The sequence below is a fragment of the Pituophis catenifer genome, unplaced genomic scaffold (genome assembly GCF_029215685.1).
Source record: "Pituophis catenifer annectens isolate HBS135680 unplaced genomic scaffold, rPitCat1.0.hap2 SCAF_1, whole genome shotgun sequence".
NCBI classification, from domain to species: domain Eukaryota; kingdom Metazoa; phylum Chordata; class Lepidosauria; order Squamata; family Colubridae; genus Pituophis; species Pituophis catenifer.
The window spans coordinates 81,892,050-82,180,407 of NW_027256881.1; the positions used below are offsets into that span (position 1 = coordinate 81,892,050).

The 288,358-nt window shown below is 36.9% G+C and overlaps 2 protein-coding genes across 5 annotated transcripts; both read right to left on the minus strand.

Moving 5' to 3' along the window:
- Positions 1-61,902: 61,902 nt before the first annotated feature.
- MTHFD1L (methylenetetrahydrofolate dehydrogenase (NADP+ dependent) 1 like) lies at positions 61,903-184,452 on the minus strand. Its single transcript, XM_070932648.1, has 28 exons — positions 184,244-184,452; positions 182,495-182,579; positions 181,353-181,400; positions 181,210-181,263; positions 177,943-178,067; positions 176,197-176,297; positions 173,219-173,358; positions 160,446-160,557; positions 155,590-155,681; positions 154,656-154,753; positions 151,436-151,609; positions 143,799-143,935; positions 142,074-142,120; positions 140,165-140,272; positions 137,919-137,993; positions 135,318-135,420; positions 132,200-132,276; positions 131,132-131,272; positions 126,472-126,540; positions 122,644-122,755; positions 108,173-108,312; positions 105,571-105,612; positions 103,115-103,215; positions 98,122-98,299; positions 86,107-86,214; positions 84,595-84,747; positions 65,925-66,032; positions 61,903-63,746 (listed from the first exon to the last, which is right to left on the minus strand). The coding sequence occupies exons 1-27, from the start codon at positions 184,450-184,452 to the stop codon at positions 65,943-65,945; spliced, it is 2,919 nt and encodes a 972-aa protein (XP_070788749.1). The 3' UTR covers positions 61,903-63,746; positions 65,925-65,942.
- Positions 184,453-189,249: 4,797 nt separating this feature from the next.
- Positions 189,250-233,823, minus strand: PLEKHG1 (pleckstrin homology and RhoGEF domain containing G1). 4 transcript variants are annotated; one of them, XM_070951868.1, is made up of 17 exons: positions 233,389-233,823; positions 222,066-222,166; positions 217,407-217,476; positions 213,991-214,037; positions 212,287-212,437; positions 209,964-210,095; positions 209,074-209,256; positions 208,132-208,227; positions 207,327-207,413; positions 201,701-201,734; positions 199,925-200,017; positions 197,936-197,974; positions 197,117-197,139; positions 195,758-195,943; positions 194,872-194,985; positions 192,274-193,936; positions 189,250-190,301 (listed from the first exon to the last, which is right to left on the minus strand). In XM_070951868.1, exons 1-17 carry the CDS (start codon positions 233,806-233,808, stop codon positions 189,250-189,252), a joined length of 4,491 nt encoding a protein of 1,496 aa, XP_070807969.1. In that variant the 5' UTR covers positions 233,809-233,823. The 4 variants fall into 4 exon arrangements, with proteins under 4 accessions (XP_070807969.1, XP_070807994.1, XP_070807977.1 ...); XM_070951893.1 differs by lacking the exon at positions 194,872-194,985; XM_070951876.1 differs by lacking the exons at positions 194,872-194,985; positions 197,117-197,139 and having other exon boundaries at positions 195,758-195,768; positions 233,389-233,808.
- Between the last annotated feature and the right edge of the window lie 54,535 nt (positions 233,824-288,358).

The following is a 288,358-nucleotide window of genomic DNA, read 5'->3' on the forward strand; positions in this document are numbered from 1 at the left end:
TAGAAGGTCAGTTGATGTCATCATTGACAGAGTGGGATTTTGAACATAGCAAAGCCTATCTTTAAAAGTCAAAATACTGTTAGTTCCTATATTTTTTTTTTAATTTTTTTAATTTTTAATTTGATTTATATGCCGCCCTTCTCCGAAGACTCAGGGCGGCTTACAATGTGCTCAGCAATAGCCTTCATCCTTTTTGTATATTTATACAAAGTCAGCTTATTGCCCCCACAATTGGGTCCTCATTTCACCTACCTTAGAAAGGATGGAAGGCTGAGTCAACCTTGAGCCTTGGCGAGATTCGAACCCTGCAGTAATTGCAGGCAGCTGGTCTTAAGCAGCTTAATAACAGGGTGCTTTAAACCCTTGTACTACCAAGGCTCTATATCCACACACCCCATGCAACCAATAAGTATTTTGGATTCCCACTCCTTAGGAACTCATATTTATGGGAGAACACTCTTTGCTTATTGTTTTAATGCAGATATTTCCTTTTGGAAGATGCAGCTGGATAGTACAATGATAATAGTACAATATAACTGAATCACCATGGTTGTTAAGCAAACCCAGTTTCTATAATGGGCATTTTTTTTTTTTTTTTTGCCAGAAACGGAAAGTAAATGCTGGTTTCTGGTGAAAAAATGTCGCAAATTGTGATGATATGACATAGGACGCTGCAAACAGACATAAATGTCGGCTGCTTGCCAACCCAATACAGGTAGTTCTCAACTGGCAACTTTAATTTAGCCCCAAATTCCTGATGCTAAGTGAGACCATTGTTAAGTGAATTATACAACTTTTCCTGTCACAGTTGTTAAATGAATCGCTGCAGTTGTTAAGTAACATGATTGTTAAATGAATCTAACTCCCCCATTGACTTTGCTTGTCAGAAGGTTACAAAAGATGATCTCATGACCCTGGGACACTGCAACTATCATAAATATGAGGCAGTTGGCAAGCATCTGAATTTTGATTACATGACCATGGGGATGCTGCAACAGTTGTAAGTGTGAAAAACGGTCATAAGTCACTTTTTCAATGCTGTTGTAACTTCAAACAGTCACCAAACGTGTAAGTCAACGACTGCCTATATGCGCTTATGTGACCGTGAGAGGCTGCTGTTGGAAATTTGAATCTAGATCCTAAGTACCTTTTTTGGGGTTGGTTGTGATTTTGGTTCCTAAGTGACTGGTTGTAAATTGAGGAATAACTTTAGTCAGAATGAAGCAGCCATCTTGAGTGACAGAGATTAAGGAGCACAAAATGGGAGCAGAGGGTTGAAAGTCAGAAATCCATCTGACTTTATTCTATGAGGATAAACTGAAGGGAGTGACTTAAATTTAATGATCTAATTGTAGTTAGTTGGAATTTCATCCGTTTGATGTATTAATTGAAAGCTCTAATGTAGTTTTCTGCCTATAAAGTGGGTTTGAAAATGGGGCTTTTTTTCCTTTTCATATATAATGCTTGTAAAATATTATTGAAAGTGAACTTTAAAGTATATGTCTTAAGAGGAAGTTTAAAAAAAGATGTTCTAGAACGTGTTGATTTTAGAATCATTTTTAAAGAAAAGTTTAGAGTTTTAAAATGGATGTTGTGTCCCTGCAGTCACATGATTGTGATTCAGGTGTTTGGCAATTGTCTTGCTGTTACAGCATCACAGTGTCCAACAGTTATGTGTGATGTCAAATGTGACCTTCTTTGGTGAGTTTCTACAAAGAAAGGCAAAGAGGAAGGTGGCAGGAGATTTCAAATGGCGACAATGTGACATTGCACTAATGTGGGATTTGCAGAAGGATGAAAGCACCAACATTTGTGTCGGTAACTGGTGCAGTGACATGACATTGAGCTTTAACATGCCAATGAAGATTTTGAGCTCAATTGTAGTCATAAATCAAGGACTCTCTGTACATAGATACACACCAACCCATGCTAATACACACGTAATGGAAAGACAATACATCATAGAAAATAGAGAAAAAAATAGGAAGATAAAGGGAGAAATTGGAGAAGAATCAAAATACAGAGGAGACTGGCTCTGGCCATGTTTAAAGGAACCCTGTTCCCTCAATATATTTAATTAGATAAAAGGGGGGGGGGTTTAATTAATTAGCATACTCATCTCCAATCTGGAGTAAGCCTAGTTAGATTTGGATTGCAAAAATGGTTTCAATTCTATACATTTCTTTGTTTTGTGCACTGGCCATTTGCTTTTTTGTTTGTTTGTTTGCAGCCAGATCAGGTAAACCTAAGCAGGAATGCACAGTCATGGATAGCCATTGGAAGACTGAAACCCAATCAATTGAGCTATTTTTTAAAAAACAGGTTTTGGTCTCACCACCCCCCTCGCCTTCCCAAAAAGAACTGGAAACAAAGGGATTGAAAGATAAATTATTTTATGGTAGAGCTCAGTATCAAGTCCCAACATACTTCCCAGAAATTAATTTGCTGCAACAGCCAAGCCACACTTACTGCAGCCTGGGGATATCATGAAGCTCTGCCATTAATTTCCTGAGAAATAGGTTACATAATTCCTGGCAAAAATAGTGGGAGATTCTGCATTGTTAAAATGAGCATATGTGATCCAGTTAGTGTGAAGGTGTGCAGAAATTATGGGAATAGTAGGGCTGTTGTGACAACAAATCTATCTAATCGGCAAAACCCAAAATCAAAGTTTCATTTTTTTTTCACCCCGAGCATAATGTCCAGAAGCAGTTTCCAAGTAGAGATAAAATTGGTTGTATTGTAATTAAAGCAGTTGATTTAGCCGTTTTAGCTTTGTTGTTAATAAAAATTACTAGTATATATTATTATGCAAAAGTAAAAAGTTGAAACTGTGTGTTATTACCTTATTCTACTGGGCTAAAAAGAGTTGGAAGTCAATGCTTTTTTTTCCTTTTTTCTTTTTACCCTACATTCATTCTTCTTTTTCATTCCTTACTTTCTGATTATTTTCATTTTTCTTTGGATTTTTATAATTAGATAAACTAATAAAAATAGTAGGGCTACTATATCTGAGCTCCAAAATTTGAGAAGACCACTAGACGGCAGAAAACAATTTTTGTGTACCTTCTTGGTTCCATCTGGGGGACATTTGGAGGTTTGCAGCCCAGATTATTAAGATACAAGGCCAGTTAGTGGATAATACTTAAAGTCAGCCTGACGCCAGGTGCCAAGTGTGGCCCTCATGTTGGAACAAAATTTACATCTCTTCCTGAAACTATTTGTTAATTAGAGAATATATTCATAACCTTAATCTACATTGCCTCAAAGCAATAATTACAGGCAGTCTTCAACTCACAGCTGTTAATTTACCAATGTTTCAAGTTATGATGGCCTTGGAAAAAGTGACTTATGACCTATCCTCAAAGTTATGACCATCACACCAACCCCACAGTGATGGGGTTGGGCATTTGACAACCAGTTTATATTTAAAATGGTTGCAGAATTTTGCAGTCACATGATAGTGATTTGCCACTCTCTTGTTATGGCTGCCACATACAGACTACCTGTGTTTATTTATATTTTCATGGTGGCTTCTCCCCTCCATCACTACTACAGATAGAACATGTATATCAGGACTTAAGGAATTAGATATCACATTTATTATAAAGTTTTGAGAAATTACATGGTCCAGTGATCTGCAAGATTATTCAGAATAGAATCAATAAGAGTAGATAAAAGAACACAATATGTTGTAGGAGATGAGGAGAGAAGGATAGCTATAAAGATCTGGTATAGTAGACATCATTTATGTTAGCTAATATTGCTTGCATAATAATGTACTCTGCAATTCAATAGACTCTCATGAACAACTGACCCAACTTCCCAATTAGTCTATTAAAATGAAGTTTTACTATAGGCTTTTCTCCAGCTGAAGTTGGAATCAAGTTTCTGACTACCTTCATTTGGAAAGTTTCAAGCAGAGACAGGAATAGTGCAATGGACTCGCCATCCAGGACACTCTACATTCTGTCCAGCTCTCATTTTGTCAGGGGACTCTGTCCATTGAAAATGGCAAGATACTTGAACACCCATCATTGGACTATTTCTACAGAAGAGATTGATCTGTTACAGAAAAAAACCTAATGCAAGTGAGCAAATTGACTTCAGGATACAGCATATAAGGATAAAACATTAGCCGCAGCATAATATATGTTGACGGATCGTACTGGAATTTATCAGTGCAGCTTACTTATCTCTGAATTCAATTGCCAGTCTCATCTGGACTGTAATTATTATTTGACTCACTGCCTTGAATCAAATTGGGCATTCCTCAGTTTTCAATAGGGTGGTTCATCTTTGCAATCAAAAGTTTTTAGGGACATTTGTGCCTAGGTAGCAGCATTAAACAGCAAAATTGAAAATAGATAATAGCAGTATGATTTTAATCCTTTAAATAAGCAGATGATACCCTACCTTCTTTCATTAAACATTTAAAGAGCAAAAACATTTTTGATTAGTCTAGACAGGATATACATCTTTTGTTGAACTGATAGCTGCATTTTTCTTTATATAGCAAAGACAGAAGTGGACTGCTGCCGGTTTGCCCTAACTGGTTGTTCCGATTCTGCACGGTTTGGAGAACCAGCAAATCGGACCACCGGCTGGCCCCCCCAAAATTGGCCTGAAAAACACCCTGAAAATGGCCCGAAAAGTGGCCTGAAAATGGCCCAAAAAACACCCCAAAATCAGGCCATTTTTGGACTGTTTTCAGGCCGTTTTTCAGGCTGTTTTCAGCTATTTTTCAGGCAAAAAATGCCCTGAAAAAACAGTTTGAAAATGGCCCCAAAAATGCCCAAAAAACAGGCCATTTTTCAGGCTGTTTTCAAGATGTTTTTCTGGCCAAAATTGGCTCAAAAAACAGCCCAAAAAAAGGCCTAAAAACAGGATGTTTTGGGGGCTGTTTTCAGGCCATTTTTTGGTCAAAAAATGGCCCCAAAAAGCTGGCTGTTAGACGAAGAGAAGCTGGGTGAGCTGGACCCAGACATGTCCCAGATCCCCTCGTTTCAGTAGCAGCAACCTTACACTCTTCCCCTCTCTGCTAGCCCCATTCTTCACACGGGATTGCTCAGCAATGGAGAGGGAGAAGGGGGTGGCATTTCTGTGTGGCACCCTCCCCTCAATGCTAACGGCTGCCGCTACCCCCTTCTCCCTCTCTGTCTCAGTTGCTGAGCAATCTGACACACACACACACACAAACAGGTTGGATCTTTCTTTCCTCCTGCCCCTCCCCCCCAAGACCCCTGGATTCCCTCCCCAACCCTGCCTGTCCCATACAGGTACCACCTACACAAGTGATGCAGTGGTGGTATTCACTTATCTTCACTACTAGTTTGCAAATGTGAACACGTGCATGCGCAGGGCCTTCTGCACATGTGCAGAGCGTCAAAAATGGGACGTGATTACGTTCATTCGGGTGGGTAGGTGGAGCCTCCTGCAGCTGCCACAACCGATTCACCCAATCCGGATAGAACCGACTGAATACCACCACTGAAGTGACATAGAGTTGGCCACGCCCACTAAGTCACATGACCCCCACCCAGCCAGTGTTAGGGCAGAGAAGCAGTTGTTAACAAATTTGGAGCCCACCACTGAGCAAAGGCCACGTTGCAAAGATTGGGGGAGGAACAAAAGATTTTTAAAGGGGGGTGAGAGCAAACATTGAAATACAAAGTAGTTGAAAAGAGAAATGGAATTAAAAAATAAATTAAAAATGACAAAAATACAGCAAAGAAATGTATAACAAAAATATCCTCCCGCTTTCTTTTGATGATGATGTTACCCATTCAGTCATGCCGAACTCTTGGTGATTCTATGGACCAGTTTTCTCTTGCACTCCTTTTACAACTGAAAAAGATATCAAACTAGGCTTATTTCCTTGATGTTTATGTCAGAGATTTATTTCTAAAGCCATCTGAATGAAACAAAAACCTTTGTCCTAAAGTTGTATAAAACCAGATAATGTTCTTTTTATAATCATTTTATTTTCATGTTTTGATATGTGCTGCAGCTTTGACCAAAATAATATAAATTGCAAGCATAAGATAGAAGACCATGTGATATTCTCATGATTTCTATCATCATTTTTGTTTTCTGCCTAATTTTATATAACTTGTTCACATGGAAAGCAGACCTAAGACTAGTGTTGCAAACAAAGATGTGTCATCTCGGGGTCCAAACCCAATAGGTACACATGGCAAATAACTTTGCTATAGCACATATTTTATTAGGTACTCAACAGGTACAAATAGCCAATAGAATGAAGAACAATAATGCATCATGCCAGCTTTAATATGAAGTTCCCTATGTAAATATTTCTGATATAACACAAATACAGAAAAGTTAGCTGATTTGCCAAAGTCCAGAAAGGAAAAATACTCCAGGACTTAAAATATGCTAACAGACAGTCAAAACAAAGTTAGTCTTAAAATATCAGCAGCTTCAGCAAGAAGAAAGTTGGGGCCATAGAATGGTAGCCATTATAAAAGAACAGGAGGTCTTTGGAGAAATTATAATATAAATAAAATGTCTTGATATGAATTTAATTATTCCAGGTGAATTCTTTGTGTCCTGTCTTCTATTTCTATGTATTGTTTTAAATAATACTGTAACTTTACTTGAATTTAGGAAAGACAGATATAAATATTATAAATGAAAGAATTAATAAGGAAAACTTGATGGACTTGAAAACAGAATTCTTTTTTAAAAAATATGAACAAACTGGATTATTTGTCCAATTCCTATAATGGTAATAGGATCATGACAAAATGTGCACTAATAGTCACCTCTTTAAGGTGCATATTAATAAGATTTATCATATGTAAAATGCAAAATTCCCAATTTTGGAGAGGGCAGTAAAAATGGGAGCAACAATTTTTCTACATCCCTTCGCTACCATCTAACAATCTTCCTCATTTTTGCAACCATGTCTGGTAGTCCTAATGAGTCAAACTTTTTTTATGCTCTCTGACCAGCAGTAGCAGCCCTAATTAATAAAAATTGCAGTTAGACCTGAAAGGCTAGTAACTAGGATGTGGAAAGTAATTTTGAGAAGTTAATTATGGACCAGAGAGCTAGTTTGATGTAATGGTTAAAGGCATCAAGATAGAAACCAAGAAACTGTGAGTTTTAGTTCTTCCTTAGACTCAAAGCCAGCTGGGATGACTGTGGGCTAGTCATTCTCTCCCAGCCTTAGGAACCAGGCAAGGGCAAACCACTTTTGAAGAAAACTACAGGGACTCTTTTAGGCAGTCACCAAGAGTCAACAATGACTTGAAGGCAAAACACACAAAAAAGAAAACCATGCAATGGATCACAGTTCTTTTCCATATCCTAGATCAGCATGGCTTGGTGAGTCTTTTATTCATTGTTATCTCAAAGGAGAGAAGAAACCTTTAATAGGATACAGCTGACATCTGCATCCTTATCAGGTTGCAGAGATACAGAGAACAGCCAGCTCTAGCAGACAATAACTTCAAGCAAGAAATAGCACTGTGAAAAGAATAGCAAAGGACAGGGATGAGATAAGAAATGAAAACCGGCAATAGAGAGAAAACATATTGAACAAGGGCGGAAAATAAAAGAGATGCAATTAGGAGGCACATGTAATGTTGTTAATCTGCTGTAATTTGGTTCAATTAATCTATCAGCAAACTCAAGACCTCCTGTAGTATTTAACCTGTTTGATATTTGCTGAAATTTCTATTGCCAAATCAAGCTATATCAAGCACCAGATTAAAGACTTCGGGGTATTCCAAGTGGGAATATGTGTATTACAAAGAATTAATGTAAATATATTCACTAGAAAGTTGAAGGAATTGCATGGACAAGGTACTAACATTCCTAATGCAAGCAAATATATGGTTTCAAGTCTATAGACTAGGGTGGGAAAGAAAAAAAGACACTAAAAAGAAAAAGGAAATGCAAACCACTTGCTGCCATAAATCAGTAGAAGTCAAGACTGATTTAAAGAAAACATTGCCCTTTTTACAGCAACTAAATGCTTTAATTAAATCTTATTTGTTACATGACTCCCAGGATGGTGTTAAAGCACCAGACTGGAAACTAAGCATTTTAGTCCCTACTTTAGCACAAATCCAGCTGGATGTCGTTGGGCCAGTCACTCTCTCTCAGCCCTCGGAAGGAGGCAATGGCAAACCACTTCTGAAATCTTACCAAGCATGCTGCAGGAATTAATCCAGACTATTGCCAGGACTGGACAATGACTCAAAGGCACAATATATCTGTCCAACTTTTCTCTACCAACTTATTTGATTGAATGACTAGCACCCTCAATTCTCTGCCCTGCTGGCTGAAAGCACTTGAAAAATTTTTATTTTAAATGTTTATTAGAAGTGAGAGCCACAAGAAAGCTTTATGTCTTATCTGTAACCAATTACTTTGCAATTTGGAAACATCTTTTTTCAGTTAAAATATATAAATTTTGGTATGGTAAGTCATTATCTATGACCTATTCCACTACAGCTGAATAACTTATTTTAATTTGCCTGAAATAATTTAAATGGGAAAACATCTTTAAAGTCCTGTTGTGGATGTGAGCCTTCTACCTAATGTGGAAAGCCTTTTTTACTTGGCTCAGTTTTTTCTGCTTATTTCTTGGTGTAGGCAACATGGGTATCACTGCCTAATATAGCTGAACAAGGAACAGAATTATCTAAAGATGACTATAAACAGTGCCAATCTAGCACTTAATATAAACTATCAGTTCAATTTAAAGAAAAATACATCAGAACCCTTCAATTTGAGAGTTTCTGTGTCTTCAGGATGACCAAACATAGCTCAATGTCAGGTACTTTTTTAATTCCTTAACTCAAACTTATAGTAAGAAAGAAATTCAACAAAGCTTTTCCATGAGAAGATATCAAATTGCATCTTAATTAAACAATGACATCCCGTGTTGAAGGCATTACATCATCTGAACAAACAGGCCTGCTAATCAGACTGCAGAGCAGTAATACATTGCCCATTAGCTTTTCTTTCCTTTCTTTCAAGGACAACAGCACAGCAGCAACCCACAAATCTCTTTGAATGGGAGTCTCTGGTAATTGTTGAAATTTATAATTCCTTTTTCAAGTTCTCCCAAATTGCAATTTTCCTGAAACATCTATTTTCTCAGAGCAGTGACTGCAAACAGAAAAAGATTTTGATTTATCCTGTTGCACAACCCCAAAGTATATTAAGAAATAAATAGAAATAACAATACAGTACTTTGGATTTGATTGGGAAGAAGTGTTGTGAAGCACATAACTGATTAATTAAAGAAGACACTAGAATACTAGAAAAAGACATGTGTACTTTAATTAGGTATACTGGAGCACTGTAGACGATATAGATAGCCCTTAACTTACAGTTGGTCGTTTAGTCACCATTCAAAGCACACACACCCCAAGCTATTTACAACCTGGTTTCAAAGTTGAAAGTTTTATTTTTGCAAGACTGTAGAGGGTTCTGTTTTTAAGGAGGTTTAGTTTGTGGAGCTTTCTTAAAAAATGGACCTTATCCACCAGAGGCTCGCAAGAATAGTAACCTGCTTGCAGAACAGCACAAATCTAAGGACAGGGACCTCTAGGACATAATACGATTAACCCACCACCATTAGAATAACAAAAGGCAAAAGGTTCATTACATTGCACAACTCCCTGGAGCATCTCAATCAGAACCCTATAAAAATCCATCTATTCACCCAGCCAAGGGGTCAGCCACTCCAGAAACATTGCTGTTGTCACCGAAGTTTCTGGACACCAAATAAACTTTTTCTTGCAGCCAGTCAGCCTCCATTTATGTCCAGCGCCTTTCTCGTGGCTTGGAACCAGACTATATCCTATATCTTATGGCTCCATTATGGTAGTAGATCAAGGACTATCTGAATAGACTGTGCAGACAGACATTCATGTATGCTCTTTGGCAATTAAAATTTGGCAATTTTTTCCCAAATGATTTAAGGCCGTGATGGCGAACCTATGGCACGTGTGCCACAGGTGGCATGTGGAGCCATATCTGTGGGCACATGAGATGTTGCCCTAACTCAGTTCCAGCTTGCATTTTCACACTGACCAGCTGATTTTCAGCTGGCCCCACCGACGACGACCCTCCCCTCCCAGGAGTCTCCACACAGCCTGTTTTGGATGCCAGGTAAGTACAAGACTTGCGCGGAGGCTCTGGGAGGGTGTTTTCAGTTTCCAGAGGGCCTCCAGAGGGGTGAGGGAGGCTGTTTTCACCCTCTCCAGGCTCCAAGATAGCCTCTGGAGCCTGGGGAGGACAAAAAACAGGCCTACCAGGCCCACCAGAAGTCAGGAAATGGGCCATTTCCGGCCTCTGGAGGCTTCAGGGAGGCCTGCTAGGCCCATAATGGGGTGCAGGGGGTTCATGCGCACATGCGTGGGGGAGTGCATGGGGGTCACATGCATGCGCGGTGGGTGGGGTATGGGGGGCATTGAATTATGGGTGTGGGCACGCACACGCGTGACCCCCCTGCACTCTCCCCACTTTTGGCACGTGACGGCAAAAAGATTAGCCATCACTGATCTAAGGCATTCTCAGCAATATGATATCAGAAACACATCTGTCTTTCTAATGTGTACATTTGAAATATTAATTTCAGGTTTTTTTGCGATTCTTGGAAAATATAAACATTACATTTTCTCTGAATTTCATATCCCTGAAGTAGAATTCTCTATAACAGCTGTATTTAAAATAGTACATCTGTATTTTGAAAAGAAAGCATACCAAAATAAAAAATGGTGATGTACCTCAGTTAAGTATTTTTAATATGTTATCAAGTATTATAGAGCATACATTCCTAAATTTTTGTTTTTTCCATCAAATTTTGTATTGCATTCTTTATTTTTATTTGGAACCAGCTGAAGCATTATGATCCTGGGGAAAGTGTCAGCTATTATTACGAATGTGGACTGTAGGACTTTGAATTTGATGAATTTATTATGTAATGCAGATCAAGTCATTACATAGAAAATGTAGACACGTTGAAGGGTTTTTAAAGAAATTTAATATCTTATTTACTACACATTTTTGACATATATATCCTTTTCCTTTTCAGCACAATTAACAAAGTCCAAAATCCATTTTATGACTTGGCTCAAATCAGTTACTAGTAATTCAGTAGCCTTCATTTGATGTAGAAACTATCAGAAATATAATGTACAATATAATATTGAATTTAAAATACTTAAATAATCATTTGCTTTATATATTGCCTTGTGTTCAGAGCCTTCATTTGATGTAGAAACTGTCAGAAATATAGTGTACAATATAGTCTAACTATTACATTGAATTTCTCATGCTGCATCTCAGTGAACCTCCAACTCACTGTGTAAGTATACAAAGATACTTCCTTCTGATCTGTTGTTTTGTAGGCTCTGGAATAGAGCTAGATCTGTCTGGTCCGTTTTTCTCTCTCTTTTTCTCAGTATTGTGCTCCAGTGAGATTTACCTCAAAATAAAGTTGATGTTATGAACCATAACTTTGTAATATGTTCCAGAGATTTAAGATTAATGCAATTTTCTTTTCTGGCTCTGATGTCTGACTTTTTTTTGTTGGGGGGGAGAGATTACTTGAAGTAAGAGACCCAAGGTAAAAATTGGTCTTTGCTCTAGTCATGTAGTAATAGGTTGTACATGTGTTTGGGATAAATGTTAGTAAAATGTGTCTGCCTTATCACATTTAGTTTAGCTTCAGACAGCAATATATGAAATGTGACAAAATATATCCCAATGGAAAAAGGAAAATAATTCAGTTCTTTGCTTATTTTCTTCTGCCCCTGCCCTCTTAACTTCTCTACGAAGGTTTTGTTCAAAAATCTTAACTCATCTAGGAATGGGCAATAAGCCTTCTAAGTTTATTGAACTCCAATTGTTGTCACTGCAAGTCTGGCCAATGATGAGAGATGATGGGCTTATAGAGTCTAACAATATGAGAAGGAATAGTTTATCTACACCAGGGGTGGGTTCTACTTACCTTTACTACCGGTTCACAATGGGGCCGCACACATTTGCTTACTTCGCTCGTGCATGTGCACACTCTTCTGCGCATGCGCAGAAGCGTTCTGATGATGTTGGGGTCAGTGGGCGGAGCCTTCCGCCAGTTTTACTACCGGTTCTATAGAACCGGTGCAAATCTGGGGCAACCCACCTCTGATCTACACCAATGTAAGCTATGCTGAGAATGAAGCCATATTGCAATCCATATTGTAAAAAGACTAGCCAAAGCCATTCTCTGATTATTCATCTTTAAGTGATTTCCATTTTCATTAAAAAGAGCTTTACTTCTTTAAAAAAGATTTCCTAATAAATCTGCAGAAATATGATATTTGCAGCAATGCTTTCTCTGACATATTTTAGGTAGCCAAACTTTGCACAGTCTGGAGGGTAGAGTCCATTTTTTAAAAAATCAGAAAAGCTTTTGCAGAGTGAGCTCCTTCAACATTGGTTAACTCAATATTATTGCTATATGTGATAATGTGGTGGCTATGTTGAGTGCACAAAAGCAAATTTGCACTAGACTTATTTTGACATTGCTTGATATACTGAAAGGCTATTCAAATATATTTCAAAGATAAGAGATCACAATTGCTGAGAGAGGGCTAAGTGCCATTTTAGCAATTCTTTTAAATTTGAGTGGAAATCATATATGCTAGCAGGCTAGAATGAAGAAATGAATATTTAAGATCCATAAATACAAATCAAATAAACAGTTCAAACTTAACTCCAATTCCTTTTATTCTATCGGGCTTTTCAAAATATTATTTTGAAAGGATAAGGACATTGCTAAAAATTATATTTTAGGGGAAAGGCCGAATAACTTACAGATCAGAGGCAAACTTTGCCCAATTTTAATCCCAAGCATCTCCATAAGGATTAGTGATCTCAACCACTTCTACTAAGGATAAAAAATCATGTTAGACCATATTAAAAACTGAAAGCCCAGAATGATAGTTAGCGAAAGCTTCCTGGAGTAGTAAAAGAAAATAAATATTCTGCTTTCTGACAGTTTGCAACTTCTGTTTTCCAAACATCCTGCTGATGCACATTTTACTGTTTGTGCTGAAGTTGAGTTGATTATTTCTGTGCTCCATTTAATGACCAAGAACTATCCCTTTATATGGAGCCTTACTCTAAACTGACTACATATCAGACTTTAGTATATTCCTTTTAGACCTCCAAATTCACCTTGGCAAAACTATTGGAGAACCCTAAGTTGTTAATGCAATATTTTTACATGTCTAGATTGCTTATTTCTTTCTTCAGCAATCTGAAGTATTTCCATTACCTTAAAAAGTCTATGTGGGGGGGAAGCCCTAGCATATTATTGGTCAGTAATCCTGTTGAGTCTATGTATACCGGGCATCTTTACAGCAAATTAGTAAACTGAATGTTGCAGATAGTATTTTGGCAGAGCAACAACACAGACTCTGAAAAGATAATACTTGATCAATATTTGATACTCCAGTGTTTAGCAGAGAAGTAAATCTCCTGCTCTCAGAATGAGTTTTATGTTGCCTTTATTGACTTAAAGGCATCTTTTGATTTGATCCATAAAGACCATGCACTTCCCTGAAGCACTGTGATAAAAAGATGGGGGCCTCTAAGGATGATCATGGTATCAGATTCTCTCTCTCTCGCTCTCTCTCTCTCTCTCTCTCTCTCTCTCTCTCTCCTCCCTCCCTCCCTCTCTCTCTCTCTCTCTCTCTCTCTCATAGAGCCTCACAAAAAGTGAATCTGTGAAGCTACAAGCAAATTCCTTTAAGTCTAATTAGCAGTATTTAAAGAGAAGGTCAAATTCAACTCAAATTATTGCCTCTACATTTAACTTTGCATATGTTCCAAGACTGATTTTATTTAATTTTTGGAATTTTTCTTCGTTTGTGACTTTTTTCTTCACCTCTGTCCAATAGCTCTTTTCCTGTTTTGTCCTTTAAAAAAAAAAACCTGTTTTGTTCAGCCTGGATATTACTGGTTTAAAAAGGGAGTTTCTCCTAAACTTATTTCATATGCAAGAGCTAACAGCTACACAATTATCATTTTGCTTTTTATGTTTTTTTTCCTAGATGATGTTAAATTATGCTATTATAGCTCTGGGCAAATAAAATCAAAGTGTCTTCCTTTTAATGTTTCAGACAGCAGCTGAGTTAAAGGAAAGGTTCCTTCAGAGAATTATTTGAAATAGACTAATAGGGGTTGTATCAGGAAATTCTGGTAGTAACCAACCATAATATTCAGAAAATCCTTGGATTGAGTATTTCTGCTGGCAAAGTCCTCTCCAACCTAGAATTTTTATATGGTTTTTATAGAGTATTTTTATTTTAATTGTTGTAAGTCGGTCAGAGTCATAATATTTGAGAAGAGTGGCTATATAAATTGAAATAATAAATAATATCTCATCAGAACACACTATTTTAAAATCTGCAACTGGAGGCAGATTTTGAAAGTGCTTCATATGGAGACTGCTTTGACTTCTACATCCACTTTCCAAAGGAGCATAAGATTGCTGACTCAAAAGATGAATAGTGAGGCTGATATACATGAGTGCTGGTATAAAGAAGAACGATTACTTTTGCTGGATCTCTTTGTTTCCAATAATAATATTAGTGCCATAAGATCCTGTTCAAAGTCATATTTTGAGAACAGTTTACAGGAGTTTTCAATCAAGATACTGTGATTATCTGAGAGGTTCATACCGAAGATTTGTGTGTGTGAAACATCCTGCAGAGCTGTAGTTGTCAGTCAGTACGAATGTAGATGAACAATGTCAATCTGTCCATAAATGATGGAACATTCCTAAAATATTGTTGAAGAATAAATACATGGTTTCTTGATGATTGGCCTCTACTTCTTTTGAAGCTGTGTCCCTCCTACATTATATATATATATATATATATATATATATATATATATATATATATATATCATTGTCATATTTAATAACTAGCTTTATCTTTTATTTCCAATTAAAACTAAAGAGGCTGTGGTATGGGGTCCAACAGGAAGAATGTTGCTAGTTTTTCTTGTTATTTCAGTATATATGTTGGAAGAAGTGAAAAAAAATCTCTTCATCAGTTATCAAATTATTATTTGTTTAAATGTATTTTATAAATAACTGCATTACAAAAGGTCTTGAAAGACCTTTTAAATGGAAGAAATGCTGCAAGTTAATTAGAATGAGGAGTCAAAAATGGATTTTAGTTGCCATGCAGAGCTAGCATCTATGAATTCTAGTTTAGTAGGTACAATTGGAAAATAATTTAAATGCACGGTTTCAGAGAAAATAATTACACTTACATTTCATTCCTACCAAGCCTCGGTGGCGCAGTGGTTAGAGTACAGTACTGCAGGTTACCTGTGCTGACTGCCAGCTGGTGCAATTTGGCTGTTCAAATCCCACCAGGCTCAAAGTTGACTCAGCCTTCCCTCCTTCAGAAGTGGGTAAAATAAGGACCCAAATTTTGGGGGGCAATAGGCTAACTCTATAAACCGCTTAGAGAGGGCTGTAAAGTGGTATATAAGTCTAAGTGCTATTGCTAATGTATAAATCTATGGATATGTAGTATAGTTATAGCTGCGAAGAAACCTTGACTTTTTTTTAACCACAGTTCTTGAAAAGCAGATATCTTTCAAACCGAGTCATAGGAAAAACTGCCAAGATTCCTGAAAGTTTCTCAGTTAGGTATCTGAAAAAAAAAATGCAAATAGTGAGACATGTCATTTCTAGTTCCATAAGGGCCATTTAAAGAGAAATTAGTAAGATGCAACCTGTGCCTGGAATTCTTCAACCTGCTTTCCTTTTGACATTCACCAATTTGCATTGGTAGCTGATATTCAATCAGTTAGAAGCTAATGTATCTGGCTACCTTGCCTAGGGATCCTAGAAACTAAACTTTAAATTAAAGTTCATCTTTAATTTGAAATACAAGAAACATGAAGACAGAAGCTGTCTGGTTTGTATTGGTTTAGTTGTTGATCAACAAACTTATGTAATTACTGAGTTCTGTCAAGTCACATGTTTCAAAAAACTTCTTTTGTGTTCCAAAATAATAATGAGCTTTAATTGTAAGAGAAAGAGAACAACGCATACTGTTGTACATTAATAGTTTAAAAAAATAAATTTCTTGACACTCTGAGCTATATGCATTTGTATAACTATTCCAAACAAATTCTTTAAACTGGATGACTATGTTAAGACTGTCGTCAGGAACCAAGCTCACTCAAAATATAACTTAATTGAGCTTCTACCTAATAATCTTTTTTTCCTAGTTACATTAATCTCCCCAAATAGAATATAATAAAGGTGATTTTTTTTCCATCTTTATTTATATATTTACTTCCAGGTGCCTTCCCAGAACCATATTTACTGTAAACCTATTTTTTACTCTTGCTTTTGTTACAGTTTTAGCAGCATCAACTATTTATAGTATTTTACAACTGAATCCAAATACAACGGAAACTTACATTAATTACTTATTGTCTAATATCAGTTGTAAATGGCGATCTACAGATTTATGCAACTTCCAAAACATAACTTTACTACTTAACATGCTTATCTATTATGCTTACTGTTTTCTAAAATATTTCTGCCCCAAGGGCAAAGCGTAGGCAGATTTTATCTTTGATTTCTCTCTAGAAATCTGAGGTCAGCCAGAACCACAGGCTAAAAAACTGATGGAGCTAGATGCAAAATTATTCTTTAGAAAGTGAAGCCAATTATCTATTTACCTATGAGCCATATATTGTAGTCTGCATTTACAAGTTAAAACAGATTGCAGCAGCCTAATTTTGGGGTGGAGAAAAACTTGTCTGTTATGGCTGTTAGTAGCAGGGGTGAAATTCAGCAGGTTCTGAGAGGTTCTGGAGAACCAGTAGCGGAAATTTTGAGCAGTTCAGAGAACCGGCAGCGGATATTTTGAGTAGTTCGGAGAACCGGCAAATACCACATATGGCTGGCCCCAGAGTGGAGCAGGAATGTAGATTTTGTAATATCCTTCCCCTGGAGTGGGGTGGGAATGGAGATTTTGCAGTATCCTTCCCCTGTAACAGCCACCAAGCCACACCATGCCCACCAAGCCACGCCCACAGAACTGGTATTAAAAAAATTTGGATTTCACCACTGGTTAGTAGTAATAATGTATAGGAACTTTAATGGTGGCTTATTTATTTGTTTGATATCATCAAAGTAAACCAACCCCCATATGATGCAGATGTCACCGTATCATGGCCTTAATATTAATTTTATATATATATATATATATATATATATATATATATATATATAATTACGGCCGTGCTATATTTATTTAATATATTTATTTAATATATTTATTTATTATTATTATTTATTATTATTATTAATAATATTTATTTAATATATATATTTAATGATATATATATCATTACGGCCGTGCTATATTTGGGAAGAAAACTTTATTTTGTGTATTGTGATATAAATAATAGCCTAATGGTGCTTTTAAATTTTGTGGAGAATTAAAATCAGCACACTGAATAGAGGAAAAGGGGTCCCTAAAATGCAGCCACAGCCTGCATTTGCTGCCTTCTTTAAAATATTTTATTTCTGTGCTATTTTAAATCACTCCCTCAAACAGGAAAAAAGAACTGATAAATCACAGCAGCTCCAAAGTGATTAAGTTAACCTCAACCTCAATCCTATATGGGTTCAAATAAGGCCTAAGTGAAATGAAATTCCCAGACTGCTTTTGTAAAAATTAAACATTGTTTGCCTATTTTTACCTGAAAATACACATGCACCCTGCATGTTTGCAAATTTAACTGATAAACACACACATACATATAAACATTTTGAAGCATTATCTGAAATTTTATTTCACCTCTCTCCAGCAAAGCCCCTAAAATTTTATTTTAGGGACTCCTTTTCCTTTTCACAAGAGACAAAATAGAGTTTGCTCCAGCCTCACTGGGGGAAGGGGCTATGCACGTCATATCCTGGTAGGGTCGTGACCCAGGGACATCTGCATCATGTGGGGTTTGTTTACTTTAATGACATCACTGATTAAATAAACAGATAAGCCACCATCAAAGTTAGTATATGTTACTGCTAGTGGGAGCCAGAAACTCTTGCTGTTCTTTTGCATATTTTAGAGCAATCTACTCATAGATCCAAATATGTCTTTAGCCCACCCATGATTTGTAGATAGCCCAGGGAAAGGGGAATATGACAAGAGTAATGGCAGGACCAACAGAAAAATAGAAAGGAGGGAGCAAATACCAATATTTATTTCAAATTGAAAAGCTCTTTAAGAATTTAAGCTAAAGACTTTAAGGAAATGGAAAGAGAGAGAGAGAAGATAGATGGTTAATCCATTACAATTTGGCAAGCATACAGGAGTACTTGATCACATAGAGAAACTTAATTTCAATATAAATTAGTCATTTATTCAGGGGCAGATGCTTCCTTTCCTGTAATCTGCAGTCAAGGAAATGGTCAATCGCTGTTAAAATAGAATAGAATAACAGAGTTGGAAGGGACCTTGGAGGTCTTCTAGTCCAATGCCCTGCTTAGGCAGGAAACCCTACACCACTTCAGACAAATGGTTATCCAACATCTTCTTAAAAACTTCCAGTGTTGGAGCATTTACAATTTCTGGCAAGTTGATCCACTGATTAATTGTTCTGTTCTAACTGATAGGAAATTTCTCCTTAGTTCTAAGTTGCTTCTCTCCTTGATTAGTTTCCACCCATTGCTTCTTGTCCTACCCTCAGGTGCTTTGTAGAATAGCTTGACTCCCTCTTCTTTGTGGCAGCCTCTGAGATATTGGAACACTGCTATCATGTCTCCCCTAGCCCTTCTTTTCATTAAACTAGACATACCCACTTCCTGCAAGCGTTCTTCATATATATATTTAGCCTCCAGTCCCCTAATCATCTTTGTTGCTCTTCTCTGCACTCTTCCTAGAGTCTCAACATCTTTTTTACATTGTGGCGACCAAAACAGGATGCAATATTCCAAGTGTGGCCTTACCAAGGCATTATAAAGTGGTATTAACACTTCATGTGATCTTAATTCTATCCCTCTGTTTATGCAGCCTAGAACTGTGTTGGCTTTTTTGGCAGCTGCTGCACACTGCTGGCTCATATTTAAATGATTGTCCACCAGGACTCCAAGATCCCTCTCACAGTTACTACTATTGAGCAAGGTACCATGTATACTGTACCTGTGCCTTTTGTTTTTCTTGCCTAAATGTAGAACTTTACTTTTTTCACCTTTGAATTTCACTTTGTTAGATAGCGCCCAATGTTCAAGTCTGTCAAGATCCTTCTGTATCTTAAGCCTATCTTCTGGAGTGTTGGCTATTCCTACCGGCAGGGTGTCATCTGCAAATTTGATGATTTCCTCATCTATCCCCTTGTCCAAATCATTGATAAAGATGTTGAAGAGTACTGGGCCTAAAATAGAGCCTTGGGGTGCCCCCCTGCATATTTCTCTCCATGTAGATGTAGTTCCATTGAGGACTACATGTTGAGTGCGGTTGTTCAGACAGTTATGAATCCATCTGGTGGTGATGCTATCTAACCCACATTTTTCTACTCTATCTAGTAGTAGGTTATGGTCTATGTCAGACCTGGAAGCCATCTTTTACAATCGGGCTTGCAGTTTGTCAAATGCCTTACTGAAGTCCAAGTAAATTATATCAACAGCATTCCTCTGGTCCACTAATTTTGTCACTTTGTCAAAGAATGCAATAAGATTAGTCTGGCATGATCTGTTTTTGACAAACCCATGTTGGCTTTTGGTTATTACTTGGTTTGCTTCTAAGTGTTTGCTGATTCATTGCTTGATTATGTTTTCCAGAATCTTCCCTGGTATTGAGGTCAGGCTGATAGGTCTGTAGCTCTATTTTTTTTTCCTTTTTTGAAGATGGGAATTATATCAGCTCTTTTCCAGTCCTCTGGCAGTTCCCCTGTGCTCCAGGATCTTTGAAAGATATAGTTCAGTGGTTCTGAGATCTCATCTGCCAGTTCCTTCAGAACCTTGGGGTGTAATCCATCCAGTCCTGGTGATTTGAACTCGTTTAGAGTAGACAGGTGCTCACTTACCATTTTCTTCCCTATTTTAACTTGTGTTCCTAATCTGTTTTTTTGTGGTGCTGTTTTTGATAGGTTGGACTTTTTTCCCCTTTGTGTAAAGACAGATGCAAAAAACGAGTTAAGTAGTTCTGCTTTCTCCCTGTTGTTTGTCACCTTCTTGCCACTTTCTCCCAGCAATGGACTAATTGTTTCCTTGACTTTTTTCTTGTTTTTAACATGTTGGAAGAAGCTTTTTTTGTTACTTTTTTACTTTTGTCGCAAGCCTTTGTTCATTGTGAGCCTTAGCTTTCCTCACTTCATCTTTGCACGCTTGGGCTATTGATATTCTGCCTTAGTTATGTGCCACTCTTTCCACTTTTTATACTTGTTCCAGAGTCCCCTAAAATATAGCTAAAGGTTGTCTTTTATAATGTTCAGTTCCTGTAAAGCAATTACTCCTGTGAACTAGATCTAAAAATAATTGCTGCAGCTTCTATCTTTTACTTTTTTACTTTATCCTTTTATTGCTTTTTAAAATAGTGACAAAAAAGAAACAGAAACCCCCACGCATAAAAATGAAAATACATACATTGTCAAAGCAAAACACACACTTAGAAAGTGCTTTTAAAAGAAAATGACACAGAAGAACAAGAATGAAACAGAAGGAAGGAACAACATGAAGCAGAAACAAAGGAAACAGAAAAAAAATAGATCATTTTAACAATAAATAATTACAATTCTATATATAGTTGTCTAATGGAATTATTATTCATTATATATTTCCAATACTTTTATATAACTATCATTTCTAACCTCCTGTATTTTGTATAAACGAGTCTCATGTTTCATTATATTTGTCCAAACAAAGTCCATGTTTATAGGCAATCTGCTCATAAATGGAAGATCAATCAGGTCCTCAATCCATTGAATAAATTGAGCCATACATTTATATCTTTCCAATGCTGCTTTATCAGCCTTTTGGCCATAATAAAGGCATGGAAAATCTATTTGTATTTTCTGTTTGTCAAATTCCAAGTACCAGGTATGTCATTCAAAAGAATATTATTGTCTGATAATTTTAGCTTTTGTCACACAATTATGATTTGGGGGTTTTGAGGTCTATTGACATGTTTGCTATAGAAGTTAAAACACTCTACCATTGTCTAGTAATATGGGAATCCCAAATTCTTTATTACACTCATGTCTTAGGATCTGCATATCAAATTGATTTTCTTGATGAGAAATATCGTAGCTTTTCTTTAGTTTTAAAGAATTGAAAAAGTTGTTTCAGATGTCTCAGAAGCTGAAAATGCTGCTGATCCAAGCAACATTGTTAACTGTAAATATTGCCCCGGATTACATCTGGTAGCTGATATTTGTCTGTTAATGGAGAATACGTTAAAAAATCATCATCATCATCATCTATCAGTCCAAAGTCAATATCCTTGCTTCCATCCAATTTTTCCACAATACAGGTAATCCTCGATTTACAACAGTTCATTTAGTGGCCATTCAAAGTTACAGCAGCATTGAAAAAAGTGACTTATTACCATTTTTCACACTTATGACAGTTGCAACATCCCCATGGTCACATGATCGAAATTCAGATACTTGACAACTGGTTCATATTTATGACCGTTGCAGTGTCCCAGGATCATGCAATTAGCTTTTGCAATCTTCTGAGAAGCAAAGTCAATGGGGAAGCCAGATTCAATTAACAACCGTGTTATTAATTTAACTGTAGTGATTCATTCAATTCAATTCAGAATACATCTGGGAGGAATCTTGAAGGTCTTCTAATCTAATCCCCTGTTCAAGCAGGAGACCCCATACCATTTCAGACAAGTAGCTGTCCACTCTCTTCTTAAAAACCTCCAGTGATGAAGCACAACTTTTGAAGGTAAGATACTCTACTGATTAATTCTTCTCACTGTTAGGAAGTTTCTCCTTAATTCCAGGTTGCTTCTCTCCTTGATTAGTTTCCGTCCATTGTTTCTTGTCCTGCCCTCTGTTGCTTTGGAAAATAAGTTATTATTATTATTATTATTATTTATTAAATTTATATGCCGTCCCTCTCCGGAGACTCAGTTGACCCCCTCTTCTTTGTGGCAGCCCCTCAAATATTGGAATACTACTATTTAACAACTATGGCAAGAAAGATAATAAACTAGGACAAAACTCACTTAACAAATGTCTCACTTAAGAACATAAATTTTGGGCTCAATTGTGGTCATAAATTGAGGACTACCAGTATCATCTCTTTCCCAATTTTAAAAGTTGGGTTTCCCCATAAAAAAGTTGGTCTTCCCCAGCTGGGAAAGTCACAAATTGCGATCACATGTCCCCGGCACGTTGGAACTGTCATAAATATATGATACCAAAATATAGCAATTCTATTATAATGGAAGAGGAAGCAAAATTATAATACCCATAGCATGATGTTGTCTGTATTTCCATTGTAACCTAAAATATACCTAGAAATGTCAGGGAGGGAGGGGGGAAAGGAAGGGAAGGGAAGGGAAGGGAAGGGAAGGGAAGGGAAGGGAAGGAAGGAAGGAAGGAAGGACTACCAAAAGGCAGGCTATCTGACAGCAGTCTACCTTGGAAATACTTGAGGGCAACTGGAAAAGTCACAAAGAAAGTGAAAATATGATCCCAGCTGTTGCCTTCTTTATTCTTACAACACTTAGGCTACGGAGAGGAATTAGAACTTGTAGAAGAGTGAAATTTGCTCTACTGACAGCTTGGAGCAAACTTTTTTTTTTTTTACTTGTCTACCCACAGTTCTATCCTCCACGCTTAATTAACTTCTCTCTTCACCTGCGCATGGTATGTATCAATTGTGAGAGATCAGAATAAAATTGTCAATGGATCTGTGCAAAGAACTACCATACTTCCATTTAAGCACCTTATAAAATAACGAGTGGCTTCTTAATTTGAGAAATACAGAGCAGAAACATTATTTTACCACCTAGACTTCAAGAGATGGAGTCTTTATAGTTTGCTGTATTAGAGTTCAGTGTTTTAAAATGGTACAGTGTGAAATACAGGTAGCCCTTGACTTAACAACAATTCATTTAGTGGCAATTTTAATTTTTTTATTTTTATTTATTTAACACAAATTTATATGCCGCCCTTCTTCCAAAGGACTCAGGGCGGCGAACACAAGCTAGAAACATACAATGATAAAAGAAGAGTTTAATTAAAACCAATTAAAATCAAAATAATAAATAATAAAACCCCAGAATCAGAACTCAGCCCATTTGTTGACATAGCCAAGTCTTTAGGCCCCGACGGAAGGAGCGGAGATCAGGCGCCATCCGGAGCTCGGTGGGTAACTCATTTCAGAGGGTAGAAGCACCCACAGAGAACGCCCTATTCCTGGACGTCGCCAGCTGACATTATCTTTACAATTTGAAGTTACAATGGCATTGAAAATAGTGACTTACAACCAGCCCTCTCACTTACAACCATCACAGTATCCCTACAGTCATATAATAAAATTAGGGTTCTTGGCAAGTGACATGTATTTATGACAATTCAGCTTCCTGGAGTCATGTGACCATTTGTGACCTTCCCAGCTGGCTTCTGACAAGCAAAGCCAATGGGGAGAGCTGGATTTGCTTAAAATCCACGTGATTTGCTCAACAACTGCAATGATTCACATAGCAACCATGGCAAAAAAAAGGTCATAAACTTGGACATGACTCATTTAACAATCACCTTACTTAGCGACATAAATTCTCATCCCAAATGTGGTCATAAGTTGAGGACTACCTGTACATTTATTTAACTTTTTAAAAACAAGGTGACAATCCCAGATCAAACCTGTCAACTAGATCTGACCACGTAAAGAAGGTTCCAGCTAATGGGTCTCTTAGAAAATTGGGAGCCAGGCGTATCCAACTGTGAGGATTCCAGTTGGGACTCCATTTGATAGGACTGTACTTTTCTTTGCTCAGCTAAATAGTTTCTCCAAAAGAAACTGAGCAAAGAAGAGCCCTAGATATTTTCATTCCAATGGAACAAAAATGAGAATTGACACTGTATTGCTGTATTACTCTTGCTAAGGCAATGAAGAGGTTAGCTTGAACATTGATGTCTGCTTCCTACTCTTTAAACTGGGGTCAGATACAGTAACTTGGATGGCTATTCAGGTACTCTCTTTTCCTGCCATCTTCTATCTCCCTCATCTATCTTTATCTACTGCATTATCCTTCCATCTATATATTATTTTCTCTCACACACATCACCATGAAGAAAAGAACCATATACATCCAATAGATAGATAGATGATAGATAGATAGATAGATAGATAGATAGATAGATAGATAGATAGATGGATGGATGGATGGATGGATGGATGGATGGATGGATGGATGGATAGATATTAGAGATTTATAGAGAGAGATTAGATAGGGAGAGAGAGAGAGAATTGCAAGAGCTAATAACATTAGAAATATTTGTCCTATAGGAGAATCCTAAATCCAGTATATTATTTTATCATAGATTAGATGTTTTATCTGTGATCACTCATTGTATAGGGAAGAGGGGATTGCCATGAAAGACAACATAAAAGAGCCTTGGTAGTACAGTGGTTTAATGCACCCTGTTATTAATACAGCTGCCTGCAATTTCTGCAGGTTCGAATCTTACCAGGTTCAAGGTCGACTCAGCCTTCCATCCTTTCTAAGGTAGGTTAAATGAGGACCCAGTTTGTGGGGGCAATAAGCTGACTTTTTATAAATATACAAAAGTATGAAGGCTATTGCTTAAGCATTGTAAGCCGCCCTGAGTCTCCGGAGAAGGGCGGCATATAAATCAAATTAAAAAAACAAAACAAAAAAAAACTCCCAAGAACTGCTACCAAGGCAACATTCTGATAAAAGGAGTCTGACCCCATGCCAGGAAAGGAATGTGAGCAAATCTCTCAGACAAGCCCTCCCTAGTTGGCATTAAGATAAAGAGAGGGAGGAAGAAGCATCTTCAGACTTGAAATATTCTGTTACTATAGCTTCATAATAAAACTAATACTGGCCTGTATTGTATTGATTCCCTGGTTTTTACATTGAAAGGCCGACAGTCATTTACTCATGAAATTTCCTATTCAATTCAGCAATTGCAAAACAAATAATTTAGAAATAACTTTTGTGGAATGCTCCCATAGATTTTGTGGAAATCTGTAGATTTTGTGAGGCATTTCCACATCAAACAGGTTTCTACCTCACTTCACCATTCCATTGGATCAGTTGGCTTTAATGAGGAAAAGTTCCACATGAACAGGAAAAAATATATTGGAAGTTAGACAGACACACACACACAAACTCAACACTATTAATGGGAATGAGTGTCCTGAAACATGTTCAGCTGACATATGGCCAGTTCATATGGCCAGTTTTCAAAACCTCACAGACTTAAGATCTGACCACGTAAAGAAGATTCCATCTAATGGGCAAAAAATAATAATGCCAAACAAATATGTATGTATCTATTAACAATGTTATTGCTTCTGGACAAATTAACAGTTGTAAAGTATTAATTTGTTAAGACTGTAATATGGTTTTCAGTTTTATACATTGTTCCCAACTAGTAGCTAATGCTGAGACTTTCAAGTTAAATTAAACACAGCTCTCAATAATAAATATTCAGTGGTTCTTCAATGTATAATGAGGAAAATTCTCAAGCTTTCAAAATACCTATAAACATGACATATATTTTGTATTATATTTTTAAAGAGTTTTTCAAACAAGAGTGTATTTATTACAAACACTCTGCCAAAGAAACTATTCTGAAAAATCCCAGATTCTTGGCTGCAACGGAAGAACGTGGTAAATTGGTGTTTACAACAGAGGTAGCATCTGTAGGATTTAATTCATTCTAATATGTCAGAATTAAGAATCATCTGACAAGAAAACGACTGACTCATATTCTTTAAGACATACTCATAACTTGTGGGCCACTTTTTCTATTATGGAAACTGTAGATGAGGGATAAGAGAGGGAGCAGTGTAGATACTTTCCTATGCTCTATATTCTATATTTTTCCTTTGTTCAAACTGAACATTCTGTATCTTCCAATGTTTATGGCACCTCAATTTACTAGATGAATTAAATGTGTGGATGGATTAAATGTGTGTGACTATATTTCTTCCCCCTCTTTCACTTTGCTTGATACAAATTTTGCAGAATTTAAAACTTGCATCTAATTTACATTCTTATGTTAGATTAATAAAGCAGGATCCTAATATAGATTTCAAATTTCTCTTTATATTTCCTTTCTATATTTTTCCTTTATTTGCTATCCAATGCATTTGGAGTGTCGATTCTTGGAAACTTTTCCTCAACATCACATGTTGAAGCTGATGATAAGTGCTCAGTGAATAGAAGGAAAAGCACATGAAAGACACATAATCATATTAAAGCAGTGTAATGCTTCAACAAGGTGCTTCTTTGCTTATAGAGAGTGAAGCAAAGCTTCGTTTCAGCTACATTGCTTTATTCCCTACTGTTTTGGCTGCTTCTTTGGCTGGATTACTATAATACATCCTACTCAGAGTACTTAAAATTCAGGAAGTCCTCAAATTATGACCACTTATTCATTCAAAATGATGACATCACTAAACAAAAGGACTTACGACCTGTGCCCAAAGTTCCAACTGTTGCAGAACTCCGGTCACATGACCTCTAAGGATCTTTGATTGAATAAAACATTAAGATTTCTAAAACTGCAACTTGGATACTATAGAGGAACTGGGAGATGACCTCACTTATGAACCCACATTACGAGCTATAGTGGGTTCCTTTTGAGTGGAAAAGTCTCAGGATGGCTGAGCAATTACATTATGCAACACTTGCCAGGAATGAAAAAGTTTCTCTATAGATAACAGATAACAGATTAATAGAGTTGGAAGGGACCTTATAGATCATCTAGTCCAACCCCCCGCTCAAGCAGGAGACTCTACAACATTTCTGACAAATGGCAGTCCAATCTTTTCTTGAAAGTCTCAAGTGATGAAGCTCCCACAACTTCCGAAGGCAAGCTGTTCCATTGGTTGATTGTTCTCACTTTCAGAAAGTTCCTCCTCATTTCTAGGTTGAATCTCTCCTTGGACAGTTTCCATCCATTATTCCTTGTCTGGCCTTCAGGTGCTTTGGAAAACAGCTTGATCCCCTCCTCTCTGTGGCAGCCCCTCAAATATTGGAAGACTGCTATCATGACTCCCCTGGTCCTTTTCTTCACTAGACTAGCCATGCCCAGTTCATGTAACCGTTTTTCATATGTTTTAGTCTCCAGTCCCCTAATCATCCTGATTTCTCTCCTCTGCACTTTTTCTAGAGTTATAGACAGCTAGGCCAGGAGTAGCACTCCAAGGTACAGATCGTCATCATTGCACTCTGGTTTGGCAGTCTTAGACTATTTTTTTTTTATTTTTTTTATTTTTGATTTATATGCCGCCCTTCTCTGTAGACTCAGGGCGGCTTACAAGGCGTTAAGCAATAGCCTTCATACTTTTGTATATTTTATACAAAGTCAGTTTGCTGCCCCCACAAACCGGGTCCTCATTTTACCTACCTTAGAAAGGATGGAAGGCTGAGTCAACCTTGAGCCTGCTGAGAATTGAACTCACAGTAATTGCAGGCAGCTGGAAGCTAAATACTACCTTTAACAGTAGCATTAGTCTGCTGCGCCACTCAGGCTCCTTATTGTGGAATCCTAATGTGGGTTGAGTTATAAATTTGTTTTATCAAAAAATGAATATAGTTAATGATAAGTCAACCACAGTTACATCACAACCATCAAGTTCAACATTCAAACAACAATTTGCACGAATGCTAAACTGAACATTGTTCCATTATCCTCTGAAGGATTCTCCAGTCATCTAATTGTCATCTGATTCTGTTCTGTGATTACTTGATGATGCAACTGGTAAAATCTGTGCCTTATTCATTGAATAAATTATATGAACATAATTTTTCACAAGTACAGGACAATAAATTGCTTCAACATCATGTTAGCTAGCTTGAGACTTAAAGCCATACGGGAGACATGAAATATATTTTCTTCACCTGATCTGGCTTCCATCATATCAGAAAGTTACATCTGTTCTTCAAACAGAACTCATATAAAATGATGTTTCTATCTAACGTGACTGGGCTATTTAGTTTGTTTCTTCTTTTATGAGATAACAGTAAAGGTAACCTATAAACAATCCTATTGTTCCATCTTCCCACTTTATTGCTTTGCAAGAAGAAAGAAAGCAACAGTCATTTAGTGATTCTGAAAATCACTGCTAATTCTTTCTAATGAAAATATGGATGTAAGAAGTAAAACACATCGTTTACTTATGATGGGTGTTTATTTATTAATATATAGAAAGTATTTAAAAAAGCATTTAACAATAAAATGATAAAGTGTGGTCCAGCTATTGTAACTACAAGTGGAAACATAATGATCCAGCTCATGGACTGTTTTGGTTGAATGACAACTGAGAATTTGGAATTTGCCCGAAAGACAAATCTGCCTTAAATTTTATACTGAATTTAAGCTTGGTGCATATTTCATTCCTTCTAATGGAGCTTGCACAAAAGAATTTTCTGGCAATGTGTTGCTTGCATGAGTTTAGCCACAAATCAAATGAAAAACCCCAGCATGATAAATTATTGCAAGGAAAATATTTCAAGGATAAAAGGTGACATTTTGTTTGCCTCTATCTGAACACATGGATCCTTTGTTTTTGCTGTGGCCTTGTCATCTGTTAGGGGGGAAAAAAAGGAATGATAAAAGAAAAGAAAATATCCGTTTTCAGGGAGTTCTGTGTGAATACGGTCAGGGTTTAGAAGGAAGGAAACAACTTTTCTAATTCCACAAACATTTCTTTCTTTTGGTTTGCAGAATAGAGTTGTAGAAGATAGTATGTAGAAGTTGGATTGTTACCAGCCGGTTTATCGATGTAGATGATTTTAAGAGGATACGCATGTCTCTGAGGCTTATGCTAAGAAAGCAAACAATAAGTAATATATTAAAAACGAAGAGCTCTCCCTGCAAATTAAGTTCGTATGACAGAGAAAAATATGGAGAGAAAAGAGGAAAAGGTCATAATACATACAGTATTACAGATGCAAAGTGGACATGGGCACAGCCTTTTGTTTTAGTTTAGTTTAGTTTAGTTTATTGTCATTGAACATGGTACAACGAAATTAAATGCCATCTTCAGTGTACATTATAACTATAAAAATAAAAACACAAACATACATCCTTTACATTCTGTATAATTGAAATTGAAAACCCGATATTGCACTATGTCGTAGAATTCAATATGGTTATTGCCCTGGAATAGAAGCTGGTTTTCAGCCTATTCGTTCTTGTTTTTATTATCCTATACCATCTGCCAGATGGTAATAGTTCCAAAAAAGGGTGCCCAGGATGAGATGGATTTTTAAGAATGTTTTGAACTTTCTTAAAGCAGCGGGAGCTATAAAGTTCTTCCAAAGAGGGGAGAGGGCAACCAATGATCCTCTGGGCAATGATATTGACCCTCTGGAGTGCTGTCCAATCTGCCACTGTGCAATTGGCAAACTATACACAGGTGCAATAAGTTAAAATACTCTCTTATGGTGCAGCAGTAGAAGGACACCAGCAGTTTTTCATTCAGTTGTTGTTTCCTGAGACGTCTCAGGTGGTATAATCTCTGCTGGGCCCTTTTGACTAGTGCTGCAATGTGAGTGCCCCAGGTCAGGTACTCTTTTATGATAACACCCAGAAACTTAAAACTGGCTACTTGCTCCACTTGGTCTCCATAGATAAGCAAGGGCTGGATGTCTGATCTATTCCTTCTATAGTCCACTATAAGCTCCTTCGTCTTATTGGTGTTAAGGACCAAGTTATTCTCTCCACACCACGAAAGCAACCGTTCCACCTCATCTTGATAGGCAGACTCATTCCCGCCCCCGCCCCCCACCAGGAGATCAGTCCCACCACTGTTGTATCATCTGCAAATTTAGTAATAGTATTACTAGCGTAAGTGGAAATGCAGTCATGTACATGAAGAGTATAGAGTAAGGGACTCAACACGCAACCCTGTGGTGTACCAGTGTTAAGAATAAGGGCTGAACAGATATGATTACCTAATTTGGCCCTCTGAGAACAGCCAGACAGGAAATCCATAATTCAAAGGCAGATTGAATAAGAAAGCCCAAGATCCATAAGTTTAGACATTAGTCTATGTGGAATTATTGTGTTAAATGCAGAGCTAAAATCTACAAACAGCATCCTCACATAGCCTCCCCCCCCCATTGTTCCAAATGAATCAGAGCAGTGTGAAGAATGATGGCTATAGCATCCTCTGTAGATCTATTTCTTCTGTATGCAAACTGGTGTTTATTTTCTAGTCAATACCAGTGATAGCATTCCCACCTGTGTGTGAAAACTTTGATTAGCATTGCATTTGTTTACAATTGGGTGGTATTTCTCCTCCTAGGAAGTAAGAGCATTTAATACTGTATATGGACTAGCATTGCTCCGTCTTAACTTCCACATATACATTTGGGTTAATTTCTGGTATATAATCAGTTTGGGCTGAGCAAGAATTTAATCCCAACCTTTAATGGAGTGGAATGTGGCATAAATTGAAGTGAATTAGTAGGTCAGATAACTGTGTTTTCTAAGTGTTGTCTGAAAGGAACAAAAATCTTAAAAAGCAGATACTATGTATTGCTTTACAAATGAAACTTAAATGTTAACATTGGGTAGAATGTTAACAGAATAAAAGCATTTTTTGCTTTACTGCATAAAAACCATCAACATCATCCCAAAAGACAATTATACCATGATAAAGGTCCCTTGGAGTGTTTCTACGTTTTGCCATTAGAAGTCCTACATGGAGATCTATATAGAAATGTGAACTGATCAATTTTTATTTTTTCTTCTTAATGAATACACTTTAATTGTAACTCCTCATTTTGTAATTATATAACATTCTATTTATATATGAAAGTTAATTTTGTTTAATACAGAGTAGAGATTTTTATATTTTTATTTCTTTTGATCTTTTCCTTTTTGTTCACTGTCATTGCATATGATTTAAAGGAAGGCGTGGGTGGGTGGGAGAATATGTCCAGATCAGGTTCCCATCTGAAATCAGTGAGATTTTACCTACCTGTGAGTAACCATGCATATTGATCTTAATGAGTTCCAGACTGGCTACCCACCTTAGGAAGTTAAGGAGAGTCAGCCTGTTCAGTGCTTGAATGGGAAACATTTAAGGAATGCCAGGACTGTCAGCTAGGCTGGGAAATCAGACATTTCCCAGCAGATGGGAATGGTAAACTACTTCCATATTATTGCCATGTATCCATGAAGTCATTAGAATACTCGTAAGGTGATGCTATCTTAAAGCACCTTTCCACCTTGGAGACCTGGTATGTGTGTGTATGTGTGTGAGTGGCAGGCACATGCACGCATGCACAGCTCCTTTGGCGTGAGTGAATAGTGTTCAAGCTCGTGGCAATCCTTGTGCACAAAGCTCCACTCGTGCAAGTGGAGTGTGCTTGAGCAGAGGGCACTGGTACTTGCGCATTAAACTCCACTTGCCCAACACTCGCATGGCCCAATTTGAAATAGGCTGCGGCCCAGTAGTGGGCTGCAGCCCGAGAGTTGGGGACCCCTGAATTTACCAATCATTCACCATAGTGAACCACTGAAGAGAATGAGTTGGCATTCTTGTGGTAACAAATACATATAACTTCCTCTGTTCATGCCCTGATGATAATCTTATACTCTATGACAGTGATGACTAACCTTTTGCCATCATGTGCCAAAAGTGGAGAGACTGTGGGGGGTCGCACATGTGTGTGCCCACACACATAATTCAATGCCTCCTATTCTCTGCCCCCACACATGTCCGTGTGACCCCCCCCTGGGCTCCCCTGCGCATGACCCCCCCACCCCATTTTGGGCCTAGCAGGCCTCCCTGAAGTCTCCAGAGGCCAGAAATGGCCTGTTTCCCAACTCCCAGTGGTCCCGGTAGGCCCGTTTTTTCGCCCTCCCTAGGCTCCAGAGGTTTTCCTGGAGCCTGAGGAAAGCGAAAACAGCCTCCCCCACCCCTCTGGAGGCTGAAAACACGCTCCTGGCATCCAAAACGGGCTGTGTAGAGACTCCTGAGAGGGGAGGGGTGGCTGGTGCACATATGTGCGCTGAAGCTGAGCTAGGGCAATGGCTTGCGTGCCTTAGATATGGCTCCGCGTGCCACCAGTTTGCCATCACAGCTCTATGCAAAGATCTATGATTCAGATGACCAGCCTCAAGAGTTACTTTAAACTGTAGACAAATTTGACAAACTTTGAATTCAGCAAGGCTCTAAGATTTAGTTTGGATATGTCTAATACATTATTTTATGAATATTTGTTGCTGCTCCTATTTATGCCTCATAAATTACCCTGCAGAATGTTTATATATGGTTTAAACATAAGAAATAAGCTTCTTATGTGCTTTTCCTAAACAGAATCCTCTTGTGATCACTTACTACATTGTGCCTGTAATCATTTTCTAACTTGTTTAAATCTACTGTCTAACTATAGGATGGACACATTCATCATGCATCTCCTAATTTCAAAAAAATCTATCTGCAAAGGGAGAGTCGAGCATAAATCTTTTCCTGGCTGAAATACTGAACATTAAAAGGGCAGTTACAGATATAACTGTACCTGTAGCTGGCACAAAATAGCAGACAATGAAAAGTAAGTTGCCCTTAATTCTCATATAATAATTGAGAAAATTAGGACATCCTGAAAAAAAGCTTGCCAAACACTGAACTAAATAATAAAAAAGTGTTTCCCCACCCTTGAAGAAGAGAAGCTTTTATAGGGCCTGGTGGCTCAGCAGACTGATAGCATTGTGATTAACACCAGCTGTCTGCAATTACTGTAAGTTCGAATCTCACCAGGCTCAAGGTTGACTCAGCCTTCCATCCTTTCTAAGGTAGGTAAATTGAGGACCCAGTTTGTGGGGGCAATAAGCTGATTTTGTATAAATATACAAAAGTATGAAGGCTATTGCTTAACGCATTGTAAGCCACCCTGAGTCTCCGGAGAAGGGCGGCATATAAATCAAATTAAAAAAAAAAAAACCATTTCAGAAATCTGGAGATGTGAAAAAGTGCTTGAAATTCATCTGGAAGACCCATGTAACCAGTTTCAGTCAGCTGGGCTTCTAGCAAATCCCCCCCCATTCACCCATTGTGTTTTTACTCACAATTATTATAGTAGCAAATAATACTGGAAAAAATTAAGAGTCATGCATACTTACTGTTCAACAAAGACACTAAGGACAGTGCAGTGTTTATAAAAGTGGGCAAATTGCACATACAGACACAATAAATTATTTTAAGGCAATTTATTCCTAAAGGCATGGGAGAGAATAATATCAAATCTGTTCAGTGGTAACTTTTGCAAATTCACAGATTTGGCACAATCTATCCAATGTCCAGCATTCTCAGTTTTGATTTGTAATAAATTGCTTTATTTTAGCTGAATTCTTACTCATGGTTTCATGTTTAAATCTTGAAAAATACAGAACTTCAGCTCTGGTCCAAGAAAATTAGCAATAGGAACCTGAATATATAACAGTCAACTTCAACTCTTCCAAATTTATGATATGGATCAAACCTATTTGGGGGCTTATAAACATTATCCTCTTTGAAATGTACCTACTGCTCTGAGGCAATGTGCTTCAAAGAAGCTCATACGATAGAATTAACATTTTCAGGGCTCTCATCCATAGGTGGGTTTCACATAACTTTACCACTGGTTCCAGAGGTGGGTTTCAGTAGGTTCTGACCAGTTCTGGAGAACCGGTAGCGAAAATTTTGAGTAGTTCAGAGAACCAGTAGTAAAAATTCTGACTGGCCCTGCCCTCATCTATTCTCTGTCTCCCAAGTCCCAGCTGATCAGGAAGAAATAAGGATTTTGCAGTAACCTTCCCCTAGAGTGGGGAGGGAATGGTGATTTTATAGTATCTTTCCCCTGCCACACCCACCAAACCACACCCACCAAGCCACACCCACAGAACCGGTAGTAAAAAAAATTGAAACCCACCACTGACTGGTTTGCCATGCACCGAAAATGTGAGCGTCTTAGAAAACATGGCTAAATAGGACAGTATAGCACTAGGGCGGGAGGGCAGAGCGGGGCCACCCACAAGTCACCACTACCGGTTCATTCGAACTGGTCCAAACCACTGCTCTCATCCATTTGGCCTTTGAAGTCCTTCTAAAGTCCTCATATTGCCAGATCTGATGTGATGCTTGATTCCAATGGGATGTCTATGCTAACACAGAGGAAAGGCATTCTTCCTGATTTCACTTGATAATCTCGCTTAGCTTGCTCTATGGTTGAGGTACAAAAGTTGGCTCACACATTCTTTTTGAGCCTTAAGAAACTATTGATCTCCAGTCATTTTGAAGATAATATTAATATGGATCTCCTGCAAGGCAAACTGCAGCTCAAAATACTAGGTAATACAAAGAAACAGAACTCTCCCATGCACAGAAGATGGCCACCATCACAAATCCTGTTTCTTTGTGTCTCAGTGGTTGAGCAGATTGTTTTGTGAAAATATCTTTAAAAGACATAGGAGGTTCATCCAAGACTGGATGATGAATATTTTCGGAATTAATGTTAGCACAGGCTTTTCATCTAAAAGGTTATTACTTTACTGGAATTTCAGCAGGCCCCCTTTGTGATCTGGTGGGGGGGGAATCAAACTTTGAAGAAAAAGAACAATGAAAAGAGATAAAAGCATGATTACTCTGTAAGGGGCTGTCTCAGTATCTACACACATTTCAACAAGGGAATATCATCAAATTCCTGATTAACCACAACTGATATTCTTCATAAGCTCTTTAATTTCTTCCAGGCACAGCAGGCCTAAGTTCATTCCTGGTTCAATTTAAATATCATGCAGCTTAGAAAAGAGGCTGACTCAGCAGTGCCCATGAATAAGATAAACAAATATGTTTGAGGAGGGCCCTCTGAAGACCCTTTCAGCCTCTCAAGCAACAGTTCAGATCTGTTTCAGTTGATGAAATTATCCCAGCCTATGCCTGCAATTACTGCTTTCAGTTATACTGTATCACCTCACATCAGAAAAGTAGAGGTCAAGCTGAGTGGAAAATATAACATGCCAGGCACTCCTACAGAGCAAATCATTTATTCTTTCACAAAGCAGTCAAGGCAAATTCTGATGGGAACTTTCTGCTGAGTTAAGAGCTCCTTCAGGTTCCTGGATGCATAATCCTAGGAATGCAAGCCAGGATAAAATTAGCAACAGTGTAAAATATATATGGTCTGAAGGGATGTGTTGGGATGCAAATTATTTTCCTTCTGGCAGGGTGAAAGACAGGGTTATCCTCCATTTCCTTGGCAACCTTCTTATCTCATTACTCTTCTCTCAGTGCTACAAAACGTAATTATCATTGCAGGGGAGACTGAAAAGAAAGGACACTAATTGTGGAAAAACATTCCAGTGCCATCCAGTTGCATACCTTAATGAAGAATTAGGAATGTTAGTTTCTAGTTGAAATTAGATACTAAATTTTAGGCTTAAAATATCTTTTCCATTTGTGTTGAGACTACAAGTCCCTACATTGCAAATTGGAATGATCTCCCTAGCTAGTAATTCTGTGGTTTGAAGTCCCAGCATGTCAAAATGGTGCCTGACTAGGGAACATTTAATATAGAATCATCATAATCAATTTAGTAGATGTCTTCTCGATCAGACTTTCTAGACAGTTTCTTAAAGTTAAGGCACATAGCTTTAGAATTATCTTTTAACCACTAACTTAGTTTAAGTGACCAAAGAATTATTCATAATATACAATTACCATATACCTAGATTCCAAACCAACTTCAGTCCAATCTAATTTTGTCAAGAAAGCTGTTCTTCATTTCCTGTTGTGTGTCCACTGATCTTGGCTTTATCTTAATGAAAGCCCATATGAACATTTGCCATCTGAAATTTATTTATTTATTTATTTTATTAAACTTGTATGCCGCTCTCTCTCCCAAAGGACTCAGGGCGGCTCACAACAATAGAAAAAACACATAAAATTCAGTATTCAAATATAAAAACCAATAAAATCCCCTTTAAATACTGGACAAAACCCATTTTCTGAGATGGATCCTTGGTTCATATCATCCTTATTGATAGTTTTGCTTCATTGGGGGGGGGGTGGGGGGAGGATTTGTCTAGTTCCAATCCTTTTTAATTGATGAATAGTCTTTAATTGAGCGATACTCTTTTAATTAATGAACTAATTAATAATTTAATAAATTACGCCAGTCCTTCATAATCCTTAGCCCTAAAAAAGGCCTTTCAGAGATCAGATAAAGTGTCTTTGATTTGGATCAGCAGAGAAACAGACCTAAGGTCTTAAACCATTACAGTAGTGGCATATTCTGAGTCTCTTTATCTGAGCCTTTTCTGCACCTAAATACTTCTGCAATATTCTCTGTTCCTCACAAATAAAGCTTTAATGAGGTTTAATATCTTACTCCCAGGATGTTAGAAGGAAAGTACAGTAATATTTCTTTTGTACAACTTATATATCTGTCCTTGAATGAAGCTACAGAAACAGTTGATCATAAGCTGCTGTCCGCCATTCTGAGTGGCTAAGCATTAACACCCTCACACACACACACACACACACACACACACACACACACACAAGATTGGGCCAGTTTGTACAGAGGGTTGTCGGTTTTCTACTAATGCTTCCATTGCTATCTCCATGACATTATATTACATTCTGATCACATTCTGCATTCTGTGTGCATCTGAAAATATTACACTTTGTTTCCAAATCTGATTAATACTGTATATGTAATTATTTCAAGCAGCTTCAAATTTATTTTAAAATGATGCCACTTTTTGTTATGCTGCAAGACAGAATGCATACAGATGACAGTCTCCCTGCAACCAAACTGACAGAAGAAATAGTCCAATCTGAGTTAGAAAATAATCTGTTTCAGAAGGTTGGGTGACCTGAATAACTTATTTGAATGTTACGACATATTTTAGTAAAGTTAGTAGATACATTTATTCTTTATGATTTGATACTGTCTTGCTGCATTGGACTTGCAGTTCAAAAGGATCCCTTCTCTGTGATAAACCTACTTTATCAACAACTGTGTCCTTGGATCTCTGCCTACAAGCCTTCTAGTTCCAGTATTAATCTCAATGAAGCTAAAACAACACCAGTGAATGGGAGTTCACTATCTCCACAGGTAATTTATTCAAATGTCAAAGACTTCTCAGGATTAGGATGTTTCTCCTAGCACTGATATGAAATCTGATTTTTCCCTTAGCATGAATCCTACATTGGGGAAAAAATATCGAATAATTCTTGATTTTCTTTGTGTGGGATCCTTTCAGAAATTTGCTTTAATTTCTCACCTAGTCTTGTCTTTTCCAAATTAAACATGTTCCTTCAATCTGTTTTCAGAGTGGCAGATAAAGGAGGGAAGACGGCTCGTTCTTATGGACAATTGGAATGGTTCAAATGAGAGCTGGCAGTTTAGAATTGTGGTCTAAGACATAAAAGCTTATTACACATACACATTTTGTTAATTTTTGGAGAAACTATCCTTTAAATGAACCTGCCTCGCATCGTTCACTAAGACATGACCCAGTTTTCTTTGGCTTAGTATATTATATGAACTTTGTCACTTTGGTTTATTCAATAAACCATGGTGCAGCAAACTCGTGCTTTACAGTAGGGTACAAGTCGGGTAACAGTATTTCTATTAGGAACAGCAAGAAAATGGTATTTTATGTTTTTCCTTATTTCATGTATTCAGTCTTGTCAGGCTGCAGTTCTTTGTCTTTTATTCAATATATAAGCTCCATTTCAAGTTCAGAGTATTTTGTAGCCTGATGTCTAATTGGCTGACCTCATTCCCTCTATCCGTCCCTCCTTGTTCTTGTTCCTTTAGTTAAATGGACAAGAGAAAGAACACAACCAGCCTGCTCAAAAGACAAAGATAAGATTAAAAGGCAGCAAAAGCTTCTGAGATGATCAGAGGTGTAATGAATTACTTATTAACCCTGAAGTGTCTCCTTTGTATTTCTGTTCATTTCTTCCTTAGCCTTTTCAGCCTAGACACTCCTTCCTTTTTGTATTCTCTTATGACATTCTCTTACAAAAACACAAAAGACTTTTGTTTAAAACCAAAAAGATATTTTGTGTGTGTCATGTCCTACATTAGTGTTTTTCAAAACTTGGCAAGTTTAAGGTGTGTGAATTTCAACTCCCAGAATTCCTCAGCCAGCATTCTGGCTTGGGAATTCTGGGAGTTAAAAGTTCACACATCTTAAATTTGTCAAGCTTTGAAAAACTCTGCCCTACATGATGAGCATGAAATCATTAAACCTGATGACTGAAAAAATCAGGGGTATCTGCTGTGATGTAAAAATGGGATCAGCATCTCGTCTGATTTTATTGTAATGCATGTAAGAGTGGGCTGATCCATCAGATGGGCAGCCCAGACTAAAATGATCTAATAAACAAGATCAACAAAACAAATCAGTAGCTTTAGACAAACAATAAACATCAACCCCGGGCCTGGGACCAAAACCATGTTTTCAAAGCTTTTTGGAACCCTAGAAGATGTATTTAACCCCATTTATTTATTTGTATTCCACCATTATTATTTTACAAATAACTCAAGGTGGAGAGCATATCTGACACACCTTCCTCCTCTGATTTTCTCCACAGAAAATGAGAGAGTGACTCCACAGGGCTGAGAGAATGACTCACCCAAAGTCACCCTACTGGCTTTCATGACCAAGGTGGGACGAACTCATGGTATCCCACTTTCTAGCCTGGTGCCTTAACTATTAGACCAAACTGGCTTTCTAGATGAAGCTGTCTCTCCCATTTTATAGAGGATAAATATTTGTTTTTAGAAGTGACAGATACATTTTTTAAAAGTAGTTTGTCTTCTTAGGGCTGAGAGATAGTGATTAGCCCAAAGTTACCAGTTGGCTTTGAACCTGAATTAGGAGAAGACTTCCTGGTCTCCTGGTTTCTGGTTGACTGCCCTTAATTGCTACACTAAATTCTTTCTGTTTCTCCCTTTCCCCCATTCCTTGCCTCACACATACATATATACATACCTCCATACATTTAGCTTATGTTGCTAACTGTTTCAAAGTTGCTCATTGTCACACTCCTCAACGTTGGTATCCCTCTATGAGGGAGATGGGTGGTCCAGAAATGTGAAAAATAAAATATGGAATAAATAAAAAAAGGCTGGCACAAATTTAGCATGTTTCTCAGAAACCTGAATAATATAGCCTGGGATTAAACCTTTATTGTAAGAAGTATAAGAGTCATTACAAACAGCTGATATAGTCATTGAGTGGTATGAATTATGACTTAATATCTCAGTTTAAATCCAGTGCACTTTTGCCTGCATTTTTGTTTGTGTAACAGTCTTCCTGCCTCATGTTTCTCACACTCGGTTGTTAATAACAGTTGCGCATTTACATTCTTTGCATTTCTGTTGGGAGAAACTTTTGCCAATGACAATCTCCTGAAGTCTCTGTTGATGTTCTACAAGAAATACATAGTGATATTTTTATAAAGATAAAATGTGATACTCATTCCTTGCATGTTTAGTGTGAAAAAAATAAGTTATGATACAATAATACCATTCCATCTTGAACTCTGCTGGGCACGATCCAGTGATCTCAGATAAACGTTTCCTATTTCCACTAAGGTATCCATAACATTGAGTTGAATATCATATGAAGGAGGAAGGAATATAATTATTATTTAAGCAATTAGAATAATTGCTTATCTCCCTTGGGTCATCAAGAGAAAAAGAGAGAGAGAGGGAAAGAGAGAGAGACTGCAGCCATACAAAGCAGATTGTTGCAATCTATAAAGTATTGCCACAGAAACATCTGATTCTGGTTTCTATATATGAGCATATGGATTGCATTCATTAATAATCCAACTTTCCATGGGAAAAGTTATGACCTTCTCTTAGTTACTAGCAAAGTGAAAAAAAAAAAAAGAATAGTTAATATTATTGCTGAAAACGTTAATCAGTTAGTGATTAATTGAGCAGTGGATTACATATCAAGCATATAAATTAAATGAATCGGCTCAGGGAAGCTGGACTCTGCTGCTCTTCTTGTTGGATGAGACTTGAAGACTGATCAGAGACAGAATGTGAGAATTCTCCAACAGAGTATTAGCACTTAGAGCTCTCAGTAAACAGGAAATCAGATTAGGCTAGTCATTACATATCATTCTAAACACCATGCTTAAGAAATTAACCAATTTTCCAGTAGCAAACGGGTGGGGTATCATGTTTTCACTTATTACATTTAATATCTTGTGCTCTATTTTAAGGCACTTTTCAAAGATATCATTAACCCCAAGCAAGGAAGCAAACAAGAGCAACATTTTATTTCCTTCTTCTTATCAGAACTCCACACACTCCCTTGACCCCTTCATGAAGTGTTTCGAGGATGCTAAAAAACATTTTAAAAATGGCTGCTCACCTCCAGGATTTGGTGTTCCTGAACCAATTAAGAATCACACAGACATAAAAGCACAGTAAGGTTTATTAATGTTAGTTGTACAGTTATAACATATTAGGTTATTGTTTTTCTCCACTTTGGTGAAAAAAAATGCCAGTATTAATAAAAATATTAGAAGGGTTTTCATCAGGAGTGGGTTCTACTTATCTTTACTACCGGTTCGCAACAGGAGCACATGCGCTTCTGCACATGCGCAGAAGCTTCTGTGCATGCACAGATCATCAGTGATGATGTCTGGGCAGGTGGGTGGAGCCTCTGCCGCCCTTACTACCGGGAGCAACCCACCACTGGTTTTCACTCTTTGTATACGTCTGACTTTTCTGACTTTGTGCCATTCCATATTCAGAGAGTCATTAATTTGCTATAGTATTGTTTCTGATTTAAATTATTGGGTAGAGTGGTTTCTAAAGTTCTCAAACAATTAATTGGCAACAATCATATCTAGTAAATAGGGTTCTTTGGGAAAAAAATAGGAAGAGCAGACTCTTCAGGGTTTGGTGAATTTGATGCAGTAAAGATGACAGCTTTACCCAGTTTTAATTTCCCCCTCACATGATTCCAATTTTCTCCAATATGAATAAATTACAATTTGGCAGATTATTATAAATACATTTATAAAGAAGGAAAATGCCTTAAATTTATTGGTTTTGAATGGTATTGCTTTTGGATTAATAAAGGAGGGCTTACAATTCTGAATTTGGAACTGTATGCTATAGTGTTCCTAGCAGGTTTATTCACATATTTAGAAACAGTACTAACATTCCCAGATTTATATATAAACTTTAGGTACTGCTGTTCTAAATTAAAGAGTTCCATTTATGAAAATTAAAAATAGTTATTATGGTAACATTGCTGGGCCTTCTAATGATGCTGCATTATAATTTTGGTTTTAGAAAATGGATGATCTGCTTCAACTGTTTCCAATACTAAAAAAAACCCACCAATATCTAATTTTTTAACAGAAACAAATACTATTTAACGTTGGAAGGATAGAAGATATTCAGAATAAATGATTTATTGAACTGAAGGAAACCAAATCTCAAGATCTGATGAGGGTTTTTTTTAAACCAGAAACAATAAATATTAAATACGGAGCTGTCCTCTGGTGAATTCTAGAAAGAAATATTAGATTATTAATCCAAAATGATTAGCAATCTGTTAAATATTATAAAGCTGCTATTTTATAAACAATGTACTTATAACATAAAAATGGAATCAGATTGTTCCTTGCAGTGGAAAGAGTGGAAAAATTCCATTGGAAAGTTTCCCTGGGGTTTTCTACAAATATCAATATATACTATAAAAACTGTTGCAATATTTTCAGGATCAGACTCAATAAATTTAGCAAGAGTTAAAGGTTTAAATATATCTTCTTTTATTTACATTAGGCATTCTATATTCACTGAATATTCACAGATAGAAGCAAGGAAGTGGGTGCATACAGCTCCTTATATATACAATGGGTGGAGCTAGATATGGGAGTGGTGAATTATGAATACATTAAGAAGTGAAGAATAAGTTAACCCCTGATACCCCGTTCATATACTATTTACACATTAGAGAATAAGGCATTTACATCTGACAAATCCCCCTCTAAATGCCGATTCGTTATGCAACACCAATTACATTCAGATTCAGGACAGTACAAAACATACAACTTAGAAGTTAAGTATTTATGCTGCTTAGAAGGTAAAGGTTTTGTCAATATGTCAGCTAATTGTTCTGAAGTTTCACAATGCACTGCTTTAATAAATCCATCCTGAGATAATTGTCTCACATGTTTAAATTTTATATCTATGTGTCTGGACCTTTGTCCAATGGCGTCAGATTTAGAAATTTCAATAGCTGCCTTATTGTCTTCATGCATAACAAAAGGCAAAGCAGGTTTTTTCCAAACATCTGAAATCAAATCATTAAACCATACAAGGTTATTTGCAGCTTTAGATAAACAAACATATTCTGCTTCTGTCGTTGAAGTGGCCACTAATTCTTGTTTACCAGTGTACCAGTAAACTGGACAGTCATTTAAGAGGAATATATAACCAGATGTGCTTTTTCTACATGAGGTGTCTCCAGCCCAGTCCGCATCTGCGTAACATGTAAGCTTTGGTTCTTTATTATCGTTAGGTTCCAACATTAAACAAAAGTCTAGTGTATTTTTCAGATATCTTAATATTCTTTTAACAGCTTCCCAGTGGTACATTGTTGGCTTGCTGACATGTCTGGATAATAAATTGAGGGGTAAAGCGATATCTGGTCTTGTCCAATTAGATATATAAAGAAGTGAACCTATGACTGATCTATAAAATGTGTTATCTTTAAATTCAGGGGATGATTCATCAGCATTTCTTAGAAAATCAGTCTGCATAGGAGTATCACAAGGTTTGGCATCACTTAGATTGCATTTGTTTAAGAGCTGTATGATCTTATCTCTCTGAGTAAGTTTGAATCCTCTTTTAGTCTTATTAATTTGAACACCAAGATATTTGTTTACTTTGCCTAAAGATTTCAATGAGAAATGTTCATTTAGCTTAGTCACAAAAGTTTCTCTTCTCTCTTTATGTTTTCCTATGTATAAAATGTCATCCACATAGATCAATACAAATTCTATGTAATCATCACCCTTTTTGACAAAGAAACAGTTATCAGCAGTGGTGGCATTAAAGTCCATGGTTTTAAGTACTTTTACTAAACAATCATACCATCGTTTACCAGATTGTTTTAACCCGTATAAACTCTTGTTTAACAACCATGTCTCATTCTTGTTTGTGTATTGACTGTGAGGTGCTCTTACATATATTTCCTTATCTAGTTTTGCGTGTAGATACACAGTCTGTATGTCATATTGGAATACATCGAGATTGAGTGCTGATGCTACCACTAGAGCTGTTTTGACACTCTCAGTTCTTACTGTGGGGGAATACGTGTCAGTATAGTCCTCCGGATATTTCTGTGCATAACCTTGTGCAACTAGTCTAGCTTTGTATAGGGTATTGCCTCCCTCTAAGTTCTTAATTTTATATATCCATCTGGTACCAATAATTGTTTTATCTTTTGGTGCAATTGCAGGTGTAAATACATTTAATCCTTGTAAGCTTTCCATCTCTTTTTTCATTGCTAATTCCCATTTTTCCTTTTCTTTACGAGGGAGCTTTAACACTTCCTCATATGTATTAGGTGTCGTTGACTCACCATCCATATGCATTATATAATCCTTGTATTTATTAGGCATCTGATTTCTGGTGTTTCTAATTGTTTTTTCAGGTTTACTATTGTTATCATGCAAATATCTTGCTTCCTTTTTTGTTAGTGTGTCTGTCTTTATTTTGTGTTGGCTATTTATCCATGTTTTGTTTTTGTTTTTATATTTGTTGATATTTTGCTTTTCTATAGTCCCTTTCTCTTGAGATTTTGTATCTTTGTTGTTACTTGGAAATATTTCATTAAGATGTATTTTAGACCAGTTGGCCTGTTCATGGAACACAGCTGTTCTGGAGACTATAAATTTGTTATTATTATCAATGAATCTGTACCCTTTAGTGCCTGTCTCATATCCCATAAATCTGAGTCTTCTGGACACGTTCTCTCCCTTTCTTCTTAATTGCTTAGGTATGTGTACGTCTGCAGTGACTCCGAATATGTGCATGTGTGCCAATTTTGGTTTCCTATTATACATCACTTCATATGGTGTCTTATTTACAATGCTGGACCAGGTTCTATTCTGTGTGTAGTTGGAATAATGTAGGGCTTCTGACCAGAATTGTTTGCTTAAGCCAGCATCTTCCAATGTGCATCTAATCATGGTTTGTAATGTTGAGTTCTTTCTCTCTGCAATCCCGTTCTGGAATGCAGAAAATGGACTAGATGTGTAATGTAACATTCCTCTGTCCTTTAACCATTGGGAGAATTCTTTAGACATGAATTCACATCCCCTATCTGTCATGATTTGTTTTATTTTGATATTGTGTTGTGTTTCTATGCGTTTATAAAATTCTTTAAATTTTTGAAAGGTTTCATCTTTGTGTTTTAATGTATAAACAAATCCATAGCGGCTATAATCGTCTACTATGGTCAAGAAGTAACGTTTTCGATAAGTGATTGATGGAGTTAGTGGACCAACTAAGTCCATGTGTACTAAATCAAAAATTTTGTTGGTTGATCTAGTAGATTTTCTTGGCCTGGGGCTAGTTTTTAGTTTTGTGGATTTACATACTGAGCATTCCAAATAGTTTTCACAATTTTTTATTTTAACACCTTCTGCGTGTTCAGTCATTTTTTGTACTACAGGAAAACTGGCATGTCCTAACTTCCTATGTAAGATGTGAGCACACTCATCATGAATTGGCTTACCTATTTTTGGTTTTTTTTCATTGTGTGCATCTTTGTGATCATGAGATATTTTACATTCATCATTGTCACTGTTGCTAATGTTTCCATCATCTACTTCAATACAATCTTCCATATTTGAATCAATGTTATGCAACCATTTTTCCTTTGTTATCAGATAAGGTAGGCCTCCTTTAATCATCACAGTGCCTATATCTATTTTATTTTTCTCCAAAGTCGCCTTTCCTTTAGAAAAAACAATGTTAATATCAGAATCTCTACTTAGTTTTATGGCACTTAGTATGTTATGAGGTATTTCAGGTATTAGCAATACCCCCTCTATTTTTCCTAGACCAGGCAAGGTTACATTTCCTCTACCTAATACTTGAACCTTTTCTTGGTTAGCTACCTTTATTACAAATTTATCTTCTACAAATGAAGACAATATATTTTTGTTATTAGTGGTGTGATTAGTTGCTCCAGAATCAATAAGCCAATTATTGTTCTCATTCTGCTGTATGTTAGTGTTGTCTTGTTTATTTAATCCATTCAGTGAACCAGATTTTCTATCCTTTGAATTATCTCTGCCCCCTCTATTCTCTTTGTAATTTGGTGGGCTTCTATATCTATGTCTATCCATGGAAGACTGTCTATAATTGTATTTGTTTCTATATTGAGACGTATGTCTTTCTTTTGAAGTTTTGGGGCAATCTCTTCTATTGTGTTCCCTGGATCCACAGTTATGACATTTAAATGTTTCATTATATTTTTCTTGGAAAGCTACTTTCCTATATGGTTTGTGTTCTATGTGTTTGTTAGAACGATCCCTTCTTGAATTGTCTTCTGCTATTAATTTATTGGATAGACTTTCTATGGATAAGTATCCTAGATTGATTGTGTCTAAATGTGACATATAATTGTCCCATGATGGATCAAGTGAGTTGATAATAACACTTTTCATTGTTTGGTCTGAAATCACCTCCCCCCTTAAATGCAGTTCAGCTCTTATTTTGTTTAAAGATATTAAGTGCTCACTTATGGAAACCCCTGGTTTTATCCTAGATGAAAAGAAATCTTTAGACATCCTTGTGGTGGTAGCTACACTGTCACTGTGAAACAAATTGAACATGCATTGAATAATTTCTGAAACAGTCAGATTTTGCTTAATGCTGTGATACATTGCAGGAGATACACTAGATATTAATAAGAAAAATGCTCTATGGTGTAAACAGTCTATTTTTAGAGTCCAAGGTCTTTTTGGGGGACTAGTGATAAAAAACAGTAAGTTTTCCTTCATAAAGACAACCTGGAGCTGCTGATACCATTCTTGTAAATTAATGCCATCTATCCTTAGCTTTGGGAAGTCACTGGGTAAATTTCCGACATTATTAGTTCCATTACTTACAACCTGAGGTAGTCCGTGGTCTCGTAAATGCAGAAAGTTACAAAACGGCGTGGGGATGCTCGCAACGAGCCTGCATGGTCTTCTCGTCAATTCATGTCTTCCCGGATCGTCTGCGTAGTCTTGCGCATGCGCGTTGTTCATTTCTTCCCTGGAGTCGTCGTGAGAGGTTCTCCTCGTTGCGGCTCGCTCGTTCTGCTCCTCCTCAGACGAATCGGTCTCTGGCTCGATCTTGGGAGTCCTGACGATGGCGGCTGCTCTTCCTCTTCTTTTGAGTGCGTTGGTGTTTGCTTCGGTCTGTGGCGTGGGGCGGTATCGGCAAGGCTCTCTGGGTTCGGGCGTTGGCGCTCTCGTAGTCAGGATGGGAGCGGGCAGGTCTTGAGGCATTGGCTTGCTCGTTCGCTTCTTCGTTAGCTTTTTAGTAATTCTTAGTTTTGGCCCAAATGCAGCAAAAAGCGTTTTCATTGCTGATTTTATTTGATTGTTTGTTGAATCACCTTCACTTTCTGATTCTGATTCTTCTGAGGTGTTTGAATCTTCTTTTTCGTTTTCGTTGTCTGATAATGTTTTTCGCGCCAGAAATTTTGAATTGAGTTTTCTGATTGGCTCTGCTTCGCTCACCCTGGAGGTCTGTTGAAACCAAGATGGCTGCCATTCAAAATTTCGCGCGGGATCACCGTTTTTCTTCTTCACAACAATTTTTTCTGCAGTCATATCACTCACTATTTTTGGGTCTTTTGATTTTTCATTAGTGATGTACTTCTCTCTCGCTGCTCCGCTGTTCTTCAGCATATCTTGGAGGTTCGCGATGAGGCTTTCATCATTCTTCTGGCTCTTCAATAGTTTTAATATCTCTGACCTGAGTTCGTTATTCTCTATTTCGATTTCCTCCTGATCATCATTTTCATCTATTATTTCTTCGTCTTCAGTGGTGTATTCTTCGGATTCTCTCGAAATCGCGTTTGTGGATTCGTTGATTATTTCTTGTTCTGTTTCCATTTCTTTGCTGTATGCCCTGGTGTTGGGCCTATCTTTCTTAGACATTTTTAAGTATTTATTGAGTCAATTAACCATCCTCTGCTACCAGCTTGTTGCAATATTTTCAGGATCAGACTCAATAAATTTAGCAAGAGTTAAAGGTTTAAATATATCTTCTTTTATTTACATTAGGCATTCTATATTCACTGAATATTCACAGATAGAAGCAAGGAAGTGGGTGCATACAGCTCCTTATATATACAATGGGTGGAGCTAGATATGGGAGTGGTGAATTATGAATACATTAAGAAGTGAAGAATAAGTTAACCCCTGATACCCCGTTCATATACTATTTACACATTAGAGAATAAGGCATTTACATCTGACAAAAACTTATATATAAACTTATACTATATAAACTTTGCTCCTAGAAGCACGAAGCCGAAAACACCAGCTTGAAGATGACTAATGAGACTTCGTCGAAACGTCGCCAAGACACTTCCAATTTTATGCGGGAGAAAACCCGAATAACCAAAGACCTACATACAAACTCCCGCGAAAACTTCAGAAAACATATATAAACTTATTATCAAGAGTATGGACAATAGTTCTTTCAGTGTATTCAAAGGCTGAAGAAGGACAATTTTATACTTATTGTTTAACCTTTAATATTTTTTTACATAGATAGATAGATAGATAGATAGATAGATATAGATATAGATATAGATATAGATATAGATATAGATATAGATATAGATATAGATATAGATATAGATGATATAGATATAGATATATATCACCAGATTTGAGTTTAAATACCGATATTAGACCAAGAGTTTTTGTAGTCCAGTGCAGTAATCTGATACCATATATGAAGTCTGAGTTCCTGGTTTGTGATTTGTAACATTACAAGGATTAATAGCATTATTTAAATTTAAGAAAGGTTTAACAAAGGCTCCATTAGAAAGAACCATCATACATTTTCTCCCTTGTTTTGTGAATTCATCATGTAATTGCAATTTCCCAGCCCCCATCTTCTCTTTCTGCCTAATCAATTCTTGCAATTAACGTTGGCCTAAAATTTGAGCTGCTGCTAAATCCTGCTGAAATAACACAAATCATATATAACTGAAATACTTTGTGTAAAGCCAGCTTGGCATAACAGTTCTGTCATTAGGCTAGAAATAAGGAAATTGACCTAGTCCCATTATAGGCACTAGGCCAGCTGAGTGATCTTGGGTCATTCACTCTTTCTCAGCCTTAGAAAGCAGGCAAGGGTAAACTACTCCTGAAAAATTGCCAAGAAAAGGTCATGGTCACATGATCAAAATTCAGATGCTTGGCAACTGACTCATATTTATGACAGTTGTAGTGTCCTGGGGTGATATGATTCCCTTTTGTGGCCTTCTGACAAGCAAAGTCAATGGGGAAACCAAATTAACAGTGTTACTAATTTAACAACTGCAGCGATTCACTTAACTGGCAAGAAAAGGTTGTAAAATGGAGCAAATGCCATGTCAATAAAATTTAATTAACATTAAAATGACAGCTTTATTAATAAATAGAACAACACGAGTCGTTGGTTGCTTTCCTACTATCTAACCTTAAAAATGTATGTGTTGTGCATTTAAAAAATATTTACTTACATAAATTTTGGTAGTACAGAGCCTTGGTAGTACAGTGGTTTAATGCATCCTGTAATTAACACAGCTGCCTGCAATTTCTGCAGGTTTGAATCTTACCAGGCTCAAGGTTGACTCAGCCTTCCATCCTTTCTAAGGTAGGTTAAATGAGGACCCAGTTTGTGGGGGCAATAAGCTGACTTTGTATAAATATACAAAAGTATGAAGGCTATTGCTTAACGCATTGTAAGCCGCCCTGAGTCTCCGGAGAAGGGCAGCATATAAATCAAATTTAAAAAAAAAATTAAAATACCCAACTCCAAATAATTCTGGGTTTTGTACATAAAGATATCTAATATGTACACACTATTCTGCTAAATTTTTTTCTTCTATTTTGACCTAGATTTGTACGATTTGATAGCTTTCTAGTAACCTTGACTATCACTAAGTGTTGTATCTTATTATTCTTGATGAATGTATTTTATTCTCCTTATGTACACTGAGAGCATATACACCTAAGACAAATTCCTTGTGTATCCAATTACACTTGGCCAATAAAGAATTCTATTCTATTCTATTCTATTCTATTCTATTCTATTCTATTCTATTCTATTCTATTCTATTCTATTCTATTCTATTCTATTCTATTCTATTCTATTCTACTATAACATAAATCTTCTGTTTGTGAACCAAATGTCTCTCCATTAAAACCTAACTGAAGTTGTTGCTTTAATAATAAAGTATAATGGCTGCTTTGTTTTGTATGCTTTTAAAAGAAAACAATTGTTGCAATATTTTCAGGATCAGACTCAATAAAGATAATAGAAGTTAGAGATTTAAATATATTTCTCTTTAATCATAATAGGCATTCTATATTCGCTGAATATTCAAGATAGAAGCAAGGAAAATGGGGAGGATGGCTCCTTATATATACAAGGGGTGGAGCCAGGAATGGGAGTGGTAAATTATGAATACATTAAAGTCCAAAGAATAAGTTAACCCCTGATGTTCCATATATACATTATTTACACATTAGAGAATAAGGCATTTACATTTGACAAATCCCCCTCTAAATGCCGGTTCGTTATACAACACCAGTTACATTCAGATTCAGGACAATATAATACATATAATTTAGAAGTTAAATATTTGTGTTGTTTAGAAGGTAAGGGTTTTGTTAATATATCAGCTAATTGTTCAGAAGTATCACAATGTATTGCTTTGATGAATCCGTCTTGAGATAGTTGTCTCACGTGCTTAAATTTTATATCAATATGCCTGGACCTTTGTCCAATTGCATCGGATCTAGATATTTCAATGGCCGCTTTATTGTCTTCATGCATAATAAATGGTAAAGTAGGTTTCTTCCAAACATCTGTGATCAAATCATTGAACCATACAAGGTTATTTGCAGCTTTAGACAAGCAAACATATTCCGCTTCTGTGGTAGAAGTGGCTACCAGTTCTTGTTTACCAGTATACCAGTAAACTGGACAATCGTTCAATAGAAAAACATAACCAGAGGTACTCTTTCTGCATGATGTATCACCAGCCCAATCTGCATCAGCATAACAAGTAATTTTTGGTTCTTTGTCATTATTTGGTTCCAATATTAAACAAAAATCTAATGTACTTTTCAGATACCTTAAAATTCTTTTGACAGCTTCCCAATGATACAAGGTTGGTTTGCTAACATATCTTGACAATAAATTGAGAGGTAATGCAATATCTGGCCTAGTCCAATTAGATATATAAAGGAGTGAACCTATAACTGATCTGTAAAATGTGTTGTCTTTAAACTCAGGGGAAGATTCATCAGTGTTTCTAAGAAAATCAGTTTGCATAGGTGTGTCACATGTTTTGGCATTATTTAAGTTACATTTGTTTAGGAGTTCAATAATTTTATCTTTCTGAGTAAGTTTGAATCCCCTTTTAGTTTTGTTAATTTGTACACCAAGGTATTTATTCACTCTACCTAGTGATTTCAATGAGAAATGTTCGTTTAACTTATTTACAAAGATTTCCCTGCTCTCTTTATGCTTTCCAATATATAAAATATCATCCACATAAATTAATACAAATTCAATATGATCATTACTCTTTTTCACAAAGAAACAGTTATCAGCAGTGGTGGCGTTGAAATCCATGGTCTTAAGTACTTTTACCAAACAATCGTACCATCTTTTGCCAGATTGCTTCAATCCGTACAGACTCTTATTTAATAACCAAATTTCGTTCTTATTAGTGTATTGACTGTGTGGTGCTCTTACATATATTTCCTTATCTAATTTTGCGTGTAAGTATGCAGTCTGTATGTCATATTGAAACACGTCCAGATTGAGTGCAGATGCTACTACAAGAGCTGTTTTGACACTCTCTGTTCTCACTGTTGGTGAATAAGTGTCAGTATAGTCTTCTGGATATTTTTGTGCATAACCTTGTGCAACTAGTCTGGCCTTGTATAAGGTATTACCTCCTTCCAAATTCTTAATTTTATAAATCCACCTGGTACCTATAATTGTTTTATCCTTAGGTGCGATCGCAGGTGTGAATACATTTAATCCTTGTAAACTTTCCATCTCTTTTTCCATAGCTAGTTCCCATTTTTCTCTTTCTTCACGGGGAAGTTTCAATACTTCCTCATATGTATTAGGTGTTATTTGTTCTCCATCCATATGCATTATGTAATCTTTGTATTTATTTGGTATTTGGTTTCTATTGTTTCTAATATTTCTTTCAGGTTTGCTATGGTTGTCATGCAAATATCTGGCTTCCTTTTTTGTTAATGTGTCTGTCTTTATTTTATGCTGACTATTTGTCCAAGTTTTGGTTTTGTTCTTACTTTTGTTAATATTTTGATTTTCTGTTGTTCCTTCCTCGCAAGATATATTATCTTTGCTTTTATTAGGAAATATTTCATTAAGGTGCAATTTAGACCAATTGGCCTGCTCATGGAACACAGCTGTTCTGGATACTATAAATTTGTTATTATTATCAATGAATCTGTACCCTTTGGTTCCAGTTTTGTATCCCATGAATCTTAATCTCCTGGATACGTTTTCTCCCTTTCTTCTCAATTGTTTAGGTATGTGTACGTCTGCAGTAACTCCAAATATGTGCATGTGTGCTAATTTGGGTTTTCTATTGTACATCACCTCATATGGTGTCTTATTCACAATACTGGACCATGTTCTATTTTGAGTGTAATTTGAATAATGTAAGGCTTCTGACCAAAATTGTTTGCCTAAACCAGCATCCTCTAATGTGCATCTAATCATGGTTTGTAGTGTGGAATTCTTTCTCTCTGCAATCCCATTTTGAAATGCAGAAAATGGATTGGACGTGAAATGTAGCATCCCTCTATCCTTTAACCATTGGGAGAATTCTTTAGACATGAATTCACATCCCCTATCTGTCATAATTTGTTTTATTCTGATATTATGCTGTGTTTCTATGCGTTTGTAGAATTCCTTAAATTTCTGAAAGGTTTCATCCTTGTGCTTTAATGTGTAAACAAAACCATAGCGACTGTAATCATCCACTATTGTTAGGAAGTAACGTTTTCTATAGGTAATTGATGGAGTTAATGGACCAACTAAGTCCATATGTACCAAATCAAAAATATTGTTAGTTGATCTGTTAGATTTTTTTGGTCTGGGACTGGTTTTTAGTTTGGTGGATTTACATACTGAGCATTCCAAATAATTTTCACAATTTTTTATTTTGACACCTTCTGCGTGTTCAGTCATTTTTTGTACTACGGGAAAGCTTGCATGTCCTAACTTCCTATGTAAGATGTGAGCACACTCATCATGAATTGGTTTACCTATTTTTGGTTTCTTCTCATTGTGTGTATTTTTGTTATCATGAGTTATTTTACATTCATCATTGTCACTGTTACTGACATTTTCATCATCTGCTTCAATACAATCTTCCATATTTGAATCAATGTTATGTAACCATCTTTCTTTGGTTATCAGATAGGGTAGACCCCCTTTTATCATCACAGTACCTACATTTGTTTTGTTCTTTTCTATAGTTGCTTTCCCCTTTGAGAAAACTATATTGATGTCAGATTCTCTGCTTAGTTTTATAGCACTCAGTATGTTGTGAGGTATTTCTGGGATTAATAATACCCCCTCTATTTTCCCTAAACCAGGCAAGGTCACATTTCCTCTGCCTAATACTTGAACCTTTTCTTGATTAGCTACCTTTATCACAAACTTATCTTCTGTAAATGAAGTTAATATACTTTTGCTGTTAGTGGTGTGATTTGTTGCACCAGAATCAATAAGCCAATTATTGTTCTCATCTTGTTGTGTTCTGGTGCTGTCTTGTTTATTTAGCCCATTTAGTGACCCAGATTTTCTCTCTTTTGAATTTTCTCTACCCCCTCTACTTTCTCTGTAATTTGGTGGACTTCTATATTTGTGTCTATCTGTGGAAGATTGTCTGTAATTGTATTTGCTCCTATATTCTGGCCTATGTCTCTCCCTTGGGACTTTGGGACAGTCTCTTCTACTGTGTTCCCTGAATCCACAATTGTGGCATCTAAAGGCCTCATTATATTTATCTTGAAAGACTACTTTCCTAAAAGATTTGTGTTCTGTTTGGTTACTGGAACGATTTTTTCTTGAATTGTCTTCTGCTATTAATTTGTTAGATAGACTTTCTATTGATAAATATCCCAAATTAATGGTATCTAAGTGTGACATAAAGCTATCCCATGATGGATCAAGTGAATTGATAATAACACTTTTCATTGTTTGATCTGAAATCACTTCCCCCCTCAATTGCAGCTCAGCTCTTATTTTGTTTAGATTTATCAAATGCTCACTTATAGAAACCCCTGGTTTCACTCTAGAAGAAAAGAAATCCTTAGACATTCTTGTGGTTGTGGCTACGCTATCGCTGTGAAATAGATTAAACATGCATTGAATTATTTCTGATACAGTTAGGTTTGGTTTGATGCTATGATACATTGCAGGAGACACGCTAGAAATTATTATGAAAAATGCTCTATGATGTAAACAATCTATTTTTAAAGTCCAAGGTCTTCTTGGAGGACTAGTTATAAAGAATAGTAAATTTTCTTTCATGAAAATAACCTGAAGCTGTTGGTACCACTCTTGTAAATTAATGCCATCAACTCTAAGTTTTGGGAAGTCACTGGGTAAGTTCCCCACATTATTTTGTCCATTACTTACAACCTGAGGCAGTCCGTGGTCTCTCAAGTGCAGGAAATTACAGAACGGCATTGGGATGCTTGTAACGAGTCTGCGCGGTTCTCTGGCCAGTTCAAGTCTTTCGGGGCCGTCTACGTAGTTTTGCACATGCGCATTGCTCATTTCTTCTTTGGCGCCGTTGTGGAAGGTTCTCTCCATTTCAGCTCTCTCGATCCGCTCCTCTTCAGATGAGTCGGTCTCTGGCTCGGTTTTTGGGGCTTTGGTGATGGCGACGGTTCTTCTCTTTCTCTTGTGTGCGCTGGCACTCGATTCTGTCTGCGGTGTAGGACGGAATCGGCATGGCTCTCTGGGCTCGGGTGTCGTCGTTTTCGAAGTCAGGATGGGAGCGTGCAGGTCTTGAGTTGTCGGTTTGATTTCTTGCTTCTTCGTTGATGTCTTGGAGATTTTCAATCTTGGCCCAAAAGCAGCAAAAAGCGTTTTCATTGCTGACTTTACTTGAGACTTTGTTAAATCATCTTCACTTTCTGATTTTGGTTCATCTGAAGAGTTTGAGACTTCTTTTTCACTTTCTTCGTCTGATAGCGTTTTTCGCGCCAGAAATTTTGAACTGAGCGTTTTGATTGGCTCTGCTTCACTCTCTTTTGAAGTTCGTTGAAACCAAGATGGCTGCCATTCAAAATTTCGCGCGAGGTCACATCTTTTCTTTTTTACAACTATTTTCTCAGTAGTCATTTCACTCACAGTTTTTTGATCTTTGGGTTTTTCTTTAATGACGTTTTTCTCTCTCGCTGCTCCGCTGTTCCTCAGCATCTCCTGGAGGTCCGCGATGAGGCTTTCATCATTCTTTTGGCTTTTTAGTATCTTTAATATCTCTGACCTGAGTTCGTTATTTTCTATCTCAATTTCTTCCTGGTCGTTGTTTTCACTCATCAGTTCTTCTTCTTCAGTGGTGTATTCTTCGGATTCTCTCGAAATCGCATTAGTGGATTCGTTGATCATCTCTTGATCAGTTTCTATTTCTTTGCTGTAGGCCCTGGTGTTGGGCCTATCTTTCTTGGACATTTTTAATTACTTATTGAGTCAATTAACCATCCTCTGCTACCAGCTTGTTGCAATATTTTCAGGATCAGACTCAATAAAGATAATAGAAGTTAGAGATTTAAATATATTTCTCTTTAATCATAATAGGCATTCTATATTCGCTGAATATTCAAGATAGAAGCAAGGAAAATGGGGAGGATGGCTCCTTATATATACAAGGGGTGGAGCCAGGAATGGGAGTGGTAAATTATGAATACATTAAAGTCCAAAGAATAAGTTAACCCCTGATGTTCCATATATACATTATTTACACATTAGAGAATAAGGCATTTACATTTGACAACAATCTTGTCAAGGCTGCAACATAATACAGTTTATCCTGAGTCTTAGTTAATAGTATTACCTATGTAGAGGCTTGATAACAAAATATTTTCTCATTCCTGAACACAAGGATGGCAAAAGTAAAAGTGATTATAGGCTTTGAAGGATGCGATTCCTGCTCCTATGGTTGATAGCATCTTAAAAAGGTTCACTTGTAATTAATTCTATTCTTCATTCAATATGTAAACTGGGTTCACAAAATTATTGCTAAGCAAATAATGGGCTACCAAGTTGTATGAATGTAACCACAGTGAGGCTGCTAATTCTTTTAGTTGTCCACGTATTAAGTCACAGTATCAATCTCTAGAGATTACATATATATCATAAAAAATTAGGGTGAGAGCCTTTAGTTCTGGAATTATTTGGATGGTCGTCATTATTATGGAGTTGACCTCCTTACATTTTATAAAATGATAGAAATTCACCAATATTGATCAAAACCATTGTGAGTATCATTTTGCTTCCCTTTTGCAACAAACAGTGAAAGAGGATAAGAATATTCAGTTGCAGGCCCTATGTCATAAACATCTTCAGAAGAATGAAGGTGGTTTATCTAATAGTCCAGCATTTCAAAGCCTAGTTTCTCACAGAGAGTATAACAACATCCAGTCTGTACTGTGCAGACCATAAGTAGGAACAGACTTTTAATTTCAATTTTAAATAATTGAATCTTGTACATAAATTGCTAGCATGTTGGGAAAGGCAGCTTAGCCTGGATTTCTTGTTAGCAAAATGTTCAAATTATTATTGAGGGTGGGGTAAGTTTGTGAATTTTAGATCTACCTCTCCACACATGGGCCTCTCACAAAGATGAGTTCACAACTTTGAGGAGTTTTCCATGCGTATCAATGTATGCCAGTTGACTCTCTTCCCAGGGCCACTCAGGGATCTACCTCATGTGGAGGAGCCAAGGTCCTTTCCTCATAACAGCAAGTGAGATGCCAATAATGAACTAAGCCTGTTCTCAAATGTCTTTTAAAATGTTAATATTTATGTTTGTCTATGTACTAGAATATTTTTATGTGTTTATCCTGGAAAGATGCCTTACCTACAGTTTGAAGGGATACAGTCCATCTGTAGGTTTAATAGTTCAGAAAGAGTAGTTTGTTCAGATTAAAAAAAACAACTACATCAAATAAAATATTTTACTTCAACTTCAATATCTTGAAAGAGCTGATTTTTGATAAAGGCAGGGTGGATAGCCTTTTATCCTATAGTTTATGGGCTGCAGCATCAATCCCCTGACGTCCATATCTATACACTCTTCAATGAATGTCCAAAACTTAATGTCTAGGTGTGTGTGATTTGCTGTCAAGTAATAGATTATTTTATTTTTTTCAAACTTTAAAGATCTCATACAAATGCCTACTTTTACTTTTCTTTTACTTCTTTATTTAAATTTTTTATAACCATTTCCAACCATCTCCAAAGTGGTGCACAATATTAAAAATAGATTTGAGTATGAGGAATGAAACTCGCAAGAGAATGTAAGCACACAGTATCGTTAGGATAAAATGTTTTCACCATGAATTGTAATAAACAAGATTTAAGCCAACATTTAGGACAGGAACCACAATACTTTAGCAAAGCAACTATTTTTGTGATGACCCCTATAGAATTATAACTATACACTTAGAATCTGACTTTTCCATATTAATCCACTACTAAGCATGATATATGCTCAGTAGTAGCTATCTGTGAACAAGCCATTTATCATGGGTGTTTATTTTGCACTAGTTATAGCTGCAGGATTTTGGCATAGCTTCAAGGTTTCTGTACAACTATATAGAATGACCTAAGTGTAAATCTGACAAATGCCAATGTCTGATTTGAGGAGATATATATCAACAGCCACCATTTGTATACTCAGGCCAATACACATTTATGTTTAAACAAAGTAGGAAGCAATTGCGCAGTTGGTTTCTGCAGTTTGTCTTGTAGTTATCCAAGCTTTAGAAATATTAAATCTGACAGGTATTTTCATGCTACCACACATATAGGCATGCATGCCAAGTAATCTGCCATTAAGGTGAAAGGATATTTATATTTGCTATAAATATGCATACAAAGCATACAAAATATTGTTTATGAGTGTATTGTTTACAAGCTTTCCACTTAGCTCCCTTTTCTTCTTTAATAGGACTGTTTTACAGTAGCAATAAATGTTGTAGCACCTTAAGCAGTACCCAGTGTAACGCAGCATACATTATTAGCTGCTTTTACTCCATTTCCTTAAATGAAATGCTGCCCTTTTTAATAATTTACAAAATGGCAGTTACATTCAACCGATGAAACATAAGGATTTGGAAGCCTGGAAACACATCCTCCTGACTACAAGCTGAGGAAGCAGGTCCTGTAATTGGCAGGACAAGAAAGGGGAAGCTTATTTCTGCAGGATCTTGAGTGTTACAGTGGGAGACTACTTGCCTGGGTCATGGAATGGCATTCTGTATACAGTATAGTTGAGATTGTTGCTCCTTGATTGAGCCCATCTGGGGTCTAAGGTGGGAAGCAGTGATGCCAGCATTCTTTCGCATTTGGCTGAGCAGGGACTTATAGTCAGTTCAGAAACATAGAACCTGATAGCATTCTCTCAGAGGCAGTTACTATCTGTCCTAGCACTATATTTAACTTTGTTAATATGCTTTCTTCCAGTCCTTGATAGGTAGAAAATCACATCAATATAAATTGCACTGACCTGGTGGTCAAGGCGTCTCTTACCTCAGGGATGAGGTAAGGAACTGGTGCTGTTTTGACATAGGGAATTAAAGGGCAAGAATTGGTAGATTGCACGACCTGCATTTCTTCTCTCATCAAGTATCATTCCATAGTCTTCGACTTATGACCGTTTGCTTTGCTACCATTCAAAGTTACAACAGACTCCCTTCCAAAAGGTACTTACTATCATTAGTACATTATCATTAATATACTCATTACTAGAAGTAGCTATTGGTAATTTTATGTTCTGTTTTTCCCATTTCTCTTCTATAGCTATTTATATAAGTGATCTGAATCTCCTACCACTTAGTTTCATTGGATTACTTTAGATTCCAGATTTTTTAGTGAGAAAAACTTCAATCAAATGTATCTTAGGGATATGATTCCTAAAGGCTAAAAGACAAGCAAGAAGATGTCTATGGAAATTCTCAGTCATCCAGGCCATGGTTGTCCCAAAGGTACTTTTTTCAAGAGGCAATTGGACTTTCTGGTTTTTCTTTGAAGAAGTTTTGCTTCTTCTTAAGAGAGCTGAAGAAGCTTCTTGGATGAGAAGTGAAACGTCTTCAAAGAAAAACCAGAAAGTCCAGTTGCCTCTTGAAAAAAGCAACTTTAGGGACAAGCAAGAAGATATTCCCAAGAGTAGGTGATTTTCCAAAATCTTGTTTTGATTCAAAAAGGTTGAGCTTTGTTTGTTGTTTGGAGGCTTAAGTTTTTAACAGTCTGTGAAACAACAGAAGCTGTAAGGAATGTTGGAAATCCAGAGAAAAGCTATATTCCTACTCTGCTTATGAATTAAATAATGTGACATATGTATAGAAAATAATGGTTGGAGATTTTTTTGCTAAGACCAATGTAAGGGATGAACATTTTGTTCATCCAGAAAGTGATCCTTTCTCTTTCCTTCTTTTCAAACTCACAGGCTGCTAAGTCAATTTCTTTTGCCAAGCTCTTTATTGTATGACAGCTTATTCAAGTTAATTTCTTCCAAATGTCCTTAAAACCTTTTGAATGAAAAAAAGGTTTACTTTTTGAATAAATATTTGACCTTTTACGCACAAAACTCGCCTCCTTTTTAAAATGTCCATGAACTCACTCATATTTGAATGTGTATATAAAAATGCTACAGTTTGGATTAGAGAACCGGGAGTTGCTATTATGGCCGTGGTCTCAGAAATATTTCTGTTTAGCTGATTTGTTAGATAAACAGAATGACTGGAAACTCACATTGTGCAATTAGGCAACTGTCCCATAGCCTTTGTCTTGACATATGCTTCTAAACCAGTAGCCTTATTTACCAGCTTTATTCCTGTAAAGTTCAATCTTTACTTTTTTAACTGAATGTAATGAAATTTATGTTACTATTTTATTTTTATTTATTACGTTTTATTTCATTGTTTACAGTAGACGTATATATCATAAAACAAATTAGCTTAACTAATTTAACACTGACTATTGGGGGTGAATCTTTGCCCCCCACGGAGAGGGCTCGCAATCTGGGTGTCCTCCTGGACGTGCGGCTGTCTTTAGAAGAGCATATGACGGCCGTGGCCAGGGGGGCCTTTTATCAGGTTCGCCTGATTCGCCAGTTGCAGCCCTTTCTGGATCAGGACGCCCTGCGCACGGTCACTCATGCCCTTGTTACTTCCCGGTTGGACTATTGTAATGCTCTCTACATGGGGCTCCCCTTGAAGAGCACTCGGAGGCTCCAACTGGTCCAGAATGCGGCCGCACGGGTGGTTATGGGCGCAACCCATTGTGCCCATGTGACACCCTTCCTGCGTGAGCTGCACTGGCTCCCAGTGGTCTTCCGGGTGCGATTCAAGGTGTTGGTTACCACCTTTAAAGCGCTCCATGGCATAGGACCCGGGTACCTCCGAGACCGTCTTCTGCCACCAATAGCCTCCCACCGACCAGTTCGCTCCCACAGAGGGTCTCCTCCGGGTGCCATTGGCCAAGTTATGTCGGCTGGCGACACCCAGGGGGAGGGCCTTCTCTGTGGGAGCCCCAGCCCTGTGGAACGAACTGCCCCTGGAAATTCGTAAGACCTCCAACCTCCGGGTGTTTCGCTGCGCACTGAAGACCCTGTTGTTCCGCCAGGCCGGACTATCAACATAATAGTTTTAAATTGGGGTATTTAAATTTTTTGGGGTTTTAAATCTGAGCCAATTTCTTTAATTATTTTAAATTTTATATTGCTGTTTTGTCTGTGTTTTTAAATAGGCTGTACACCGCCCTGAGTCCTTCAGGAGAAGGGCGGTATAGAAATAAAATTATTATTATTATTATTATTATTAATAATAATAATAATAATAATAATAATAATAATAATAATAATAATAATAATAATAAAAGTCTGGAATCTGAGAGTAGCTTTTAAACGAGTCAGTAATTGTGGCTCTACTTTATGAAAAATAATGATTTAATTTTCATATATTCTCCTACTAAAAATTAAATGTTTTAAGTATGCAGGATGGTTTAATTGTAGTCATTTAGTAAGCAATAACAGCTGAAGTTAAAGATGCAGTTCAATCTTAAACATGTGTACAGGTTCTTAATAGTGAGTAGTAGTAGCCCTCACCGGCACAATTTACTGAAGGTATATGCTCAGAAATACCCATTGTGTTTAGTGGTGCTCATTCTCTTGCGAGTATATTTAAGATGGCAGCTTTACCCATAGCTCCTGTCACTCGTTCCAGCTCCTGTGGATCCAGCAGTTCGAAAGCGGGCAACTGCGAGTAGATAAATGTGTACCACTCTACTAGGGATTCGAACTGCTGACCTTTCTGATTGACACGCTCAGTGTCTTAGCCACTGAGCCACCTAGTCAGGAAGTTGAAGTCATATGTGGACTTCAACTTCCAGAATTCTCCAGGCAGCACAAGGATTGGGAAATTCTAAGAGTTGAACTCCACATTTCTTTAAAGTTTCCACGGTTGAGAAACACTGTAATAGATTATCACTAGACAAAGTCATATTTTATAAGGCTTTTCTTATACAATGGGCCCCACTAATAAAATTAGTGCTGCTTAAAATGAAGAAAATAAGGCATGTGATCTATTCTATAAAAGTTATGCTTTTGAAATCAGATGAAGTTATTAATGACAAAATGGATGTATTTCAGCAATCAGCAGTCACACAGTTTTGAGGATTAAAAGAAATTTATTTTCAGGCACTTAATGAGTTAAAAGTCCTACTCCAGATTGTAGAGCATCTGATTGAACCAAAGAGGAAAGTATCTTCCTGGAGGAAATGCAGTTTGTTTTCTATATACAGTAAAACTAGTGCAATTTGGTGTATTCTCACATAATAATCAGCAGCCATGAGGAATAATAGTCTCTGTTAAAATATATTGTAGTCTGAAGTATTTTCTGCAACGTAATGCTAAATCATTTATTTTAAACTATATGCATGAACAGAAAGTATCCCATATGAAATATTAGACTTCTTCCTCTCTATTCTTTAAAGAGGAAGAATAAACCAGAATTTAATTTATTTTGCAGTAAATTCCTGGTTTGTTTAAATAAACTCGAATCAACATGGCAAACATGAATGTTCAGTTGTTTCTGCCTTGTTTACAAAGGACATTGAATGCCTAATCCTTATATAATGATGCAGCAGGAATCTGCTGAAGCAAATTGAATTTTGGTTTATTTCTCTTCCTAGGCATATGGGGAAAAGAAGGCAGACTTTCCTCAATATAGAAGAGTGGAGCAAATACTTTTTTCCATTTTTGGAAAGGAGGCAGTGAATAAATTTTGGGTGGGTTTCGGGCATAAGGCAGACCTTCTGTAAGCCAAAAGTGGATGTTTTATTGGCTACATCTTTCTCATTGGCCAGAGGTTTCTCACCTCTGATTTAAAATGTCTTCTATTTGCATGTAACTGATATGTGAACATAGAAGCAATATCATTTGCTTTAAGCATAAGACAGCAGCTTCTGCTTTTCTTTGATACTAATCCCTAGCAAAAGCAGTTGACAACAAGAGAAAGAATACAGATAGTCCTCAATTTACCTCTACTGCGCCTAACATTTTGGTTGTTAAGTGAGACATTTGTTAAGTATATTTTGCTCCATTTATGACCTTTTTTGCCCCAGTTAAGTGAATCACTGCAGTTGTTAAGCTAGTAATGCAGTTGTTAAGTGAATCTGGCTTCCCCATTGGCTTGTCAGAAGGTACCAAAAGGTGATCACATGACTGCAGGAGCCTGCAACCGTCATATATATGAATCAGTGGCCACATGTCTGAATTTTGATCACGTGACCATGGGGATGTTACAACGGTCGTGTGAAAAATGGTCATATGTCACTTTTTTTCAGTAACTAAATGAACTGCTGTAAATTGAGGACTACCTGTATTGTCAATTCCAGACACAATGAAGGGGAACTGATTACTTTTTTTTGCCCAGAGACCCTCAGTCATTCCAGGCTTCATAGTGCATCTACTTCTATAGCACTGGGTGCAGCTTAAAGAATTTTGTCAGTCCCCCAAATGGCATGGAAAAAAATATTTCTCCAATAAAGTAATTCATCTAGAGCAGTGCAGTTCATTTAATTTTGGTGTTCCTTAAATTTACTTAACAGTGTGTGGTTCTGTGTCTTTATTCTCAGATCTCAAATGCTCAGTTGATAGTTCTGTCCAAAAAAGGGCAAAAACTTCTACCAGGAGACAGACTGAACCTATGGCACATTTCTTTAAAGTTTGGAAGCTGCACAATAAATTGTTGTTTACTTCCATTGACTGTAAAATGAAAGAATTCTTGTTATCCTTTGGAATATCTAGAGGAGTCAAACAAAATAGCTCAAGGCACGAAGTCCAAACTGATTTGACAGAAAGCAGTGCTGATGAGAGACATGAGATTATGAGCACTGTACTCATTTGAAACCCTAACTTGACCGCCTCTCACTTCTCCTTACGTAGCAATGCCCAAAGCTACACATTTCCATCATAATTTTTATGACAATTTCCATGGCTGAATGAAAAAAAGCAGCATTGTGGCTATGAAATGGAAGAAATGTATCAAAAGGCATCATTTCGTAATTTTGCTTTCCTAATTGACATTAACTTCAACATTTTGCCTATTGGTTCAAATATATCTTAAGAGTGGTTACTTCCCCTTCCATCACTATGCATACATCCCTCTTTCATTCCCCACATCTACTACAGTAAACAATTAGTGCATAAGCAACAGCATGTTCTGCGAAACATTTCATTGCATAGGTTGTATGAAACAGTTCAGGTTTTTTTTTTTGTTCTGACTTTGGTTTTTCAGTATAGAATTATTTTAGAGATGAGCTTATTCATTCTGCTTTAATATAGCACAATATTCTTCCAAGATAAGTTTTAAGTGTCTTTCAGATTCGTTCTTGGTTCTTGGTTCAAGAAGTATAGAAACTGCATTTTCCCCGCTCAAGACTCTGAAAAATAGAAGGAAAAACAAAGCATTAAAGATTTTCTTTTTCATTGTATAAATAATTGAATCTTTTGGTTTTCTAAAAAAGATGCCAGAAATTAACTTTCCTGCAATGAAATTGTGTCATGAGTTAATATGATTGCGTTACGATTAATCAAAACAAACTTTTGACTGTTCCAGCTATTAATTTTTACATATTTATTTGGCATATTGATATACCACTTATTTTTAAAATTTCAGGGTGGCTTATAATAAAAATAATGATACATATATATTACATTTTGTTTGATTAAGAAAAATATATTATTTTTTTCTTATTTCATACAATTCTGCAATAATGTCGCAAACATTGAACAAATATCAAATGCAAAGGATAACTGTAAATGTATGGATAGAACCATTTTATTACGAATGTTGCAGGAAATATGGATAATACTGATTTAATTATTCATTCCTTATTCCATTCATCAAATTTGTATGGCTGCCCACTGCCAAAAAAGCACTCTGGTGCTGTACAGCATTTAAGTAAAAAACAAATATATAAAAACAGTCATCATTAAAAGTAGAAAAATCACATGAACAAAGAAAGGATTATATTAATTGCAGTAAGCAAACCTTTGTAACATCTTCTTGGTCCCCTGGGATCTCAGGCCTAATGGCACAGCCTTCTTTAGAGACTTGTGAAATGTTAAGAGAGATGGATGTGTGTGTGTGTTTTATACATGTATGTATGTAACAAAGTTTCACATAATCTATCACAGTTATTTTTCACCATATATTTCTGTACAATTTGTAACGTAAGTCTATGGCTATAGCTCTGTGAAGAGAAGGAATGAAGAATGATTGCAATAATTTCATAATACTCTTCAAATACCTGGGAGAATATCACACAAAAGAAAGTCAACATTTGTTTTCTATCATTCCAAAGAATGAGTTGGAAACATGGGTTGAAATTGCAGGCAGGCAATTTCTGATTAAATGTTAGAAACATATTCAGCAGAAAGACCTGTTTGAATGTAAAACCTGTCATCTGGAGAGCTAGTGGACTCTCCTTCATTGAATGTAATTATGCAGATGTTGGACGGTCACTTGTCAGGAAAAGTTCAGTTTAGATTCAAGGATGGACACTCTCCAGTCTGTGATCTTACATAGTCCTTTCCAATGATATGATTCTATGTTCAACCCATTGTTGTGACAGAAAAGTTCTGTTCTGTTTGTTTGTTTGTTGGTTTACAATGTGTATGTGTTTGTTGGCTGCTCTGCACCTTCCCTGAAAGAGGAAGTCATGTTAGGATTGATATTGCTAACTACCCCACATAACAAGAGCACCTGACAGTTTAATTCTGCTTCACCTACTTAGTGTTTTTGTTCATCATGAAGCACTGAGAATGCAGCTAAGAATGTCCAAAGCTGCATTTGCAGGTATCAGTTGGAATATCTTGAGCCTTGTTATGCCTTAGTTATCACACACTCTTCTTGAAGGGCAGATACATAACGTGGTGAAGACAATGATGCCTGCCACATGCATTCTAATAAACAGTAGCCACAGCAGAGAGGGCTGACACTTAAGCAAGTCTGGAACTTGCTTAATATTGAACAGGTGGAGAGCCATTGCTCCCTCTCACCACCTCCTAATATATCGGAGGTGGACTTCCCTCCCCATAGTTCTGCATCTGATATTATCTGGCCCATCAGGAAGACGTGGGACCTGCCAGGTTTAGTTGTACATCCTGCTCCGGAGCATAAATATGGAATATATCTTTCAGTAAATCACACAGACTCATAAATAAATAAGCTAGTTTTGGTTTATAACCTTATATATATAATCACTTTTGCGTTTGTTTGTTATCAGACAAACACAGACAAGCCACTAAGTAGAAATAATTAGCAAGTATTAACTCCTTTGCAAATGAACACTTCACGTGCAATGCAAAGTTGTTAAAATTAACAGCTGTATTTCCACTGGCTTTAAGTGGTCCTGAGAATCTTTTAAAAATAAACTATATTAAACTTAAGAGAAAAGTGTATATTTGTTGCTAAAAGAGTCACTGTAATTATCTGGAAAATACAGCCTATATTTTTATTTTGCCCTTTTTTTATTTTATCAAGGAGCTTTGAAGCAAAGTCTAAATATAGAACATTCTCGAAAAAGGGACTTGTAGCATTTCTGTAAGCCACTCACCTGATTTCGCTTGAATCTTCAAAACAATCCTTTTACTTGTTCTGTATCAGGGTCCAGGTCAATATCATAGAAGCAAGGCCTTGTGGGCAATCCAGGCATAGTGGTCATCTAAGGGATCAAAGAACCAGGAGTTACACTTCAACAATTGTAACCTGGAAACCTCTCTACACGTAGATAGGATGTAGTAGAAGACCACTATGTTCTTCATGGCCCATAGAAAATAACTAACCCAGTTCTACTCCAGTTCCTTTTGCTAAGCCAAATCCCTTAAAATGATTGCAAAGAATTTCTGGGAAAGGAAATAAAAGGCTATAATATCCCAAACCTTATGGGACTAAGCTTATAAAAAAGTTCTGTGTTCTAAGAGACAGAAAGCAAAGGAACGCCTATGGAATGTAAATAGTTAACTACAGTGGATTGAAAGCAGAAACTTTATAAATACCATACTTTATGTATATGTAGTTTGCATCCGACAGAAGTCTGTTATGACCAGCTTATTTCTTTTTATTTTTAGGACCCATTTAGAAGAATAAGCATTTCCAAAATTATGGTTGTTATCGATTACAGAAATAATTTGACATGAATCATACTGCTGCAATATACTGAATAATTAATTGAAAATAATTTTAGCCTGGATATTACAAAGGTTGGGCGGATATTTTTGTAGCCGATGAAGATGGAATGTAAGTGAAGTATCTGATTTCATACTTTTTTTTGTGGAGGGGGTATAAATTCTAAATATGTTTCTAAATAGGCAATCCTCTATTAACAACAACATTCGGTGACCATTTGAAGTGACAACAAGACTGAACGAATGGTATTTATTATTGCTCCCCAAAATCATGGCCTTTGCAGTGCCCCATGGTCATGGGATCAAAATTTGGGTGCTTGAGAACCAGCCCAGACTGAAGGATGTGCTTCAACTCTCCCCATCTGCCTATCTCCCCACCCCATCTCTGCCTTTGGCCACCCTACACTCTGCCACCCCAAACTTCCCTTAGCTGACAATGGTTAAGTGTGGCAAGGCAGTGGAGTCTTGTCTGCTGAAGGGAGCTTGCCAGGCCTGACTAGGGAAGCAGCAGCAGGATGGAGCTGGCAGATTGAGCAGGGCAGGAGACACATGAGGTCCTCACCAATGACACTGTCCTCGCCTAGTGTATATTGGAATTACTGTTGCTTAGTAGTGCAGTCACATGATGTTTTGCCTAACAACATCTTCACTTAGCAATGGAAATAGGGTTGTTAGGCAAGATTGCTGTATATAATATTCTACAAACTGAGGAGAGTGCTTGAACTATTTCCACCAATCTACAGGACAAATGTCCCTCTTCCCAAAGAGAGAAAGAAAGATAAGTGTTTATTATAAACCCTAAGAAAAAAGATCACCATAATAAAATATTGCATAAAACCCAAGGATTTGTGAAACAAAAAATAAGATTCCTGGTACAAAAATACACTCAGCAATACACTCAGGATCTGTATATTCTTTTCCCTTTCCATGATTCTTTTTTCTCTCTTGTTTTCTTCCCCAGTATTCTTGTATTTCCATGAACTCGGTAAACTGCTATTGATTAACAATTAAGGGAAGCCTCATCAACTTCCAGTTTTCTCTCCTCAGAATCTTTCTCTTGATTCTTAATGAAGAAAGAAAACTTTATTTGCATGCTATTCTGAATATATTGCTTTACATAAAGCTAAATACATACACCAATTATACAGAGACTATGCAGCTTGCATCTTAATAGATCTTAAAAGAATTAGCTATAAGCAGCTAATTAAAAGACAGAAATGCCCAGCATCCGTCTTGATGTAATTAAAACAAGCTGATTATATCCTATGACAAAACAAATGCCATGACAAAAGTTTGCAAATATTCTTGGATCCTGGCAGGCTGATCTGACAACAAATATGAAAACAAACATCCAAACAATAGGTAGGAACAACTAGGGTGCTTGAATCGATAGTATTGATACAAAGCAGAACCAATTATAAGGTACTTTCTGCTTGGACACAAGCAGACCAAAGAGGAAAATTGCAATAATTAAATGAGCCAAGATACATTTTGCCAAGAGAATAACAATGCAGAAGGTTATGATCTCATTCTAATTAAACACGATGGCAAGAAATTCATAATTAGATCTCCTCTGATTCTTAAAAAAAAATGTTATTTGTCATCATGAACTGCAATGCTAAGAAAAGGACGCACAAATCCTTTCCCCTGTATGACATTCTCTGAATCTGAATTCCTCATCCAAGTGTTACAAAGCCTCTAGAGAAAATATCAGTTTGGGATATCCAATTGTGGTAAAGCATTTTGTGGAAATTCACATAAACATAACAGAGAAGTGATAGTTGAAGCAATCTATGGAGGGAAAGATTGTAGGAAGGGCTAATATTTAGAAATATTTATGTCTTCCTGACAGGAAGACAAAAATCACAACAAAACATATTTAATGACTCCCATTATCTGAGAAAATTATGAAAACAGAGGAAGGTTTGTGGCATTATTCATTACAATTCCCCAAACTGGAAACAGCTGATCCAATTGACATTCTCTCTGTACACACACACACACACACACACACAACACCAGTTGACTTCATAAATTGCCTTATTCAGCAACTTGTAGATAGAATTCTTTATTGGCCAAGTGTGATTGGAATCACATGGAATTTGTCTCTGGTGCATAAGCTCTCAATGTGCATACAAACAGCAAAGTGATAGATCATGGATCATAAATCATAAGATACAACAATAAATCGTAAGACAACAAAAAATGATACATCATAATTCACCAATAGGAGAAGGTAGTAGGAAAGATGAGAGGTGAGAAAGATGAGAAGATGGGTAAATTTCTTTATGCAGAAGACAGTGCTGTAGGAGTTAAGTATTCAGCAGAGTGATGGCATGGGGGAAGAAACTATCTTTGTGTCTAGTTGTTTGGGCATGCAAAGCCCTATAGCAGTGTCTTGAGGGGAGAAGTTGAAGCAGTTTATGTCCAGGATGTGAAGGGTCTGTAAATATTTTTTCAGTCCTTGTTCTGGTTCATGCAGTTTGCAGGTCCTCAATGGAACGCAGGCTGGTTGCAATTGTTTTTTTCTGCAGTCCTAACTATCTGATGAATTCTGTACCTGTCATGTTTTGGTTACTGTTCCAAACCAGACAGCTATAGAGGTACAAATGACAGACTCAATAATTCCTCTGTAAATCTGTATCAGCAGATCCTTGGGCAATCTGAACTTGATGCATCAACTGAGTTGATGCAGGTAGAACACTCTTTGTTGTGCTTTTTAATGATGGTTCTAGTGTTAGATATTCGTTTCAAGTCCTGGGAGAACCCAGAAACTTGAAGGTCTCTACTGTTGATACTGTGTTGTGTAATATTGTAAGAGGTGGTAGTAACTATTCAACTTTTAGGATGCAAACGACCAGCTGCCTGCAAGGAATATAAATCCTTCCATTCCCCCCTATCCTGACAGAGCAAAAGAAGCTTCTTGGATGAGAAGCGAAACGTCTTCAAAGAAAAAACAAGAAAGTCCAGTTGCCTCCTTTTTTCAGGAGGCATGGTTGTACCTTTGGGACAACCATGACCTGGATGACTGAGAATCTCTACAGACAGAAAAGCAGAATTACCCGGATATCAATGCTTGTGAAAGGTGCCCAGGTCATCCTATTGAACAATATCTCCATTGAGGAAATGGTTTTTGGAGGACTGGGAAAGATTGCACAAGGATGTAATACTTCTTTTATTAGATATTTTGTTCGCATTTGACCTTAGGGCTGCAATAGATTTGATGTGATTTGATGCCTCGAGCGACCAAGATGGAGTTAGTTTGGAGATCAACTAACATTCTAAACTTTGTAATAAGAACTAATTTGGGTGGAAATAGTCTTTTCAAAAATAAATGAAATAATTACATTTTGTTTCAAGGGCATAATTCCTGTATATCCATAAGTTCAGTATCCCCAAAATTGCTTAAGAACACACTAAATCAAATTTAGAGATGAATGGGTTTATGAAAATATATTGATTTATTTTATATTTACATAAATATGAGAATTAAAATGTAATAACTACTACAAATTTAAATGTTTATGTTAATATGGCATTTTAAAAAAGATATTAATCTGTTGATTTTTTAAAAAATTAAAAGCAATGCTAATATTAAACACACATATGCATTATTTTCCTATTTTATCCACAACTAGAAAAATATATTCATTTTACTTCCTCTTTATGTGCTGCTACTTGCTTATGTGAATGATAAGGCCGCAAATACAAAATTAAGACTAGCTCCCAATCAAATTAGGCAATCTTTCTTGAATACAAATAAAGACATTTTATTCTCTCTGAGAAGAAAATGTATCTGTTCTTCAAACAATATAATCAACAATTGAAATTGGGACAGTGTTTATGAAGCTTAAATATTCCAAACAACATTATAAAATATTATCTTCGACATGGGAAGAACTTTCAAACTTCAAAAACAAAGTTCACCAACAAGGCACAAAATAATCAAGCCATTTCATAGACAGAAATTATTCATTCCCAGTGTTAAGTATAGGAACTTGAAACCAAGAACAAAATTCTGCATACTTTCATTATGTCACAATACCTTCAAGTCTATCTATCAATCATATATTCGCCCAAGAAAAACCGGAGACTTCATGAACAGATTTGTATGTATATAGATTTAAAATACTGGGCGGATATAATTGTTACACTGAATTTTTCTATTCTGCTACTCTAGGTCTTACAGTTGTTTACATCCAAAAGCTCGACAGGAAGTCTTCGGCTTATAATGGCAATTGGGACCAGAATTTCTACTGCTAAATGATGTAGTAGGAAAGTATGACATCACTTGATTGTGTTGCTTAGTGACGGCAATACCATCAGTCCTGGTTGCCCTCATTAAGCAAGGACTATGTGGATTGTTAAGCACATAGTAACCTGACCCTGATTGATCAGTTCTTGGTGGTTTACTTTGCTTGTGGGAAGTCAGCAGGGAATGTCAGAAATCACAATCACATGATTGCAGGGATGCTGTGATACCAGAACTTTGAGGACCAGTAGTAAACGCCATTCATTCAGCAGCATTAAAAAATCTTAAGGGAGATAGACACTCAGAGCCCCAGCTCCCTCCCCCCAGCAGATATTATGTCCCCCTTTAAAGACTGGGCCAGCCAAACTACAAGACAAAAGACATCCAGCTCCAGGGTAATGAGATTAAGACATGACCCTCTGGGACATAATAGGATTAACATCATCTAGCAACAGAGCTCACCACATGGCACAACAAGCTCCTTCATTACATCAGCCCAAACGTCAAGTAATTTTAGCTCAGAGAAACATGACCTCTACAGGGCCCTATGGGAGTCTGACAACAGCCAATAGAATACATGTTCTTGCACGGGAACAGGAAGCTCAAGTTCAAAGCCCAAGAGAAGGTATAAAAGCCACCCACTCAACTCCATCTGGTCAGCTGCCCAGAACCACCCATGTGCTTCTGCTTCACCATTAAACTATCTTTCCAATCAGCCTCCATGTTTCCAGTGTCTTTTTCCCAGCTTGGAACTGAACCAGATGGATATTTCTTCCAACAAGAAGAATGGTAGCACTCACTAGGAGAAATGGCACCACAGACTATTATCAATCTAGGATCACTATAGATTGGTTGCAAAAAATACTAATAACTAGTAGATGGTAGAAAATTATAGATTTTATATATTTTTCTTACCATCTTCTGGTTTTTGAATTTTTGCAATTCTACCACATTTCCATGCTAATTGCACCACTGAGATTTGATGTCCTCTCCTGTATTTGCATTAATGGCGCCCATCTGAATATTCCATCTCTTATGCACTTTCACTGCAGACAGCATTTCCATTAATGGACTGTCTTAAATTGTCCACTAATTTTGGCCATAAAAAAAAATCCTGACATAAGTATAAAAGCAAACCAACCTCTGATTTTGATAGTTCCTACATGCTCTTGCAGTAAAACATTCTCTTAATTTGTCTTTGTTTCCATTAAATCCTTTCACAATGTTTTATGACTAATAAAAGAGTAAAGTATACGACGGCACAATTTTTAACAACTTTACATATGTTTAAGGCATGCATAATTCAAATAGCATATTTTAAAGCATATATCTAAATGCAAAAATATACATATGCTCTATATAAAAGCAGCTCAGGACAATGAAATGTTAAATCCTTTTAATTCTCCCTTCTTTTAATAAGGAAAATGCAGAGAAATGTGTTCTTATTTTCCTTTTGTGAATGACAGCATTTGGTTCTAACCTGAAACGTATAGCTATGCATAGTTTTTCATGGGAGGTGGTCATATATTTCCTTAGGTCAACATACAGTATATTTACCTCACCCTACTCAATAGGTACTTTAGTTATAAGCTCCTGCACAATGGAGAGGAAGATTGAAAGTAAAGCATTTACTTGGACAGCTATATAATGCATTCCTATACTGTGTTTGCAATCAGAGCTTTCCCCTAAAATTTGGTTAAATGAAAGCTAATAAAAATGAACTAACTTCAACTTTATGAAGAGCATCCAGTGGAATGGAATATTCAGTAGAACACAGTAAAGCCGAAGTGATAAAATTGCTCTTAAATTCTTGGTATAATTTTACTGATAGCCCTTTTATATGCATTGTGTATTAATTTAAGTTTATTGCACATTCACTGTGTGCTTTGCATTTTTGTAGTTTAATATGTGGAATTTAATATTTATAATTGTTAATATTGTAAATTTTCTGTCTCTGTTCTCTGTGTGGTAGCGTACACACCCACAAGATACTGCAGAGCCTAAACATGCCTCTGTTTCAGTAATTTTCTTGCAAGGCATTTGTACTTAAACCCCACCTCATCCTTACCATTCTCTTAAAAAGCTATTTTAGTTTCTCTCTCCCTAGCCCACTTTTTAAAAGCATCATATCCAAAATTCGGCAAAATTCACTATTGCTATTTCAGGAGAATTAATATCAACTGACTAATTTAAATGTGATATTTAGTATATTTATGCATATGTTGTCAACATTCAATGAACTATTTGTTTCAAGCTTAAGGCTTTCACCACAAGCTAAATATCTTAACCTTAGATCTGTTGTGCTCTTTCTCTGTCAGTAGATACATTCCTTATTTTAGATAATATATTCCCTGAAATTATTCATTTCTAATATAATCATGATTCTTTGTTCTGTTTTGGTTCTCTAAGCAGATGAGCATGATGGCTCACGTGGTTAAGGCACTGGGCTGACAACTGGCAGGCTCCCATTTGGGACCTGGTTGCTGCCATGTGGTGGTGGGGAGCTCCCGTCACTCACTCCAGCATCTGCTGACCCAGCAGTTGGAAAGCAGGTGAATGCGAATAAATAGACGGGTTATCACTTTGGTGGGTACCTTAATGGGGACATGAAGGAGCCCCCAACTAGGTATTCCCTGGGCAATGGTGATGTCACTGGTTGATCCTTTTAACACGAAAGTGCTTCGGTGCTTCCGACATGGAAGTATAGTATAGTATTCCTAAACAGATTTTGCCGAAATCTAATTATTTTCTGAATAATTAGTTTACTTAGTTAATTAGTTAATAATTAGTTTCTGAATAAGCTTAATTGCAGTTTCTGAATTCTAATTATGTAGCTGTCTTCATTTTCATAATAAAGTTAGTAAGTATGTCAAAAAACTAAGGGAAATACTCTACATTTCAATATACCTTTGATAAACAAACATGAACAGACAAATAGACAATAATCAATAACTAACTAACATTGTTGAATGTATGCTGGAGTTTAAGAACAATTGGAGATCACAAAGTGTTCCTCTATTTTCTGTGATATTATTCACAAACATATCTACTATATATATCTCCAAATCTTAAAAAAAAAAAAGGAACAGATTTGTGAAGATGATGATGTTCCTATGTTCTGAACCTTTAACTAGACATGGATCTTTATCACTAGAATGACCTAGGAAGATGCAAGTAAAATTTGTTTAGGTATATTGGCTTTGAAGAGCAGAGGAAGAAATTAATGGAGCATGATACCATTAAGATATATTAGATCTATAAAGCTGTCTTCTATGAGCCATTAATTACTGATACAAAGAATGAATTAACATTCTAACCCACTATTTAAAATCAATCATTTATCGAGGTTGCAAAGAAATGTCCCAAATGTGTTTTTACTTTTCTAATAGATCAGCCAATATAATATGGTAAGATATTGTTTGTTGATGAGTACGAACAAATCAAAGATCCAAACTGCTAGAAAGTCAGTGCTTGCATTAATTTATCACCAGAGCAATCCAGATGCTGTCCATTTTTAAAAATCTGCTTTACATCAGGGGTTCCCAAAGCCTTCAGCTCATCAACCCTTTCATGAGTTTCAAATTGTTCATTTAGTATATGAAAATGATTTATTAAATACTACGTTAACTAATAGTATTACTACTACTATTACTAGCATCAACCCCAGTATGGATGTTAATACTGATCACTTTGAGGAAGCCTGCTTTATATCAAACCAATTCAAATGATGGATTTCAAAGTAGTCACTCTATGAACAATATGTGAATCTTTTTAGTATTTCATGTAATTTTAAAGCTTTTAGATAGTGCTTCCTACATTTTGAAAACTATTTTTCTTTTCTTTACAAGTTAAACAGCAAAGAAAGGTTTTTAACTCCCATTAACCTTTGGAAGGACTTTCAAAAGCCATAGGTAATTGATTTCAGGCAGTGGTAATTCTGATAGGTAATTGTAGATCCTGGACTAATGGCTTATTGGTGGTTATGTTTCAGAATGACCCTACATTATAATTCAAGTTGTGGAAGAATCAAAGTGCCTTTATCTCCTATTCTTTGTTTTACAATTGCTTCTACATTCTGCATGTGTTTGGAGGGAAGGAATCTCTTTGCCAGTTGTAATTAAACAAAGAAATTCTCTAAATATGTACAGTTTTGCATTAAAGCTCACTAAAACGCTAGCACTATGGTTCCCATAGGGATAACTCGAAGTTTACTTATACTGTGTTAATGCTAATGACTTGTGTTTCTCATGAAGACAATTACAGTTTAAAGTGAAAATAATAAAATGAGCATCTATAACCCTACACATGCTTAGACAACCATATCATGTATAATATGATATATACAGATATTCCTTGGTTAACAACAGTAACTGAGACTGCAGTTTCCATTGCTAAGGAATGTGGTAGTAAAGCATGACATCACACAACTGCATTGTTTAGTGATGGCAATCTTGGCACTCCTTGTTGCCATTGTTAAACAAGGATTGTGGTTGGACAGGTGGCATGAGTACAGTGGGGCTGCTGCCAGATGGGGTAGAGGGAGAGCAATTTATTGGACTAATTTGTGACCTGCCCTGCCATCTTCCCCATGGATTTTGCTTGTGGGAAGCCAACAGGGAAGGTTGCAAATGGTGACTACATGATCACAGGATACTACAATTGTCGTAAGTGCAAGCTGGTTGCCAGGGATCCAGATCACAATCACATGAACGCAGGGATGCTGAGATGGCCTGAATTTTATGGACCGGTCGTAAGTACCACTTGTTTAGCGCTTTTGCAACTTCAAATGGCAGCTGAATGAGTGGTTGTTAATCCTGTACGATTTAAATAAGAAACAACCAAACCAAACCAAAATACTTTTATATGACTTTCCTCTACCAACCACAGTAATATTTAAGAAAAATAAGAATTAAGCAGCAGTTAAAATTGCACACAAGACTCCATATATTGAGAATCACAATAAAAATGCAATTTATGCAGATTTTGAAACCCATCTACCATGTACCATTACTAACAAGAATGATAGCAAAATAGCCCTAGTGCCATTCTGACTCCCATCAGTACATTTGCTTTGTAAATCTCTAAATCCTTTTAAAGTGATGTGTGGAACTAGAGTAGCAAGAATCAGAATTCCATAATTGGGGATCCAGTTCCTGAAATGCTGGTTGGAGTAACTCGTGAAAAGAAAATGGGGGGGGGAACCCTGTTCTACTGATTATATTGGATACAAAAGCTCAGATCAAGTTAGGAACTGGGACTGGTGGTGAGAAATAACTATGACAATTCGCCATGGCCAACTTGCCATAGGACAACTCCCTGTCGGCAAGGAGTTCCACTAATATCAAATAGTGGATTAGAATCATTAAAGAAAGGATGCAAAAGGAGAGACAGTGTGAAATGTGAATGGCAAAAATTAAAATATTTTTTTAAAATAATTAAATAGAATTGTTAAATTGTCCTACAGCAAGTTGTCCGTGGCGAATTGTCCTGCAGCAAATTGGCTGTGATGAGTTGGCTGCTGCAAGTTGTCCCATTCCGACTTACACATCAGAATGAGAAGCTTCCTCAATAGAAAACCAATAAAAAGCCCTGCAATGAGAAGAAAGGGGGGAGAAAAGAGGGAGGCCCTGTGCAACGCATTTTGCAAAGTTCTGAATTCAGAAATCCTTAATCCATTTTCACAGGGCAGTAAAGAAGGTCCATTTATTGCTACTGCTTTTTCTTCCAGATCCGATAAGGGGACAAGTTCAGGGATTAGAACAACCAATTACACATTAAAAATTCTACCATCCTCAGAGCAACCCCACCCCCATTGGATTATGTAGCTTCAAAGGTGTCAGCGATGCGAACCGGTAGTAAAGGTAAGTAGAACCTATCCCTGGTTTAGATGCCCTTTTACTTTGATCTCACATGTTTCTGTGATGAATGGCACATGCTTGAGACCAAAATTAATGTAATCCATTGCACTCAAGTTTCAAAGCAATTGAATAAACTGCCTAATCTCAATTTAAATCAAAACTATGATGTTGGCTAAATACCTTTGAAAACATCATATTGTGCATTAGCTGGTTTCCTAATGGTCAGTGCATCAACTGTACAAAATAGAAATATCTATTTTAAAAAAGAAAAATGTGGAAATTCAATCTATGTTGCAGAACATGAATTTGGCATTCTACAATAACATAATAAATAAATTTGAAAGAGATGCTCTAAAGAGAAGCTATTTGGCTTGCGTTCTTACAAACAATATCAAAACCTTCTCTAAAAAACAAATACTTTTGGAATTTTGACAAACACACCTGAGAGTCGCAAAAGACATCAAGGACATCTTTATCTCATAAAGATCCCAACAGATAATTCTGGGAAGATTCAGAACCACCCATCTGGTAAGCAAATATGAGATCCATGTTGGAGTGCCACCATGTGGAAACAAAAGTTTGCAAGATGTGCTTGGAATATTTCAATTAGCTGTGAGGATAGTTTTTGCCGAGTGAAGAAAGGAGCACCACATGTATCAGTACTGATCTGAAGATAACAAATATTCCTGCTGGAAATTTACACATATACACTAAAAGCAGAATGATAATGAAAGTTGCAACAGCATTTGGTAGACTCTGCATACGTACAGTAGTAATTGGGTGCAGATTCACTTTCATGTACTTCTACATACTGAATCCACAAAATATAGGCAGATCATATAACTACATCCTATACTATTGCTATTATCTTCCTGAATTACACCTCATGAATCCAATTCAGAGAGAAATCTGTCCTCCAGTCATGAGGAAGAAGTTCTTTATGAAATTGGACACCCATTAGAATCTCTTTGGGGGGGGGAAGCATTTCTTTGTAGCATTTGCTAATGCAAGTAAATGACAAAGAAAAAAAGTACTAAATGTTTTAATACCAAACAATTACATCCCCAAGGGCATCAAACCAAGTTGCAATTTTGAGGCTGAGGGAGGGAAACACCATTCTCTCTCCTCCATTACACAGACAATGGAGTAAATACTTCCAGACAGGGGAAAGAAAGCAATCTTTTGGATAACGAAGGCTTCCGTTCCTTATGCCTTTGTGAATACCAATCTGCAGAAGATGATGGAAATTTCCATTGCTCAGACAATACAAAACCCTCTATTACTAAATGGAATATTTAAAGAACAAAGAAAAAATAAAGAGAAGAAAATGATTAAAAATCAGCCAACAAGAAAATGTGTATTGGTCGTGTCTCTGGGCTCAAAGTATTTCATTACAGTGGAATTAGAACCTCTATCATATAATGAAGAGGGATGCTGTGGCTCAGTGGCTAAGACGCTGAGCTTGTCTATCGAAAGATCAGTGGTTCGAATCCCTAGTGCCGCGTAACAGGGTGAGCTCCCGTTACTTGTCCCAGCTTCTGCCAACCTAGCAGTTCGAAAGCACATAAAAATGCAAGTAGAAAAATAGGGAGCACCTTTGGTGGGAGGGTAACAGCGTTCTGTGCGCCTTTGGCATTTAGTCATGCCAGCCACATGACCACAGAGACGTCTTTGGACAGCGCTGGCTCTTTGGCTTTGAAACGGAGATGAGCACCGCCCCCTAGCGTCGGGAATGACAAGCACATATGTGCGAGGGGAACTTTTACCTTTACCTTTATCATATAATGATGTGGAATACGATATGCTGGTTTGAACATCTGATTTTCCTCTTTTAAGCATTTATTTTTTAGTTAATTCACTACTGTATACTTCTATAAGTTGCCCCTTTAAACTCCTTTCTTCTATTTCTTCCTTGAGTAACTCAATAAAAACAAATATGGCTGACTAATTACAGGAGAGACTCTCAAAGGGAAGGAAGCTTTCTTTCCCATCTGCTGAAGGCGTGCCAAACATTCCTAGCAATGGATTAGATAAAGAGAGCAAGCTGACCGTTTTCCTGGCAGGCCGAGAAAGGAGAACAAAGAGCAAGATATGATCAGAAGAAGAAAGCAGAAAGACCCCAGAGTTTTATGAAAGCTTGTAATGATTCAGCCATTCTATCTATCAGAGACCACTTAAAATGAAAAAAAAACTTTAATATGAAAGCAAAATAATATGCCTATCCAATTTGCCCCTTGCCTTTGTGGCCTCATTAATCTTAATTGGTTAATGTAGCTGGCTGGGATTTAAAGAGAACTTGATCCATCCTTAAAATGTATTGATTACATCATGTTCTGTCTCCAATATACTTGTCCTGCAATTTACTCGTCCTTAATGATCTCATTGAAATCAATGTCATTTGACTGAAATGAATTCGTAATTTCTCATTCTGTATTATATGAGAAGTATTGGAAGGGAAATGTTATGATCTCAGAGAATAAAGACAAACAAAAGAAGATTGTGGCAGACAGGTGTCCTACTTGTCCTGATCCACCCCTCCCCCCAAAAATGTAAAAGTATTTTACATAGAAATACTCTCAAAATGAAAGCCATCCTTTTTTCTTTTGTTAATATTTATATTTGTCAGGTTTTCTGTTTTCTATTGTAAACTGTGAATGAACCTTTGCAACAAAAACTACATCTCAGATTCAACTTTTAAAAAGCATCTCCCAATTTCCTTCTCAGGTTCCTATCGTTCTTTCAAGAAATACATACAAGGAATATAAAAGATGCTTAAAAAGATGCTGAGCTATGAAGGCCTAAGTGATTTATATCTCTACTGATATAAATCATCCAGATTTTGATTTAGCAAGCATGAACTGTATTCTGAATACCTTTTCTATTACTTTTTCTGATACAACTAAGTTCTAGGCAATTCAAGAAGCCAACATTTGATGAATTTGAAAGAACAAGCAAATAATTTTATAAAATTTTGCCAGTGCACTTTTAAAAACCCGATTCTAGAAATAAAAAAATCAACCCCTTCAGAGATTCCTGCCATTCTCCAGATACAGTGAAATACATTTCCTACTGTATTTTCTTGCAATGCAGTTTAATGGAACAGCACATAATTGCCATTGATTGGAGTAAAAGCAACCAACAACTTCTCAGTTGTTTCATAGTTTCATTGCTCCATTTTTCTTTAAACTTTTATCCTATATATTTCTGGCCTCTAAAAATGACACATTCCATTCTTTATGTCAAACTTATCAAAATTAAACTATTTCCAGCTGCCAAAATAGCTATAAGGGAAAAATGTTATTATAATATATTATATAGTGCTGTTAGCAAACTGAGGATTTTTCCCTCATCCATTACAATTTAATATATACCCCCACCCCCCAAAAATTCCCTGGATAGTACAGTAGATGTGGCGATTATAATAGCAAACATATATGCTTTCCTAACACACTGTATAATTAAAACCAATTGTCAGAATCAACTGAAAGAAGGCAAGTATGCAAAGCAGGAAATAGTCTTGACCTATTAGACTAAAAACAAATTATCTTCATAATCCAATTATACTGATGTACTGTATAGCCTATTCTCCCTTGTGTTGATTCTGCTCTTGTATTTGTGATTTATCTTGAACTACATTTTCACACATAAAAATGCAACTTGTGTTGTAATTTTTCCCGTTATCTTTTTTAAATTTGTTCGAAGTACACAAATTAAAAATGAGCAGGCAAAATCCCAAGGGGGAAAAAAGACTATATGTACACTGAGTTTTGTTCAGCCCAAAGGTTGGTAACCTGTGCCCTGAGCAGCCCATTTGCACCCCCAGGACCCCAACATCACACAGCTGCAATTCATCAATGAAATAGAAGTTTCTTAGCATTAAGATCTTTTCCCATTCCAAATAAGATATAAATTGGAGTAAGTAGCTTCTCAAAGGAAGCCATTTCTATTTTCATCCTTACTATCTACCATATCATGAACTGGCCACATCACGTGTGTGTGTGTGTGTGTGTGTGTGTGTGTGTGTGTGTGTGTGTCCCTCTATCTATCTATCTATCTATCTATCTATCTATCTATCTATCTATCTATCTATCTATCTACAGTATCTCAAAGGTTTCAATTTTGCTTCTGGAGTGTCTCATAAATTATCTCAGAATAAATGTGAAAAAGGGTGACATGAAGATGGAGGTTGAAATCATAAGCCATGTGCGCTATTGCTTATTTTACTGTATTGTGACAGTGAGAAAGGGCACCTCTCTTGCTTGCCAATCTTTTCTACTCAAAATGACATGATGCAACTGAAAACGTTGATTCTAAAATACCAGAACTTCTACTTAACCGTTGGTGACCATACCTAACATCACATGCAATCTGTGCCTTCACTGAAAGACCCTGGTTCAACAAATAAACCATTAGAAAGCAACAAGTAGTGAAGAATTCATTCTTCAAAAACAGAACAACCTACATCTATAGCTTCACAAAAGGGAGAAGGAAAAAAAATCCTTGCTTAATTTATATCCAGCCTTGAAAATTTTTCTTGGGTTACCTATAGATTCTATAACACTGCTGGAATGGATGGTGCCTAAAGAGATCCAGAAAGCTGAGACCAGCATATGAATAAAAAGAATCAAACTCTGCAAACAGGGAACTTATCAGCAATCCTAAACCATTCATTTAGTGGGGGGGGGCTCTTAATATTTATAGACTTTTTTTCTGGAATGCCTAAGGCCTTGTTGTGACTTAAATATTCAGTCATCAATTTTCAGCTAAGGGTCAGAAAATATTTTAGGGAGTGTGAGTCAACAAGACCAATAACCTTCAGCATTCCAAAACGTATGTGACTGTTAAAATAATGTACATTATTAATGGAAACATTTTCTATTCAAAACAATATTAATTAGAAATTAACATTTATAAACACAGGGCTGGTTTATCATTTTGTAAAGAAACAAACCAATTAAAAAACCTTGAAGCGTCAAATACTGGCTGACTAAGATTATGTTTATCTCAACTTTGTATAGAGGCAAAGAATGCAGCTCTGTATTGTCTCTAAATCATTGTTGTCCTTGGAGTAAGTCAAAGTGGAATTCCTCTGCATTGTGTCGCACAGAGGACTCTTACTAAAGCAGATTAACTAATATGTGGGAAAGTACAAAGCAGCAATAACTTTTGGGTGGGTCTGAATCTCTCACAAGCACAAGAGAATCCAATCATTCCCCACCCATGCATAACTCACTAGTGACCTCACCAACTTCCTAAACAAATTTAACAAGCCTTCCTGCCTGCTTGCCATATAATCAGGTCATCATGTCACAAGCCCACCTGTGAACGTACAATAGTCAGAGTTATTGCAAAATGACCTAAAAACTATGGCAACATTTGGAAAAAGCTGTGTGCAGTTTTCACCCCTTAAATAGACTTACGTGTCGCATAGGAATTTTCAGTGCAAAACAATATTTTATAAAACTGAGATTCAAAATATTAGAAAGGATTTTGTTTGTTTCTGACAGAAATGTTCAAAATCAATATATGAAAATGCTTCCCCTTCTCCCAACAATCTCACCTAGAAAAGGAAATCTGAACACTAGACTTGTGTATGAATTTGAAAGGAGATCAGAGTTGGCCAATTACTGACCAGAGTTTAGACTGACCCCAATCCTGGAGGTCAAAAGGTAGGACTGAACCTGTACACTATTGATGTTAACTTTTGATTGGTCTGTTTTCACCCTGCCTGCTGTTTCTATATGTGCTGCTTTTTGTTTTTGTGCTTTCCTTTTTAAATTTTCTTTTAAAGTATTTAGATCTCAGATTATTAATTTGAGATGGGCAGCCATATATAATGAAATAACAAACAGGCAAACGCATACATATATACGTAGTCCTTTACTTACATGAGTTTGCTTAGTGACCAAAGTTAAAATGTCATTGGAAAAAATGATTTATGACTGCTTTTTCAGACTTACGACCACTGCAACATCCCCATGGTTATGTGATCAAAATTCAGAGGCTCATATTTATGATGGTTGCAGTGCCCTGGAGTCATGTGATCACTTTTTGCGACCTTCTGATAAGCACAGCCAATGGGGAAACCCAGATTCACTTAACAACCGTGTTACTAACTTAACATCTGCGGTGATTCACTTAACAACTGTGGCAAGAAAGGTCATAAAATAGGCAAGAACACACCTGCCTCGCTTAGCAACAAAGATTTTGGGCTCAGTTGTGGTCGTAAGTCTAGGACAATCTGTATAATATTATCTTTAGAATTTCAGTGAGTCAAATACAATTTATATTTAGCCTTATTCATAATATACCACAAGACATTAGTGCTCTCGTGCTTTCGTGCTCTCAGGAGAGCACGAAAGGTTGAAGTCACATTCTGGACATTCTGACATTTTATCGTGCTTGTGGTGGTGACAGGAATGTTTCCTGGCTATATACATAGAAAGCAAACTGCAAGGCCAGAGAATCCTCATGACAGAATTTCCTGACTTCTCAAAGCACATCCAGTTGGGATTCACTTCCTTCCTTGTGCCCTTTCACTGGTAATGCAGAACAATAAGTCAGAAGCTCTCTACTATTTCCAAATGTCTTGCTCATGTAAGAAAATCAGACTGTGCTCTGGACTGGTCAGGTAACACTACAAGAACACATTCTTCTTATGATTGCTTAGTGTTTAGGTTCTGTAGAAACGACAGTTGTTATTATTATCAGTAATTTAATATCTAATCTGGATGAAACCATGGTTTCTTATGATGTCACTTCACTCTTCACCTCCATTCCCACAACTGAAGCTATAGTGAGGTAGTGAGGAAACAACTGCTTATAAGAAAGCACATTAAGTGACAGATCTAACCTCAGCTTAGACCACATATGTACCATGTTGGACCTCTGTCTGACCACTTTCTATTTTAAATACAATGAAGGTTTCCACAAACAAAAACATGGCTATGCTATAGGTTCAATTGTGTCCCCCATTGTGGCCAACCTCTACAAGGAAGAAGTAGAAACCAAAGCCCTAAACTCCTTCACAGGTATTTCATCCACTCATTGGTAAGGGTATCTGGACGATACTTAGGTCAAGATTAAAACAGCAAGTGGAAGCCTTCACCAAATTCATCAATACAGTGGACAGGGCAAAATTCATTTAACAACTGTCTTGCTTAGCCACAGAAATTTTGGGCTCAAAATTTCTGCCTTATAATCTTTGAACTCTCATAGTTTGAGAAGCATCTCTGGGATACTGCTGTATGAAGAAACATTAAATCTATTCCTCTCCTATTTGGGTTTGTACCAGTGGTGAAATCCAAATTTTTTTACTACCAGTCCTGTGGATGTGGCTTGGTGGGCGTGGTGTGGCTAGGTGGGCATGGCAGGAGAAGGATACTGCAAAATCTCCATTCCCATCCCTCTCCAGGGGAAGGATACTGCAAAATTTCCATTCCTACCCCACTCCAGGGGAAGGATAGTGCAAAATCCTCATTCCCTCCCCACTCCTGGGGAAATGTTATTGGAAAATCTCCATTCCCACCCGACTCTGGGGCCAGCCAAAGGTGTGTGTTTTTTTTTTTAATTTGATTTATATGCCGCCCTTCTCCGGAGACTCAGGGTGGCTTACAATGCGTTAAGCAATAGCCTTCATACTTTTGTATATTTATACAAAGTCAGCTTATTGCCCCCACAAACTGGGTCCTCAGAGAACTCAGTTACCAGTTCTCCGAACTACTCAAATTTTCTGCTACCGGTTCTCCGAACTGCTCAAAATTTCCGCTACCGGTTCTCCAGAACCTGTCAGAACCTGCTGGATTTCACCCGTGGTTTGTACAATGAATCCTTTACATTTGAATCAATATGCTTGGTTCAAAACTTATTTGATGTAAATCCTTATAAATAGATAAAGTATCTCAGAGATGTCTGATTATTTATTTTTATTCTGTTTGTACCACAGGGTTCCAAACATAATTTTTCAAATGCGATAGATAGACTACTCACCGTTCCCACCAGTGGATAAATAAATCCAGCTCCAATACTGGCTCTTATGTCGCTGATAGGTAGAACAAACTCAGTGGGAACACCTTTCTTCTCAGGCATGTGGGAAAGAGACAGGTGGGTTTTTGCCATACAAATGGGCAAATTCCCAAATCCCTACCAAAACAGAAACAAGAAAGACAGAGAATGTATCTATACCACACTGAAATAACAACAGTTTCCTCTCCAAGGTTTTGCATGCTGTACAATAAACAAAGCTAAATTTTATTACCAGTACATTGCTGACTTCTAGGAATAAGTCTTTGGCTCAAGCTTCAATAGATTGTGGCATACATCTTAATTAATAATAAGTTCTTCAATGCCTTTCTCAAGGCCCAGTACAGTTCACAAAGAGAGCAATTGCGATATCTTATCTAGTAACTCAACAACTCAACTGCGGTAGTTGGGACAGAGCGTCCGCCAAGAAATTCTTCCCTCCTGGTATCTACTTGAGGGTGAACTGAAAATGCTGAAAATATTGCGCCCACCTCACCTTGTTTCGGTGACAATTTCCTTGGGGTCTGTAAAGCCGCCAGATTTTTGTGGTCAATCCATACCTCGAATGGCATTTTATCATATCACAGGGTATCATTTTAAGCATATGCAGTTGTGTTTGGCTTGTCTCAATAGTTAATATATTGTTTATTGGTTTGGCTATTGAGCTGTGAATTGTTGAGTTACATACTGAACATATATACATCCATAACTAAAAGGGATTAATCTAGGAATTGCTGAGATTAATTAGAGTAAAGTAAGATAACAAATCCTTCCACTCACCCGGCAACTAAATAAAAAGTTATATAAATCATTTTTAAAGTTTTCTAATTTTCACAGGGATGAAGAGCAGGAGGGAGTTAAAATCAGAATCTCAAGGCCTGGAGACTTCAACTCTGGAATGAGTAACAGGAAGAGAGGATTCTCAAGGTAGTGTAAGGAACAAACAGAATTGTAGGAAGTACTCAGGACGTCAGGAAGACCATGGGTTTAGAGACCAGAGTGCCCTAAACATAAGCATCAGCCATAGACTCTGATTCAAATAGGGAGCCAGGACATGTGGAATGCTGAGATATGAAAGTGGCAATGAAGGTCCGATGCACTTTTTTAATCATTTAACCAGGAGCCTTTCTTTGTTAGGTGACACAAAGCTGTGATTGTGGGGGCCAGGCAGCATTCTGATTCAGAAACATCTTGGTGATATTAATAAACAAGTCACTGAAAGGGCCAGCAATAGTAGGCCCTATAGGATGGGAAAAGGCAAGAAAGGCAGGTATCATCCAGGTCATGGTTATCCCAAAGGTTTAACTGCATTTTGAAAAACATCTTTGGATTTAAAGGCACATACAGAAAGATTGGGTCCTGGCCCGCAACAGCATTATACTGCATTCTGGGCAGTTTTTATCCATTGTTTAAACAGATACATTTTAAAATAGGAATGGCACTCACAATATATCTGTTGGCATATATTCTTGTTTTTACCTGTTGAGTGTAACAATTTATTTGAGACTGTGCTGCAGGAGACAGCTCTATATCCTGAGCTCCATAGATCTTCTGAGCTATGATTCTTATTTTTTCAATTATGGGAAGCTGTGAAAACAAAACAGGATGACAGAATGTTAATTTGAAGAGTCCCAAGATACTTTCCTTCATATCAGGATTGCCTAGTTGTCACTGGCAATGAATTTTGTACAACACTGTAGTGAACGTTCAGTTATGCATTGTTTCCTAAAAAAAATATCATGGATGTAAAAGATAGCCTCTGTTGCCTTCCATTCAGAAATCATCATTAACCTTATCTTTTCTACAATGCAGACAGAGAAAAATCAAGTTTATGTATATCAGCTTCCTGTAGTTATGCATTCTGAAGTGTACATATAGCCCTCAACAGTTCATTTAGTGACCGTTTGAAGTTACAAACGGAACTGAAAAAAGTGACTTATGACCATTTTTCACATTTACGTTGTACCGTTGTATCACATTGGACACGTGATTTACATTCAGATAGTTGACAACTGGTTCATATTTAGGTTGCAGGGTCACATGACCAAGAGACACGGTTGCAGTGTCCCTGGGTCATGTGACCCCCCCCCTTTCTGCGACCTTCTGACAAGCAAAGTCAATGGGGAAGCCAGATTCATCTAACAACTATGTTTCTAATTTAACAACTGCAGTGATTCACTTTAACAAATGTGGCAAGAAAAGTTGTAAAGTGGGATTAAAAGCTGTTCTCACTTAGCAACATAAATTCTAGTCTCAATTGTGGTCGTAAATCGAGGACTACCTGCATTTCAGTTTTGTTTTGCTTATTTAGCAAGAAAGGCAAAAATATGTTGCAGTCACTCACCCAAAACTCAGTTCTGGTTAAATCAAGCTGTACATATTCTGTATGCTCATGATAATTGGAAAAAGCCACTTTTTTCTATATGCTCAGTGAATTGTTCTCTCATAAACAATTCACAAAGACAAGTCCAAGTCCCATATCTGGCAGGTACAACTGAGGGATCAACACAAGATGTACAAATGGCTTGTGTTGTCTGATTCTTCTTAAGCTCCAAGTGGGATATATCTATATAACACCTGAAGATGTGCAGTTTTAAAGCACGTAGATGCCCTTGGAAAAGTCTTGCTGAAGTAAACCAGGCCTGGAAAATTTATCACAAGCTGAATATAAGCTTCTATTATTGAAACTACTCTAGAAAACCTCTAATGGATTACCTCAAAAACAGCTCTCAGCTTTTTTCCCCCTTTGCTATTGCAGTCAAAAATACATTCTTTATTAAATGATCAATATACTGTTCAATTGCCAGGGTATGTAAAGAAGTATAAGGCTAGGCTGATCCTTTATTTTAAAAGTGTCTACTCTGCACATCCCATTCCCTCTGTAGAAAGTCCTGCCCCAATCTAAGTCCTAGATTTTTCTGCCTAGATTGGCTTGCAACAACTGAAATTCAGTAAGTATGAGGTAATGTTAGCTTATCTTTTTTACAATGGAATCATGTATAAAGTTACACTGCTAAGTTTTGAACTAATCACGCTGAAGCCTGGAAAGATGTGGGAGAGCAATGAAAATAATTTTTTAAAAAGGACAGAATGATCAAAAGATTCTTGCCTGCCCCATCTGTTCAGAAGAATTAACACATTCAGCGTACACACACACACACACACACACACACACACACACATTAACCACAGCTACTGCCACAATATTTCCTTCTATGATTAAGAAGCAACCAACACAAATGCTTGGAGCAGAGGGCATCTTGCCACAGGAATCAGTAGCACATTGATTGAGTAGGGCTGGGCTTTTGGTGCCCTAGCTTTGTGCCATCTCTACAGCAAAAAATTGTCACAGCAATGTAGTGATTCATTGCTTTGGTACCAAATGCCAAGGCTCAACCTCATCCTTCAGTTCTGGAAAGATTCTTATTAGCACATTCCTTTATTTAAAAAAAAAAAAAAAGGGAGGAGGAAGGTAACCTTAGACCTCACATTAAATCCAAGACAAATTTATCACTCTGTGACAATACAAAATGTTTTGGCCCTTCTCTGTTTTTTGTTTTTTTTATCCAGTAACACTATGTTCACGATTGTATTTTCATTGGGCAGCCTTGTCCCCCTGGCCTACAACTCTTAGTATTGCGGTTGGTGTTTTGGTATCTGTGCTATGATATTTTAAGCCTCAAACTCTGTTTGCACAGAAATGCCAATCAAACTTCTAGAAAGTTTTGATGGATGGAGACTACAGTCTTCCAAATCTTCTATCGACTAGACTAGAGATAGAAATTATAGCAGTTGAAATTGTACAAGGTTCTTTTGCTCTACTGAATGTCTCCTTTAAAAAAAAACATGTTTTTTAAAATTCCAATATATGGTAGTCATGTTTAATGTAGGATTTTTCTCTCAATTATTTATTTATTTAGAACATTTATATGGCCACCTACCTTAAGCAAATAACTTGGGGTGACCAACAGCACAAAAGTAATGTAAATGATTAGTTTCTCTTCTATTTTGAAAATACCCCCAAAAGCTCTTTTCTGTGATGATACTGCTTTTTACTTTGCTCAATGCGTTTCCATAGAATTAGAAGTGTTGTAATGGTGTGGCTCAGTGAAAGTACACTTCCAGGACAACTCTGCTTTTTCTTTGGTTGTTCCCAGATAACATATAAAAATATATGGCAAAAACCTATCAAGCAAGTAGATCTTTTCAAATAATAATCATAATGAAAATCATAATGATAATAATAATCCTCCAGTAAGGCACTAGCGACATGGTTGTGGGCTTGTGATAATTCAAGGAATTCCCAAAAGCTATCCAGATTTCTATAAGCCAGTTCAAAGATAAAGATACCAATAAAAAAGAATAGACAAAAAAAATAAATGGAATATAGAACTCAGTCTGATTTACAGACAAGCACCACAAAAGTTGAACATTGAAGAGTGTTACACAAGAAAATATTTTCAGATTGTATTGCATTTGGGGCTGTATCTCCTTCCCTGATAGTGGGATAATTTATGCTGAATACATCCAAATTTAAAGACCATCCATACAAACAGGTACTACTGCATTAGATTCAAAAGGCCAATGCTACAACAGAACTGACATTTTGAATTTCAAGCAGTCTCAAAAGGTCATACCAACATTTTAAGCAGAAAGCTGCTCACTGGTGGCTTGTTACATCAAATTCCAGTTCAGATGGGACTTTTAAAATTAATTGTGTAAGTCTTCCAGGAGAATATTTTTGAGATAGAATTACAAGCATTGCTTAAGTTTGCATAGAAGCATTATATTAGGCATATTATCTGGTGTCCTAAATTTTTTTTCTTTGACAATAAGCAAGTTTCTAGTTCTTATACATGTAAAAACAGGCTTGGAAACAGTAACAGCAAGATCTAGTAAAGCTACAGAATTCAGAAGCTTTTATAGTATAAATGGAAACTTTCAGGGCATTCCCATTGTCACATGATCAAAATTCGAGCACTTGGCAGCTGGCATGTAGTGTATTGATGACGGTTGCAGTGTCCCAGGGTCATGGAATCATCTATTTGGACCTTCTGACAACCAAAGTGAATAGGGAATCCAGATTCAGATTCATTGAACAACCACATTACTAGCTTAACTGCAGTGATTCACTTAATAACTATGGCAGTTATTAAAAGGCTGTAAAATGGGACAAAATTCAAAAATTTGGGGCTCAGTTGTGGTCGTAAATTGAGGATTACCTGTATATAGAAAAACAATACTGACATAACCAAAGAACCAAAACTCTCTTATATTTCTGTTCCTCAGATGGGAATAAATGCAAAATATTTTGTGCCCATTCTAACAATTGCAATGAGACAAAAGTAACTTGTTTTAATTTAATTTCTAAAACAGCTAAATAAAAATCACAAGCTACAGTATATCAGAAACATGGACTAATTCATTCAAAACCAAACACTACTGAAACATATGACCTGATAATTGGAGTCAGACTGCTCTGGTTAAAACCAATCTTCTAATTTTCATCCACGTGAACATATGGACAGCTTCCAATCCTCCTTCATGTTTGTTTACAGAGACAACATGGACAACAGCTATTATTTTTTATATAAAGTTCTAGACGGTTAAAATTGATTCTAGTTAGCATAATAGATATTTCTTAAGGGATTTATTTTGAGACTGCTCAATTATATTTAACATTTTCTGGTCTGGAACGAAACTGTGTGGGTTGTTGTTTGAGCTCTGTTCAAATATTTAAGCATCCTAATATTTATTCCAATTATGCCTGCAGTGGGTTTTTCCAAGCACAAGGGAGCCCCAGCAACAAAGCTTCACTAATGTTTCAAAAATTGCAGGGAAGCAGACTAATCAGTTAAGCCTCTGTGAGAAGGAAATAATGTGCATTTACTCCCTTTCTAAACAAAATATTAACTAAATTACAGAATCTCCCAGGACAGGGTGAAGAGGATTTCATTAGAGTTTTCACAGTATATTAAACACATAGTGAACAGGCCATTTATAGATGAATGTGATGTGACACCAACTAACATGATAATAGATTTCAGTGACCCAAGTTTATTGGCAGTTGTATAAACACAATAGTTTACAAGCTACGGATTAAGAAATTGATGTTTTTGCTGTAATCTGAATGTGCCTGATGATTTTTTTTTTTACAACTTTATAACATCCTAAGAATATTTTAAGTCCACGGTAATTATGAAAATGAAGGCAAACACAAACAAAAGCAAAACTTGATTTGTCACAGTTATTTAGACATGCTCTGGAATTCAACATGTTGATAGGTATGCATGCCAAATAATTTCAGTAGAACCTTTGGCTTATACTATGGATTTTGCCTCCTTTTCAGGTGCTGCTATTAAGTCATTACATAAATTAATCTGACTTTGAGACGAATTTTAATATTTTCCAAAGTCCATAGTTTTTAAAAACAGTGTACTATAACATGAAAAATTATGACTTTCTCATTAGTCCTTTAACACTGGACAGACAAATTTATGGCCCTTATTACTCAGTGGATTGTAAATGTAAAATTACTTGTGACATATGAATGAGTTGAGTACAGCAGGGTGTTACCTATGGATAATTATCGTGACATGCTTTCTCCCTATTTTTTCTTTGTTCTGCTTCATTAAATAACTGAAAGCAATTATCTATATATATAAAAGCAAAACCACTCATGCCGTAATCATGAAATCTCTAGAACCGTAAAGCCTACAAACTTGAAATTTGCCACATATGTTCCTCTTGGCTTCTAGGTGCTCATTAAGAAAGGATTTTCGAAATGACCTTCAGAGCATTAGTATTTCCTATAACATGCTCTGATGATAATTAGTTAGACGTTCTACTTCCCCTCCCAACTTGAAAATAACTCTGGAGAGAATGGGATAGCATAGGATAGTCTTCTGTGGGGTAAGGCTGAGGGAGAGAAGAGGATAGGATGGGGAGGATTCTGTGGGGCAAGGCTGAGGGAGAGAAGGGGATAGGATAGGGAGGATTCTGAGGGGCAAGGCTGAGGGAGGGAAGGGGATAAGGAAACCTTCTGTGGGGCAAGGCTGAGGGAGATAAGGGGATAGGATAGGAGACGTTTCTGTGGGGCAAGGCTGAGGAAGAAGAAGGGAGAGGATAGGGGAGAATTCTGTGGGGCAAGGCTGAGGGAGAGAAGGGGAGAGGATAGGGGAGGATTCTGTGGGGCAAGGCTGAGGGAGAAGAAGGGATAGGATAGGAGACGTTTCTGTGGGGCAAGGCTGAGGAAGAAGAAGGGAGAGGATAGGGGAGAATTCTGTGGGGCAAGGCTGAGGGAGAGAAGGGGAGAGGATAGGGGAGGATTCTGTGGGGCAAGGCTGAGGGAGAAGAAGGGATAGGATAGGGGAGGATTCTGTGGGGCAAGGCTGAGGGAGAAGAAGGGATAGGATAGGGGAGGATTCTGTGGGGCAAGGCTGAGGGAGAAGAAGGGATAGGATAGGGGAGGATTCTGTGGGGCAAGGCTGAAGGAGAGAAGTGGAGAGGAGAGGCCAATCATAACTACTCATTAACTTTCAAGCTGTAAGTGTCGATTTATCAAGCTCAATCACATAGTTTCGTAGCGAAGCACGGGGATCCAGCTAGTTGCATAATATGTGGAAAAATTAAATAAATAGCATGCAGTTTTCAAAAGCGCCATTTTTGAGAGCTAACCCTCTAAAAATTATATCTTTGTGTTCTTTGATGTAAGTTTACATAGGTGTACAGTAGCCATTTTCCTTTCCTTAATTTAGGAAACATGATGTGGCTTTAAGGATTGTACTGTTGATTTATGTGTACTGTAGTGCTAAATCTAGCCTGTTTTATCAATGAAAGTGTTTCAGATAAATTTGAACATGCAACAATGTATGTTCCAATTACAGATGACATATGTTATTCCATATTATGGAATTAACATTACATGGAAACTTCCCCAGGCCTGTACAGTTCTGATGCTCAGCCCTGGTGCTATTCTGCAGAACAGAGTAAACCCTTCCGAGTTTATCTGAAGCACAAGACCTGAGACAAATAGGTTAAAAGCAATCTAACTTCCATGCATTTTCCCATATGTATGCATTGTGTTGAAACAGATTCATTCAAACTGTCAGCCATTGAAGGCATACGTAGAATTTATTGTTCCACAGCACTATAAGCAATAACAGCATCAGCTCTTTTCAGAAATACCAATAGCAAAGAACCATCGCCTTCATTATTTGATGCAAAAAACACATATGAAGAAACAGGAACACTTCACAATTTTAAAACCAGGACCTGCCTGTTTCTTATTCCAACCTTAGCTCTGAGACACTTATAGGTGACCCCTGATAACACTACCAGGGTTTAATCAAATTTACCTTTTAAAAAAATGCCCCCAGTTTTGCTTTCTTTCAATGGAAAGAAAAGATTTCAAAGTGTAAGAGAAAGAGTGTTGTTCAATCCAATCGCTTTCTTTTGGATTTGTGATGTAACATTTGTCACAGGAGCTTAATTAATTAATTAAATTTGTATTTGTTTTCTTAATTGCACCGTGGATGGGATTATATATATTCTTTGCGTTTTGACATTACATTTCTCTGTCGGCTCTCCAGAAAGGAGCAGATGTAAAACATATGCAGGCTTAAGGCTGAGGGTTATCTATCTCTGCTGTTATAATCTCATGGTTATTTAGATATTACATCTCTACATGCCTTAAATCTGGATGCTTCCTTTCCTCCTTCCTTCCCCACATGGGCCAAAGATAGAACCCCAGTATTCTAAGTGCTGAAAAAAATCATTATTTTCTGCACAAGGGAAATACAAGGAACCATGAAGAATAGTAACTGAATCACTGTATAATGTGAGCACCTTCCTGGATGCTTTCAGATTAAAACTCTTTGATTAGAGTGAAGTTGACTGTTTTTGACTATTATGTTTCTTTTATTAATCTGTGGTATCACGGCAACAAGAATGGAGTATACACAGACACACACATGCATGCACATTTGTAAAATAGCCTTGAGCTTGGAAATTAGCATTTCCATTTCTATGTAGGCTGGGAGAAATAATAAATAGCCCCCTGTCAGAGGCTCAGTGAAGCCATCTTATATCTTCCTTATATCTACTGTCAGGCACTGAGCCAAAACAGAACAAAGTTCAAGGTGCTCTGGATTGAGATGGCCTGGTGCTAAAACAGCAGCTGATTCAGCAGTTTGCAGCTTTCATTTCTTTTTGTTGTCACTTTTCTATTACCCTTTCATAAATCTGTTTGTAATTTCATCTTTTTCTTTTTTACTTTACAAGCCATGTGGATCACAGAGAGATTCTTACACTCAAAGCACCCTTCTTGGGCAGATCTGGTTTCATAATACAGGGAATAAAGAGCTCATGAAAGTTTAACTGTAACATGAATCTACACCTCCACCTGAGGTTAAAAAAAAAAAAAGATTTATTTCCATCTAGCAATATCCAGCCCCTTCCCACCTGGTGCTTGAGAACATGAAAGAAATAGTTCAGAAAGACAAATAATAGTTATCATGTAAAGTCTCTTTTGTTCCAGATCCAGTCTTAAATGAAGTTGTTCTGAATCACAGCAGGAAAAGGCCATGGGTAGCAACTGAGAAGAGGAAGGGAAGGGGTTGGGAAGACTGTTGACAACACAACTACTCTTTGGAAACAGAAAACAGAATAACAGAGTTGGAAGGGATCCTGGAGGTCTTCTAGTCCAACCCCCTGCCTAGGCAGGAAACCCTACACCACTTCAGACAAATGGCTATCCAAAACCTTCTTAAAAACTTCCAGTGTTGGAGCATTCACAACTTCTGGAGGCAAGTTGTTCCACTGATTAATTGTTCTAACTGTCAGGAAATTTCTCCTTAGTTCTAAGTTGCTTCTCTCCTTGATTAGTTTCCACCCATTGCTTCTTGTCCTGCCCTCAGGTGCTTTGGAGAATAGCTTGACTCCCTCTTCTTTGTGGCAGCCCCTGAGATATTGGAACACTGCTATCATGTCTCCTGTAGTCCTTCTTTTCATTAAACTACACATACCCAGTTCCTGCAGCTGTTCTTTATATGTTTTAGCATCCAGTCCCCTAATCATCTTTGTTGCTCTATTCTTACAAATCTTCATTTCAAAACTATATTCTGATGGTAAACTGATGGAAACTCAGAGCTTTAGAAATGGTTTTGTAATTTTTTTTACAAATGACTTTTTATGGTGGTCTCCAGAATTGTTTTAGCAGGGCATGATGGGTTTCAGGAACTGGAAGGTCTGGTGTGATTAATAGATTTATATAGGATATGGCTGGCTCAAATCCTCCCTGATTGTCTAATAAGGTATTCACATAACTGTACCAGTAATAAAAAATAAGCAACAAACTTAGGTATTATTTGTTCAAATTCTCAATAAGAACTACCTGAAGTTCTAATAACATTCAATGGAAAAGATATGCAAAAATTTAGAAAATACCAAAGGAGCAATTTTTTTTTAGATTATGTTAACACTAAAGCATTATTAATTCAGTGCTATATGCCAACTTAATTAATTCGTACAAAGACTACTGAACTTGGAAACTTAGAAAATCAAATATAATCCTGATTCTTAATTATTGAGAGAAATTAACAAGTGTCTTAATTATAAACTTGCAAGTAAGGCAAATATACATGTCCCAGGATAATGTTGCATTATCCAATCTGGGTTGGTCACCAGGACCAAAGGTTTAGTCTTCTGAGCTTTCGGATTCATGCTGCAGCCCATCTTCAGAGAATTTCACTCTCACTAGAATGTGTGAGAATTTTGTTCTGTCTTTGCTCAGTGCCTGACAGTAGATTTAAGGAATATATAAAATGGCTTCACTAAGCCTACTTGTAAGTCTTCTTGGAAAGTCAATATGGATTTACAGATGTCTTCTAGTAATCTCCTATTTTGATTAAGTGCCATCAAGTTTATGTCGACTGTTAGAAATCACACATATATATTTTCTCCAGAACAATCTATATCTGTCCTTTATGTCTTTCAACATAGCATCCATCTCCACTGTAACTGAATCCATTAACTTTTCATGTTTGTTTTCCTTTCACCTTTCCAAAACATTAGGGACTTCTTAAGACAGTTAGAACTTTGTATAATGTATCTGAAATAGGATAGTTTGGGTTTGAATATTTGTGTCTTGAGTGATAACCCTGGGCTGATTTGTTGATCTACTTTTTTTTCTTGACTATCCATACTATTCTTGGGAGTCTGCTCCAAGGTTCAAAAGCATCAATACTTTTTCTGAACTGATTCTTCAAAGTTCAATTTTTGCTTTCTTCATAGAGGAAAAACTATTGCATGCACAAATTGTGATATTTGTAGGTATAGACCCATCCTCATATCTGAATATCCTTTTCAGTTTTCAATACTTCTTCTTCTTGTGCCATATCCGTCATCGGACGTTAGCGATCATGTTGGCAATCCTATTTTTTGTCAACAGCAGCATGAAAAAATGCTGCTGAGTTTTGTCCAAACCAGTCCCTTGGGTTTTGAAGCCATGATGTTCTTCAATCTTTCCCTGGAGGATTAAGTGAAGGATGCCGTATTTTTCTGGGTGTCACATCACATGTCCAAAGTATTCTAACTTTCGCTTTTTAATGGCTTTGATGATTTCTCTTGGCTTTCCCAGGTGGCTTATCGCCTCCTCATTTGTGATTTTGTTAACCCATCTTATATGTAACAGCTGTCTGTAATTCAAATGCTTCTAGTTCCTTCAAGTGGTTTTCTGTCAGAGACCAACTCTACTCCATAGAGCAGGATAGAAAAGATATTTTTTCAATACTACCTTTCCAAATACTATCAGTCACATATTTTTGACTATTGCTTTCCTTGCTATTTATTCCTTCAGTATCTTCATTGTCAATTCTAAGGCTGTACTTATTGTAATTACTTTGGTCTTCTATGGTTTTAAATTTAAACCTATGTTTTTCACTATGCTGCTTGATTTTCCTTACTAAAATTTCTGAATCATCTGCATGTTCAGCTATTGGAGCACAATCAGCATAGTACAGATTATTGATGTGTCTTCTTCCAATTTTGAAACCAGACTCCTTTTCCTCCAATCCATCTTCCATCATCTTCAGAATATAAATTGAATAAACAAAGTGAGAATATATAGCCTTGTCTCAATATCCCCTACCTCCTTATTTCCTATCTAGATACTCATAGACATATGCAGCTTCTTTCAAGAATGCTGTTTTGCAGAACTCCTAAACTAAGTCAAGGTTCACACTAAATCATTTCTTTGTGGTCAATCTCATGGGACTTTGCTAAGTACAGCAAAAAGATAAAAATGCTAAAGTTCTCCAGAAAGGATGGTCAAACTTAGATTCGCCCATGTCAGAAGGTGTGAAGGCAACCCAATGATAGAAAGGATAACGATATGAACTGGGAGCCAATAGTGTGACATGAGCTTTTGTTACGTAGTAATTTATCACATGGAAAATGAATAGTAAGTAACACAAGGGAGTTCTATACTCTTTTAAATACATCTTAGAATAATGATGCACAAGATGATTATGTTACAAAATTCCATGGAGTTGACAAGAGTGTCAACTATAGATCACACCAGCAACAAAATTTAAAAACATGTGGAGGAGGCTAAAGTGCTTATATACATAGACCTCTACGAGAGAAAGAATTGTTGGCTGGGATTAAGAAGGATGATATCTAGCCCTATGTGAAAAGAGAGGTTGTTTCTTTTTTTGCCAATCCTCCATTTAAATACATCTTTAGCCCAGAACTTTTATGCTTTTGAGAAGGCATGTGAGAGGCTGAATTAGAAAGAGCAGGTGGAAATGTCTCCACTTCTCTGGTAGGAACTTGCAGGGTTTTTTGAAGCACAACCTCAATCAGGGTGTCTCCCATTTTGTTCCTTGTAAGAGCAACTCCCCCACTTCCAACTTCTGAGCAACGATTATATAATATTTTACATTACGTCTCATATTAAAAATGACATTGCTGCTATCAAAGAAGGATTTGAAAATAAATGAAAGTTTCTATTTGACTTTTGGCAATTGGATGAAGGGGAAGGTAAAGATCTTATGCTTATCCAAAATATTATCCTAAACAGAAACACACTTGAGTTACATACTGTAAGAGCGGAAAGGGACAGATATTTACTGAAAAAGGGAGTGCAAAATGTTTTAATTCAAACCGTTACCAGTCTGAAATGCCACATTTTGAGATCAAAACAGTTGTTTTACAGTTGAAGTGGTCTCTTTCAACTATTATAGTAGTGTTTTAATTTCCAAATAGTGATCCGAACTCAAAATAGAATAGTCCATTTCTGAAAAAGCTTGCCAAAAAAAATTGCAGGGATTTGTCAAGGCAATCACCAGGAATAAACCTGACTCAAAGGCATGTGCACATACACACACACACACACACACACACACACACACACACACTAGGTACTGCTAGATATAATGACTGAGTGACTACAGGCATCATCCATCATGTTTTGCCTCTTGCAACCTTGCTTACCTCCAGGTCATAGAGATATCTGAAGTTGCTCTGTTGGTTAGCAGCTCTCCTTACAGCTTCAGCCAATTCGATAGCTCCTCTGCCCCCCTCTGACCAGTGCCGGCAAGGGACTGCATCAAAAGCTCCAGACTGTTTGGCTATCTCACAGACTAAATTAATCTCAGCAGGCGAGTCCGTTCTGCCAACAAAAGAGTTTTGGATTATTTCATTTGCGATGGTATTCATTAATCATAGGCAGGGTTGGTTTAAGGAATTTGGGGGTTCAATGCAACATCAATTTTGGAGCCTCCCACCCAGACTTAGAGTAATATCACAGATGGACTCCTGCAGAACGGTGGTGGAGGAGGAAGGACAGTGTGCTTTAGAGGAAATAGACCTTTCTGCTGTCAGCACCATTCACCATGCAGGAAAACTCTACTTAGCCTCTGGGTGGGCCTGTCTACCTCAAAACCCAGCTACATAGACAAGCAGTTGTACCTTCTTCATTTTTATGCATGTAACTTAGATACCTATAGCTTGCTTTTACCTGCTATTCTGCTTGAAAAGAAATTTTCTAGCTCCATATGCTATGGCCCCTTTAAACAGGCTCTGATCACATACAAGTACTCCTTGACTTACGACCACAACTGAGCCCAGAATTTATGCTGCTAAGTAAGAAAATTGTTAAGTGAGTTTTGCCCCATTTTACAACTTTCTTGCCATCGTTTGTTAAGTGAATCACTGGAGCTGTTAAATTAGTCACATGGTTGTTAAATGAATCTGGCTTCCCCATTGACTTTGCTTATCAGAAGGTCGCAAAACATGATCCAATGACCCCAGGACACTGCGACCATCTTAAATATGAACCAGTTGTTAAGCATCTGAAAGTAAATCATATGACCATGGGGATGCTGCAATGGTCATAAGTGTGAAAAATGGTCTTAAGTCACTTTCATCAGTGCTGTTGTAACTTCGAACAGTCAGTAAATGAACTGTTGTAAATGGAGGATTATCAGTATATTTAAAGGTCCTCCAGGCTGGATTATGGATGACAATAGTAGATTTGGGAAGATTAATTCTATTAATAAATGTCATTGGATACTTATGCATACAAACCTTGCACTGTGTCATTTTTAATGCCATGACAGGTATGCAATCCCAGCAAGAGCAAAGTAATTTATACACACATGATGAGCTCAAATATCTACCAATACCTACAAATTAATCATAGCAAAAGAAACTGGTTTGCTGAAAAGGTCAGGAGCTGATCTTTTTTTTCCTCCTTTCCTTCACCCTCCACCTTCCTCTTTGTGTAATCTGAGCATCCAATTCCTAGTAATTTTCCTATTCCTCCTAATTGACTAAGAACTAGTAGTATATAGCTCAATAGTAGTAACTGTGAGAGGGATCTTGGAGTCCTAGTGGACAACCATTTAAATATGAGCCAGCAGTGTGCAGCAGCTCCCAAAAAAGCCAACAAAGTTCTAGGCTGCATAAACAGAGGAATAGACTCAAGATCACGTGAAGTGTTAATACCACTTTATAATGCCTTGGTAAGGCCACACTTGGAATACTGCATTCAGTTTTGGTCACCACGATGTAAAAAAGATGTTGAGACTCTAGAAAGAGTGCAGAGAAGAGCAACAAAGATGATTAGGGGACTGGAGGCTAAATATATATATGAAGAACGCTTGCAGGAACTGGGTATGTCTAGTTTAATGAAAAGAAGGACTACAGGAGACATGATAGCAGTATTCCAATATCTCAGGGGCTGCCACAAAGAAGAGCAAGTCCAGCTATTCTCCAAAGCACCTGAGGGCAGGACAAGAAGCAATGGGTAGAAACTAATCAAGGAGAGAAGCAACTTAGAACCAAGGAGAAATTTCCTGACAGTTAGAACAATTAATCAGTGGAACAACTTGCCTCCAGAAGTTGTAAATGTTCTAACACTGGGAGTTTTTAAGAAGGCATTGGATAACCATTTGTCTGAAATGGTGTAGGGTTTCCTGCCTAAGCAGGGCGTTGGACTAGAAGACCTCCAGGATCCCTTCCAACTCTGCTATTCTATTCTGTTCTGTTCTGTTCTGTTCTGTTCTGTTCTGTTCTGTTCTGTTCTGTTCTGTTCTGTTCTGTTCTATTCTATTCCATTCCATTCCATTCCATTCCATTCCATTCCATTCCATTCCATTCCATTCCATTGCTTTAATAATGGGAGATGTGGAAGGAAAAACCAAATCAGAATGACCAGCAGCAAGATGAGTGGACTCAGTTACAGTGAAGATGGTGGACCATTGGAAGATCTGAAGATTAGGGACAAGAGAAAAAAAATCTATCTTTATGGTCACTAAGACCATAAAGGTCAACACTGACTTAATGGTACATAACTGTAGAGAGAATAAATAGTCTTGAAGGACTGGTGAAAGAGCTGCTATCAAGGCAATGATCAGGTAAGAGGAGCTTGAGCCTGGGCCAAAAAAATTATGTGAAAAAATATGGGCCATCTCACAGAATAAATTAATTTAAGCAGGAAAGTACATTCTGCCCACAAAATATTTATTGGATTATTTCATTTTTGATAGTATTCATCAATCATAGGCAGAAGGAGGAAGGGGGAAGCACAGTCAGAATAAAACTAAGTATGAACTATATGGTATTGGTTTTTTAATCTGGTGTAACTTGTTGGACTGACATCAATCAATCAATCTCCCTAATTAAGCTGTGACATACATTCAGTGCTTTAAAATTGGAAGTTATAATGCTATTCAAATTTATTAGGAAAAAATACAGGTGTTCTCTGTTCTCATGTCCTCTATATGACTGATAGCTGTAGTTACTTCTTTATGAGACAGACATACTCATTTCTGGTCAATTTCAGTTTTTTTCCCCATAGACCTATCCCCAGGACTGGATATAACTCATGTCTGGCACAAATTAAGATCTGAATTGTTACTTACAGGGTGGGACTTCTTGCCTCAAGTATCATATAGCTTTAAATAGAATTACTGGAATTTCCACTTTTATTGCCCTTATTGTTGTTGAATAAATTCAGCATGATTTTCATCAGCTTTTAAAAAGGAAAATTCTGTATACATTTTGGTGTTACTAATATTAGTATATTATTATCCTAATTATTATTATGATATTATTAATTATTATTATGATATTATTAATAATAATAATTATTATGATATTATTATCTTAATAATAAGAACTATGTCTCAATGCAAGATTTGGCATCTTAAGCATTTGGACAACTATTCTGTACTTTAGAAGATTATCAACACCTGTATAATCAAAAAGAACCTGTAAAACTGGTATTTGATTGGATGCATTCAACAGGTGGCTGGATGAAAGAGCTACCATCTACTCAAGTCTGAATCCAAAAATTTGTATAGTCAATCCAAGAAGAAGCTCAGCATGTCTATTTTTTTTGCAGAAAACTCAGAACAAGGTAATTGCATAGTCTACGAGGTTGGAGGCAGTATTTTCACAGACTTGCAAACACAAAACAAAATTCTGCATGCATACCTTGAAATAAATGTTCCGACTCTTTCTACAAATTGAATAGTTAATAAACATTCACTAATAGCAAAGAATAGCTTCAGGAAAAGAATGCGAAGAAGAATGCAGCCCCAATCGCTTCATTCTCTTCAAGGCTGCTTTCGGGTTTTTTAAAACATGGGGAAATTCCAAATAAATACAGATAGATAGGTTGTCTCTTTTTCAGAAATGGCTTTTAATATAAACTATAGGGCAGTGATGGCTAACTTTTTTGCCATCGTGTGCCAAAAGCAGGGGGAGCACGGGGAGGTTGCCCATGTGCGTGCCCACACCCATAATGCAATGCACCCCCCTCTCACAACTCCCCTGTGCCCCCCTGCTTTTAGCATGTGATGGCCCGTTTTTCACCCTCCAGAGGCTTTCTAGGAGACTGGGGAGGGCAAAACCAGCCTTCCCCACCCCCCGGAGGCCCTCCGGAGACCGGAAACAGCCCATTTCCCAACTTCCAGTAGGACTGAAAGGCCCAAAAATCAGCTGGCCGGAGCACGCATTGCACTGGAGCTGAGCTATGGCAGCGCTTGCGTGCCCACTGATATGGCTCCGTGTGCCATCTGTGGCACCTGTGCTATAGGTTTGCCATCACGGCTATAGGGTATCATTAAACAAATTACAAATTTAAGAAAATAAAAAATGTAAAAAAGAAAGGACTGATGATCAACATATGACATTTTTAATACACTTCTCATATTTTGGTTGAAAGTAATATAAGAATTTCAGGATGGATGTCTGCAAGGGAGATGGGAAAAGAAAGGGCAAGAGCAAGAGACTAAAAGTCACAACATGTGCATGATGACATCACCATATCATGCCCTATCTATTTGCATCAGGCATTGGGATGCAAGAATGTACTGATGGTACTTGCTCAATGATATCACTGAACTTGAGTTTTGGTATAACTGGATTATGCTGAGGATGTCATTGGACTCAAGAAAGCAGAGGAAGTTGAAAACAGGTTTATTTCAAAAATTCTATTCTACAGTGTCTACTTTGTAATGGTCAAAAGATGGCTAAAACTTTTAATTTTACATATACTTGCAAATTTTTTTCTCATGGGTAAAACCTTGAACCAACATAGAATGTCTGTGATACGGTGAGGACTGAATATCTCCCAAATAGTCAGGAAGTTGCTAATTTGCCTTAGTTCTTCTCAATCTCTCTATTTCTACATCCTTTGGGCTGCCTCTTCTTCATCACTTCTATTGCCATATTTGTTGCTTAGGCCCATCTGCTGGCTTTTATATCATCATCCCTTCAATTCTTCAATGCTGAAATTGTATTTTAATGTGGTAACACCGGCAGCCTACCTCCAATCCACATACAACTTCTCACAATAGTTAATTAATAAAAATTTGATTTCAGAAGAAAAAATAAGAGATGGAATATTCACATCTAGTTCACATAAAAAATAATCTCATTTTTTTTCCTTAGGTGTGGAAAAGACAAATTATTTTACCTGAAAACATTAAGAGCCATAACAACAGGAACCCCAAACTGCTGGGTAATTTGAATTTGCTTCAACAAGTTGCTGCAACCATCCGACACCAGCTTGAGATTCTGTATGGGAAATGAAAGAAAACCAACAACAAATATACATTTGTTGTGTTTGTTTATTCCTAATAGAAAACAGAAAACATAGAAAAATGTTTTATTGCTGTGCTTTTAATATACAATATGGATCAGCGCAATGAATTCTGTCCACCTACATTAGTTCTTATGTTCAAGTACCTTAAACCAGTTTTATGGCTTCTACAGAAATGCCTGTCAAACTCCCTATAAAGAAATGAAAATGTGCTAAGAGAAAAAAAGGTATGGGAAATTGAATTGAATCTTATATATTAACTATTTTCTTTCCTGTTACGTTGAGGGTAATAATTATTTGTTAGATTTATATCTTTCTACCCTCTAGAAATGTCAAGTGGCTTACATAGGGATCTCCATTCATTTTCTTCCTGTAGCAGCAACCTTTTGAAGTAGATTGGACTGAGAGGCAATGATTGGCCTGAAGTCACTGAGTTAATTTCCATCGCTTGAAATATGGACTAGAATGTGAAACCTCTTTTACTGAAAACCTTACAAGTCCACTATGGCTGATACATAAATGAAATTATATTTACTGATCATATCTACATAACAATATTTTTAGTGCTTACTGGCTGATCAAGATGTTTGAGTGAATTCATATCACTGCTCCAGTGGTGGGTTTCAAAATTTTTTACTACCGGTTCCGTGGGTGTGGCTTGGTGGGCATGACATGGCTTGGTGGGCATGGCAGGAGAAGGATACTATAAAACCTCCATTCCCACCCCACTCCAGGGGGAGGATACTGTAAAATCTCCATTCCCTCCCCAATCCAAGGGAAGGGTCCTGCAAAATACCCATTTCCTCCTGATCAGCTGGGACTTGGAAGCAGAGAATAGATGGGGGCAGGGCCAGTCAGAATTTTGACTACCGGTTCTCCGAACTACTCAAAATTTCTGCTACCGGTTCTCTAGAACTGGTCAGAACCTGCTGAAACCCACCTCTGCACTGGTCACATGGACTTGCTCAGTGGTGAAATCCAAATTTTTTTACTACCGGTTCTGTAGGCATGGCTTGGTGGGCGCGGCTTGGTGGGCATGGCAGGGGAAGGATACTACAAAATCTTCATTCCCACTCCACTCTGGGGCCAGCCAGAGGTGGTATTTACTGGTTCTCTAAACTGCTCAAAATTTCCACTACCGGTTCTCCAGAACCTGTCAGAACCTGCTGGATTTCACCCCTGGACTTGCTGTATGAGGTTTTCAGAGCATTTTGAGGCCATCACTACGTTCAACGTTTTTGAGAGCCCCACTTAAAAAGTGCATGTGCACATTGCTCGTAATACATTTTTTTAAAAATTAGTTAGGTCAAGGACCCAAGGAAGTTAAAAAAAAGAATCAACGTTAGAATCTAAATGGAAAGAAAAAAAAATAGTGTGTGAAAACAAAGAAGAGAAATACTAGTGATAGATTATGTGAATACGAGTGTGTGTTTCTGAAAGACAAGAAGTATGATCCTTTCACCGCTAATTACTTAAGCAATCCACAACAATATTCAGAACCTTGGACTTTGTTATTTTTTGTCATTAAAAATATTCCAGAGAACTTTGTTTAAATACCAAATTTAATTTCTATCTTCCTCCTCCTACTGAAACCCAGAACAATTTGCAAGAAAACAATAAGAACAGTTTTAAATAAATCATCATACTAATATCATCAACCCTTAAAAATAGTACACACAAAAGTTGCAAAAGGCATATTAATATTCTGTTGATGCAGCCTTACAATAAAAATACCACTAGTGCTCCCGAGTTTCTGGACTATCTCAAAAGACTAACATCAACCTTGCATGGTTCTGTCTATTTAATCAACCTCTTTTTAAAGAAAAAAAACCCCTCAAAATATATTTTTATCTGTTACCTTTCATCTCATGGCAGCCCTACTTGCTACCTATTTTTATTGCTGATATGTGTTTTATGCATGTATGCATTTCATGCATAATTGCATATTTAATTTTATTTTACAACTTTTCTACTTATTATTTTGATTTTTTGCTGTTTGCTTATGGTTTTGATACTTTAAGTAAGTTTTATTAGGTTTGATTTTTTTTTTTTCTTGTTAACTGCTTTGGGTCAGCCTATGGTTGGAAACTTGTAGTATGTAACTGAATAAAATAATTGAACAAATCAACAAATATTCCCATTCTTAGCATTGTGAACTGTACTTTCTGGAACTGTGAGGAGGGCCTCCATAGGTAACCTTATTGTATGAGTTCGATGGCATTGGGAGAAAAAGATTTTTCAATACATTGGATTAAGCCATTTAGTAACAGCCATTTAATCACAGCATATTTCTAAAAATCGATTTTAATAGGGACAGGAAATGTTCTCACCTCTTCCGTATATTCTTTCTTAAGAGGTGCACCAGCTATAACCTGAAATTACAAACAAACAATTAAAGAATAGACAAATATTTAGGAAAACCTAAAATATGTGATCTTCATGATTTCTATAATGGAGAAACCCTGCAAAACTTTTTTTTGAATATTTATATGAAAAGCATTAATGTTACTTTGTACATATATTTTTAATTACCAGTATTTTAATACGGGGATTTTGGAATAGTGTTGATTCCATTTAAATTGATACTATTGTATATCTGACTAAACAAATCTCTAGCACTTTGATAATACTAGACTCAAGTTCTGAATCTAGTTTTTAAACCTGAAAATAAAGCTATTCCAATGCATTAATTTTTAATCAAAATGTTTTGAAGTTAGAATGCTTAATAATTGACCGTATTTTTTTGTGCTAGAAAGTAAGTATTTCTAATCCAATGTTTGCATGGGAACTTGAAAAAGAGAAACAATTGAAGGAGGAAGTCTCAGCTCCTTCTTTTTGCCTTGAGAAGTATTCCCCCGTTTCCTATCTGTACTCCAATTCATGTCAGTCATCCTTCCTTCAGATTTCCTATGTGATTAAATCAATTTAAGAAAAATATAGCGGAGCTAGAGAAACGATATGAAGGCAACATTAAGGAACCTCAGCTCTTGGATTATATTCTGTGAACTGGTTTGAAGTTTCAGTGGGCACAAAAACAAATGAGACAAACTACATTCCTTCATTTGCTCATTTACAAAGCCAGAGTCTGTAACGGAAAAGACAACAATAAATCATAGCTTCAAACTGTGGTTTACAGCCTAATCCTAAGTATGACTTAGTCCTAACTCTGTTTGCCCATCACATAAGCCCTTTAAAATCAACCTAACGGATTACTACAATATATCAATCCAGTTAATAAATTCCAGTTCCCTACTAAGAAATCATGTTCTTGCCAAATCCTAAATAATCCTATTACTCAAAAATAATTACTAAGAAGTATAAATCTAGTAAACTACACCTGGTAATAATTCAGTGGAAATACAAAAAAAAGAAAAGGAAAAAGAAAAGGAAAGTTAAAAAAAAGAAAACTAATCCTTGGAAGGTGAACTGAAAATGTTCAGGGGAAAAAATTAGGTTATGACTTATTTGTTGGTCAGTTATTTTTCTTGCTTCAACTGAATGTCTTATATAGTGGGAAAATGGTGAAACTACACTTTAAAAAAAAATTCAGTTGTGCAGTCTCCTTGAGGTATCAAAGAAATACATTCCCCATACAAACAACAGGGTTGTCAGGCATAGAATTATTAATATTTTTTAACTGAGTCTGCAAACCTCTGTACCCCAAAAAAGTGAAGAGAGAACAAATATTAAGGCTGCATCCCAGAATAACGTAATATATTACAGCTGCATGCCACCAAATTGAATGAATTTTATACTTCCCAAAGTGGTTGCAACGGGGCACATTTGCAAAATACTGGTATTTTCAACAGGGAGGAGAGAGAAGAATCAAGAAAAAGTAATTTTAATAAAGATTTTAAAAATAAGCATGCAAAAACCAAGACTTGTGGTACTTTTAGCACGAAGTTAAAGTATTAAAGTAAAAGATTGCAGATTGCAGTAGCAGAGTTAGAGTTTTCTGTAATTCTTTGATATCTTCCAACTTTTTGCAGCTCAGATAATATAGTAACTTTAGGAATGAAGAATAAAGGGGTGAATAAAAAATAAAAAAGGAGAAGCAAAAATAGAGACAAGGTGTAGATGTAAAGACAATGATGGATTATAACCAAAGTAGTTAGCATATAATCTTGGAACAATTAGTACTTGTAGTTAAACATCAGCATCCAGTGGCATAAAAATTTGAAAAACCTTGGAAAACAGGGGAGGCAGGGAAGGATCACGCTCAAACAAGAAATTAAAATTAAATGAAAGAAAAAAGTGAGGAATCAAAAGATAAAAGCCAGACTGCATGCCTGGATGACAGGCTGAGAGAACAGAAAGTAACACAAGAATTTTGGCAAACAAGACAGAAAATATAGGCTCTAATATATGTGCCGCAAAGTATTGCTGCAAACAGAATTTTTTTTAAAAAAGATAAACAGGGTGCAATTTAGTCAAGTTGAGTACTTTTAAATTCCATACAGTTAATAATTCCCTCCCAATGAATTTAACAGATCAAAGTTCTTAACTTTGATTGGAATGTACCCATAGTTGGCTTAAATAAGGAAATAATTAAGGGGATGTAGGAAACAGACTTAGGAACTAGCAGTGGGTGATAGTTCAAATTGTGGGATCATGAGCCAGTTATCGCAATGTGAAGGATGAATTTCAAGGGTAGGTAAAAAAAAAAAAAAGTAAAAAAATAGCAAGCAGATTTCGTTCCATTTCCTAAACTTCTTAAATCGTGTAGACAGCCTTCCTTTAAATAGCTCTAAAACTATTGTCTCTTGACAATTCAGAGAGAGAGACTGTTAATTGGCTTGCAGTGCACCAGGAGTCATTTCAACCAGTTCCAAAACTGAAATGTTTATACTTATTTCAAACGATAAGGGGTTTAAAAAGTAGGGAGTTCTGAAGATTTATTCTCTGTTTTCTTTGAGAGGTAAAGACACTTACATTTGGCCCCCCTCCATGCATCTTCAAAGCCCTCACTGTAGCCACAAGCACAACCACACTGGGAATCAAGCCAGAAGCTCTACATTTGATGTTGAAGAATTTCTCCATTCCAATATCAGCACCAAAACCGGCTTCAGTTACTATTAGGAATAAAGGGTTAATTTAAGTTAGAGTAGATCAGTGAACCCAGGAAATGCTGCTCTTTGAGGGCTATAACAGTTTAGTATATACACAAGTAGCTTCATCTATGCAGACACCTCATCACGAATGACCATGTTTTCACAGGAATAGGCAGTGCTTTTATTTTTAAAGAAAAGTGGGAGAGTCTCCCAAGCTAGAAATTTCAATCAATGCCTTAAAAAAACATTTGTATTGTACACATTTACACAATGCCCATATATCATGTACCCATTCCTAAGGGAAAAACATCATCCAATTGTTGAAATGAACATGTTACTAGAGTAGTTTTGGTATTATACATCCAAATAATTAGTTAGGGCAAATAGTTATTTATTGTTTACTTAGATTTATACCCCACTTTTCCTTCAGAAAAAAATATATGGATTTTTATCCTCTCTTCCCCTCCCCCCAAACAACAAGCCTGCATAGAGTGATTTTTAAAAAAATCACTCTGTGTACTTCTTCAGCTACAACCTGAAGAAGTACATTCATCATTAAGGCCAGACTAGAAAACTCTTTTTACATACTGAGAAACCTCTTTTGCACAAAGGTTGCCACTTCAGTCCACTTTCACATGTCAGAGGCTTTACCAAATCTTCACACAGTTTGGAAAATCTTCACATGATCACGAAGATCACATGATAAACTGCCTTAAAAGTATGTCTCACATATCAGCTGGAATCTAGTTAAGTTTTAAACAGAATTATTGAAACCACAGGGACTTATTAATACACCAAGAGCCTTGGTGGCGCAGCAGACTAAAGCGCTGTTAAGTAACACCAGCTGCCTGCAATTACTGCAAGTTCAAATCTCACCAGGCTCAAGGTTGATTCAGCCTTCCATCCTTTCGAGGTAGGTAAAATGAGGACCCGGATTGTGGGGGCAATAAGCTGACTTTGTATAAAAAAGAACACCTCTTAGGGGGGGCCGAAAGCCCTACTAAGCAGGTAGATACAAAAGTATGAAGGCTATTGCTTAACGCATTGCAAGCCGCCCTGAGTCTCCGGAGAAAGGGCGGCATATAAATCGAACAAATAAATAAATAAATAAATAAATAAATAAATAAATAAATAAAGCTAATTTTAATGCATCTGTTCAAAGGATGGATCTAACCCATTAGTCTTTGCTGAAGACTTCACGACATTAGCTCTGAAAAGGTCTTATATTGATGGCTGAGGGCTTGTGGCCAAGAGAGAATCTTACCTAAAGCCACATCATGGAATTCTTGCTGTGTGTGGGACTTTTGGGGAGCTTCAAAATTGGCAAAATGGCAGATGAGGCCTCACAGTGCAAACCCCACCTCTTTTGTACATGTGTCAACATTGCATCTTCAGAATAGGCTGTGATTGCTCTGTCTGCCATCCTGCCGATTTTGACTCACCTACCGATCAACCCATACCCATACGCAAAGAATTCTAATCCTCATCAGGATTATACACTGCATAATATATAGAAAGCAGTAGGAAGAAACTGTCGTAAAAACAATGTCAGCCTTTTAAGGCAGATCAGTTCAGGAAACAGATTACGGGAAAGTTGTTTATTATTGTAGGATATCACAACAGAATCTTGAAAGCCTGTCAGATTTTCTTTCCACTCCATTTTATACCAAACAGATTCAAAGCAGTGTTATTTTGAGTTTTTTTCTCATACTTTCCCAGGACTGGGTTTCTGTTTTTTCCTTCCTTATTCCTCCATCAAGATTATATTCTTTTAAAAACAGGCTAATTGAATTGAATTGAATTTATTAAATTTCTATACCGCCCTTCTCCCAAGGGACTCAGGGCAGTGTACAGCCATATTAAAACACATATAAACTCACAAAATTTAAAAACAATTTAAAACGAATATATAAAATTTGGCCCACAAGTTTAAAAGCTAACAAACACCCGATTTAAAATTCATATTAAGCCAGCCCGGCTTGTTGGAACAAAAGAGTCTTAAGGGCGCGGTGGAAGGTACGCAGGTCAGGGATCATACGCACCTCTAGGGGCAGCTCATTCCAGAGGGCAGGTGCCCCCACAGAGAAGGCTCTCCCCCTGGGTGTCGCCAGTCGACATTGTTTGGCCGACAGTACCCTGAGGAGTCCCTCTCTGTGGGAGCATATTGGCCGGTGGGAGGTTACCGGTGGCAGAAGGCGATCTCGTATATACCCAGGTCCTAAGCCATGGATACGTTTAAAAAAGTATGATTAAAAATAGCATGATTAAAATAGCTGTTAACAGCTGAAACCTAATTAAGTAATATGGATCAGATATCGAACCATAGGACTAGTATTCTATGTAAGTAAGTAACTGCCATTATATGATCAAGGAAAATTTGCTTATGGTTCATCAGTGAACTGATATTTACTTATTTCCCATATATAATTTAAAGAAAACATTATTACTGCACATTTTAAAATTCAGTTATTTCTAGAAAACAAATGAATATAAGATTTGGGGTAAAAAAAAATCCAGACAGCCAATCCACATTTATATCTTTTTATATTATTACCCACTTTTTTGTTTCCTCATTTACTTTCGCTTGAATTGGGAAAAACTGAGGTACAAAGCATCAGAAATATTTCATGCAATGAATCTGGGGACTGAAAACATCATAAGTCTGACAAACACAAAATCAGGACTACAGACACTCTGACTAGTGGGAGAGGAAGGAAACAGGATGCAGTGTAAAGGCCACTAGGATGAAGGTAACCAACTGCAAAGGAAATAAAACAGAGAGTAAATGTAAAGATAAAACCATGTGCCAAAGCCATGTACTTTGACCCTTGTTTGTGCTCAAATATTCAACACAATCACTTTTGTATTATTTCCTGCTGGCAAATCAGAGTGCCAATGAAAATATAACCAGATAGAGGCCAGTAGGACAAAAATGATTCCAACTAGTCTTTGTTTAATAATCATGTAACTCTGGAGGCTAGTTATGTAGATATAACTAAATAAATGTTCTATTTCAAGGCTCTGTGTTTGTATAAAGCTCTCCAGGCATTCATACTATGCGTAATTCTACATATAAGGAGAAGAAACCAAAGCAAGCCTATTAGGTCAGCTTGGCTCTCACACCATCCTCTTTGCTTTCCAGGAGTAGAGTGTGAAATAGAAGGAGTATCCTTTGTGTAAATAAAAATCATAGTTCCAAAAGAAGGCTCTTGAGGCCCACAAGAGCTCTCTTGTGGAGTAACAACAAGAATGAAAACTACATTTGACTCCTGCCATTGGGTTATCTCAGTTATTAGAATCCTTTAAGGAAGCTCTCTCTCTCTCTCCCTCCCCTCACCCGTGTGTCTGTGTGTGTGTGTGTGTGTGTGTGTGTGTGTGTGTGTGTGTGAGAGAGAGAGAGAGAGAGAGAGAGAGAGAGAGAGAGAGAGAGAGAGAGAGAGAGAGATAACGAGACTGATATATAAGATGAGGGAGGAAAGACAAATTAAAGGAAATGCCTTTATTTTTCTTTTCACTAAAGTAGATAACATATGTGAATGCATATAATCCCACTTACATTATCTGGGGAATTAAAAAAAAAACACTCAAGACATTCTGACAATTCAGCATTTATGATATACATCCCCATGCTCTTGGTGCAATTATTAACATGGAACATGCTTTTAGAAAATATTTTTACAGACTACTAAATTATAAACTAAAACTCAGAATATACAGGCAGAAGAAAGCTGCCATCAGGCTATAGCTCAACACAGTTCCATATGGGGTCTGAATCTAATAGTCAACATTAACATAGCAAGAGACCTTAAAAAAAAATCAGATGTTTTTGTCTGGAAGAACACAAAATGAAACGGGTAGGAAAATTATCTACTATTAAAATCTCATAAACAGGTAGATTTCAACAAAACAAATCTTTGCATCGTAAGCATTTAGGGTCAACACATAAAAACCAAAAAAGCACACTGGAAGAGAGCACTAGAAAATATGCACACTAGGCTAAGTTTTAGGACATGGAATAGTGGACGCCAAATTCCAGAACAATGCAAGAGGAAATGGAAATTCTGAATTGCTGGTGGCCATATAATTCTACGATGTAAACATAGTTCTCCTCCTGCAGCTGTCAGCAAGGAAACTATGGAGTTCAAAGTTACAGAAGCACATGAACTTTAACCCCAGGGATCCAAGGCATTTTGGTTGGGGAGCAAGGCTCAGTGTTTCTTGTAAAAGAGCACATCGCTAAACACAACAGCTGCCAAAATAAACCAGGATAGATCAAGATCCATCTGAAAGGATGCCACTTTTTTTTTTGGTTAGAACAGCAAGGGTAAATGAACTAGATGTTTTTACAACATGACCCCACATCTCTTCCTAAATGAGCAATTGTGGAATGTGGTACTCTCAGATCTTTCCACGTGTTCCAAATGATTCCATAAACTTGCTCTATTCAGTAAATTTCTAATATATTTCAGATGCTCGTGGTCCTATAAGGCATGTTTTAAATCATATAAGCCTGGGCTGGAAGGAAAAAAGACATATATAATTTACAGGTATTACTTTATCTTTATAGAATTCTGTTTGAGGATTCAAATCATTCAACATTCTGAAATAAATGAGCAAATCTTTCCAGGAATAGCAGCTGGATTATAGAGAGACGGTGTCTGTATGGAATTAGAGGATGATTACAGAGGATGGACCAAAACACCCTCTCCTCATTAGAATATACTGTCATCTGAAGCTCTTTTTGGTTTAAAATAACTACCAGTATTTTGGAGAAAAAAAAGGGAGAGACAGAATTGAGAAAGCAGTTCAAGTAACTGGCACATCAATATTTGTTTTCAAGTTATGTATACCGGTAGTCCTCAGCTTACATCAGTTTGTTTAGTGACTGTACAAAATTACAATGGCATGGAAAAAAGTGACTTATGACTATTTTTCACAGTTATGACCTGTAGTGGGTTTCAAATCCCGTCGCTACTGATCTGGGGCGAACCGGTAGCAGCCCACCATTGGTTAAGACCTTTCCAGAATCTCCATGATCATGAGATCAAAATTCAGATGCTTGGCAATTAATTCATATTTATGATGGTTGCAGCGTTCCAAGAAAATGTGATCCCCTTTTGAGATCTTCTGACAAGCAAAGCCAATGGGGGAAGCCAGATTCACTTAACAACCGGGTTACTAACTAATCAACTGCAGTGATTCACTTAACGACTGTGGCAAGAAAGGTCATAAAATGGGGCAAAATTCACTTAACAAATGTCACTTAACAATGGAAATTTTGGGCTCAATTATGGTCGTAAATTGAGGACTACCTGTAGTGGATTTACCATCAGTGTTTGCTTATCCTAGTCCAATTTTGCTCCTTCTTCTCTGATCTTGATTGGTGAAATTTTTGTTGTTGTTGCAATTTTTGAGTTAAGAAACTTTGAAAATGATTCTATAAGTCCTAAAATATATTTTTCTTGAGAAACAAACCCCAATGCATCATTTTGGCTGTCACTATTTTATACCATCACCTGATCTATCTTTTCATGTATACATAAAATAACTTCAAATTATTGTCCAAAGTTAATTCATAGTTGGATTAATATGTGACCTAAAACGATAGATTTTATCCACATTCCAGTAAATTACAGGCAGTTTTTCCATAGCTCATTGTCAAAAAGGTGTTGTGGTTGATTAATAATTATATGTGATTTGGATTTAATCAAAGTGATACAACGTTTTGATGGCTCAATTGCCATTGGGTGGGGAGGAAATCAAACACCAAGAGATTCTTCATATATTTATTGTAAATTATGTTTTCCCCTTACTTTATGGACAAAGTATTTATTCTATGCCATGTAATCATTATATCTTACTGTTTCAACTGCAAAATGAAGCCTTGCGTTAATATATCAACATAGGAAACAATGAGAGGCATCATAACATTCCCAGATTGAATATTACATAGTTTTCAATGATGTCATAAGAATTACCCAAGCAAAAATATTTTTTTTTGTGTGAAATGGAAGCAGGTACTACAGAGCTCCAAGAGATTACCCATAAAGATGAACTAATCCTCTAATGAAATGTAGTTGGATGAGAAAGCTGATTCCCAACTCCAAACTGCTATCTTGACAATCCCAATAGTGCTTTTTCAGGAGGCAACTGGACTTCCTTGCTTTTTCTTTGAAGACATTTTGCTTCTCATCCAAGAAGCTTCTTCAGCTCTGACAGGAGCTGAAGAAGCTACTTGGATGAGAAGCAAAACATCTTGAGAAAAAAGAAAGTCCAGTTGCCTCCTGAAAAAGCACCTTTGGATGACTGAGAATGACCTGGATGACTGAGAATCTCTACAGACTGCTGTCTTGACAGTTCATATGGAATTTCAGATGCATGCCTGAGTCTAGCCTTGTTCACGAATATCTACCTGCTTCCCAATTAATGGTTGATTTGCCCTTGAATATTCTCCTTCACTTTTGCTTATTATATGAAGATAAATTGCACACATCAGGCAAGGGAGGAGGAGGGCCAACTGGTACCATTTCCTGCCTCCTGCATATTTAACTTGAACTGGAGAATCCCTTTATTTTGTGAACTGACAGGAATGAGTTATTAGAAGTAGCTCTTTTGACAGTATGCTAAATCTGATTGAGGAAGGAAGGAAGGAAGGAAGGAAGGAAGGAAGGAAGGAAGGAAGGAAGGAAGGAAGGATCTAGAATATTTTGCCCATGGCTGGTGGGCAAAATTAGTATATTTTGCCCATCAGTATTAGTAATACAGAGCTAATACAGAATTAGTTCTGTATTAGCTCTATTTTCTATTTAGTTCTTTAAGCTTCAGCTGATGCAGAATGCAGTGGTGCAGAAAGTTATGATATGTATCTCTCCAGAACAGCATATGTTGCACTTCTGTTCCACGAGATGCCCTGGCTGCCAGATTGTTTCTGGATCCAATTCAAGTTGCTGATTTTTATTTTTAAAACCCTTCATGCTATGGGAGGGCATGCCTCTCCCTACTATGTCAGCCTGTTTCCTTAGATTCGGCAGAGAGGGCATGCTGCAGGTACCATCTTCAAGGGATCTACATTTGATGGGTCCCAGTTACAATGATTGTTTTTATAATATTTATTTCATATTTTTATTTTATTGTTGTAGACTGCCCAGAGGCACTTCTAGTGAGGCTATATAAAACAGATAGACAGACAGACAGACGCTTTGTACATTAAGTCTATAAATTATAATGAGATATGGTGATGATCAATATTTGGAACCAGACATGTACAGAGTAGAATATTCACACTCTGACACATCAATTTTTTGTAAAGGTCACAAGTGAAAACAAATATTGAAAAGGAAAAGGTAATTAATTTTTTTATATGACAAACTTCAAGAGGTTTTAAAAACACTTGGCATACACTAGAATGTTGCTAATTTTTAGGGAAACCCTTCTGTCTTGTGACTTTGCTTTTGTTATGCAGCGTGCATCTTTGCAAGCTGGCGGGGAATGTAACAGCTGCTGTTGTTATACACTTTGAAAAATGTTCTCACAGGAGACTAAACTGTGAAATAAACTCAATTTGTCTATTATTGTGCAGCCTGAACTACAGTAAGAAAACTTATTTTTCCCCTGGCACAATTCCAAGGATGGACCTATCCTAGAAAGCCTTCTATAGCATGAAATCTGTAAGATTGTTTTTATATTCTTGGGTGTGTTGATTCAGGATCAGATCTTGTTATTATGATTACAATCATAATGCTCAAGTCTGTGGGTTTTTCTGGAGACCTTCATTAACAATGCATGGTCAGCTGCAACAATACAAGTCTTACTAGCACCTCTTGGATGATCTCCCATTGCTTTAAGCTGAATATTGAAAAGAATAAGATTGTTTTGTTTGGGCCTGTCAGCTTCGACTACGTCTTCCCCATTTGTCTTCAGAACTCCTAGATGGCCCCAATTTCTTCCTTGCAGAGCCTCAGGCTTTGACTAAACTGAGACTTTAGTTTTATTGAGGATGCCTTGACTGTCAGACAGATAAGATTATTGTGATAATCACCTGATAGGTGACTAGGCTTAGGGGGGGACCGAAAGCTCTACTAAGCAGGTATATACAAAAGTATGAAGACTATTGCTTAACGCATTGTAAGCCGCCCTGAGTGTCCGGAAAAGGGCGGCATATACATTGAACTAACCAACCAACCAACCAACCAACCAACCAACCAACCAACCAACCAATAAATAAATAAATAAATAAATAGGTGTTTTCCATACCTTTCTATCTTCCCAAGCTTAGTCCAGAAAAGGATTTGACAGTTCCTGACCTTCCAAGTTATTTTCATGTCTCAATACAACACAGGATTCTTCACAGGTTCCTAGTGTTACCCATTTAAACCAGTGGTGCTTAGGTTTACAGCTGTTCAGCCAGAAAAAAACTTTCTACTCTGGGGTATGTCTACTCTGATTCCTCCCTAGAATATTTTTTTCTTTTTTGAAGAGGGTCATCTTCTGATTTTTTGTATACTAACTTTTGTGTTTTTAACATAAACTAACTTTTATGTTTTCCTGTATTTATTTAAGTTATATGTAAAGTCTGATTTTGCATAACTGATTTTGCATATTGGTCTGCCTACAAAGGAGGGGATGAAAAGCTGAAATGTCTAGTCCCATATCATTAAGGCCAGGAGGTCGCATTATTAAAACAATGCTAACCTTTGTATCTGTGACCTAGCAATCAATAGGAGGGCAGCACAAACTCTGAGAGCTCTTCCTCTCTCACACACTGGGATTAGGGGGGAGATGCTAGATGGGTGTTCTAGACAACTAGCGGCAGCAGGTACTACAAAGCCGTTAACCCACGCAGGAAGCAGGAACTGGGTGTGAAGACCTAATGTGCTTTGTGTAAGAGAGATTTGAAACCATGGGTGGGCTTCAAAGAATTTAGCAAGGGGTTCTCTGCCTGGTTCCTGGGTGGGCGTGGCCATGGTGGGCGTGGCCTAGTCAGCCTCCTGCACCTTGTCAGGCTCCAGAGGCTTTTGTTGAGCCTCCGGGAGGGCAAAAAGGGCCTCCCCAGGCTCTGAAGGCCCGTTCCCGAACTTCCAGTAGGCCCATTTTTCGCCCTTCCTGAGCCTCCATGCACACCCTGCACTTACCTGCATCCAAAACAGGCTGCATGGGGACTCCTGGGAGGGGAGGGGTGGGCGGGGCCAGCCAGGAGTGGGATTTGGGGGTTCTCCAAACTGCACAGAATCTTAGCTAGAAGTTCTCCCGAAGCCCTGCAAACCCCCAGCAGCCCACCCCTGTTTGAGAATCAGCCTTTCCCTTTACGGGCTCATCTTTTCCACTACATTCATTTATAAACAGCAGCATACACATAGAAAAGTAAATAAATCATAAATGTGATATGTAAACAAACATACACTTGCTGAGTGTACAATAGCACACATACATATAGTATTAAACTTGTTTTCCTCCTTATATTCTTTGTTTAAATCTATGAGTTTGCATTTTATTTCTTAGAGATGAGATTTCATTGAAATAGACTTTTGGAAATTAGCCCAAAGATTCACTTCCTCTACATCACTGTGCTAATGGTTACATTGGCATCGGTCCTACTGTTATCGATAGTGCCACTCCGGAGTATAAGATCTGGGCTAAGGCAACATCAAGGAGATGAAAACTTTATGTTATTTTATTGCTTTGTATATTACTTCCACAATCAAGCAACTTTTCAGAGTCTTAAAAATGGAGGTGATCGATTATGTGTTTTAAGTAAACAAGTCTACATGTAACCACTGATTGCCAGGGATATTCTCCTGGAAATTAATCCATACAATAGTAACATTAGCGTGTAATAGCACTCTTTCACAGGAAACATCAAGCTATGGCCTTCTTTTTTTGTCTCTCAAGAAACCCAGTTATTAACATTTTTTTCAAGGAATAATCCAGCTTTTTATGGTGTTTGGCCTGATAAGGCCGTTTGGGAAATCTTTGTTTAAAGTATGATGTAATTCCAAATTATAGTCCTGTATCCTAGAAAGATTATTTCCTAAAAGAAATAATTATTTGCAGACATTTGCTCATGACTTATTAGGGAAGTGGATGACAAAGAAACAGAAGAAAATAAACCACTGCCTTTATGAATAATTGCTAGTCTTCAGATAAAATTCTATGTTTTCTTTCTTCGTTTGCAATCTTTTCTATTGTTTTCTGATATATTGTTTCTAAACTGGTCCCTCCAACACTACATTGTTTCTTAAGGACCAACAATTCGAATAAGGATAGAAAATAGAATACAGAGAAAAATAAATTCTACATTCCTTCAATTTCCCTTTTTTTCACAATTCTTAGTATTTATACATACATACATACATAAATACATACATACTTCATGTTTCTTAATTGCCCATCTTCCTCAGATATATGTGGCTGGCATCAATTTTAATAGCTGTACACAACTGATAGCTACAGTAAGTAGGCTAAACATTTAACCAACCTCTTCTAAAAGGTTTAGCGTACTGTCTTACCGAGAGACATGATTTCCTGCCTCTGCTTACATGACCAGTTGCTACAGAGCATAGAAATACATCTTTTCCCCAAGAGAAAGCTAAATCCTGAAATAGGATTTTTAAAACAGCCTGAATAGTGACCACCTCTGAGGACATGTCCAGGGAGCAAGGAAATATATGGGAAATACATCTTCCTGAATCTGAATTTATTTTTACTTCCCAAATCCTCTCCCCTCAGAACCAAATCCTCTCAGTAGACACAAGAGTCTGATCAATGGAGTTTAAGGAAGGGTAGGATTTTTGCCTGAATTTTGTGGGCCACGTGGAAATGACTTTCAAGTTTAAGGTTCATTAACATATTACAGAGACAAAAGAAAGTCTTCCAATCTTGAGGGTTTTTTACCTATTACATTTATGTGTATTTTTAATAATAATTAAAATCACTTATTGGACGGGAGATAGTACTCTTCATCAACATTGCAGTGCTATCTTTCTGTAAATTATAGGGGTTTTTTTTCATACCACCTATTATCTGGAAGTGAGATTAAATTGCAGCTAAATACTAAGAGCAATGATTCTCCTTACACAAAATTCTTAATTAATATTTGATCCAAAACCCAGGAAAATAAAACTTAACTTAAGATAAAATAATGGTAAGAAAGCATTAGATATTTTCTTAATTAGAAAAAGAAATAGTAGAGAGGCACTGCTACAGTACAATGTATTATAGCTAGGAGTCTGAGTGCAACTCTCTCTGGAACACTTATCGCATAGTGAATTTTCTGTGAAGTCAGGCAAACACAAACAGCTATAAACAACTTGGGACAATGCAAATATTAAGACTTGTGCTTAGGTTGCCAAAAGGGGTTTACAGCTAAAGAACTGAGATTTTGTTTCCTTTTTTGGAGAAAGGGCCATCACAAAAGAAATACAGCAAATCCCTTTACATTTATAAGAATGTTTTGGATAGCATCCATTTCACTTAAACATTGAGGCTGCAGTTTTTTTTTTTACAAGGGAATTTATAAACCTGCTGTGGACTTTGGAGTGTGGATAGGCATAATAAACTGTATGCATGCTACATAGATAGCTCAGCAACTACCATGAGGTATTTTATTTCAATGACCAATTTAACTGTATCATAAAGCAAATAAATTATTTGGACAGCCGATAAAGGCTCCGTCCTACTTATGTTTACAATGCTTAAAAAGTTTGCCAAAAGTTATCCAGTTATCTGCTATCATAATAACAGAAAAAGTCTGTGTGCCAAAGGAATCAGGGGAAGAGGAGAAGTTATGGATCTTTGTATGTTTTATATATACTAAACAATACAACACCCTTCATATATTAAAGTCTACATTAAAATAATTAAATCTGTCATATGCTCCCCTTGACAAAGGTTGTGATAAAAAGCAAACCGGTCAAGATAAAATACAATACAGTTACCTATATTCTCTATTCAGTGACTCATTCTCTGTTTTTATTTGGTTTCATTGATATGTCTATTCCTGTTCTTGATTCATGGCATCACTATTCTTTAGTTACAGACTATTCCAACAGACTTTACAAGAGTGAAATAATTGCAAGTGTTTCAGTAACACGGATACTAAGAGCCAATATATTTTACTTTCAGTTCCAAAAGAAGAATTAATTTATCGTATTTGTTTCAAGTGTGAATCCACTCATCTGAATTTTTTTTAATAAAGAAATATCTCACTATGTTAGGGAAAAGCCCCAGAGAACAACTTAGTAAATCAGGAATTCACTGGGAATTCAAAATAGTTGCAGAATGATTTACCTTGTTATTATTTTCTCTTCTTAGCTTAAACCAATAAATATTTTATGCCAGCAAAATAAGTAAACCCACAGTTCATAGCAGGCATCTACAAATTATCAGTACAGATTGTTGCAGATACATATAGAATGAGCTTTCAGAGTGGCATGCAGTAAAACATAGCTAAAATCAATAGAAACACGTAATAAAACAGTGTCAATTAAAAAAGCTGCTAAAAGCAGCAGAGGCTAAAAACACCAGACATAAAACTAGTTGAAAGCCTAAAGCATCAAGGAACATTAGAAAACCTGGGAGAATTAGAACAGGAGGCATCAGGCATCCTAGGAAAGCTATCTCAGGTGTGTGTGTGTGTGTGTGTGTGTGTGTGTGTGTGTGTGTGTGTGTGTCTGTGTATGGGAGACTTACTAATGGAAAGATCTATTCCAGAGAAGTTATCTGCCATGTTTAAATTAAAAACATTGTAAATTGATTATGCAGAATCAGGTCATTGATCCATTGTAGAATAGACTTCTGGACAGGACCAGAAAGAATTCATAGGGAAACAAATTTAGGCAAGTGTAAGGTAAAGGTAAAGGTTTCCCCTGACCATTTGTGCCCGATTTTAGGGGGCAGTGATCATCTTCACTTCTTAACTTATTAACGCTGAGAGAGTCAGCGTTATCTGAAGACATTTCCATAATCATGTGGCCAGCATGACTATACACCAAGGCGCACAGAACATTGTTACCTTGCCACTGAAGTGGTACCTATTTTTCTACTTGCATTTGCTTGCTTTCGAACTGCTAGGTTGGCAGGAGATGGGGCAAGAATGGGAGCTCACCCCGCTGTGCAGAGCTCAGGTCTCCAACTGCTGACCTTCTGGTCGACAAGGCCTAGAGCAGTGATGGCTAACCTTTTTGCCATCGCGTGCCAAAAGTAGGGAGAGCTGGGTGGATGGGTCGCGTGTGTGTGTGCCCACATCCATAATTCAATGCGCCCTGCCCTCCCGCGCATGTGCTCGTGACACCACCACCCCCATACTTCCCCCTGCTTTTGGCACGCGATGGCCCGGTGGGCCTGGTAGGCCCATTTTCCCCCCCTCCCCAGGCTCCAGAGGCTTTCTAGGAGCCTGGGGAGGGCAAAAACAGCCTTCCCTATCCCCCCAGAGGTCTTCCGGAGGCCAGAAACAGCCAGTTTCCTGACTTCCAGTGGGACCAGAAGGCCTGAAAATCAATTGGTTGGTGCACACATGCACGCTGGAGCTGAGCTAGGACAACACTCGCGTGCCCACCAATATGGCTCCACGTGCCACCTGTGGCACCTGTGCCATAGGTTCGCCATCACGGGCCTAGAGTCTTAACTGTTAAGTCACCACGCCCCTTAGACTAGGTGTAAGGAGACATTTCTGAATGGTAGGAGCTGTCATCAGTGAACCAGATTGTCTCAGACATAGGTAGGTTCCCTTTTATCGGAGATCTTCAAATAGAGGCTGGAGAGTCACCTGTCTGAAATGTGTTAGCAGATCTTGCATTCGGAAAGAAGTTGCACAAAATGACTTCTGAAGTCTCTCCTAATATTGTGATCCTAGGATTCAGAGCTGTTTTTACTAACCAATTCATTGTGATATCAGAATGGATTCCCCCCCCCCCTATATTTACCTGAACAGAGCAGAGAATGCCTTGGTTTCCAGAAAACAAGGCCTATGAGCTATCATTAATTGAAAACACCTATCTAAGCAGAGATACTATCTTCCCTTTCACTAAGACTACATGAAACAGTGGAATTCACAGTCCTCCTTTCATCTGGTTTGCTCTGGAGCACTACGGAAGTGTTTAAAAAGTATTTCTTTAATGTGTATTCCATGCCACTATGAAAACTGTTTTAATGACATTAATTTTACTGTCTCTAATGTCAGCAGCATTTTAATGTTTTTAATATAGAATCCAAAATAAATAAATAAATCAAACTAAAAATTTCACAAACAAATGCTGTTAGATAATACATAGTTGGGCATTCATTCCTAAGAATACATTTCAGACTAAACTGTTCCAGACCTACAGCAGTATGCTAAAATAATATTAGTTTTCTCACCTACAAATCCTTCTTTGCCGACCAATTTCAGGGCAAGCTTGTCTGCCAAAACTGAAGAATTGCCATGTGCAATATTTGCAAAAGGTCCAGCATGCACAAAAACTGGAGTACCCTAGAAGAAAATCATAAGGACAGATAGACATATTGAATTCTCTACTAAAGTTTAAATCGATGTGACATTAAGAACAAGAGAGCAATCGTTTTATGTTAAATTTTAAAACATGAAGTTGTAAAACAACTGACATGAATAAGGAGGTAGTATATTGGTATAATATAATCAATCTTTTTACTGATATAATACAAGCAATCTTCTAGAGCAGGGGTCTGCAACCTTAAACACTCAAAGAGCCATTTGGATCCGTTTCTCACAGAAAACAAAACACCGAGAGCCACAAAACCCTTCCCATGCCTGACTATTTCTTGAGCAGCCACAAAATGTAGTTGAATTAAACGTTCTGTTTTCTTCTGAAAGTTCTGAAACTTTTCTTTTCTTGGATTTATCCATGGTTGGCCTACCGAAGGCTGAAAAGCTCAATAAACTGTGTGCCTGCGGATGTCGCACATTGGTGGTTGTGATGCACATTTTCATTTTATTTTTTTTCATTTTATTAAATTTGTATACCGCCCTACTCCCGAAGGACTCAGGGCGGTGAACAGCCATAAAATAAAACATATAGATACAAAATTTAAAATAGAGATAAAACTAATTAAATAAATTTGGCTGAGACATTTTAAAACCCCAATAAATTAAAACCAAATTTAAAATTCCATTTAAAAAGAGGAAAAGTTTAGGTCAGGCCAGCTTGATGGAATAAAAACGTCTTAAGCGCGCGACGGAAGGTACGCAGATCCGGAATCCTCCGTATCTCCGGGGGGAGCTCGTTCCAGATCGTAGATTTTGAGTGACAGGTAGCCGCAGCAGAGGGGTGAAAGAGCCACATGTGGCTGCCGAGCCTCAGGTTGCTGACCCCTATTCTAGAGCAATCCCATGTTATGATTGTGTCGTATTTCAGTATGTGGCGTGTTATTAAACACAGTCCCTAAACACATAATTAAACTTTCTTGTAGTAAATCCAGGTTCACTTACTGAGTTACATCATAACAATTTCATTATTAATGTGTAGAATTCATTATCTTACTCTATAATCCATAACTGCAGCCTCGCCATCATCTGGTTCTCTTTGTACAGAGCTGCTGTGAACTGCAACTAAGCCATCTCCTTTAATCAACTCATTGTCATAACTCAGCTTTTTAAAATTAGACCATGAACACCAGGCTATAATGTATACTTTCTTAAATGGGAGTAAACATCACAGAATAAAATGAATCTTCTTGCTTTGGGTATATACATTGAATTTCACAGATAGAAAGTAAAAATGTAATTACCTGCTAACTCTTTTTGACTCTTAGATCTGTGGGGTTCTCAACTGATTCAATTGATGTAAAATTCCTCTGAGAGAAACTGCACCTGCAGACAGCTCTAGAAGTAGCACATTAATTAGATCCTTAAATAATTTGCTGTCTCTAGAGCTCTCTTCAGGTTTCAGATGGGGTACAACATGGAAAGCAAATTGGTTGTGCTTGGGGATGGGAACCAGGATCCTTCTTCTGGGGGAGGAGCCATTTTAAATCCTCCAAGATAGAATCGTATGATCCCAGAGAAATTCCATCTGAATGGGGTTATACTCTCGCACTCAGGGGTTATCTACACACTGGAGGTTCACCTAGATTCAAAGCTTCTACTTGAAGAACAAACGACAATTGTGGCTGGAGGGCATTTGCACAGCTACAAACTGTGTTCCATTTGCAACTATTCCTGGACCAAGAGGACCTGTTCAGGGTCAATCATGCCCTACTTATCTTCTATTTCAAGTACCATAACATATTCTACAAAGATGCTCTTTTGGAAGCTATATCTGGTCCAAAATATGGTAGCCTGGGCAAACATTGCTTGGATGCTTCACTTTTCATTGCTTCAGGAGATGCATTGGTGCCCGGTGTGATTAAAGGTGCTGGTTGTCATTTTTAATGTCCTATTTGACTCTGGACCTGGACCATCTTTTCCTGTATTTATCTGCCCATCCAACCAGATTAAATAAATTCAATTCCTTTCTGATCCCATCTGTATGAGACTGTCAGTTGTCAGGCCTCTAAAGCAGTCATTTTCAATATAACTGCTTTTTGGATCAGCATCCCAATAAAATTTGCTCAGTTTCAACCCTCTTGCTGAAGAAAAATCTTGAACTTGTTCTTCCAGACACAGCAGGAGTGCTATAACTGAAGATGGGTTTTGCAGGCAAATGGTATTTGTATTTCCTAGTTTTTTATGTTTTATTTTGTTTATGCAACTAAGGGTTCAGATTATTATTTCAACACTATTAGCTATGCTCAGCTTTTTAAGAATAAATAGCATACAAGCAAAGTAAAAACACACGAATAAAATTACACATAAGTACCCATAATAATTCCTTTTGTGAAAACACAGAAGCAAAACAATGATTTTCACTTTAGTGTGCTGTAAATTAAATATTAAAAGTGGTAATGTCAAAGTGGCACTTTCTGGGAGGTAATTTCTTCCAGTTGTTTTTTGATTGTTTTCCAGACAATCAGAAACATATCTACTAGGAATACTGACAAAAGACTACAAAAAAGAAATAAAATACTTGATAATACACATTTTGACAGCAGTTAGAATCACTTTCGCACAAACATGGAAACTGGAAGACATGCCATCAGAGGAGTGGATAATACAAAAAATAATGGAATGCGCGGAGATGGACAGACTGACAAAGGAAATACAGGAAAAGGAAGACACAGACTACTATTTAATTTGGCACAAATGGTATGATTGGCTAGAGAATAAGAAGATAAAATAAGGGAATACCACCCAAGAACACAAAAATGAGAAAATGGAATTGAATATCGTCAAATAAATATCGTTATATAATGAAAGATATACATATTTAGATATACAAATATTTAATTACTGTGATAACTCTATTATCAAAGTTCAGGTATTATACTTGATTTTAATGTTTAGTTTGTTTATGTATAGTATGTTTGTTTGTATGTATGTATATTTATGTTTTGTGTTATGTCAATAAAAATTTAAAATAAAAAATAAAAAATAAAAGTGGTAATGTCATGCAGTGTAATCATTTGCACATTCAGGAATAATCTAATGTCATGTGATCAAACGTCAGATTTTCTTGACACACTGAAGAATGTTGGTGGAGATTCTCAGTCATCCAGGTCATGGTTGTCTCAAAGGAGCTTTTTCAAAAGGTAATTGGACTTTCTTTGTTTTTCCTTGAAGACATTTCACTTCTTCAAGAAGCTCCTTCAATTCTGAACCGAAGAAGCTTATTCAGAATTTTTCTCCAAGAATTCTTTAAGAATTCTTCTGAACAATTTTTCAGAAGAAGCTGAATAAAAATTCAGAAGAAGCTGAATTTTTCTGAAGAATTCTTCAGTTTTTCAGAAGAAGCTTCTTGGATGAGAAGTGAAATGTCTTTGAGGAAAAACAAAGAAAGTCCAATTGCCTTTTGAAAAAGCAGCTTTGGGTAACTCTTCCTTTTCATTTTAAAGACTTCCTTTTCATTTCCCAGCCATCTTTGGCCTCATCACTCTTATGATCCCAGAAGCCATTGGTACAGACTTGGGCAATATGTGGGATGGGGAATTTGTTCTGTGAGTGAACCCCATTTTTCTAGGGGATGAATAGCAATGAGCGTACCCTTAACATGTTAAATACTTTAAAACATATGCTGGCAATTTAGATTTATGAAGAAAGAAATGAAGTTTTGGATTACAGAGGACTAGACTCACCTCCAAAGTCTGCATCAATGTTGGTTTAATTGCATCCTTCATCAAAACTGCCAAAGCACCAGTTACTCCCTAAAACAAAGAGATTTTTCTTTTATTTTTAAGGTTAATGTTATTTGAAACTAAGAAGAAGTTCAAGCAAACTAACCTAAGGCATCAAGTAATTTAGGTAAAAACAAACAAACCTAGAATGGATAAAGCTAGAATGGATTATTCTAGCTTTATAATATGATGGTATCATAACTTAAAAGAAAACAAGAAAAAAGAATGGCCTCAATTTCTATAAACTGCAAATAAGTTTCTGATTTCCAATATTGAAACATTTTAATTTGGAAGAAGTAACTTGTACCAAATGTTAAAATATGTCAAGACACAGGTCAACAAAGTGTTATGTGGTTTAATAACTTGACATTATTCAAGATTACTACCTTTGCCAGAGTTTCTACAAGTGTTAGAAGGGGAAGATTTCCCTTAGATTTCTCCTGAGAAATCAAACGTCATTTTTGTAAACCCGGGGGGGGGGGGGGGGCTCCTTTTGAAGAATAGTCTAGCTCAGTGATGGCTAACCTTTTCCGGACCAAGTGCCCAAAGCGCACGCGTGCACGTGTGAATGTGCGTGCACTTAACCCCCCAAATGCAATACGCGTGCAGCCCCATGCATGCCTCCTGCCTCCCCGTGCATGTGTGAGCAGGGCCCCCACACACACACCCCATCCCCACACGCATGCGGGGCAGAGACCCGAAGACCAGCTGGCCGGTGGGAGGCGCACACCCATGTGTGGCAGAGCTGAACTGTGGCGATGGCTCGCGTGCCCACAAAGAGGGCGCTGCATGCCACCTCTGGGATGCGTGCCATAGGTTCACCATCACGGGTCTAGCTCATTCATGCTACCATCTATAACCGCATTGCTGATGGGTTAGCCTGAGGAATTTGAATGTACTGTGGATCTTTCCCAAAATATCTAGCAAGTTTCTTGTGCCACCTATAAAGCATCAGCCTATATACATTGTAAGACTGCCTCGGGAACATAAATGGTCCCCGTAAGTTTTCAGAGGAAATAAACAATTTGGGGAGTTGCATTCTAGTGATGGGTTTGAGCAGCTCACCTCCTACCATTAAAAAGGACAAAAGTAAATAAAGACCATAAGGATCTTCCTGCTAGGTAAGTACTGATGTGTGTGAAGGAGGTAGCAGCTAAGATTCTGATAAATTAGTAGTATATAACTCTTTGCCTCCCATGCAAGCAATTTATCAACAGGCAAGCACTCCTAGCAGACATTATGAGGGCACTTATAAAATGCCAGCAAAAGAAAATCTAGGAGAACCAGAGATTCCAGTCTCTCTTAACCATTTTTATTTATGCGGAGTGGGGACTACTGAAATTATTAGCATATTATTACAATTGTTAAAACCTTACTGCTTTTCCTATTAAAATGTGAAGCAAGATTTGGAACCTGGATTATGCCCCATTTTGAAATCGACACTGTAGAGATGGGAAAGAGAAATGAGAAGGATTGGGAAGTTATATAACCTTCTTTATGAGTAACGGTTATCAACAATGTTGGGGCTTTTAATCATTTTTCTTAAAAGGCAGTTGGATCAGTAAAATCATATCTAGTTTGGAAAAATGTATTTCTCGGTCTCCTGTAATAACGGAACCTACTGTCATCCAAGAAATATAGGATATACAAATGGATGGTCTTTTTCACTCAGCACAGAATTAAATGGAATTCATTGCCATAGTTTACAGTAAAGACAATTAATTAATTCTCTCAATGGCTGCTATTGATTTATGCAAATTCAAGCAGAGAAGTAGTATACTTTCAACATTAGCTGAGAAGCTGTAAGACAAATAGGGCATTGTGTTAATCTGCACGTTCTTTAAAAATAACTGGCTGAGATCCACGATCAGACTGTCTTTCTTTCTTTCTTTCTTTCTTTCTTTCTTTCTTTCTTTCTTTCTTTCTTTCTTTCTTTCTTTCTTTCTTTCTTTTTCTTTTTCTTTCTCCTTCCTTCCTTCCTTCCTTCCTTCCTTCCTTCCTTCCTTCCTTCCTTCCTTCCTTCCAGTGGCTATAAATTGTTCAAGTGGTAGTAATCTGAAAGCCAAATTTGCCATGTTTTGGAATTTAGCAATCTGTACCCATGAAGAAAATCTACTTATGTGATCACTAAGAGATGACAATGACTTGATAGCACATAAGCAATCAATCAATTTCAGTTTTAAATTTCAGGCTGCCCATGGAAGCAGGTGCAGGTACTTATTTGCAGGTGCTTTCATATACAGATAATTTGTCTGATGATTTATTAATTGTCCCACACTGTGCCTTTCAGATTAAATCTGCGTTTCAATTTTCAATGAAATTTTCAAAGATTATCTTAACTCAGATTCATTGTAAAGAATTAGCGAGAGCCCTCAATTTATAGCCATTCATTTAACAGCCAATTATAGTGGGGTTGAAAAAAAGTGGCTTACGACTGATCCTCGCACTTTTTGGTTGCAGAAATATTCTTACCTGTACATTCTTTGTAAAATGAATGAATTACTAAATAGGTGCATTTCTATATTTTTCTAAGATATGTAACTTGATCAATGCCATTACTATATAAATAGCTACATATTTATTTAATATTCTTTAAGGCTGCTGAAATACTAATCTTGAGGGTGCCATTTTAATTTACCATGAAGATATGGCATCAATCCATCAAACATATTGCTATGATATAGCAGCCAAATTGCAATCTAGTCTTTAAGACTGTGCTCAATGAACACCATATTTTGGCAACAAACCCTGTAGTTCCATTATTGAGGCAGGCTTTCTAAAAAACCATTACACTTTTGAAAAGAGCTTCTGAGTTTATTAAATATTCAATTTATCTTTCCCTTCTCTGCCTCCTCCCATCTCCATTCCTTGCAGCATCTGGTTTTCATCGGTCAATGTGTATTTTAGATTTCATTACACTGTGCTCAAGATGTGATATAGCACTCTTGAAATTCAGACCAAAGAGAGTTGCTGGGTATATTAAATATTATTCATATCCGAATGAAATAAAAGAAAGAAGGAATTAGTGGTTTTGGCTGAATATTAAATTAGGAATTGTAAAAAACCTATGAAAACATTTTATAGAGACAGAAATCAAAGTAATTTAAAAAATGAATTCATATTTGAATATATGCTAATATTAATCAAAATGAGGGGATGCGATGGCTCAGTGGTTAAAGATACAGAGCTTGTCAGCTGCAAAGCTGACAGTCCAGGTTTGAGACCTGAGTGCTGCATAATGGGATGTGCTCCTGTTTCTTATCCCAGCTCCTACCCACCTAGCAGTTCAAAAGCATGCAAATGCACGTAGATTAATAGGTAGCACTTCGGTGGGAACACAAATGTTCTGTGCGACTTTCGAGTATAGCCATGCTGGCCGCATTACCATAAAAAATGTATTCAGACAACGCTGGCTCCATTGGCCAAGAAACAGAGTTAAACCCCACCTCCTAGAGTCGGACACGACTGGACACAGAAACCTTTACCTTTCTATTAATCAAAATATACACTCAAATGAAAGTAAGATATTTTGAGAACAAATGTTTATAATACTGTTATTAATGTTCTACAAATAGTTACTTGAAATTGGTCTCCCATGTTCTCCACTCCAAAAGGGATGAAAGCAACAGGAAAGCAAAGTGATTAAAGACCTTTTCAAAAAAAGCAAGGAGAATGTATGCATGTAGACTAATGTTTGGTTTGTCTGAGCAACTGCTTCATGAATAGGTAGGTAGCATGTTATCCTTTACCTGCACTGTTTTTCTAAACACCCCCCCCCAAACAAAAACATTTTCAAAAAGTATTGCATGCTTAAAGCTCATACAAAAAAATGCAAAATGTAATGCTCTGCACATTAACAGGAAAATTGTCATAAAACACCAATACTGTGGGAACTGGTGTCCTGTGTTCTTTACTAATTGCAGTAGTCTTGGCATCTTCCACCATATATCCTATATCAGTTGCCGATATATTTTCAGGTGCATTTCAAGAGGTTGGGATTCCCTTTGAAATCCTACATGCCTTAGAGGCTGATTGAGATCACTTACTCTAAACAAAACCTAAAGAGATAGAGTGCTTATAGAGCACTGATAGCTAACCTTTTCTGGACCAAGTGCCCAAAGCGCACGTGCCCGAACCCCCAAAATGCAATGCACGTGTGCCCCCGCACATAAGCCACGCCTCCACGCATGCGCCCCATGCCCCATGCCTGTGTGCACCCCACTCCCTGTGCATGCACGCACGGCCCCCCGCACACGTGCCATAGGTTCGCCATCACAGTTATAGAGAGCGCTTGCTTGCCATGCCTTGTTAAGATATAGTATTTCAAGATGATATTTTCCACAGGAGAATAGCTCCTGCACTTCTGCCAGCTATAAGATTTGTACTCTCACTTTTCCAACATGCATTTGAGGACAGAGACATGTATAGGCAGAGTTACTGGGAAACTGATGAGGTTTTGTCTGGCTCTATATATGGTATTGTTTTATGATTCTATCATGTTTGCTTGTATTATTATTTGATAAAATTGACTATTTTTATGATTACTGTATTATTTTATATTATGTTGCTGCTTGTCAACCACTGAAACATTATGAAAACATTATAAATATATAATACACACCAAATCTTCTGCTGTCACAGGTTGCCCTTTTGTGTTGTTAGCAACTACAATTTTTCCCAGTCTCTCTTTCATATCAGACAGACTACTGGTTAACGCTAATATTGCCATAATTTCACTTGCAACAGCTATATCAAACTGAGTCTGTGAACAGAAAAGGAAAGTTATAGAAAGTAGACATTCAAAGTTCATAACTATCGGTAGATGCCCTACATGCCTAGCAGTCTCACAGCTGTCAGCTAGACTGGGAAGTTTAAAAAAAAAAAACACCCAGAAGACAGTCGTGGAAACCACTTGTATATTCTTGCTAAGAAAACAACAAAGCAATCTGCAGTTTATTTAGACACCATGTCAAGCTCACTGGTAGGAGATTTTATATTGTTCTCTACTGGTCTACAAAGCTGGCAAGATCAGCATGGTGCTAGATAACATCCCAAGAACTCAGTACTTAGATGAGTGCTAGGAATGGTTTGATCCCTATAGCCCTAGAGAAAGTTTATAACATATTCTCTCATTTAACGTAGTAAAGACAACATTGCCTTTATGGTTATTTGGAAGACCAATTTCTTATCAAGTTATTTCTCTAGCTATATTTATATAAAGAATTAGGCCCACCTGCCCATCACAGTAAGCTTGAAAGAGGTTGTATTTTCCATCTGATATTGTATATTTATTTTGTTTAGCAATAGGCTCTTAAGTGCTCTCAAGAGTATACTGGAATCTCAGGTGGCCATTTCATCCATATTGCTTTTGAGTTAATTTATCAATAGAGGTAACCCATTGAGTTCTAGCTCTACATATTTTTTTCAAACTCTATCTAATTCTATGCTGAAATGAAATTATTCTTCAATGCTATAGATAGTAAAGTAGATTGAACTTCTAGAATAAACATAGATTATGTTTAACAGAAACAGAAATAATGATCCTAAACTGTATGTCAAGCTATTGTGCAGATTTATTCATTTCTACACCTTGGTATATCAATTTACTGAAATAATAGCAGAAACGGAGCATCATAAAGTCTACATGAAATTTAATCCCAAACATACAATGTATTGGAACTTTACTTACCTGGCGAGAAAATCCCTTCTCTGTATTTGCTTGGCCAATTGTTATTTTTCTAAGGAATCTATCATTTGTATCCACCACTGAAAGGAAAACAAATAGCTGAAACATTTACTAAAGTATCAAAGCTTCTGTTCTTCTGCCAAAATTGGGTGGGAAATGTTTGCATATCTTACCCTGTTAATATACACTGCTCAAAAAAATAAAGGGAACACAAGCAGAAGACATCCGAGATCTGAATGAATGAAATAGCCTTATTAAATACTTTGTTCGTTACATACAGTAGTTTTGTTTTCCCTTTAGTTGTTTGAGCAGTGTATAAACTACTGTATGTAAAGAACAAAGTATTTAATAAGGCTATTCCATTCATTCAGATCTCGGATGTCTTCTGTTTGAGTTCCCTTTATTTTTTTGAGCAGTATATTATAGATATAATTTAAGCATCCACATATTTCATTATCTTTAATGTATGTTATTCTTTTGAAAAGCTATGGAAGCGTGGAACTGTAGCAGATAGAGCAACAGAATTTTTTTGCATGGTTGAATTTTGTTGCAAACGTTTACATGGGACTAGAATAATGACATTTTTTGCAATATGATTATAGAAATGTTTAAAATATTAATTTTTGAGTGTAAATTATTAATATTTTAACAGACACAAAGTCAAAAGGCAATTCAAAATATTGCTTAGTAAAATCATATGAAAAAAAACTTCTGTAAAATTATCTAAGTTTTGTCTATAGGAAAACTTAACCTTTCAGCTACAAAGATAGAATGACCTTTTCTTAGAAGTCTCCCCAGATTGACCATATTTCTGAACATTCATCATTGGAACCTCATTTTTCAATTAAAACAATCCAAATCACCCTTGGAGCCAATAATCGTTGGAAATAAGACAAGGATGAAATCCAGCAGGTTCTGACAGGTTCTGGAGAACCGGTAGTGGAAATTTTGAGTAGTTCAGAGAACCAGCAAATACCACCTCTGGCCAGCCCCCGAGTGGGGTGGGAATGGGGATTTTGCATCCTTCACCTGCCACACCCACCAAGCCATGCCCACAGAACCGGTAGGGAAACATTTTGAATTTCACCCCTGAAATAAGGATAATTTGAGAAATTTAAGACTCTGTTAATATTTGGATGTCAGATCTCCAGGGAACACCAAAACTGTAGGTTAGACTGTTAAGTCAAAAAAATATATTTAAAAATGTCCCAAAAGAAGGAAGATCAAGTCACTTCTATATTGCTGTCCATGAAGTTACCAGGAGTTAAACCTGACTTGAAAGAGGTTCACATTTAGGTGAACAATGAGCATGTTCTAAATGGTCTTTTTAAGTAGTATGTTTTTATTCTATTTGCCACCCAAAATCCCTTTTGGTAGAGGGTTAGGGTTAAATGAAAATTTGGAAGGACATGCTGTTCTACTGCAATGAATAATGCAGAAATTTAAGGAAGCCTTTTTGGCTTCCTTAATATCATCTAAGACATTAGATGATATTTAAATTCAATATATATATGGAAAAAAACACCACTAATGTACAAAAATCAAACAAGCTTTATAAAATAACATTTTGTAGGCCACAAATACAGACTGTTTTAAAAACTCTTTGAGTTACAGATATTTTCTTGACACTTTTGATTTGTGCTACTCATTCTGGAAGGAAAGCTATTTTCACCTTGCAACATCATGGAAGAAGAAACCAATGACTAACTTATAGGGGTGTTCCATGCTACATCTAAAATGGGGACAAATTTATAATCTTTTGATAGGAGATATATATGGACAAGTAACTTGCTTGTAAGTAAAGGCTTACAATGCGTTAAGAAAAGTAAATTGCTTAACACACTGTAAGCCGCCCTGAGTTTCCAGAGAAGGGCGGCATATAAATCAAATTAAAAAAAAAAAAGTAACTCAAGTTGTGCAACCTAGATTTACCAAAATGCATTATGTATTTGTTCTATGATTACTTAGCATGCTAAATTCCAATCTGCTGAACATATACTTCTACTCTATGACCAAAATCAGCCTATGACAGACTGAGATTTTATGACAGCAGACAACACAGGGCCACACACAGGGAGAGGCACACAGGCCTCTTCCAGGCAAACAGAAGTCATGGCCAATCAGGGTCCTGATTACATGGAAGAAACATAAATATCTCCTACTAGCTGCAGCGATGAATAAAATGATGAAATGTTATGTCTTAAGGCAAACCCTCTCCTTTTGTATTTCTTGATATCAGAAAAAATCATAGGTTTGCGTGTTCCTTCAACAGATGCCTATTGGAGAAACATTCAACACTATTAATTTATGATCTCTTCATCCAATTCTAAATGCAGGTTTTTCAGGAAATGGGACCTGTGAACGTTAGAAATACATATGGCAAAAATACACCATCCTCACAGGATATGTGCATTTTTGAGGAAGACATACAATTTATACTCTTTATACTCTTATCTATATTACCAAGCCATTGTTTATAATTGTTACCAACATTCTCCCATTTTCAGCTTCTATGGTATTATAAAAAAACTAAGGAAATCAAAGATATTTACACTACAGCTTTCCACTACAAATTGCCCATGCTTTTATTCTGGGTAAGAGTGGGATTCTTACAGCAGGATCTTTCACATTCTCACATTCACCATATTTGCTGAGAATTGCAAAAAGCTAAGAAATGGGAAGAACGTTTACATAGCTTTTATGTTAGGTCTTTGTGGGTCTTTAGCCCAGAGCAATAAAATCATTGAGTTAAAAGAAGAAAAGGGGAACATTTGTCTTATTTCCAGTTCTCAAAATTCAAAGTACAAAGTATACAGGAAAAATCAAGTCCATGCTTATTAACATGTTTCCAAAATACTAATCAGGATAGTGTCAGATTTTGCTCTGCTTCCAGAGCCCATTATCAAATCACAAAAGCAAATGCACAGGTTTCTTTTCCTTTTCACTGAATAACTTAATCAGTTCTGAGAAGAAGCTTTTGCCAAGAACTGCATATAAAACTCTGCTTTTTTCAAAAGTATTTGTTTATGTTAGGGTTGAAACTTTCCAGGAGGTATCTAGTTGATGACTTTATGCAACAGCAAAGTAGACTAGATGGAGACTTCTTTTTTTTAATACCTACCCCTTTGCCATGTTATTGTAGATGTGTCTATATCAAGTCGCACAAATCTGTTAATCTCATCTGCAGTTAATGTTTTAGGATCTATTTTGGTTATTCCGAGCCTCTAAAAACAAATAAAGAGAAAGAAACACATATAGAATTTACACATCTGACCATAGTATTCATATTCAGGGCATATAACTACTTCTCATATATGCTAAATTGTGTTTACATGGCACCCAAAGCCTGATCTGATTCACTGCAGTTTATCCTAATGTAGAAATCAAGCAGGCAGTGGTTTATGGGACAGCCATTCCAATAGACATTCCAGTTTTAATTATTTTTTCCAGTGGAACAAGAAAGAGGAGGAAAAGTAGCAGCAAATATCAGTAATATGTCTTGTGAATGAAGTGTGAAACAATCCATACCAAAAACAAATCATAAGCCCTATCAAACTACTGTAATTGCTGCATACAATGGAAGACAAATATGTCTATGGGATACTGGGTGTGGTGAAGGTCCTGTTTGCCTCAAGGAGCACAAAATTGAAGTTTAGCCATCTTTACAATAAACCAGATATGAAATTATAAGAAGAAAGACCTTTCTCGGGGCAGAGACTCTTCAATGTAACGAAATATTCTGGATCCAGCTGCCTACAGAGTTCATCTCCCTGCTGTAGACACCCAGTATATCTAGTAGCAGAACTGCTAGTAAGAGGCTCAATAGGAGGCAGTTATTGAATCTCCAATGTATGTTGTTAATCAACTATCTTGAATGACCTGCTTAAATTTAATCTCTAGCAGATAAGGCTATTGTGAATGGAGAATGGGATAAGAGACTAATTTCTTTCCTAATTCTGTATCTCCAAGTATTATTCTGTAGCAGATATAAATGTAGAACTTATCTTATCCTGTTTTATTTTCCAGAAGAACAACAACTGGACAGTGCAAAATACAAGTGAAAATAAAAAAATAAAGAACATTTGGCTCTTGGAGTAATGTCTTTGCAGCCATCCAATGTCATCTCATGGTTATCAAAAGTGCTAGCCTGCCCCATAAATTAAGCTGTCATGTTATCTAAATCAACACATTGCATTTGTTATTAATCAAAATGTGATCTCAAATGTATTATAATTTGTATAATTATAATTTCCATTCTAAATTAAGTTCTTTCTCTTTCCTTCACTTTTTCGAAAATATGTTGGACAGCATTTTAAGCAACTACGTAATCTTAGCATTTGATTAGAGAAATTTTATATACAAAATGTATGGCTGGATTGTTTTCCTCTGAGAAGACTGAGAATCATAATCAAATTTAGTAATTCCCAGAGAAGACATTTGACTGTTAAGATAAATACCTGCCTGCCATTGTTTTACAATTCCAGTCTGCTATTTGTATCCATCAGTGAGAAAAATCAAGGAATTTCAGCAAGATATGTACATAATCTTTTCAGCATCCCTCACCCAAGTAATAAGTGGCATTAATTTAAAGATTTCTCCAGCTTCTTAAATAACTCTTGAGCATATAATTATTCTGAATCTACCTTGCTTTTTGCATAGACGTGGGCAGTCTATAGATAATCATTTTTCCTATCCTCGTGGTGATTCAGAACTTGGTGGTTTGCTTGAAGTTGAACAACCAAAGAGTATAAATATACTGTATTTAAAAGTAAATATTTTTATTCACTTCAGGGTCCTTTTGATTGTAATTTAAAGCTACGAACCACTTTTTAACAGCTGTAAAAATGTGAGTTGCTGAAAGCACATGAAAATGCCTTCCCGTTGTTCTCTTTTAGAGGAATTCCCTAACCCCATAAAGAATTCCATATGATAGAAGCAAATAGTTACATTTAAAGGTAAAAGTAAAGGTTTCCCCTGTCCAGTCATGTCTGAGTCTAGGGGACAGTGCTTATCTCCGTTTCTTAGCTGAGGGAGCCAGCGTTGTCCCAAGATATTTCCATGGTCATGTGGCCAGCATAATTATATGCTGAGCTGCAGAGAATGCTGTTACCTTCCCAACGAAGTGGTACCTATTTATCTACTCACATCTCCATGTTTTTGAACTGCTAGGTGGACAGGCACTGAGGCAGGTAACAGGCGGGTTCACCTCATTGCGGAGAGCTTAGATCTTGAACCTGGGCTGTCAGCTTTCCAGTTGACAAGCTCAGCATCTTTAATCGTGCCCCAGTTACATTTATTTCATCCTATTCTTGTGTGTAGCCAGGCCAGTCTTTATTAGGATCTCCTCCTCCTCCTCTTTTCATTAAAGTCTGTATCAACTTTATTTCTTTTATTTTCAAAATAAAAGCCCAAACCAATGTCTATAGAGATTCTCAGTCATCCAGGTCATAGTTGTCCCAAAGGTGCTTTTTCAAGAGGCAACTGTACTTTCTGGTTTTTCCTTGAAGACGTTTTGCTTCTCATCCAAGAAGCTACTTCAGCTCTGACTGGATGGTGGGGACTCACCATCCAGTCAGAGCTGAAGAAGCTTCTTGGATGAGAAGCGAAACGTCTTTAAAGAAAAACCAGAAAGTCCAGTTGCCTCTTGAAAAAGCACCTTTGGGACACCCAAACCAATGTCTTCCAAAAGTTTCTCTAAGATATTCCTTAAAGAACTACTTACTTTCATGCGTGCAAGTTGTATAGCTGAAAATTTCCTTTCTCCATGGACTAATGGAACCAATCTATTATATAAGGCCTGTAAAGAATACAACAGTAAATACCAGTAAGGTAAGTGCTATTCCAATTAGGCATTATAGACAGATAATTCTGTTCAAGCTTTGTATCCAAGTTACAAAGCTCTTCTAAGCATGCCTCTATTTACTGTAGTTTCTGAGACAATTTTCCCTCTTTTAAGAAAGAAACAAAACAAGCTGCTATAAAATGAGTTGGTGTCATAATTAATAAAATGCACATGAATGGGAAAGGAAGGCTTCGGCAGAGAGATTGTGTAGTACTCCCCTGAAAAGCTGAACTGAAAACAGAAAAACTGAGAACACCAGCGTGTGTCAGGTTTAGGGGGCAGAATTACATTTAGTATAACTCTTTCCTTAAGTACAGCATTTATTTAATCAACCCTCCCTCAGTCCCCTTGGAGGTTTTATGATAGGGAATCTAATTTTTTCCCTTGCCTAATACCTTAAATAATCTGGCCCTGGAAACTAGGTCTGTTCTTATTTATGCAGCAGATTGGAACTAATTTTTGAGTCACTCAAATGCAGTTTCTACCAACTTGGTTCCCTCCCAAGTGTTGCACTGCAACTCCCACAACTGAGAGATGGCCATCACTTTGTCCTGGAGTTCCCATTCCTTTTTTTGAGCCAGATGTAAAAGGAGAAAGGGAAAATCAAACTAAAGCTTACGTAATGTTGAATCTAAGCCAAGAACTTAGCCAAGTCTAATCCTATGATTTTGCAATCTTTTGAAATTCTATGCATTTCAAGAGAAATATTCGATCCAACAGTTATTTCAACTTCAAAGTGCCTTTTATGAGAAAACGCAGTGTGTATAACCATCAAACTTATAGATATGAAATGTGGCATGTCACAATTAAAAGACTGTCCTGGAGGTCATGGGCATATCTTTTCCAGCTCAAAGAATTATGTATATATTTATGTATATGTGTGGGGTCACTATCAATGATGCTACATACCTATCTTTCTCAAAATAAGAATGCCTGGATGGGCAACTTGATCTCTGCATCACTCCAGAGTTTTGGGCTATTTCTAATAATATACCATACGTCCAGGATAGCAATTTTAATAGGACAGATTTCATATTACATCATCTGATCCAAACTTTCTATAAATGCCCAACTCTATCGGCATGAGCATGATAAACAATTTTTAAATTAAACAAGCAGAAAAGATGAGCCTCTGAACCACAAAATACCTTTGTTCATTGACTAATCTCAAAACCAAGGCACTAGGGCAGCACAGTGTTCCTCCCAATTACAAAACTTTTTATTTTCTCCACACAAATCTCAGACCTAGCAAATTCCTAGCAGTCCATGATGAAATATTTGAATTCAGGAGAAACTTCTTAACAGTGAGGACAATTAACCAGTGGAACAGCTTGCCTTCAGAAGTTGTAGGTGCTTCATCACTGGAGGTTTTTAAGAAGAGACTGGACAGTCACTTGTCTGAAATGGTATAGGGTCTCCTGCTTGAGCAGGGGACTGGACTAGAAGACTTCCAAGGTCCCTTCCAGCTCTATTCTGATTGATTGAAATATTTAGGGGCATCATTTTCTTTTTGGTAATCTAAATACACGGATTTCTGCCCACTACAGCACAAGTTGAGTCCTAGTCAGACTTCTGGAGCAGAGAAATCCATTTGCAAGATTTCTCAACTCTGGTAACATTAAGACATATGAACTTCAACTTCCAGAATTCCTCAGTCAGCATATGCTGGTTAGGGAATACTGGGAGTTGAAGACCACATGTCTTAAAGTTGCCAAGGTTGAGAAACCCTTTATTAATTAATGTCTACAAGCATGAGTCAGAGAAGGCACTACCTTCTTTTTTTGAAAATAGTAATAGCCCCAGGGCCAGAACTGTTCTGCTGTACATGTATTGTTTTTAAAAATCATGGTAGGATCAAAAAGGGGTTGAAACTTTGAATCATTATGTCATTAAAAAAATTCTCCTTCATAATGAGAAGGATGGATGGAAGGATGGAAGGAAGGATGGATGGATGGATTTAAAGGGAACAAAGCAAGGGGAAAATCCAACTTTTCTTTTCTCCACACAAGTCTCAGACCTTCAAACTCCTAGCGGTCAATGATGAAATATTTGAAATGGTTTTAATTATTATATTCTCAAAATTGCATTTCACAGAAAATTACTGTGGAGTGAAGGATTATTCTTACCTTATCAGACTGAGTGTTCTCATGTAGAATCCTAGCATCTATGGCAGCAGCCAGCAAATTATTTGCTGCAGTAATGGCATGAATATCACCAGTTAAGTGAAGGTTGAACTATATAGGAATGAAATATGAAAAAGACATTCTTTTTGCACACTCCATTAAACTAGTGTCAGTTGTTTCAACTCATCCAAACACTTTCACTTCTGGGATTAGTAGTTCAGATGAGCAGTTTGAAATATTATAGAATCATAACTGTCGTGGCTGAAGTGATTTACTACGCCAAGATGGTCCCAGTTCTCTGTTCAATAACTTAGTTCTCATGACCTAAGCAGAAATTCATACAGGAAAGTTGAAAATATTACTTTTTTAATGTGGCAGGCTGTGGGTGATTTGCACAGATCCATTTAGAAATCATTTTGATTTATGATTTGGATAAAGAGGAACAAAAATGACATGTGTTTTAAAATAACTGCATGAATCCACCTCAGACTCTATAAGAAATAAAAATCTGGGTGGCAATAAAGCTTTTCATATGTTTCATTAATTGAAAAGTTTAATTAATATCCCTGAGAAAATTAATCCAATGAATGAATTAATTAATGTCCGTGTGTCTGTCTGTATATCATCTACCTACATAATTTATATAGCCACACATCTCACAGAACAAGTGATTCTTACAAGTTAAAACAATCAATAAACACCCACAAATGTTATTGCAATTATTAACCATTGAAACATCTACAACTACAAAAAACAAAGCTAAAATAAAAATTAGAAGAAGGGACGTTGTCAATGACGCAGCCACCTCACTAGCTCACCCATTACCTTGGGTCCTCAGGCCAAGTCTTGAGTGACCTTCAGAAGCTCAAAGAGATGAGGCCAACCTCACCTGAGTGGGGAGAATAGTCCACAATGTGGGCACCAATTCAGAGAAGGCTCGCTGTCTATGGTCCACTAAAAGTAGCTTCCTAGATGATGAAAACCGTAACTTGCCCTCTCTACTAGATATAGCGAGACAGGCAGATGAAATCGGGGGGAGGTGATTCTCAAATAACCTGGCCCCATGCCATAACGGCTTTAAAGATCAACACCAGCACCTTGAATTGGGTCTGGAAACAAATTGGTAATCAAAGCAGCTCATGAAATGTAATCACTCGTGCCACTACATTTTGACCAGCTGAATTTTCCAGATGCTCTTCAAAGGCAGCCCCATGTAGAGTGCATTGCGGTAACTGAGACATGACTAGGGCATGAGTGACCGTGAGTAGAGCCACTTGATCTTGGATCACATGCAAACTGGTACACAAAAGGGCCTTGGTAGTACAGTGGTCTAAAGCACCCTGTTATTAACACAGCTGCCTGCAATTACTGCAAGTTCGAATCTTACCAGGCTCAAGGTTGACTCGGCCTTCCATCCTTTCTAAGATAGGTTAAATGAGGACCCAGTTTGTGGGGGCAATAAGCTGACTTTGTATAAATATACAAAAGTATGAAGACTATTGCTTAACGCGTTGTAAGCCGCCCTGAGTCTCCGGAGAAGGGCAGCATATAAATCAAATTAAAAAATAAAAATAAAAATGAAATTTTCAGGATGGACCCTGGTATAAGCAGAGGAAGGTTAATTTTTTTGGGTGGAAGACACAAATTAGGGTGTCAATTCTTTCTAGGATTGCTTGGCTTAACCCTTGTCTTGTTGTGCCTGGATCTAGGATGTCCTTCAAAGCTACCAAAGATAAAATGTGCACTCCACCTCAGGCAGCAAATTATCTTGGCCCAAGCTGAAGTCATTATTTAAAAATTAAAGTTGGGGTGCTATTTAAATTAATTTCACAGAAAAACTACTCCTCCTTAATGCAGAGGACAATTAGGGCCTCTGCATTATTTAATTTTCCAAGGCAAAATATGTGTTTACCTCTTCCATGGGTATGACTTGAGCATATCCACCTCCTGCTGCTCCTCCTACACAACGAAGAGAATATGTTAGCAAACTCTGGAGGATAGCGGTCACAATTTCCCTTCATTTCAAGTTGACATTCCCTCCTTACTCAGCTCAGGATTATGATCAGGAAGCTAATCCAATTTCCTTATACCTCTGGTAGAACCTCTGGTCACAACCATAATTTGTTCCATAGCTTTGGTCGCAACCCGATTTGGTCCTAACTTGAACCTAACCAAAATTAATGCAAAATTAATGCAGCAGCCACACGAGGTTGCTGTTGTTTGGTGCTTACAAGAAAAATGGCGTGGAAGGGGAAATAATCCGTGGCCGTGTTTGATCCTAACCCTAACGCATATTTGATCACCACCCAAGTATGTGTTCGTGACCAGATTCAAAAATTTTGTGATTTTTTTGGTTGTGGTCAGAAGCATTTGTAACCAGAGGTTCTACTGTATCAGATTTGGATTGCTTATTGTCTCCAGCATCTTTTGGGTCTGTGAGAACACCTCAAAAACCCCTGGAACAGGATAAATGTTTGGCGAATTTGGAAGGGTTTGAAGGATTTCAGGCATTTGAGGGTCAAAACTCAGGAGACTACCAACACCTTTCCAGACTAACACATTGTATTAAAAAGCATCAGCTTTCCTCAACTATAGCTGTAGGGATTTAATGAATGAAACAAATTTGTTCCTCTCAAATTGGGTTCCATTTCGTATGGGGAAGGGAGTTTAAGAAACAAATAGGGTGTCTAAAGCTTTGCAAAACTTAAGGTGATGTAATGAGCTGTGAAAATAGCCTTGAGAGAAAGGAATAAGAGTCATAACCTAGAACAGTGATGGCTAACCTTTTCTGGACCGAGTGCCCAAAGCGCGCATACGCATGAAACCCCCAAATGCAATGTGCATGAGCCCCCGTGCATGCACCCTTCCCCTTGTGCATGTGAACACCCCTATGTGCATGCATGCGCACCCACACATGCACCCTGCCCCCCATACATGTGTGTTCCCATGCACCCTGCGCCACACCCATGCATGTGTGCCCCCTGCACGCCCCCTCCCCCGTGCATGCACAGCAGAGACCCGATGACCAGCTGGCTGGCTCACATGTGTGGCGCAGCTGAACTGGGGCAACAACTTGAGTGCCCACAGAGAGGGCACTGCGTGCCACCTGTGGCACACATGCCATAGGTTCGCCATCACAGGCCTAGAGAAGAGTCTGATAAACAAAATTTGAATCCAGAGGATTAATGGGGTGCAATAAGTGTCTTAGAAGAGATGTTTCCTAATTCTCTGGAAAGTAAAGGTAGGGAAGGGGGGAAAGTGCATTCACTTTCAAACTTGTAAGATGTTACTGCAACCTTAGAATAAAGGTAGTATTAGTAGTCATGGTTTTGGTTTCTTGCCTGGACTACCTTACAAACTGCTAAACCGGGGGTCTCCCCTGGTTGGCAACTTTAAGACTTGTGGATTTCAATTCCCAGAATTCCCCAGCCAGCATGGAGGGCCAAGGAATTCTGGGAGTTGAAAAACACAAGTCTTAAAGTTGCCATGTTTGGTGACTCCTGTGTTAAGCCATTTCAAAACGTCAATGACTTTTGGCTCTATCTCTTCTGCTAATAACATGATGTCACCAGCCAATCCTCCTGTGATTTTCAAAGGGAAATTACTGCCTGCTCTTAGATGAGGAGGTAATGCTTACCTTTGACACCAAAAGTAGGTCCTTGAGAAGGCTGTCTCAGGCAGGCAAAGGAATTTATTTTAAGGCAGGCTGTCAGTGCTTGGACTAAGCCAATTGTCACAGTGCTCTTCCCTTCCCCAAGAGGTGTCGGGGTAATCCTAACAATATAAGACAATAAGTCACATTCCATCAATAAGGTTTGCTGGTTCTAGCGTAAATAAGAATATTTCAATCAAATAATTATATTTTACCATTCTTATGTAAAAATCATCCAGGCAGAAACATATGCCAATCATAGATTAAAACAGAAAGAATATAATCTAGGATGATATATAAATTAGACAACAATTAGTTCTGCTAGCTGTCCAGAAAGCCTGGTGATGCTCCTGTTCAGGCTCTGGTTTTGTCAGTGCGTGAAAGAAATGATTCCCTTTAGATGTACTCTAGATTTTCCTTACCATTATGCCTGAAGAAGCTCTCTTCTCCAGGCAGAGCAATAAAAATGTGAGCTTTTGCTGTGCTGTTATTTGTTCAACAAATTAACTAGCTGTCAAGAACTCAATCAAACAGAGCTTAATAGCTCAATAGTACACCCAGTATTCCTTACTACAGCCCCTCAAATTTCTGATGAAATTATGATCTTAAAATATTTTAATTCAATATATTTTACTGGTGTCAAAGGAAGTCACATGAACCATATGCTAACAATACTGCAATTGTCTTTTTTAACAATTAACAATTTTCAGTGTATACCATTAATTTCACAAGTTCCCTATAAATTCATCCCCCAAAGAGAAATATAGGATTTTTCCAGTTTCCAATGCTCCTTGGCAATCTTTTGGGACTTAGAAAAACTGCAATCTGGAGAGCTTGCTTAGAAAATGATGGATATTCCATTCTTACAGCCTGCCCAAGCACCATATTCTTCATCCACCTCCATCCTACCGATACTGTTCCTTGCAGACAATTGTGAAATATAAACAAATAAGTTTCTGCCTTCTCTGCAAAATCATTTCACTGTCTTTCTGATTTCTTAACCAATCCAATATTTATGCTCTGTGCCATTTTCATGATGACTGTCCACAAAAAAAAAGATAAGATGTGCTTCTTTAATACTACTCAATTTGAAAAGGATATCCTTTTGCAACATCCTCTGGGAAAAAAAACTATATCAAACTAGACAGAGATGAAAAGATAAACTAAAAGGTAAACTAAATTTCATCCAGTTCTTCCAATCAATTAATAATGTGGGCAACAATGAGAAGGCACCAAGGGGGGAAATGGCAATATATGCATTGTGATGTGACTGCACACATTATGTTGTTTCAAACATGGCATCATTGCTAAATATGATATTTTGGAAATTATACCACAGTTGTGTTGTTGTCAAGTTGTCATAATCGTGACCTATTATGAAACCAATGATTAGTATTTTCCTTTTGAAATAAAAGTGCAGGCTCAATGTGGCTCAGATTAGTGTACATCAGTTTAAAATACAGCATAGCATAACTGACTATAAATATTCAGTTCACCTCCCCAAATTTCTTGTGTTAAACACAATTTACATCTTTTGTGAGTTCAGTGCATTCAAAGAGATATTCAAATATTCAGATTCAAGCTAAGAGTGTAATGAATGAATCTCTGGAGCAAGGTAGATTCTTTTCAAAATCCAACCTAAGTTTGAACTGGATTTTTTGTCTATTCCAAAAATACAACTAATTAATTTCCAAATGAGAATTAAAATGGAACTGCATCATGTAAGACATTTTATCAATTTTGTCACACACTAAAATGTGGTCAGAATTTAATCCATCTTGGCTAAAAAGGATCTTTTATATTTAAAAAAAATATATTGAAAATATTCTAGATATTTTATTTTTATTAGCTAATATCAATCTAAAATCTAAGGGACTGGTTTGGACAAAACTCAGCAGCACTTTTTCGTGTGGCTGTTGATAAAAATAGGATCACCAACATGATCACCAATGTCCAATGATGAATATGACACAAGAAGAAGAAAAATATCAATCTAAATGTTAAAAAATTGTTTATTCTTCTGTTGCATGCTGAGACACATTAAAATCATTATTCACAGTCAATGTTTCAAAATGTGCATTTATATTATTTAAAATAATTAAATTTCACTCAAACCCCTGCCCATTTTTATACCTGTCAAGCTATCAATCAATTAGATGACATGATTTTATACTGCTTCCATCATTTACTCCCAGCAGTTTTGAAGTTATGATTCTTTATAAATATTATTTTATTGATTGTTTTAGAAAAGGATATAAATCACAATACATGAAAGACATATAAAGAGAATTAAGAGTAGAAAGAAATAAGTAAACACATGGTCTATAATGTCATAAAGGTTATAGTTTTTCAATATATCCTTAATTACTACGAAGTAATAAAAATGAGTACAGTACAGGCATATCTCAGAGACACTGGGGGTTCAGTTCCAGACTAGCACAATAAAGCAAATATCACAGTAAAATGAGTCACACAAATGTTTTGGTTTCCCAGTGCATATAAAAGTTATGTTTACAGTGTACTGTAGCTTACTAACTGTGCCCCAATGTACATACCTTAATTAAAAAAAATATTTTATTGCTAAAAATTGCTAATCATCACCTGACCTCCAGTGAATCATAATCTTTTTGCTGGTGAAAGCGAAGCACAATAAAACAAAGTCCAACAAAAGAAGGTATGCCTGTAGGTTTCCCTTTTTTTAAAGGCAATGTATAAATAGCCACCTGTCTTCAATTTTGTAAACATATAACAGGAAATTTAAGGCTGAGTTTGAACCTTTTAAAAAAAAATAGGAAATATAAGACTTTAAAAAGTACTAATATGATGTAGAGTAAAGTGATAAAAATGAATGCATGACTAAGAGTCTTTTGGTGAATCAAAATTGAGGGGGATGTGTGTAGAAAGAAAAAGTTGTTTTCCTATCTGATACAACACTTATGGAAATTAGTAGTGCTTGTTTAACAGAATTAGACCTGCCTTCTCTAGGATGCCATTGTTCAGATATGTTAAACATCCGGTCCCATAATTCCCATGTAAAGAGGAATTGTTTCTATTTAGCTGTAAAAACACTGACCACTATAAATTTGCATTGCAATCAGTGCATTTCTGCAGAGAGATTTCAAAACTACCCAAGCTATTCATCCAGGGCATCTTTTATCAGCCAGAGAAAATTCAAGTTAAAAACCAAACAAAACTAAATTACATTTTCATTCACATCATTCCCACTCCATTTCTAATAGAAAACGCTTGCCAAGATATGCTACATTTAACTGTTTAAATCTGTGGTACTTTAGCAAATGCAGTGAAATAAGTAGTTTATTTAAGGTATGTGACACTGCGGATTACATTTTCATTCCCAGGGATATACAAGCATTCAGGAAGAAGTGAGCCAAAAGCGGTAACTCCTATTTCATGACCTCCTAAAGACTCAAGCTAGAAATCCACCTCTAATTAGAAACATATTTCCCTGAACTGCAGAAATTTTGCAAAAGGTCCAGCTGTCCGTGGTAGGCTACATTTGCTTTGGGTGAAAGATACAATCAGAAATATTTTTTTAATTTTATCTTTTAAAAGAACAGGATATTTCGTCTATCGTTGTTTAACAAAAAAACATGCTATGTAACAATTTTGTGAGCTCAGAAAAATCAATGTTTTCTGATAGTCTAAATTTCCCAATAGGGCCAAGGGAACCAAGTCACAGGAGCCTAGTAGGAGATTGTTTTCAGTTCCTATCTCTCAGCACAGCTTTTCTATCTGATGATCTCTTGATGTTGGAAAGGGAACATTCTGTAAATGTAACATTTTATATTTGCATTCTGAACTAAAGAGGACAGTTTAAAGAGAACATGAAAGAAAAAAGAAGCATACATGTAGTCCTCACTTAATGTTCTGCCCCAGCTACGGACCCCAAAGAACGCAGCACATACAAAGTCTGTACAAACCTTAGTTTACTAAATTAAATCAGTCTTTTTCAAACAAAGGCTGTTAATTAATTTTCTTAACAGCCTACAAGAATCCAAAGAATAAATAATCGTAATCTTACTATGATTGGCAGAAAGCCCAGAAGCAATTTGCAGGAAACTGATAAAAGAACTAAGTTCAAGACGCGAAGGAGAGTGAACGAAGTTGTTCCCTGCAAATTGCCTCAGTCGTCATCCTTCCTTAAATAGGCTAAGGGAGTGGCCAATTAGCCCCAAGTCCTACTCTCGAGGAGACCTCCTCCTGAGAAGCCACTCCTGCCTTTTGGCAGCTCTGCGCGCCCGTGCATCGAGAAGAGGCTCCTCCTCTTCTTCCTCTTCACTTATGGGAGCTTCTGGAGGTTCTGAAGGCCCTGGCTGAATCCCCGCCTCTGGCACCACATCTTCTCCAGACTCATTGTCTGACTCAAGTGCCAGCTGCACAGGCTGCTGGTGCAGCACCACACCAGCCTCCATGCTGTCGGAATCAGCTACTAGCTGCACAGTCAGCTGATGGGCCACAACACTTAACGAGACCGATCGCTTAGTAACTGTTTGAAGTTATGATGGGCCCCTAAAATGGTACTTATGACCTAATTTTGAAATTCTAGTAGCTGCTCCCTACAATCATATGATTGCACTCTGGATTCTTGGCAACCAGCTCACTTTTACAGCTGTTTGCAGTGTACTGCAGTCATTAATTTCAATTTTTGATGTTTTTTCTAGCATTTACTTAGTTTCTGGCAAAAAGAATGCCACTGCATACAATGGATTCACTTAATGATCGCTGTGTTTACGACCACTGCATTCACCTAACAAAAAAGATTACAGAATCAGGAATGGTCATATGATCACCAACTTAATGGCTGCAACGACTTATGACTGTAATTATGATTGATTGGTGATAAAGAACTAGATATGAATTTTGGAACATTCTGCAATATTCTAAAACGAAAACGTGCACACTTTGGTGCCATTTACTGTTTATCTGGGTTTATGGAGCCCTGGTCAGGTAGCCCATCACATCCAAAAAAACCTAAGTGTGACACAGCAAAAATTGTTGACAGCTTCCTTATTTGCTAAAGGCAGCATTCATGGAATAAGTAGCACCTACTAGAAAATTAAAGATAGAATGTATTGAAAAATTAAGCATATTTATATGCTTATTGGATTTATGTGCTACCTACCGTTTCTCATCTAGAGATAAACAAACACACACACACACACGGGTACAGTAGCTCATTGCAAGATAGGCAGCAAATAAATATAATGAATAAATAATAATAAATATAAAGCCATGTAACAATGGGCCTTCATAATCACAGCAATGAGACAGGACAGGAGGGCGTATAGTTGAAAACAAAGGAGAACAACAAAAGATGCAACTCTGGCATGGAGTCCTAATTCTCAACCAGCTATTTAGCATGTGTTGCTAATTACCTCCAGGGTTGACTGGAACCAAAGTGAGCTCTAAGTTAATAAATAGTGCAAAAAAACCACCTATTGATAACTGGGGACATTTAAAGTGAACACAAGCATCCACTAATGCAGGCTCTTTATTTCTTACATAATATTTTATGGCTTGATTTGTAAGAGACAAACTACCGTATTTTTCAGAGTATAAGATGCACCTCCCCCCCCAAAAGAGGCTGAAAATTTGGGTGCGTCTTATACTCTGAATGTAGCTTTTTCGAAGCTTTTTTCCAGCCCTAGCGAGGCACTAATGAGGCACTAGTGAGCGATCTTACCAGTTTTGCCTGCTCCCTCGACTCTTCCCTGTGTTTTAACGTGAAGCGATCTCCATGCTTTGCTCCGACTCTCAGCTGTTCTTTAGAAGCTTTTTTTCAGCCCTAACTAGGCGCTAGCACAGTGAAGCGATCCCTCCCCCCCACCGCTTTGCCTGCTTTTCTCATTGCTGCTTCCTCTCAGCTGTGCCTTAGAAGCTGTTTTTTATCCCCAAGCAGGGGATAAAAACCCAGCAAAATAATGTGCTGAAGTTGACCAGACTAAGGACGCTAGCCAGATGAATACCTGGTAGGCAGATTTTTTTTTCTATTTTCCTCCCCCAAAACCAAGCTGTGTCTTATACTCTGGTGCTTCTTATACTCTGAAAAATACGGTAGGTCCTCATGCCGTGACCCAAGCTTCTGCTTTGGGAGAGCTAATCAGAGCAATCACAGTAATCCGTAATTATTGTTCTCTCAGGAAAAGGTAACTTTGGCTTTCCCTTCCGGAATTGCTCCTCAGAAAACTTGCACTTAACTTGTAAGTAGCAAATTTAACATGTGCTTTGAAGACCAACCATTGCATGGTGGTTAAAGTGTTGTGACTAGTGCCAGGGAGACTCAGGTTCTAGTCTATCCTCATTTACCTAAATTCAGTGGTTGATTTTAGGCCAGTATCTCACAAGGATATTATTGTGAGGAAAAATGGAAAGTGGAGCTCCACAATATGTTTGCCTTCTTATGCTACTAAACAAAAGGCAGACACACAAACCAGTGATAAATATGAATGGTGGCAAACATTCCTCTCAATGAATGAAAGAAATGCAAGGCTGCTCAGGATAATTCACATGCATTAATAATGCAAGAGAAAGAGGGAAGAAAAAAGTTTTAAATGTTGCAGACGGGACCATCTCATTCAATAAATGAAAACTGCTAAAAGCAATTGCATCCTTTTTGCCAATGACGTAAAAATATTCAATACTACAGATAATTCTGTTGTTTTGCAAAATGATCTCGACTATGTGTCTGAATGGTCATCTATTTGGCAACTTCAAATTTTGATTAATAAATGCTCTGACTTACATATTGGTAAACGTAATCAGAATGTCAAGTATAAGCTAGGAGGCATTGATCTAGCAGATGACCCTCACTTTGTCAAGGTCCTCGATGTACTTATCTCTGACAACCTATGCTCCAAAGTTTACTGTAACAATGTTGCTAAAAAAGCATTAAGAGTTGTAAATTTAATTTTGCGAAGCTTTCTTTCTGGAAACATTGTATTGCTAATTATAGCTTATAAAACTTATGCTAGACCAATCTTAGAGTATTGTTCAACTGTTTGGAATCCCCATCATATATCTGACATCAGTACAATCGAGCAGGTTCAGAAGTATTTCACTAGAAAAGTCTTGCACTCTTCTGTACACAATAGAATTCCCTATGCTACTAGGCTCGAAATTCTCAGTTTGGATAAATTAGAACTGCGTCACTTGCGGTCAGACCTAGGTATTGCATACAAATTTTACGTAGTAATACTTTTACCTGTAAATGACTTTTTCTGTTTTAACCACAATAATATGCCCGTGAACAACCGCTTTAAACTCAATGTAAATCGTTCTAAACTTGACTGTAAAAAATAGGATTTCTGTAATAGAGTTGTCGAAGTGTGAAATGCTCTACCTGATTCAGTTGTCTCAGCTACAAATTTTCAGTTTCAGTCACAAATTGACTTCCGTGGACCTTATTTCATACTTAAATGGTCAGTAGAGGGGGGCGTGCATAAGTGCACTAATGTGCCAATCGTCCCTGTCATTGTATTTTTTTTCTTTTATTCTTGTACTCGTTTTTGTTTGACAAAATTCTAATAAATAAATAAAAATACAAGCTGCATTTTGTTATCTAAGCAAAAGTAAGGGGAATATATTTATTAAACTATTCTTACCCAGCAACCAGTACATATTTTCCATCTGGCTGATCTTTCAACCTTTCCAGCAGAGAAAGACGTACTTTGGCTTTGGTTTGGCCATAGATTTCAATTTCTTCTGTGAGCAATCCTATCTCTTTGGCAAGCATATGGATAGGTTTTGGAGCCTGTCCCCTGGAAATTTCAATATCACTGCAAAAGCAAACAAATTAAAAATAAGTATGTATAGGTGAGTGGATATACAATTGGCCACAAAGAACTTACATTTTAGGACATCTAGATCAGCGGTGTCAAACTCATGTTCGACTCATGTTCGACTGGCGGCCCCCAGGGGGAGAGCCTTCTCTGTGGGGGCACCTACGATCTGGAACGAGCTCCCGCCAGAGATACGGAAGATCCCGGACCTGCGCACGTTTCGCCGTGCTCTCAAAACTTTTCTATTTCAGCAAGCTGGCCTGGCCTAACTCCCATCTTTTAAATTTCTTAAATTTTTTAATTTGTGATTTTATAAATTGGGTGTTTTAATCTGTGTTTCGGCCGAAATATTTAATAATTTTAAGGGATTTTTTAAATATTTGTATTATCTGTATTTTATCTTGGCTGTTCACCGCCCTGAGTCCTTCGGGAGTAGGGCGGTATAGAAATTTGATTAATAAATAAATAAATAAATAAATGTGTTTATGGTGGCATCATGTGATGTATCGAGACTTTTCCCCCCTTTGCTAAACCAGGTGTGGGCGTGGCCAGCGTGTGGCGCATCCGGCCCACGGGCCGGGAGTTTGACAGCCCTAACTTAGATCTTTCAAATCATTTTCTACCTTCAGTTTATCTTTGTGGGGGAAGATGTTTGTGCTCCAGGAATGTTGAAGAAACAATATATTGAGTTGCTAAATAAGTCCTTTTCCTGTGGCTGAACTGAATTCTGAAGCTGCCTACATAGGTGTGTCATTTGCCTCTTCTCTCTCAACTTATCATTGCTGGATAATCAAGATGGAAATTTTTCAGTGGACTTCCTATACATGTAAGTTTGTTTTCTCTGAGACATTTAGAAAAATACATAATGCAAGCTCCTGCCCAGTGCAGAGACCTACTACACAGCCACGCCGACAGAAGACCACCCAGCCACATATTGAAAGCCAAGCCAAAGTCAACCACCCACCAAGGCAGTTTCTTGGATTACTGGGCAGATTTTATCATTAAGAAAATCTTCTTGAGACTTCCCTGAAGTTTAACCTTAATTGTTCCTTATCTTTTCTTTTGGAATCATGGATCAAATTTGCTCTTTTACTGATAGCCTTCAAATACTTGAAGGAAGCTATTTTGTCTCCCAACCAGCCTTCCTAGTGCAAATATTGATTTTGAGACTGCAAATAAATTTTAGCAAGTAGGCAAATTTGCAAATAAGGAGAATCAACTTTGTGCTTTGAATCGTATATCTGGTCACCGGTGCTATGCACACAGAAACACATTTCTGATTTGTGTTTTAAAATTGGTATGCTTTCCATTTTTGATAATACATTTATTAAATCAGAAGCAATTGCAAGACTTCTATAATCATCTGGAAATGAATGTACTTATAGGGAGTTTTTATGCTAGAGAAAATAGTTTTCTTTTTTTTAAAAAAAGAGAGAATGTAGTTATTTCCAAGAGTATTAGGTTTCTGTATTAAGAAAACAAAACCAAGCCAACTATCTGAAGAAATTCTCAAACATTCCCATATGAAATTTCCCACTAAGGAAAATTATACTAGATTCCCTCCAGCCTGGTTCATACGCAATTCTTCTAGAGAATAATAAAGACTTTAATGTTCTGTCATATCATGTGTAATACATATATAGATGTAATTGCTTAAAAAAGAAAGTTTCCTCTGTGTTTAAGCAAATCACATATTGACTCTACCCTTCTGTCTCCTCTTATTATACTTGCTAAAGTGCTATGTGTGAAATGGGCTCCTCTATTCATATTGCCACTGGCATTAGTCTAAGCCCGTGATGGTGAACCTGTGGCACGCATGCCACAGGTGGCACGCTTAGATATATCTGTGGGCACGCGAGCTTTGCCCTAGCTCAGCTCCAGCGTGCATCGGCCAGCTGATTTTCGGGCCTTCTGGGCCCATTGGAAGTCAGGAAACGGACTGTTTCCGGCCTCTGGAGGGCCTCCAGGTATGTGTGTGGGAAAGGCCATTTTTGCCCTCCCCAGGCTCCAAGAAAGCCTCTGGAGCCTGGGGAGGCCTACTGGGCCCACCATGCCATCACGTGCCAAAAGTGGGGATCGGGGGGGGGGGGTTGTTTGCACGTGCGCATGTGTGAGGCACATTGAATTATGGGTGGGGGCACGTGCACACACAACCCCCCGCACTCCCCCCGCTTTTGGCACGCAACGACAAAAAGGTTAGCTGGTTTAAGCTAAAATGCATAATTTTAATATGCAACTTTCTCACTATACTATCTTGTTCTGAGGAAGAGAGTGAAGATCCATGCAAAATGAGCCCCCAATCACATGAAGATAGGGAGCTGCCTTCACCTAATCAGACTGCTAGTCCATGTCATGTGACTGACACTGGCAGCATGCTTCTAAGATTTTGGGCAGGAATTCTGAAGACTGAACTTGGGAACTATCGCATGTAGACAATGTACCCTTTCCCTGAGCTTCCTCCATCCAACCGTAAAGGTACTGCACCACAGCCTGAATCTTGAGACAAGAAGAACCATCTATGTATGTATGTATGTACTATATGTATGTATGTAAATTATCACAAATATGCAGTTCTTATTCATAAAAGCAAAATCTCCCTCAAGTTGAGCTTGACTCCTGATGACTTTATGAATTGTTCCTATAGTTTTCTTTGCAACAATATGGAAGCGGGTTGCTATTGAGCTCTTCTTCTAATTTCCCAATCTAATCTGTAGTCCTGGGATTTCCTAGTGATTCCAATTAAAATAATAACCAAGCTCAATCCTGCAGCTTTTTAAAGATCACTCAGGGTTGATAGGTGCTGGCCAGTCCACATTTACAAAAAATACAATTTTGCCAGATTAAAAACTGAAGGCAACTACTAATGACTTGATAAATGCCATCTTGTCTGCCTTAGAGTTTTGTTTCAGCAGAATGAACCTGTAGTCCTTAGAGAAATTAGAATAAATTGAACAAGACAAGCAAGTTATACTCATGTTTTAGCAAATGTTGTGCTTTAATACATAGAACCCTGCTTGAAAATAATTTGCTATGCGGTTCCTACCTGGGAACAGGTGAAATGGGCTGTAGATTCAAACAACTGAGATTCCATTCCTTAGACTGCTGGGCTGCTATCTGTAGCTCACTGAGTTTTACCAAGTTCTTTCAAGAAGAAAAGAGATAAAAATACTTTGCTTTAGTACAATTGCAATATATATACTGCTCAAAAAAATAAAGGGAACACAAGCAGAAGACATCCGAGATCTGAATGAATGAAATAGCCTTATTAGATACTTTCTTCTTTACATACAGTAGTTTATACACTGCTCAAACAACTAAAGGGAACACAAAACTACTGTATGTAACAAACAAAGTATTTAACAAGGCTATTTTATTCATTCAGATCTCGGATGTCTTCTGCTTGTGTTCCCTTTATTTTTTTGAGCAGTGTAGTTTCAATCTCACTTTTTGGGATACAGTATGTACTTCCAGGGACTATTTTTTTCTTTGCAACTGGAGGATATGAAAGATATTTTATAGGGAAGGAAGCCTGAAGCAAGGACTCACTTGTGCCCTCCAAGCCTGTTCCACTTGCCTGCTGACTTTTATAATCCCTTTGAAATTTGAGGCACTTTGCCATGTTTTCAATTTACATATCTTTTTTTTTCCTTCCTGTTTCATGTTATTACTATTCCTCAGTGCATAGTGTTAAGACTCAGCACAAAAGGCATCTTAATACCATTGTAAGGCTGGTATTGAATCTGGGGGAAAAGATGCAAAAAGAATCTTGTAAAAAAATTGTCCATGTGCAGAAGTTATCGCTGGTACCCAGACAGATTCTGACCATGAGTATTTTATTAGTATTTGTAATCCTAACCTGAATTTGGATATCTTTCTTTCCTTATCCTTTTCCTTCCATGCTGGTTGAATGCTTGAACAGAGAACCTGCCTTTTATTTTGTTCCTGTTACATAAAGAGTCACCAAGGGACTTACTAACCTGCATGCATATTGCCAATGCCAGATGTTCTACAGCCTCACCTAGATTGCAATCATTGCCTCTTGTTGGATGTCCACGAAAAGCATTCTGTCCTGAAAATGAAAAACAATTGCACCCATGAATCCAGCAGCCTCTTCTTGTGGGAAGATCTTTGGAAAAAAGCTGCAAGAAGATAATTGACACCATTAGCTAAATTGCTGCTGAGCAAAGGTGCCATGTGCATTACAGAAAGCATAGAAACACATCAACATGCAAATAAATAGATACAAGACAAACAGACAAAAGCGGGGTGAAATACTGTATATACTGAATATATAATTATTCCAAAAATAAAGGATTTTTTTTCAGTGTAGGAGTGCCAATTGATAGCATGTATCACAAAGCAATGATGACTTCTCTTACATTAACTTGGCTGAGAAGTTTTTTCCAACCACATAACAGTAACAATAAACTGTTAGGTGCTGACACATAAATATTTGCATGATTTAACCCTGCAGAGATGATTGGGAAGAAACAGGAGAAGCTTGTAGACTTCAGAATCACTTTCCCAGTATAGGTAGCCCTCACTTAACAACTGGTTGCTTAGCAACCATTCAAAGTTATGATGGTACACCGCCCCCCCCCCCCAAAAAAAAAAAAAAGAAAGGCTACTTATGGCCCAGTTCCGGAGTTTTGATAGCTGCACACATCTCCAGTCACATGACTGCATTCTGGGTGCTTGGCAACTGGCTCAACTTTACAGCTGGTTGTAGGGCCCCCTGATCATGTGACTGCAATTTATAATGTTTTTTTGCCGGTTTCTGACCTTTTCTGTCAGTTTCTAGTAATAATGTCCATAGGAATACACCTGCATCTATTGATAATTATGGTGTTTGCTTCACAACCACCCCATAAAAATCATAAAATCGAATCTGGTCATGTGGGTGCCTCAGTTTATAGCCATCATGATTTACAACAGAAATTCCAGGCTTCATAAGTCAAGGACTATCTGTACCTGCTTCTCCTGCTACTGAAAGCAGTAATAAAATCAGAAATGGCACAACTGTTGCTAACATGCTCTGAAGGACTGCATTAACATATTTTGTGACACACTTTTTCTGAATGCTTTGCACAGCTGCATTAAATGCCATTCCTGTAATATGAGTACTTTCTGTGTTTTTACAATTTCTCCCTCCTGCCACCTTAACAGTTACAATTAAACTGGAAGTTTTTAGAGGGTCTCTGAAGGAAAATAAATCCTCTCATACATGGGCCTCATCCAAATTCTCATCACTACCAGGAAGACTTTTACTTGGAAGAGTAACCAAATAATCTCCCCAGCCTTCTCCAAATCAATTGGATTAAAACTCAATTGGATTACAACAACATGACCTCCTGTTTGTTATTGGGTTGGACTGTCCCCAGCAAGTTTCAAAAAGAAGCTATGGTGTTCCTTGGAAGCCTTCTGTTATAATTAATTAATTAGCAATTATATGATGTTTGTGTGTCTATATTTTTCTTGACTGTACACCGCCTTGAGTCCTACGGGAGAAAGGCGGTATAGAAATATAATAAATAAATAAAATAAATAAATAAATAAATAAAAAGGCTAAATAGTGCAACTTTCATCAGGGTGACAAATAGTTTTGGATAAAGGAATTATTTCCAGTGTTGACATGAAACAATTTAAAATATGCCATAGCACAGATATATTTTCTTTTCTTTTTGCCATGCATTAATTCAATAATTGAGCACTATCTAGTTTATCTGCAAAATACATAGATGATACATAGATCTATTTGCTTTCCACTCATATGGAATATATAAGTATATATATGTATACATATATATGTATTGGAACTACTTTGTAACTGTAATGAAGTCAGCTAGTCATCTTCCAGGTACACCTGTATTGTGACCGAGAAAAATAGAAAATATCAAGCATCATTCAATTCACCTTTGCCTAATATAAAATCTACTATCTCCAAAGATGATTTCAATTGCATGCAACAGGAATTAAATGTGTATAACAAGGCCAAGCTTCATTTATCCAGGCATAAATGACTAAATTGCTGGGGGATAAACTCGCATCTCTCAGCTTGCAAACTCCTTCATGGGGTTGATGTAAATGAAATATGTTTTGTAAATATAAAAATACTGTCAAAACACAAATACTGGCCAGATAAATAATTGTGCTCATTTTTATTCTTATTTATTTTGCTTGTAGTACAAGAAGTAATGAAATGTGTAAGATACAAGTACTCCTCGACTTACAACCACAACTGAGCCCAAAATTTCTGTTGCTAAGTGAGACAGTTGTTAAGGGAGTTTTGCCCCATTTTACGACCTTTCTCGCCACACTTTTTAAGTGAATCGCTGTAATTGTTAAGATAGTAACATGGTTGTTAAGTGACTCTGGTTTACCCATTGATTTTGCTTGTCAGGTCACAAAAAGAATATGAAAGGATACAAAAACTAACAACAACTGTCTCACTTACAACAGAAATTTTGGGCTCAATTGTGGTTATAAGTCGAAGACTACCTGTACCTTAAGACCCTGGGACACTGCAACCGTCATAAATATGAGTCAGTTGCCAAGCATCTGAATTTTGATCACATGATTATGGGGATGGGGCAATGGTTGTAAGTGTGAAAAATGATCATAAGTCACTTTTTTCAGTGCCATTGTAATTTCAAATGGTCACTAAGAAAATTGTTGTAAGTAGACCACCAGCTGTATGTAGAATGGATCAGAGACAGCTTTCCTGCCTGCTTCGTCCTACTGATAACTCCTTTTAATTAAGCCATAAATAAATACAATGGATCATATAAACTGGTATCTCCAATGAGGTGGCTGGAAGTCCTCTTTGTTCTGTCTCAGGATCTTCAAATTGTATATACAATTATGGAAATAAAATATCCATATACATTTTTTAAAATGGTGGAAAGACATAAATGCAAGTATATAGCTTTTTCCTGTCTCCCTCCATAAGCCAGGAATCTGCAAGAAGAAACATACTTATCTGTTTCACTTCACTTCTGACCATATCCCACTGCTCCATATTCCCAGGCCTCTTCAAGTTTGGAAATATGAAGTTATGACTCAGTGAAATTTGTTGCCATGAAATTTAATTGAAAACTGGCAAACTTAATATTGAAAAAAGACACAACTTCATATTTACAAGAAAGCAGAGAGATGCCTTAACAAGCTTACTTGAGTACCCTTGCATGCTCCAAGCATGTTTTTAAACCTTTGAATTCAAAACCCTGCACAACAATGGAAGCCCTTAGCTTCATCTGCTTTTTTAAATTCTGTATAACTTGCAATGCAACTTAAATATCACTAGATCACAATTCATTTAAGTTTTGATAATGAAGCCATAAAGGAGCCATGAAAAAGATTATAGCTTGAACACTAAACACTCAAGAAGGGGGGTGGGTGGGGAAATCAACCAGCTTTCATTGTGTTCACACTTCGTTCTTCAAGATCAGTCTTCTGGAAAACGTCAATTTAGATTAGAAGTGGAGAATGTTTTCCTGGAAGTTAAAACACTGTCTACCCTAGCCATAAATCGATGACTGTCACAATGAAACCATGCTAGGATCTCAGCCAGAACAATAAGAAACAAGAGAGGCCAAATTCGATTCTCTTCTCTCCTTTGCTTAAACTTCTGTGCTTCTTCAGATTATTTGATTTGGCTTCATATAACTGTTTTTATCAGTTGAAGAGATAACATACAGTTGAGTTTCAGAATTCGCCCTGATTGGAAACTGGAGCAGCTGATTTGATGCCAGAGTGGAGCATTCTTGTAGCTGACTGTATGAATGGAGTCCATTGAAAAATATTGTGTCTGGAGGCATGAGGAGACTCTATCTGTAGCATCTCATTCCTTTACACTAGCAAGCTATGCTGTTTTATGGAAAAGTGCTCTGGATTAAGTTTCTCCATCATTCAGTTTCTCAACAATGACAGCACAGGCCATTATTATTATACCTACTATTCTAATGTTACCCTGCCTTTTTAATATATATAAAGTAGCAAACATATCTAATACGCCTCCCTCATATTTTCCACACAACCACCACCTTGTGAAGTGGGTTGGGCTGAGAGAGAGTGACTGGCCCAAAGTCACCCTGCTGGCTTTCATGTCTTAGGGAGGCCTAGAATTCACAATCCTCTAGGTCAGCACCTTAGCTGCTATACCAAGCTGGCTATATATTATGACACTGAAAAATGGAAAATCTATCAACTATTAACCTGGAGGCTCAGAGTTCAACACATCAATTAATGCCCAGAGAGAGAGAGAACGAGAGAGAGAGAGAAGAAACATAGGCACTAATGGCTCTATGCAACAGCCGGCAAGAATAATTAGTCAGGGATGCCAGTAACAAAGTAAAAGCAAGAACCATTTTTCTGAAGTAATGTTAAATTAGGAATGTTGGTAGGATTTTTCTGTATCAGTCAAAGGAAGATTAATTATTCTGCCTTTTATTTTAAATTTAAAGATATAAGAGCATACTTTTTTGTCATTAAGAAATTAATTAATTAAGAGCCTGAGTGGCGCAGCAGACTAATGCTACTGTTAAAGGTAGCATTTAGCTTCCAGCTGCCTGCAATTACTGCGAGTACAATTCTCACCAGGCTCAAGGTTGACTTCCATCCTTTCTAAGGTAGGTAAAATGAGGACCCGGTTTGTGGGGGCAATAAGCTGACTTTGTATAAAATATACAAAGTATGAAGGCTATTGCTTAACGCCTTGTAAGCTACCCTGAGTCTCTGGAGAAGGGCGGCATATAAATAATAAATAAATAAATAAAAAATTCCTGCAAGTGTTAAGCTTTAGCACCCATTACTTTACATCACCAACAAAACTCACCCCATAAAGTACTTTGTGAACAATCCACCGTAGTGATCTCAGGATTTTTCCAAGCCACTGAGATCTCTTTAGGTTTGGTACTGCCCACGACCATCATATCAGCATCACGAAGCTAAGGCGGATAAAAGAACATACACTTGATTGCATTATGGGATATACAGTATCTGGAAAGACAAAGTGCTCAACTATGTTTAATCAGCTATAATCAGAAAATACATAATTGAGAAATTAATATGCATATATGTGTTGTATATGTATATACTAAACAATCTCATAAACCATGGTTGAAAATTGGTTTGTTTTAATGAGTCATAACAGCAACACTTTAGTTAATTATCCTATGTACTTCCTGAAATTATGTAAAAGTCTTGGGGGAAAAGAGAAATAAGAGCAAATAGCTATGTCAGCTGTCTTTCCAAATCTGAAACTTGCTGAATGTTGGTTTTCTTTTACAAATGAATTAAAATTCTGTTAAACACAGTGGACAAATGGGGGTGCCTTGTTAAATTATATTTTAGTGTTATATGAACCTAGATCTAATACAAACTTAGATTCCAACCATGGTTTTGCTTATTTATGTGGGAAATGAGGGCATAGCAAACGTCTCAGAAGCGAGATAACCTGCCCCAATCTCAATGGATTCTGACCTGAATACAATGGCAAGAAAGAAAAGGAGCAGCCTAATAGTACATTCCCAAGCAGAAGCAAAAATGTACTCGGTCTTTTAATTGGGGACAAGGTCTTGTTGTGTTTGAAATGTGTCAGTTCTACAAAATAGACCAGACTAAAACACCAATGCCATGTAGGCCAGGCATTACTTTTATTGTAAACTTTATAGTAACATAATAATGCAAGTTAACTGTGCTTCCTCCTTCCTTTCCTTTATCTTTCTCTGAGCTAGGGAAGGCTTGTCTGATACTATAAGTTTTCTCAATTTATTTTCTTGGCCCTGGCTCAAGCCCCACTTATCTGACTGTCCCTTGGTAGCAGTTTTTCCTCCTGTCCTTCAAGGCTACTCTCTCCACATGTCAACAAGGTGGAGTTTACAACATTTTCTGATGAGAGTGAGTGCCATAAGGTGGAGATTATCATAGGCAAGTGTCAGCCTTGCGAGGCACATTAGAAAAGACCAACATTAATTCTATTTGTATTGTAGGCTTATATTAACAGAATCTTTCAAGTCTGAAAGTACATCTCTCTCCTCTTATCTTTACAGTCCAACAACCTAGGAAGGGTCCCTTCTGAGATGTTTGCTATGCCCCCATTCCTTTCATGAGCTCAGCTACTTCTTATATTAGCATCGCCTAGACTGTGGCTCTTCCTCCTGTCTGCCAAGGTCATTCCCACATACCATTACAAGACATGTCACTGCAACCTCAGGAGGAGCAGAGGTGGTCAGTATGACTTTTGTAGATGACTAGAGGAGTAGACTAAAATCTGATGAAGTGAAAAAGGAGGCTTGGGAAGGTAAGTAGAACAGCGAGGGGGGGAAAAACAGCTGTGCTGCGCGATTTAGATTGACTAGAAAGCAGGATTTCCTGCTTTCTAGCGATTTTATATTGCGCAGCACAGCTGATTGTCAGAAATACCGGTTGGAACCGGTAGCTTTTTTTTTTATTATTACTACCAGTTCGCCCGAACTGGTGCAAACCGGTAGCATTTCACCACTGTTTCCTATGATATTCAGAATGATATTAGGATCATTCTGAATTTTATTACTGTATTTTATTATGTTAGTCCAAAATATACTGCTCAAAAAAATAGAGGGAACACAAGCAGAAGACATCCAAGATCTGAATGAATGAAATAGCCTTATTAAATACTTTGTGCTATTTTTGTGCAACCTGCCTGTCAGGTACTTAATCTTGAGACAGTACACTACAGCAACCTGACACAGAAAAGAATACGGCTCGGTTGTTTGCTTGCAGGCATTTCATTACCAACTAGGTAACATCTTCAGTGGATAATGAACATTTGCGAGCAAACAACAGAGTTCAGAGAACATAAAGAATACCACAATACACTATCCCAACTACACAAAGAAGTGGAGTAGAGCTACCTCTCTCAATGTCTGATCCAACTTGTAAACAGTGTACATTTATTTAATTATTTGTCAACAAGTACAAGGAAACAAGTATCAGTATAGACATAGACATGGACACATGAAAAATTGGCACAAAATAAATGGATATAAATAAGCAAAACATAGCCATAAACACATAAAATGAGTACATATAAATGGGGACAGTAGGACAGGGACAGTAGGCATGCTGGTGCGCTTATGCAAACCCTCTTAGGGACCTCTTAAGAAATGTGTAAGGTCCACGTAAGACAGTTTAAGATAAAAGGTATGGGGGCTAGAGAAACTAACAACAGGATCACGTAGAGTGTTCCAGACGTTTACTACTGTATTGATAAAGTCCTATTTTCTCCTATCAAGATTAGAGTGAATTACATTTAGTTTGTATCTATGGATAGCCCTTGTGTTATTGCGGTTGAAGTTAAAGTAGTCATTAACAGTAGGACATTATAGTAGATAATCTTGTGTACTAAACTTAGGTCGGAAGGTAGACAGCGTAGTTCAAGGTTATCCAGGCCTAAAATTTCAAGCCTGGTGGTATAAGGAATTTTATTGCAAGCAGAGGAGTTGAGTACTCTTCTTGTAAAATACCTCTGGACCCTCTCTAATGTATTAGTATCAGAAATACAGTGTGGGTTCCAGGCAGGGAGCAGTATTCAAGGATAGGTCTGGCAAAGAAACATTACAAAGAATCTTCCATAGACTAAGCAAGGATGAAAAAAAAAAATAATCAAGCCCATTTCGTTGCAAATGCACCATATGGTTTCCAATTAGTCTGCAAAGCCAACACAAAACACATGCTATTTGTAATTGAAACCAAATGTGATAAAAGACTGACAGAAGTGTGAACATTCATCCAAAGGACAACTTGTTACACATTGTAAAATGTTTTACAATCCATTAATGAGATCACACTGCAAAGAGAGAATAAAAAAAATCATGCAAAACAGTCGCTTAATCAATTCTTATGAGTGGGGAAAGATTCCCTATGCTCATTCTCATGGGAATTAATAGCATTTTCTTCCAGCAAACTGGACAAGATTAAATCCAATAAAAACTCTGAATCTTTAGTTCATAGCATTACACAACTTCAGTGAGAATTATGCTAGAAGATTATATTATCTTTGAAGACCCTCCCATTCCCAGAAAGAGCATAAAATGTTAAATCAACACACATTCATGCACTATAAACCAGTACGTCCTCATCAAGACACCGTATTACTGAGAACAGCATAAAGATTGCATTCTTCTACAGTTGACATCAATTTCTTAAAGTGACATCATAAACTTCAGGATCAAATAATTACAATTTTTAAAAAGATGATGTTTTTCACTAAGACAAATGGTAGGTTTCTGTTAACGAAATAAAGCAATCAGGTAGTGAAAACAATAGGAATTAACGGGAATTTTTTAGATACGCTCTCAGCTGCTAGTTATTGAAGTAAAATGCCACAAATGTCACAGTTCAAAAATTAGCAAATCAGGGTCAACACAGTCGCATAACATGGTTACTACCCTGATAATGAATAGGTTTCCAATACAGTTCAATATTCAAGTCTAAACCTGTAAAATCCTGTAAAGCTTGACAGTTAGGCATTTAACATTTCAGTGCAGATATCTGTCAATGTCTTTTGATATCAATATCTTTTAAATGGCAAAGGGGGAAAGAGATCCCAAACAGTGTTTCTATTATCTATTATGGAATGGCTTCCCTCCTAAAATTAGGCCAGAACCTCATAGTGGCCTCCTAGAAGCTACTGAAGACCGAACATTTCCAGAGGGCATCTGGGGAGTAAGATGACAGCACCACACCTCTTTGTATTATATCAGCATTTGATTAATTTATTGTGATTTTATGTTTTGCTGTTTTTATGTTTTAGGAAGTGATCCACCTGGAGTTTTTATAGTGTCTGAAGATATAAAAGTGCAATCAATCAATATATCTACATGTTTCAACTCAAGGAATAATAACTTTTTCCCATGTTTGCATATCATACACAGGTGCTTCCTGTTCCTAACAGGACAAGAATGCTTGTTTCAAAACTGGGAACATTATTATAGTGGGATATCCAAAAATGGCTTTGTGTTAATGAGAATCACTTCCACTCAAGCAAAGCAGGACACCCAGTTATTGCTGGCCTGCTAATTCCACAAGTCATCAAGAAATGCTTACTCTTGTTCTTATCATATTGACAGGTACAATGTGTCTGTCTCTGCTGTCCAAGTCCTTATTCAGTTCCACATCAGTTGGCTGACGTAGGATGATATGAAGCTGATTTGAGAATTATGATTCATGAGTCTCTCCCACCAGATATCATCCAGATGTGAAGGCACTGTTGACTGGGGATTCTGGGACTTAGTGCAATCCCCATATATCTGAAGATGACTAGATTGGAAGGATTGACTATATTTGAAGACAAGTGTTGATCTTTATATTGAAGAGATACGTTCACAAAAACTAAAAGAAATGTAAGTTTAAGGTATGAATCTCAAAACCAAAAATTCACATTATGCAGGGATTTGCAATAGTATTTTACAACAGTTTTATTTTTCCTTTAATGTGGCCACAGATAAAATAAAGAAGTCCCTGTGGATTTTACTTTGCTAGATGTTGTTGACTGTAGGGCGGTGCTCAACTCCATTTCAAGGCCATTGAGCCAGTACTGTCCAAAGACATTCCCATGGTCATGTGGCCAGCATGACATCACAGAGCACTGTTTCCTTCCCACTGAAGTGGTATCTATTTATCTACTCTCATTTCCATGCTTTTGAACTGCTAGGTGAGCAGGAGTAGGGAAAGAACGGGAACTCACTCCATTGTGTGGCATTTGGGTTTTGAACCTGGGCTACCAGCTTTCCAGCTGACAAGCCCAGTATCTCAACTGCTGAGACACTGCACCACCCTTAATGTGGGCCAAGGCATCTCCAAATTTCCCCATAACAATGGAATACAGAAAGAGAAGATTACTTTTTTCCTATAGTATTTTTCATATTAGTAAATCCTATCCCTGAAAAGTGAGTTTCCAACATAAATAAATTCCAAGATGGAATTACTAAACAACCTTATTTAAATTTATGTGTTTTTTTAAAATGTTTTATTTTATGGAAACAACAGAAATTGCCTTTTTTGATTATTCATCTCTATAGTTTCTCACCATGCCAACACAAATGTAGAGCCTGACATGTTTAACATTAATAGTGTTTTGCTCACAATCAAGAGATCAAATGGAGATTAAGATCAAAGGCTCTTTATCGCGATACATAAACTGCAACCTGAATTGTGAAAAGATTGGTAGCACTCTCACTGAGAACTTGGATGTTTCCTATTTTCATGGTGGTCTCCCATCTAATATGCGCTTCCTTATACCTACGAGTGTTGAACTCAAGCACATTGAAGGACAATATGAACATTTTTCATGATGTGGAGCCAATTTATAGCCTCTCACCGACCAGTACGCTCCCACAGAGAGGGACTCCTCAGGGTGCCGTCAGCCAGGCAATGTCAGCTGGCGACCCCCAGGGGGAGGGCCTTCTCTGTGGCAGCTCCTGCCCTCTGGAAAGATTTGCCCCCGGAGATACGAAGGATATCGGATCTCCAGGTCTTTCGCCGTGCCCTGAAAACTTTTCTTTTCCATCAAGCAGGGCTGACGTGAACCTCCCCCCCCTTCTTTAGTCTTTTTTAGTTTTTTAGCTTTTTAAATTGTCAATGGGTTTTAATTTGAATTGTTTTAAATTTGGGCCAAAGTTATGTAATTCTTTTAATAATTTTAAATTTTGTACTGGTATGTATTTTAGTTCTGGCTGTGCACCACCCTGAGTCCATTAGGAGAAGGGTGGTATACAAATTGAATAAAATATAAATATAAATAAATATTTAGATACTAACAGTATTCTTTTAGAAATTCTGTCACTATAATTGCAGTATAATAATTCAAAGTGCAATTATTCACATTTTTTTCCCAATTTATGTAAAACATTCTTATGGTTCACTTGGACCTTTAGTAATTCAAATGCTGAGAGATTCATGCAGTTTTTTCTAGAAATTATGGGCTACATTAAGAGAATGGCACTATTCCAGCATGCCAAAAAGCTGCATTGAATAATTTGGATTAATAATAATAATTTGTATTTAAGGTCAAAGAATATATGATTTGATTTGCACTCAACTTCAGCACATGAATTCAATTTTGATTAATTTTAAGTTTCTCTAACTACTGTCTAGACATCAAAGAATTTTAGTGGGTAAGTATCCTTCAAAAGATTTTTCAGGCAACAATTATGGTAGTTTTTATTATTATGACCATATTTTCTTGGTAAAAATAAAAGACAAATCTGAAAAGAAAAACCAATCTGAGAGAGTTTTATAAAGATAAAAAATTGTTTATGTTTATAACTTTGCTTTATAGAGAAAAATTCAAGAGCAAAACCAAGAAAATAATTAAATTAGATAAAGCTAAAGGACAGCTTTCTGAAGCAAAGGACTGTTCTTTATAAGGCTGTATGGTCTTATACAGCCTTATAAAGGACAGTCCTTTTAAGGGACAAAGCTTAATTTGTAATTTTAAGGGACAAAGCTTCCAATTTAATTGGTAGGCCACAGGCCTACAACTATTATTCCAGGGTTATCCTAAAAACGGACAATATTTATATGAGTACATATGGAGATGGAAATATCTTTAATTATTGAGAATTATTTCAACCACTGAGGGTTCCAGTTGATACAGTAGGGCAAAAAAATATTTAGTCAGCCACCAATTGTGCAAGTTCTCCCATTTAAAAAGATGAGAGAGGCCTGTAATTGTCATCATAGGTAGACCTCAACTATGAGAGACAAAATGAGAAAACATATCCAGACAATCACATTGTCTGATTTGGAAAGAATTTATTTGCAAATTATGGTGGAAAATAAGTATTTGGTCACCTACAAACAAGCAAGATTTCTGGCTCTCACAGACCTGTAACTTCTTCTTTAAGAGGCTCCTCTGTCCTTCACTCATTACCTGTATTAATGGCACCTGTTTGAACTTGTTATCAGTATAAAAGACACCTGTCCACAACCTCAAACAGTCACACTCCAAACTCCACTATGGTGAAGACCAAAGAGCTGTCGAAGGACACCAGAAACAAAATTGTAGACCTGCACCAGGCTGGGAAGACTGAATCTGCAATAGGCAAGCAGCTTGGTGTGAAGAAATCAACTGTGAGAGCAATAATTAGAAAATGGAAGACATACAAGACCACTGATAATCTTCCTCGATCTGGGGCTCCACGCAAGATCTCACCCTGTGGGGTCAAAATGATCACAAGAACGGTGAGCAAAAATCCCAGAACCACACGGGGGGACCTAGTGAATAACCTGCAGAGAGCTGGGACCAACGTAACAAAGGCTACCATCAGTAACACACTACGCCGCCAGGGACTCAGATCCTGCAGTGCCAGATGTGTCCCCTTGCTTAAGCCAATACATGTCCGGGCCCGTCTGAAGTTTGCTAGAGAGCATTTGGATGATCCAGAAGAGGATTGGGAGAATGTCATATGGTCAGATGAAACCAAAGTAGAACTGTTTGGTAGAAACACAACTCGTCGTGTTTGGAGGAGAGAGAATGCTGAGTTGCATCCAAAGAACATCATACCTACTGTGAAGCATGGGGGTGGCAACATCATGCTTTGGGGCTGTTTCTCTGCAAAGGGACCAGGACGACTGATCCGTGTACAGGAAAGAATGAATGGGGCCATGTATCGTGAGATTTTGAGTGCAAACCTCCTTCCATCAGCAAGAGCACTGAAGATGAAACGTGGCTGGGTCTTTCAGCATGACAATGATCCCAAACACACCGCCCGGGCAACGAAGGAGTGGCTTCGTAAGAAACATTTCAAGGTCCTGGAGTGGCCTAGCCAGTCTTCAGATCTCAACCCCATAGAAAACCTTTGGAGGGAGTTGAAAGTCCGTATTGCCTGGCAACAGCTCCAAAACATCACTGCTCTAGAGGAGATCTGCATGGAGGAATGGGCCAACATACCAGCAACAGTGTGTGCCAACCTTGTGAAGACTTACAGAAAACGTTTGACCTCTGTCATTGCCAACAAAGGATATATAACAAAGTATTATTTTGTCTCTCATAGTTATTGAGGTCTACCTATGATGTCAATTACAGGCCTCTCTCATCTTTTTAAGTGGGAGAACTTGCACAATTGGTGGCTGACTAAATATTTTTTTGCCCCACTGTATAATATAAAAGACCATTACAGGAAGGTATGCCAGTGCGTAACTACAGGTCACTCTTACTTAGTGCCCAGTGCAAGCAGGAGTAGTTAAACCCAGTAACAATTACCTGCAGTTTCTTTAGCATCATGTTTTTATCAAAATCCCTGGATTTTTTTTCCTCCCTTCTCCCAGGGTCAGAAGCCTACTGTGGGAAGCAAAAAACCCCACTCTGCTACATTCAAACACATGCCTCATAAAAATGCTATTCACATTTTATCAGATATAATTTAGACTTGTTTTGCATTACTCTCATTTTGGGCTGATATTAAAAGTACTATTGGTATGGTTTTGCAAAGCAAAAAGCTTATCAATATATCTTTTATAAAGAATTTGAATTTCTCAAGTTTGGACCAGAGCCAAGAAGATAGTTTTGCTTTACTAGATTTAAAATCCTGGATTGCAGATATTTTTTACTTTCAGCTTTTAAACTGACTCTTTATCAACACAGTGGAAATACCGGTCATGAGCAAAATTTAATTTGTATTAATTATTAATTTAATTAATTAATAAAAAAAATTAATAAATTGAATCACCATTAGATACTTATTAAGATGTCTATGTATATACAGGTATTCCTCAACTTACAATCATTTGCTTAGTGACTGCTTGAAATTACAACAGTACTGCAAAAAGTGACACAATCATTTTTTACACTTACAACTGTTGCAAGATCCCCATGGTCATGTGTTCAAAATTCAGACATTTGACAACTGACTCCTATTTATGATGGTTGCAGTGTCCCAGGCACCTTTTGCGACCTTCAGACAAGCAAAATCAAGGGAAAGGCCAAATTTAAGAACCATGTTACTAATTTAACAACTTCAGTGATTCACTTAACAACTGTGGCAAGAGAGGTAGTAAAATGGGATGAAACTGATTTAACAGCTACTTATTTAGCAATGGAAATTTTAGGCTTAATTGTGGTTGTAAGTTGAGGACCATCTTACATGTAGGAACATATATTTGTTTTCGTTTTGTTTTCCATTTTAGTTTCTTCACTTTGGGAAGTTTCTTACACAAACTGTTTTGTATTTCAGGAATTTTTTCTTTTCCCCCCCCCAATTGTATATTACTGTAATAAAATTAAAATTATCATTTTATTATAATTGCACAATTATCAAAATAAATAACTAAGTACAATGTGATGCCATGAAGACTAAACAAGTTAGGACAGTTGCTAGAATTTTAAAATTTAAGGAGGCTGTTTAGACATTGGGGACAATTATGCTTTTCCGAATTTTCATGAACAAAATGATACGGTAACATCAACAGCTGTAAAAACAGAATCTTTCCAATGGAGACATATCTTAGCATCACAGCTGTTTGGTTTAGGGAAAACATATTTTATAGTTTCAATTATGAACTCCAAACAGAAAAAGATCAGCCACCTTACTTGACTTGGCTGCCACCTTCTGGAAATCTGTGGAATACTGGAAGCTGGATTCTGACTGAGCCAGAGAAATTGCAATGCTTATTTTGCATTACAGTATGCCAGAATTTGCAGTCAGTATCCTCAAATCAATTGCTGGAGCCGAAACATAAAAAAAAGCCAATGATGACAAAGCTTTCCTTGACTTCATCAGCAATGACACTTTCTTTGCTCCTGTTGCCAATGAATTAAAAATCAATATCATCATCAACAACAAGGGGATTCATTTGGTGTCTCAGGGAAGGTGTTCCAACATATTTGATTGATAGAGTATGACAGTGACAATGAACAAAAATTGGCAAGTACAATGCAGCTTATACCAAGTAAGTAGGGAACAGATCAGATTTTGGTCCTCAATAGCGGTAAGTCTGCATCACTAAGTCTGCATTACTATTAGTCTTGTCATCAATCCTATCATCCATCTCCTCCCACTTATGACTCTATGACTGTAACTTGTTGCTGTATCCTTACGATTTATATTGTTTCCTAGTATGATTTGATTGCTTATTTGTACCCTATGACTATCATTAAGTGTTGTACTTTATGATTCTTAACAAATGTATCTTATCTTTTTATGTACACTGAGAGCATATGCACCAAAGACAGATTCCTTGTGTGTCCAATCACACTTGGCCAATAAAAAATTGTATATTGTAATAGTAATCAGACCCTGATCTCAAAAATGAAACTTGAGTCGGAATGAGGAGTTGAAAAAGCATCTCAGAAAGTACTGTCCCTTGTTTTGGGAGAGTAAAAACGAGGGATGGGAGAGATACTTTCAACTTCAAGATTCTTACAATTCTAACTTTATAATAAAGACAGAATCAGTATTCATTGTCATGCGTCTTGTTTGGACTCCCTCAAAAGGTTAAGAGTAAGAGAAATGTATGAATAAGAGAAATAAACTTTTTTTTGTTGATTTAGAAAAAGCATGTGAAGAAGACGTGTGTAAATACGGAGTTGAAGGTTGTTTGCTGAGTGTCAGATGAGCAGTTTATGAAAGAAGAAAGGCATGTAGGGGAATAAAAGAAATGCTTTGTGAACGGCTCAACATGGAATAGAGAGGAAGGATGCTCACAATGAGGAATACATCAGGCTGTTTGCGTAGTGTGTTCATGGCTGCTAGACCCAAAGTATTGCTCGTGATGCATATTCTCCATTGTGGGCCTACTTACTCTCTTGTAATCCTTTCCTCTCCAATGAATGTAAATAGAAAGATGATTTCCCTTCTTGTTCATTATCCAGGCAGGCGTGAAATTGATTAATCTTGTCAGTTTAAGCTGGTTACCACAGTGCCCAAGGGATGAGCTGGGAATGAGGAAAAGGAAATCCGAGTTTTGGTCACGTGATTTCCCATTTAGCAACTGCTTTGCTTGGTGATGAAGTTGCCAGTCCCAGTTGTGGTTGCTAAAGGAGAACTGCCTGTATATAGCAAGATATACATAAAAGATTGGAAAATAGACTACATACATGAATCAATATACTTTGGTAGAGTATCCACTAATGATGTGGGAAAGAGTAGAGATGGTTTAATGCAGTATGTGTGGATGTCTATTGAAAGCTAGTGGTATGTGCACCAGAGATGGGTTTCAGCAGGTTCTGACCAGTTCTGGAGAACCGATAGTGGAAATTTCGAGTAGTTTTGAGAACCGGTAAATACCACCCCTGATTGTCCCTGTCCCCGTCCCCGTCCCCATCCCCATCTATTCTCCCGAGTCCCAGCTGATGAGGAGGAAATGGGGATTTTGCAGTAACCTTCCTCTGGAGTGGGGAGGGAATGGAGATTTTACAGTATCCTTCCCCTGCCACGGCCAAGCCACACCCACCAAGCCACACCACACCCACCAAGCCACACCCACAGAACCGGTAGTAAAAAAAAATTGAAATCCACCACTGATGTGCACTGATTGAATGCTAGTGGTATTTGAACTAAATGTCTTGTGTGCAAGAGTGAGTTTCTTCCCCTTTTGGTATATGAAATGAAAGTGGGTTATTTAAAGAGGCAGGTGTGCTTAGAAAAAGAGAGAAAATCACGAATGAATGTGGATTGAATACAAAAGTCACCGACCAGCATAAACAAAGCACACTGAAGGGTTTTTGATCTTATAAAGACAATGAATCAGGACCTAATTACAAAACAAATACACAATTGAAATATATACAATGAGATAGTTCCACTGAAATGCTACTTTTTCCTTTTCTGTGTTTTGCATAACATTGCTTTGTCCAATAGCATCATGGATGTGGATGTAAACTGTAATATAAAGCATTTTATGGAGCAGTTAAATTAAATTTTATAGATTATAGAGTTTGGGACATCTCTAAAAAGTGTGAGAAGCTGGGAATGTCTAGCATCAATGATTTTAGATTGGTTCCATTACTGACAGGATTAAAAAAAAACACCATGTACTTTAATATAAGAGGCTTTTTTTTGATAATTTATATGCACCCCACTTGCCTTCCTAGCGAGAATGAGAGCAAAGACAGCAGCCTGGCCTCGCTCTCACTTTGAAAATGCCACATCCAAGAAAGAAGATACTACATTTATTTGTACACAATAATTTAATAGCTGGATATTAAAGCCCTTTTTTATATAGCAGTTTCACTCTCTAGTGCCAAGAGAATGTATGCAATCAAACATGCGTTTGATTCTTCACATGTTGTCTTGAACACTAAGTAAAGAAAGACCACGAATGGAAGAAAGACAAAATTGTACAGTGCAGTGAATTTTGCAATCCATAATTTATGCCTTTACTGCAATATGTGCACTCAACCAAATGGAACTGATTAAAAATGGTTAAAAACTAGGACGTAGTGAAATGTGGACCCAGCTAGTAAATCTAGAAATGAAGTAATGTATACTTTATTTTTTAATGCCATGTTTTTTGAAGTAACAAATGCTTTTGTGACATATTCAAAATTCTGAATGATCCATAATAATGACAATATAGGTAGCAAACAAACTAGAAAGAAAAATATTATACCCTTGATATATTTACCATTGTCTGGAGTTGCTTCATGTTCCATGACAAGCTCATAGTCATGACCCCTTTTCTTTGAAGAAGACACTGCAAGGAAACTTCCAAAGGTCCTTGGACGTCCAAAAGTAGTAATTTTTTCCCAACTAGGGTAGTACATGCTGAAAGCAAAAGATAAGAATTGTTCTCATTATCTACAGTAACAGCAAATTACTAGAGAAACAAAATGAAACAAAGCATATTAAAATGGGAGCTTAGTGTTCCTAAACTGATCTCTTGTGTGAAAAAACAATCCTATTAATATATAAAATAGGATAGACCTGCACTATAGTTTAGGAATTTTTTTTTCTATGATCAAAATCAGTGTGACACAGAGCACACTGATTAAGTTTGACAGACTGAGAGACTAAAAGTAGTTTTTTATGCATGTATATGAAAAAATGTGGTTTTGGTGAAATATTAGCAGAAATATTAATGACAACATTAATCCAGTTTGGTGTAGTAGTTTAAAGTGCTGGCCAAGAAACCAGGGGACTGTGAGTTCTAGGCCTCCCTTAGGCATAAAAGCTGGCAGGGTGACTTTGGACCAGTCACTCTCTCTCAATCCAGCCCCACCTCACAGGGTTATTATAATGGGAAAAATAGAAGGAAGAAGCGTTACACAAGTTCACCTCCTTGTGAAACAAAAGGTGAAATAAAAATATAAGGTGAAATAAAATTATAATAATATGCTCAATTAAAAATAATACATATTTTAATGCTTGTTTAGTCACCTTAATTGCATCCAGTGCCAAACAGGTACACGTGGTATTCTATTTTTTAAAATTTACAATTGCAATTTCTTACTTCTATACTCTCTGTTAAAGTTTCAGAAGTCCTACTAATTTAAATAGAGGTCATTCTATATCACACCCTTTCATACCCTATAATGTCCTCTCTTTCATTCATTTACCTATTCCAGGGGTCCCCAACCCCCGGCCCACTACTGAGCTGTGGCCGATTCAGAACCGGGCCCCATGAGTGGTAGGTTGGCATGCACGTACACAGTTCAATTTGCATGAGCAACAGGCTGACGTGCATGCACATGTGTTTGCAGTTCTACTTGCGTGTGTGGCCAAGTTCCTCTCTCCACTCCCCCCACCAGGCCGGCAAGCCGTAAAGGTTGAGGACCTCTGTTCTACTCTACACACAAACACATACAACTCATTTTGAGGTGCAGAGCATTCAGAAGTTTGGTTCTTCCTTCCTCACTCTAGCATCATCCAAGCATGAATCTGCATCTTTTAACGTTAGAGATCTGCAGTACTTGAAAAAGTGCTTTAAAACCAACATGGCTAAAATAGGACTTTGAGCTAAGTGCCAGCAAAGTTCAATAAGATGCTTTTAGAGTATATGGAAATGCTACTCTCCTTAATTCAAACCTGTATTTCCTTGGGACTGCATAGCTACCTCATGAGCCCAGAAAAACATGCAACTTTTTACAGTAGGTGTCACTTGGTGAAATCCTGTACATGCATCTATATCCTCTCCAAAGTATCTTTTCAGCTTCAAATATGAAATGCTAAATATCCTCACAGTATATTAAAAGTCAAAAATATAATCAGACACTCTTAATCCTCTGCCAAATTTTAATGGCCTATTATTTGTAAACTCACAGCTGGCTCAGATGTTCATGAAAAACTCTATCATGCAGAAGTAAATAAGCAGAAAAATCTTGTACATATTTATGCATGAAACACTTTCCTGCTATTCGTTAGTCCCATTAACTTTAAAAAATGGCATCTACTTTCCAGACTCCCATGGAAATCTGAAAAATGTTGGATGACATTAAGAAACAGCAAACAGCTTCTTCAGATCATGTTTGAGACATGCATACGCCTAAATATCATATCTTATTGTCGGTGATTATTTCAATGATCATGAATAAACTCACAACCCACAATTTATTGTGGAGTGGAGATTGTGCAGGAAACAGTGGGAAGCCTTGAGAGCCTTGGTGGCACAACAGACTAAAGTGCTGTTAACTAGCACCAGTTGCCTGCAATTACTGCAAATTCAAATCTCACCAGGCTCAAGGTTGACTCAGCTTTCCATCCTTTCGAGATAGGTAAAATGAGGACCCGGATTGTGGGGGCAATAAACTGACTTTGTATATAAAAGAACACCGCCTGGGGGGGGGGGGAAGCCCTACTAGGCAGGTAAATACAAAAGTATGAAGGCTATTGCTTAACGCACTGTAAGCCACCCTGAGTCTCCGGAGAAGGGCGGCATATAAATCGAACCAATAAATAAATAAAAACAATAAAGCTCACAGGCAAACCAATAAGGAAAGAAGAAGGATTGGGCAATTTATTTCTTCTTTTCATATGCTTTTTTTCTGGATTTTTTCCCTGCTTTTTTTCAGTACTGTAAAGGGAAGGTAAGAAGCAACAGCTTCCTCTTTCTTTTTCTTTGAGTAGCATCAACATTTTATGCCCATTAGCAATTCAGATACAAATAAGTGGCCTAGCAGAAACCATTGCAAATGAGCACTGCAATCAGTAGGACATTAGATTTGCCCCATTTACTTTAATAAATAATACTGATTCTAGCTGAAAAACGAATTTGCAAGGTTGGCCAATTATTTAGACAAGGTGTCATTGAGAAGTTTTGTTTGTTGTTTTTTTTTTAAATTTGATTTATATGCCGTCCTTCTCCGGAGACTCAGGGCGGCTTACAATGCATTAAGCAATAGCCTTCATTCTTTTGTATATTTTATACAAAGTCAGCTTATTGCCCCCACAAACTGGGTCCTCATTTCACCTACCTTAGAAAGGATGGAAGGCTGAGTCAACCTTGAGCCTTGGAGAGATTCGAACCAGCAGAAATTGCAGGCAGCTGTGTTAATAACAGGGTGCACTAAACCACTGTATATTTCAACCAGGGAGGTCAAACATGAGTCAAAACAAGCTAAGTACAGTGATCTGAGATAATAAACATAATTTACTACTGTGTTGTACCTTGCTTTTCCAGAAGTTTGATCACTGCACTGGCAGTAGGGGGAACCACACATTCACGTAGGTCTCCATGTACTAATCTTGCCAAATTAAAATCTGTTATTCTGTAACAAAAATAAGAGAATGTCAGCAATTTATGTAAATTATTTATGTCTTCTGCTCTTCATTCTCCCTGTCCCTCCCACCCGTGGTTCCAATAGCAATTAGTCTGAATACAATTTGGAGGAGAAAAGTAGGAGTGACAAATCAGGCCTAAAACCTGGAAACTAAAAACTGCACCCCAACACCTGCAAGCAGCCACTAACTTCTCTATTGTAGCCCTCTGGGTTCCCTAACCAGTATTTTGGCTTTTCTAGGTTCCAATTTCTGCCTCTTAAAACTACTCCCCTCCCCTCAAGCTCCAGCCCAGTCTACTTTTTAAGGACAGCAGTTTATATCCTACTCAAAGCCTAGTGAGACCCCCATGGTCTAAATTCACTTCCGTAAATCACTGGATAGGCAAGTTATTCCCAGTGTTCTTCAGGAGGAGCCAAGGCCTCTATCTTTTAAAGGCAGCTGCGAAGCTCTTAATCCCTTTGTCACAATGCTACCTAAGCTTTCACATCCGTTTTGCTTGGCCCCAAGGAGATGGAAATGAAGAATATCCCTAAAACATCTAGATATGGCTGAGAAAAATCTGTTATTTGTTTGTATATTAGATATATCTGACTTGATTTTATTGTTTAAGTAATTGGCTTTTGTCATTGCTCATACAGTTTAGCAGTACAGATCAGTGGTGAAATCTGAACCGGTTTACTACCTGTTCATTGGCTGCACATGCGCACTGCATGCCAAATGTGCGCTGCGCATGCACAGCACACACCAAATACGAGGTGTGCGCGTGCACTGCATGCCAAAAGGAGGCATGGGATAAGTAGAACAGCGCACGGGGTGTGTGTGTGTGTGTGTGTGTGTGTGTGTGTGTGTGTGTGTGTGTGTGTGATCAGCTGTGGTGCATGATCTTTTTTTTTTTACTTTTAAAAGCATTTTTTTACAACCTATTCGACTGAATAGGTTGTAAAAAAATGCTTTTAAAAGGTAAAAAAAGGCTCCGACAATCGCGAGGTATAGCTGTGATTGTCAGAGCCTTTTTTTAATTTTTAAGCATTTTTTTACAACCTATTCGGCCGAATAGGTTGTAAAAAAAATGCTTTTAAAAGGTAAAAAAAGGCTCTAACGATCGCGCGGCTCAGCTGTGATCCTCAGAGCCTTTTTTTTTTTTTAACTTTTAAAAGCAAAAAAGCAAAACCTTCTCATGCACAGAGGGTACAAAACACATTACTTCCTGGTTAAAATCAGGAAGTAACAACAACCGGGTGAGTGGATGGAGCCTCGCGCTGTGATTGCTACCGCTTCTCCGAACCACCCGCCACGATCGTTACCGGATCAGGTGATCCAGTCCGAACCGGGAGCATTTCACCCCTGGTACAGATGCACTTCAGCATCTTGGAATAGGATAAAAGACTTTAAGAAGGGCCTTAAAAACAACATCTGATATCTTTGAGCACTCTCTTTTGTGGGTTTGCAGAATGCTAAGGTCGTATTCTAACCAACATGATTTACAGAATAGCTTTATATTTAATTTCGGAAAACTACTAGCTTATTTTTCTTACTCATCTGATCTTAGGAAGCATGAAATCCATATGCTTGCACTTTTTTTAAGATGTAAAATCCAGGTCTGCTCAGCGAAATTTACGAAGTTTAACTTACCCATTCACATCTTTCTCTGGTTTCACGGCATTCAATATTTTGCTTGTGTATGATTCTCTACAAAGGCGGAGGAGGAGGCCATGAATTCTAGGATCCTCGTTGAGTTTTATAATTTCACCTATAACCTAAAAGGTAATATACAAGGTTAACAAAGCCAAATTTTAAAAGATCACTGGTACTAATAAAAAATGTTATCATATGTAGTTATTGGAAGTTTAAAATATGAAGAAGCTGCCTAATGGCAAATTGCTCTTTCATTTGCAAAAATACACTCACAATTATGATCGTTTGTAAAAAAAAAAATCAATTATAGCCCTATTGTGCTTATGTCATTTATAGTAGTTACATGAACTACATCATTCCAGTGTCCAGCTGAGGAATGGTGCTCCGTGATAAAGGAACCGAATGAGAATGAGGTAACATGCAAGCAAATTAAGGAGGTGTGTGAGAGTCAGATATCAGTACAAAGCTTGAATCTGCAGCAAACCACAAGTTCAGACAATCAACAGAAAGAACAATCATAGCAAAGTTGCACAATTACTGTCAGGAACATTTGTTCTATTCAGTAAAAAGAAGGCAACAAAGATAAAGTCATAATTTCAGCATGGAAAAAGTCCAATACATCAGATAAGTGAATGAATATTGTACATGGAATCTGGACAACATGTTTCACTGGAAAATCCAAAGGTCATGAACAAACTTGCAGACCACAATAGTAGACTTCGGCAAAAATAATAGGATACTCCTTTTTTCCCCTTACTCGTACAGCCCACTGTACTTCCCTAAATATTCTCTAGTGGAGTATGGTAAGGGAGGATATTATAAGAACATGAAGAAAGTAGCTGTCTGTTTTTTAAAGACTCAGTATGCACAAAATGGAAGAGGAGTTATATGTAAAAGTGTATATCAATATTTTCTTCCCATAAGCATCAGCCTGGGAAATCCATATGGCAAAACACACCACAGTTGTGTTCTCTTACTCATGTCCTCCGGCAGCTTGCATATTCCCATGGCATTCAGGCACACCATCTTTAGTACTTGTTAGCATGTGTGTATGTGTGTGCGCACACGAACTCATAAATGCACCCTGAGAAAGTTTACGATTCCTCATGATTGTCTGGACACGTCCCTGCAGTTTTCCTGCTGAGGTGTTTCAGAAGTGGCCTCCCACTGCCTGCTTCCTAGGATTGAGTGTGTGGAACTGGCCCAAGGTCACCCAGCTGGCTTTGTGCCTAAAGCAGGACTAGAATTTACAATCTCTAGCCTGCTTTCTAGGCTCCTGCCTTAAACACTACACCCAACTGGCTCTTTGTCTCCAATATTGGGGGGCAATTAAAAATCATTAAGACTTGACATTATTAATAACCAATATTCTCCATATTTTTTACACTTTCTTTTATTTTTCAGCTTCTCAGAACAGAATGCAGGGGGATAAAGTTATCTTGGAGAACTATAAACAAATAGGCACAAATACATTTGAGCTAACCTACAAAGCAAATGACAGCATTCAGACGACCTTGGCAAAGCCTGATAAAAAGCTAATAGGTTGAATATGGCAAGTGTAATGGTATGTGGGGAGGAGGGGAGGAAGAGTTGCTTAGGGAACAATCAGATAAGGAGGATGAGCCCACAGCTGCATAAGGGAGAGTGAAACAAACATAGAAAGGATTCTCCCTAACGTATCAGATTGTAAAAAGAGATGGTTAGAGATTTCAAGCTTCAGACTTGTACGACTCTGTTAGCATTACAATAAAATAGAGTTAGGTCATCTGCTTATGTTTCCTTTCTGATCTATCTGGTAAGGCTGACAGCAAGCCATTGTGAAAGAATAGCATAGTAATTCGATGAAAGCACTCTGAAAGAAGGCACCAATAAACCACTTCTAGATTACTATCGTGGGTATGTGCATGTGGGCACCAGAAATAAAGTTTACCTCAAAAGAGAGCTTATATTTTCATTGCACTGTGCCAACTTGCCAGATCTGAAAACTTTCATAAAGTTTTCTAGATAAACTTGCCAGAACATGTACTGTAATTAAGCTTCAGACGCATTTAATAGTTTATGTCTAGTTTAATCTGTGGGATTGAAACATGAAAATAATCCTGTGCTGGCAGAAATCATATCATAACCTTAAGGGAAAATGCTACAATATTAGTAATCAAGATTTTTTTGTGAAATCCTGCAGGAAACACTTTCGGTAAACTCTGTGCTTGGTATTAATTTAGCTCTTCATATATGTTAACTATGGTTCACATTCAATTCTCAATAATATGTCTTTTCATAAATCTACATTTTTGTTAAAATATATAAAATTGTGTATGTATGTATGTCTACACAAAAGCAAGTCCCACTACATTTTATGGTTTATTCCCAGATTACTGGATATAGTACCATAGCTTTAACTTCTTTTTGAAATCCTGTTGATCTATTGTTTGATTATAAACTTGGATCAGATAATTTCCCTATCTAATAGAGAAAAGCTTATCTTTTCAGTTGTAGCTTTTTATATCACTTGAAAAGCTACACTTAAGAAAAATAACTATTTGTGCATAGAAATGTTTCTTTTTGCACAAAGGAGTCTTTAAATTTATGCCACACTGACAGTTTTTGTTGTTGCTCATTTTGTAGTCATGCCATTGTAAAACCAGTACATATAAATTACATAAAATGGAGCATGAGATCACTGCAATGATAATCCTGAAAATAATTCCCCAAATAGTACTGAGTTGAAAACTTTTTTATTTGATTATTTGGACATTTTACATTCAACAGCTATTGGATTCTGATTGGTAAAGTACCTTCTGATAGCAATGCAGATATAAATAAACAACCGTACTAGTTTTTATTTGGATAGAACTAAAGATGTCATATTTAAATATCTCAGTGAGATTTTATTTGGACTGAATGTGTTTATGAACTAAGCAATTGCAATTATAATATACATATGCAAGTAATACTACTTTACTCACTAAATTGAATCCCGTAGCTTTTCAGAAACTAGAGCAAACTTGCACAGGATTGAGATAATTATTTCTAAGATTATATTAATGCAGGGGTGTCAAACTCGTGGCATCACGTTGTCATCATGTGACATATCATGACTTTTTCCCCTTCACTAAAATGGGGGTGGGGATGGCCAGCACGTAATGCATCCGGCAAGTTTAACACCCCTGTAATAATGGATGGTATCCAGTGTTTTCCAAGATATCAAAGATTTAATCCAACAATACAGAATATGGAAATGAGTAGAATTTTAAAAATGTTTACCTCATTTTCAGTACTGTCATGGGGAAGACAAATATGAACAATATCCACGCCAATCTAAAAGGAAAAAATGGATTTCAAATAAATTCAACCATCTTTCAATACTTTTTTTTTTAAAGTGGGGATTTTTTTTTTCATATTTTTACCTCTTTAGCAACGTTTCTGATAATTTCTTGTCCCAAATCATCGCCAACCTTGAATAAAAATAGAAAAGGAATAAAATTGTAATAGGCTAAATAAAATATTCTGGAAAAGCAATGGTCTGCAAGTCATAACTGAAGTAAAAATGGCAAGAAATAACAGATTTGAAATTGAGTATATGATTAACTGAACTGAATAGAAAATGCTTGTATTCCACGGCTACCATATAAGGAGCAAATTTAGGGAGGATTATCAAACATTTTTCACAACATCCATGATATGGAATTGCTTTGCAAATTTTTGAAATTACTTTAGCAAAATCTGACCCTTTCATATACTTGCAGTAGTACAGAAGCAAAACAAATAGAAATGGAAACATAGTAGCATGATTTTCAGATACACAGCAAAAACAAAACAACCAAAAAAATGAAAAGACTAGGAGCCTGTACAGGAATAGTCTAGCATTTTGATTCTCCTAGGTATAAGGGCAGATTCATTGCAACAAATATGGCATGCATGCATGGTGGTTTCCTAAGCAGAAGATGAAACAGTATAGCACAATAAGAAATTGTAGTGTAGTGCAGCTTTTCACACCTGACTCCATAAAGATGTGTTGGATTTCAATTCTTACAACTCTTAAAACTACATAAACAATGACGGGCAACAGACTGCCTGCCACTGGCATAAACCCAAGGGAGCATTTGTATTAATTCCCCCATCAACTTGTCTGGTACTCCATACTGAGTTATATTCTAAAGCAACATCCAAAATCCAGTCCTGTTTTTTTAGGAGGGCTACAAAAGAAGGGATATCACCAGATCCAAAATCATGTGATTCTTATTAAGGGATTATAGAAATTTAAGATCATCTGAAATTTGATTGCAATATATTACATCCACCTATTAAGGAAATGTAAGAATATATTATTCTTATCAGCTATCTGTTCAACATGCAGCAGAAACATTTACAAAACCTATCTCTACTTTCCAGTTATCACACAGATTTCAATGCCACTGTATATTTATAGATTTCGATTTTATCAGCGGTTGTAGTCATATGAATATTATGACTCCATAATATTCCTTTCTTCCACAAAACACAGCCCACGTTTGAAAGTCAAATCCTGCAGGGTATATTTTTGCCTTACCTGTATAACAGAAAGTGTTGGTTTAAATTTAGGGTGTTCTTGCTTCAGTAAATGCAGGGCTTTTCTTGAGGTTTCAATGATTTCTCTTGAAATAATAATAAATGTATTAATATTATTTTCAACCATTATATATTGACTGAGCATAACATCACCACCCACAATAAACCTCAAATTGCATCATCAGACAACTTCATAAACTAATAATCCATAAAAGTTTATCTATTCATTTGTATTTGCCCTTTGTAATTTGTTGGAGTGCACTGTTTGTCAGGCACCATAATCTAGGTCAACTTTTAGTAAGTAAGAGAGCGATGTTTAGTTTGAAGAAAATATTTTTTTAAAAAAATTAGCAAGATAAACTACAAAACTGTAAAAAACCTTCCCTATTTATTGTTGCCAGTTTCTATATCATGTAGCTTTGATGTTCCATATTTTTTGATGTTGCCTGACAAGAAACCTTTGGTTTCTAAAAGTAGGTCTTCCCCAAATCATAACTGCCTTACAATGCAGTTCAATTCAATACAATATATACTATATCCAACGTGAGTCGTTTAAAGTTCAAAGGGACCCGTCTGTAGATTAAGGCATATATCGTTGCAGATTTACAGCTGCAAACAAAGCCAAATCTACCAAACTGTCAGGCAAGAGGGCTGGTCCCTTCAAAACCGCAAGGCAGTAAACCCCACTCGGCAAGTATAATACAAATTAAATCAAATCTTTATTTATCAAAGACCAGCACAGAGTGTACGAATTATCTAAAAGGCCGAAGGAAAGTCAAGATGCGCTATTTCTCTTCGCCAGCTTTTCAAGAAAGTCGTAAAACCCATTGGACAAGCGAAACTCGAGCGATAATTGCCACGGATTTTAAAGGGGGAAAAAAGGACAGGAAATTAAAGATGAACAAGTCCTAGATCGCTGCAACCGCAACCACACCAACGCAGATGCAAACAGCTGGTTCGAGAGCCGTCGGACGTGGCAAACCTCTTGAACTTCCCACTCAGTCCCGGTCCGCTAACATTCCACACTCTACAAGCCGGCATAGGGGGGCGGGAGGGGGGGGAGGGAAAGAGGGTAGTCACGTGGCCCAGGGAAAAAAAACGCGCCTTTCCCTTCCTTCAGGCTGATTGGCTCTGAGAGCCGCCACTTCCTCCTCCTCCACCACGCCAATTTAAGAGGCTTTATTGCATCAGTCCCAACAACGCGAAGGCGGGGTTTGAGAAGTCTCCCACGTGCGGTGCCGGCCGGCCACTTTCTAGTTATGAAAGAACGAGTGGTGGGATTTGGCAGCCGGCACCTTCTTCTTTTTATTTATATTACATGCATACATACATGCATGCAAGCATACATACATACACTCACAATATACACACGGGGCAGCCGCCTACATATACATACATACATACATACATACATATTATGTATATTATGTATGAGTTATGAAAGAACGAGTGGTGGGATTTGGCAGCCGGCACCTTCTTTTTATTTATATTACACACATACATGCATACATGCATGCAAGCATACATACATACACTCACAATATACACACGGGGCAGCCGCCTACATATACAAACATACATACATACATACATATTATGTATATTATGTATGAGTTATGAAAGAACGAGTGGTGGGATTTGGCAGCCGGCACCTTCTTTTTATTTATATTACACACATACATGCATACATGCATGCAAGCATACATACACATACATACACTCACAATATACACACGGGGCAGCCGCCTACCTCAGCGCGGAGCTTTGGGCGCCTTCGCTGCTGGTTCCTCGTTGCTTCTCGCCGCAGCGCCGCGTGCTGCTTATCCCTCGCTGGGGCGAGAGAGCCGCGGGGCAAGCGGTCGGCACGGGGCGCAGCCTTTTGCCAGGGAAGCCGCCGACGCTTTTCTTGGCGGGCCCCGCTGATCTGCAGAGCAGGCGGCGTAAGGCGGAAAACCTCATTTCTGCGGGGAAGAAGACGGCCGACGAGTGCCCAATGCTTCTCGGCGAGGAGGAGGAGGAGGAGGAGGTGGGCTCTGGGGAAGGACGCGCGCTGTGTGGCTGGAAGGGAGGCGGAGTAGGGTGCTGGCTGCCGGACAGCGCTGGGTTGGCTCCAGCCTCTGCTGGAGGCGAGGCGGAGCCAAGCTCGGCGAAGGGTGTCGGTTGCACTTCCTTCCCGTGTTGCGGGGCGAGAAATAAAAAGGCCTCGCAGGTAACCAAGGGCGCTGGCGAGGCTGCAAACTAGAACGGTGTTGTCCCAAAGCGGCTTTTTTAAAGAGACAACTGGACTTTCTGGGTGTTTTTTTTTTTTAAGACGTTTCGCTTCTCATCCAAGAAGCTTCTTCAGTTTTGGTGAGAAATGAAAGGATTTATACTCCTTGCAGACAGTTGGTCATTTGCTGGTCATTAAAAGAATGGAAATGACCAGCTGTCTGCAAGGAGTATAAATCCTCCCATTCCCCACAATCCACTCAGAGCTGAAGAAGCTTCTTGGATGAGAAGCGAAACGTCTTCAAAAAAAATCCCCAGAAAGTTCAGTTGCCTCTTGAAAAAGCACCTTTGGGACAACCATAAATAACTTGGATGTCTGAGAATCTCCATAGACAAATAGAACGGAGCCGTTGGGCGCATCGTGAGACAGGAGCTGTTGCGTTTCTGGGTACTGAGCAGAGGACTTGTCTTCCTGTGGGAAAAGTAGTTAATGTCTCAAAATTTTCAGGTTACAGATTTGGAGATAAATCCTGAGTCTTTAAAGACAATTTTAAAGTATTAATTAAAAAATAAAGCCCTTCATGTTGAATGCACTCCTGGTGTTGCTATGGCCATATTATCATTTGAAAGGGAAAGTATGAGTTCCAATGTGGCATAGTTGATTGGGAGATTAGAAAACAGAGAAAGCTGGAGCAATTTATACTTTTGTTAAGAGGTAGATGTAAGTTACCACTGAAAAAACTAATTCGGATGGGGGTTTGGGGGTTTTTTTTGTATCTACCCCCATTGTTGGGTTGCTAGACAGAAATTGCCAGTCAATTATGACTATAGGTAGTCTTAGACTTACCACAGTTAGGACCAGTTGCTTGCTAAGTGATGTAACCTTGTTGCTGGTATCCTTACGATTTATATTGACTGTTTCCTAATATGATTTGATTGCTTATTTGTACCCTATGACTATCATTAAGTGTTGTACCTTATGATTCTTGACGAATGTATCTTTTATATACACTGAGAGCATATGCACCAAGACAAATTTCTTATGTGTCCAATCACACTTGGCCTATTCTATTCTATTCTATTCTATTCTATTCTATTCTATTCTATTCTATTCTATTCTATTCTATTCTATTCTTCTATGTGGTCATTAAGTGAGTAATCATTTGCACAGCCCTGATTTTATGAACATTACCAGTCATTAAATGAATCAAGTGGTTAAGTGAATCACACAAGTGGATCAGCTTCCCCAATTGACTTTGCTTGTTAGAACCTTGCAAAATGTGTTCACATGATCTCGGGATACTGCAACTGTCATAACTATGAATCAGTTACTAAGCATCTGAATTTTGATTCAGTGACTATGGGGATGCTGCAATGGTCATAAGTGTGAAAAATACTTTTTCAGTACCACCGTAACTTCAGTCACTAAACAAACTGTTTTAAGTCGAGGACTACCTATATTTGAGGAGCACAGATCTGAAACACTGGAAAATTTAAAACAGCAGTTAGTAGCCACAATGGGCAATGATTGCTGTTGGCATCAGCAGTCAAACAAAAACTGCAAAATGTTTTTCCCCACTATGTTAAAGAATTTGGCAGCTGTCCTTTTTGTATTTGGTTGTATTTGTAGCTGCTAGTAAGCTCTGGCAGCTGGCCAAAGACACTGATAGTAGGTTTGCTTTGTAGACTTTACTCCTGGCCTGTTATTTTAATTTTTCATAATTAGATTCCACTCCTAGTAGTCTAGACAGGGCTTTTTCCAAATTAGCTGTAGTGATTTGAATATGACTTAGCAGTGCAGGAAAGGTTATTTTGAGTGAAAATATTAATATTCATCTTGCCCAGGCCTTTCACTACATTGACTAGTTTACTGGGTATAGAAATCCCACATTCTTGCTATGGCTGTTGCATGGACAGGCAAAGACAATAATTGCAGAACTAGGTTACTGAAGGGTTGGTACAGTAAAGCTTTAAAAGATAGTTTCTTTAAAAAACCGAGCCTCTGCAACTATTTATTTCTGCGAAATTAAATAAAGTACTTCATTAAAAAGTCTATTGAGGTAACTGCTGCAAGCAAGTAGTATTTATTTATTTTTTCTATGCAGCATTTACTTACAGGTTTGACATGCTTTAAAGTCAGCTTTTAAGCATAACAAAAGAGAAAAAGGACTCTTCTACATGTACATATATTTTTACATAGTCTTTACAAAATGAGTTATGTAAAAGTGCAACAGAGGGTCTATTTCTTATCAATAGAATAAAACGATAACACATGATATGTTGAAACTAGGAAAATTGGTGTGAATTCATCCAGAATAAGCAACGTCATTTTGCATTTGTCTAGTAGTATAGTGCAGGTACTACCAGTGAATACAGAATAGATTTTAAAAAAAACCAATTAGACACTTTTTATGAACAATATTACCTGGATAAAAATAAGGCTCCTCTAAAATCTCTAAAGTTTTGAAGGAGAGCTGTAAATTATGAAAGAGATGATATGCCCACCTTTAGAATTGCACAACAATGTACAGTACATGTGATAGCAAGCCTCTTACATACAATATTCTCTGGCCCCAATATTCTAATTTTAGCAACCATTCTTTACTTTCCCCATATTTTTGTTCTGCCCATGATAATTAATGAAGTAATGTGTCCAGAAGCACTTAGTGGCTTTGTAGGCCTATCTAGTCACCCAAAGGTTAACTTACATTCTATGGATGAAATGACACCTACTTGATTCTGTTTAAACACAAGAGCTTAGAAAAAAATATCCTTGAAGCAGGCTGAAAATCTGAATAGTTAGCCTTCTGAAACTAAATCTATTTAAAATATTTTCAGAAAAATGTGTGATGATCTGAGTTATTCAACTAACCAAATGCAAACATAATATTCACACAAATGAACAACGGTTTCCCTTCTATTTTGGCTATTGTACATATTTTATAAAGCAGTTTCCCCCCCAAAAAATTAAATACTTTTGTCTAATTTTGGGATAGCTATCTACAATCATGAACTATATAAAAAAGTTGAGGTGGGATTCCTCAGCATTTTTTCATCCAGACCAGAAAATCATTATCATTCCCTTTGCTTTTACAAAAACAATGTCTCAGGTACTCATCCATACTGAATTTCAGTTATTTTTATTCCCTGCCAGCAAGGTTAAAAAGTACTCAAAATATACTGACGCTTGTCCCTTATATGACGATGTTACATATTTCATTATTTTTTCAGATTAACAAAAATCCTCCAGTATAATAAAGCAGACACAACCTTGTTACTGTATCTGGGTTCCTATTACTATGTTTATATTATTTTACATATTTTATTAAATTAATCCCTAAATTCATATGAACTTATTTTTCACCTGTTTACTAAACATACTTTGATTTGCAGTCAGTTTTTCTACTGAAGTAGGAGCAGCTTCCTGATGCAAGAAAAATAAAAGTGAACTAGCATTCTACTAAGAAAAAATATCGGAATGATGCATTTCCAAGTAATTCAGGGACCATATCTCTTTCAGTACTTAGAGTATTTTAATAGAAGAGATAATCACCAAGTTACCACTCGTCATAAAAATTCTGACTGCTGTTATGATTTTTGTTGGAATGATGTAAGAAAGCAAATCCTCTCAGTAAAAGGTATTTCAGTTGGTACTTAGATCATTACTTCATGTGAAATTTGATTGTATAGATCATGTATCCGCTTATTTTTTAAAGCGTTTCAAACTGAAACCGTCTTACAAAAGGGGTATGTACAGCAACATAAGCAGGGGAAAAAACCCCTTCCAACCTGAAGAAGCTATTTAGTTGGTCGGTCTACTTTTAAATTTTTCTCTAGACCCACTTGCATGATTGATGTTAAGACTGATAAGGGCATCCATACATACTCTGGCATACTGGTTGCCAGAGATTGGAACTTGTGCCCAGACTCCTTCAAATTGATGCCAAAGCCAGTTGAAGACTTTGCACGTGGGTCCTAAGCTGCTGTTGATTTGTGGGTATCAAATTTGTGAGTTGGAAACATGATTGGAGATGGGGTAGAAATAATGTATTTAGTGCATTGGGGAAAAAGGGGGATTTTCTAAACTAGAATTCCTGAAAAATGTTCTTGTCTGATCCCAAAGATCCATTTGGTCTGTACCATTTGCAGTTTTACTTAATTAGAACTGTGTGGAAACGTAACCAGTACATACATATAACACATTAGTACATTTCGGTTGAGCCAAAGCAGTTCATTCTTCTGTGTTTAAGCAAATAAATTACGAATACCTAAAGTTTAACCACTGAAGATGTTCTACTGTTCTTCTCATTTCCCTTTCTATGAAATTCTTGTGTATGTGGCCAGTTCTAATACATACTAAAGTCGCTAAAATTACACTATATAGAACAGAATGACACAAATGCAAGATATTGTTCCTATAATGGTAATTAGAAATATATATATATATATATATATATACATACACAACAATATGACTTACAAGAACTGGTGATCATACTGTAACTATCATATTAAGGCTGAACAATGGAATTGGGGAGAAAGGCAACATTAAGCAAAACTACTTGAACTGAGACACTGAAATTTTTCCCTTAGGGATTGGACAATATTCGGCTGATTACTAGATGGCACACTCCATAAGTAATCATTCAATTTGTCGGAATCATCACATGTTGTCAAGAAAGAATCTGACGGGTTAGAAGGATCCAGCAATTTGCCACTGTGAGTTTCTAAAGGAGTAGAGTGTGGATTCACTTTGGGATCCAAGTCCTTTGTTTGGTTACAGAAAGTTTCTAAATCAGATCCCTCATCTTCAGATTTAATTTCAACATAATCATCATCATCTCCTTCTCCATTGTCAGTATCTTTGAAATTACTAAAATAATTGTGGGTTGCTATTTGTGCATTTGAGGGCAAATTCCTTTTAACTCTCAAAATTTTCTGAGAATCTTGTAGAATAACATCTGAGACATTTTCTGAAGTCTGCTTTGTCCCATCGTATGTTGAATGGCCAGGGGTAGCAACAGACACTGATTCTTGACAGTGATCAGTCAGACATTTTTTGTTGGAATGCAAATTCTTTTTCCTCATTTCAGGTGGATAATTTATTGATTCTTCAGACTTGTTGAGCACAATGGAACAAGAGGACTGTGATCTGCTATATGCCTGTGGCTTTGTATTGCTCTCTGTCCTCCCTAAAGAATTATAAAGGTGGCTGTGATACAAGTTCTCTTTATTGGGCTGATTTATAATAGCACTCCACCTTTGTGCAGGAATGTGTGGACAAAGAGGAGTCTGAAAGGAAGGCACTGAGCAGGTTACAGGTCTCACATTTGGCTTCATCCCCATTTCTATAAGGGAGCTTTTTGTCTTCAGGTGAGGAGTTTCTGGCCAAGGAGAAAAGTCAGAAAGTTCTCCATTACTATATGTTGAGTGCAAAAGCCAATTTTCAGCTTTTAAGCATTCTGCAGCTAAGTGAGACGTGGACACAGGTGAAGAATATCTTATGTTTGTTTCTTGAGAAGTAATCTTCTGTGTTTTGGGTGAGGTTTCCCGGAATACAATTTGATCATATAGTTGAGAATATTCAGCAATTCTTGCACCTAAAAAACAAAGGGAAGTTTTAACTAACCTTAATAAATAATGACACCACCACCAGTACAAGTTAACATTTCCTGATAAATAAGGATATTTTAAAACAAACTTTTAGTCAAGTGTCACAGATTTTAACATGCCATTACTGCAAAACAAATATAGATGAACATCTGATCTTAAACAGAGATCTTTCCCATTTCCTATGCTTTCTCCTCCATCTTCTCAAGAAGGATGTCTCTGGAGCTAACTGGGGTACATGAAGTTCATGCAACCAGAAGCCTAAATGAAATCCATCTATATAACATATGTATCCCTTAATTTTATTTTTGGTTGTCTTCAAGTCAGTGTTTACTTCTGGCAATTGCTTGAACTAAATCCATGAAGTTTTCTAGGCAAGATTTCCTTTTTTAAAAGTGATTTGCCACTGCCTACTTCCTAGGACTGAGGAAGGCCATTCAGCTGGTTTCATGCCTAACATGGGATTAGACGTTATGGTTCCCAATTTCTAGACTGATGCTTTTAACCACTATACCAAACTGACTGTAACATCTATGATGACATATTATGGGAAGAGGGATCAAGCATGGAGCTAGCCTGAAATCACTGCACAATTGCAAAAGGGCTAAGATCAACCTGCCCTAAATTCCTTGAAGCCTTATCTAATTGTTACTAGCAGTAGGCTGCCAGACTGGGTAGATTCCTGTATTAGAGAGAGAACATAATTAAAGTAGTTAGCTTGAACTGTGCATGTGTGGGTCCAGTTGTTCATGCCTGACAACTACTGCTACACAGTTTCTTCTATCATTTCTTCTACATACTTATTCCTGCAACTACATCCTAAGCGGTTTTCTGTCTCCCGATGCTAAAAATCATATGATGGTATCTAGGAAATGCACCTTTTTGCAGTGATCCCTGCCCAGTGGAGCAATCTCTTCTCTAGTGATCTGGCAGGCCCCCACCCTTTGTCCTCCAACATTTTTTAAATTAAATGAAGTTATGCAACTGTTTAGAATTTATACTAGGCAAGTTCTTAAATGCACTGAGCAACTCACTGCTTTTCTGATTTAAATCAGGCATGTGGCTTAATTTAAAAGCCAATTAGTTGCCAGTACTATAAAATTCAAATCAGAATAACAGAGTTGGAAGGGACCTTAGAAGTCTTCTAGTCCAACCCCCTGCTCTGGCAGGAAGCCCTATACCATTTCAGAAAATGGTTGTCCAATCTCTTCAAAAAACCTTCAGTGCTGGAGCATTCACAACTTCTGGAGGCAAGTTGTTCCACTGATTAATTATTCTAACTGTCAGGAAATTTCTCCTTACTTCTAGGTTACTTCTCTCCTTGATTAATTTTCATCCATTGCTTCTTGTCCTGCCTTCTGGTGCTTTGGAAAATAAGTTGATCCTTTTTTCTTTGTGGCAGCCCCTGAAATATTGGAACACTGCTATCATGTCTCCCCACCTCAACTATTCCTTCTTTTCATTAAACTGGACATACCCAATTCCAGAACTATTTTTTATATGTTTTAATCTCCAGTCCCCTAATCATCTTTGTTGCTCTTCTCTGCACTCTTTCTAGAGTATTAACATTTTTTTTACACTGTGGCAACCCAAACTGGATGCAGTATTCCAAGTGTGGTCTTACCAAGACATTATTAAGTGGTATTAACACATCACGTGATCTTGATTCTATCTTTCTGTTAATGCAGTTTAGGACTGTTGGCTTTTTTGGCAGCTGTAGCTCATATTTAAGCCAACAGTGTGCTACAGCTGCCAAAAAAGCCAACATAGTCCTCAGCTGCATTAATAGAGGAATAGATCTTACTCATAATGACAGAAATGCTAGCGTAAGTATATTAATTGGAATTTTTTCAGTCAATTCAAAGAAATATTGACCAATGGATGGGTAAAGTATACCTATAAGTCATTGTGTTCAAATACTCAACAGATCAGTTTTAAAAATGAGGGAAAATATAAGCATACCAATGGCAGGTCCACCTTGTTTCTTCTCTTCTAAAATGGCCGCCAAGTCCTTGTGCTTTGATTTCTGTTGCCGACTCAGAAATTGCTCTTGCTCTGCATTTTTTACTTTCAAAAACTGGTTTGCTTTTTTGATTTTTTGACTGTATTGTCTTGCCATCATAAAAACACGATTCTTTGTTTTATCCACAGAATCGTGTTCGCCATTAGTATTTATTGTATTTACACTGCAGAATATATTATTGGGAGATTCATAAAGGCTATCAGCAAAACCTCTGTCATTTGAGAGTGAAGATCTGTTGAGATCTATTAGTGAATTTGCTTTATATGATGTTGCCTCTTCAAACTTAATGTTGGCTTCACTTAACCTAGCTACCTTGTTTGGCAAAGTTTTTGACAAAGCACTTTTTTCTGGTAGTGGGAGCATAGTCAATGAATATTTTATATCTTTATTTGGTCCACCAGTAGTTCTGCTAGATGCTTGATTATCAACCTCATCTTTGCAGACAGGAAAAGCCGCAAGGACGTGATCTCGTGCCTTTTCTTCATTTTTCTTGATATAATTCTCCAGGTCATTCCAGATTTCATCTACTTCCTCTGATAATTTATCTGCAACAGACTTGTGAGAGTGTGAATCGGAATTTGAGGAACTCTCCGCGAAACTTAAGCAGCCACGATTTAATGGAACATAATGATAGGGATTTTCATCTTCACTGAACTGGAGGCTTTCTTCAGAAACAAATTGTCGGAGTTGGTTACAGCATGCAAAATCTGTTTCCATACCCAGAAAATTTCTCTTTTTGGAACATTTAAGGTAATCACTTTTGAAATTTGACACTGATTCTTCTGGGAGGCCTATGGTATCATAGATATTTTCCTCACTAATCCTTAACTCATAAGACCTTACAGATGAAGCCTCTTTCCTAGGAACGGCTTCATTTCTGCTAGGAATACAAGTCCTGTTTTGAGATGATTGAATTTTTTTGAAAGAATAGTCTTGGTCATATGTCTCATAGAGTGAATCTTTAGCTGACCCTTGTGGAGCACGGTTGGACTCTTCCCTCTGAGCTAGCCCCATTAACTTCAAATCTTCGAAACTTATATTGTCATAGACGTGATCTATGTCATCTATAGTCAATTCTTCTGAAGATTCCTGACATTCTTGAAGATTGTCCATGTCACTTCTGGAGTTTTTAATTTCATTCCAAGAGGCACTTTGATCATGGTAATTCTTTCTATATCTTGCTCCAGTTTTACTTTCACCAGCGCTGCTGGCCCGCCTCATAATTCTATGAGAATTCAGGTTGGAAATATCGTTTTGATGAACTAGTCCTACATGCCAACTGCAAGGACGGTTTGATGGGATCCTTTCTTCACATGCAATGGAAGTTAAGTTGGATGTGGAGTCTGATGGCATGAACATTTGGTAATCATCATCATCATCATCTACATTGTCTTGCAGAGGACGTCTACTTGGGAACAATGCTTGCCGAATCTGATGGTCTGTCCAGATATTTCTCACTGCAGCTGTTCTCCCCAAAATATTTGCCACAAATGAGTTGTTTTGGGGAGTAAAATGTTCAGATAACTGACTATCCCCATTGCAGGAAAATGAAAGCTTTGTGTTCATCTGGGAAGGAGATTCATCTGTACATTTTTGGGAGTTCTGTGAAGTTTTAAAATATAGAATATTATTAGACTGTATTCTAATCACATCAATGCTAATCATGAATTTAAGTTCTAAAATTTCTGATTCTTGTGTAGCCAAAATGACATTTCCTTAAATTGCATAGGAAGGAGGCACTGGTAGTTCTGCTGTATTCTAAGGTTTAAGACGTATACTCTTATTCATTCTATTATGAAAACCATGACTAAATAACATGCAAGAAACCAGGATACTGGAGAGTTCTTGCTTGCTTGCAAATCTTTATGTTTGTCTGTACACATAAAATGGTATTTTTCTATAAGCACCTTGTGCCTTTTGAGACTCAAAATTTGGAAAGTTGATGATATGTCCACAGAGTTGGAAGAGAATTTTATAATGCTACTTCATCCTGACTCATATTTTGATGTAAGCTTGTTTTAATAACCATTAAGTAGAACCTATTGATTATCAACATTTTTTTCTTCCCGGGGATAAGTCACAAATAAGGGCATAATATAGATAAAAGGATGTGCAAACTGTATTGTAAATGATCCCATATAACTTTTTGTTTTATTGATTATTGTGTTGCAGCCTCTGATTTTTTCCCCTTTTTTTACTTCATTTGCATCTCTCAACACATAAAAAAAATCAGTTTTCCATGATATTTTTTTAAGGAAATTATTGGAATTTGAATGGTTTCATATCCATGTCCATGTAAATTTCTTAATATCATTACAGACAATGTAAATTTCTTAATATCATTACAGACATGGCTTAGCATTCTCTTACCTTGGATATGATTTCAACTTGCTATTCTAAGCTACATTTCTGATGTTCTCTGGTAAACTCCCATCCAAATATTAAACAGTTAATCCAATCATATTTACTGTGGTTGTTTTAGCTCAACCAGTCTTGGTTAGGTGCTGCCATGATGATTTCACAACTTTTTCAATTACCTGAATTTCACATATGTTGAAATTAAAAGTTCTTCGTTTCTCAAAATTTTCAGTAACTTGACTATTCAATCTTTTGCGGCCTCCCTTTGGTTTTTGCTGAAAATGTTGAGTGCTCTGTGGAAATGGGTGAATATTAAACTATATGTCTAATTTCAGCCAAAGTAAAGCCTAGTAATTTTCTGAGTTCAACAAGTAGATGCTATATTTCAACTGATACCATGGAAGACTCTTTTTGTATGATTCAGCTATCTACACTGACATCTAAGATTGGTCTCATGGAGTAAATTCAAACAAGATTTCTTTGGAATTGTTGTCATTATGTTAAAATGTTGGTAACATACAAATATATGCTAACAGTGAAATTCATGAGTGTTGATAGGATGAAGGGGGATCAACAAGGAGAGGAAATTACATCTTCAACTATACTTTCTGCATCTCACTTTTTTATATGTGATGTTTCTCAGTCTTTTTCCCTGATTCAGTCTTCCCTTTTGTATTTTTTTTTATTCTTTCATGTGATCATTCTCTCAGCACATTACCAAATTTCTTTCTATTAGCTCAGTATAACTATTGTGGATTGGAAGGAAATTCTTTTGAGAGAATTCCTCCCTCTATTGCTAAGCTCCATGAACTAATCTTTGGCAGAGGACAGAATTCAACAGTGGTCGAAGATCTCAGAAATTCCTATTGTATTCCCCCAATGGTTAGGATGCAGATGTGAAAATGTTAACCACCTCTGTTAATTGATTTGGGTTGCTGAAAGCTAAAGCAAGGATACCCCATTGTTTATTCATCTTAGTATGGTTCATGAAGTCATTCTACATATGATATTGAATGTTAATGGATCAATGTGTTCTCTCTCCATTTCATGAAATAAGGCACTTACTTGTTCGGTCTCTTCTTCATCATCAGCATCGGTCTGATCTGTAACATCTGTGAGAATATTGTCCTCCTGACCACTGCTATAGGCTGCTTCATTTGAATCTAGCCGTTGGCAATTCAGTGAATGATTCTTCCTGGGACTGAGGAACAACTCAGCCTGAGATAGCAGGGCTCCTTCAGTACTCATCCGCTAGGGGTAGAGGAAGGAAAAATACAGATTTAAATATTCCATATTCTGTACTATGCAGTACACCTTTTATACAGCCTAGCAGAGTATCCAGAGCAACCCACAATACTCTTCATCTTCATGTTATTTTGCTATTAAAAAGCATGTTCTTTTTAAAGCGATTTTCCTTATCTTTATTTTTCAAATGATTTTTAAAAGAATGACTCAATATTCTGCCTGCTGTGGTCCTTGATGTTCACATCTGACCCTTAGCATATTGCTCAAAGACTGGGGTGGCCTTTGAAATCCTCCAATCCTGCTTTAAAAATATGTCTTGTATATTGTGGTGTGCTCTGCAGGGCATGCATATGCATAGGTTTTTTATCATTTCTCATATATTCTCATGCAGTTTTTATTTTAGCTTGGAAGATTCGTATTATAACTCCTCTTGATTTCTATGGTATGCCTTCTGCTGTTTTTGCAGACAATAATCCCCTTCGTTTTAACATTTGTTTGCTCCTGTTCCTGTTCTCCCTTTTTTTGTAACATGGTCATTAAAACATATATATTAAAACGTTGTTTGTTTCAATGTACTTCAAAACAGGAAAAAAGGATGAAGCTATCAGATAGAAATGTTTAATTGAAGAGCATAGACAGACAGACAGAGGTAGTCCTTGACTTACAACAGTTTGTTTAGTTACTGTTCAAAATTACAACGGCACTGAAAAAAGTGACTTATGACCGTTTTTCACACTTACAACCGTTGCAGCATCCCTGTGGTCACGTGATCAAAATTCAAATGCTTGGCAACTGACTCAATTTATGATGGTTGCAGTGTCCAGGGTCATGTGATCACCTTTTGCTACCCACTGACAATGGGGAAACCAGATTTACTTAACAACCATGTTACTAACTTAACAACTGCAGTGATTCACTTAACAACTGTGGTAAGAAAGATTGTAAATGGGGTAAAATTCACTTAACAAATGTCTCACTTAGCAAGAGAAATTTTGGGCTTAGTTGTCATTGTAAGTTGAGGACTACCTGCAAATAGATAGATGATAGATATGCTTTCAATGTCATTAAATATATATTCATTAAATATATTAATATATTCATTAAATATATGTATAGTAATATTCTAGATTTGGTTGTTTTTTTAAACTGCCAGTTCCTTGAATAAACAATATAGTTTACCTTTTGCAAATTTGGGTCCATTTCTGAAATGATTGAAAAACAAACGTAAGTATCATATGGTGGCTTGCATTTATACTAACTTTTAGTATACTGCTTTATCCAGGGAAAATCAAAAGAAATTTAAGACTGCTTAAATTTATGTTTTGGTGTAGGATGGGAAGGATATTTTAGAAAATATTTCTTCCTTGTGGAAAAACTACTCAACTACCCAGTTAATTGGATAGTATTTATTCATTGCAGAAAAAAGTGCTTCAGAAACAGCTAATAGGTAGTACAGTAGTGACTTTAATGCCCAATAGAGTTAAAGGGGTTAAGATAAAAGGTAAATAAAGCAAGCAGTGAGAAATCTTCCTCTTAATAAGGCATGTATGTCTCTGTGTTTTCTTGTTTTCATTTAGAGGAGGAAATAACGCAATTCAGGGCTATGCAGTGTGGGAACACCAATGCAAAACCAGCCTGCAACTCTTTAAAGCAGCCCCATTTTTAAAAATAGCAGTATGAGCCAGTTAAAGCAACAACAACAACAGAATTTTATTACAGTGGAGTGCAGTCTCATAGGGCAGCCTGAAGCAGTGTAAATGAAGCTTTTAGTCCACATGGGTAAATCTACCACAAACGGGTGTCTTTTGTTCAGCCACATTTGTAAGGATTGGTGAGTGGATGCCATCTATAGCACCATTTTTATTAACACTTGATGTTACATCCTATATAAATGCATTTTGTACAGTTAATTACATGAATAATTACAGTGAAATGTGCCATGCTTAAATACACATTGTAACTAAAGTATATCTTGTATTTTGATATTATGCAACTTACCACTTGATTTTGTGATTTTATGAACTCTGGAAGAAGGTTCTGTGTGGAAAACAACATATATTTATTAATATTTTTATTTTTTAAAATGTTATTATGTATTATTATTTAATTTTATTTGCCTCTTATACCCAGCTACATTCATCTTTTATTACTACCAAGCTGAAATTACAAAGGTTCCTGGGAATGAAATTCCTAGATCTTGATGTGGCTGCTGAAACCAAACTACTTCAACAGATTTCCTATATAACTCTACCTGAAAAATCAGGAAATCTATTTCAGGAAGAAATCCCTGCACAAAGAAGGGAATCTTTATGGTTGGAAATTTAAAGGACTTATTAAACAATGGGCTCCTTCAGTTAGATAGATAAAGAATTAAACACTATATATTTCAATGTCTTTCAGAAACTTACCATGCTTTCAAAATGTGAGGTTTATTAGCACAAGATTGACAAGCAGTGTTAATGATAACTTGGGACTTAATCCTTGGTCTTTAAAAGAAATGTCATAGGATAGAGAACATTTGGCCTGTAGTTATTCTATCTTCCTAGAACAGGGGTGTCAAACCGTGGGTTGGATGCGTCACATGCAGGTCACGCCCACCCCAGCTCCGCCAAGGAGAAAATGTCACGATACATCATGTGATGGCAACGTGAAGCCATGAGCTTCAAAGCCCTTCTAGTATCTCAGATGATACTAGATGCCTGCAAGTGCTGTTCCATTTCAGCTGCACCCCAAGAGGGAAGTTGCTAAGTGACTAAGGTAGCCAAAACCAAGTCTGCAGACATCCTGGCTTAATATCTGCAGTGGGAACACTACCACAGGCACTTCATGGTTTGTTGGAGAGACTGGCCAAGTCGGGGGAGGAGTCAAGCAGAGAATTAATCTGGGCTCTTTACATAGGCACAAGAAGGCAAGAACCAACCCACTTTGGTTGTCATTGAACCTTATCTAGTCTGGCCCAAACCACCAGTCTGGGAAGATTCCTCTGAAACAGGCATGAGAAATAAAATAACTAATTGGTATCTTCTTGTATGAACCTGGTTGTTTGGGCCTGACACAGCTCTTCTAAAAAGGGAAGGCACAAGGCAGCTGAGGCTAGACCAGGGGTTGGCAACCTTAAACACTCAAAGAACCACAAAAGTCCTAACTGGAAGCCCCCGTTCAATTCTGGAGCCAACCAGAAGTTCGGTTCTTTCATCATAGTGTCCTCCTAGTGTGGCATCCTTTTTCCTCTGCCTGTCCTAACCGAAAGCCCTATCAATTGTGGAGGGGACCAGCAACGGGGAGCCGCAGCAGAAGGATAAAAGAGCCACATGCGGCTCCAAAGCTGCGGGTTGCTGACCCCTGGGCTAGACAAAGCAATTACTGCATGGATACCAACAGAGGTGGGTTTGAGGCCTCTGTAGTTGTATGTGGAAAAGGTGGCTTGTTTTATTTGGTATAATCAGCATTTATGTAGGACACAGGGCAAGGATCCATTTATTTCAATCTATCTCACCTTCATTTCTTCCACCAGGAAAAGCAACAATTTTTTGGAGACAAGTAAATCCAACCAGAAATAATAAATGTATCATATTTCATATTTTATAAAGATGAGTATGTTACAAAGGTATCTGTTCTATACTTTATATGTCTGCACATAAAAATATCACAGATGTAGATTATTTAACAAAATGAAGTGTGGATTTGTGAGAGAAACAAAGAAGTTATTTGCAGTGCAATCTCATGTGGCTATTCAGTCCCACTACTGAGTGTAATGGCAAGCTACTGCTAAATAGTGAAGTTAAAGTATCTTTTTTACCATAATATGACCAGTATGCATATATGAATTCTTTAAAGTTCATTCCTTCTGTGGTTCACATTACAACTTTCATATTGCTTTTATTTTCAGTCCTAAATCTGTGTTTTATTCATATGAAATTTGAAACTGTTTCCTCTTAATTCCATTCTAATTGTAAATATAAGCACACCTAAAACAAAATTTATTACCTGATTTCCTTCTCATCCTTTGTGGAGTAATGCCCTCTTTAGAGTTATTTGAAGCTTTCATTTCTTCTGGGCTGTAATGGAACCCCGGGTGATCTATTAAAAAAGAAAAAAGATTCTCTGATTTTGAAAGTAATGCTTTATGTATAAGGTTGAGCCACAACTACACTTCTGTATGATCTGCCACAATGAAGTAAAATCAGGAAATAGGATTCATGCTGAGATTTATATAGATACATGCAACTAAAGGCAGAGATCACAACACATCAGAATAGGATTTATTTGTCCCTTTCAAGAAAGCTCTTTAATTTTCTTTCTTATAATAATAATAATAATTCTCCAGAGATGACCCAATCATTTTAGGCAAGTTTCACAGCTCTTAGTAAAGTAGGTATCCTGAAGGCATTCACATGTAGCCTTGCAGATGATTGGCAGGTTATGGTAAAAAAATGAACTGAACATAAAACAACAGTACCACATAATATTTTTGATCATCTGACATGCTACTGGATGCAAACAAGCCATATCACGGCACAACTCTTTCTACATACACACATACACACACACACAAACCAGGGGTGGGTTCTAAATTTTTTTACTAGTGGTTCTGGGGGTGTGGCTTATTTTGTGGGCATGGCTTGATGGTCATGTGATAATTATTTAGGATTTAGCAGAGGTACTGGTCTACCAGGCTTTTAACTGCTTGCAGAGCTGTACCGATCTACCTATTTATTTTTGAAGGCACTGGTCTACCCATTTATTTTTGCAGGCACCGGTCTACTCATTTGTTTCTGGAGGCACCGGTCTACCACCAAACTGCCTTTTACCATTCATCAGCTGAAGGGCGGCCCTTTGAAGCCCCGCAGCAAGAGTTTAAACAGTTTTTTTTCCTTATAGCCAATCAGCTGGGACTCAGGAGGCAGCAATAGATGGGGGTGGGGCCAAATAAAAGGTAAGAATAACGTGGGGGTGGAGGGAGGGGGGGCAGAACCGGTTGGGTGACATCATATCGTCACTGCTACCGGCTTGGCAGAACTGGGCGGAACCGGGAAGAACCCACCACTGACACAAACCCCCAGTATTATGCAACAAAGTGGAAAATAGAATACAAAAAAAAATATTATTTAAAAGGGTCTTCAGTAAATTTAATCCCATTCACATAAACAGGGAAAAATAGATTGGGTTAAGGGTAGCTGTAATCTGTCCTTATTACTCAGGAAGCACAATGTCTCTGAACTATATTCCCTGCAAAAAAAATTGCTGCACGATAACAGCTCTCCATAGGTACAGACACAGACAGATAATATACACCCATCCACCAAGAACCTTTTATTGTATATAAGAGGGAGTTAAAAAGAAAATATCTTAGCAGGCTTTTGAAATGGTTTTTCTAACAGAAATTCATATAAAATATCTTCACATAACAACATTGTAACACTTATACTGCAGATTAAGGATGCTTGTGGGAGTTTTATTATGTTACATGGGCAGCTAAACAACTTGATCTGCAGTCCTACATTACAAACAGGACACCTACAAAAGTCACATTGTCTGGAAACAGAGTGAGCCAGTTATCATTTGTGAGTTTGCATAATAGCAACATTTTAAGGGAGACGTACATGAGTCTCACACAATTATTCAACAGACCTTACCCAGCCCCCAGAAACCTAGTGACAACTAGCATCAACTATGTTGATTGAATAGCTTCATCTCTCAATATTTATTTCCCATCTTTAAGAATAGCAATGCAGTTTAATTATTTAAACAAGGTATACTTACAAATTGCATCCATTTCAAGAATTGCTTGCTTGGCCTGAAAAAGAAATATTGGATATTATTTATTTGATTTATACCGTACCTTCCCTGCTCTTGCAGGCTTTCAAGGCTGCTAACAAAATTTGAAATTGTGGTGGAAATATTGAGTTGAATTGAATGATCAATTAGCAAAAATTGAATTATCACAGGATTGGAAAGGGATTATGAAGATCCAGTTAAAGTCCCTACCCAGTTATGACACTTAAAGTAATGTGATAACTTTAAGATTAATTAGATCACATTGCATTTTGGCGTAGGAGGAAAAGCAAAATATAATCATCATATAAATTTCTGATTCTCTGATAAGCCATAGATTAATCTTGACAAATATGTATGCCCCAACATAGTGTTCAACAAACTAATATGTAGTTTAGAGTGATACTTTTAGACACAAGTCATGCAATTCCTTTTTGCCCCTTCCCCACCCCCCAAACGCTTCATTCATGACTATTTTCCAACCAGTCTGTGATTTCTGATTTTATAGTAAAAAAATATAAAGAACGACCTAGAAAGGCATTGCTGTCAAGGATCAGCAGATTAAAAAGTATGAAGAATTTCTCTCTCACCCAATGGTTTTCCTGCAACTGCTTCTTCATGCACGAATGTATATAAACATTCTTAACTAGGATCAGGACTCAAAATTTACTCAGAAACTTATGACAAAGTTATAACCATCTACTTAGTGTTACATATATTGACGGCAGCTGGAATTACATATGCTAAATATTGGAAAAATGTGAACACCCCACCAGATGATGACAAAATTAAGAAAAATTGGGATTGTTCAGAAATGGACGGATTAACTTTAAAAATTAAAGATAAAGAAGACTCGAAATATTACAGGGCATGGAATAAATTTTATGAATGGATGGAGACAAGAGGTAGAAATGAGAGGGAAGTTTATGAATGTCAGTACAACAAAGATGTATAAAACTATGGATATAATAAGGAAAAATTTGTAAATAAGCTAATGTAAGTAGAAACTTAGCTGAAGTTTTCTTTTATTTCCTTTTTCTTTTGGTTGTATTGTTGCAATTACTGCTAACATAGTACAGTTATAGTTATTAGCATGTATGTTAAGATTTATCATTGATCTTTCTCTGGTTTTGCTTTATTTGCATTGTTATCCTGACATGGCACTGTCTTTTCAATAAAATAAGATTTAAAAAAGGACTCGAAATCTCATATTTATGTTACCATGCTATCTGAACAAATTTTCTCCATTAACTTTATTTTTAATCCTACAACAGGATTTACTATAGTTGATTGATAAATGGAGTCATATAACACGCCAAACCCAAACAAAGAAACCTGCATTTTGCTTTATCCTCTCTCTGTGTGTGTATTTAAAAAAAAAACACATGTTGATGGGGAAAATGCATCCTACATTGTTTTTTCATGGCAAGATTATATACCAATAAATCTGCAAGATTAAAGGAGTACTTCAGTTATTGTCCACTAGGTGTAGCAAGTGTACAACCTCAGATGTAAATACCAGTCTATCACTACAGTAACTTCATAAAAACTTTTTATTATTTTCTCTACAAAATGTTATCTCACTCAAAAATTATACGCTAACATTTGGTTTATGAAAATGATGGTATATACCAGGTATGGGTGGTCCTCTAAATATTGTAAAACTCAAAGTCATCTCACAACCAACAAACTAGTGGATACCATGTTTCCCCGAAAATAAGACCCTGTCTTATATTTTTTTGAACCCTGAAATAAGCGCTTGGCATTATTGCCATGCACTCAAAAGCCCGATTGGTCTTATTATCAGGGGATGTCTTATTTTGGGGAAAACAGGGTAGTCAGAAATGATAGAAGTTATAGTCTAGTATTATCTGGAGAAGCTGAGCAATTTATTTATTTTTATTTATTAAATTTATATTTAGTTTTAAATTTGACATATTAATAAGTAAAATACATTTTAAAAAATACAGTTTCTCACACCATAGTTGTTTTTCACATAGACCATTGCTGCCATTTAGCCAAGTGTTACAATTGTACAGCATACACACAATTATAGTTCATTATGAATTCATTTTTCTAATATATAAATGTTTTGGCATCATTTTTAATTTCTCTCTATTGTTTCAGAGCCATGGTAGTGCAATGGTTAGAATGCAGGGCCTTCTGCTCACTCCAGGAGTTCAATTCTGAGCAGTTAGGGTTAGGGTTAGGGTTAAGGTTAGTTGGTCTTCAATCCTTCCGAGGTCAGTAAAATGAGGACCCAGGTTGTTGAGGGCAATATGCTGATTCTGTAAACTGCTTAGAGAAGGCTATAAAGCACTGTGAAGCAGTATATAAGTTTAAGTGCTATTGCTACTGCTATTCAGTGCTTCCTCATTGTGCCCTAGGAAATGCCATTCGTCAGAGAACAAATGTGACAGCATCTGTGTTAATACAGTATATTTGAAGTGCACAAATAAACATTCTGCACTGATTCAATTCTGACTCCTGCTCATGAAATTCAAATAGGCAGCCTGTACCAGCACCTATCTAATATTATCATTCCTTCTGAAAAGAAGTTGAGGATTAGAATAACATTTGGAATGTTTAAGATACATTGTAATAGGCTGCATCAAATCTGTGTGAAAAACATCAGCAAAAAAGCAGATGCCCCTTTTTAAACAAGCAGAAGGGCCTCTGATATGGAAACGTTGTAATTATATCCAAGGTTGTTTAATCAATATGCGGATCAATTCAAAAAATGAAAAAATGATTTTCAGGGAAAAGAAATGGAATCAGATCCTGATTCAGTTAAGAATTTATCAACATCCTTTTCTTCCATCCTTAAAAAAGGATTAATTTAAAAATTTAATAATGAAGACAGGGTTACTCAGGTGTGGACTTCAAAAATTTTAGCAAATTTCTGCCCAGTTGCTGAGGGGCATGGCTATGGTGGGCATGGCCTAGTCGGCCTCCTACACCATGGCGAGGGGGGATGTTTTTGCCTTCCCCGGGCTCTGGAGGCTTTCCTCGAGCCTCTGGGAGGGCAAAAACAGCCTCCCCAGGCTCCAGATGCCTTCTGGAGGCTGGAAACGGGCCCATTTCCGGCCTTCCCACACCTCTGGTAGGCCCATTTTTCGCCCTCTCTGAGCCTCTGCGCGCACCATGCAGTTATCTGCATCCAAAATGGCCATGTGGGGACTCCTGGGAGGGGTGAGGTGTGGCCAGCCAGGAGTAGGATTTGGGGTTCTCCGAAGTACACAGAATCTTAGTTAGAGGTTTTCCAGAACCCTTGCGAACCCCCAGCAGCTCACCCCTGAGGTTACTCCAAAAGATAGGTAGGTGTGTGTGTGTGTGTGTGTGTGTGTGTGTGTGTGTGTATTAGAAACTGATAAGAAACAGAAACACATCCCTTTTCCTCCCAAGATTTTTGACAACTCAATCATTGCAGATTTTGTTGTATGCAATGTAGAATTTATACTTAAATCACTCTTTCATTTCCTGGAATAGATCCTTCCAAGACCTGTACACCTTCCACTTGGCATAGTAAAAACTTATTTTTTTTGTTCGTTACCAGGAAGCATTTTTCCATTACAGAAAAGCAAGATAAAAATACTAAAAAAATAAATAATTTGACATGGACAAGCTTCCAAAGATTGTTCAATGTACATATTGCCAAAATAAAGACTCTAGGACTATTTAAGTATTACAGGCCTAGAGCCAGACCTCTTGAGTGAAAATGCTGCTTCTTATGTCTCAGTATTGCTTGGCTGAAATAGCAGCAGTGAAGTAAACAGAAGTCAAAGCCAAATGAAAGATAGAAGAATAGAATACAAATTGGTTTTAAAAAGAGTAGATTTTCCTCTTCTGGAGACAGAAAGCTTCCCATGGTTGTGAGTTCGATCCTAGTTAGAGGCAGATGTAGGGTCTCCTGCTTGGGCAGGGGGTTGGACTAGATGACCTGCAAGGTCCCTTCCAACTCTGTTAATCTGTTAATTTGTTAAAGTTTTGGGTAGTTTTACAGGAAAACTGGTTCGGTACAGAATAACTCTACAGTACTATTCAAACTGAATTCACTTTGCAGTATGTTTAGTGAGTGAAAAACAGTCTGCATTTCTTCCAGAATTGCAAGAATAGATTGGTAATGAAAGGATGATCCTTGGAAGACCACTACTGGCATGCAGAACAGTAGATAAATATAGACACCTCTGAATATGACAGGGAAACACTCCCAATTGAAACAGCAAAGAGACCATATATGTTAGTACAAAATACTGAGCTAGATGAATTAATACCTACTTCATTTTTATTCTTTCCATCTCAATAGATCCTTGGAAAGAAATTATGTTAATTTTTATGGGTAATGGGAGCGACATGGCGTTCCCATGTAACACCCCTCCTGCGCGAGCTGCACTGGCTCCCGGTGGTCTTCCGGGTGCGCTTCAAGGTTCTGGTTACCACCTTTAAAGCGCTCCATGGCTTAGGACCCGGGTACCTGCGGGACCGCCTACTACCACCAATAGCCTCCCACTGGCCGGTACGCTCCCATAGAGAGGGGCTCCTCCGGGTGCCGTCAGCCAAACAATGCTGACTGGCGGCCCCCAGGGGGAGAGCCTTCTCTGTGGGGGCACCTACTATCTGGAACGAGCTCCCCCCAGAGATACGGAGGATCCCGGATCTGCGCACCTTCCGCCGCACCTTAAAGACCTTACTATTTCACCAGGCCGGCCTGGCCTAATTTTCCCCCCTCTTTTATAAAAGATTTTTAAAATTTTAAATATCTTTTAGTATTTTATATATTCAATTTTAAATTGGTTTTAAAAGTTTGGGGTTTTAAATTTGTCGGGGCCAAAATTATTTAATTTGATTTTATTCTATTTTTTAAATTTTGTATTGTATGTGTTTTTATTGTTTGGCTGTGCACCGCCCTGAGTCCTTCGGGAATAGGGCGGTATAGAAATCTAATAAAATAAAATAATAATAAATAAATGTTAAGAGGGTCTGGAGACTATCTGTTAGCAGAGAATGGGACCAAATCTGGGGTGGCCAGCAAAGCCAGTGAATTTGAAAATAGCCCAGATTAGACTGTCAACAACAACAACAAAAATGCAAAAAATGTTCCCCAATGCATTGGGTGGAGGGAGAGAGAGACTTAGGCAGCTGCTCAAAAAAGTAGCCAAGTGCTTCTTTCTAAGTCATCCTCCCTCCCAGTCATATGACACAGAGCAAAATACAGGTAGCCCACCCTTTTCTTCCCAATGCATTCAAATACACACCAATGTAACAACACAGATCCACTATCTCTCCTTCACTATTTCAGATGCCTGCTATGATAACAAGTGGTAAAGAGGTTGAAAAGAATTCCAGGAATCATGGTCTCCATTCTCTCCCTGTCCTGTTCTCTGTAAATATTTTAATAACATATTTTGTTCATTAAAAATAAGGCAGAAGATCGATTACCATAATAAAGTAATGGAATAATATTTTCAAAGGCAAAACTGGCCTGATCCAAAGGAATATTAAATTGATGCTATGAAATCCCGTACTATATGTAATGACACAGCTGCACAGATGTTTCATCAAGAGAAAAGTAAAATGCTTGCTTTTTAAAAAAAAAATGATAAAAAGGTTTTACCTTAGCTGGAATTTTAGCAGGATGGTTTTCTAGAATTAATCTCTTCAAATGAAGAATCCAAAGGCGCTTATCTTGCTGTGATTTTGCCTATTTCAAAAGGACAAAGACAGTTTAAAAAAATTATAGCTTTTGAAATACCAGAAGGAAAAAATCAGTAAACATTATCGGAATGTGGAGAAGATCTGATTTCAAATTGAAATGCTGGCTCTTTTTCCAAAAACGATTAGAATTTTCTTGTTTGTCAAAACTAAAGCAAAGTTACACACAGATCACCACCTATCACAGACAATTTTAGACACAATGCTAGCTTGAAAATACATCCATATTTTTCTCTTTGATAAAAATGGATTCAACTAAGTGGCAGCCTGTAACCAATCAGTGCTGATGTCAGAAAGTTGTACAGGATGGGCTCTACTTAGTAAATTGGATGAGAGATTGCCAAACAGTCTCAGGATTGCAAACTAGATAGGGAAATTTACACAGAAAGAAGGCAATGACATTCCATCTTTCCATATTATTGCTGGGAAACTTTATTTCTACCTTGCCTTTTATTATAAAACCTAAACTTTATACATTAAAGTAGAATCACATATTTCTCACCAAAAGAAAGAGAAAAGAGAAAAAAAATCTACATAATAAGGAATAGGAACTACGTGCAGGTATAAAGATAAGAATTAAATCTTTGAATGTATTTATAGTGCTGCTTCATGGGTTATGTAATTATGAGAAATTCAGATTTAATATTATGTTTAATTAATATTTAATTATTTATTGATATATTCAGTCTATGGTGATTTTAAAATACCTGAACGGTATGCTGCATCTTGGGATTTTTATAATGGAAGACACTGAAGCTAAGAGGTTCTTTCGGTATGACTTCTACCAGCATAAGATTGCCACACTATAACAAAAACAGAAACCATCAGTTCCAAGAGATGCAGAAAGAAAAATCTGATATACTCTTTTTTTTTTTTTTTTAAAAAGTGTTAATTATATTGTGGAATGTTTAGACATGTACCAAGTTGGCCGAGTGGCAAAAAAAAAGAGAGGCTAGGGAAAGGTAAGAAACAAACCATTAAAAGCAAAGAAAACTGATAAGCAGAGCAACTGTGGAGGGTTTTGATAACAGCTACTTGTACAGAGTTATCCTGAGAAAGGTTCAGAAAAAAAAAAGAAGCAATAAAGGAAAAGCACAGAATTAAAAGGATGAAGTCAGAAACAGGAAAGGGGGAAAGGAAGCAGCAAATGATTTTTAAAAGCTGAAGGACTGACTAAACAATAGATCCCATTCTTCATCAATCCTTATCCTTATACAATCCTTATACATATGCCAGAATGGTTTTTTAAAAATAAATAAATAAATAAGGTCAATTATTTTTATTTATTGTTGCATTTAAATTGTTTCAACGTATACACTATAGGGAACTTTTATTTTTCCATCTCTGCTGACAACTTACAGAAGAGAGGAAAAACCCAGAAGCTCTATTAAAGAAACAATAAGGATTAGCGAAATATTGATATTGTTTCCTGATTGCTTATTTGTAACCTATGACTATCATTAAGTATTGTACCTTATGATTCTTGATGAACATATCTTTTATTTTATGTACACTGAGAGCGTATGCACCAAGACAAATTCCTTGGCCAATAAAAATTCTATTCTATTCTATTCTGTCCCACTTCGCTCCCTTGTAGGATACACACTCATTACTCCCTTAATCTTCCCCCAAAGTGCAACCTGCCATACCAAGATATGAGCTTTGTAAGTAAATGTCTCCTCTCTCTTCTTTGTAATAAGCAGCAGCTTATCAAAGAGAAACAACGTGCGTTCATTTTTGGCCCTCTGGATGCGGAAGGTTCCTTCTAGCACCAGCTCTCCATAGCTCGCCAGGTCTGGGCCTTTCCAGTTCGTAAGTAAGCTTTGTATTTCCTGAAAGAGAGGGCAGGATGCAGCATATTAAAAACAGACTGTGCTAGAATGTCTTAAGATCATTATTTTCTAATCTAAACCATTACAGTTTGTTCTGATTTAATCCTTGTTTAGCAATAGTTCAGAGGTAGTTAAGGCCAGTTTGCAAAATTCTGGCTGGCACAGCTTTCCCACAGCCACATGATCAATGGGGAAGCTGGCAGGAAATCAAAAGCTGCACTTATGTGAAGTCCTCTTTTAACAACCTGCACAATCCTTGCTGGACTTAGAGGTGGCAGCCTCTAAGTGCCACCTCTAAGTGGCACAATCACATGTTGTCTTTAATGGCTGTATTGCTTAGTGACAAAAATTCTGGTCCCAAGTATTGTCATTAACTGAGGACCGCCTGTAATTACCAAGATCCCCAAAGTAGTGCACAAAATAGGAATAATTAAACTTTGGGTTCTGTTCGAGGAGATATCTTCTACAGTCTATTGTTGAAGCAAACATTTCTATACAACTCTCATTCCAACTTTGAAGAAGCTTGTATGAATAAATCAAATTCATGTTAAATATTATTTTGGAAATGGTTTAGCAAGTGGGCATTTTGATGTTCGAAATACTGAAAACAATAATCTTTTCAATATGTCAAACATTTGTCCAAAGCATATGAACAAAACCCAAACAAATGACAGAACATAGTTGATGAAGGATGCATTTTGACTCACCTGTAATCTAACGGCATGTTCATGCTTCCTCTTCATATCATTGATATGCCATGCCACTCTCTGCATTGTATCGATGGCATCTAACACAACATCATAACCTTCAGTGTCCTTGTCAAGATGGTTTTCTATCTCCTGTTAAGAATCAATTGAAGAGTGTGTTGTTTATAACACTTAAACATCTGAAAACAAGATCTGACTGAGAAGTACAATTAATACTCTGGCTGCAGCCCGTTTTTGTAGATTTTCAAGTTCAGATATCTCAAAAAGTCAGAGTAGCCTGAAGATTTCAACTCTAACAGTGCAGACTATACAAAAAAAGATTCTTCAGCTCCACTTCCTGACTAGAAATCATTTGAAATGTATAACCCTTTTCTCTCAAGCCTTTCTTCCTCTCCATGCTTCTCCTGATTGATATTCTTTAAGTGGGATTGTATGGTTTTATATTGGAGGTATAAATAGAAAAGTGAAGCTGTTGAAATGAAGACGTTCTTAATAGGCCAGGAAGAAACCGATAATATTGTAACATACGAAAGATAGGAATGGTTGTTTTGTACCTCTTTGTAATCCTAAACAATTGTATCAAAACATTTTTGGCCAAGCTAGACTATATAGGAAATGTGAAATTAAATTTCATATTGAGCGTGTCTATGTTCAGTGTGTTCATATGGTAAAAGCCACAATATATTGGGACCTGAGAATTAATCCTTTCTTCCAACTTTCTGGTCCTAATTCCTATTTTCCACCAAAGTCAAAACAGAATCTTGAATACACAGGAATCAAGTAACAAGCGATTGCTATTTTGTCACATGTAAATTTAATCTCTTATCATTGACCCTGTTCAGAATGAACACTGGGATCTACTGAGGGAACTGACAGCCATGAAACTACTGCAAATACTTAATTACAGTTGCTAAGATAAGAAGTAGCTTAGTTGGCTGGGAAAATATTATAATTATCTGTTGGATAGGCTCAAAAAGTGCTTAAACACAATAATGTTTCCTTTGATATCAGTGATCTTAGCGAGACACAACAAGCATGCCATTTTATGTAAAGTATATGCAACCTGTGACTCGCCAAGCTGAACATAGATCAATAGACCATTTTATGTGAGAAATATCCTTGTTATGCAATCCTTGGTGGGAAGCATCAAGGAGGAGGTTTATTTTGCCTTCAGTTAGCTGCTCTTCACAGATAATAGATTGTGTTTTAATTCCTAAATCCTTTAATAATGCACAGACGTGCCTTACAGTAGCTTTGCACATATTTTCAGGTCAAGGACACCAATTAGCACTTGAATGGTTGAGCCAAGATATGCTGCAGAAAATGGGTGGAACCTAAACAAAATATCATTTGTTTTTAATTTAATTAATTAAAATCAGTTTTAGATCCTTAGTTCTTATTACTTTATTTCAATCTCTCTGAGTTAAAAGAAGCAGTCTGGAGACAGTATTATGAGAAAATGCATATGGTCTTGGGGCTACAGTTATCACTTCATCACTCAGTGGCATTATACTGAGAGCTGCCTGGATTGTATTTATGGACATTCGAAATGAATCAATCATTTAATATTTGGATGCAGTTTTCTTGCATTTAAATCCTGGCTATGAAACTTCAGTGGGATAATTACATTGAGAATTAGGCATGGCAGATATTGGAAACATATATACCCTCTCCAAATTTACATGTCCAAACTTTGAATTATACTTAATTTTTTAATAGGAAGCATATGATAAAAGAATTAAAAATAAGTCCAGATTTTTGAAAAATGTTTAAATGGTAAAGTGAAGGGGTAATCAACATATATGCCAAAAACATTTAAATGCGTACTCACATGCTTTAAGGCAGAGAAATACACTTTTAGCCTATATGTTACCATTTACAATAATTTTTCAACAAGAATCCCCCAAGCTACTGCAAAGAAACAGGATGGAATACTATGTAAGCAACTAAAATAATGGTAATGTACTCCAAATATTTGTTTACTCATTTATGTCAGGAGTTCTCAGATGTTGTGTGGAACTCTTTGTACAAGCCTTAGGAGACTGTAAACACACCAGTCACTCAGCATGAGCTGAGGTTACAAACATTATGAGTAAATGACGCAGACCACACTGGGACTTTTCAGAAAACTCAGGCAACAGGGGGCAAAAGTGGAAGTGAGCAGTACAAATTCAGCACATTATAGATCAGGGTGTTTTTTTCCCCCTGTGAAACAAAAGTGGCCAATTTAGAGACAGTTCTTTAAAAGTATAAATGTATAATTTAGCCTTTATAGATTTGGTAGAGTGTAGACAAAGGTTCGTTGACAAAGTGTTTTACTTACATGCAAAAGTAAATGGTATTTCAGTATTCTTTGAACAGGCTTTAAAAGATAGGATCCCAGAGGAAGAGAATGTTGTAAAGCTTCTTGTCTTTCTCTGAAAAACTTGGCTAGGGACTTGTTCCTCATGCATTCGGTGAGTACAGCCACTGACCTGTAAAGCATACAAACACAGCTTTCAGAACATTGTTAACCTGTTAATTATGCAGAAAACCACCAATTCAAATTGGACATGTTTGCTTGTTTGCTATTCAGTCTGACAGTTCAGCAATTTATAAACTAGATGGATTTGGGACAGTCTACATCAGAGGTCTTCAAACTTGGCAGCTTTAAGACTTGTGGACTTCAACTCCCAGAATTCTCCAGCCAGCATAGCTGTCCATGAAGTCCACAAGTCTTAAAGCTGCCAAGTTTGAAGACCTCTGGTCTACATATCTGGCTTTCCTCTCGTAAAATTGTTTTCTATTTAGAATGGATTTTGAAGAAAAAAGTTATTAGATTTTTTTTTTAATGAGAAGAACTATTAGATTCCACCATATTGTTTCTGAATCACCTCAGGGAAAATCACCACCCTATTCCAATGATTCTTTCTTTTGGGGAAAATAGGGCAGAAACCTTTAAAAAAAGTCTGTAGAAGCAAATCAATACAAGAATCTTATTTTTTTTCCTCCTTTTGATTTGCCTCACACAAACACTGTCTATCATCGTCTGTACAGAAGCTTAATTCATACTTGTTGAAGGACAAGAAATTAGGAAGACATTTTAAAGATGGAAACTCCCATACAATTATAAGATATTGACCTAAGAAGCCACCATAGTTGAACCAAACAATATCTAACAGAAATGCTACTTTAAAGATTCCTCCTATCTACCACAATACATTCTCATCATTCATCATTTGGTTATTTGTTTACTTACTTATCCACGCATTAAATTTAAATAACCAACCACTTCATATACATGACTCTGGGTGGCTTACAGAGTGAACACAACAAAAAATTAAAATATATATAAACAAACATAATAACAAAATCCATTAAAAACAAATTAAAACAATTAACTATTAACATAATTTTATTTTATTTTATTATTAACATAAAATGCAGGTGAATGCCAAGCAAAAGCTTATGAATAATTATGTCAAAACGTAGGAAATAACCCCACAAATATTTCATTATTACTCTATGTAATAAGTATATCAACGTTGCTTAACTTCTTGTACTCAAAATAATGGCTTAGCATATTTGTATGTTCAGACATCATTGTGAAAAGGAGCATATATCTTCTCTACAATTCCTCCCCCCATATTTTCCATAAATTTTACGAGATTAATTCTGATTAAGTGATCATTTCAAATTTTAGGCAACGTAGGTAATTTTAGGCAAAAGGTAATATTCATTTGGCTTCTTCAGGACTTTGAATTCCAAGGTAAAAAGGTATATTCATGGGTCCATAAATGTTTCACCTCTCTGCCCCTCCTTAAACAAAGGACATTTTTTCTAAGGATTCTGCAACAACTATAGAAGGAAAAGCGTGAAAGCATAGGCCTGTACTAAATACCCAGATGCCTGCACCTGTTTGCCTTCAGTTCCAAAGTGCTCTACAGCCCTAACAAATATTACCTTTTGAAAATATACAGTGGGAAACACCGAGTGATATAGAGACAGAACTACTCACAGGCACGCACACACACAAAATTGTTCCTACCTTGGATAATTGGTACAATACTGTGTATATATGTGGAAATCTTCACTCTGTACATAAACAAATGGAAAGATTTATTTAGAACCTGGAAACATCTATTTGCCAGAAGGTCCACAGAAAAATAAGATAACTTGACTAACTAGATTTAACTTGAACTAGCCAAAAATCAATCAGCAATGAGCACAGAAGGCAGTACATTAACATACTAAAATGATATTGGCTAGTCCCAGGGATTAACTGTTTTCAAAGCCAGTCCAATCCATTCCGTCCCAAAATGAGTAACTGAAGGCCTTCACCCATCCATTTATCCCCAAGAATTAAAAAGGCAGATGAGAAATGACTGTCAGCTACAAATAAACATCCTATCAGATTACTTTTTTAAAAAACAGTGAAGTACCTCTGACCTCCATAAAGATCATATAATTTAGAATACTGTATCTTTTATAAAGCACGTTTTACATCCCTGCAATTTGAAGAAAACCCTTGGGAAAGGAAAACCACATACAATTTTATTTAACTTTTAGATAACAATTAATTTACATTAAGTTAAAAATTTATGTAACAATTTTATGTAAAATATATAGATGATCAAAAGCATTATTCTTGTACAGATTCTCTTAAACCAATTCCTCAAAAATCCTCAGGTTAATTAACACTAGCGCAGCTAAATATCTTTTTAGTACAACCATTTTATGTGCTCCATAGCCAATGTGCATTAACAGAGAGATTGCAATGTTCATGACGACAACCGAGACAGAAATTGCATTCATGGTTGCAACTGGAAAAGGTGCTACCAAGTGCTGTTGGCCTTACCCTTGTTTACGTGTGGCTGTAGGTGTGTTTTAATGGCCTAAACTACCTTAAATTGTGTAAACTGGTCAAAACTGATTGGGGAACAGCGGCCAAACAGAAGGATAAACATTCATGGAGCATTTCTCAATGTGCAACAATATCCAAGTGTGCATAGCATACCTATCTTTTTTTTGCATAGTGTTTCACAGCTAATAAAAATACTATTCAGCTGAAAAAGCTGTCTTAATCTGTGACCATCCTAGCTAATAATTTAAAAAATTTCCACATAGCCACTACTGATATTTTAACTTTGGGTTTAAACTTCAAATTCATATAGCTGCCCTCATTGGCATGAGACATAATAAGTTTACATCACAGCCTACATATATGCTTTGAACTAACAACTACTGTAGAAATCTACTGCCTGCAATGAAGTAATAATCATGTTAACCATAATTTGCAACAGAGACATTACACTCTGTTATTAGCTGGTAGAATCATTCCAGTTATTGCATATATTAAATTGGGGGTTCTTCAGTGTCATCCAAATGAAATGTTCATTGCTGAAGTCATGCCCAATCTATATATAAGTAAGCATTTATGAGCAAAAGGCAGAAAATACCTATCTAGTTCACTATATAACCATGCTGAACATTCAGAAACACTGGCTATGAATGGTCTTTAAAAAAACATTTATTTTAAAAATTGTTACGCCCTCTTTTGTTTTTCATCCATTTTTTTTTTAAAAGTCTCATACTGGAAAGAGATTTTAAAAAATTAAGAAATGATCTCAACTAGTCTGATATACATCAATAAAAATGCATCAATAATAGCGGACATTCAATATTGTACAGCCACATTTCTACTCCTATAACATATTTCTTGCAAACCATATCGGCTAATTACATCCTTGAAACTGCACCGGAAGGAGCAGATTTGTGGATCATCCAAAAGGAGGGAAGATGAATCTGTTCCCTGATTTTAAAATGCTGGATTTTTAAAAGGATTTTAAGCTACCCGTTCTTTTGTAAAATGTTTAGCCTGCAAACTGCTTGTTTTCAATTGCTGCAACGATTCCATTACTAATACTTGGCATTTCTATATGAGCGATTGTTAAAAAATTAAAAAATGAAAAGTGACTCTGTCCAGAAGTATCCATAAACAAGAACCTTTGGCCTTGCTGCCCAACATTTGATGACCTCTGGCACTGGCTGTGTGAGACTTTTGTTCACTATGCTGTCAGTATTTCTTTTCCATGTGATCGTCAAATATTGAATATAACATAATACCCAATGGTGCTGGAATCTGCACCACTGCCAAGGGTGGGTGAATAAAGCATTTACTGCAAGCAGGCAGTGCTAATAGGAGGTAGCAGTAAAGTGTTGGAAAACAAATTAGTAGACCATATGGCCAGTCTTCTGGCATCTGCACCAGTGTTAAGATTCAGTTATTAAGTCAATTGGAGTTCAAAACTTACAAAATGAGAGAGAAAATCATCTTCTTGTTTGACTCAAACAAAATAAAATATTTGTGTGCTGCCCTTTTTTTAATCAGATCTTCATTATGTAACTGTACTGATGCAAGCTAGAAATAGTATTTTGTTGCACAAACTTAACCTAATAAGCTGTACTTTGACTACCACAACCATTGCAATGTAGTGCTATTACTGTATTGACAACCCTTGCCTTGCAAATTATAAAAGGAAGGAGGCTATAAGTCAGGGCAAAAGAATACTGAGTTCAGATTACTAACTAAAGTTGTCAACCTTTGAATCAAAAGATATTTATGGTTTCATTAAAACCTGCACTTCTAGTTTTACTTTCATATATTCCTGAATACAGTATCTAAAAGGGCTTCTTTGATGTTCAGGGTGAACTGAGTAATATGGACAGCGGCCAACAGACAGCCATAAATCTGCAGCCCTCAACTCATGCAAGTCTTAGCAAAATGCAGTACTTAAAACAAGAGAGCTACTAACTACAAATCAACATACATTTCTTTTTAGATATAAATATGTCTGGCCAATAGAAACTACTGTGTGAAGCTTAAAACCTCCCTTTGTCAAGGGAAGAAAGAGGAGAGGATGACTAGCCAAATTGCCTACACTTGCCTGCTTTCAACTTTTCCCCTTTGGTGACCAGCTGAAAGGACAAAGCTGTCCTCTTATTTCTAAACATAAACATATCAAAGACTGAACCAATTTTAAGCAAGAGTCAAAGATTTCCCATCACAAAATCTAGACTGCTGCTTCTATAATGCACAGAGCCATTGACTTAAATGCCTTGGTCAGCTTTACCAGATTAGGAGAGAAAGAAGAAAGGAAAAGCCAATTGTAGAGAGAAAGAGAGAGAGAGAGAGAGAGAGGGAGAGAAAGAGATGGCCAAAGTAAAATTAAATAATGACGTAAGCTTGGAATATTTTCATATTGCTTCACCAATTCAGGAAAATTTAGTGGAATGGTAACATAAGCAAAGTCAATACAGTAATTTTTTTAAAAAAGATTTGCATCCTATGATTTATTTGTTATAGGCATTTGGGAACTGATGGATTGATCTTCCATTTATATATTCTGAGAATGCAAAATACTGAAGATCTTATTATCATCAAAAGATAATATAATCACTCACCTTAGAAACAAAACATTCCGCTATAGCTACAGGATCATTTTCACAGTTTTCCAAATCTTGCAGAAGTTCACTAGTTCACAAAGAAAGGGCAACATGGCAATTATTATCATCATATGCCAATATATACTGCCTACAGTTAAAATTGATACTGCATTTAAAATTCTATTAAAATAAAACAGCACCAGTGGTGGGTTGCCCTCAGTTCGGACTGGTTCGCAAGAACCAGTAGTAAAACTGGCGGGAGGCTCCGCCCATTGACCTGGACATCATTAAAGTAGATCTGCGCATGCGCAGAAGCTTCTGCGCATGTGCAGAAGAGTGTGCGCGTGAGCAAGCGAAGCAAGCGCATGGGCATGATGCAAACTGGTAGTAAAGGTAAGTAGAACCCACCCTGAACAGCAGCATTCATTGTGTTTCCTACTATGATGCTGAGAAGTAATTAGAGGTTTCTTATCAGTTTTTCCTTTTATAATTCCATTAATGATGTGAATAAATGTCTGTTTGGCTTGCTTGCATTATTGTTTCCCTACTTCAGCTGTTATCTTTATCAGGATAAAAAAAAAGCAACTACTGGTTCTGTTTTACAATGATTGTTAAGAACCTGTACATATGCAACACATGTGCATCATTGCAAAGCTGCCTCTTCCTACGACGCCAATATAGTTTTCTGCATCTCTTTAGCATTTAAGGTTTTTTCGCTGTTTAATACTAGAAAAGGGAAAGGGAAATGACACGCAGTTTCATGCAGCACACACAAAACTGTTTTATAATAAATAGGCTGCATATGTGTCTTTTTGCCTACTAGCTCTGAACAGTTTTCAAGTGGATTCACATATGTTAAGCCTTGGTTTGTTTAAACACAATTTGTTAAATACACTACAATAGACTGCATTTGAATAAACAAGCAAAGCCATAAACAAGTAAAACCATAAACAAGCAATGGGATTTTTATATCATGCTAAGGGAAACCAGACAAACATATATATGAACCCACTTTTCATTCATCCACATAATGCTATTCTGTACTCAGGGATGTACAGAAACCCTTCAAACCAGGCAAAAGACAATTATACTAACTTACCAACTAGGTTTCTTTTAAACAACATTTGGTATGTTGAATTTGGTTACACTGAACACATTTCATCTCACAAGCACCAGAACACTTTTTGTTGTCTGTACTGCAATATTGTATGTTCAAACTGCTCTTTCCTTTGAAAATACAGTACTTTTGTTTTAACTTAGGAAAGTGAAAAAGTTAAACTGAAATCATAAACTTGCAGACAGTTTTGAGGCTCTGAATATAGTTAGGATGCTACAGCCTCATGGACAGTTTCAATATCATCACTTTATCTGTGAGCAAACTACCAAATACAATTTGATCTCATGTATGTTGGAAGCTCAAAAATAATGTGGCTCACTATTCATTTAGCATGTACAGGCTTGCTTCTTCCAAGCTCAGCTACTCATGCTATGTATCAGTTAAACTTTGTCTCCAGCATCTGGATTGCTGTTTTGCATTTGTGCAAAATATGTATGTATATATGAGGGTACCAAAGTAATCTGAGCTGGCAACTGGAAATAAAGAAACAATAGGATTTCTTTTTTAATTTACTGTCATCCTCCCAATTATTTTCCAACATATGAAGATATATGTAAGAAATGTGATTCTGAGAAACTGATAATTGATTGTTATGGCACACTGACTATGAAATGTATATGAATGACAGGTAGGAAACAATATATTTCTCTTGCATGTTGCTAAACAACTGTTTTCATGAAATGGCAGGATTGAGGTAAAGAAAGATTGCTTAAGAGAATTCTATGATCACACATTTTCAGACATAGCTGCTTTCAGTAGTATTTATTGTTTGTGTGGGCTTTGTTGTGATTTCGGTTTTGGGCCAAGATTTGCAAAACTCTGGGGAAAAGGAATATGTTAAAACCTAGCAAAAATTGGGCAAAAACAATTGTGCCTTTACAGAATTCAGCAAGAAAAAAAATCATGGTAACTCTGTCAAGGTGTGTCTGGAATGGTTTACCAGATATGGATTAGAACATTATTAAGAACTTGTTATCTTTATCATAATGAAGATAAAGAACTTTGTTCTGGTTAAATCTGCTGGTTGATTCCTGATTTGGCATAATTTTGAAGGGCTTTATCAGGGTGGGTGGGCCTTGTTAAAAATGAGAATGGATTACATAGAAAATTGACCAACAAGCCAAAATTGCAAGCAAGTTCAAAAAGAATTCTTACGCTACTTATACTATTCTTTTCCTATGCAAAGGAAGTTTTTATTAGTGATATCTTGATTGGGGTTGCATAATAGATTCACAAAGGTTATCATTAATGTAGTTAATTCTACTTCTATCTTTAATTATGACATGCTCAGTTTAACTCCCATGCTTGGTGACCAGTTCTCCAAGATCTTTACATTCACCCAATTATGACACAGTTGCACAATATGATGTAACAATGATGTAACTATGAAGAAGCATTGTTAATATTAGTTCTTATGACACATCAAGATTCATGACCCAAGTCAGCCAAATTCACTGTGGCAGAATGAAAAAAAAATATTCAATTTTCCAGGAAGAATATTAGCTACACAAATAAAATGGAAAATAGCTAACATTCCAGTTTTGATTTTAAAAAAGCTACTTCTCCCCAAAGTTGGAAATAGGAAATGAGGCAGTATCTAAAATGGTTCCCATAGATCCCACAAATTTCCATTGAAAAGCATACCTGGCCAAGAAGTTTGAGCTAAGATTTATTATTATTATGACAAGCGGTTCATGAAATAATTCAAGTGGTAAATAAATACTTAATTTTAAATTAAATATGTTGGAGCTAAGTTTGATAAGCCTTTACAAATGGGAGGGTGATGAAAAGCAGACACAGCAATGCAGCTATTACAGCTGCCTAATTTGCTTTAAAAGGTGAAGTTTAATTCTTTATATAAAATATGTTGAGATATTGTTGAAAATGGTTTCCTTGAGGTGACATACAGATTAAAATATGATAAAGTTATAGACAATTTTAATATTCTGGCAATAGATAAAAAGTGCCTTTAGTGGCAAATTACAGTATGTTCTTTATTTTAAACTTAACCGCAAAAACGACTGGGACTCCCTATCTCCCACCATTTCTGCCCATCCTCCCTGCTCTCACAGAATGACCAGGCAAAAGGTCCATTCCCTGAAGCTATATACTGTAATTTGATGAGACCTAGGGAGCCTAACTTTCTGTGCCAATGCCTGCCTTTAGGAATAATTTCTGCCTGCCTGCCCACTGCTGTCCTTCAGAGGTTCAGATGACTCTCTTAGCTAGCTAGAAGGATTTAAAATCCAGTTTTTAGATCTACAAAAGTAAAAATAAGGGCATATCTTAGTGTGTTCATATTATATGAATTGAATATTGAAGAGCTGATGAGGTGGGATCTGATCATCTAGCACAATTTTTATTCCTTCCCAACCTTTTCAAGAATTTCAACATGTGTGATTTTAATATGCTAGGAGAAGTAATCATTTAAATACATGGAAAGGATCCATATAAATGAAATTTGTAATTTCATAATTCATTTTAATTTTAATTCAATTTCAATTAAATGTTTGCTTTGTTACAGCCATTTACAGGTCCTGCTCCCATTTTCAATCTGGAATAGTTTGAAAATGATTGTATACATACAACCAAAAGCTTAATATGGAAGTAGTTTATCTTTGCTTTAGTTCAGGGATGTCAAACTCACGTCGTCATGGCAGCATCATGTGATGTATCAGGACTTTTTTCCCCTTCGCTAAACTGGGCATGGGCCAGGAGTTTGACAGCTGTGCTTTAGTTCCTTCAAAACCAAATCAGCTGAAATATCAAAGTCATATTTGATATTTGACTATATCAATATTTGACTATAGAGGTATGCAAAGGCAAAACATGTTCCACAATCCAGTCCAGATGTGACAAGGACACATATCCTTGATGCCTGGTCTACATTTTCTTCATAGGGATGGAGGGGGATTTACTAAAATAGATATAAACACCCCGGCTGCCATTTGTGCTTCTCTGGACAAGTAAATCCCCAAACTTCAAATTTGAATTTAGAAGGATCTTTGCAGCTTCAGTGAAAGCAAAACATTTTTTTTTATAAGCGGAGAGAACCTCTCCAAAACGGGCCCATCTTGTAAAATAATTAAATAACAGGCATAAAAGAAACTGAACCTGCAAAATACTCAAGTCCTTCCTAGTATTATGCACAAATTCTCTAGAAGCATTGCCTCTGATGATTTTGTGGCAAGACCACATTCAGAAAAGGAGCAGATATGTTCCTAAACATTCACTGGCATGTGGCTCTGTTTATTCCAATTTCTGGCCATGCACAGGCCAGTCTCAAAATTAAACTAACAGCATTTAAAATCACTAACAATATGAAGGAATGTCACAGGGAGACACGATACAGCTCTGGAAATATCTTTTATTACCCTTTTTTATCCTCACTCTGAAGATTATAATATTGTTAATCTGTTTCAAGTACTGCCCTCCCCAATTTTCTTTATTCATTTTTTTCAACCTTCATCCTTTAATCTTCCTGGAAGGCGAAAAAACAAACCAGGAAAAGCTTTAATGTTTCATTTCTACATATGCTTTCAACTTTAATATTTACTTACCTATTGAAATGATAAATATCTTTTATGTTTCCAAACAAAGCCGATCGCTCCTCTGTACCCAAAGACAGCTTAGATTGGTCAGTGATACAATCAAGGTAATCCTATGAAATAAATGAAAAGGGTGCCTTAATGTTGTCTGCTCTTTTCTTCCCCAGAAAATGAAACTACCTTTAACTGTGTAAAATGAGTCTCTGCCAGATCAATTTCACTCTATATTACTGTAATCCCTTCAGTGAGTCCATCCCGAACAGGCCTTCTATTATGGGAGATAACAATACTTTACCTGTTCACCAATACTCTCAAAGAATGCTCTCAAAGACTAAACATACTGTGCTGCTCAGACTATACCCTGTATGTTTTTCAAGCTGCAAATGTATTCAGATTTCACTCCTAGTGACAGCTTAATCATCTCCATTAAATACCTAATAAAATCAACGACATCTTCCTATAGTAAGCCTCCCCCCCACCCTCTCAGTATTATTAACATACCTGGGTTTCATACAACTTAAGCAGTTTTCTGGGAAAAATGTAATTATTTCAGAGCTAGTGAAATAAATGTTTTTAACATTTTCAAAAAATGCAACATAAATGTCATTATTGTCAGCTTGTAAAGAACAGAATATTTAGCTGTCTATATAGCTCTCTAGTTACACATAATGTATAATATGGTCTACTAGAATATATTCTCGGGAATTTGTTTGCACAAACAGATGCAAAATATATGAACATAGAAACTACATTTGGGGAGAGATGAATAAGAACTATAAATGAATCATGAAAACAGAACTATATCTCGGTATATTGTTGTTATAACCATTTTCATTCCTCGTTGATTAAAAGTAAAATTTCCTTAAAGTTAAGCTCACCTCTTGGAGGATTTCATGAACTCATTCATTTTCTTGGCAGAAGTATGGAAGTGATTTGCCATTGTTTTTTTCATCAAGTCTAACCTACAGTTTTGGTATTACCATCTAATTTTTCATCAGTTCCAATATGTTTAGTTTTCAAGACCAGATAACATCAGTCATGAACCGTAGAGAGCAACGAAGTTCCTTCAGCAAAACTACCCTATGCTCTAAACGTCTTTAGAGTATTCAATAAAGCAGGTCTTTTGTAATGGGCTTCTCAGATTCTGGAAAAGAAATTGGCAGCTTGCAAAATATTATAAGCCCAGAACATCTGCAGAGTTTTTCTTTACCAAGAAAATAATATATCAAAAGTGGCTAGGAAGATCAAGAAACCCTTTCCTAATTCAGTTAAAAATAATTGAGATCTAAAGTAAACATATCCACTTGCCAAGATTTCTGTATCCTTTCAATAAATTTGGTTAAAGAACACTCAGTGAAAATCCTGCTTTTCTGATTCAAGTTATCTGCCAAGGTAGCACTAGCACTTAGACATATATACCACTCCATAGTACTTTACATTACTCTCTAAGCCGTTTACAGAGTCAGCATATTGCTCTCAACAATCGGGTCCTCATTTTACCAACCTTGGAAGGGTGGAAGGCTGAATCAACCTTGAGACGGTCAGGATTGAACTACTGGCAGTGGGCATTAGCATGAGTCTTGACAAGTGGATTTCCAAAACTATTACACTGTTCTTTCATGGTCTCTGCTTCCTCCTTTTTCAGTCCGAATACCCAACTTTAGTATTTCTACTTGCGTTCTACTCTACCAGCAGTTTCATACAGCAAACTCCATGAATATGTCTATGCAGTTTTCCTGCCAACAGTATGAAAGTGGTTTGCTGCTGTCTTTCCAAACCTAGATTTTAACAGCCATATGTTGCCACCAATAATGGGTTTCAAAACCCATCGCTACCATTTTGCTCGTGGGTGCTCGCACGTGCAATGCTTCTGCGCATGTGCATCTGGGCAGGTGGGCGGAGCCTCCCACCACCGCCGCTACGGGTTTGCCTGATTCGGGATGAACCGGTAGCAACCCACCACTGATTGCCACCTGTTGAAACATCAAGACATTTCATACATGGAAGCAAGCTACTATAGTGCAACTTTTAACTCAATAACCTGGACATAAGGATTCTTATCCAATTATTGCTAGATAACTGTTTTTTGCGTAAATCAATTCCCCCTGCAAAATAACTATTTTGTCTATTTTCCTCATTAAATTATAATTTTACTTCCATTTAAGAAAAAAGGTGAACTTAGGTAAATGTAATTATATATCTACATACTGAAGGGTTTTAATAATTAAGAGCCATGACATCTAAATGCTACAGCGTACACTCCCTGCACCTTTACTTTTCATTCCAATTCCATTATCTTATGACCTCATTCTTAAGATCTGTCTTCTTAAAATATGTTATTGTATTAAGTCACTGTAACAATATCCCCAGGGTTTCCTGAAACTTCCCACTGACCTTTTGTTTTTATTCATAAGCTGCCTTATAGCAAAGATTTAAGAAACTTCATAAAGGAGAAACTATTGTTACACATACAAACATACCCAGAATCTGAGTCAGTGAGTGGAAAAATAAGATATAGTAAGACTTTTTAAATGGTACTTTATAAAGGAATTCATAATTCTCTTTTCCCATATTAGTCCCAATTTGAAGGCAGTTTGTAATTATGCCTACAAGAAACTGAAACTCCAATTTTACTGACAAGTTGTTTTTTAATTGAATATTGTCAGGTTCTGCTTTTTATTTTTGGGGCCTTTTATGTTTCTCATTCTATTCATTTAAGAGTTTAACAACTGCTTCCGGAGGAAAAGATACAAAACTGTGTGAAAGCAAAGACTGTTTACTATAAAAAATGAAGTATCAGAAAACACAGATTGCTCTATTCTTTGCGCAAAACAAAGAAACAGAAACTATATTGTACTATATAGAAACTGGACTTCAGATAATGATCACTCAAGTATGACAATAAGAAATCCATCAAAATGTAAATTGGATTTTGGCATGGCTTACCTAATTTTTCTAATAAGATTTGGAAACAAAGGTGCTGAACTATTTTACTTGAATTCTGTCTGCTTGAAAATCATGGTACAGAACTTGCCAATAAAATAAGGTCAACCTAACACTACTAGACCTTTCCTCAGATTACTATCAAAATTTACAATGCAAAATTAAATATTGTTCAGTTTCTGGGAAAGAGGCCTGTGTAAATGAGGACATTGCTGCTTCTCCCTCTAAAACATTGTTAACATATTTCACATCCAGTCATTTATTTTGAATAGTATATAGCAGTGAATGCCAAAAGTGGGGGGAGCACAGGGGGATCGCGCACATGCGTGATCACACCCATAATTCAATGCGCCTCACCCCCCCATGCTCCCCTTGCATTTGGCACACAATGGCATGGTGGGCCCGCTAGGCCCGTTTTTTCGCCCTCCCCAGGCTTCTTGGTGCCTGGGGAGGGCGAAAACAGCCTTCCCCACCCCCCGGAGGCCGGAAACAGCCCGTTTCCTGACTTCCGGTGGGCCCAGAAGGCCCAAAAATCAACTGGCCAGCACACATGTGTGCTGGAGCTGACCTAGGGCAACGCTCGCGTGCCCACAGATATGGCTCCACGTGCCACAGGTGGCACATGTGCCATAGGTTCGCCATCACGGGTATATAGTTATAACAGTACCTCGATGCACTGAAATGCCAAATCTTGAAAATTTGGAAAAGTTGCATATGGGATACTATATATCTATGCATTATGCACCAAAATGATCATATTAACTCTGAATGTTCTCTTTAGTTATTAAGTTATTTAGTTATGTAAGGCACCGCCCTGAGTCCTTCGGGAGAAGGGCGGTATAGAAATTTAATAAAATAAATAAATAAAATAAATAAGAACAAGCAATTGTATCACCAAATGTAGCTATTTTGTCTTACCATTTGAAAGCACTTTTTAAAAAGAAGTCCAAGAGAAACTCTACTGGCATGGGAGTTCAAGTCTCTTGCCAAAAACAGCGTGTTGAAATTTTATGAGACAAATAATGAGTATCATGGAGAATCAAAACTTTGTTCACGCAGCTCACCCTAGGACTTCCTAACTAACCTTAACTGGGATTGTAGCCACAGAGATGAAATCAGCTCTATAAAACCCACTTCTGAAGATCATTATGTTCAAAATAATTCATGGGAACCAACCAACCTAATAAATAAATAACTCAAGAGTTTTCAAATTGGAGCTCTGTATTGTGCCTTGTCATTTAATAGCTCCTCAAACTCGTCCTAGAATGCCATTAAAAATGGAACATGATCTTTTAGTCTGTCCTGCATGGAAAATGATCAAAGCTACACAACCACGAGTTTGTTTTATAGCCTTAATCATTTTTTTCCTGTTTAAAAATTATTTGACCCAAACAGACCAATGGAAAATACTAACAACATGATAGCTAGCTGTGAATGTTTGAAATCCTGATTTTAAAAAAGTGTGGAAAATCCCTGATAACATTCCAGACCATTTATGGTTAAAGGAAACTCAGTATCTGCTGGGAAACAAAAGAAAAAGACCAACCTTCTAAACCAACCATGGAATTAAAACTAATTTAATAAAGTTTACAGTGTGAGTATTATCTGCTCAAACAATTTAACAAAATAATTTGAAATGCAACCAAAAACCCACTCATTATTCACCCCTTTTGGATTTTTTGAGTTTCTGCATATAAATATCTTACTGATTCAAAACAAGAATGCCTGAGTTAATAATACCAAAGTTTCAAGTGATAAGATCATGTAATATGCCAAAATGGAAAAGAAGTGAGCCCCTTAAATTATAGCCCCTTAAAGTATACAATATAAATATTGTATACATTACACAATATCCACAATAACACTCTGTTAAATCATTAACTAACAACATTAAACATCTGTAAGTATTCCTTCAATAATATTAGCCACAGTGCTTCCATGGCTAAATACAAGAAGAGATTCTCAAAAGCTCTCTAAAAGAAACTCAATTTACCACCTTCCAGAAAGCGACCATAGTTGGGGCTAACCTAACATCTAAGGGAGATTATTCTGTAAAAGCAACTTCTGAATGAATATGTTCTCCTGTATTTAACAAAGTGCTATATGACAAATTTGAGCCATTTTTTTAGGATAATATTTATATTTTATCAGAACAATGTATCAATGTTAATATTATTATAATATTTCAGGAATTCAGACTGAGAACATGATAAAACAACAGTCTGTGATTTTCCAATATTCCCTTCAATTTGTTTTTTTTTTAAAAAAAACAAAAAAACAAACCTGGCTTTACCTTAATTTCCAGTTTTCTAATGTAGAAGCAAATGTGTTGGCCAAATACTTTCAATTATATTTGTTTTCTGTTTTTTGTTTCAGGGGTCTAATTCCTTTAGCTTAGTATTTCTTGATTTCTGAGGTCTAGGAATGATCAGTTTGTATGCCTCCCTCTAAGCATGTCATATTACATATTTTTGTTAGAAGAATTTTATTTTAAGATGGCTACTATCTGGACTTGCACTGTTGTCAGCAGTTTCAAAAACACAATCCTTTCTTGTCAGTATATGCTTCCGCTATCCAAACTGCTTTACTGAAAATACAGGGGTCTGAATAGCTGAAGCAAATAATAACATGCATATACATGCCTATATTCTATATGTTCAGCATTTCATTTTTAATCTTTTGATTTTTATAGATGTTTTATTCTAGAACTTTATGGAGACTTAGGCAAAGCATATACATTTAGTCCTAAATTCAAACTATAAATAGTTCAAATGAATGACTAACAATTAGAGCAAAAATACTTCGTACTATCATCCATGTCTACCATCGTTATTATTAACAAGGATTTGTTCTTAACTGGTTTTGAAATAAAAATTTTGACTTGTTTAACATCTTGGGTAAGGCTTCATTGTGAAAGCTGTTAATAATGTACTTCATTGTTTTAGTTAGTAATTGGACAGAAGTTAAATAAAGCATTACCCTGTTTCCCCCAAAATAAGACATCCCCTGATAATAAGCCAAATCAGGCTTTTGAGCGCATGACAATAAGGCCAAGTGCTTATTTCAGGGTTCAGAAAAATATAAGACAGGGTCTTAATTTCGGGGAAACATGGCAGTTCCTATTTCTATCAATCTGTATTCATTTCTTTTTCATGAACATTTATCAATAAGTATCTTGGAATTTCAGGTGCCTTTGAAAATAGAAATACTTTTTCATGTATTGTATCTTTCGTTATAATGGCTTGCAGCTTTACAAGTCGTCATTATTTAAGCATAAATAAAAGTCTATGTGTTCAAAGATAACATGTGAGCAGGAAGGCAGCTCATCCTTTCTCAAGTAATTTTAACCACATCATAGAAAATGCCATTGTGCGTATAATTAGGTACTGGCTGATCATACCAGTATCATAATGTTCAGTGTGATCTATGGCTGTCTATCATGGAGTTTTTCTCAATCCCAGCAACTTTAAATGCATGGACTTCAATTGCCAGAAGTCTGAAACAGAGAGATACATTTATAAAATATTTTCTGGATTAACTAAGCGCAGAGCAAAAATTTATCCTCAGTGCTGGAAAACATATACAGAAACATAGACCCATATATACAAAGGAATAATATTTTGAGGGAGATGGGGCTTTTAAGTCACAGGACATAAAGAATCCTGACACAAAACTTCTCTTTGTTCTAATGACTATGTATAATATTGGCCACAAAAAGGCATGATTCATTTATTAAAGTCCATTAGTAGATGTGCAGCTAACACCTTGGGAAAAAAAGGCACAAAGCCACATATTTTATGTATATCTTCCTAAAAACTGTCTGCAAACCATTTGGCATCAGTGACAAAGAAAGAGGTGGAAAATCTCTGTATACTGAACCTGAAGCATTATATCTTCCCCAGTTGTTCCATTTCCTACTTAAGCACACAAACTGGACTACAGAAAATTACAAAATAAAGAGAACGGAATTTTCTGGACAAATTTGTAAACATTCTCATACCTGTAATATGCCCCTCAGGAAAACAAAAAACAAAAAATGTAGCTTCCTAATAACAAAAAAAAGACTAAAAAGATGACTGATAGTACAGGTCAGAATACATGAGAATCAGCCCAATGAAATCAATTAGTGAAAGAGAGCAGTTAACAGAACAAAAGAAAAAAGAAAAAAAAGAAGAGTGGATCGGGGTGAGGGGAATATAAATAAAAGATTAATGATAAGTAGAACAGAATTTGTAGCCTGTGGTATTCAATTATCAGATAAAATCATTATTTATCAACCAATCTTTATCTTATTATTTACTAGAGAGCCAGCATGGTGTTAAGGCATCAGACTAGAAACCAGGAGACTGTGAGTTCTAGTTCTGCCTTAGGCACAAAGCCACCTGGGTATCTTGGGCCAGTCATTCTCTTTCAGCCCTAGGAAGGAGGTAATGTCAAATTACTTCTGAAAAACCTTGCCAAGAAAACTGCAGGGACATGTCCAGGCAGTCTCTGAGGATTGGACATGATTGAACATAGGAAAAATATGATTTAGCTCTAGTAGATGTTTTATTTTCCACAAATAATCAATATTAATGTATAAATTTATGTATATATAAATCAATGCTTTAAACAACTTTATTCTAATTCAGGTGGATTCTAAATACTAGCTTTAAATTGCATGATTACATGCATTTAAAAATGTTTTCTAGTCCTCAGTAGGAAATAACATACTTTACTTTAGAAATATTAGGGGAATTTGGAACTCAGTGGCACTGACAGACCCTGTAACTCTAATTAAAATAGGGATAGCTTAGAAACATCATCAAGCTGTATAAGAGATTTTGACACTTTGGAATTGGAATTCATTAGAAGTATGAGATAAAAATAATTGATTCATAAATAATATATAAAGTATTTGTGAAGTTCACTGCAGATTCCTTGTATCCAATTAGTTAAAGGCACAGAAAGTTAATTTTTGGATTTGGGTCCAAAGTCCAATGCGGGTGAGAAGGGAGATGAGTTAAATTTTGAATCCCTTAGGACACAGCCTTCTATTTAATCAACCTGTTGCAACTCTCCCTTCATATTATTTTTTTTATCTTTGAATACAAACCATGGAGAACCGAGGTAACCTTTGTGGACCTATATTTGTGGCCACCTATAATAGTGGGCTGGTAGGTGATGAGCTTAATAAAATTTGCAGAGTTCTTTTTCATAGCTCATCTTTCTCCAACTCAATTCAGTCATAAAACTTCATTCACTTTTTCTCAGTTTTGGTTGTGACTTATTAGAGACATTTCTCACAACTAGGTTTTTAGTACTAATTATTTAAATGCTTCTCCATAGTTCAGTATATAGCCATACTGTATATTAATGGTTCTACTTCTTTCAATATGTTTTCCAAATTTTCAAAAGGAAAGCTTTTTTTTTTTAAGAAGAAAAGCTAAGATACTAATATTTTTTGCACAACAAATCTAGATGTGGTGTTTGTCTTGTAGTTTGCTTTGTGTTTGCATGCATGAATGCATATCAGTGATGTGCAGGACCCAAAATAGGAACTGTCCTAGAGGGAAGCATCTAACCCCTTCTCTTTGCTAAAATTTTAATTGGAAACTCTTCCTCGCTGTTATTCACAAGGAAGAAAAGTTACCATTGGCAACAACAGACCATCTTTTCTATTGTAAACAGCACTTTCTTGGGTAAACAGTGATTTTAATTAGGACCATGACAGGGCAAAGGGTTAAAAACCTCTCTTTGCATGTTGCTATTCCAATAGGCTCTATCCCTTCGCTGTACCATCAGCCATTTATTTTAAATTATTTGTTTTAAAACAAAACAACTTAAAAGCATAACTATTGACAAAAACCAAAGGAACAATCATAGTGTGTTAACATCCAGTAAACAAAAATAATTACAATTACAGTGGCCATTTATTTATATCAACAACTGAAACACCTTTTTCAATTTCCAGAAAGAAAAGAAGTAATTTTTCCCCCCAAAGACATCTGCTGAAAAACTACTATTTGTGATTATGTTACCCAGTCTGGTAATGAAACATTTTCAAGAAAAACAGCAGTGCCCAACCTATATGAGATACAATTGCAATAATTACTACTTATTAAAATAAAATATCTGCTAATTAATGACAAAAATCGTAGCTAATACATAATGTGAAGTCAATTAAATAAACAATTAAAATATAAATACTTAAAACCAATAGCCAAAGTAAAATTAACTAATAGACACTTATATCACAGAACAGTAATGACTATCTACCATGATATTGAAACACAAGATCTCTAAAATAAAAAAGTGACAATTTTAGGATCTATTTTAGAACCTTACCTGCTTAAAAGATTTTTAATCAGCTATAGTTAGAAAATCTTCCTATTTAGAAAGTGTTTTAATGCCATTTTACTACTTTTTAAATGTATATTAAAACATATTTTCAAAAAAATCTATTGCTACTAAACTGGCGTGCAATTGAGAGATTTTCATGGGTTCAGGAATTTGTACAAAATTATAAGATTTTCCTATAAATAAATTCTAGCATTATGATAATTTCAATTTTTTTTCCTCTTTGACCAAGATTACATCTAGTTATGCTTTCAAATGAACACTGGCGTGTTTGTTGAAATACATAAGAATACTTATATTAATAAGCAGTTATTTTTTTTCATTGAGAATAAAGGTATTTAAATATTATGTCAGCAGTATTAAACATTTAAAATGGCTCCCTTATTTATACAATATGTCAGTAGCTTTGCTTGCTTTATCTCTTTATTTCAGTTTTGTTTAAGGGTATTTAAACTTCTTTCCTGTATGGATCTTACTGTACACCAGCAGTTAAGATACCTAATACAGATATGCAGGAAAAGACTTGTTTCTACAGATTAATTCTTTTTCAGCATGCCTTTGTATATCAAATCCTGATAATCTGATTTGCCTCGCTGTCTGCTTCTGTGTGCATCATCAGACTAGTATTTTCTTTTCCAGATTAGTGATGTACTTAAAAAGAAAATTGCCCAAAGCCATACATTATAACATTTCCAGATTATGTGTAAAATGTATGTCCGCATTAAACAGGTCAAAAAAATCGCAATAAATAAAGCAATAAATAAATATATAATCCCCACCTGCAAGAATATTGTTTAGAAGTCATGAACTAATAGAACCAGGGATATATTCTAAAATCTTGAAACATATGAAGTCTCAAATTTAACATTTTATCATCCAGGAACTAGAAATAAATACCATTTATTTTTAAACAGAAGTAAGGTATCATTAATCCCTGACTTTTACTTCCATTCAACCTTAGGTTTTCAGCTTCTAAAGATCTAAGGCCATGATGGCAAACCTATGGCATGCATGCCAGAGGTGGCACGCAGTGCCCATTCCGTGAGCACGCGAGCCGTCGCTCCAGCTCAGCTCTGTTGCGCATGCATGCGCACCTCCTACCGGCCAGCTGGTCTTTGGGTGTCACGCATGCGCATGGCTTGAGGCGCATGCACGGGGCCACATGTGCATTGCATTTTGGGGGTTCAGGCGTGTGCACGCACATTCTCGTGCTCACACACACGCTTTGGGCACTCAGTCCAGAAAAGGTTAGCCATCACTGGTCTAAGGTCTTGGTTACAGTAGAAAATCAAGAAGCTTCTTTTACCATCCCGATTTATTAGGAAAGCTCTAAGACCAGCCTACTTGCAAAAAGTAAGTTAGTAAAGTTTATTTCCCAAAAAATACCTTTATATGGTTCATGTACATCTGGCATAACTAACAAGGATAACTTCGGAAAGGGAAGGGAAGGGAAGGGAAGGGAAGGGAAGGGAAGGGAAGGGAAGGGAAGGGAAATGATTTCAGGGATCATAGTGTTTCATACTGTAGCTTGTAGACATTGAAGGCTCAATATTATATTCTCTCCCTGGTTCTAATAAGTTTTCTCATAAAAAGTATAATACAGTGGGCAACGTCTCTTGAGATTGCAGCTAGAAAGAAAATAACTTTATCATCTTCAAACTCAATAGTGCTAACTGACTATGCCTTGTGTAGATGGTGATTAACTTTAAAAGTAACAACTATCATTGTTATGTGTACAATTCACAAAATATCAGATTTTTGTGGGATCAATAAAATAAACAAAACCTGAATAACCTGAAAAAGAACTATTTAACAAAAAGTATTTTAAGTTATTAATTAGTAATGCATATTGTCTGTCTTGAAGGATAACTCTGCAAATAAGAACCATGCTGTTTCAATATATCCAAAGAACATATATCAATTTCATGCTGCCTGTGCTTCCCACAGCAGCCAACTTATTGCAAACCTTGATCCTAGTATTCTTTCTATGTTAAATTTCAGTTTATACATTTTACACTGTGGCTGAACTTAAATGAGGGGAAAACACACTTACTTTCACAATACTTCTTAAATCCTGCACGTACATTCTTTCAGTCTCTAGAATTTCTTGGACCACTCTGTCAACATACAGGAGTTTTGGACTTGTAGACTCAACAATCAGTGACATGACACAGTTTTTGTTATTTTCCTTTGTTTCAGCTTTTCGTGGCATATTTGGCTTTCTTCCAAGATTTCCATCAGAGAGCTGTTCCTTGATGGGGTTATTTTTTCTTACTTCTTTGCTGGGAAACTGTTGGGTTGGGTGCAGCTCCAACTTTATGGCCCCCACTTCCTTGTCCTGATTGAACAAACCCAGATGACTGTTGGAAACCAAGGTTGTTCTGCTACCACAGGAACAGTGGCTATCCCTGGAGGATGCTGAGGAAGATGTTGAGCTGAAGCTAACTGGTCGGTCACTGTCTGACAATTCCATTGCTTTGATTCCACAGTAGAGGAAGTGTCGGTCTTCTCTATGTAGGTTGTTTCCTGTCTTCTTGGGAGCTGTGCCTACCATTACTGGAGGCAACCCATTAAGACTGTAGCCATCTTTGTGGAGAGAGAGAAATAAATATTAATTTTGCATGTATATTGGATTTCATTAAAAACCATTTTACTTATGCACAGAAAAGTAATCACATGGAAGGCTATCTTCAGACACTTCAATGAGTACAAGCAGACCAGGAGGAATCTGTTGCAGAAACACTGCATATAAACAACAACTCAAGGAATCATCTATCAGTAAGGACTCCTCCCTTTCATTATTTTTAAACTTCATTTGAATAGCTTTTTTTAAAAAAAAAATCAGCATTCATATGTCCATATTTGCTGCAAAAAAACCCCATTTGATTTTACACATCTTTCTAAAGTAGATGATCAAAATGATTACTGGGCCAACTTAGACAAAATTGCAAAAAAAAAAAAAAACAATGAAGAAAGAAAACTTTAATGGATTCTAAATTAAGTTGATGCAAAAAAAAAATCCATTAGTGTAATTTTGCCTGCCTGAACATAAACAAAACTATTAATCTCTGATCCATATTAAACTTATAAAAGAAGTTCAGAAATACCCATTCCGACAATATAGAAATTCTTACCAAACTGTAAATACTTAATATGACTACGAAGAAAAACCACTGTCACACACAAATATATAGTGGGCAACAAATAAAGAATATACAGATGCAACAGTACATCTGTGAGCAATTACTGTGGTGACTTTATCTCCTGCCTTTCTGAGAAGTAGTCCGTTGAGTCCATGTATATCAATAACGAAGCAACAGCATCCATAATATCCAAACAAAAGAGAATGCCCAATCTGCTGCAGAAATCATCTGGAAATTGTTTTGAGCTGCATTTAGCGAAAATAGTTTCACTATTATGTATCTGCATGCTGCCATAATTATTTCCCTGTAACCATTATGTTATGAACAACAACTGTACCTCCCAGCTCTCATTGTAGAAGAATGCTTTGTATAAGCTGTTTTGTTGAAAAATTCTGTAAGCATATTGACAATCAAAAATTGATTCCTCTTCTCGTTTTCTTCTTCGTTAGATATATTATGATGCCTCTTAATTGCATTATCCAGCTTGTGTGTATGAATTCATATTTTACTGGGCATGTTGCTATTTTAATTCCAGGAAACCCTAATAAACCATTAATAAAGTAAATGAAATGTCTGGTTTGGCTGGAATTCCCATATGACTCATGTTTATTTATTAAGCTTGCCATATCCATATATCTTGGAATTCTTTTTAATAAAAACTATATGAATAGAAGTATTCATAATTGTCTTCTTTATGTATCCTTCATTTTGGAACACACTATTGTTGAAAAGCAGCGTAGTATATGAAACATTAACCCCTAGATATTAATATATTATTGTTCAATAACATCTTGGAAAGATCTGCATGTCTTTCATACCCTGATTGAAGTTACTCTAGAAGACATTTTGTAACATATGCATTCATATTTTGATTAAAGGAAGTGATCTATAGTGAAAATCTCCTAAATTTTGAAAAAATGTAAGTTTGAAGATCAGAAAAAAAAATATTAGTGGGTTGAAAGGCTCTGTAAATTTACTGATAGGTCTGTACCAAGTTTTACACTTTCTCCTTTTATTACTGTGACTCAATGAAGTCAAGTTGAACCAAGAAGTCAAGAGCCTTGGTGGTGCAGCAGACTAAAGCACTGTTAAGTAACACCAGCTGCCTGCAATTACTGCAAGTTCAAATCTCACCAGGCTCAAGGTTGACTCAGCCTTCCATCCTTTCGAGGTAGGTAAAATGAGGACCCGGTTTGTGGGGGCAATAAGCTGACTTTGTATAAAAAAGAACACCGCTTGGGGGGCCCCGAAAGCCCTACTAAGCAAGTATATACAAAAGTATGAAGGCTATTGCTTAACGCATTGTAAGCCACCCTGAGTCTCCAGAAAAGGACGGCATATAAATCGAACCAATAAATAAATAAATAAATAAATAAATAAATAAATAAATAAATAAATCATCAGTTTTATTTTCATTTTCTTGGTTAATCTGATATATGACAGATTATATGTAATCTGTTCTTATTAACCAGATTACATTCCCCTGGCATATCATTTACTAGACATACCTTCTATAGTAGGTTTGTCAATAATTATTGGGTTGTTCAAATCTAAATTAGAAATTTTTAATTATTTTTAACATTTTAAGAAAATATCTACAAGTATTTAAACTAGTTCCTGAAGACTTTAATGGTAAGCCACTTCAATTATCCTGACATAAGAATTGCATGGATACAGCCATCAAGAGTTGGCTTAAATAAAAGGGCATTGTTATGATTTATCTATGTAATATGAAGTTAATTATAGTTGACACTATAATTACTGAAAACTGAAGATTATAAGCAATAAAGTATGCATTTCTTCAGCAAAGTAACAGAAAAATTATTTCCTTTGATTTCTGATCAAAAAATATTTTAAATCACAAAGTAAAGAATAATAACTATTCTTCAAAAGTAGACTGGTTGGAAATCTGGGTAAATGAGATAAATGGAAAACCTTTTCTCTAATTTATCAGAAGACATATAGCTACAACATAAAGTACAATAGAGTATATTAGATAAGCTGCTTTAGGTATCTCAGCTGAAGTACAGAGTTCCTATTTCATTCAATCATCCTATAGCCTTTTTTCCTGTTGATTGCTATGTCGTCTCAATTACAGACAGCCCAAAAGCATCACTAAACTGTATTTGTATTGTCACTACTACACAAAGAGAATCTGAGAATTCCTACAGTTTAACAAAAGAAAAACAGTGTTTATTCTAATTTTATGACCTTTTATTCTCCCAAAATACAATGAAAAATAACTGTAATAGATTTTAATGTCACAAGCCTTCAGAAACAGAAGCTTGGCAAATAACAAGAGAAAACCAGTTCAAGTGATGTCACCTGAATATAATAGTTTTGTCTCTAAATCAAAGATTAGGATTGTGCAAATGCTACTGAATGCTGAGGATTAGGATCCATATTCCTATTTTAATGCATTTTTCCAGAAACCCAGTGAACACAAGTTGTTATCAAACGTACACACAAAGATATGACATAATCCAGACATACAGAGAGAGACCAATGAGTAGATCAGTGGATACCAGTAAATGCAATCCTTTTCTTATTCCTCTCCAAACCCTGCCTACAAATAATATGTATGTTTTGGACTAGATTCAGGATTCACTTATTAAAACAAAAGCCTTGAAAAGTGTGCCTGTTGACAGAATAGCTGCTGCACGCTGGCTAGAAAGTTCAGAGTAATATTATATGGTAAAATAATTCAGCATGTTTTCTATTTAGACTGGTCTGATCTACACCAATTGGCAGCATACTGAGGTACATTTTTTTCATCATGTTATTATTTTTTAACCTGGCAAGGATTGACCTTTTCTTTTTTTTCAAAAAAAAAATTTTATTAGTAATTCAAAATTAAAAACATTGGACATAGATATGACATCACTGGCCTCAAGTATCTTCCAGCACTTTAAGTTAATACATAATATACTAATGATGATATAATAATATATTCCTTACACCTTCTACGTTATTTAAACATAGTATAATATTAATCATGTATACCTTATTCCTATACAATTATACATATCTATACTTACATATACCTATCTATACAATTCACATACATATTTATCTATAATAATGTATATAATTCTAGTCTAACATTTGTCTCGGCTATCCTCCTTTTACCTAATCATTCATAGAATTTTGCCCAGATTTTATAGTACAATGTTTCGCTTTTATCCTTGAGTTCCAAGGTGAGTCTATCCATTTCTATACAGTTGAAATTTTTAGTAGTATTTCCTCTTCATTTGGGGTATCTTTCTCTTTCCACTTCTGCGCAAAGGCTATCTGTGCCACTGTAAAGATTGACCTTTTCTTACTTACATCAAAAATACAAATAACTCAAATGACTAGGTACTGCTGCTTAGCTGCAAATAAGCCTTTAAAGTCTTCAGACTTTAGCTAGAAGAAAAGAAAAAAGAAAAGAAAAAAGAAAAGAGCTAGAGAAGTAAAATCCTGCATTACATTATCCTTGAGATTCCTTCAATTTCTGTGACCCTATGACAGGAAAGAACAATTTGCAGCCCAAGACTATACCAGCCTCTGAAACCTTCCTTTTTTTGTAGCTGTTCAATTGCCCACTATCCACTACTTTTCAAATCCAAAAACTAAATATCTATCTTAAAAATTAAAATATTAATTTTAAGCACGCAAAAACTATAAATTAAGCCATACAATCATCTTGACATACTCTTTAACTCCCTTTCAAACTCATTTGCAGCATTAATTCATTGAAGTTCATGTCTTCTTCCATAATATCTACTATAAACCAAAGACATCCAAAGATTCCCCTGCAAGATATTTCTGCAAAAATCTGATCAATGAAGAAGCATAGGTAAGACTAACTATGATGGTTAACACAGAGCTTTCGAAATGGCAACATTTACTCAGTTCTTTTCAATCTATAACAATTAGATAATTCATTTCAATAGTTTTCCTATTCTTCATATCATTTGCTATCAGATAAGAGATAAATGTAAATAAAACTTCAGTGGGGTAGATTTGAATGAAATCTCCATGATGGCACACCTGTGCTGGGCATCTTATTTAACTCCAACCTGAAACTTGATTCAGAGGACAGAAAGCCCAATTCTACATATTTTCTTAGTAACTTCAATTGACAAAGGTGTGTTAAGTTGGTTTCGTTTGGTTTGGTTTGGCTAAATGCTGGAAAGAGAACTAATTGCACTTATCAACACCCTGCTAGGAGATGTGATTTAGTAACATGATCCTTTCTCACTCATAACTTTCCACAAATGTAGTAATGTTCCCCACCCTGTCTGACTTCCTCCCTGTGAGGTTACATACTGCTTGCTGATATTCTAAACAAAGATTAAACATGCAACACACACACACACACACACACACACACAGAGAGAGAGAGAGAGAGAGAGCTGTAGAGATGGTTTATCTGTAAAATTGAGAACTGTTACCTCCACACCCAGAGATAACTAAAATTAAAAACATGCATTTTTAAAAACTCATAGGAACCCAGCTTTCTAATGCAAATGATATGAAGTTCTAAAAAGAACTACACCAATTTATGCCTTTTTGATCTTGACTTCTGTATTGCTAACCCTTTAACTGTTATAACAATCACAAAAACACCTCATCTCTAGCAACTTCAAAAGTTAAAATACCATATAATGTGTTTCAAAGAGCTATTTATATTGAATGGTTAATACTCTTAAATGAATGAAAGTACCCAATTTGGACATTTGTGACTCAGAAGAACGCAATATTTTCATGCTTAAATGTATACCAGCTACAAGCTTAACGTTATATAAGTCACTGCCTGCATTTTTATTTCTTATTTTCAATGGATCAATTGTGTGTTCCACAGGTTGCATTTCATGAAAACAGGAGAGGGTGTGTAACTATAGGGCATATGCAGTTTGTTTGAAAATGTCCTAATCACATTTTATTTGAATAGGACAATATGGTCTAGAATTGGATCAACACATGCATGCACAAAAATATCAAGCTGTTGGGCCAAGAAAACATCTCCTGCCCCCCCCCCAATCTCTGAATGATAAGGCACACTCTTAAATACTGAAGATTTTGAATAGCACCATGGATAGACATCCCAGCCATTTCAGTTAGTCTGGGCAACAACAACAAAGCTAATTAGATCCCAAATTATTCAAATAACACAGATAAAATTTGCATTCTTTATAGCCCATAAACATGCTCTCAACAGCTTAGCACATCACAGTGATGTACAACAAACCACTGAAAAATACAAGAGGGTCTCAAATGAGGGTCTCTCCCCCTTAATTCCCAAGCATCATGCAACCTTTCAACTCCCTCCCAGTTCTCCAAAAACTGAGCGAGAATTCAATATTTTTAGCAAATCCAGTTGTCTTACAGATTCTTACCGTCTTAAGAGTTTTCTGTCATATCATAAAATATCCTGGAGTCCCAAGCACTTTTATGAGGGAGAATTTTCTGCAACACTTACCTCATCACTATGGAATGCCTCCAACTTTTTAAACAATGACTGAACTTCTCCCCCTCCTCCTCCCCCCCACCCAAAATGAGGTATATAAGCTACCTGTGCAACCAAAGATGAAGGCATCCTTCAGTTCCAGCAGCTGCAAAATTACCACCCGGGAGCCCTCAGGTAAAATGAGTCTTATTAGTCTATATGGCTGCTTTGATAGAAATATTGCACGAGTCAGCCTTTAACTACTAAGCCCCTCAACACACAAAAGGTTTTCCCTGGAACCTGATTCACAACTTTCTCATTGCCTGCACTAAATGCAGTTCTGAGCATTGCTAAGAGCTTTAAATGAAACATGACATCATTCAATTCAAGAACAGGACAATAGACACTACTGTGGGTAACTAAAATGCACACTTCACTGAGCAATTCTCTGCAAATTATTCTTTCAAGCAGAGAGCTGAGAAGGAAAAACATTTTAACAGAGCAATTCTTATAGCATTTTTGTTGCTTGTCTTCAAACCTCTACTTCACTACTCCTAGCAACTTTAAAAACACACAAAGTAAATATGAACTAGAGATAGATAATTAGTATCTATTTTGCATCTATTGGTACAAAAGAATAAAAAGTAGACACACCATTTTGCTTTCAATGGTATGTTGGGCATATTAAAAATATAGCAAATTATATAGCAAATTATGTAATATGGACTTTTTAATTTAGTTCACAGCATATATAAAGGAAATTTTGTGATCTCTCCCTCCCTCCCTCTCTCTCCCTTCCCCCCCTCTTTTTTTTTTGCCTCCAGCAGCGTTTGCCAAAATTGGAAGACTGAGAATGCTATAAAGCAGTGTGTTCCTTTTCATTTTCTCCTTCAGCATTTGCCTAAAAACATACAGTATAAGGTGTGTGTGGGGGTGTGTGAGGCAGGAAGCTGCTTTGTCTTTAAAACATGTTTCTCCATTTCTCATTCAGGGAAATATAATATTCTGCCTTTTTAAATATTTCCTACAATATTTCATTCTTCTAGGAGAGGGGTGAGTGCTAACTTCATACACAAGAAACAGCAAGAAAAAACAGCTCCTTTCAGCTTCAACACAGCCTAATTAGCACAAGTTGATTGGATCTGCCTCCCAACTCTCAGCTGATTTGCTCTCAGCTGCTTACTGCAAAGAGGTAAATTGCTGGAGCAGATTTTTTCCCTTGTGCTAATCAAGCTATACTGAAAACGAAAATGAAAGTAAAGCAGGCTGTTTGCTGTAAGGGGGCAAAATTTCGCAGAGAGAGATTTCTTTTTCTTTTTTTCCTCAACAAAAAAGGTAAGTGCATCTTATACTCTGAAAAATACAGTAGTTTCTGGACAGACGTCTTTTCTGGTTCCCACACATAGAGAGGTAAGGGATACGAGGAGGCCGCAAGGCAACATGAAATGTTTCATACACGCAAATTGTACTACCTCTTTCATTCAACAAAGCTCTTCATCAGAGTAGTACTAAGCTGCTTTGTAAAAGCCTATTAAAAACTTGATATTAGTGTATTGTCAGCATCAGCTTCCCAATTACAGATGCTTTTCTCTCTCTATTCACACTGACTGCAAAATTAATTAGCATTTAACATCTGCCAAATGCCTACACTCTCAGCTGAACTCAATACTACTCCCTCCTACTTTGATTTAATGGTGAAGCAGAATAGAATATGCCCTTTTATTACCACATTTTAATGAGAAGCTTTAAGTCTATTTAATGCATAACTGTCCGGAGCTTAAAATTTTTTAAAGACAGCACTCCAAAGTGTTTTTTTCCAGATAAAATAATTACACAAGAGCAGATAATTCCTGCAGAAACAGTCTTCTATGATTTGTGGCAGACAATCCTAAGTAAGGATATAGTCAGTTTTCCCAATATCAGTTGTATTGTACGCTCCTGAGGAAATTCTTTCAATTTTCAATTGAAAGTGTGGCAAGAAATATAGACCTAATTTATCTGATTCTTCTGCCAAGAAGAAATTAGAAAATCTCCCAATTAGAAATAATAACCTTTCAACAATTCATCTCTCATTAACTCTTCCATTTATAGACGATATTCTATTTTCTGTGGCATTTGATCTCCAAAGGCAGTAAAGGCAAAGGAATATCATCAATATAAATTTGACTCAGCAATTCCTTAGTTGCATGGTCCACCTGTTTATTTGTTGATTCAGGATTTATAAGCTGTAATTTTGGCCCAAGATTTCAAGAGTCCAATATTTCCCAAACATAACAAATCATAAAAACCCAAACTTCATTTTGAATAGTCATCATCCTTGAGAAATTATTAGACAATATCATTGCTATCTTAGATCTTACATTCCTAATCAATTTCAACGCCAACTTCTTGTCTTTAACTCAGCTAACGGAACAGAAATCTATCTGAAAACCAACATTCTTACAAACCTCAAAAGCAGGACATAAAATCTGCTTTTTAACCCTAACCCTAAGCCTTTGCTTCTGTCATCGACATAAACTAAACAGTATTTGCTTCAACAACCACAAATATGGGCAAAGACCATATACTTAGAAGTTATAGACTAAATACTTTACTTCTCATCCTCCCACCAAAAGTTTCATAATCATTTTTGAATGTATTAATATATATTCAAGAACCAAAGCCATTTTAGAACTAAATTATAAACTGAAATTATTACTATTTAATTGAGAATATGGGAATCTTAGATCACCTAACATATACACACACCTCCCCAAATTAAGTTTTAGGTGTTCTGCATTGCTATTTAATCTTATACATAGATATCTAATCCTATCCTGTAATTTATTCCACAACATACATTTCAACAATTTTCTTCATAAATTTTCACAAGCTGGTCTCTGGTTACTCCTGGATTCATGCTATTGTGTAATTTAGGGTAGTTCTATCACTGTTGTCATGTTCTTGTTTCACATTTCTAAAGCCTATAATTTGGTATTGCTAAAATTTATTACTACTGGGTTTTTTATAGCATTATAGTTTGGGATTATTTTTAGTGGAAACAAACTAAAATATAAACAAACAAACAAATAATGGACAGTATCCAAAATCTTTATTGAGGCCTATTTTCTAATATCTTATAACATGATTGTGTCACCAAAATGTATTTGTCATAACATTTTATCTTTATTTTCAGAGTAAAATTATCGAAATAGTTTCAGATAATTCATAGAACTGGGAGACAAGGAGAGGAGAAATGTGGACATTTGGAAGATTATCTTATAAAGAGGCAATTTATGACATAACAAGCAGTTTCTGTTTTTGTTTTTAAGTGGCATATCAGGTTTGCTTGTTTCCATACTTGTTGGAGATATTGGTTTGCAATATAAATAAATTTACAGTCTGAGTGCTTGGATGAAAAATCAGTTTCCTAAAATAAACCAATTGTAAATGATTGAAGGAACATTGTGGTCTAAATTTCATGACTTGCAAATATTACATTTCTTTCTTCAGTTTACTTAATAACACATAAATGAACTATAATCAACAAGATCTTCTGAAGGACATTGGAACATCTTCTTCCTCAAAATACAGGGTGATGTATTAATAATCCTCTGCAATGCAGTACATGATGACTGAATCTGTGCATCATGCTGCAGATACTCCTACATAAAACACTTTTCATCCTTAGCTGCTGTTGATACATGAGAACCCAGGATATCAAAACACCTTGATAGAACTTTTCAGCAAATGCCTCCATCTTCAAGTAATTATTCTATTAGTTGCACTGTATACTTTTGTTTGTTGTTAATAATTATGTTCCTTCACAGCTGTAAAATTTCTCTCTCTCTCTCATACAGAGAGAGAGAGAGAGAGAGAGAGAGAGAGAGAGAGAGAGAGAGAGAGAGACTGCTTCCTTGCCTAAGGGGCAGCCTTACTGTGTCTCTATCTGGTCCTTTTTATCATAGATTTCTCCTTTGCAACCTACAAAAAAAATAAGTAGCCACTCTCAAGACTTCTTATAAAACGTTTTTTTATTCCTTACCTACAGTAAGTGTTCAATTTTCTCAATGTTACTTCAGGGTTGTTTTTTTTTATTCTTAGCCATTTCTTCTACTGATCGACTTTTTTTAGTTTAAACTTCAAGATTTATCTTGGGAAGTATCTTGCCTCTTTGACAAATAATAGCACCTGGGCTATGCATTCTATTGTTACTTCAGCCTTCCCATTCTCAGTAACCAAACAGGACAAGATAAACTTTCAGAAGATAAGTTGCACAGCCCTATTTTAAATATAAAATGATTTACAAACCTTGATATTTCCAGTTCATTAACTTTCTAGCTTTAGGCAAGATGCAGTCACCTCCGTAAATACCCAGCAGAGACATCCACTTCATTTTGAAAAGTTCCTGCAAGGTGGGCCTCTCCTTTTGAGCTAATATGACAAGTGAAACCCATTGGGAGAAGCTGAAGTGGAAGTGGAAGGTGCCAAACATTCTGTACAGTTATTACATACATTCAGAAACAGAGAGAAAACCTCATTGCTTGAAAGTACTAATGCCATTAAAACATACATTGTAAAAATGGTGAACTTGCAATTCGTGCGTGTGTTGAAAAATGGATAGCATTTCTCATTCATAATACAAATCTATTCATTTTTCCCTAAGAGAATATTCTGAAAAGTCGTATTTATTGTCTACAATAAATTCCAGGGTTCAGAACTACTCCATAACAGTGCTCTCCAAGAGCCACCTTCTCAATCAATTCAGAAAAACATCTTGGTCAAGACTGATATGACTGATCCCGGACCTCCGGACCTTTCGCCGGGCTCTGAAGACTTTTTTATTTCAGCAAGCCGGGCTGCCTTAAAATTCTTTAATTGGTTAATTTTATGGGTAAGGGGTTTTAAATTGGGGGAAGCCAATATAGATTTAATTATGTTTTAAAGTATTTTAATGTTTATATCGTATGTTTTTTAATCCTGGCTGTTCACCGCCCCGAGTCCTTTGGGAGAAGAGCAGTATAAAAATTTAATAAATGAAATAAATGAAAATGAAAAATACTGAAAGCTACTAAGAGATCAAGGAGTAACAGCATAGCTGCATCCCCTTATCCACAAAAAGTGACCAAAGCAATCTCAGTACCATATATTTGGGCGAATCCTGATTAAAATGGGTGGAAAATGGAAATACAGATTGTCTTTAACCTACGACCACAATTGAGCCAAAAAGTGACTTTCCCCCCATTTTATGACCTTTCTTGCCATACTTATGTAAGTGAATCATTGCAGCTGTTAAATTAGTAACACAGTTGTTAAGTGAATCTGATTTCCCCATTGACTTTGCTCGTCAGAAGGTTGCATGACCCTGGGACACTGCAACAATCATAAGTACCAGCCACTTGCCAAGCATCCGAATTTTGATCATATGATCCCCGGGATTGCTGTAACAGTGATAAGTATGAAAAACAATCATAAGTCATTTTTTCAGTGCCGTTCAGTCACTAAATGAACAGTTGTAAGACAAGGACCACCTGTAATGAATTTTATCCAAATGAATCCAGAGATGTATAGCTATCAGAGACCAGTCCATAATTACAAGATCTTCTAAGGGTTTCTTCAGTAAAGGTCATATAACTACTTCTTTTAGGCAACTAAGATACCATTCACTCAAGGAGGCTTTAGTCACCTCCCATAACCCTGGGGCAAGTCCTGACCTGGCTGCTTTAATTAATCTGGCAGAGCAAGAATCAAGTAAGCAAGTGGTTGTCCTCACCTCTTCATATACCATGCCTGTATGCTTAAGATATACAAGCGGAAGATAATTCACATGAACTGAACAAGCTATTTCCATGATCTGCCCCATTGTTTTGCCACCTTGATGTTGTTGATCAGAAAGCAACTTGAGTAACCAGCTGCTAGCTTCCCTCCTCTTCTGCCAGGCTATGCCTTCTACCATATCTTCCCCTCCCATAAAGATGTTTGGAAGATGCTGCAGCAATTATTTGCTCCTTAAATTCACAATGAAATAAACTTATTTATACCAATTAAAATACTAAGATCATCCTTCATGGCTACTCCCCATATCCTGCTATGATGTGTCCAAATCAGTATATTCTCTGTTTCCCCCAAAATAAGACATCCCCTGATAATAAGCCCAATTGGGCTTTTGAGCGCATGGCAATAAGGCCAAGCACTTATTTCAGGGTTCAAAAAAATATAAGACATCTCAGATGCTCAGTAGATAAGGAAAAAGAAGTACAAATGACACAAGCCCAATTCCCAATAAATTCCATATATATTCCATATCTGGAATGTGGATCCTAGATTGCCAACAATTTATAATTTACATTTTATGTATGTCCCCCCCCCCCATCTCTTTCCTTCTTTTATAGCCCTTTCTGGGATCACATGACTGAAAAGCAGCCACACTAACTCTAGGGAGACTCTTCTGGTGCTATAAGCATCAGTTTGCAAAAACCAAGAGTTATTTATATTTTTATATAGCTAACATATATATTTTAAAAAGAAAATATAGCTTCTTTCTATCCCTAAATAGGTCAGTGAATTTATGTCTAAATATTTTACTAAAATCCAGATGTAAATCTGCCAGAGCAGAAATTGGCTATGAGATTTACACCACCAATAAATGAGATTTACACCAATCTGCTTATCATTATTCATATACATCATGCTTATAGAGAACCGACCACGTTAGATCTGTTAACCAATGCAGTCACACAGCTCTTTGTTGTTGTTGTTGTTGTTGTGTTCGGGGGGGGGTTCAATATGGGCGGGAGGAGGCAATTGGAAGGCCTGTTGGAAAAGAGTGATTGATTTTAAAGACCAAGGGAAAAACATCCCAAAAGCTTGGTTTTGAAATTAACAAATTACCTTTTTTCTTGATTTGCATAACTGTAAATCAACTAAATTCCCATTGCAGTTTTAGCACTTCATTAACAAAATTGCTTGGAAAATAAATCAGTCATAACAAATGTACAATATACACTATGTTATTATATATGCCAGAAGGTTGGGAAGGAAGTTAAGTCACAAAAGTTAGGCTTCAGTTCTTTTGTATCTTCCAGAAAATAGAAGTGTGTAAATCTGAAAAAACTCACACCTGTGCACCTGTGCAATAGGGAATGAACCAGTTGAGAGAAGGACCATAGACTCTCTCTCTCTCTTTCTTTCTTTCTTTCTTTCTTTCTTTCTTTCTTTCTTCTTTCTTTCTTTCTTTCTTTCTTTCTTTTTCTTTCTTTTCTTTCTTTCCTTCCTTTCTTTTTCTTTCTTTCTTTCTCTCTCTCTCTCTCCCTTCCTTCCCTGTTTGTTTGTTTGTTCGTTTGCTTGTTTGTTTGTTTGCCCTGATGGTGTAATGGTTAGAATGCAGTACTGCAGGGCAATTCTGTCAACTGCCAGCAGTTCAATCCTGACTGGCTCAAGGTTGACTCAACCTTCCATCCTTCCGAGGGCCCAGATTGTTGGAGGCAATATGCTGGCTCTGTAAACCATTTAAAGAGGGCTGTAAAACACTATGAAGTAGTATATACCGTGTTTTCCCGAAAATAAGCCCTCCCCCGAAAATAAGCCCTCCTTGAAAATATGTAACCGCATGCACAGCCAGTCCCCACCATTTCCTCTAGCTAGGGTTAGGGAGACAGAACTGGAAATCAGGTAAGAAGGCAAGAGGATCCCCGTCTTGCTCCACGCGCCCCAAAATAATAAGACCTCCCCAAAAATAAGGCCAAGCACTTATATTGGGGTTCAAAAAATATAAGACAGGGTCTTATTTTCAGGGAAAGACGGTAAGTCTAAGTGCTATTGCTATTATTTAATTTATTTTTATTAATGAATCCTTTTTGGAAATTAGCACATTTTACTAATAGCTTTCTCTATTTTCCTGAACGTACTACAAATGGTATCAGATCTACAGAATTTCCCTCTGTTCTGGGTGGGTACAAGAAAGCCTGTTACACAGGGGAAGAATGAGCTGCAGAAAAAGGTCAACCTGTTCTCATTATTTGTCTACATTATTGTCTACAGAATCAGACTTTTTCCAACAAAAATAAAATGCGCAGATTTTTTTTCTTGCTTTATACTATTAATACTAATATATTTTTTGTGCAAATAAAGAGTTCACAAATATTAGGACAATATCTTGGGTAAAAAAATCTGTTATCAGGAGCTATATTCAAAATTATCACTTTTTCTGCTCGTTTGTTTCTTTCCCAGGCACAATGTAGCATTTATCCTATAAACTACTAAGCTTGGTAATGGTCCCACCCATGAAACCAGAACAAGACTTCTTTTTTTTAGTAGTGTACAATAACTTTAAAAAAAATTTGCAGAGAGGCTTCTTCATTTTAATCTTGAACCCAATGGGTTGGTTGCAATTTTTTAAAGGTTTTGTTGCAGCATGAAAACAATCCTTGTAAGAAGAAAGAGATATAGTGATATGCTGTATTTCAACCACAACAGAGCAAGTTACCAGACTGAAATCATTTTCAGCAATTCAAAGTGACTATTATTATCTTTCAAGCCAGTGGTGGGATTCAATTTTTTTTTACTACCGGTTCTGTGGGCATGGCTTGGTGGACGTGGTGTGGCTTGGTGGGCATGGCAGGGGAAAGATACTGCAAAATCTCCACTCCCTCCCCACTCCAGGGGGAAGGATATTGCAAAATCTCCATTCCCACCCCACTCTGGGGCCAGCCAGAGGTGGTATTTGCCAGTTCTCCGAACTGCTCAAAATTTCCGCTACCGGTTCTCCAGAACCTGTCAGAATCTGCTCGATTTCACCCCTGCTTTCAAGCCCTACATGGAACTGGACCATGTTATTTGCAGCACTGCCTCTCCTTGAAGGTATGTGCAATAATGTTCCTCCAAGTTGCATAGGGTGGGCAAGCTCAAAGTCCCTTCCCTCAATGCTGCCATTTCTGTAGCAGCCCCTGTTCTGTGAAATACCCCCCCCCCACCGGAATCTGACAGGCGTCCAGACTTTTTGCCTTCCAAAAACTGTAAAAAGCTTGCAAGCACTGGGAAAGTGTTAAATTGGTTCTCGGTAATTTTATCTGGTGGTGTTTAGAGAATTTTGATTGAAACACCAGAATCTAGTTTTACTGATTTTGTTTTTATTGTGAGCCATCCAGAGTTTTGCTACATATCATAGGTGGTCATATAAGTCTTTTAAGTAAATCCTTCTAGTTAGACTAGTTCTAGCCAGAAGACGACATTGCACCATGCAAAGTCAAGATGGTATTCTTCTCAAAACAGAATGCTGGTGATCTGCTACAGAACTACTTAAAGGAGTAGTTGAGGAGTTTTTAGGTTATGTTTGCTGATAAGCTGTTAGCTAAGTTTGAACTATGGGGTAATTGAAGTCACAAAACAAGCCTAAAACTGTCTACTAATGCTATGACAAGATACAAATATTTCTGCTTTTTAAAAATATATAATCTGATGAATGGAAATGTATCATATACCAGTTTAGATTCCATACCTAACTTTCATTAAGGTTGAAGCAGCAAGGATAGGGATCTGTTTTATAAAAACCAGAGAGTCCTGCCTTCGACATGAAAAATTAGCTGAATGACTTTGGGGCCAATCACTCTCTCTCAACCCAACTCATCTCACAGGGTTGTTGTGAGGAAAGCAGGAAGAGAAATAGTATTAGGTATGTTCGCCGCCTGAGTTATTTATTAAACAATAATGAAGGCAGGATAAAATCTCTTCATACTGAATATGAACAAATACACAGTATCTACAGTTTTCTCTATGATGTCTCACAGAAAGTCTGACAAAGGTCAGAGTTAACCAAAATTAGAATCAACAGGGTAACATTGTCAGTAAAATTTAAAAAGCCAGCAGCAGTTAAATCCTAAAAAAGGAATGAAAATGGGGTGATATGAAGAAAATAATGCATAATAGATCAGTTCACTTGAACACACTGGAATTATTAAAATAATTCCACAGCTGGCATTTATGTGACAATTTGGTTTAATATTTAGATTTCCAATTAGATGAGATCTGCAATTCGGCTGAATTGCAGATCTCATAATTCTCCATTTATAATGAATGCCAACTGGGAATAGTGATCCAATACTTCAGGCGGACACCAGATTGGAGAAATTTATTTTATCACAATATACTGCTGAACATCATTCCATTTTGGCATTCATTCACTTTTTTCCAATAACCGTAACACAGATTCTAAATATATAATTGCAGAGTATTATATAAGAATTGCTGCCCCTTCAATAAAAAAAAATACTCCCCAATTTAAAAACCACTTTATTTTTCACACTGTCAACTACCTCCAAGTATTAGCAAGCACCAACCATTATTAATCAAGACTTTGCACTGCTGAATAATTTAACACATTCCCTACTGAATAACACCAAGACTGTAACAACTCTCTGGGAGGTCACTATCAGTAATCAACATCACCAATTAGCTGGGCTACTCAGTGGAAAACATAGTTTCTCTGGAAAGCTTAAGTACACATGTTAAACAGCTGCATCGGCTTAAAAGAATAAAAAAACACATAAGCACTGTCTTTTCCAGAGACAAGTGCAAACTTTTTGTTTTCATATCAGATTTATGTAAAATATCTCTGCCAAAATCCAAAATTTAATTACATGTTCCAAAGCCTAATATTTGCCCAGTAAAAACGGACTGTTTTTGACACTTCCAGTGAGGATTCATGGTGAACCAGATGTGACTGAAGGAATAGGGATGGCATTGCACAGCGGAGACTGATGGCCAGGGAGTAAGTTCGCTGCCAAAGTCTCTCCAGAAAAAGGAGAGATTGTAAGATCACCTACATATATTCTGGACAGCTGAGTCTCATGAGTAAACTGCAAGAATTGAAGTTTTTGCAGTCAGGTTGTGACATGAGCAGCTGAGAGTCAAGGAATTCCACCCAAGCTCATAGTCATAATGTAGCCTATATGAACACAAGGTTTGCCGAGCATCATTTCTTCATCAATTTTGGAAATTGCTTAACTGCAGTTTTGAAGAAACCATTTTGACTACTTATGGTAATATGATAAAATTGTGAAAATATAAAAAAAGCCATGGTGACACAATGATTAGAACGCATCATTGCAGGCTAATTCTGCCAGCAGTTCGATTCTGATGGGGCTCAAGGTTGACTCAGCCTACCATCCTTCCGAGGTCAGTAAAATGAAGACCCAGATTGTTGGGGCAATATGCTGACTCTGTAAATCGCTTAGAGAGGGTTGTAAAGCACTTTGAAGTAGTATATAAGTCCTGTTGCTATTGCTATAAGCAAATGAAATCACTTTGTGTTGGTCAACTGTATTAAAAGTCCTCAAACAGAACAAAATACAATATACAGTAGTATATCTACTGTCAAAACATTAATTTTTTCATATATTTTTCATTGTCTTTTTGTGACTGAAGGGGATGTTGATGGACAGCTTTAAATTAGAATTAAAATGTTTATAGCATTATCAAGGCACTACATACAGGGCCGGATTTAGATGAAAAGAGGCCCTAGGCTATTCCACTTATGAGGCCCTTTCACCTATAGTGAAAGTGTAATTTTAATTTTGCTAACAATTTGAATGTAGGCCCCTCTCGATCTTGAGGCCCTAGGCTGAAGCCTAGTTAGCCTATAGGAAAATCCGGCCCTGACTACATACCTACTAATTTTAAAACATATCACTAATTAATTGAACTTCATAATGGATCAGTTAACTTGAGCACACTAGAATTATTAAAAGAGTTCCAGAACTATTTTAATATCCAGAATATCCAGAATTAATGTAACAGACTACATTATTAAATACACTGTTAGTAACTTCCCGAAGATAATAGGCATTATATAAAGATAGTTACCAAAACATAAGCCCCACTGAACACACTAAGAATTATATCTGGGTAAATACTCATAGTATTATTCTGTATTTATGTAACTAAGCCTCAGCAAGTGAAACTCATATTATTAATACATTCTTCCTTGTTTATGTTGCTTCCTCTGTCGATTCCTTGGTATCAGATTTTAGATGATAAACTCCTTGGGGCAGGAATTTGTTTTCTTTGTGTAAAATTCTGCACTTCTTACTGGCACCAATAAATAACAAAACAATGAAGTATAATAAAATAAATAGGAAATAAAGATTGGAATGTAACATTTGAACTTTTCTGACTGCGTTGGGCCTAGTGGAGAAATGCTTTGTCTGGAAGCAAAAAATGCCATCCTATTATGTTTGAAAAGACTGTGGAAAGCACTAGACAGAAGGATTACAGATCGGTCCTCTAATGCCAGAGCTTTTGGCTTCGGTCAGAATTTATTAGCAGCACAAGCAATCATGGAATGCAGCTCCATCTGCTTCTTGTTAACTTCATTCATGAAGGCTGCCTTCTAAAAATGATGACTTCTGAGCAGTTCTTTCCAGCTCCATGTCCTGACTGAAATGCAAACGCCTTGACAATCTTATTGGCAAAAGATACTAGCTCCAACAGAATACTGCAAACCGAAGAAGTCTTGTAAATAGCAAGCTCACATTTTGAGAAAGATTTTCTATAGATCATCAATCCTTGTTTCATTATTATAGATTTAGGCCTTACTAACTCAAGTTGCTTTCCTGCAGCGCTTTAAAAACAGAAAATTGTAAACATTTGCATTTCTATTTTTACTCTTAATGAGTGTGGCTTCGGCAGCTCCTTTTAGAGGGAGCAGTAGGTGCCAAACTGCAATCCGAAAAAGAAAATTAAGGGGAAAAAAATCAGTGCACAATTTCTTTTTCTGTAGCAATTATCTGCACCTCAGGACAGTAATACAGAACAGCAAGTGAAAAGGATTAACTCCTGCTTGTCTTTGTAGTAGCACTTTACGCTTATAAGTGTGCAAAGTAGAACTAAAATATCTGCCAGCAGGTTGATGAGGCACTAGAGAGATCCTTCATATTGCACTATAGCTAGAAAAGGGTAAATTGGTTCCACCTCTCAGCCAGCAAGAAGTAATTTTTTTAAAAAAGTGGATTTTGTAATTTGAGAGGCAGGATGGGAGGCTAAATTAATTCTGAGTTCATAAATTAATGAAAGGCAATCAGGCTGAATAAAATTTGAATGTTTAAAAATGAGAAGATGCCCTTGAATTGACTTTTGATGATTGCATACTTGCAGTTCCTTGCAAACAAGAAGGATGCAATACAGTTTACAGTGGCTTTTTCTAGGATGTTTTTTCAACTTCCCATCCCATCCCGCCAGGATGCTTAAGATATTCCCCATCATTCTAGTGCCAGATTTAACCCACCCACCCCCAGCAAAGGAGGACTATGTGCTACATACTGATGAATATTTGATGTAATTAATTTAGGGGAAAATTGGGTGCCTTTAGGAGTTTTACAACTCCTTAGTTTATCATGATCAACAAGCCACTTCTCTTTTGGCTACAACAAAAGAGTTCCTTTTGTTGGAACCGCAGTTCCTTCGGTAAATTAGTTAATATACAGAAAATGTAAAGTCCAAAGGAATTAAATGATGCTCCAATCCTATATTCAGTTTATGTTTCTTTTTGAGGTATAATTGCCCACAGTTAAAGCATAATGATGAGGAGAGTTATATACAACTAATACACCACACACAAACACAGGAAGATTTCAATTTCCAACGTAATGCTGCTTCTATAAGCTTTCAAAATTTTATTACCTGAAATACCAATAGCTGTTTTAAAATAAAAATCTTGCTTTTCTTCTACACTTTAGCCAATTCAAACCCTTTTATATGCCCCCCCAAAAAAAAGGGTAGAGTGAGTTTCAACTTGTTCTTTTATAAGGGCAAGACAAGGACATTCTCACACATGCACAGTCATATTCCTTATTCCTACTGCTCTTCTAAGCAATTCCAAGTGAGATGCCTAAGACTTTCTCTTGAATAAGCATGCACAGAATAATGAAAAACTACAGTATGAAAAGGGATTAAAACTATATTCACGGAATAGAATGTTATTCCTTTTTCAGGAAGAATACATCAAATTCTTTATGACAGCTATATACATAAAAACATGTAAGACTTCTATACATACAGAAGAAAACAGAAGAAAATAGAGAAGAGGCATCAAGAATCCAGAAAAGCTTACCCTACAGATGTTTCCTCTGCAACAAACAAGCCAATTTTTTCCCACAGGGATGGACTGTTAAGGCTACACACAAACTATTAAAATCAATTGTTCATTCTACAAATAGTAATTGGCTTAAGGCTGCTCTTGGGCATTCACTCACACACACAGATGCGGCTGTCTAGAAATACATCTGCAAAGTGAAGTAAAAGCATTTAAATATCAAAAAGAGAGCAGAGACAGGAGGCTGATCTCCCTGCAGACCCCTCTCCCAACACAAAAACAAGCCACATAAGTTGCTGTTGAGTAAAAGGTGTTCAGCACACAATTAACAAGTCACTAAGAGCCACCCTCCCGTTTAGATATTAAAGCTGCAGATTTGGATACCACCACTGCTGGCAGGCAGCCATCACTGCAGGCCTCAGTAGGAAAGGAAAGCTTTAAAGAAAATTAAAGCCTGTTGGGAAAATTATTCTATACTTACAATACTGCAGCATTTTAATTCTCTCAGGGATCTAGGGGAGACCATTCATTCCATTACAAACCTCTCATATCGAATATTAGAAAACCAGACAATTTTCATGAAATGTTTAGTTCAGGTAGGAAAAAGGAGAACTGCATTGTTTCTCATAATATTCTTTTAAAGCTGACTTTAATAACAGAAACTCTCTGCAATAGAAGAAATATAACCTATTGAGAGAGGGGTTCAAGTCCCCTCCCAACTATTTCAGAGTGCTCATAGTTTTTCAGCCCGATGTGTTTCTTGGGAATATTAGAAGGATAAAACTAGAGGGGAAAGTAATATCCATGGCTCATTGTTCCTGCAGAAAAAATGATCCGTAATTGCAACAAAGCAAAATATATGCTTTAGTCAAATTTAGGCTTTCTAATATTGCAACTTTTTGCAGACATGAAAGAAATACTAGGATGGTCTCCCTTAGGAAGCTGATAGATTTCAACCTTCTTGTAGCTCATGTATGTCCATCTGTCTATTTAAAACAACCTGATACATCTTGCTGGACTTCTGGGCCTGGGATATAGCTGTTAATGAGTTTATGCCTGAATCTCATCATAAGGTAAGACTAGCATCATATTTGCAGGAGCAGATAGGTATGACAAAGAAGAGTTGATGGAAAATGAGAACAATCAAACCCACAATAATGGTCACACCTTCTTCTCTGGCAATGATTGTAATAGTTTTATTTTTCCACTACAACTCTACTTGGAACCAATCACCAGAGTTTTTCCAAGTAGGAATTACTTGTTTTGTAATTCAGCCCCCAAAGGGATGAGAAGCAAAGCTCCTTGGATGAGTGTTGTGGTTAGTCTGGTAAGGAATTTTGTACATATAACTATTTATTATCATTCTGACTTTGATGTTACAGTTAATGCATTTCCAGTAAATGTATTTTTGGTATTAGCTTGGGATGAGTTCCATTACATGTGTACAAAATCTTTGCCAATCTTGGATAATAAGAATAACCAAAGATGGATTGTTGGAATAACTAATTTAAGTAATAAATGAGTCAGTATAGGAAGAAGTACTTTCTACATGTTTTAAAGAGGATATGATAAAGCCCTTGTTGAACAAAAACAAAAAGTAAAAGGTATACAAAATGTTCCAAACTCAAGACAGCTGTTCCAATTTTGTAGCATGTATCATGGTGTAAATTCCTATTGTTTTGGAAATGTTGACAGTTCAAGCACTACCTGCATTTTCCAGACTACTCGTGGTCTCAATTGATCACAAACAAATGCTGGCCCAAGTTTCTTCTAAAATGGCAAATCTGCTTGTAAAGTCCTGCAGTGAATTCTTTATACTCTTGATGTTGCTGGAGCCCTGATTTATTTGTACTTCTTTCTTCTTCCATGTGTGAACAACTTCTGTTGACTTCAAGAACTTCAGAGTGGCCAATGATAATCTTAGAAGATGGAATTTCTTCCAAAATGTCTATTCAGCAATGTATTACATTATATGCCAACCTTTAAAAATAGTTTGGAATTTCAGTATCACCAAAACTTAGATGACCCCCAACTGTCTCTCCTAATACCACGGTGCTTATTAGGACCCTGATCTCTGCAAATGATAATCGATGGTGATGTTTTATGTTATGTTTTATGTTTCAATGTTAAAGGCCTGAATGGTTTAGGGAATAAGATATTGGTAGGACCAGTTTTTCCCTTGTAAACCAATAATTAGGCCTTATTTGTACTTTAAAGGAAGAAAACATGTTTTTCAATACAGACATAATACTGCATATTAATTAATTGCTACACTTTGTATCTTAAGGACAAAACAATACAGTAGTTTAATTATAATACAGCAAAGTCCTGGTAACTATTATGATTCATTATTATGTCCAAATATAGCCATTAAAGAAAAAATATATAAAACAGCTTCACTATATGTCTTAGGGGGAAACTTCAGTCTGGAAGCATTCCAATGGTCCATGTAGTAGAATATTTTTATAATTAAGTACTGATTATATTTTTATAAGCAATTGTAACATTTTCTTCCCAAACATGATTAGTAAGGTGATACATAAGACTACCTGATTATCACCTTTTAAGTTCAGATCACAAATCACACTGAATAACAGTTTTAAAAAGCAGCTGTTCACTAACCTGGACTAGTTCATGTATTTCCACAACACACAAGCCAACAAACCAAATAATGGCTTTTCCATCCATGCCCTATACAAATCAATCATATTCATATGAAAACTGACAAGTGAGTTAAAATAATAATTCCAACTTCACTCTGCTTTAATAGGCCAGGCCAATGGCATGCACATTGCACTGGTGTCTGCAGAGAAGCCAGGAAAATTGCAATGAATTTTTACAAGGTTGCTATTAAAGCCCAGTATAAACTAAAGTATCCAATGTTTCTGCTTGGTTAATAATACTTACCTTTGAATGAAAAATTCTAGTGTATTGTATAAATCAGCTTTATTTTGTTAAACACAATAATTAAATGCTTAAGAAGGGAGGAACCTTGCAGAATTTTGCAAGTTTAGTTGAAAGAGAAGCCTTGATTTGTGTAGCCAAGATGCAACAGATTAACCTTTTTGCCTCGTATCCTACATAAAAACAGATGCTAATATTTTCTTTATGCTCATCTCCATAGCAACAAAAAGATCAAGAATTTTAAAGAAATGCTTTCAGATTTGATTTAGTACAGCTGGTTAATAGATTGTACTGCTTTAAATTACAAGTATTAGAATAATTGATTTTTTGCCATCAAGATGGTGTAGCTTTGAAAAACAGCATCCTGTTATCATCACTTAGTTTCAAGCATACTTCCTTCTCTTTTCAACATCCTCCTTGAAAAGGAAAAAAAAAAGGAAAAGTTTGATCATGACTGGAAATTTTAATATGGTAATTTCCATCTCGTAATTACAACAGCTGGCAATCTATTAAACCAGGAGCAGGTGGCCTGCTGGATTCCAGATTCAGTCATTCCAAATCACTGAAGAAAGCTGTATTAAGTCATGCTTTGCATAAAGATATATTCTGAAGTTGTATTTCAGAAGAGAGGAAGGGAGGATAGATGGCTTTACCTAAGTGGCATTTTCCAATCAGACAATTTAAAAAGGCCCACTTTTTAAAATATAAGATATTTGGTATAGGAACCAATACCTTTCTCAACCTTGCTTTCTTTATCTTTAGGAATGTATTCCTGCTGAGATTTCCAGAGACTGAAAATAGCTCCACAAAAGTGGAACTGACAGTCACAGGGAAGAATGACCAGCTGATGAGCAAATCAGCTCTTTGAACCTTTCCAGAAAAATGAAAAAAGATGGGAGATTGCCCACAAGTAGTCCAGAAAGGTGTTCCTTGCCAGGAGACTGCCAGACAACATTCTCTGGTGACTTCTGAGCCCTGGGAGCTGAGAATATAGCCATCTTGCTCAGATGCCGGCTTTGAAAGGACACTACATTTGCATACGTCCTATTCTTATCACACTTGGAAATTGTTTATTTTGATGCTATCTGTTCAATCATATCTGATTCCATGGACCAGCTCTCTCCACATTTTCCAATCTTGTATGGTTTCTTTCAGTTGTTCTATGCTCTGGCTGGTATTGGCTTTGATGGTACCTAGTCACCATGTTTTTGGCAGCCTTGTTTCTGCTTACTTTACTGCTGAATATTCCACGCATAACTGCCTTTCCCAGTGAGTTTGATCATATGACATGGCTGAAATAAATAAAGCGGAATTTTGTGATTTTTCCTTCCAGCAATATGCCTGGGTTTATACACTCTAGTATATGTGTGTGTGTGTGTGATTTTTGCTGTCCAAAGAATGAAGAAGTGCTTTCTCCAGCACCACAGCTCAAATGAGTCAATTTTCCTCCTATCTAGTTTTTTCATGGTCCAACTTTCACAATCGAAAGGTAGCTATGGGTTGCACATCTGGATTTAGTTACCACACTTATGTCCTTGCTTTTCCATACTCGACTAACGTCATCAATGCTGTGCAACCCAATACACAGTACCCAATACTGTGATTCAATACTTAATTCATTGTTTTTATCAATCTGTGCTTGTAGGAAAGTCGTTCATGCATTTGATCTAATCACAGTCAACTGTTATTATGACATTCCATTCCATTCTATTCTATTCCATCATATGAGCTGTAGTGACGCAGTGATTAGAATGCAGTGCTGCAGGCTACTTCTGCTGACTGCGGGCTTCCTGTTTGGCAGTTCAAGTCTCACTGGCTCAAGTTTTACTCAGCCTTCCATCTTTCCCAGGTCAGTAAAATAAGATTGTTAGGGGGCAATATGCAGACTCTGTAAACCACTTAGGGCTGTAAAGTACTGTGAAGCGGTATATAAGTCCAAGTGCTATTGCTATTCCTCACAATGGTCATGAGCTTGGTTTTATTCATGTCCAGAAGAGGCCAAATTTCTCACTTTGTTGTTTAATCTTTTGATTAGATGTTTCAGACCTTTTTTGGTTTCTGAGGGAAGGTTTGTGTTGTTAACACAGTTGAAGATTATTAATAATCTTCCCTTCAATCTTTATTCCAATTTCTAATTCTTCAAATTCCATCTTCCTCATGATCACTTCAGCATTTAGGTTTAAGGTGAAAGACTGCAACCTTGGCACACTACTTTCTCTATCTTGGATGCATCAATGTCTCCATATGGTGTTGGCACAGTGGCTTTTTATTTATTTATTAATTTAATTTAATAATTTAATTTAATTTAATTTAATAATTTATATTGCCTATTTGCCCATGGCGACTCAAGGCAGCTTATAGAATATAAAAACCACATTTAAAAAACAGTAAAACTAATAAAAAATCAAATAAATTAATGTAATAAAATCACCCCCCACCTCCCACCCCAGCGACAGCCGATCACACAAGTCATTTAATGGGCTCCATCTTGCCCGGGGCTCCCCAGGCCCGCTGGCAAAACCAGGTCTCCAGCTCCTTCTACAACTTTACTTTCTAAATGGGATTTCCTCTGGAAAGCTGCTGTTCAACCTGGGCAATCAAATCATTCCCTCACCTCCATACATATACACGCTATTATATTTAACTTTGTTTTCAAAAAGTTTTTTTAAAAATACAATTTATAATAAAATGCAATTACTACCAGCATTTTGTGGAAATTAAGATATCTCTGCAAAAGCCATTAGGCAACTTTTATTTGGCACATTGGTGCAAAACAATACATATTTCCAAGCACATTTATGCATGAGATGAATAAAGAAAATGAAAAAAAAATCCACAACTAAGATGTAATATGGGTCCAGCTCCTTCCTTCTCAATGTTGTTCAAGAACCAGAAAAAGGGACATTTTAGGAGATCAGAAACTTCTTATGAGTCAAATCCTATTCCTAACAGATTCAAATTTGTAGAAAAAGTTTGACCAGTTTGGTCCCAACCTTGTTTTCTTTCCTCATTTCTACCCAATAAACCATGAATTGAACTAAAGAAATAAATCAAGTAAATATATGTATTTGTTCTGACAATGCATTTCAAATATAATTTATATTTAATAAAAAAAGATCCAAGACCCCAGATAAAAAAACTAACAAGAGTGCTGTTTTTTTAAAAGTAACAACATTACTAGGAAAAAAAACCTTATATTCCGAGAACAACAGTGATATAGTAAGAACTTTCTATTCTCCTTGACATCTGAAAATTTACAGATTTTAAATTATTGTACTGAATAAGTACAATATCCCCAAACCAAGAAATATATTTCAGTACTTTGACCTATGTAAATAAAACATGAACTGTTTCTAGCAATATTTTATTGCTTATATAACATCAATGCTGGCTGCTTTCCCTACTCTGTCAGCAAACTCTTTTAAAGATAATTGAAACCAGAGGTAGTCAATTAAAAAACTGAAATTTAACAATATAGCTAAATACAACAATATCTTTTTAATCATCTGTCTTAATCTAAGGTTCACTGGGATTTTAAAGGTTTTCTTTTAAAAAATAGAAAAATATTAATTGAAAATAGTTCAGAGTCCAAAAGGACAGAGGTTTATTAAATCAGAGTTTTGGCCAAAATATTTTTTTCTGAGTAGGGGGAGAAACCGTTGCTGTTACATTTTTATTCCAGTTATGTATAAAATGTATATGCTGCCTTTATAACCCTATTCCTGTAAGCATTTTCAACCATGGTGGCGCAGCAGTTAAAATGCAGTATTGCAGGGAAAGTCTGACTGCCGACTGCCAACAGTTCGGCAATTCGTGTCTCACGGGCTCAAGGTTGACTCAGCCTTCCCTCCTTCTAAGGTTGGTAAAATGAGGACCCAGATTGTGGGAGCAATATGCTGACTCTGTAAAGTGCTTAGAGGGGATTGTAAAGCACTGTGAAGCGGTATGTCTAAGTGCTATTATTGCTGTGGACTGTAATAAAAGTACAAATTTTAGGAATGAAGGCAATAGCTAAAGTACCTATTTCTTCAGGAGGTTAAGGTGGTGAGCCTTCGCAAGGCCTTTTATTATATTTAATTGCTTCCTCTGGTATATGCATCAACTTAATTATTTACTTAATTATTACTGGTGAGTGTTATGGATGGTAGCAATTATATGCCAACAAGTTCAAATCACATTTAAAAATTTCTAAAGGAATCAAATTTGATCTCAAACACCCCTCAATCATTTAGAAATCTAGAAGAATGTTCCCATCGTAACACCTGATTAGATTAGAATTCATAGTAAAGCCCCCCCACATCAAGATTTATTGCATATCTTTAATGAATTTACTCTCAAATATAAATACTGTAGAACTATGCTTCCTATTTCCTTTTAATTTAAGAATATAACACCTGCCTTGGAAAACAGTAAAAATCAGTGGAAAATAAATTATACTCAAACTGCAGGAATTTTTCTGGTAGTTTTAAAATATGTGGATGAGATTATTCCTGTAGTTTTCACATGTATGACACTTTAAATTCACATGTCATCTGAGTTTTATAGACCTGATTAAAAGGAACATTGGATCACAGCTGATTGGAATGCTGTAGTCTTAACTGGATACACACCAAGCAAAAGCCATGGTAACCATTGTATTTAAAGATCCATTTTAAAAGACTCATTACTATTCTCCTCAGGATTTCAACTATATAAGGTCCAACTTGGCAACCAGCCTGTTAAAGATGTTTTCAGTCAATATTCTTTCCTGAGAAGATTTGGAAGGTTAAAAGGCTCAATTGTTGTTCTCATATACCAGGGCATAAATATCAATACCCTTGACAAAAGGCAAAATAAATATTTATCAAGATTTACAAGAGGGGATTATTTAATGCTCAAGTAAGGAGCTGTAATCTGGATATTAAAGCAAAACAGTGTTGGACTTGCTTAATAAAGGGATGGAAGGCTTGCCAGGGTTGTGGCAATCTGAATGATAAAAGAAAATTTCCTAAAAGAAAGTAATGAGAAACTAGTTCCGTATAGTTGTAAAAAAATCTACATGAGGGTGTCCATGAAATCACCAGAAATCTACCTTGATTTGGAGGTAATTTTATTTCTTAAAACATTTGTGGTTCAATCACTAAGTCATGTTTGACTCTTCACAATTCCATGAATCAGAGCCCGTCAGGATCTTCTATCCTCCACTGTCTTCTGGACTTTGTCCAAATTCATGTTAATTGCGTTGGTGACATTATCTAACCATCACATCGTCTGCTATCCCTTCTCTTTTGCCTTCAATCTTTCCCAACATTAGGGTCTTTTCCAATGATCTTAAGCATTACAGAATAGAAGAGCTCTCAAGTCAGAAGCAGGTTCCAAGCTCAAAGAGATATGCTAAAGGATGCCAATGAACAGATAGTAACTGATTCCAAGGTGATCAAGGATAGGAAAGTACATAAATGCTGTACAGTATGGATCTGAACATCCAAGAAACCTTAGACTACACTATATTCCTTATTTTAAAGAATCTCTATTAATAGAAAATAAAGTTTGATCAGTCTTGCCTCATTATCAAGTAGGAAGGCTACAAAAATTGATAGAATATCAGTGAAGGTTTTAATCAAGCTATTCCAGCAAACCTGGAGCATGACACAAAAAACAACAGATCAGAAGTCAATCTAGATTTCAATAATAAAAAAGTAGTGTTTTACCAAAATGTGTAGAATATTGTAGTCCTTGAGTTCTCCGGGTTGTACAGGTAGTCCTACGATCACAATTGAGCCCAAAATTTATGTTGCTAAATGAAACATTTGTTAAGTGAGTTTTGTCCCATTTTACGAATTTTCTTCCCACAATTGTTAAGTGGATCATTGCATTTATTAAGTTAGTAACCTGGTTGTTAAGTGAATCTGGCTTCCCCATTAGGAGGAACAAAAGGAGATCACATGACTCTGGAACACTGCAACCATCCTAAATATGAGTCAGTTGCCAAACATCTGAATTTTGATCATATGACCATAAGGATGCTGCAACTGTTGTAAGTGTGAAAATGGTCATAAGTCACTTTTTTCAATGCCGTTGTTCATTTTGAATGGTCACTAAATGAACTGTTGTAAGTCAAGGACTACTTATACCATATCCTTAATTTCACATGCTAGCAAAACAATGCAGCAGATGAGACCCCTGCATGGGAAAGGAGATGACACATGTTCAAACTGCCTTTATAAAAGGCTGAGGAACACTAGTCATTACTGCTGATGCAGCCTGGATAAATGAGAAAACCAAAGAATATAAAAGAGAAGTCGCTATGTACTTTGTCTTTGTGTCAGTCATGTGAAGCTGTGAAATGTACTTAGGAAAATGGGAAACCCAGAACATCTCACCGTCCTAATGCAAAACCTATATATAGAGCTCAGGAAGCTGCAGAACAGGTTCAGATGCCTTCAGATTGATAAACAAGTGAGACAAGCTGTATATTCTCCCCTTATTTACTCAACCCATATGTGGAAAATATATTGAAAGAAGCTGGATTGGAAGATAAGCATGATTTTAAAAGTCAAGACAGAAGCATCAATAACCTACTCTATGTTGATAACATTATATTGATGTGATCAGAATAATGATCTGCATGTTCTAATAATAAAAATCAAGGAGCAGAATGAAAAAAATGGGACTGAAATTAAATATAAAGAAGCCCACACTAATGGAAATAGTTACAAACAACCAGCCTTAGAATCGATACAGAAGTTACTGAAGTGGTAGACAGCTTCTGCCAATTAGCAACAATAAAGGGATTAGCAGCCAAGAAATGCATCACAGATCAGCATTTGGTATGACCAGTCATAAAAGCTTGGAAAATACCGTATTTTTCTGAAGCTCTGTTTCGGAGGCTTTCAGAGGCAGGAAAAAAAGTGTTTTCTGAAATGAAGTTTCAGAGGCAGAAAAAAAGAAAAAAAAAGAAAAAAAGCAAGGCACAGAGCTCACAACCAAGGAATCTGTTGCTAAAATTCAACTCTGAGAACAGCTGATTAGGGGTATTCCGGGAGGCAGATCCACCTGCCAATCAGCTTTTTCTTATTTTCCTCCCAAAAAACTAAGGTGTGTCTTATACTCCGAAAAATATGGTAAGTGCAGATGCTCCATTTGTACCTACAGAGATCAGAATAGTGCAGGAAATAGTGTTCCCTTGTGATGCTCTATGAAAGCAAAAGTTGAACTCTGAACAAGCAGGATAGAGAAAATATTGATGCTTTTGAACTTTGGTGTTGGAGCATAATACAACAGCCAGCCAAGAAAACAAATGGATCATCAAAAAAACCTGCCCATAAATGACCAGGCTGAAAGGCATCTATTTTTGGACACATTATACAAAGATGTAGCTCCTCGAAGAAGGATCTAATGGATAGTAGAAGGAAAGAAACAAGAGGACAACTAACAGCAAGGAGGTAGACAGATTCAGTTACAGTGGCAATGGTACAACTTTTGAGGTCCTGACAGATCAAGGGGCAGATTGTCATGGAGAAAATTTATTTATGTGATCAATCAATCCCCAATTTTCCCTCAAACTACTTACAACATACTTTTAAAAAAGAAACATTTACTTTAGGTTATTCTAGAGGACTAGGTATCTAGAGGATACCTCCAGGAAAAGAAAGACAGTTGAATAATTGATGACAATATCAGCTTCTGGGCTCAATGTTTATGCTGTGCTCTGGCCCATGTAGTGACAAAGTATTGAAACAACTTTGCATCAGGGGATGGTTCTACTTACCTTTACTACTGGTTCGCAATGGCATCTGCGCATGCGCAGATCGCCGATGACAACATCCGGGGCAGTGGGCGGGGCTCACGCCAGTTTTACTACTGGTTCTTGCGAACTGGTCCGAACCGGGGGCAACCCACTACTGCTTTGCATGTATTATTATACTATAAATTCTGCAGGGGTATTAGGTCTGCTTATAATATGCTCCTAATAAGTAAATGTCCAGGAAGATCAGGACAATTTTTATGAGTTATCTTAGAATACCCTGAAAACCCTTTTTCACTTGTGCAGTAGCCAAATTCTGTGTTTCCATTATGAAAATAAGGCATAACTTCAGGGCTTTTATGTACTAGGTATCTTGTTTTAGGAGATATGTATTTCTACTTCATAGATTGTAATATTGTAGATTTACATTTGTAAAGATAATTAACACACCATTATATTAGTGTATGTTATATTTTTATTATAGAGACTCTTTGTTACACATTACTTTTCTGTTCTTACATAAGCAGCCATCTACTTCAGTCTGTCAGGAGGTTTTTTTGAAAAGAAGGTATCTGAAGTAAATGTGTGCTTTCATTTTCTTTCAGCTTCATAGTATGTATTCTTAAAAGTTCTTAAATTTAAAGTGTGCCTTTAAAGTGTGCATTTTTATTGGCACAGATTTTACCTTGCAACTGTAGCATTTGACAGCATGCATCCTAAAATAAAATCATGACCTACGTTTGAGGGAAAGGAAAAGAAACGAGAGAGGAGGGGAAAGGGAAAAAATTAAAAACCGGGAAGGGGGGGGAATACAAAGAATTTGGATAAATTTATCCCCTGCAGCTGTTCAGGAAGAATAAGGGAAAAGGAGAAAATTGCTAAAATGATTTATTCAGATGCCTTGAAAACTTTGAAAAAATCAAGCGCTAAAATAAGAAGAAAAAAAGAGATTTACCAGAAGAATAAGAATGGCTTGTTAGCAAACATTACTATATCCCAAAATTAGCCAGCTGTGGAGGAAACAGCTTGGCAGCAAACCATACCAGGAAAACAGATCAGGATTTCCTGCTGTAATAGAAGCTGCTCAAACAAAAGTAAAAAAATGGGTTAAAATGCAAAAAGATGCCCTTATGAAGGGCCATGTCATAAATCAATTTTGTGTTAGCTTAAAATTGGGCTTCCATTACCATGTCATTTTATACTTGCACCCACAAGGCATAAATTACACCAGCAATCAAATGTCCTAGAACTATTATACTATAAATGAAATGTATGCACAGTTTTGGCTTCTTGGAGATGAGAAATCATAACTCCAACTTTGAGGATCTTGTGTGCAAATTTATGATAGAATGCTGAAAACTAAACTTTTTTTAAAAAAAATCTAGATTTTAATATTTGCACATTTTGTTATAATTTAACTTGCTTAGTAATTGAGCTTTTACTCCATTCAATAACTTGCATTTTCTAGAATATGTGAAAGGCAATTTTTCAGAATAAGGATTACTAATTACATAAGATGATTAGATAGTGATGGAAGAATGCTTGGGATTTCGATCCAAAATTAATTAAATTTCAGTCTTCAAGTTTGATTTGTACTTCCAGAATAGGCAATATGATTCTGTATGGTCTGGATTTAATTCATTATTTACACAATGAATCAATGTTAAAATTGAACAAGGCCTTAATTTTTCTTTAAAGTTTCATTCATTCATTAAGTTCCCTAGAGTCGGGAACGACTAGCACATATGTGAAAGGGGAACCTTTACCTTAAGTTTCATTTAGCCTTATACATAGCTTACTTTTTAATTTGGACAGAATGTTATAAACTAATTGCTAAGGTGATTAAAGAAATAGGATTTTTTTTTAAAAAAGTAGCCATCATTATTACCGTTGGATTGTATTTATGTATGAGCATGTGAAACAACCAGCCAATATTTAAAAAGGGGGGAGATTCTAGTGAAGAGAAATCCCAGAACTCTAGCTAAATTGAGTATATTTTATGTTAAGAAGGACTGGAGTAAATCAAGTCTTGTTTTTATCCATTTATGATCCCTTGAAGACTCACGTAAGGTGTCTCATATGCCAGAGACTGGGTATATGGATTTCTCTAAAACATTTCCTACTTATGCTTCATGTGTGCATCTCACTTCTGAAGGGATATAATAAACTAAGTTAAGAATTATGGATTATTCTTATTGATCAAAAGGATTTTATGTGGGAAGGCAGGAGAAAAACAATATGCCCCATCTAAAAACCCTCAACTTAAGGCTTATCTTTTAACTAATTCTATTTGTTTTGCTGTTGTTCACTGAAAATTTTAACCTGCATGATTGGGTAAAAAGAGTATAAACCAGAACATTCTTTAAAATGGTATTTTTTGGTCATGGAGTTAGATGTAGCCTTAAGAAATGAAATTCACTTTCTTCAAAACTGATTACAAAACTGCCATAAATTATCTGCTGAAGCAATAGCCAGAGTCACAGAACATACTAAGTCACAAGGAGGTTTGTTTCATTTCAGCTCAATTTAATGTTTAAAGCCATCTATTGTGATTTGTAGATCATTGTTCATGGCTTATAGTAATGATTGAAAAGGTCACTATGATCTTTTGTTCAATAAACCACAGTAAAAATAAACCACTGCTGAAAATGGTATGTAAGCCTAGCCAATGAATAAAACTTCAGTGTTGGTTCATATACAGTTGTAAGGTCATGATTTCATGTTATAAGAACACCATAAGCCTTGAATTTACATACACTTACATACTCCTCCATCTTCTGCTGTAAGGAAAAGACTGGATGTGTATGGAGATTCCCAATTATCTAGGTTTTGGTGGTCCCAAAGGTGCTTTTTTGTTCTGAAGAGGCTTCATGGATGAGAAGGGAAACATTTTCAAAGAAAAAAAAAAAGTCCAGTTGCCTTTTCAAAAAAGAACCTTTGGGAAGAGACTGAATATTTCTGTTTCCTGTAGTTATTAATCACAATGTAATCTAAACCTTAAACTGTGATTAAATTTGTCTATGCTTAGTAGAAACAAGCAATTCAAGTTGTGGTTCGAAGCTATTTTATTTTCATTAGTCATAGTGTATGTGGAGAACCTAGGACCATTTTTTTGTCTGAATTTTAAAAAGTAAATTTATAATATTTAGGGGGAAAAAACAAATTCTGCAATACCTCTCTAGTTTAAATATTTAGCAGCAAAAAATTACTGAAAAAGTTAAATGGCTGGACATATTCTTCTACCCTTCAATTTTCCAAATAATTTTCCTAGACAGAAGAAGAAAAAACCTTAGACGCTGAATTTTTTCTAAGTGGTTCCCCAACTATTCTTTCAAGCATTTGAAAGTAATGCCATGTTTCCCTGAAAATAAGACCCAACCAGAAAATAAGCCCTAGCATGACTTTTCAGGAAGCTAGTAATATTAGCCCTACTCCAAAAATATGCCCCAGTTAAGATCGGCAGCCACACGGACACATGAGTCTTTTGGATCAAAAATTAGTATAAGACCCGGTCTTATTTTTGGGGAAACATGGTAATTTTAGGAAATACATTATAAGCGCATAAAAAAGTGATTTTCCAAATAATATAGGTCCTAGAATTCTGGGATCTGTATCTGCAGAATGCGAGACTTGGGAATGTTATGGAATCTGAGGACAAATTTATGCTTGTCATATTTTCACAATATGATAAAGATGGCAGCAAAGGAAATAGAAGGATGACTGCAGTTATTGGACAACAATTAAGTAAAGTTCATGATAACAGTCAGACTTCTACAGAACTATCACCATAATATATGAGTAATTTACATTCTCATTCTTCTCGGAAATATTTTTAAGTACCTTGTCCCAAAAATGCCTTGCCTAAAGTCCTGCTTATCTTTCAATAGTTTTTCAAGGTAAAAGAGGTAATGTAAAAGAGCACAGTTAAATAAATTACTCAAAGCTTAATTTTAAAACAAACAAACTTAAAAAAGGGTCAGTTGGTTACTCATTTTATTAAGCTCTCCTATTTCAATCAGTTATATCATTTTTTAAAAAAATGATCTAAGAGAAGAAAAGGTGTACTATATGACATTTTTAGGAAGACTAAGTGGTTTTAAGTTGACAAATAATTTATACCTGAAACTCATCACTTTGCAGAGAGTGGTTGCAGACACAGCATCTTCCTTCAGAAAGATCTATATTTATACCTGGCAGGATAGCCAAATTACAATGGCTCATGAACATTAGCATTAGGTATGATAAGGTAAGAATAATATAACAACAAAGCAGACTATAAGTTAAACACCATAATTGTATGTACCATCTAAATATTTTGAATTCTATTCTTTGTTATGACTGTATATCACCATCTTTTAGAAGATGGTGATATCACAAATTTTAGATTAACCTTGTAAAAATATTTTTTCCAATTATTTTATTATATTTGGTTTTCAAAACTCAGTTTTGAAAAATAAACAATTATTCTATAATGCCTCCACTGTTGTTCAGTTTGCTACTCTACATCCACTTCTGTGGGATTGAACTCTTTTGAATTAACTGTGATTGGTATAAAATTGGATCACCTAAAAATATGGCTCTGATGCCAAAAATGTATAAATATGCATAATTACAATATCATAACTACCCCTCTCTCATATAGTGAAGATTAGACGTTAGTATGTCCTTAGCCAACTAGTATTTGGTTGAATTATCTTCTTCTATTGCTATTCTTTCATGGAAACTTTGCAGTTCTAAGTCTACAAAGTAACCTTGATCAAAGAAATGTGACAAGGATTATATGTTTCAACTACATTGACAAACAGGGATGTTATCTGTCCTTTAAAAAACCTGGATAGGATTATTCAAGAGGAAAACAAAACAATACTGACCTTCATTCTTGGTTAAAGTTTCTTTATTCTCTGGTGTTTTATCTGGCATCTCAGCTGAAAAACGTTCAGTGACACCTGAAGGACATTTCAAAAAAAAGAAAGTTTTCATGTTGAAGCCAGTACAGCTAAACAAAATAATACTCTTTTTTTTTCTTTGTTAAAGTTTAGGTTATAACCTATAAGTGTAGTGCTCAGGGCCTCCAGTCAAACATCTCAAACAGGGTTCACCTATGATAGCGACAGTACCTAGGCATTAAGGGCTCCTCTTCAGCAACTTCAGAAGGGTGAATGGGAAAAAGGAAAAAGATGGATCGCCATATCTGGCCTTCTAAAATCAAGTGCTCATTCAGATTTTTGCAGATGAGAATGAAGTACGAAGGGTTCATGACACTTAAAGGCCACTTAACTTTTTAAAAGGCTCATATTCAGTTTTCTCCACTGTCAAAATGCACAAATTATGTATTATGAGGGCTAGGGCCATTAGATGAAACTAGTAATGGTCAGGGAAATTAGACTTGTCAGAAGTCCTTCAGGATTTGTTGAGATGTACAAAGGAATTTTACATAGGCATTTAAAAGGAAATTGTTAGTATTCCTATAAATTTATTGTGTTGTTTTGGTTTGACTTGTATTAATGTTAAAGCAATAGGGAGCAAGTGGAATAGTTACAAGTGTGAGACAAATATAGTGAAGTCATGGGAGGCAGCCATTTTAGGGTTTATTTATTAAATTTATATGTTGCCCACTTCACTGTTCAGGGTGACTCTGGAAGGTTTACAATAGGCATTTATAGGCACAGGATTTCTGGGTTCAGCCTTGTTGCCTACTTATCTTGCCCCACGAGTTCAACAAAATTTATCATCCACTAATGGCTCCTGAATTTTTGCTGCAATAGTTGGTGGCTGTCCATATTTCTGTAATCTAAATACGGTAACTCAAAAGCAGGGCCCCAAATAGGAGCCCTGTGGAAGAGAATTGAGGAAGGCAGGAGTAAACCAGTGAGGAAAAAGATATTACTTACTCTTCTTCCTCCTCCTCCTCCTCCTTCCCTCCTTGGGAAAAGAGAACGGGCATTTTCACTCTTGCCAACTTCCAATATTAAGCTTAAATAAATGTTAAAGCAATGTCAAGTAACACTTTGTCCAGTATTCAATTAATTTATCCTTCCTGAGTAAACACAACTGAGTGATGAAAGCATCATGTTACTACAGGCACTCACAACACAATTGAGACAGCTTACTGAAAAGCTGAAGTCTAGGAGACTATCAGAATACAAATCAACAATACTGTATTTGATTTAGAATTACACTGGGTAAACAATCACACTGCTGATACATTAACCTGGATCACTCCCAGACATTACATGTTCCATGCCTATTTAAAGGGAAGAAGAACTGTTCGGGAACACTATCCTTACCACTATTTTACATATATTAATAATGTAGTGTTATTGAACAAATAAATGTACAAGAAACAGATACAAATGAAAGGATGGCATCCAATTAATGCGTTCCATTGATGGAAACAGGTCCACAAAAGGTGAATAAATAGAGCAATTTGCTCCTACAACCTCCTAAATTCTCAGAACATATTATAGGCAAGAGAGAGGATTTATAAGGACACAAAAAAGAGGGAAAATACTTAAAAGAGGCAGAAATCTGCTTGGACAAGAATGATTTTGGCCAAAGGTAAAAGAAAATGGATCAGTTCTCTGTTATCTAAGGGGTAGAAACACAGGCTGAAAATCCTGGAAACCATACTCGATCATATACTCATAGAAAGACCAACGGTCTAACCTTCCACAGTGCTGATCTCTGAACTTCAGCAGTATTCATAAAATAAAATGCATTTAAGAGCATTAACAAATCCATTTTGACTACAGTGACCAGACATGTCTAGTTACGCAACGGAAATAAGCAGTGTAGCTGTCATAATTTTATCTGATGCACCTTCATATGCTGTGGTTTTAAAATTGCAACTGAAAAACTGTTACACAAAGTAATTTTTTTTAAATGATAAAATCATTTAGCTGGAGCCACCTAGTAAAAAGGGAGAAAATGGTATCAACGGTGACAATCATATACATTCTATAAATTCAACAAAAAGGAACTAGACTCAAATCATGTGACATTTTCAGAAGGAATTAACATTTTATATTCTACACAGTAGTTCATTATGTTTTGAACTTAAATGGGTTCTGCCCTGTCATATTTTTAGACATATATCTCTACTATCATTATTACGGTTTCCAAATACAACCACTGAATACAATACTAATTGTGTGCAGTGCTGGATATATTGCTTTTGCTACATGCTGATAACTGAGAGTTGATGCACATTACAGAAACGGAAGAGTTTAATTCCAAATAAAACTTGGATTTAGTGCATATTTTTCAGGTATTTGTGATTTTTATTGATATCATGTCATAGGGCTTCGTGGCTAGAATGAATCCAGATCACACATCATTTTAGTACATAGTATATATATTTCCTTTCAAGATAAGCAACTTTATGCAGAGAAAGAAGTGGAGTATAAGTAGTCCTTGGTTAACTATGGCAATTGGGACTGGAATTTCCATTGCTAAGCAACATAGTCATGGAATGTGTTGTCACGTGACTGCACTGCTAGGCAACAGCACTTCTGGCTGCCACTGTTGAGTAAATCCCACACTGTCATTAAACATGATGTAACATGGTCACCATTTGCAAACTCCTGCCAGTTTCCCCATTGATTCTGCTTATCAGAAGCCAGCAGTGAAGGTTGCAAATGGCAGTCATGTGATTGGCATTTTACAGTGTTGTAACTGCAAGCCAGTTGCCAAACACCTGAATCACTAGAATGTGACTCCAGGGATAATGCAAAGGCAAGAACTTCAAGGATGGGTTGTAAGTTCAGGACCATCACAAGTTCAAATGGTCAGTGAATGACAGTGGTCATTAAATAAAGACCATTGGTAATAAATAGTAAGCCAAAGAATTCAAAAACTAAATTACATCAATACCATTACTATGCATCTCTTAAAGATAGTGTACAAGAACGAAAACTTAAGTTTGCTACATTTTTACATTGCCATATTTTAATTTTTCACCTCTTTCTTTCTGAAGATGTGATCAACTATATCCCTCTATATCAGGAGTGTCAAACCCGATTGCATCACTGGCCATATCGCAACGTATCAGGATGTTTTTTACCTTTGCAGAGCTGGGGAAGGTGTGGCCTGCATGGACCATATCCGGCCCGCAAGCCGCCAGTTTTACAGGCGTGCTCTATATTCTTCAGCTTGTACCATTTTTCCTTCCTTTACTCAATGAATGAATAGAGAGTACTAAAGTTTAACATTCTCGTCCACAACCAACGTATCACCCACATCATCACAAACATTCCTTACACATTTATCCATAACTAATCAGTGAAGAACTATTATGTAAACATTCCATTTATTCTCAGACGTTTCACTTCTGTTATATATTACTCCTATTACATTAAGCAAGCAGCCCTCTATTCATGCAAAACACTGAATTTTTCAGAGTGGTGGAATTCAATTTTTTTTACTACCGGTTCTGTGGGCATGGCATGGTGGCCGTGGTGTGGCTTGGTGGGCATGGTTTGGTGGGCGTGGCAGGGGAAGGATACTGCAAACTCTCCATTCCCACCCTACTCCAGGGGAAGGATACGTCAAAATCTCCATTCCCACCCCACTCTGGGGCCAGCCAGAGGTGGTATTTTCCGGTTCTCCAAACTACTCCAAATTTCTGCTACCAGTTCTCCAGAACCTTTCAGAACCTGCTGAATAGCACCCCTGCATTCACATCACTTTGCATTTCTTTAAATCAATGAACAAATAAGGAAAAAGGAAAGTTCATGTTTGTGTTAATACATTTCTCAGTTACCTTCTAAATAGAACCAAAATTTGTTCCCCACTTCCTCAATTTTGCTCATTGTCTTATGATTTTGATCAGAATTCTGCAAAACACTTTCTAATAGACACTTAACAACTTAATCTCCCTTTAGCATTTGCAATCATTCTTGCTTTCCTTTTGCATAGAACAATAACAAAATTCTTTCAATAATCAGATACATATGGACACTTATACAGAAGTTAAACAAGTCACAGAACCACCCTATAAACAAGCTACATCCACACTGTGTCCTGGTTTATAGCTTCACTTCCTTCTAAAACAAATTTTTATTTCCATCAAAATCACTGCATTTTCTTCATTTTAATTACATTCTCTGCAGCTATTTGTATGCATTAGTTTTTGCAGCAAATCTGTGTTTTTCTCATCCACAGCCCTTCACTTCATTATCTCATCTAGCAACTTTTTTCATACTTCCCACTGCCATAACTCCATACTTTTCATATTTTCGTATGACCTATTCTTGACATTAACAAAAAATGGCCCTTCAGCACCTTTGCATCTTTCATTAATCCTTTTCAACTTTTCACAATAAACAATAACCTTCTTTTAGGTGTATATTTTTTCACTTTCCATGTGTATATACTGTATGTATGACTTGGGCTTAAACACATATCAAAACCAAATGGAGTAATTGCTCCCCTGGATTGTATTAATTCAAAACAGGACCACTTTCATTAACATCTATTATATCCTCCTTCTTTTCCCTTTCAGTGTATTCAAACAGTTGCACTCTTTACTATTTATTCATATTAAATTCCATGTCACAATCTTCCATATGTTGCAGATATCAATCCATCATTGCCATGTCAATCATACCTTTCACATAATGCGTTTTAATAAAATAGAGAAGGTGTAGATGTATTTCCAAGCCTTAGCCATATCCATGCCACAGACAGCATTCCATAATGACATCGGCAGCCAGTTTTTATTAATTTTCATTCATTGGACCACAAGCACAACCAAAAGCTAGTTTTTAATCCAAGCATCCTCATACTAATCTATGCCAGATATGATCTACTATCTAGAGACTACCAGACAAACACACTCTTGACAGCATGGGCCAATCTTGATGGCACATGGTGAGCTGCATAAGAAAAGTGACACAATAGAAAATGAAAAAGCAAATATGCATGTAAAAAAATAAAAACAAATGAACATCATTTGTTCATGTGTAAGGTATAACCACCAAGCTGAATTAGGCATTAAATGCAGCCAGAGGTAAGTTTTTTTTAAAAAAAATTTGCAATAAGAAAGATAGACAGATTTTCTCTCTTATTCACTTTCTATCATAAACTACTTTCTCCAAGTTGTTTTTGTACTCAGAGAAGAAGACACTCAAAATATATAAGAGGTATAACAAATAACGTATATGTTTTCAGAAGGGTCGATAATGTCATGAACAGTGCAGAGGTGTATTATTTATTTATTTATTTATTTATTTATTTATTTATTAGATTTCTATACCGCCCTACTCCCGAAGGACTCAGGGCGGTGCACAGCCAGACAATAAAAACACATACAATACAAAATTTAAAAAATAGAATAAAATCAAATTAAATAATTTTGGCCCCGACAAATTTAAAACCCCAAACTTTTAAAACCAATTTAAAATTGAATATATAAATACTAAAAGATATTTAAAATTTTAAAAATCTTTTATAAAAGAGGGGGAAAATTAGGCCAGGCCGGCCTGGTGAAATAGTAAGGTCTTTAAGGCGCGGCGGAAGGTGCGCAGATCCGGGATCCTCCGTATCTCTGGGGAGAGCTCGTTCCAGATAGTAGGTGCCCCCACAGAGAAGGCTCTCCCCCTGGGGGCCGCCAGTCGGCATTGTTTGGCTGACGGCACCCGGAGGAGCCCCTCTCTATGGGAGCGTACCGGCCGGTGGGAGGCTATTGGTGGTAGTAGGCGGTCCCGCAAGTACCCGGGTCCTAAGCCATGGAGCGCTTTAAAGGTGGTAACCAAAACCTTGAAGCGCACCCGGAAGACCACCGGGAGCCAGTGCAGCTCGCGCAGGAGAGGTGTTACATGGGAACGCCATGTCGCTCCCATTACCACCCGCGCGGCCGCACTCTGCGCCAGTTGGAGCCTCCGGGTGCTCCTCAAGGGGAGCCCCATGTAGAGAGTGTTGCAATAGTCCAGGCGGGAGGTGACAAGGGCATGAGTGACCGTGCGTAAAGAGTCCCGATCCAGAAAGGGACGCAACTGGCGAATCAGGCGAACCTGATGAAAAATCCTCCCTGTCACGGCCGTCAAGTGCTCTTCTAAAGACAGCCGTGAATCCAGGAGGACGCCCAAGTTGCGAGCCCTCTCCGTGGGGGCCAATGATTCGCCCCCAATAGTCAGTGATGGCGTCAACTGACTATATCGGGACGTCGGAAACCACAGCCACTCAGTCTTGGATGGGTTGAGCCTGAGCCTGTTCCTCCCCATCCAGATCCGTACGGCCTCCAGGCACCGGGACATCACTTCAAGGGCATCGTTGGGGTGATCCGGGGTGGAGATGTACAGCTGGGTGTCGTCAGCGTACTGATGGTACTCCACCCCGAAACCACGGATGATCTCGCCCAGCGGCTTCACATAAATGTTGAACAGGAGAGGCGAGAGGACCAACCCTTGCGGCACCCCACATATGAGGGGCCTCGGGGTCGACCTCTGTCCCCCTGTCAACACAGACTGCGACCGGTCAGAGAGAAAGGAGGAGAACCACCGCAACACAGTGCCTCCCACCCCCAACTCTTCCAACCGGTGCAGCATGATACCATGGTCGATGGTATCAAAAGCCGCTGAGAGATCTAACAGGACCAGGACAGAGGAGCACCCCCTGTCCCGAGCCCTCCAGAGATCATCAACCAACGCGACCAATGCCGTTTCCGTGCTGTACCCGGGCCTGAAGCCCGACTGGAACGGATCCAGATACGTCGTTTCATCCAGGTGCTGGGGGAGCTGTTGCGCGACCACACTCTCAACAACCTTCGCAACAAAGCGAAGATTGGAGACCGGACGATAATTTACCAACATTGCCGGGTCCAGGGAAGGCTTCTTGAGGAGAGGCCTCACCACCGCCTCTTTCAAGGCGGCGGGAAAGTCACCCTCACTCAGCGAAGCGTTTATAATCCCCTGGAGCCAGCCTCGTGTCACTTCCCGGGAAGCCAGTACTAACCAGGAAGGACACGGGTCCAATAAACAAGTGGTCGCGTTCAGTCTACCCAGAATCCTGTCCACGTCCTCAGGGGTCACAGGATCAAACTCATCCCAGATAACATTCTCAAGACCTGCCCCTGTCTCTCCCCCTGAGACTACCCAGTCGGAGTCCAAATCTTCCCGAATCTGAGTGATTTTGTCATACAGATACTGAACAAAATCCTCGGCTCTACCCTCCAAGGGGTCCTCCCGCGCTTCCTGGTGGAGCAGGGAGCGGGTCACCCTAAAGAGGGCGGCCGGGCGATTATCTGATGACGCAATAAAAGCAGCAAAATAACTACATTTCGCTGCTTTTATCGCCACTAAGTAATTCCTAATGTGGGATCTTACTAGTGTCCGGTCAGATTCAAGAAGACTGGCCCTCCAACTACTCTCTAGGCATCTTTTCCGGCGCTTCAACTCCCTCAGCTCCTCGGTAAACCAAGGAGCCAATTGAGATCGGCGCCGGGTCAGAGGCCGCAAAGGCACGACCCGATCCAGAGCACCAGCAGCCGCCCTATCCCAGGCGGCCACCAGGTCTCCAGTCGAGGCGTGTGCCAGAACCTCAGGAAATGGCCCAAGCTCCGTCTGGAATCTGTCAGGTTCCATCAGGCGCCTGGGGCGGAACCATCTGACCGGCTCCGCCTCCCTGCGGCGGGGTGCAGCGGTTCGAAAGTCGAGACGAAGGAGAGAGTGATCTGACCATGACAAGGGTTCAGTAACTATATCCCCTATATCAAGATCCCTCAACCACTGTCCAGAGACAAAAGCCAGATCCAGCGTGTTTCCCCCTGTGTGGGTAGGGCCATGAATTAACTGGGTCAGGTCCATAGCTGTCATGGAAGCCATGAACTCCCGAGCCATCTCTGACGTCTCACCCACGGACGGCAGGTTGAAATCCCCCATGACCATAAGCTTAGGGGTATCAACCGCCACCGCGGCGATGATGTTGAGTAGCTCGGGCAGGGCTGTTGCCACGTGGCAGGGAGCCAGGTACGTGATCAGCAAACCCATCTGAACCCCATGACCCCATTTCACAAAAAGGGATTCACAGCCGGCCGTCTGAGGAACAGTGGCCTCCCTCGGTCTCAGACCTTCTTTAATGATAACCGCTACCCCCCCGCCCCTCCCCTGTGACCTCGGCTGATGGAATGCTTGGAAACCTGGTGGGCACATTTCAACGAGGGGAACCCCCCCCCTCCTGGCCCAACCAGGTCTCCGTAATACCTGCCAGGTCCGCACCCCCCTCCTGAACAAGATCACAGATGAGGGGGGCTTTATTTAGTACGGACCTGGCATTGCACAGCATCAGCCGAAGGCCTGGGTCCTGAGGGTCTATGCAACCTGAGGAGCGAGTAGAGCCTTGGGGGCCGGAGCACGCCACCGCTCGTAGACAGCGAGTGCGCACTCCCCTAACACGATATGGCCCCCTGCTCCCGCCATATCTACCCCTCCCACCTACAGTACTGATGTTCAAAAAACTATCCGGACAAGCTCTAACCCCCCCCTCGATCCCGGGTCCCCCATCCCCCATGCCACGCTTCACTGCCAGACCCGACCCTCCCCCTTGTGGGTTATCCCCCATACCCACAGCCCGAATTCCAATCTGACCCTCCCCCTCCCTAGGACCCCTTAAAAATTTGACTAAAAATTTTGTTAGAAAACCCCTCAATCCCCTCGTTTTCACATGCCACCTCTCTGGGTCCCAAAACCCTTCCTTGAGATGGGCCCTCGATAGTGAGGAGGGCCACATCTGCGAGAAGGGGGAATCTCGCAGCGCAAGAAGATCTGCAGTCGTATACATCTCCAAAATGCAGCGATGGAGGCCCAAAGCTCAGACAGGGGACTTCACAAAAGATGTAACACAGCCAATTGTTCATCGATGTGCTGTTGGTGTCTCAACTGTCCTCCCACAACAGCAGGAGGGTCCTAAATTATCTCCTCCAATGGGGACGACCTCCGGCCCGCCCTCTCATGGCGGAACCCCACGGGGCCGTAGATTGAAAAAGTTTTCCCACAGACAAGAGTCTGTATTATAAGCCTTGATCAGTCAATAATCTGATTCCAGAAACCACTTATCATTGGGTAGTTATTATAAGAATCCTGATTGTAAACCTGCCCATTACATATAGTCATAAAACAGATAGTTCATGTGACCATGCCTGATATGATAACTGTTTTTGTGACAGTCATTAAGCAAATGCCACAGTCATAAAGTGACTGCTGTGGATGTTCATTGAACCAATTGTTTGCTATTAACCAGGTTTCAGCAAACATGTTGAAAAATGTGGTCATGTGACCACGGAACACGGCAATAAATGCAGGCCAGTTGCCAAGTGCCTGACATGTAGCAATATGACTGGGTGGGTGACTGTTGGTACTTCAGAACCAGGTTGCAAGTATCCCAGTCAGAATTTTGAATGGTTGCTAAGCAACTGATTGTACATTGAGAACCAGAAAATAATGGAGAAACTATAACCTGTTTTTCCCAAAGGTGCGTTTTCAAGAGGCAACTGGATTTTCTGGTTTTTCTTTGAAGACATTTCACTTCTCATCCATGAAGCTCGAGCAGGGGGTTGGACTAGAAGACCTCAAAGATCCCTTCCAGCCCTATGATTCTATGTTCTAAGTTTCTTCAGCTCTGACTGGATGGTGGGGAATGGAAGGACCCATCATCCTGTCAGAGCTGAAGAAGCTTCTTGGATTAGAAGTGAAATGTCTTCAAAGAAAAACCAGAAAGTCATATTTAGCATATGATTGTTAATAGAAATACCCTGTATTTTGCTCTGGGAAATCTGGGGGGGATGGGAGGGGGGGAAGGGGTGTGGGGGTGGTGGGGAGGGAACTGGGGGGGATTTTTCTTTGTAAAACTTTTCAATAAAAAAAAGAAGAAAAAGAAAAACCAGAAAGTCCAGTTGCCTCTTGAAAAAGTACCTTTGGGACAACCATGACCTGGATGACTGAGAATCTCCATAAACTTATAACCTGTTTTGCATAACAGAGCAGTTCATTTCCTTTATGTTTGGTGAGCTTACAATTGATAAAATAGTGAGGATACTATCAGGTCAGCCTTGTCACTGGAAAGAGTTGTGATCTCAAGCAGAGCTGTGGATATACTTCATAACTTATCCTGTACTCCTTGATTAATTTGATACTTAAGATACAATGATAGATGCCATATTTCAGTCAGTTCTGAAGAAAGCTACAATGTTCTCTATTAACATCTGTTTATTCGGTGAGGAAGGGTCATCACCAATGATGGCACCATTTTGCTGCCATCGCCTCTGGCAGCAAAATGTCTTGAACTGGCTCTGAACTATGAAGGTAGGTAAAAGATATGACAACAGGTTTCTAAGGACTGGGCTTCTAACCTTTCATTTCCTTCATTGCAGGGGAATTTGTTAAGAGGGTCTACATGTTCAATCTTAAATAAATTTTCTGTTAATGTCACTATTTCCAGCTGGCTCATCTGAAAACAATAACTTACCATATCGTGATAATGATCTGTGTAAAGATCCCTGGTCAGTGACATTAATGAATTTGATAGTTATTGGTTGATCTATGAAAAGATTAATTTCAAGTACAATTGTTGGTCTTCAACCTCATCACACCTTTTTTTAATAAGAAAAATGGAGGTAACATTCAGTGGTACAGTGAGTAATCCGATGTCTTGATTCTTTGTCAGTCCAAAGGCAATTTAAGAAACGGTATGAACTATTATGTACACTCGAATTATACAGATCTTTTCCCACTGATAAGGTGAAATCACATCAACCAAAGCTCAAAAGATAACCATTGGTTGCTTGAATCATTCCATGATACATAAAGAATGGATTAAAAGCAACAGTCAGGCTCATTGGATAATTTTTTTTACAAGAATAAATGTTAACCAGGTCAGTGTGACACAGAGCATGTATTCAAAAAGTATGATGTATCGCCACTGGCGTAAGAATATCCTGCCTTCAAGCTGGTTACAAAAAATGGGCCGTACAGAACATATCTTTCTACAAATTCCATGCAAGTTCTTATCACAAATATTGCTATATATCCCTAATCAGTTTTTGAAACTGTTCTGCCGTAAATGTATTTTTAGATTTCTGGCCCTGAAAAATTAATTGTTTCAAGCATTTGGAAATGTTTTGGGTTCTAGGGTGCTTAAAAAATATATTTTGCATTTAAGATAGGCTAGTTCAAATAAAATAATATATTGCTGGAGGGTAATACATGGCAGAGGGCCTTGTTGGAAGTAACAGAGTCTCAAGTAGTTAAGAAAAATAGCTTCCTAATCTAAGATTTTGGTGTTAATAATGGCACATTATTTGGGAAGACTTCTGAAGGTTTGTCCCCACTATCCTGTCCGAGCTGAAGAAGCTTCTTGGATGAGAAGTGAAATGTCTTCAAAAAACAAACAAACAAGAAAGTCCACTTGCTTCTTGAAAAAGCACCTTTGGGACAACCATGACCTGGATGACTGAGAATCGCTACAGACTTCTGAAGGTTTGTACATCTGAAAATGACGAAGCAATGCTCCAGTAATTAAACTGAATATGCCACAACTCACAGCAGTCTGGAAAAATTTTTACATTACCACAAAATGTCACATTTTACACGATCCGTACTACTGTAGACTGACCTAACACTTTTTATCACATGACGATCTGAGTTCTTCTTAGTGCTCTATTAACAGGGAATCAATATTTTCCAGAAAGTACACAGATGCATTATTTCTGTTCAAAGCCTAGCTGAACAACGGACAAATGTAGGCACATTGTTTAATGCACACTATATTAGTAAACAATCCATGTACTTCTGCCAAGACACTTCTCTTAAACATTTATGAATCATGCACACAATAATGCAATTAAAATTTGGTCAGCAAGAATAAGAGCTTCAATCAAGCCCTCAACTGGGGAAAAGAAACGTTGCAGACAGAGGGCTGTGAACACATTGCCAGACACATATATAAAGTCTCATTTTCTTCCAAAATTGCTCTCATAAATGACTAAGCAACAAACAACAAGCTGCTCTTTCCAGAAAGATGCACAACATGTCACAATATTAACTAATGCTAGTTAATGAATGAATGTATAATCTTTATTCCATGTTCAGTAGTAAAGTAATACAATCCAGTTAGATAGAAGTATTATTTTAAGAATAAGTATATGCTATAATTTTCCACTTTAGACCATTTCATCTCTACTACTATAAAGATTTTTAAAAACTATTTTTAAACATGCATGTAGTTAGGCTTCCAAAGGCAGTAATAAATATAATTGTTTCTGTGCTTGAAGTCAGCAGGACCAATATGTCTATCTGTATCAGCATGCTTCAGAAGGACGATAGATGCTTATACATACTAAAAATCAACAGAGTTCAGTCTCCAAAGCAATTATAGCTTGTGGACACTTTCTGCTGAATCTGCAACTTATTAAGAACCACAGTAATGGACTACAGTATAGAAGGCTATCATTCAGCCTAAAACTGTCATTTTCCCAGGCTTGCACTACGTAGAAGCCTCTAATCATCTGCTATGATGAAAACAACCTCCATTTCTCAGACACGGTGGACTGAGATGTATGGACACCTCCCCTGCAAATCAATAAAATGCCACAGTGACAAAAAACTATATTTTTTTTCATGAAAGTCCAAATGGTTTGGCTCTTGCTAGCTTATTCAGTATTTCCATATCATGAACATTCAAAAAATTTACATATTTAATACTGCTTAACCAATACACAGTTCAAATACCTGAGAATGTATTTGCAAAGGCACAAGTCCATAGTTCCATTTTTGCACCCACTCCTAAATGACAGAGTCCAGCTACTCATTCATATCCTCATTATGAGAACTGCCTTCAAAAGAATGATCATTGAGTTATGGCACCCATATAGCAATAGCACTTAGACTTATATATCGCTTCACAGTGCTTTACAGCCCTCTCTAAGCGTTTTACAGAGTCAGCATATTGTCCCCAACAACATGGGTCCTCATTTTACCCACCTCGGAAGGATGGAAGGCCGAGTCAACCTTGAACCTGGTGAGATTCGAACTGCCAAATTGCAGGCAACCGACAGTCAGCAGAAGTAGCCTGCAGTACTGCATTCTAACCACTGCACCACCACAGCTCTTATATAGCCAAGAGACTTTCAATTTGAGGTTCCTAAGACTACGATTTTTGAAGGAAGATATGCCTTACTAATTTTGTAGTTCTTATACTGCCTACTTGACAAAACATAGGAGAATCTGATGCTGTTCAACTACTGTACTCCCACCAGGCTGGCTGGGAGATGGAATCCAACAATACATGGAAGGTCAAAGATTCCTCATCCCGATCTTCTCAAGTTACACTTCAATATACTGTAACAATAATATCAGAATAGCTGCCATGCTTTGCTACAGTCAACTTTCTTCCCTTCTTTCTTCCATAGTTGTTATATGTTTCATCCAAATCTGAAAATCCAACTGTTACTGGAAAAAAATATATTATTATTATTATTTTCCTTATTTTATCCTAGGGAAATGAAGTCCCCCCCCCTCTGAATAATGCTCTAGGATCTACCACCCTATGTAGCTGACGAACTGGGAAGATCTAAGAACCTGCCAAAGCATTACCAAAATAATGCTTCGATCCACCCCCTATATAATAATCACTTCAATCTTCTTTTATACACCTCTGCTTTAAAAAAAAATCTAGTCAGATGCACACTATTATCTTCAACACCTGATAAAATAACATTCAAGTTATGAATTATGAAAGTTAAAATCTGCAATGTTGGATTTAGAAGGACAAGCGATTCAGCTTAGTAGTGATCCTAGGATTTCAGCGAAAATCCTTTTATTGCTAGAGATATTTCTGACTGAGATTTTTCATATGCAAAGCAAGTGCTCAGTTATAACACTAAACTAAGGTAGTTAAGAGATAAAACCAAAGCCTTCTGATATTTTCCTTTCAGTTGTACAATAGGAGAAAGAAGTGGAAAGTTTTGAAATTCAATTCTCATTCATTTAATGTCAAACCATAGTTTAATTTAAAAGTTAGTAACTTCTCCTGGTGCTGAACTTCTGAAGTGGCTCTGAGCACATCTAAATAGCATATGGTGTCTAATATTAGAACTGTCTAAGCTCAACAGCTTTTCTAATGTGTGTGCGTGTGTGTGTGTGTGTGTGTGTGTGTGTGTGTGTGTGTGTGTGTATAACAGCTTCACAGGTCTAGTATTAAAATATATGCTATTATGCAGCTATAATTATTTCAGAGATTTTTAGAATATTTTTATAATTAACCTGGGATGACAAAAAAATAAACATCTATCATTTGTAATTGTATTTGCAATGTTTCAAAGTCAATCACTGATGACAATCATGGATGTATCAATCACCAATACAGGTAGTCCTCAACTTATGACCACAACTGAGCCCAAAATTTCTCTTGCTAAATGAAACATTGGTTAATTTCCCCCCATTTTACGACTTTTTTTTTGCCACAGTTTTTAAGTTAATCAATGCAGTTGGTAAGTTAGTGACACAGTTGTTAGATTTCCCCATTGACTTTGCTTGTCAGAAGGCTGCAAAAGGTAATCACACAACCCTGTTATGCAACTGTCATAAATACGAGTCAGTTGCTAAGCATCTGAATTTTGATCATGTGACCATGGGGATACCTCAATGGTTGTAAGTGTGAAAAACAGTCGTAAGTCACTTTTTTTCAGTGATGTCATAACTTTGAATGGTCACTAAATGAACTGTTGTAAGTCGAGGACTACCTGTACATCCAAATACTGCAGTTGTCTTAGCAAGATTGTAAAAGCAGTTTGCCACTGCCTTCTTCTCAGAAGTTCTTCGACTGCACCCTCAAATCCCCCAATACTGTGGTCTCCCATCCCAGTTTTAAGAGGCCAGGGCACACTTAACTTTCAAGCCCTGCCCACACAAGGACAGCTGTATAAAGAGCACAAACAGATGCCTGAGTTTCCTGCCCACTGAAAAGGTATCTTGAAGACAGTTTCGCCAGAGAACAGGATGCTTAAGACAAAGCAACAGATGTGCAATAGTCACAAATGCCCATTCATTTCCTTTATGTCAGCAGATACAAGCAGTCACTAATTAAAAATCTCTATCTCTTGGATTCAAAAGGAAGTGTACACATTTCCCACATCATTTGACTAACAATAGAAAAATGTCACAGGAAAAGAGCCATCTGCTTCCCTGCAACTAACAAGAAGGTTGACATGTCTTAAATATTACTTAAGATGTTTAATAACAGCATGTGCATTTCTAGAGATGTGTTGTTATTATGAATAATCAGGATTCCAAGCCATTTTTTCTTATTCCCTTCTTTTTTATTTTTCCTTTAGTAAAAGGCAGCAGATTTATATGATTTGAAGAGGAGCCAGAGTATTTATTTTCCTTTATTTTAACTACATGACACTTTAATGAGGAACAACATTATTTATTTAACAACATTTTTAAAAAAACATCCATACAAAAAATACTGGCGAGTAGCTACATAAAAAATAAGAGCAATACCACATAATAATACAAGCAGATTCATTAGCAGCTCTACACTCAAATGATGTTGCATATATTTCCAATGAGCCAAAGACTTCCTGAAATAAAATAGTTTTAAAGGCTTTCCAGAACCCAAGGAGGGGTAAGGTCAGGGACATGTCTTGGGGGTGTGTGTATCTTATTTCACAGATTGGGTGCCACTACCAAAGAGGTCTCATCTGGAGCTCTAACTCTTAGGAAATTCTCTCTCAATGTTCAAACCAGATAACCACAATCATCTGGTAATGTAATCTTTGATACAATCTAGTGCTGGTTTAACAAGAACTAGTTCTTTGGAGAATAGAAGTATTTATCAAGTTGGATTAGTATAACACAGGGGTCAGCAACCTGTGGCTCTGGAGCCGCATGTAGCTCTTTCACCCCTCTGCTGCGGCTCCGTCACTCAAAATATGAGTCACCACCATCAATGTGAGACACCCGCCAGCACACGTTTTATTGAGCTTTTCAACCCCTGGTAGGCCAACCATGGATAAATCCAAGAAAAAAAAAGTTTCAGAAGAAAATAGAACGTTTAATTCAACTACATATGCTAGTTTCGTGGCCGCTCAAGAAATAGTCACGCAAGGGAAGGGTTTTGTGGCTCCCGGTGTTTTCTTTTCTGTGGGAAAAGGGTCCAAATGGCTCTTTGAGTATTTAAGGTTGCAGTATAACAACTGGTATAACACAACTGACAGAACAACACACAGTATGTGCAGATTATAGTCTGCTCTAATGTCAAAATAACAAGACACTGGAGAAAGCCCTCTTTTCTAGATGATGGAATTCCAGAACTGAGGGGGGAAAGAACAAGAAATGCCTAGAATACTTTCACTATCCCTTCCCAATATACAAATAAAAGATCATCAAAACATTTAGCAAGTAACTAAGTCTGAGAGACACAAAGAGTAACAGGTGGTCTCAAAGACAGACATTTGAAGCTACAGCCACCTTTTTAAGCTGTTTATTGAATCCTGTACTGCTGCACTAAACAGGCTAGACCATACACTGTTACATCCTACAGCAGGCTAAATCAAAATCAGATTAACTACATTAGATCCTATCTTGATGGGACTACAATCAGCTACATTAAACTGAGTAATTCTTTCATTCCCCCCCCCCCCAATATTGGCTCTTTGATCAAGTATAACCTTTATATTTGGTGGTGGTGCTACTTATGGGAAAAAGACAAGATTGTTCCTACTGATTTCCTCTTCCCACCCAGAAGAGGAAATCTCTTCCGGGTGGGAACGAGACAATCTGCACGTGCGCAGAAGTGCGCAGGAGGGCACGCGCACAAGTGAAGCGAATGCCTGCAAGCACACGCTCCCATTGCAAACCAGTACCGGAGGTAAGTAGAACCCACCCCTGATGTAACTGAAGAAAAATGAGCTGAAGAAGCTTCTTGGATGAGAAGCAAAACGTCTTCAAAGAAAAATCAGAAAGTCCAGTTGCCTCTTGAAAAAGTATCTTTGGGACAACTGAAGAAATAGTAAAATATAAATGTGGTTTGGCTAAAGAGAGGCTGTTATGATTTGTTTAGCATATATGTGAAGGCTGCATCTGTGCCTGATTAATGAAAGAATGCTGTTATCATTCTCCTGTACAAAAAGTAAGGGAGAAAGAGCAAGTGCAAAAACTACAGGGGGATTAAACTGTTAAATATGCCTCAAAAATTATTTGGCAGGACTCTGCCTAACAAGAGTAAGAGAAGTGACAATAAACCAGTTTTTAAGTGCAATGCAGCTCTATGCCAATACAAAAGGTGTGCTGATCAGATTTTTGGGGTTCAGTGTTGATTCTCAGTCATTGAGAAATGTAGGATTGTGAGAAAGTAAGTTTATTGCAAGTCTGCTGAGTTAGCTATAAGACAAAGTGAATAAGCTTGAATTATCCAATGTTTTGCATGAATATAACATTGAGAGTTGGCTGTCAAATGCAATAAAAGTGATACATGACAGAAGTAAAGCATGAATTAAAAAATGGAATCCTTGGTAGTGAGTGTCTCAACACTAAGCTGACAGTATGATAAAGATGTATGCTTTATGCATTTACTTAATATATAATTAATGTATAATTTAACTAATAATATAAAAAATCCTTAATATATATTTAAATAAGGAATGCTTGTGGTGATGTTAGAGATATTTTGACTGGGGATGTGAAAATGTATGTACAATATTTTTCAATGCAGATAATGCCATGTTGTGTTAAATTTATATTTACCAACAAAGAAATTCTTTGTTGGTAAATATAAAATTAACACAAAAAATAGTTTGTCGCAAAAGCAACTGCCTGCGAAGGCTCCTGGATTGGTGCTGAAAGGCAAAAGCAGAAGCAGTATGTTCCGTCCCATATTTTGGTAGACCAGGTTGCCCTGATAAAAACACATAATGCCATGTTGTTGGCCAAAAACCCAAATGATTTGCAGTAAATATTACATTACATCGCATAAGAAGTTACTCTGGGTGGTGTACAATTTGACTGTATGCTATGAGTATGGATATTAAATAATTGATATTGAAGTAATTTTGTTTAATACAAAAATAGAGTACACAACTACAAGTTATACAATGTGTACATTTGTTTTGTAGTTAGATTGCTATCTTATGATTACTTTAGTACTTGTTTTGGTTAATTTTTTTTTTAATTCATTGCTTTTGATGTTTCTGAGTCACCCAGGGTTTGATGGGAGTCAGGAAGCATCCAAATGGAATAAACTGAATAAATATTCCAAATAGAATCAAAATGCTCCAGATGGAATCCAAATATCTCAAATGGGAAGCATCCAAATGGAATAAATAACACTTCAAAAAAACCTAGAGCAAGTACACGATTTTGTATGTCTTGTTATTAGGCTTAATAAAGACAATAAAATGGATCAAGAAATTTTAGATATGCAAATGCTTGTTAAAAAAAGGAATAAAGGAGTATGTGATTTAAGAAAAGTATTGAAAAAATTGAACACAACTGTCTACAAGGGTGGGTTTTTGCCAACCTTTGTAAATGGAAATCAGAATTTAATATATATCCATAGAAACATAAAAGTGCAATAATAATATGATACTTAAGAATGTCTATGTTGCAAAGGGGGAAAAAAGCAAAAGTGAATAGGTCCTGGATAAACAAAAATTATGTAAGTAGTATGAAAGAAGTACATTAAAATGGTATGGGCTGGCGATAAATTTCTTGGTATTCTGCTTATCCTGAAAGCAAATAGTATGTATGTGTATGTAAGAGA

Excerpts from the sequence above, each read along its gene's own strand:
- MTHFD1L (XM_070932648.1), bottom strand. The coding sequence starts at position 184,452 with ATGAGGTTTTCCGCCTTACGCCGCCTGCTCTGCAGATCAGCGGGGCCC. Across the intron at positions 105,613-108,172 it reads TGCATGGAGGGGGGCCAAAT|GTTATAGCTGGTGCACCTCT; the intron begins GTAAGTGTCTTT and ends TTGTAATTTCAG. Across the intron at positions 66,033-84,594 it reads TTTATCCACTGGTGGGAACG|ATGACCACTATGCCTGGATT; the intron begins GTGAGTAGTCTA and ends TTGATCCCTTAG.
- PLEKHG1 (XM_070951868.1), bottom strand. The coding sequence starts at position 233,808 with ATGGAATTGTCAGACAGTGACCGACCAGTTAGCTTCAGCTCAACATCT. Across the intron at positions 207,414-208,131 it reads AGATGCAGCATACCGTTCAG|GCAAAATCACAGCAAGATAA; the intron begins GTATTTTAAAAT and ends CTTTTGAAATAG. Across the intron at positions 197,140-197,935 it reads TAAAATCACAAAATCAAGTG|AAATGGACCCAAATTTGCAA; the intron begins GTAAGTTGCATA and ends CAATCATTTCAG.